General features: G+C 38.4%; 5 protein-coding genes and 1 pseudogene across 7 annotated transcripts; 3 read left to right on the top strand and 3 right to left on the bottom strand.

Moving 5' to 3' along the window:
• Nucleotides 1-7,691: 7,691 nt before the first annotated feature.
• Nucleotides 7,692-35,433, bottom strand: ctr9 (CTR9 homolog, Paf1/RNA polymerase II complex component). Its single transcript, XM_062967697.1, has 25 exons — nucleotides 35,277-35,433; nucleotides 31,999-32,097; nucleotides 30,337-30,576; nucleotides 28,330-28,447; nucleotides 27,340-27,429; nucleotides 25,388-25,536; nucleotides 24,734-24,841; nucleotides 24,160-24,267; nucleotides 23,822-24,058; nucleotides 22,310-22,399; nucleotides 22,092-22,220; nucleotides 21,781-21,964; nucleotides 20,916-21,004; nucleotides 19,943-20,128; nucleotides 19,387-19,474; nucleotides 19,135-19,283; nucleotides 17,357-17,473; nucleotides 17,103-17,248; nucleotides 15,581-15,652; nucleotides 14,230-14,365; nucleotides 12,764-12,907; nucleotides 12,335-12,489; nucleotides 11,186-11,279; nucleotides 10,276-10,388; nucleotides 7,692-8,806 (listed from the first exon to the last, which is right to left on the bottom strand). The coding sequence occupies exons 1-25, from the start codon at nucleotides 35,319-35,321 to the stop codon at nucleotides 8,353-8,355; spliced, it is 3,540 nt and encodes a 1,179-aa protein (XP_062823767.1). The 5' UTR covers nucleotides 35,322-35,433; the 3' UTR covers nucleotides 7,692-8,352.
• A 19,899-nt stretch (nucleotides 35,434-55,332) lies between these two features.
• irag1 (inositol 1,4,5-triphosphate receptor associated 1) lies at nucleotides 55,333-140,872 on the top strand. 3 transcript variants are annotated; one of them, XM_008106852.3, is made up of 22 exons: nucleotides 55,333-55,782; nucleotides 73,749-73,860; nucleotides 80,333-80,477; nucleotides 100,753-100,944; nucleotides 105,280-105,389; nucleotides 109,438-109,508; nucleotides 110,022-110,195; nucleotides 111,901-111,978; nucleotides 112,925-112,971; nucleotides 114,783-115,370; nucleotides 117,966-118,044; nucleotides 119,774-119,897; nucleotides 121,840-121,870; nucleotides 126,420-126,560; nucleotides 126,806-126,937; nucleotides 129,444-129,585; nucleotides 129,964-130,013; nucleotides 131,393-131,491; nucleotides 132,012-132,076; nucleotides 136,251-136,370; nucleotides 138,181-138,300; nucleotides 140,408-140,872. In XM_008106852.3, the coding sequence occupies exons 4-22, from the start codon at nucleotides 100,873-100,875 to the stop codon at nucleotides 140,655-140,657; spliced, it is 2,493 nt and encodes an 830-aa protein (XP_008105059.2). In that variant the 5' UTR covers nucleotides 55,333-55,782; nucleotides 73,749-73,860; nucleotides 80,333-80,477; nucleotides 100,753-100,872; the 3' UTR covers nucleotides 140,658-140,872. The 3 variants fall into 3 exon arrangements, with proteins under 3 accessions (XP_008105059.2, XP_008105049.2, XP_008105040.2); XM_008106842.3 differs by having other exon boundaries at nucleotides 55,333-55,861; nucleotides 80,401-80,477; XM_008106833.3 differs by having other exon boundaries at nucleotides 55,333-55,861.
• A 7,297-nt stretch (nucleotides 140,873-148,169) lies between these two features.
• Nucleotides 148,170-169,592, top strand: lyve1 (lymphatic vessel endothelial hyaluronan receptor 1). Its single transcript, XM_062979332.1, has 6 exons — nucleotides 148,170-148,605; nucleotides 158,392-158,560; nucleotides 160,579-160,718; nucleotides 162,971-163,240; nucleotides 165,414-165,492; nucleotides 167,686-169,592. Exons 1-6 carry the CDS (start codon nucleotides 148,245-148,247, stop codon nucleotides 167,867-167,869), a joined length of 1,203 nt encoding a protein of 400 aa, XP_062835402.1. The 5' UTR covers nucleotides 148,170-148,244; the 3' UTR covers nucleotides 167,870-169,592.
• Nucleotides 169,593-171,067: 1,475 nt separating this feature from the next.
• Nucleotides 171,068-186,817, top strand: rnf141 (ring finger protein 141). The gene is made up of 6 exons (XM_008106869.3): nucleotides 171,068-171,226; nucleotides 175,675-175,877; nucleotides 177,455-177,563; nucleotides 178,605-178,786; nucleotides 182,005-182,112; nucleotides 183,604-186,817. The coding sequence occupies exons 2-6, from the start codon at nucleotides 175,735-175,737 to the stop codon at nucleotides 183,752-183,754; spliced, it is 693 nt and encodes a 230-aa protein (XP_008105076.1). The 5' UTR covers nucleotides 171,068-171,226; nucleotides 175,675-175,734; the 3' UTR covers nucleotides 183,755-186,817.
• Nucleotides 185,864-241,124, bottom strand: ampd3 (adenosine monophosphate deaminase 3). Its single transcript, XM_008106885.3, has 15 exons — nucleotides 240,956-241,124; nucleotides 234,569-234,794; nucleotides 233,419-233,614; nucleotides 231,121-231,286; nucleotides 230,639-230,858; nucleotides 230,138-230,267; nucleotides 220,320-220,514; nucleotides 219,716-219,847; nucleotides 210,239-210,402; nucleotides 204,628-204,754; nucleotides 202,003-202,166; nucleotides 199,461-199,581; nucleotides 197,976-198,149; nucleotides 196,187-196,297; nucleotides 185,864-195,286 (listed from the first exon to the last, which is right to left on the bottom strand). The coding sequence occupies exons 1-15, from the start codon at nucleotides 240,975-240,977 to the stop codon at nucleotides 195,110-195,112; spliced, it is 2,325 nt and encodes a 774-aa protein (XP_008105092.2). The 5' UTR covers nucleotides 240,978-241,124; the 3' UTR covers nucleotides 185,864-195,109.
• On the bottom strand, nucleotides 232,079-232,300 carry LOC134295761 (U2 spliceosomal RNA; annotated as a pseudogene).
• Nucleotides 241,125-244,904: the final 3,780 nt, after the last annotated feature.

Raw genomic sequence — 244,904 nt, 5'->3', positions numbered from 1 at the left:
GGATATCTGGGAGTTGGAAGACCAAAACACCTGGAGGCCCAAAGGTTGGGAACCACTGCTCTAGATCTAGACATTTATAGCACTGAAAAAGTCTATGCGATTTTGGGATTCACTAGTCTAATCTTGGAGGCTACTTGAAGCTCAGTCACTCTAATATAACAAATGTCTCACCCAACAACTCCTCATTATCTTGCTTTCCTTAAGAGGTTTGTTTTGTCGAAATTGCATTTATATGAGAGATACAGCAGAAACGTTTTACTCTGCTGATTAAAATATAATTTTGGTAACATTTATGACTTGTATATGGATATTATGATAGTTCATTTAATAATAATAATAACTTTATTTTTGTACCCCATCTCCATCTCCTTGAAGGGACTTAGGGCGGCTAACATGGGGCCAAGCCCAAACAATTACAATAAAACAAAATAAAATACATACAAGACACACGACAACATCCAGTAAAAATACTGATACAATAACATAGTAAAACAAAACTTAATAACAGTGGCATAATAAAACAAAGTATAAAAACAGTGCAAAATTTAAACGAGGACAAGCTGGGCGTCGAAATGGTAAAACCCGTGGGTGAAGTAGATAGATAAAGTGCTGCATGTAGTGGGAAACTCGGGTGGGATAAACATTTAAACTAATAAGAAAGTGCCTCGCCTTTTGCCACTCTACATTTCTCCTCAAAAATCTATTATGAAGTTGGCTTGTTTGAGATGATAAGCATCATTTAAGCTTCAGATGTAGCTAAAGTGACCACTTAAACACTTCTATCACAAAGAGAAGAGGCTGAAGAAGAAATATTTGGCAAAAATTGTACATTTTAATTTCATTTTATAGGCAGATACATATTATTTTTTTTCAGGCAGGTTATTTACCATTGAAACAGACATGTGACCAAAGCAGAACCCATAACCAATCTAAGCAGAAAACTGAGCTGTGTAAATTGGAACTCGAAGTTAATGCTTCTGATGTTTTCATCCTAGTCATGCGATAGGAGAGGCGAGAATATCAGCCTGTGTGGAATTAGTCTAATTATTATCACAGCAGATTATAGTTCAATCTGAACACACAATGAATGTGTTAACAAAGGTATAATAGCCAGGCCACAACAAAGAAATTTTATTCTGTACAATGTAATTGGCCCAAAATTTCAGGTTCACCTAAAACAATAAAATGGAGACAGCCAGTTATTTCAATACCTCTTTAACAGCAGCTTGCAGACTATGGTTCATATTTCTGAGGTTTCTTATACCCAGCTCATTTTCTGATTTCATAACAATTCTTTCCAGATGTAGCTCATTTGACAAGCACTTGTTCTGCTTCTTCAGTTCTTCACATTCCTGAAAAGAGAAATAGAGGTCTTGTCTTCATATGATTCAGAACACTGTTAACAGCCATTTAATCCAAATTCAACAAATTTGGAATTATTACTACGTGGATCAATCTACTTTTTATGAAGTGGGGGTGGAAGTGTAGGGAGTAGTTCAACGTGCTTCTTCCAACGCAAGTCTTCATCTTATGAGAACAATCAAATCTGCAATGATTCTAGGAAGATATTAGAGGAATCATACCCATTATGTGCATCCTGTAGTGGGCAAGGAATCAGCATTTGGCAAACTAACAGGATGTACAGTATGCTTCAAAGAGGCTGCAGTCTTGTAGGTAAACTGTACAAAAGCAGCTGGCACAGACTGAAAGATATTCTGCCAACCAGATACAGAAGTAATTTTCATTAATTGTTATATGTGCAGCAGTGTGTATATTTGACTCTACTTGTGGAGAGAAAAAGTGGGATATAAATAAACATAATCATTATAATATGTATGTATCAGGTGCAAATTATACATGTGTGCATATGCGCGCACACGTCTGTCTATGTTGCTGATGAAATTACAACAATACTCTGTTAATTAAATTGGTTCCCATTTAAATCACTCAGTTGGAATATCATATTCTCATATTCAATTTTTTTTCTGATATGTGCTCAAAAGAATGACAGGAAACACACTAAATATGTCTCAAGAAACAACAGACAATGTAAGAACCCTGAATTGTATAATACAAGAATGATAGAAAATAGATAAGCAGAAAGAGACACATCTAATATGAAATTTTTACGACTGGATTATCCAAAAATGGATAAACAAAAAGACTTTGAGAAAGATTAGTAACTTGTGTTCAAAAGATAATCATTTTTTTGCTACAGAGTATATAAAGGGTACTTGAGTGTAAGTCTGTCAACCAATACCAGGTGCTATGAGCTAGATTTCAGAGGAAGGAAAAGGTAAAAACCACTTCTGAGTATTCGTTGCCTAAGAAATCCCTATGAAATAAATGAGATCACCAGAACTTTACAGACAATTTGAAAGTACACATGCACACAGGTGCAGAGCCATAGACAACTGTTTGGAAGAAGCGGCAAAAGAGGAAGGCTGGATGCTGTTAATCATCTTGTCCTAGATCGTTCTTTTGCCTACAGGTTAGACCAGGCATGGGAAAACTTTGCCCCTCCAGCCATTAGTCTGTTAGGAATTGTGGGATTGAAGTCCAAAACACCTGAAGGGTCAAAGTTTGCCCATGCCTGAATTAGACGATATAACATCTATCCATACTTAAAGAAAGATAACACTTGTATCGTTTTGTTTCAAACGCCTCCCCCCCCCCCCCCCACAACAAGAAAACAAAATCCCATGACATGAGTCTCCTTGTGGAGAGAAAAAGTAGGGTATAAATAACAATAGTAATAATAATTATATGAAGGGTGGTTTTAAGAAATAAATGCCCTCTTGGAAACAAACAATTTCTTTACATCTTTAAATTACATGTTTGTTTGTTTTTATTCTGAGACATGTTGTTGCATCAAGCCACTGACCTTCCTTTTCCTCACAAGTTCTCCTTGCAGACGGTTGATGTGAGCAACAGAGCCTCCTTGGATCACAGCACTGGTTGGCCGAATCCGACAAATAGGCCTCATGCTGTGGTACAGGTTGGTATGGTCTCCAATTGAAATGGTCGAAATGGGGGATTTTGCAGCAAAGCCATCAAGATTTGGTTTGCCATTAGAAAAGTTCGGTGTTCCTCTAGGAGTGCTGTTGTTCACAGTGCCCTTGCCACCACCTCCATTTTCCAGCAGAGATGGTTTTGTTGGTAGACTGGTTCTCTGCATGTCTCCTTCAATAATGTCTTTTGTGGCAGGCTAGCAAAACATTTTGTGAAATCCTATCTTACGAAACATTTATCAAATGTTTATCAGTGTGTTCCTGTGTATCCTATGAGTCCCAGGTTAGACTTTCCAGGTGAACAGATACTGCCTTTTGGTTACTCTGTAAAACATCTCTTCTTCTGAATGGTTGGAAGGCAATGAAGATTGAAAGACTAGTGTTAGTCTACAACTAAACTTCTCACCTGACATCAATTATTAAACTGTTATTGGAGCCAGAACAAAAGGAACAGAAATAGAAACTTCAGGCCAGCAACAGCAACAGGAGGAACTAGGGTTTTATTGGGAGGTGGCAAAAGGGGCCTTTGAACTTCTATTTGCATTAGTTACTTAATGATTAAGTCAATGGATCTAGAAGTAAAAGTACACTTTTGTGTGGATTCCTTTTTGGTTTTGGGGTGCCATTGCCATTTTCTTTTCTACAATTAGTGTTTGCTTTCATAGAATCATAGAGTTGGAAGAGACCTCATGGGCCATCCAGTCCAACCCCCTGCAAAGAAGCAGGAAATTGCATTCAAAGCACCCCCGACAGATGGATTTATTAAGCACCAAGCATTCTCAAGCTTATTTTAATATGTCGAAAAATGCATCTCAAGACTGATATTTTAATTACATAGCTATTTATCATTAAATAATTAACTGCAAACAGTTAAGCATTTGGTAATAGTTATGGGCTAAGTGAAGAGGATGACTCCATTAGTAGAGATGGAGGCTAAGTGGTTAAAATTGTTGTAAGCAGTAATGTTATATAAGCAGAAAAGTAATTTGCCCCATTCAGAATCATCACATTCCTCTTTTCTTTTTATGTATAATTTTTTATTGTAGTATATGAAGGAAAAAACAACGCAATCTTCAAAATTCAGCAATCGAGATACACATATTATTTCCCCATTCCCATCTGTAAACCCACACCCATGACCTCCGACACCACGCCATATGGAACTAGTATCTAACAAAACTCTACCTTTATCATTACATTAATAAATTCCTCATGTGGCTATTTCAAAATCTATTTTTGTCTTTTTTTAACATACCCAAAGGCAAGTCCCCATTTCCTAACAGACTCTTCATTGCTTCTTCCTCTTATGCCATTGGAGATAATCCAATTTGGATATAATCGACTATTTTTTCCCTCCAATCCTTAATGTGTAATTCTTTCTCCCCTTCCAAGTCTTTGCTATTGTAATTCTCCCAGCCACAAAACTATATTGGCAAGGGGGTTGTTTTTATTAGAGGGAAACATTCAAACCCCTTACACTGTCAGCTCCTGCACATCTAGATAGCAAGTTGCAATAGTTCATTGTACTACTAATATAGGATAGTTTACAGGATAGTGGGACAACAGGCTGTAAAATAAGATACAAGCTTCTTACTGCTACATCCAAAAGTACATAAAATATAAGTCTCCTTAGTTTTTTTTCCAACTGCAATTCCACCTTGGTTTTCTAGAACCACTGAAAAGCAAAGAACGTTAGTGAAAGCAAAAGAAAAAAGAAAGATGTCTGCTTTCTTTAGAACATTGCTCCTGACTACTAATTTGGGCAAAACCTAACATTGTTACAGGAAAACAGATTATTTTAACTGGCCACTGAACAGACACAGCATCCTGTGAGGGAAGCCAAGCAATGATCGTGGAAAGCTATAGGCTTGCTGCCTTCATAGTGTGAAATAGAGATCATGGCCAAATTCAGACCTCCTTGCTACTCCCATACTGCTTTTCTCCCCATCCTTCTGGACCAGGCTGCAGGGGTCCATGGGTGACTTCAATGCAGGAGAATGTGTCCACTTACAGTTCCACTGACAGAAGAAAATCCTTCAGAAAAATAATCATGCTGGATACTGGCCGAGACTAGAAACATTATTGTCAACATTCCAGTGTTCTGCCCAACTTTTATACAGCAGCATGGTCAGGAAAATTCAGCAAGTTCTCCTATCCCCATCATGGCAGCACTATTTAAATGGCATGGGTTCAAGGGTCTGAAACTTATTACTGGCATTTGTACCATTTTGAGCAAAGTATAACTCCCTGCCCATCTAATGTACCTTCAAAACAGAAATATTAATACAATTGTTATTAAGGGCTTGCTGGGGAGGACAGTGCACTACAAACATGTTGAATAATATATGGGCAGATTGCAGGACAAGGCAGGCCTTGGATTTGATCCACGTATGTTCTTAATATATAACTATGATGGTTACAGATTATGGCATAAACCAAGTTTGCCTTTGTAAACTTTGCAAAGCCTGACAGAGATGATTTATTTTGCAGTTTTGGGAAATGTAATGGTAAATGAGAAAGATGGAGAAAGAAAGACGTTGATCTGGAAAAGCTCTGAATAAGTACTAAGACTACCAGAAGGTTCTAATTCTAGGTGCTGGCATTTCAGTCTAAAAAGAACTCGAGGCAAGGAGTGGAAAGAGAAGGGCTCCTGCCAAAATACTGCATTCTGCTTAATAAGGTTTCTGTACACGCACAGGCATCTTGAAGCCACATAGATATCCATATAGTTGAAGCACACTTATTAGAGATATTCGGAATATTCTTAGAACCTGAGCAAATGAGGTTTAACAGTTAAGTTCACAGATCTCTTAAATAGCCCAATTTGCTATTACTCTTTTACTCTTAAAACTATTTCCTGTCTCAGAGTCCTATCTCCCCCCCCCCCCCCCACTATTCTACAGATTAGCCCCAGGTAAAGGTTTTCCCTTGACATTAAGTCTAGTCGTGTCTAGTCAGGGGTTGGTGCTCATCTCCATATCTAAGCTGAAGAGCCAGAGTTGTCTATAGACACCTCCAAGGTCATGTGGCCAGCATGGGTGCACAGAGCGCCGTTACCTTCCTGCCAGAGCGGTACCTATTGATCTATTCACATTTGTATGTTTTTGAATTGCTAGGTTGGCAAAAGCTGGGGCTAACAGCGGGAGCTCATCCACTCCCCAGATTCGAACCAACTTTTCAGTCAGCAAGTTCAGCAGCTCAGCGGTTTAACCCACTGCACCACCAGGGGATCTGATTAGCCCTATAGAAGGCTATAAATCCAACTCACCACATAAAGCAAGTTTTAGAGGAACCCTCCTGTTTGAAAGGCCACTATTAAGCCATGCCATTTCATGAACACATAGAATACAAGAAAGTTATTCTATATACCTTTAACTGAGCATTTCAGAACTTCTCTGCTAACTTAAATCACATTTGCATGTTTCTCTTCTGTTTAGCTGGAAAATCATGAATCATAAAAAGTTGGATGTTTGAAAATAGAATGGATCATCTTTCCCACACAAGTATTATTCAGCTCTGCTAGCAACTCATTTTCAGTGAAGATATTTGCAATATTTAGGTGGGAACTGTATGTGACAAGATCATACCAAAATACATTTCATGTATGTCAGCAGGACCAGACATTTTTCCAATTCTCACACCTCAAATTACCAAGCTCTAACAGTTTGTTTATAAATCAAAATAATCAATAACTTTAGAAAAGGTTCAGTACAATTATGCAAATATATTGCACTTTAGGAAGGCTAACTTGTTTCATAAGGAGCTTGAAAGGCATATATATATTTTCTATAGTTCATCTATAACACACAGACATCATTTATAAAAAGTCTTAGTTTTTAGTAGGCCTGTGAAATTGATGAAAATAATGTTTCAGTATTCATTACAAAATTAGAGAATGCCGGTGAGTCATTTCTAAAATATCCTAAGTGTCCATTTTGTTACTATAACGACAGTAACAAATTTTTCGTTACTACTTCATTAAGTAATTGCGCAGGGAGATTTTATTGCTTTGCTTTGCTTGCTTACCATGAAAATGAAGATCACTTTGGGAGGGAGCCTTCTGAGATTTACGAAATACAAGCAAAAATGTATTGGGTAAGTTTTGATTCTAAAGCTTTTGGTGTGAGCCATGCAAACGTGTTGGATATCGCTTCAGATGTACAAAATTTCCAGATTTCCTTCAGATTTAAAAAACTTCCAAAAATTATGCATGTCTAGTAATTACTTCATCTATAGTTTGAGAAACATCTATATTACCAGTTGATTTGTGATACAAATTGAAAATAAATGTTTAAAGCTTTTAGTGTTACATACATATTTCACAATATATAAAATGTTGCTTAAGAGTGCAGTTCTATCCATATTTATTTGAAGGTCAGTCATACTGAAACCAATATTAGGGCTGTGCAAAAAGTCATTTGTGCATTATATGCCGGATCTATTTCAAACAGGAAAATAACTTGACAGAAAACTAACAACCTTTTTGGAGCTCCGTAATAGTTTAGACACTGGCCTTTTCCAAAACACTTTAGAATCAAAACAGGGGTTGTGTGGTTTTTGTTAAGACAAACAAAGCAACTTTTTAGGTTGTGCACACACCTATACCAATATGGCTTACTTCAAAAAAAAAATGTATAGGATAGCACTGTAAAATCTGCAATAAAATAAACTCAAACCAGATTGTAGCCACAGCTTTTATTAGATGCGATACAAAAATCTTTTCTGAGAAGTCATAATCCGGTATTTATCTACATTCCTATAGGATTTTATTTTATATGTTTAGTTTCAATTTTAAGGAATTTTCTACAGCACTTATGAATTTTAAACAGAACATAAAAATGTATTTAATAGGAACTAACATAGTAAGAAAGACAGCTCTGTATACCCAAACATTCTACACTTTTAGGAATTCTTGGAACTCTACCTGTACTCTTTTCCAAGTAAAAAAAACACTTTTGATTAGACAAGGAAAGACAGAAAGGGCTATAACCTTCCATCAAATTAAATATGCTTAAATGCCATGTATTTCATAGGCACTTAAAGCATAACCAGATGCAGGATTACTATCTGGGCATCAACTCTTCAGATCCTAGCACCAAACTGAAATGGATGCTGTAGTCTAGAGGGATACTACCATCTAGCAAGTGTACAATACTGTAGAAAAATGCTTTAGGAAATATTTCAACTTTAAATATTTCCCCCTAAAACATAGTTGTGCATGTTTTTAATTCAGTTTTCAAATATAAAAGATGGACATATTTAACTTCCCCCAAATTCTCTCAAACCAAAATATATTTACAAAAATTTTATATTAAAAAAAAGGAGAGGCCGGAGTTGAAATCTAATCACTGTCATCTGATCCAGCATAAGATCCTCTTTCGGATCCTTCATTATTGGATGCCTCTGGTTCAGACCCATTAACCGAACCTTCATTATCAGATGCTCTCTCAGAATCTCGGTCAGAATCCGCACTGCGAGAAGCTGGACGAGATTCATTCTCAGAACCACCAGAGTGGCTTCTTCCAGACTGCACAGAGGGGCTTCTTCCGGATCTCACAGAGGGGCTTCTCCCCGACCGCACAGAATCATTGTCAGATTGATCCGAGTCAGACTGCCTCTTCTTCCTTGGTGGTCCATCGCTGTCTGAGTCCTCATCCGAAGGATGGGCAGCTGGCCGCCTGGGGCTGCCCCTCTCACTGCCCGACCGGTTACTATTGTCCGAATCACTGTCTGACATGACACGCTTGTTGAGTGTCTCTGCATTATCAGAATCGCTGTTGCTGTTCCTGGCATTTCTGATCAAAAATAGAATAGTGCAAAAACTATTAATAAAACATTGCAGAAAAGATAGCATACCAAGGGCTTAGCTACACTTTACTATCATAGCAAGTGGTTTGATACCACTAATTGTTATGGTTCAGTCAGGCAAAATCCTAATTTTGTGAGATCTTTTCGAATTCTGTCAGCTGTTCAAGAGAGTACACTAAATAATTCTATGCACCCTTGCTCAAACTATAAATCTCAGGTAAAGAGATAACTGAAAGTGATAGTAAACCTCTCTAATTGTGCAGTGTGGTTAAACTGCTCATAGTAAAACATGACAGATCACATCCCATTTGGATTACTGAAACACATTTTACACGGACTGCCTTTGGAAAATGTTCAGAAATTTCAGCCAGTCCAAAAGTGCTGTGGCCAGACTTCTGACTGGTTTTTTTTTTTTAACAGGGAACTGGGAACTCTCTTGATGAAACCTTTTCCATCTCTACTGGTCCATTTCCAGGTAGTTTCAATGTACTGATTGTGGCCTATAAAGCCCTATTCATCTTGCGCCCAGACTATGTTAAAAATGTATCCCTACATAGGGCTGCCCAAATTTTAAGATCTTCAGAGAACAAGCTTCACCCCCAAACCCAATCTTTTTTTAATAAGCAGGCAAAGACCTTTATATTTGAACAGAACTTCATCCAAGTGTTCCAGAAGGGTATTTTAATGGAAACTGCTGTAACTTGATCTTATGCTTTCAATGTATGGTATATTAAACCTTTTAAGTCCTTTAATGTGACTACCCGTTTAACAGATTGTAGTCTTTTGCAACATATTGTTTTGACTTATTTTGTTTAATTTTAAACTGTGAGCCCACTTGGGTGTCATGCCTGCAAAAAGGCAGAGCATCCACTACATGAAGAAACAAGTAAATGAAATAATGGTTTTCTGTAGCCAATTAAGAACTCACAACAAAAAGGCACTGACAACTCCAAACCACATCCCCATGGAGCAAAACAAAATGGAAGAGATCGAATCTGCTGCTGAAAAACTGATTTCAGACTTAAGTTCAACTGATTGAATGGTCCTTCTATCATTCTGAATTCTATAAAGTGTCCACAGGAAACAGAAAAATAGAGGCAGGCTCTCAAATAGGGAACCTTTGAACCTTCAGATATTTTGAACATCAGGCCACTTAATAATAACCTTGCTGGGTAGAGTTAATGGAAACTGCAATCCAAAGTGTCATTGGTTTTAAAGGATAAGTTTCTCCCAACAAATGTTCAAAGTGACATGATAAAATAAATGAAATGTAACACAACTAACATGCATTAACAAGACTGCACAGAATGCAGAAGTATGAGCTTATTTATAATTGAAAAGATATAGAGTTCAGAAAACAGTTGAATATATCACACACAATTTTGTGTGCAAACAATTCCACTTTTGAAAAATTAAATGGCCCCTTGCTTCCAAGTGATATATACTATATACATACCCATCATCAGCAATTTTGAGTTTATCTTCATCTGATGAGTCATCGCTCGATGAAATGATAGCTTTTGATTTTATTTTCCCTTTCATTGAAGGAGGCAAGCGTTCTGGCTTGGGCTAGGAAAAAAAGTATTAAGAGCATTATAAATTTGGAGTTTCAGCTACTGTGTAATTGAATATTTTACTTTTTAAGTAGAGTTGCCTTATTGCAATGGTGACCACATCCAGTTAGATGGATGTGGTATAATGCCTAATTATCTGCTTCTTCTAATTTGTTTGCTAAGAATCAACAGAGACAAATTTCAATACATAAGTTTCATCCACGACCTCAGAAACTATGGATATATCCTTACAAAGAAAGCCAAATGCAGTAAGAATCCATGTTGTTACATACTAGAGACTCATGTTCTCCGTCCCACCTCTCCTTTCAATAGAAGGGGAAGGAATCAGAATATGTGTTGTCGAAGGCTTTCATGGTCGGAGTCACTGGGAGTTTTTCGGGCCGTATGGTCATGTTCCAGTAGCAATATTTCCTCATGTTTCACCTGCATCTGTGGCAAGCATCCTCAGAGGTTTGTTCAGAGATCTGTTGGAAATGAGGCAAGTGGGGTGTCCAAGGTGGGAGACAGTCCACAGATATATATACACTCCACTTGCCTCATTTCCAGCGAACCTCTGAACAAACCTCTGAGGATGCTTGCCACAGATGTGGGCGAAACGTCAGGAAATATTGCTACTGGAACATAGCCCAAAAAACTCACAGCAGCCCAGGAATCGGAATAGCTTGTGAAATATGGAAATTTGTTATGTACTAATCAATACTCTGATTTGGTCAATATTTATAAAGTTTTGCAGCACACTTCATTTTACTGCTTTTGACCCAACACAAATATAATACCACCAAACAGAAATACCTTTCTCTTCTCAGTCTTAGCTGGACGGCGCTTTTTAGGCCTTGGTGTAGCCTCATTGTCATCATCATCAGTACCATCATCTGCCTTCTGGGCTCTTTGGAAAAGAATACACAAAAATCCAACATTTCAATTCAGAGTGCCCCAATTAACTGAATCCGAATCAAATTACAGGTTTAGCAGCCCCTATCCAAAATGCTTAGAGCCAGAAGTGTTTGGGATTTTGGAATGCTTGTATTTGCATGATGAGGTATCTTGCAGATGCGACCCCATGTTTAAACAAGAAATTCATGTATGTTTCATATATACTTTATACACATAGCCTAAAGGCAATTTTATACATAGTACTGTTAATCATTTTGAGCATGAAACAAAGTTTGGGTATGCTGAAACAAAGGTATCACTAAGTTTTGGATTTCAGAATTCTGGATAAGGGATGCTAAACTTAATATCCTTTTAATTCTTTGTTCCTTAAAATATTTTAAGCATTTAGTAGATCTAGATGAAAATAAACAGTGTGACTGAGAACATCAATTAGAGGCTGAAATTCATAACTTTACAATGACATTGCTACATCCCTGACAAGACATTCAATCCTTCTGGTGAACTTTGATAATACATATTAGGGCATCATACATGATGTCCCAGTGAGTACCATTGTATTCTGGTACGGAAGGAACTGTGGGCCCCATGGTAAAATAGCTACACTGTTGGCTCTTTATGCACAATGATTCCTAGGACATAGCTGTCTCCCCTCCCCTCCTGAGAATACAGACATTGCACAACATCACAATTCCCTCTACATGATCTTAAGACAGTTTACAATATCCCAGCAAAAACGAACAGACAGAACACATTACAATAAGAAAGAGGTACTGTAAAATCACACAACATGTATGGATACTGGTTCACTAGCCAAAGTAGATACATTCTCATGCCAGCACAAACACTTTGATAAGCAGGCATAAAAATGCTTTTGGTTCACCACTATCAAAAACAAAATTCAGAAGCTTTCCCTAAGTTTGATGGGTGATGTATCAAGCAATGATGAGGGCTGTCTATGGAAAGAGGGAACTCTGAAACCTGAGTGTGTTCACAAAATCTCCCTGAATCCCCACCAAGGTTTTTATCATGTCAAAGCGATGGACTTGCCTTCGTCGCTTCTTTTTCTTCTTCTCCCCGTCTTCTTCCTCACCATCTTGTTCACTGCCACTACCCTTCCTTCTCTTTTTCTTTCGAGACACTGGGAGATCGTCATCACTGTCATCATTGACAAACTCTTCAAATTCACCAGTTTTTCTGGAACGCTATCACAAAATCAAAAACCACTATTATTTGTGGCAGTAAGTGATCCTCCAAAACAAACAAACCATTTTAGAACTTATCTATCAAACTAAAGATCAAACCTGACATACTTCATGTTTCATGAATTCTATTTTAAGAAATTTAATTTCATATATAATAAACTAAAATAAAAATAACTCATTCATTACCAATCCCCCCACACACAAACATCAATATTTAAAAAGAGTAGAATCAATTAGAATTACTTATAGGCTAATCGTAATTATTATTCCATACCCGGCCAGCTCCACCACGTTTTTTCTCTTTTGATCCTTCAACTTCCCCAGTGAACATCAGAATATTTTTGGTTTTCTCTACATATTGTGCCCTCTGTTCCAGAAGTTTCTTTTGTTCTTCTATTTCCCTGAGGCGTTTTTCTTCCTGGAAGCATAATTACAACATGACTAATTTGGTTTTAGTTATGATATTGAGTGCAAATATGAAAAACATTAGCTGCCTCGGAACGGTCTGCTCTAATACAAGTCTATGAAGGGGTGAACCCACTGCATGCAGCATCAAATTTAGGTAAGATTTACTGCATGGAGAAATAGCAAAACACATAGTCTTCAAATCATTATATTATAAAACAGATTCACAAGAGAACTATCCCTTCAAAATCCATTTGGGCTGGAGATGTTGTTATGTAAAGCATGCAAGCCATCTTGGATTCCATTTAGGTAAGCACTTCTCTGCAAAGTTGTGCCTGATGCCTACTTGGTGCTTTTCTGCAGCTTAATAGGCATTATTATATCCATGGCCTGGGCCAAAGAGGCCTGGAACCTGCCTTTGCGTGGGTTGACCAATCATAGCCCAAAGAATTTTGTGAAGAGAGGTTGAAGTGAAAGGCAAGGAGGAGAAAAAAATGATGTTGACAGTTGAAGACAGTTAGTGTCTTCAACTAAGAGACGTCTAGAAATAGTTTGCTAGGGCTTTAACTGTGAGAGGACAGTCATATTAGTCAGTCAAGTATTTTATGCTGAAAGGAGGGAAGTGAGGGACCATGCTGGGAAAGAACAAGGTAAGGATACAATTGTAAGTATATGAACTAGGAAGGAATGCCATCCTAGCAATATAATGTGCTCAAAGAGAAGACATAAAACAAAAACAAAGTGTTATTTCACTGGCAGAGCCTATTTTATGTAGTGACTAGTCAGGATCCAGCCATTTAGTACCAGGACTACAGTCACACAGCAGTATACATGTGCTGATCCTATTTTCCTTGGGTAGTGCAAGAATGAGCAACTGTTAAGAATGAAGGAGCCAGACTGGTTCCCCAGGTAACTTTGGATATCTCCCCCCGCAAAAAAAACAAACAAAAAAAAACCTTTTGGAAAATAGTTTTATCTCCAGCAGCTCCTAGAAGGCTTAGGAGGAATTTGTCCACTTTTTTGTTCTCTCTGGGCTATTTTAGATTCAGAAAAGGCCTTTCCCCCACAATGGGATATGACATGGAAATCCCGTTCACTTCTTGTCTGGTAAAAAGACTTCTGGGTTGGGGAAGAGTAGACGCTTAAGTGCGAAATATATCCCCAGAGTTGTTGGAGGCATCTGGGGACAAATAACTGGGGCTAGGAACTGCAGGCAGCTCACTTTCCCCATCCCAGCAACAGTGGGTTCTAAGGAAAAATGAAAGTTGAACAGTGGCTGCAAGAATATGGAATAAGGAATAGCCTAAGGCACCAGCCATCATGGGAATACAGTACCTGTTCTTTGAGCAATTTCTGGCGCAGCAGTTCTTTTTCTTGCTCTTGTTTCGCTCGTAGCTCTCGTTCTTCTTCGTCCTGCTTCCGGGCCCGAGCCACATGATACTGAGCTTGACTCAGCAGATCAGAACACTGCCTATCAAGTTCAAGTTAGATTTGCAGACAAAAGTAGAAATAAAATGTGAAAAAGGTCCCACTGCAATGCCAAAGACAGACACATTCAATAAAAAGGAGGAGTTTATAGCTGAAGACTGGAAGTACTTAGTCATGAGGAAATTGTACTGTTTGAGCAAGAACCTAGTAAGCACATGCATATGCTGTTAAGGCTTTGTTCATTAGCTTTCCTAAAACACTTCTGTCAAAGGGTCCAGATACTTTTAAAGATGGCAAATATATGTTTGGCAGCAGCAATTGCTACTGGACAAACCTAGTAAGTTCTCCAGCTGCAAATATTGCTCTGCCCTCTTGAAGAAGCTTTTAATATGCACTTCATGTTATTTCCTAGAAATATTTATCTTTATGACATGAATGTTTATGCTTCAATCATTTAAAATTAAATTGCTTTAACTACCTTCTGAGCTGCATCTTTTTTCTAAGAGAGTTGAGAACTTTTTATATATGGAAAAAGTTGTTTAGAGCTTCCTTTTGTTTAACTGCAACTAAATTAAACTGAAATAGACTTTTAATAGTTCAATCCAATAATAAAAACAAATTTCAATAAACATGTTTAATAAGCTGCAAAATAAGTTTATTAAAACTGCATGACAATTATTCTAAGAAGAAAATTAGAAGTTTCTTTCATGACCCCTGTATCAACATCACCAAAAAATGACTATAATTAATTTCTGGTAGTTATTTGTTAATTTGATGCACCCCAAACATCAATCTTGTGACATCTTGAAGACTACCTCTCTCACATAACTGTCATGGCTGGCTCCCTGTTTGTTACGTACTTGCATCTGATGAAATAAGCTCTTACATAGTAAAACTTTAGTCAAATAACATATGTTAAATTGTGAAGCTGCCACAGGATTCTCTTGTTCTTACCATCATTAATATATCAGGGCCCTTACTAGGACATTATATAAAATGTTGTGCTCCAGCATCTACCCATACTAGAGGAGTTAAAATGGCTGGCTGCTATCAGCTTCCTGTTCAAGACAGTAGAGTCTGAATCCAAGCTCTTGCCCCAAACAGAAATGTAGATATAGGCCATGGTTCTGCTTAGTTCAGATTTTTAAGCAATGCATATCATGCCATACAAATATTATACAAATAAGAAAGCAGGCATATATTTTAAAATCTATCCCAATTCTTAAGTATGGTAATTTAGAGAAGGAACGATTCTTACCTGGCTTCAGTTGCAGCAAGTGCCAAATCAAATCTCATTTTATCTCCTACTTTACTCAAGTAACTGAAGTATCTAAATGGAAAAATGAAGTCGGGAATCAATTTTTTAATCTGATGCATGCTGGCAGTCCTTCTTTTGAATCAAAACAGGCTTTCTATGTTAAACAGATTTTTGAACAATTCAGAAACAAAATAAGTCTACATTTAGGACTGGACAAGCTTTGAGCGTCAAATAGTCTTTTTTCATTTCACCTGAACCTTTGGATTGCTCCCTTCCAGCCCCACCAAAACAAAGTTGCATTCTAAATGTAAGATAAACACATCTAAGTATTTTCTGCACAATGAAAATATTCTGGGGAGGTGAAATCACCACACATCCTCCAGAAGGGTATAATTTGCCATTTTGGAGATTACATTTTGGGAAGTTCAGTATGGTTGAACAGGGCTTAGGGCAGTGGTTCTCAACCTGTGGGTCCCCAGATGTTTTGGCATTCAACTCCCAGAAATCCTGGTAAATTGGCTGGGATTTCTGGGAGTTGTAGGCCAAAACACCTGGGGACCCACAGGCTGAGAACTACTGGCTTAGGGGGTTGACCTTTATGTATCTCTGCTATACCTCATCTGTATCAATCTCACTATATTTCTGTTTCCCAAGCATTTTGGCTGCAATCTACTCAATACAGTGTAATATTTCCCATTCAATTTAATGGATTGCATGATGTATCCTTTTTGTGGAGGACTCAATTATATTGTAGGTGACTCAATACAGGCTTTGGAGATGTAACAGAACCTGTCAAGCAACTGTGTGAGAGTGGAAATCTCAACTACTGGGACAAGAGGCGGGTACCTGTCACAGGGAATCCTGCTCACACCCATACATTTTGCAAAAAGGGTTGTAATAGTATGAGAAAATAATTGGTGAGAGATTAAGTCAAAATAGAATCTTAACTATTTTAAAGTAAGCTTCCAGTTCAGAAGCTTACTTTACAGGTATCTAAGAGTCAAGTACAGTTTGCACCTAGTTGACTGGTGTCGTTTCTAAAAATATTTGATCTGTGTGCTGGATTATACTCTGAGGGTGTATTAGCCACCTTGTCACTCCCAGTACTTTCTAGACTCTGCTGGGAACCTCCATGTTTGTAGATTTGACCACAACCAATCTGTCTAACTGATCCACCAACTGCAGATTTAGACAACAGCAACTGAAGCCAGCCATTAAAACAAGGAGGTCTGCTACCTTCCAACTTTATATAAGTATTATTCAGTTCATTAACTTGGTGGGGATCATTTTTGCAATCTACTGACATAAAACATCTAAAGGATGTTGTATAAGAGTTACTGCTACTCTAATTAAATTTGCATTGTTTGTTAAAACTTACTAAAGCAAAACTCTGTTTTAAAGGACAACATTTAGCAAATCTGAAAAATTTACAAAGCTGTAGAAAGTAACCAAGTGTGGTTAGACTGGAATTTGGTATATACAACACAACAATATTTGTAAAAACAACTTATAGGGCACATACCTATGAGCTAACTCCAGTTCTTTCACAGCATTTAGTACTTCTTTCAAGTTACTTTTTTCATCTTTCAGGACAGAGGTAGCCAGCCTTTGCAGGACCAGGGCAACATTGAACATAAGAACTGTATCACTGGGAGCCACATGTCTAGCCTGAGGATTCAAATAAGCTCTGAATTATATGGGTATGCACCAGCAACCCTTCAACATGCATGAGACAGTGCTATAAAGCAGCCATTTTTAAAAAAATCCAGTTATTACCTTCAGCAGTGTCTGCTTGCATTCTTGTAGCTTCCCACATTTGAAGAGAGCACGGGCCAAATACAACAGTACTTCAGTGTTCTGGTGTTTATAGAATTTTCTGAGGCAATTTTCATACTATATGGAAAGAAATCACACATACAAGAGTTTCAAGGTTTAAGACTAAATGTAGATTTTAATTAAACTAAATATAAAGCTCACCTGTTTCACTGGACAATGCAACACATTTCTAAGCATATGTATCCAAAATAAGTCCTTGTGAAGTGGGATCAAATTGAATGTGAAACTAAATACAACCTTGTAAATAAGACCAAAAATACCCTGCTAATCTCTAAATTCTCTCCTAAATTGCTAGTCTGGTACTTCTGTTGCCATGCTGGTTACAGGTGTGGAGACAACACAATCTTCTAGTAACACAGGATATTAACTTCTTAACAGGCTAGTGGGGAAAGGGGATTTTCTTGTTGGATTTCTTTGTAATGCATGGCTACCAGATACTAAGTAAAAGGCTGCACTAAGGCACGAAGAGCTTTTTAAAAAATGAAAAACCTCACATCTCCTGCTGCAGTCCTGATGAACATTTTCAACCTGTTATTTCGAACGGTAACAAAGTTCTTATTGACACCAACAACTCATTACCATTAGGTCTTCTTGTTCTAACCAGTGATTTATTATTGTCTAGTAAATAAAATAAGTGCTGCCATTAATTGGGTAGTTCTGCAAACTTAGAAACTTCAAGTTATATTGTACAATTTGACATTTCTATTTCTTCTATGTATGTGCATCACCTACCAGTTCACTGTTGAAATTAAAATATATTTTTATATTATGTTAAGGACAGAAAAGAACAGACATATTATTGGGGAACCAGTATAGGGTGTAACTATCCTATATAATAGCTAATCCAAGCAGAACTGCAATAAACACTGCATTATATCCTCCTTCCTAAAAGAAGTACTCCTATCCAGGCTTAAGACCAGCAATTCCCTCCAAGGATGGCATTCCACTCCACTGTCACCAACTCACATTATTGTTTTTTTCCATCACTCTATTGCAAACTAAGTCCTCAACAGACTATTTTTTGTCTGTCTTAGGTTATGGGGTTTCTTAAAGAATGTGTTGAATTTGTCAAGCCTTGGGTTTCTCTCAAACATGAAATGCTCCTCCCTCTTCTTTCCTACCAGCCTTATTTTGCTGCTTTTAGGTTCCTAGTAATGCCTTAAGGACAGGATCATAAAAGAAAAGGACATTTCAATCTGGTTTACAGAGTTGGCTCCTTACTACTTTTATGAGATAGTACTTTCATGAATTCTGTTTCAATTTGATTCTAACAGAAGTGTTCTCCTGATCTTAGTAATTGTTATCAATTGTGGGGGGTTTTAACTTCCCAAAATGGCACTACCTAAAATAATCCTCCACCTTGTACGACTGTGGAGCAGAGCAGACAGCTCCACATCTGTATGCCTGTCCGTAGAGTCCCACCTCATGTACAGAGGAAGAATTGTTTGAGGCTACAGACAATGCAATCACTGTTGCCCATTTTTGGTCAAAAGATATTTAGCCACTTGTTTTCCTATTTTTTTATCAGTTTTATACTAATTTATGCAATTCTTTTTATACAAAATAAAATAAACCTTCCCAAAATGTAGTTATTTTTTAAATAAAGTGGTCCCATACTAACAAGGTTAAAAAAAAACACCTTTGTTATGGGAAAACATTTCATGTCTTTATTTTTTCACAGGATTCTTGTCCCTCATCCATCTATTTTGAAAGATTACCATTTGCACAGCACTGATGTACTGCTTCTGTTCCACATATATATGTGCCAGATTAAGCCACACATCACTGATATCTGCGGTTGCCTCTCTCACTTGGGCAAAAACATCACGAGCCTCACGGAAATATCCTTTGTGTGCCAGCACAGCTCCTAAAAAGGAGAAACCAAAGGAGAACTTTCAGATATGTACACTTTCAAAAACTTCAGGATGCAAGAAGAAAAATCAGATGAGAAATCTGAATACAATAATCACCTATGCCGTTTGCAGCATACAAATTCTTTGGGTCATTCCTGAGCACTTGTTTGTAGATGGCTAATGCACGATCTTGATGACGCTTTTCCTACAAACACAGTGATAGAACTCTTAGGATAGCAGATGATCAAACCTTTCTATTTATTATATTTTATATCTAAACGTTAAAAAAGAGAAACATCACACCAACACACAAAACATCATTAACCATTCTAAATACTTTGAAAGGCTCAGAAATAGTTGAGGGAAAAGATGAGCAAATATGAATAAAGAAGGAGGAAGAGTTGGGACAAAAATCTTTGAAAAAGAGAACTCTTCCAAGTAACAAGTCTCTGTGCAAAGAAAGCAAAGAAGAAATTCTTCTGACTTCTTTCAGGAGAAAGGTCTCACTTAAGGAAAAAAGCACAGAAATTGGGTTTCCTATTGTAGCTGCTCAAATCTATTGCAAAGTCAACAGACTGATGGCCTCCTAAGCAAATTTTTGTGGTCAAGGAAGGCCACTGTTCAATCGCTGAAGTGGCCCTATAAACACCATATGAAAACAGGCAATATTCACCTTCTCCCTGTCCCTGGTGGGCTGGTGTAGAGTCTGTAACCACACATTGCCCAGAGCCAACATAGAGTATGTGTCATTCTGAGTTGATGGCTGTTTTAATATTCTTTCAAATTTCTTCTGTCCTGGACCCCACTCTTGTTTGGCCAGATGAAGATTTCCAATTAAGGACCAAGCATCTGGGTGGTCCTGAAAGAGATATCCAAATATGTTAAAATCAGACCCATCCATGATGAATGGTTCTATCTAATTCTCCTCAGAGACCTCTAGACTTATGGAAACAAAATTAGTCCAAAAGAGTATTTGGCTCCTCCACTGCCCACCTTCATGAAGAGATGGATAAATATTAATCATTCTATGGTCTTCTTAAGAAAGGGTGCATCTACACTGTAGAAAGAGTGTGGTTTGACACGACTTTAACTGCCATGGTTCCATGCAAAGGAATCATGGGAGCTGGAGCTACAGAAGGTCCTTTGCCTTCTTTGCCAAACAGTGCTGGTGCCTTGTCAAACTACAACTCATTCGATCCCATATCATTGAGCTATGGCTGTTAAAGTGGTGGCAACCTGCATTAATTCTACAGTACAGACATATCCGTTTAAAAAACAATGCAAGTTCAAAACAGTTTATCCTTCTTACCCTCCCCCTATGAAGAGATTAAATACAAATTTCTATTAATTTTCAACAACTGATCTTTTTAAAATGTGACTTATCTTCCATACAAATCTGGCAAAACAAATCACAGCTACAAAGAATATTTCCATGCACACTTCAAACAGTCCCATAAGAACAACCTAACAAAAGGTTATTTCCAGATGAATATGGAAGCTACATAATATGACTTAGTTTATATTCATAAAGTTATGCTAGTATATTTAACAGAAAGAAATTTGCCTCTAAAGGTTCAATATAAGAAGGGAAAAAACCATACTGAGTTCCTGAGCAACAATATTGCTAGCGGAAAGCCCTTACTAACCTGATTGATTTGAAGGGCTTCTTTAAACCAGTCAGAAGCTTCATAAAAGTTCCCTTTATCTCTAGCCATAGCTCCTAAACGCAGATAGCCTGACACAGAAAAACAGATTAATTACCAAAACCCAGTTCAGGAGGAGACATATCCACCAAATGTTTTGTTCCACTGGTGCCATGCTGGCGAGGAACAAAAGCAGAGTGAGTCAGTGTTAACTGTACATTGAATAGCCACTAACTGTTAGCAGTGACCGAGAAAAGAGCTTGGTAGGAATAACAAAACAGTGACAGCAACTTATACGCAATCCTCCAATTAACAGCACCCATGCAAACTTATATATAGCACTGGCACAAAACAAAATGCACCATGGGAGTAATATTCTACCCAACAACATGTGCAAGTAATGTACATGTATGATGTGTTCAAGTACACACAAAAAGGCCTAACATTAAAATACTTTTTGTAAAAATTCCTAGTACAGATACTTTTAAAATAATTTGAAAAGAGGGTTATTCAATGACTTATACTGACACTGACTGATCAGACTCAGAATTGGAAGAGCCATCCAGTCCAATCTCTTGCCATGCACAATCCACAATCAAAGCACTCCCAACAGATGGTCCCCAGTCTCTATTTAAAACCTCCAGAGGAAATTGTATAGGTTATTTGAATGCAGGAAAAAATGGAAAATTATTTCTAACCAGGTTATGTGGTTTGACCAAAGTAATTGACACAAAAGAAATTTTGAGTTAAAGACAGTTTGCCATACAAAGCTTCTAAGATACATGGATGGAAAATTAAAAGTCTAGCAGTAGGAAGGGAAACACAGGCAGCTATTCCAAATTCAAAGAACTGCACCAAGATTTCTTACAGTCTACGTAGTTTGGATGTTCTCTCAGAATGTTTTTGTACAATTTTTCCGCTTCATGGAATTCACACATTGCTTCATACAATCTTGCAAGGTTGTAGGAAGTAGTCACTGAAATGGCGTTATAGTAATGCTCATCATGTTCTGCTTCTGCTTTAGCACGATCCAGAGATGCCAAGAAGTATTTCTAGGGGCAAAAAGGGAAAAGGAACAAAAGAAAACAAAAGTAAAACATTCTGAATACAAAATGGGCAGAAGGACCAATTCTGAACATGTTGTGCAACAGTAGTTAGTGGTAATAATGGGTTCCAAACCTTTGCTTCTCCTAAGTTCCCAAGCCTGAAGTGAAGAGCACCCACATTGTTCAAAATCTCTGGAGGGACATCAGCCTGTACTTTTTCCTGAAGGATTCGTGTTGCTGTACCATAAGCTGAAAGTGCACCCTGTGAAATGAAAAGATGGCAGACAGAGGTTAGCTTGGAGGCATAACTGTTCAGCTTTAAACAATGTACTTTATGCATCTGTTCCATACCTGTATATCTGTCTGCTCTAGGATTTGTGCCAGTTCAATCCAGGCTTCGACATCATCTGGGTATTGCTCTGTCACCTTCTTTAAATGACCCTGTAAAATACAAGTATTATTTATGCATAAACACACTGCCAAAATACACAAAACAATGATGCTACAGTTCACTTTTTAACACAAGCAGCACTACTACATTAAAAAGGAGTCAGAGGCATTTTCAAAAAGCTAAAAAAACTCCAGACAGACATGTAACTACCATCATTAAAACTAGTTAAATATGACCAATTACACTATATAACATGATTTTGTTCATATGTTATAAATGTCATTTCCTAATTGGTTCTATTATAAAACATGGAGAAAGTTTATTAATCCGCAAAAACTGTTTTTGCAGGACATCCTGCAACACATTTTGCTATAGGTGTTCAATGAATATCTCATAGAGGCTCAACCACTTCAACATAGTTTGTGGCAGCTACAAAAACCAAGTTTCTGGAGTACAATAACTTTTATAGTGAGTACTGCACAATTAAACAGGAAATAACACTTTCAAACCAGGAACAGGATTTTTTTTTCAAATTTTGTTACATAGCGTTATTAAGCGTTAAAATTGACAAAATTGGCAAAAACTCAGGGTTTAAATTTTAAAGATATGGTTTTCTGAGTGGAGAAGATTAGAATACAAGACAGTAATAATTCTCACAGATACAAACCATCATACAAATTTACATTCTGGAAATAAGCACCTCTACACAGAGTCTGGCATTTCCTAGCAAATGGAAAGAAAGCATGCAATGTTCTCTTTGCCAAAAAATACAGCATTCCTTAAATCTTTTTCCTAAATTAAAATTTAATAATAAAAACACACACAAAGAGAAAAGCAACAATATTTATGAATGCATAAATAGAGACATAGACAACAATTATCTAACAAACATGCATCTACTCTACCTATAGCTCTTAAACTACCAACATATACATAAACTAGTTCTAAAAGTGGATTTCCAGCTTCTCTTTTGTCGGTTCCTCTATAAATGTAACATTTTTCTTCCACTTTATATCCAGCAAATCGTTTACTTCTACTTGTTTTAACAGTTTTTACAAGTGAATGTCCTAACATTTTATGTCTCCAAACCTATATATAATCTTTCCTTTTCCCTCAGATATATATTGATAAAATGGTTTCCATTTTTCTAAGAATGTGTCCAATGACTTATCCTTCAACAAATTGTTAATTTGTCTGTTTCTATTAATTCCCAGAATTTCACTGTTCAGTTTTCCATAGTTATATAGTTTTCCTTAAGTCTAATAGTTTACCGATACACAAAATTTAACTATAGCCATTTGAAAAAATTATAAAAATTAAAAACACTGTCTTATCTATCTAGTAACTATCTAGTAACATTACAGCTATATATGTGTCTATTCAGAACTGAATTTAAGCATGATGGAACTTGCTCCCAAGTAAACAACCAAAGGATTGTAGCTGAAGTTTAAAGAGTATGTTGATGATCACACCTTTGCAATATCTCTTTTATCTTGATCTTCTGAAGCAGCATAGAGGGATCCAAGAATTTTCATGGTCTCATAATTGTTTGGATAGGCTTTCAAAACTTTTTCAAAACACTGTGATGCATTCTCTTTGTCTCCTCGGTAAATGTACATCTGACCCAGTCCAAAAAATGGTAGCACAAAAGAAGAGGAAGCAAACTGAGTAGCCTGATAATAGTACTGAAAAGCTTGATCATAATCTTCCTAAAACAGCAAAAGAGGGAAGCAAGTTAAATTTCCATATGCAATGTGTATGTTATTTCAAAAAATCAGAATCCAAAGTATTAAGTGGTTTCAAAATGTACCTGAACATGAAAAGACCTGGCTAATTGGTAGCAGCTCTCTGCCTGCATTGCTTCGACCTCAGTATTATGGAAAGCATGAAGAGCCAAATGCTGGACCTTACCATAATCCTGTATTGTAGAAAATAAAGTTAATGTAAAAGTTTTCAAAGCTATGTTCTGAAAGACTTAGTATTGGAAACCTAATTTAAAATTGACAGAAAGAGAACTCATTCAAACATGTTCTTCTATATAGAAACAGACACCTCATTTCATTCACACAGGAAATGAAGCTGCAACACACAATTAAAATATCAAATACTTCTGGGTTATTTAATTATTTCTGCAGGTAAATGCAACAGAGGAATCTGAGTAATATATAATTATAAACATATGAAAGTATTTTAAATAAAAAATACAGTACAATTACAAAATAAAAGTGGCTTCAGAAATCCTGGGCAACCCATTTAAAAAGAACATGCCAACACTTAATTTTTGTGCCTTTAATTAAAAGATGATCCACACATTATTAAATAATTATTAAATAATCTGAAGAGTTTTCAACTAATATCATTCTGGTACTTTGCAAATGTCTTACCTTTTTGAAAAAGAAGTGATTAGCCAAATGGTTTAGCACCATTGGGTTACTAGGATCAATTGTGTATGCCCTAGAGAGCAACTGGACACCATTTTTGATGGAATCAGCCTGAAAACATTAATACAAGTTGATTTATTATTTCGATTGGTATTAGCTTTCTGTCCTTTCTTTTTTACATTTCTAGAGAAATTCTTTTATAACCTTTTAAGAATATCACCTCAAAAACATCCAATCTCAACCTCCCATGTAAGTTGATTTATTATTTCAATAATAAATCAACTTGGTAACCTTGTGTACCTCTGCTTGATTGCTCCAAAGTGTGCAACATGCTCCAAAAGGTCCTTGTACCACCTCATCCCACCACTATTATGCCCATGGGAAGAACCAGCTACACTGGTAACTACAATGGGAAGGTTTCAGCAACAAATCGGCTGCTGAATGTGAATATGGTATTACCAGACTCAGTACTAAAGAATCTTATTAGGGGTTATACTACTTCAAGATCAAAGAAATGTAAATATGAATTTGCTAAACTGGAAAATGTGAGGCTTTCATTTCTAATTCGTCTTGTTTTCATGACTGCAGAAAAGATATTCTGATTAGAGTCTCAATTAAGCATAGTATTCTGATGTTACCATTTTAGGTGAAACCTACCTCTTTATTATTTAATTCCAGAACAGCCAGTCCAACTAAAGCTCCCACACATTTGGAGTTGAGTTCCAGGGCCCTGCTGAATGCAAGACGAGCTTTTTCCAGCTTGCTCAGCTTTACAAAGCAGTGGCCCATGCCCAACCGAACCTCAGCTAAAAAAGAAGAAAAAAAAGCAAATCTGAGATTTAAATTTCTCAGTTTGCACCCATATCTCCATTCAAGGAATGTAGATCTAGAATACTGATGAATACTATATGCTCTGCAGTAGCTTTAGATTTGTATCAGTCTCTCTACTACTTATATGTTGCCTCTAGGCAACATATATTAAACAGCCATATATTTATACATCATTCCTACCACTCCTATTCTGTTTACCTTTTATTTTTGGAAAATGTTGCTTCATTTCCTCATAATGTTGTAATGACTGAGGGTTATAAACAATAAAATGGAACTGGAAATTCTATTTTAAATGATGGATTAGAAATGCTAGCAAAACAGCCTGAGCTTGGCCTTGAAAATGAGCATCAAGGCTTGTAAAATATATCTGTAAACATCTAGAAGCCACAGAATTCATCTTCAGCCCAGATTAATATCTAAGCCAGAGAGTGATTCTGAGAGTGCATCTACACTGCAGGATGAATGTATGGCTCAATGCAAAAATCATGGGAATGGTAGCTTGTAGTTTGACAAGACCTTTAACTCTCTTTGCCAGAGTGCTGGTGTCTCAACATACTACAACTCCCATGATTTCACAGTACTGACCCATGGCAGAGTGGTGTCAAACTGCACTACATCTACAGTGTAACTGCATCCTTAGCCTCCAACAACTACGCATCTTTGCCCTGCTCCTCAGCCCCCAAGGCTGTGCTTCTAAAACTCTGACAGCAGTATCTCCTATGTAAAGATATGTTACACAAAGGCCACTGTTCAATGGCAGAGTATTACCAGTGACAGTTTGATTCAATATTTGAATTTTAAATCAGACTGAGATGTGCTTTTTAGCCCCATTTTATCCACAGTTGCCTCCTCCATCATAAACAATTTGACTACTGCTGACTACCCTTATAGCCAAAGAGTATTACTTGCTGAAAAGTAATGAAGGAAGATGTTTATGGCCATCATACTCTGCTTGTAGAATTCAAGAAGGCATCTAGTAGGCTAGACTCAGGTAGTTAAAGTGCAGCCCTGGTGCTCCATGCAGTCCCTCAAGGATGTTTCTGGGGGGGAGGGCGGGGAGGCTTGTCCTTCCAGAATCTTCAGCCAAAAATGTGAACTGTTTCTCATGAAAACATGCACATAGAGCAATCAGCTAGCAGCCTCCCACTTCTCCTTTAATTTTTATAAATTAGTTTTTCAACATCAAAAGTGGTGTTCTGGTTACACCCATATATTCCCCCATGTTTTGGGTTTATTTTTAGTAGTTGTTGTGGCTCCCAGAGGGTTATAAGAGTAGAAAACAGTCCTCTTGAGCAAGGGTAGAAAATTGCCTATCCCTGGTTTAGACGAAGTTTGGCCTGATCCAACAGGCTCTATTATTTTTATGTCCCAGATTCAATTCATTACATGTCCAATGAGATAGGGTCACAACTAAAAGGCTGGGAAAGACTGCAACATGGAGACCTACTGCCAGGGGTTACAGGTCTGGTGGACTGAAGCAAGTTCATGTGTTAGCTTTGTTCTGTTTTACAAATAAGTGTACTTCCAAAATTTGCACTCTTTTATCAGCAGATATTGATCCAACATCTTATTCCGGATTAATTGGGGTCACACTTAAAATGTTCTTTCTTGTTGTCAGTTTCAAAGCACTAATATAGAATAGGCTGTCAGTGTTAAATAGAAAAAGAGGCACAGCAAACCATACTAGTATTTAGCCTGCCTGAATTGTAGGGCATTATGTGGCCTCAATGAAACAAGAAGTGACTTCTAATTTTAAAAGGAGCTTTTATGTTTCTCACCTGGGCAGCCTGGGTTGGTTCGCAGTGCTTTTTTGTAGTACGCAAGGGCACCTCTGTAATCTTTTTTGTTGAATGAAATGCATGCCTTACCTATTTGGGGAAGCAACAGTTGATAAAATACCTATTTTAATTTCACAACAAACATTAAATTAACATCAGATATCCTTTTTCACCTGTTGCAAGCATGCTGAATACTACAAAATGATTTATTTATCAATTGATTGATAGACTGATTCTTTAACACTTCTCAAACAGTAAGTAAACTTAATGTAATGAGTAGCAATATTAAGGACCTTTATTTGGAATGCAATTTTCAACTTCAATGGCTATCAGCTTCAAATTTAATGGGTATAAGCCTCAAGTAAAAATACTAAGACTAGGGGATCACATATCTATACAAAATTTAATATAAAATGGAGATATGAATAGCTCCCTATAAGTTAGTTTGCCTACTGTTGCCTAATACAGGGATAGGAATTGTACATGTCTCTAGACATTGCATTTCAGTATTCCTCGCCTCTATTTAAACTGACTAGGGCAGCGAGGAGCTTCAATCTAATATTTTGAGGGCCACACCATTCCCACCCTTGCTCTACAACAAGCCTGAACAAACAGTGGCCCTCTAGCTTTTTTGGACTTCAGCTCCCAGAATTCCTGGCCATTGGACAAGCTGGCTAGGGCTTCTGGGAATTGAAGGCTCAAACACCCGAAGGAGGTCACAAGTTCTGCAGGCCTGCTCTAAAAGGAACATCTTCACTTCCCTGCTGTATAGTCACAGATAGTATTAGAAAGGGGAATTATTTCCAGATTATCTATAAGAGCACTGGGGAAAATATACCTCAGAAAAGATACAAAACAGTCATTAAAAAAACCTTGGAATTATCTTTTCCCCAAACTGTTTCTCAGTACTGTACCATTATTGTCTAAGCTATCCACAGATGAACTCTGGAGAAATCAGCATATAGGCTTCATATTTCACAAAAGTCTCACCAAGAAGAGCTGGAATATTATTTGGAGATTGGTTAAGCACAAAATGAAACTGTGCATCAGCTTGGTCCATTTTATCACCCTCCAAAAGGCAGAAACAGGCTCTTCCCAATAAATGGTTCTAGAAAAGCAAGAAACAAGAAATGGATTTTCTTAAAACATTTTCACCAAGAGAATGCCTAATTTTGCCTAATTCCACTGATTATTTACAATGACATATTTACAGATTCAAACAACAACAAAAACTGACAATAGGGAATAAACACATTCCTCTAATTCATTATTATTAAGAATGACTTTACATCAAATTTCCCTGTTGTGTAACTCCTGTATATTGATCTTCTCTTCATCTACAAACGCCTCATGGAAACTTCTGTTCCACACAGAGCAACTTCTGCTTCCAAGCATGATTCACTTTTCCCAACTATGGAATGCTCTTCCACTTTACATCTGGTTCTCCTTCTCTCTTATCATAACAGGAATTTATGAAGCTACCAATAAGTTAGACTATTGGTGCATCCAGCTGAGGAATGCCCATGGAAATAGGCAGTAATTATCCAAGTTTTCAGACAGAAGTCTATTCAGTCAGTCAATCACTTTATTTATATCCAATCTTTTCCCCAAAAATAGAATTCAAGGTGGCTAAAAGAGTATTCCAGGTCCACACAAAAGGCTGAAGTGTTTCTTTCAAATATTAATGCACCATCATTTTTTTTCAAAAAGGAGAAGATAAAGTACATATGATTTTAAAACTAGCAGGTTACTTGGTGAGTGCTTTGCATTATTTTTGATTATTTTGAAACATATTTTTGATTATTTTTAAACATTTACAAATAAGGAAATGGCCCTAAATCTACAACTCGTTCAGTGATTATACATGGCTCATTGTATCAGGGTTTTAAAAAAGAAAGAAATTGTACTAGTCATTATGTTATTTCCTGAAATGATAGCCATTTACACCCAAAACTAACATGTTACAGGTAACACCGTTATTTGCAATGTGCTGCTTTGAAGCTCTGGATCTACCTGGACATCCCAGAGACTGAACATGTGGTCTCTTGTATGCAAAGCACTCGAATTACTACTATAACTGAAACACTGCCCTTCCCTTCAAGCACCTCTTTTCACTTGGCCAACCAACAGATCTTTTGTCATTTTAGCTTGCCAAACATCTCTTGTCTTTGATTAGAAGTTAGGCCAGTGGGACGAAGCATTTTTGATTTTCAGTTTAGTACAATTTAGCACTGAATGGTTTGACAGGTTCTCTTCTGAAGAAGTAGTGCTATTATACATCCTTGATTTCTAGGTAAGCCCAAGGGCACTAATAATTTTATTTTAAGTGATATTGTTGTTGTGTGCCTTCAAGTTGGTTTGAATGTATGGTGACCCTATCATGGGGTTTTGCTGACAAACTTTGTTTAGAGGGGATTTGCCAAGGCCTTCCTTTGAGGCTGAGTCCAAGTGAGTTTCAATGGCTGAGTGGGAATTCAAATCCTGGTCTCCAAACACTATACCACACCGGCTCTCAAGAGATATTATCATGGCTAAAGGGCTCTGTTAAGTTTATCTTATGGTAAAATGCTAATACTGGCATTCCCATGAGCTCTCCTACTGTCAATTTATTCTAGGCAGCAGCAACTCATGTGCAGCAGCAGGTGTTCACTTGTTGTCATGTAAGTAAGAACCATATCTAGAAAAAGGTTTCCATATGTGGACTCCAACACATAGCTATAGGTAGTGATTTGCAAGCATCTTTCTGTTACACTTATCTTCTTTTGAACTCAAGACAAGAAATATCTTTTTACAAATGGAACCACATTAGACTAACTATATGTAGAATACAGCCAGCAATACCCCAACTAGATAATGGGTGAAATGAAGCTGAAAAACATAATTAGTGAGGATATTTTCAAGATGAAGTCTGTGAACCACCCTGAGTCCTCTTCAGGGTTGAGAAGGGTGGTATATAAATACCACAAATAATAAAATAAATAAGTCATTTGTTCTTACCTGATCATACATAATGATTTTATCAGCCATAGTGTATAGCAGTGTGGCCTGTGTAATAAGCTCTTTCTTGTTGTCTTTATTCTTTTCTTTGCGAGCCTGCTGCACATAGTAGGCTGCTAAGGTGTCTAGGCAAGTCATCTGATCTTTTTCATGATCTCGATAATCGAGGTTTCCATCTATTCGAGCAGCTTCCAATAGTTTCACAAAATCTTCTGTTTTGCCTTGCTTGTAATATTCCAACTAGAAAAGGGGAAATGGAAAAATTGTTCATTATTTTCAACCCTGCTATACTATGAAGCAGATCACCAGCTTGTATTTTAAATAAAACGTTGGATAAAACAAACACTGATTTGCTCCTTTAGTGTCAGAGAATCACCATCAAATCAGTATTTTTTAATCTTTGTGGTTAAAAAAGCACACATTTACAGCAACATAATGATTTAAAAGAAAAGTATCATAGACAATAAAATTTATTCAGCATATGTTTAAAGTGATCTACAAAATGTAAAGGGAATAGGAACAATGGTCCCTAAGATTGTAGTCATATGCAATACACCTCTGTGTTCAACAGGATTTACTTCAAAGTAAGCATTCACAAGATTGCTGCCTAAAGCTACTTTCACTCACCTGTGATTGTACCCAGAAAATAGATACAGCATGTAATACAATAATTGTACCCCAAATGTGCTTCTTTTACACAGCATGTAAAAGAAGCACATTTTAGATAGTGACAAGACAAATTATTTGAATAGTCTTTCCGGCATCCAAAAAAGCTACATACATATATTTTGATCAGTGCATAATATTAATGACTGAAGCAAGAAGAGCAATCAACTCATAATGTAATCTCTCTCACACAAATATCAATTACTGTAAAGAGAGATAGTATATCCAAGCATTTGCAGATTCACAGAAGATTTTGGAGATAATCTAGTCCTGCTCAATCCAATGCATCTTACACAAAATCTAGTAACTGAGAAAACAACTATCAGTACAGCCAGAAGTATATTTTTCTAGATCAGTACATCTCAAGCTTCCTGATATGGGGGACTGGAAAAAATGTGCCATAGGAATGGTACCATGTTTATTCCACCTGGCTAAAACTGCTTTTCTTTCTTTCTTGGAAATTCATTAGGGAGCAGCAGCCAGTGATTTGGGGATGGCATCAATCCTCGAACTACCACTTTGAGTGGGATTGTTGTAAATGATAGGTGGGTACTGTTTCAGTATCTAGGCAGAGGCCACTAGGGGACGCTAGAAAGAGAGAAAGGATAATCCATTTTACAGGGATGGAGGGTGGATTGAAGGAATTAAACAATTTTGCTCTGTTTTCTTGTTATAACTCCATCCATGTCCCCGTCATGGAATCAACCCTCGTTTATGATATGGGAAGGGGGGGGGGGTATAACCAGTGAAAACAAGGAGAATGGTTTTCCTCCTTCAACACCCAAAATGGACTACCCTCTGTCTAGCACCCTCTTGTGGTCTCCGCCTGGATAATGGAACAGTACCAATAGGAGTAACCTTTTGCTATCTCTCCTATGAACATCCAAGCAGGTCTGGGTCTAGTCAAAGCCCAGATAATAGACTGCCTGGACAGATGCAAAGTGGGATATGCATGGACCAAATGAACAGAATACAACCAACTGGCCAGATACCAACCGCTAGAGCAATCCATATGTGCAGTTGAGTGTGTTCCTGTTTAAGAATACTTATAACTTCATCCCCCTCCGGCAACTGATCAAAGTCAAGCTCAATGACCTAAAAATAAGGAAAATAGGAAGTGTAAATATTAATAGCTCAATGCAAATGAACTTTATAATACAGTAATCATGCATTTACACTTCAGGTCCAACCTATCTTTGAGACCACATCTCTTTCTATGAACTGGCATGGGCTCTAAAATCTACCGGGGAGGCCCTTCTCTCGGTCCCACCTCCATCTCAAGTGCGGTTGATGAGGACAAGAGAGAGGCCTTCTCAGTGGTGGCCCCCCGGTTCTAGAATGCCCTCCCAAGAGAGATCAGGCTAGCCCCTACCCTCCAAATCTTCCACACACAATTAAAGACGTGACTTTTCCGACAAGCCTGCGATCATGTTTAGAATCTCTTATAATACATATGAGGACGTTAGACTCTTTTTTAGCACTTTACAATTCTGAGGTCGAATACTACTGTTTCATCTACAGCAATTGCTGTATTTTATTGTTTTTACCAGGGGGTATTGTGAATTCATGATGTTGTGTTGACTGTTTATTGCCTATGTTTTGTTTTGCACTTTTTGTATTTTGTGTCACACCTTGAATGTTTTGTGAGTCGCTCCAAGTTCCTCTGGGAGATGGTGGCAGGATATAAATAAAGATTATTATTATTATTATTTTAACATTAAGAATTATGTCTTACACCACTGTAGTTCAGTTTTAAGTGCGTACCTTGACAAAGTGCTTGTATATGAATTTTGGAGTCTTATAACTCAAAAAGATCATTCAAGACAACTTTCTTCACAGAACAAAGAAATAAAAAACCCACATTTGCAGTGCAATGTATTAGAAACATAATTTCTGTATTTCCATGTAAAAATATTGTTTTGTTTGTAGTGTCTTGGTGAAACATAAGGAATTAGCAGAACTGCCACCCTTTTTTAATGCATGTTTGCATGCTTACTAATAAATCTAAAATAGATACAGGATTTTAAGCACAGAAATCAGGAGTGGCTCTTAAGCACATATCTTTTGCAGTCTCCAACTCCCATGCTCACTCCTGCGGATAGTGAGAAACAAGTGGCAAAAAAATCAACATCATGATGTCTTTTCATGTTAAACAGAAAAAGGATGGGTGTTACTGAGGGCACAGAATTATGATCCACTAACTTTTTGTCAGTCAGACACTTCATAAGATTCCTTCTACAACTCCATTTCCATGGAGCTGGTAAGGAGAGTGGCAAAAGTAAGGTATTCATGCTTTACGGTTGATAAGAGAATCCCTATCCCTGTTTCACAGGTTGAACATCCATTACTCAGAATTGCAAAATACAATATTGTCCATATGGGTGGCTGAGAAAGTGACACCCTTGCTTTCTAGTGGCTCAATGTACACAAACTTTATTTCATACATAAAGCTATTAAACACATTGTATAAAATTGCCTTCCGGCGACATGTACTATATAAGGTGTACACGAAACACAAATTAATTTCATGCTGAGACTTGGGATATATCTACAAGATATATTATGCTTCTAGGCAGGGGGTTGGACTGGATGGCCCACGAGGTCTCTTCCAACTCCAATTCTGTGTGTGCGTGTGTGTATGCAAATACAAGTATTCCAAAATCTTGGGGGGGGGGGGGGATCAGAAACCCACACCACTTCTGGACCCAAGCATTTTGGAGAAGGGATACAAATTTGCATTGGTAATAAACATTTTAAAACCTAAGTCCAGACATGAAATTCCTTTATGGTTCATCCACACCTTATACACATAGCCTGAAAATATTTGTATATGTGGCATTTTAATAGCTGTGTACATAAAAATAAAATGTATGCACACTAAGCCATAAGAAAGCAAAAGTATCACTATCTCTGCCACCCAAGTGGACAATTTTGGATTTTGGAATTCTGGAAAATGGATGCTCAACGTATAATTGAGAATGGCTACTTGGTTGCTATGAGCATTCCCTCCTATCTATGGCAGGCATCCTCAGAGGTTGTGAGGTCTGTTGAAAACTAGGCAAGTGGGGTTTATATATCTGTGGAAAGTCCAAGGTGAGAGAAATAACTCTTGTCTTTTGGAGGCAAGTGTGAATGTTGAAATTGTTGCAAGATATATAAACCCCACTTGCTTAATTTCCAACAGACCTCACCACCTCTGAGGATGCCTGCCGTAGATGTGGGCGAAAAGTCTGGAGAAAATGCTTCTGGAATATGGCCATACAGCCCAGAAACCTCACAGAGACCCAGTAATTCTGGCCATGAAAACCATTGACAACACAATGGCTACTTGATTTGAGGACTTAGTAGCCATATATATATATATATATATATATATACATACATACATACACACACAGTAGAGTCTCACTTATCCAACTCTCGCTTATCCAACGTTCTGGATTATCCAACACATTTTTGTAGTCAATGTTTTCAATACTGTGATATTTTGGTGCTAAATTCGTAAATACAGTAATTACTACATAGCATTCCTGCATATTGAACTATTTTTTTTCTGTCAAATTTTTTGTATAACATGATGTTTTGGTGCTTAATTTGTAAAATCATAACCTAATTTGATGTTTAATAGGCTTCTCCTTGATCTCTCCTTATTATCCTACATATTCGCTTATCCAATTTTCTGCCGGCCCGTTTATGTTGGATAAGTGAGACTCTACTGTATATATATATATATATATATATATATATATAAGGCATGGGCAAACTTTGGCCCTCCAGGTGTTTTGGACTTGAACTCCCACAATTCCTAACTGTTAGAAATTGTGGGAGTTGGAGTCCAAAACACCTGGAGGGCCAAAGTTTGCCCATGCCTGATCTGTATAAGTCGAATGAATGCAGTTTGACACCACTTTAACTGCTATGGCTGGATGCAATGAAATCATGAAAGTTGTTGAGACACCAGCCCTCTATGGCAGGGAAGGCTAAGGATCTCATGAAACTACAACTCCCAGGATTCCATAGCATCGAGATAGGGCAGCTGAAGTGGTGTCAAGTTGCATTCATTGGCCAGCGTAGATCACGCCTGAGCAAACTTCGGCCCTCCAGGTGTTTTGGACTCCCAACTCCCACAATTCCGAACAGCAGGCTGTTAGGAATTGTAGGAGCTGGAGTCCAAAACACCTGGAGGGCCGGAGTTTGCCCAGGCGAGGTGAAGATGCACCCCAAGATACTGCTAAACCTGGACGCGCCAGAGGGGGTCCGGGTGGGCTGCTCACCTCGTCCGTGTCCCGGAGGGGGATCTCGATCGAGCCCCGAGACATGATGGCGGTGGTCTCTGTCTGCCCCTCAGCGCCGGCTGCGTCCCTTCCCTGAAGCCGTTTGCCTCCGCGGCTCAGCTCTGCACAGGCGCAGTCGAGCCTCGACCCCGGAAGTGCTGGGAAGGGGTGGGAACCCGGAAAAGGCCGCTCCTTCCTTCCTTCCTCTCTTCGGCGAATGTGGCCTGGCCCTTTAAGAGAGGCTTCTCAGAGGGAAGCCCGGAGGGAAGGACCGCGGGGCCATCGGAGCAGATGAGGGACGAGCAGATGAGTTTCATATCATCCTGGAATGGTTCCAGCCAGACGTCCAGCTCCTTCAGTCGGCTTCGAAGAGATTCTGCATGGTTTGGCGTGTGTCTACCAGGCCTGGGCCAACTTGGGCCCTCCAGGTGTTTTGGACTTCCAACTCCCGCCGTTCCTAACAGCCTCAGGCCCTTTCCTTTTCCCCCTCAGCCGCTTAAGCGGCTGAGGGGGAAAAGGAAGGGGCCTGAGGTTGTTAGGAACGGTGGGAGTTGGAAGTCCAAAACACCTGAAGGACCCAAGTTGGCCCAGGCCTGGTACACTATCTAAACAACGCTTCCCAATGTATGGCAACCCCATGAATCACTGGGTTTTCTTAGGCAAGGAATACTCGGAACACATTTACACTGACCAAGGTTCTCCACTTAGGCAGGAAAAAAATGAAATTCAAAAATACAGAATAGGGGACAGCTGGCTCGGTATTAGTACCTATGAAAAAGATCTTGGGAGTCCTCATGGGACAAGTTAAACATGAGCCAATGTCATGCAGCAGCAAAAAAAAAAAAAAAAAAAGTCAATGGGATTTTGGCCTGCATAAATAGCCCCCGGTGGTGCAATGGGTTAAACCGCTCAGCTGCAAAATTTGCTGACCAAAAGGTCAGCGGTTTGAATCCGGGGAGTGGAGTGAGCTCCCGCTGTCAGCTCCAGCTTCTGCCAACCTAGCAGTTTAAAAACATGTGAATGTGAATTCATTGATAGGTACTGCTCTAGCGAGAAGATAACGGTGTTCTACCGTTTCCCCAAAAATAAGACATCCCCTGAAAATAAGACCTAGTAGAGGTTTTGCTGAATTACTAAATATAAGGCCTCCCCCAAAAGTAAGACCTAGGAAAGTTTTTGTTTAGAAGCATGCCCACTCAATAGAACACCAGAGCATGCAGGAATTGGTAAATGTATGTACCATAGATTGTTGTACATGGAAATAATGGCAATAACAAGAAATAAGATTCACAGTTTGTTTTGTTATGCTGGGTTTGTGACGACAACTACTGTACAATATATGATAAATGTTCATTTTTTAGTTCAACAATAAATGTGAATTCTTCATGGAAAAATAAGAGATCCCCTGAAAATAAGACCTAGCGCATCTTTGGGAGCAAAAAATAATATAAGACACTATCTTATTTTCAGGGAAACACCGTATGCAGTCATGCCGGTCACATGACCTTGGAGGTGTCTACGGACAACACCGGCTCTTCAGCTTAGAAATGGAGATGAGCGCCAACCCCTGGAGTTGAACATAACCAGACTTAATATCAGGGGAAAACCTTTACTTTTACTAAATAGGAGTATAGTGTCTAGATCCAGGGAAGTCATGCCATCCCTCTATTCTGCCTTGGTCAGACCACACCTGGAATCACTCTGTGCCCAATTCTGGGCACCGCAATTAAAGGGAGATGTTGACAAGCTGGAATGTGTCCAGTGGAGGGTGTCTAAAATAATCAAAGATCGGGAGAATAAGCCCTATGAAGAGCAGCTTAAAGAGCTGGCCATGTTTAGCCTGCAAAAGAGAAGGCTTGAAAAGTAACATGATGAGGGCCATGTATAAATATGTGACGGGAAGTCATAGGGAGGAGGGAGCAAGCTTGTTTTCTGCTGCCCTGGAGACTAGGATGTGGAACAACGGCTTCAAACTACAAGAAAGGAGATTCCACCTGAACATTAGGAAGAACTTTGTAATTATGAGAGTTGTTCAGCAGTGGAACTTTCCGCCCCAGAGTGTGATGGAGGCTCCTTCTTTGGAGGCTGTTCTGCCTCCGTTCTTAACTAAATGAACTGGATCTGGAAGGCACATAGGAAAGATTGGAGACAGTATTTGGCAAATCAAAATGTTTTATTAATAGACAAATTGAATTTCTCTTCCTCTTGGTTACCACTATAAAGTCTCTATAAGGAAAGGAAACGTTTGAAGTCTATTCAGTTCTTGATGGTTATTGCCACACAGTATAAAGTCCCAACATGACTGGATTCTGTGTATCTTTAAACTGACTTTAATACAATGTTGACATGACTTTATGTATTACTGTATTATATGGCTCTTTAATGTAATTGGAATACAATTCTGATGTGACTTGGATTAATACAGTTCAGACATGACTTCAGTTAATAAAGTTCTGCCATGACGTGAATTTCTGTGCACCTTCAACCTTCCTATGCTTCCTTCCAGTACTAAACACACTAACTGACAAATCCTAACTGACAAAAATAACTGCCATTTCAAAGCTGGCAGGAGCTGATGCTAAGCTCTGCCCCCTCAGAACCTAAGGGGCAGGGCAGCAGGTGGAGAGCCTTCTGGTGGCATGACAGAGGCTTTTAAGCAGAGGCTGAATGGCCATCTGTCAGGGTTGCTTTGAATGCGATTTTCCTGCTTCTTGGCGAAGGGTTGGACTGGATGGCCTACGAGGTGTCATCCAACTCTGATTCTATGATTTAATACAGTTTCAAACTGGTTATGAAGAAAGTGTTTTTCATTGTGCACATGATTCCATAAGAAATTCTGAGACCAGTTTGAGGCCCAGAGGGTGCTTACACAAGCCACAGCACACCAATGCACATTAAAGGCCATCTTTCATGTTCTTTTGTGGGAGTTTGTTGTCTGGCCGCCACAGTTTGAATCTAGTTTTCCACTGTAGTAAAGGATCAGTGTACATGGGGCCAAGGCAGTTTTGGCAGTACACACAGTGGTCCTGGAAGCAAACCGCAGAGGATGCCAAGGGCCCCTTGTAATATAAGTGCACAAACATGGACAGGGAAAGCTGCTTGGATAAAAAACAACAACTGTGAAACCCAGATAATAAATGTTCCTGAGTTGCAGTTAAAATAAATATAACCAGAGTCACTCATGAAATATCCTATCCAATAGATCAGTGATTCCCAACGTTTTTTTGACCAGGGATCACTTTGACCAGGGACTGTTTTGCAACATTAGTACCAAAAGGGTTAGGAATCAGTTTTTGGTCACTTTAGATTTGGTTTGGTTATTTGGGGTGCTGATTCAGAAAATTGCATTGGATAGACCACATCAGCTCTAGTTTCTGATACAGAACATATGCCACCCAGTAGTCACCATCTACTCACCCACAGAAAAACATATTTAATAATCTAGAGCTGATATCGTCTATCCAATACAATTTTCTGAATTAGCACCCCAAATAACCCCAGGAACAGGCCTAAACATGAAGACACCAAGGTGACCCTGCTTCCAGGTGCCACATAGAATGGCTCCACTTGGGGGAGGGAGGAGGAGGAGAAGCAGGAGTCAGGAGGCTTGTTGTCCTGCCTTTTGTGGGTGGTCAGCCTCTTCCCTCCCAACAGCCCCGTTGCCTTGGCACTATAAGAGAGTTTTGCGAGACCAGCTGTTCTCGTAATAGTGTAATGGTGAGGCCAAAGACCATATTTTAGTTCTTGGGGACCACTGGAGATCCATGGACCACAGGCTGGGAAACATTGCAATAGATGAATTGGAGTCGATTTCCTCCTGCATCTGTTTTCAAAGGTGGTATAAGGCAGGATATTGCAGTGTAAATGAGCAAGAAAAAGAGCTATATATGCATGTGAAACTCTGCTCAGGATGATCTTTGCTGCTCAAAAAAGGACGGTTATATTCCTGTTTTTGTCTGTGAAACATTGGTGGCCATGGCATTTGTAGGACAGCACATTTCCAAAGTTTTGCAGCTGTAACCAATTGAAGGCTGATTACTGTTTCTCTATTCTTCTGGAGGGAATGTCAAATATTTACATTTTTTGAAAGAATGTCAAGAATTTATATGCAGACAGCTCCTCATATTAGCAATTAGAAAGCGCTGCACAGCTATTTCTTTATTGATTTTCCACAGAAATTATGGAAGAATAAAGGTGTTATGCATGTAGGATGACAATGTCAGAAGTTAACCATGTTCAGTGAATGAGACAGATGAGTGATTAAAAATCACAGTCTGGACCTGCTCAGCTTCAGTTACCACTTTTAACTCCCTTGTTTCCCCCCTTTTGCATAGTTTTCTCAACATGAAAAATCTATTTCAGGGAAAACAACAAAATAGTGGCACAGTTCCTTCCAAATGTGGACACAGGACCTGAAATCCCTTCTGTCTGCAAACACTTTTATTATGGTTAATAATGCAAACTTGGATTAAATTCTGAGGAAAGAGGTGTGAAAAATGGAGGAAAAAACATCACCAATTTAAGATACACAGATGACACCATACTATTTGTAGAAAATAGCAAAGCTTTGAATAATTGCTGAAGAAACTCAAGGAAGAAATTGCAGAGGCAGGTTTATAGCTGAACATTGTATATGTGTTGCCTGTAAATTCATGGTGATCCCATGAATTTCATAAGATTTTTTAAGGTAAGGAATGCTGAAGAATTTGTTCTGCCAATACTTTTCTCAGAAATAATATATGGCCTAGAGCAGCATCTGGTATTTATTGGTAGCCACCATCCAAAAACTAACCAGGTCTGAAACTGTTTTGGTGGGATCATCTGCTAAATTGGACCTCACACTTACGTTCTGGGATGCTGGCAGGCAACGTCATACCACACAACTGCCCCAGTTTGGCAAGGACAGCCCAATTAATCTTTTGTCATCACACTTTGTCTGTTGCTTACTGAGTTGCTGCTAACTGAGTTCAAAACACAAAATTAGTTTGCACTTAACTCAATATGTGGAAGAGGACAGGAAGGGACGCAATCTTGTCCATCCCAGTAGGCTTAGGCAAAAACAAGTTGCTACAATATCTCCTAGCTTGACTTCATTGTTAGCTTTAGCTAACACACATCTCCCAGTTTTCATGGAAAATTGTAGTATCCCCAATATTGTGGATTATGAATCTGCTTTTAGCTTACAACTAAAGAGCAATAATTGATTGTAGCAAGGGAAAAACCACCTGGGAACAAATCATGATACATGTTGCAATCTCTCCATCACAATGGTAGAGGCTTTTTTTCAGACTGAAAGTTGTTAGGTCCTGATGTTAGTACATAATACTGTGGTTTTCTTTTTGGATGTACTTGAAGATTTGGCTCTTGAATCTGGTCCTATGGTGTTATGAAAGATTAGAACATATACTTCAGAAAGGCCAGTTAATGCTACACAATCTTTTTTCCCCCACAATCTGCTTATTGTATGTTAAGTTCTAAGCCCTGCTAAGTTACTAAAATAACAAATGTTTTAGATTTGCAAGGTTGAAGGTTTTAAATTCTGTTTCTTTGTGGATCAGACAAATCACATAACATTTGGCTATGATACAATTCTAAATTGATACATTTTTCAAAGAGATGTCTCAGGGAGATTGTCTTAAGTATATGATTTCGTATGAAACTTATCTGTTCTTACAAAATAATGTATTTATCACAATATCCGGTCTTTTCCTGACACTTGTTTGTTGAGATGCCTTTTCTACAGTTGATGAATTTGTAGCTAATGACATGTCACTCTTTACTGATTTGTCAGAAGATGATATAATCAGCATTACATTTGAAGTTTTCACCACAGACAAAAAAAGATACATTTCATACTATATTGATTCTTCAGAAAATTAGGTTTATACTGCTGATATGAGTAAACTGTGTATATGTGTCATTTACCAGTAGAAGTTCTGTAAAATCTTGATCACTGTTATTTACTTCATCTTGCTACAGTACCTGCCTCTCCTTTTATAAAGTGTATTTGGAGGATGTGATGGATGTAATAGTGAGAATAGCAAACTTCTTCCTCTGCAACATACTGGACTCTAAAACCCAAAATGTTCTTGACAAAGAAACATTTCATATTGTTATGAGAAAGTGGATTGCCATCTGCTATCAAGACTAGTAAATACAATGTAATAATAATTATAATTGACTATTATAATTGTATATTTACATTACATGCAATATTACTAATAATATTGCGATATAGTTGTATAATATAATGTATGTATATATACTTGTAAACCGCCCTGAGTCCCCTTCGGGGTGAGAAGGGCGGTATATAAATGTCGCAAATAAATAAATAAATAAATAGTAAATGTATATTCACTTTATTCTGCTTGGTGTTTCTACGGGTTTTTACTGAGACTGGCACTACACTATAGAATTAATGGAGTTTGACACCACTTTAACTGCCATGGCTCAATATGCAATCTTGTGAGTTGTAGTTTGGTGAGGTGCTGCCACTTTGGCAAAAAAAGCTCATGACATTGTAAAATGCCCATTAATCTATTGCATTGAGTCATGACAGTCAAATTGGTGTCAAATTGCATTAATTCTACATCATAGATGCATCCTGAGATAGACAATGAAATTGTTGCTGCGTTACCACTATGCCATGCTAACACTCTATCTAATGCCATGATCTAATTTGCATCACCAGAACAAATAAATTATTCTGAGAGTCAAACAGTAAGCAATATTAACAATCCACTAATTGGAGATTTTCATCTCTGAGATGAACTTTTCGTTGCAAAGTTAACACAGAAGTAGACTTACAGTGTAGTTCTAAGACACTCACCTAGGACACAGTTCCCAGATTTCAGTCATCTACAATTTGCTCTGTTTTAAGAATGTAAAACTTTCTGGGCCCAAAAAAGAGCTAACATTGTTACTCTGTTTTTTATCCCAGTGTTTGCTAGAATCACCGTAACATACAGAAATAAAACATACCCTATACATTTTTGGGGACAAAACATGAAGTGGAGCTTTACTAGGTTGTGACTAAGTTGGCATGAACAATGATCTTTCATCAGAGGGCATTTACCTTGCCAGTATTGTTGCTGGGAGAAAAAAAATACCCCATGTGCTCTGTGTGTAGGCTACTGTGAAACAATTTATTCAGAAAACTCTAGATTATGAGGGAAAATGTAGTCTTTATAGGTGTCCCAGGAAATATGAAATCAAATCACCCAAGCAATTCTGTAAACATACAATCTTTAAAGTGTTGAACCTCAATGGCCTTGAATGACCCACGGTAACAACAATCCTATACAAACCTGGAAATGGAGGAAGCCAGTGGGGGCCCCCAGTTTCTTCCTATCTGCTCTGTTCATCTTCAGGAGCTCAAAACTGAACTGTTAAGAGCCTGGCTTGAACAATGAAGACTTTCAAGGCTATAATGTAGGGTGTTGTCAAGCTCTTGCCTTTGCTAAGAACTTGTGCCTTCAAGTTGTTTTCAAATCATGGCAAATATAAAGTGAGCCTATCATGAGGTTTTCTTGGCAGGATTTCCTCAGAGGAGAGCGTCTTCCTCTAAGCGTAGAGGGGGGCGACTTGCTCAATCCCACCAAGTGGGTGGAATTGACTGGGAATCTGAACCCCAAACTCTAAGGCCCCATCTACACTGCCATATAATGTAGTAGACTCATATAATGCAGATTGAAATACATTGAACTGGACTATATGAGTCTACACTTCCATATAATCCAGTTCTATTTGCATTATAATGGCAGTGTAGATGGGGCCTCAGAGTTAATCCAGCATTCAATCTGTCTGTTTATGGTATGCCTGTCATTTGAAACTGTATTTGAACTGGTTCTAATAGATGTTCACTAGTGCAATTCTCCACCTCTTCATCCTCCATTCTGTCCAAAAACCTATTCTAGGGGGATTTCCCAGCCCGCCAGAGCAGATTACTAGCATTTCCAGGAACTTCAAGACTGGATAACAGTCTTTTGAGAGACATTTTTCTGTCAAAATAGTACCAGTAGATTTGGTTTTGTTATTGCATTCAAAACTACTTTCTGTAAGTAAGTCATCCCAAGATACAGGCTATTGTAAAAAGGTGTATGAAATTTGTGTTTAGAAAGAGGGTTATAAGGGTTCTTCATTTTGGAAGGACACTTTTATTACATAAAAATGTGAAAGAACCATATGCAATCCTGTATACAGAATCTCTATGAAATATAAAGTGTATATACATGTTTATGATGACTTCAGTGAGGCTTACTCCTGAGTTAGTGTTGGACTGCCGCCTCATTCATTTTTTACTAATGCATTTTCATGATCTTTCTCGTTTTTATAATAGAAGAAAGGTGTTGAATCTGTCACCAGACTTATCTTGCTAGAAGAGGTATGTCAGTTGTTGCTATTTTTAATAAAACAGGGTATTGGTTATATAAATTGTTTCTTGATGTTAACATGTGAGTGAAGAAATCATGCTTTTGTAGCAATAAAAACAGTTTGAGAAAGACGCTTAGAGAATATATATACTATATACTATATGTGTGTGTGTGTGTATATGTGTGTGTGTGTGTGTGTGTATGTACGTATGTGTTATCTTCATGTCCTTCATCTTGTTTCAAGTGGAAGAGTGGAGAAGGCAGATTCCTTGTAATCATGTTTTGTCATCTTTGTATCCACCATGTTTGACTCGAGATCCAGTCAGAATGATCTTCAGTTTGTTTCGTTTGATGAATAAAATATTCAAGACTAAGAAAGTTCTGCCTGGCTTGGATAGTTTGAATTTTTCATTTGGATGAAAAGAAAGACCTCATAATGATTTTTGATTTGGATCTTTCTGTTTTAATTACTTCCCTTGTAAATTCAGTAAACTGCCACTAGATTACATTTCATTATGTTCTGAACAAGTAACATCATTAGTCTATGTGGTATAATTTCTGTTGGAAAAATATAAAACTAATTTCCTTTGCTGCATTTCATACTGCTTGCACTTGTTCTTTGGTCAAAAGAATATGTCTACCAATATTTTCATTTAGTAATTGGCACTGATCATCAGAATGCAAAGGCCTGTGAAGAGAGAAATACACATATATAGAAAGTCCTCCTAATTCAGTATTTATAGGAATTATTTCAGATTTTTTTTACAGGAAATAAAATCTCCAAAGGACAGAATGTTTCAAGTCCAAGAACTTGAAAGTAGATCTATTCTGAAGTCAATTGGAGTTGAGATCGAAGTTACTAAATATGTCCCATGCTATTTTATATATGGAGACAGCCAAACATACTAAATACAAATATTCACAAACCCTTCCTCTGCCTAATAGGGCTCAGACCCAAATATTTGTTCATAGCTAGATCTGCACTGCCATATAATGCAGTTTCAGAAGGCAGATTAACTGCACTGAACTGGTTTATATGGCAGTGTAGACTCATGTAATCCAGTTCAATGCAGTTAATCTGCATTCTGAAACTGGATTATATGGCAGTGTAGATTCAACCCATCTTTTGTCTTAAAGGGTTGAGGTGATAGAGAAATGGCTAAACATACAACATACATGCATTTATTGTATTAGAAATTATAAAGCAAAGGCATTTTTAATTTTATTTTATACAACATTCATAAATGTCAGAAGAGGGCACTATTCTGTTACAAAGTCAAGAGTGGAAGCGAGTTAGGGAACCTCATGTACTTTAAAATCTGATTGGTTCTTCCCGTATTAACTTTATGTTTTATATTTTTGCAGTAATACTGGTTTTTTTTTTAAACCAAGACTACAATTCTTTCACAGTTTAGATCCCCCTATAATCAGTAGATGCATTTGAGCCTTTGAAAGCATCATATTTGTATTCCTTTCTTGTCAAACATTCATATCTTGATCTGTCTAGGAGCTGAAACAGGGTCACTAGTGACTTTTTACAGACATTGGTCAATGTATGCACATTTATTAAGATTTGAGACAAAGCCCTGAAGCAATTAGAAACATTTCTGGAAGGTCCACAGCTTTAAGTGCCATCAACTTGCTAAGTTTTGTTTTGAGCCTGGCTTCTGAATTGACTTGATTGGGATCGGAGAGTGTTAAACAGCATGTTACACAGCTATGTCACATGTTATCCATGTGAATTCAGATGCAATCTATATTTGATAAATTGAAATGTGTAGCCAAAATAACTACCAGAAAGTGATTGTGAACAATGAGATGGAGAAGGCAGTTTTATAAATCTATCTGAAATGAAATATAAGGTAGGTACAATTATATTTATAGTACTTTTTCCTTCATTTTTGATTTTTGGTATTTCAACTGTTTTTCTTCTCTTGTCAAATGTCTAGTGGTAACCAAATATGTTTCACTTAGTCAATAAATTTCAGTCAAGAGAAGGAAGGCATAGCAGACTGTGCTCATCAGTGGGCATCAGTTGTTTGAGATGCTAAATTGCTGGCAAAAATGTATAGAATTGATCAAGACTTGACAGAATTCTGAACTTAGTGAAGTTTGGTGATTTCCTGGAGGGATTGTGGACCCTATCAAAAATCAGCCTGATGAACCCAAAGAAAATTTTCATTTTTGTATACAATATTTCCAGATGAGAAGATACCAGAAGTTAGCTGAATGCCATAGGAGAGGGAAACGGCCCTTTCACACTAAATAGGTATAGCACTATGATTCAACTTTGTTGCAATGGCATATTATTATTTGTTTGGTGAACTGCTAGAGCTCTCTGGCTGAGAATTTTAAGTGTCCTTTGATAAAGTGAAAATCCTTGGATTTTCAGTTTATAGAAGGACACTTAAAATTCTCAGCCAGAAAGCTCTAGTAGTTCACCAAACAAATAACATGTACATTTTCCCATATCTAAAATCCAAAATACTCTAAAACCAAAACATTTTCCAACTTCTGCTGTTTGGGAAAGGGGGCTAGTCACATGCCCAGCACCCACTAAATTTTCCCTCAAAGAGCTGTGATGGTGGAAATCAAAAAGTAATTATATATGTGTGTGTGTTATTATTGGGACTTGCATGTTGCTCTGCAAGTTCCCACCATAATTATTTTGCTTTCAATTGAAGGTTTTTTGTCTTATGGTGAATTCTGCAATATAGGGGAAAACAAGACAACCCCCTTTTAAAAATGGAAGTTACAGCCATTACAATAAACAAATCACACTGTCAGCAGGAACATAATAGCTTAGACTCTGTACAGAGATCTATTTCTTCAAACCCTTTGTAGCTGAATCTCTGAAGAAGCCACAGTCACACAGAGCTTTTGCCACATAAGCCTGTTCCTTAGGGCAGGCCCTTCATTACAACAAGATGGTAGTCAGAAATAATGAATTCTCCCAGAGGGAGTTGGTGCACTGCTCAAATTTCTTCCAGTAGCAAAAGGTTATCCAAATGGGGTTGGGGGAGGATAAGCACAATTTTAACAGCTTTCCCACCCTGCATTGTCTGTGTGGATAAAGAGCACAAGTAGCGATTTCAGACTATCAGAAGATTGAGGGATTGAGAGTCAGAACTGCAGTCACAGTGAATAACAACAAAACCAGAAAATAAATGATTAGTCAAAAAGAGGAAAAACACTGTTATCATTCTTTTCTTTGGGGTAAGATTGAAACTTGTTCAATAAAACTCTGGAGTGTGTAGAACCGCTCTATAAATATACATAATACAGTACAGAAAAATGTGAGACCTTGTTGTATTTTAGATGATGCAGTTGGAGCAGAATATGCTGTTTTTAATTTTTGGCATGCAGGAGCAAGTGAGAACATATTGTACAGTACTTCTGCTTCATTCAGCATAATGGAAGCTGCTGACTTTCAGCTAAACATCTTATATGACTTATACAGCAATAAAGCATTTCCAATGTGGCTCTTTAAAAAAAGCAAGACAGCATCCTCTTAAAAATCAAATTTTATGGAATGGGAATGAAATATAAATATAGGACTGTGCCAAGTATTTGGTTAGTAAATATTTTCAGCATGAGAAAGGGTCCTTCAGGGGGACCAGAATGTTTTTCTAAAGACCCCTGACTAAAAATATCCATATACACCAATATATATAGATATATTGTTGCATGTGTGCTTTGGTACCATTTCCTTGTTGTTAAAACTGGTAATTTCTGAGAAAAACCAATATCATAACACAGATGAATTTGATATGAAGTGACATCATCATTAATGGGAAGAAGATCATTTTTTTAAAAAAAAACATACAAAATGTACAGCTCTTTTATTTGGGACTGCTGCTACCTAAATGCTAGCTAACAAGTGAACAGAAGCATCACCTGAGTGTGTGTAAGACAGGTAGTAAAGCATGCCTCTGATGTATGAAAGCATTGAAACATAGCATTCTTTGGCAAGTGACAGAAAAACTAGTGAAAAATTGATGATTTAATTTTGGGTGAACTCTACACAATGATATGCCACATTGCTATGGAGCGTCTTACCTTTATACTTTCTCAATGCTTGAATTCCTTCCAAAATGTAATTGGAATAAAGTGTGACTTTGTTTTCAGCTTTCTATTGACTATTTAGTTACCCGTCCTGAATGGGTGGACTATAATGTGACATGGATAGAAATAAACGAATGAAATCTGCTTAACTATTAGTTTGAGTGGAAACCAGAGGGTTTGGGGAGGTGGGTGTGGGAAGACAACTATGCTTTGAATTTCACCATTGTGCATTTAATTTTCTTCTGTTTCTTGTAGCCTTAGATAAAGGGCATCTATTTATAACTCCTAGTGTTCCTTTTAATTATTGTTTTAAAGATTGCAAAGCACATCTTTGGAATACTTTGGGTTTTTAAAATAATAATTTAACCTTTCAGTAACTGACAAAAATAGGAATGGGAAAGGACACTAACAATAGCACTAAGATAAATCCTGCCATCCGGGAACATCTAATCTCATGTATGCATTTCATTTTCTTGAGTAGGATAGTGTCATTATCTGTATTATGGTTAGTGTTTGTTTAGAGATCTGCAACTTTTGCCTAGCACACAGAACGAAATTGAAAAATTGAAAAGAGGTTCCTTGATCTAAATATGGCCAGGAGATGGATTAACAAAACATTGTTATATGATGGTGAGAGTGCAGCATCTGGGTTGCATCTTTGAGGGCATATGAATATGCACGATAGCTGCGTGCACATGCTTGATTTAATTATTCCACACCCTAAAAACCTAGTTTAAATCTCGAAGGATTGCTAGGTATATACAAGTAAAAATCACAACATATTCTGCCAGTAGTTAAGATAAAGTATATATTAAATAGTCAGAAATATAAATGGTTCTTTAAATAGTTTTTGGATATTTAGAAATTGTTTGTAGAAATACGAGAAACTGTAACTGAGCAATGGTTGATTTTATCTGACTTGGCTGTTCTACTAATTTATTCAACTTGCATCATCTTCAGAGTATTCAAGCATTATTGTGTGGTCAAGATAAATAGTTTTTAAACTTTAGTGCAATTTTACAGCTGCGGAAGGCAACCAGGCTGACATGCACTTTTCCAAAGGAAGCACTATTTAATAGGCTTGTGCACGTATTCAGTTTGGTCGGTTTCCTTCAGCCAATCCAACTTGTTTGGTTGGCCGTAACGGTAAGGGCTCAGCCGCCATGTTTTCTTTGCCTGAAATGGCCCATGTGGCTGCCATGTGAGGCTTCTTCCCTTCTATTCGGGAGTATGTGGTGCATGCTTCCTTAACCCCATTCCTTAAACCCAGGTTCCCTTGAAAGGAAGAAAGGAAAGGATCCCAGGAATGGAAAGGGGAGCCTTGTAAGTTCCCCATTGCCACCAATTGGCTGGATCTTCTTGATCTTTTGACTTCCTAGACGTAAATAGATTTTTCTATTAGCTGATTTTCGGGAAGCTCCCAAAAACGGATCTGGGTACCCAACGAAATTCGGATACCAAAAACAGATCGCTCACCAGCCAAATTTCACATGCCTACTATTTAAAGTGAAGAGTTTCAAGGCAGAGTAATGCAAAAATCACAAATCATGTTAATTTTAAGGCCACTATTGAGACTTAATGTAAAAGTTGAGTTGACACATTGTATTCTTCCACCATAAACAGCCCTGAGGCATTAGATATTCTAACTCATATTCAGAAAAAAGTCTGAATATGGCAGGGGGATGAGAAAGGACTGAAAGACTTTCCCTTTAGTTGGTCTGCTATGAAGATGAAATAAAAGATACATTGTGATTATCATGGCAAGCCTGCATGCTTGTATTTGAAGATTATCTAACAGAGTTGACCCAGATGGCAAAGGGAAGCTTTCACCATGCAAGGAAAGAGGATCAATCAGCAACAGTACACCAAATAGAAATGAAAAAAAAAAACCCCAAATTTAAAAGCATCTAGAAATAATCCAAGATTGTTAATTGGATGGATATAGCATGTATTATACTGAGCAATATTGGTTCAATGCTCAATTTACCAGCAGTCTTGCTCCTTACCTATTTTCTTTCCATCAAAAGGTTATACACATAGATGTGTACATGAATACCTAGGACCTGCATGATAATCTCTTTCTTACACTTCATGCTTTTATTGTCTTTGTGTACTGTATCTCTTTTTACCTTCATCTTTTCTTACATGTAATTCCTCAGTTATGGAGTCTCATTGTTTGCCACTTGGCACTCTTCACCCCTATACTTTTTCTAAGCATTCTTCAAGTGTCACCCCTGTCATATTTTGTTTTGTCCTTTTATTTCGTTTTTGTCACATCAACTACAAACCTGGCATTCATTGGTCATCCCCCATCAAAGTACTAGCCAGGGCTAGCCCCGCTTAGCATCTAAGTTCATATGAAATCTGGTGCAGTTATTTAAACTGGTTCTGGAGTTAAAGGAAACCAAACACATGTTTCAGAGGCCTGGGTGGCAATGGCAATTTTCCCAAAGGTTTTTCTGTTTCTAACATTTAAAATTCATATGTATTGTTTTATCAACTGTCTGATTTTATTGTATTGTATTCTTTTGGTATGAGCAGTTTAAAAATATTCTGTTGATGAAAAAATGTATTGCAAATGAAAAACATTTATATAAACATTTTATGTAAGTAAATACAAAATCTATTGTGATTTACAGAAATGTCTGTGCATGTAGTTTACAGAAACGATGTGTTGTGCTTTCACATCATCTGTTGCCTTTTGGGCGTCCCATCAATTTCATAAGGCTGTCTTAGGCAAGGAATACTTAGAGGTGGTTTTCCCTCTTGTAAAATAAGATAGTCCCTGCCGCCCTGCTTATTTTACAAGAACAAATGGGATCTAGTGTTTTTAGGATATTTAGGCTATTTATAGTTTTGTGTATATGAAATAATAATGTTGTGTATGTATTCCCTGAAACAATAAATATAAACTTGACAACTGTATTCCAAATATTTCTATCTTGGTTTTTTTTTTAAACACAAAATCATATTGCACTGGCTCTTCTATACTCTGATATCATTACCAAAAATTCACACAGAGGACAAATATCAGGATTGGGACACAGGTGGCAGTCAATAGCAAAAAATATAAATCAAGATTAAAGAGAGAACAAAGGTCAGGACCAAAAACCAGCAAAAAGATCCAGGAACACACCAAAATTCAAGAAGACCATGACTGCTGCAGAAGCACAGAGGGTTAAACTACTAGCTGCAGGAAATCTGCTGACAGGTGGGTTGGCAACTCAAAGTCGCGAGTCGGGGTGAGCTCCCGCTGTTTAGCCCTAGCCTCTGCCAACCTAGCAGTTCGAAAGCATGCAATATGAGTAGATCAATAGGTACTGCCTCAGCAGGAAGGTAAAAGGGCGCCCCATGCAGACATGCTGGCAACACGGTCGGAGATGTCTACAGAAAACAGGCTCCTCGGCATGGAAAAATGGAACAAGAGCACCTCCCCATGGCCAGAGTTGGGCATTGCCTCCAGACACCAGAGATGAAAGGGGAATGCCTTTACATTTGTCTGTGTGTCGTATGTCATTGTTGTTCCCTGTGTAAAAGGCATTGAATGTTTGCCTTATATGTGTATACTGTAATCCTCTCTGAGTACCTCCGAGGAGATAAAGCAGAATATAAGTAAGGTCTATTATTATTATTATTATTATTATTATTATTATTATTATTATTATGGCACAACAAAACATTGCATGGAAAGTTTCTTGACAAAATTGAAGGAAAAGCTGATAAGGAGAAAACCTGGCTATGGCTCAAGAATGGGACCCTGAAGAAGGAGACAGAAGGCCTGATCCTTGCAGCCCAGGAGCAAGCCATCAGAACAAATGCAATTAAGACCAAGATCAAAAAATCAGCTGACGACCCAAAATGCAGACTGTGCAAGGAAACCAACGAAACCATTGATCATATCCTCAGCTGCTGTAAGAAAATTGCACAGACAGACTACAAACAGAGGCACCACTATGTGGCTCAAATGATTCATTGGAACTTATGCCTCAAGTACCACCTGCCAGCAGTAAAGAACTGGTGGGATCACAAACCTGCAAAAGTATTGGAAAATGAACACGCAAAGATACTGTGGGACTTCCGAATCCAGACTGACAAAGTTCTGGAACACAACACACCAGACATCATAGTTGTTGAAAAGAAAAAGGTTTGGATCATTGATGTTGCCATCCCAGGGGACAGTCACATTGACAAAAAACAACAGGAAAAACTCAGCCGCTATCAAGACCTCAAAACTGAACTTCAAAGACCCTGGCAGAAACAGTGTAGGTGGGCCGGTGGTGATTGGCACATTGGGTGCCGTGCCAAAAGATCTCAGCCGACATTTGGAAACAATAGACATTGACAAAATTACGATCTGCCAACTGCAAAAGGCCACCCTACTGGGATCTGCACGCATCATCCGAAAATGCATCACACAGTCCTAGACACTTGGGAAGTGTTTGACTTGTGATTTTGTGAAACGAAATCCAGCATATCTATCTTGTTTACCATGTCATACAATAATAATAATAATAATAATAATAATAATAATAATAATAATAATAATAATAATAATAGCCCGAACACTTGTGGAGCTAAAACAGGGAATGGGGATGTGCATGTTCTTGAGTTAAATATTTGTGCTTTGAACAGGAAACTCTGAAGAAGGTTCTGTAATTACATTTTTCTGATCATAGAACAAACAGGAACCCAACCTTATCAGAAGTGCTGCTCACAGGAACATTGTAACCACATTTAGCCAAATGAGGATACAGAGCCTTCTTCAGACTTCAGTGTGCAAAACTCAAACTTACCTCTGAGAACATGAGGACACTATGTGGGGAAGGCTTATGTCCACATGCACATTACATACAATCCCCCATTTTAAATGCCTAAACAGCGTTTGTGGTGCTTTCAAGAACAATGGCAAGTTTGCATGGATAGTTAATCTAATGGCTTATTGGTCTTCACTAGCTGTTCAGATGTTGCAGTTTGCAACAAGTCTCTCAACAAGGTGTATCATTATTGCCACTGGTGGCCATCATACCAAGCAGACACTGCTACACAAGGAGATCTCAACTCCATGAACTTTGGGCTCAAAGGCCTCTTACAGACAGATGAGGAGAAGGAAATGTATTTCTAATAGTTTAGGACTGCTATCCCTACATCAGTTCTAATTTTTTTGCAAACAATTTTGCTACATTTTAACATAGTTAAGTAGATGCAAAAGGTTGTCTGTTGTATCTATAATTTCAGTTTAAATCAGATTCATTAAACTATAATTATTCCATACCTTTTGCCCATTTCAGTACAAAATAGAATACTAGTATATTAATAAAGCAGTCCTGATTAGCTAAAATCTGACTGCAATATTAGTAATCAGTCAAGGCTAAATTGATCTTTAATACCTTCCTGGAAATATCTTTAATCCCTTCCTTTAATAAATCCAGTACTCTTCACTCATGATATTTTCATGTTTTTAAAAAATCAGTTGGTGTTTTTTCTTTTACCAGCCCCAATAAACTATGGAATAACTTTTTTGTACTTTAACCATTTTGGTTTATACTGGCATGGCTTTTCCCAGGAGATACTCTTGCTAATGAGCAGGGAAGAGTGGTCCCCAGGCCTCTGTGAATTTGACTAAGAATAACATCTGTCACTACTATGAAGCTGTGTGTAAAATTAGAATTTCTCAGGGCAGACTGAGAACACAAACTGTTTATGTTTTGTGCTTTTAAAATAGGATTACATTGCAGAGTTCATTTTATTGTTAGGGCACAGTCACTATGCATGTGTGGAAACCTTTCTGCTGAGCAGCTTAAAATTAATGATTTATTGTACCTATGGCAAAGATGGAATGTATTAGTCTTTAAGATACAGTGAGACACTCTATTGCGTTTACAGTCTTACTGTAAACTTTTTAAATGTCAGGAGCAACTTAAGAAACTGCAAGTCACTTCTGGTGTGAGAGAACTGGCCGTCTGCAAGGACGTTGTCCAGGGGACACCAAGATGTTTTACCATCCTGTGGGAGGCTTCTTTGCATGGGAAGCTGGAGCTGACAGATGGGAGCTTACTCCGTTCCCCAGATTTGAACCACCGACCTTTCGGTCAGCAGTCCTGCCAGCACAAGGATTTAACCCATTGCGCCACTGGAGCTCCATAATTTAAACATTTAAGGCTTAATGAATTGTGCAACAAACTATGAAAACCCAATCTCACTGGTCTTTATTGCTTAAATCTAATTGTGAGACTGTAAGGAGCCCCGATGGCGAAGTGTGTTAAAGCACTGAGCTGCTGGACTTGCAGACCGAATGGTTGCAGGTTCAAATCCCAAGGGGAACGAAGTGAGCACACACTGTTAGCTCCAACTCCTGCCAACCTAGCAGTTCGAAAACATGCCAATGTGAGTAGATCAATAGGTACCGCTCCGGCGGGAAGGTAACGGCGCTCCATGCAGTCATGCCAGCCACATGACCTACCGACAACGCCAGCTCTTTGGTTTAGAAATGGAGATGAGCACCAACCCTCAGAGTCAGACATGACTGGACTTAACGTCAGGGGAAACCTTTACCTTTAACTGTGAGACCAAATAAAGTAGATCTGAATTGACATGCACATTGACTTATCAATTTCTCATTATTCAGTGAGTCTATTCTAGTAGGGCCAACCATGTTATTTCAGCCTGTGTTTTGATAGGGCATATTTAACAATGGGAAAGTGAGAGAAAGCACCCTCTGGTGCTATGAAGTATCTAATGATTGATTAATTTGGTGAAATTCCACAGGTGCAAATTGCGGACAGAATGTTTTTTATGGATTTATATTTAGAATTTGTTTGCATTCCATTGGATTCGAGGAAAGGACACAGGAAGTGATTCAACATGTAGTTACTTCATCTTTTTTAAATCCAACTCTGGCTGTTCTTGCGAAGCCTGAATTGACATGATTTAATTGCATCAAAGTAGACTGTAGTTCTTTCAAAATGTTATTGTGTTTGCAGTACTTGTGCTCAGCCTTCTGGTGGCAATAGCATTTTCTGTACAGGAAACCATATATTTCTGCACAGAAAATATTATTTGCGCACAAATAGTATGTTCTGAGCATAAAATGCTGTTTCTTGCATGAAAAACCATTTGCAAATCACATACAAAACCAGTGATTGCTTGTTCCTCATCTTCTCATGCAATGTCCAGATAACATCTACTTGAGTTTATATTTGTATTTTACTCTTCCTTCAAATATCTTATACATTTAGCTTCAGTAAGGAGGAACAAAGTCCTTCTCTGGAATTACATAAAAGTTTTCTTTTCTAATTACTCACATGTACTTAGTGATGAGCTGATGGTTTTTGCTCAAAAGGAAATGGAGGGAGAACCAAGATAATTGTTTATCTAGTGCGTACACAGTGAGCCCTTCATATCAATTGGGGGTTGGTTCCAGGACCTCCCAAGGACACCAAAATCTATAAATGCTCAAATACTATTATATACAATGGTGTAGTACAATGGGTCCCTTATATCAAATGGCAAACAAGTCCCACATTCTGGAAAGTGCCTGAGGATCTGTGAAATGGTGGGCGCCTACAGCAGGGTATGCCTACACATCAGTGTAGTGCTTTCCCAAATATTTCCATGCTGTGGTTAACTGAATCTGTGGACGCAGAACCCATGAATACTAAGGGCCGAGTGTACATCTTTAATAAGAATCAATATAACACACAATTTCAGTCTGACAATCTCATCTGCTTCCTTCTTGCTCATTTCAAATTTAGTTGCTCAGAAATGAGTTTTTAACATCCTCGTGTTCTAAACTGTAAGAAAAATACCGGAGGATTGTTCGCAAAATAAAGGAAGTCTTTCTCTTGGATTCTCAGAGAGGAGAGGCTTTCTGAAGAGTTACTTAAAACTAAAAGTCATGTTTAATGTTAGAAGCTCAGCTTGGTCTCTTTGAGTAAGAAAGTGCTTTAGCTTAGTTAAGGGAACCAGATGTAACACATTGACCTTAAATGGTAAAAGCTCCCAGAGTGAGCAGGAGAGAGAGAGGGAGGTTTTCTTGAAGGGGGAAAACAAGAGGAATAGCTCAGTTTTAGGTAAGTAATCTTCATAAACCAAGAATAAACAGCTTTCTTCAGCTGAGATCCAAAACGGAACCCCTTTTACTTCTTAAAGGTACAGTACTTCCTTATTATATTTTAGTTGGATTAAATTTTAATGGATTGTGTTGACTTTCAGCTTGCTAAACAGTAGGCAAGATAGTGGTCTTGACTAAGTTCATCTCCTTGCATATTGTTTAGCAAGCACCATGTTATAATAAAGAAATGCAAATGCCAGTCTAATCCTCATCTTAAAATCATTAGCAAGCGTTTGTTACTTTGCTAACAATTTTAGATAATTAGCTGTTACTTTGTTTTTAAATAGGTAAGTGTACAATGAATTCAGTGTAACAAGGACATGCAATTGTGTGAGTTTCTCTGCCACATGTTCATTTAACAGAGTACACACCAGACGTGTTTGCTTTGATGGATTGCATAGCCTGCCTCTGGAACCTGTCTTTTAAGAAGATGTTTCCGGAGGTGTTTCTTTGGTATGCCCCCTGTTTGCAATTCAAAGCAGTCAGAACTGAACAGGGGTGATATCTTTAAAACACAAATCATATTTAAATTATATACATTGTAATCACACACACACACACACACACATATATATTGTATGAACTTGTTGCCACTGTTACAGTTTCAACCCAATTGTTTATAGTTATCATTCCTGTTAAAATATACTGCCGGGGTGTCTTGAAAATTCAGTGTTTGTACTTAAAATGTGTTTCTAGTTAAAATGAACTAAACACTTAAGATCACAACTATATTCACAGTCATGCAAATGAATTTGAATTACCTGTCAATTTAACATAGTGAAAATCTTATTTGTGGGATTGAATATTTATGAGGAATATGAAACTAATGGTTACCATTTGCTGTAAAATATTTGAAGGATGCATTTTTAAATATGCCAAGAAGTCCTGCAGACAGGAATAGTTCCTATATCATCTTTATATTTTGTAACATGTATGGCATATCTATTTTTTTAGGCAAACTATGTTTTGGATTTTTAAAATACTGTAGTTGTTGCCGTCATTATCATTTATTTATATGGCGCCATTAGTGTACATATAGTAAGTGGCTTTGCTTTCTCTCTCCTACGACTGAACATCCTTGTATGGCTTTCTCATGTCTACGTTCTTTCTGTTCTTTCTTATATTATGGAAATTATTTGTGCAATACTTTGAATTCAGTATTATTCATTTTCGCATTAATACATCGTGCTATTTAAATGAGTTGGACAGGTGAGAATCCTGATAAAGAATAGCCAATACATCTACATTTGGATCCTAGAAACACAGGGCCCAGCTATTATTTCTGACACAGATATTTCTCTGGTAAAGACCTTGTCCATATAAACATGAGAGCAGGAAGCTGTGTTCTTAATGTTAACATTTCAAAGGCTCTTGCTGGTATCTGTTTATGCTGTGGAGCGGAATAGGATTAGGAAACAAAAGATTATCTCAGAGCAAGACATTTGGTTGGCTCAGTTCTGCAGTTTGGAGCTTGATTTTTAGAGGCCTCTTGGTACCACCCTGTTTCTATTTATCAAATGCTCAGAGATGGTTTGCTTAACACTGAAATCTTTCAAGATAAAAAAGAGGTGCCCTTAGCACTTACTGTAAATTCTGCAATCATCTATGTTACTATTTTATTTCTAAAATGTATACTGCATGTTGTGAATGCAAACCTTGATTGGTGGAATCACAGAACACAAAATACAAACAGTACTCATTATGTTTGGTTAAGTGCTACGGTATGGTCCTTAGCCCTTTAATGCTTCCGAGAGCTAGAAAACACGTTGCACTGTGTTAATTGTACTGTACTTTTAAAATGTTGAACATGGCGTTGGATCTTGTTACAAGAAAGATAGGATAAAAATAAAATAAATTCCTCTGTTGTCTTTTTCTGTCTAGTTTTTAGGAAGTATTGGCAGGGAGGCCTTGTGGACCAAACAAGTTTTCAGGGCAATGTATACCCACTCCCTAATCCTTAAACTCTTGTAGTGTGATAGCATAATTCCAAAGCTATGGTTTTTAAGGCCTCTTCCACATAACTGTATAATATCCACATTGAACTGGATTATATGGCAGTATGGACTCAGGGTCCTTCCACACAGCCATATAACCCAGAATATTAAGGCAGAAAAATCCCACAATATCTACTTTGAACTGGTTTATTTGAGTCCACACTGACATATATTCCGATTCAAAGCAGAAAATGTGGGATTTTATTCAACTGTGTGGAAGGGGCCTCATATAACCCAGCTCAAAGCTGATATTGTAGATTATCTGACTTGATATTCTGGGTTATATGGTTGTGTATATGATAGGCCCTCTATCCCAGGACTTGATCCCAGGTTTTCTATTTATCCCAGATTATCTGGCAGTGTGGTCTCATAAAATCCAGTTTAAAGCAGAAAACCTCAAATCAGATCCTGGCATATAGGACCTGTCTGGAAGGACCCTAAGATGGCCAACTAAGCAGTGGTATGAGTGTAAACATCCAAGTCAGAAACTGGTTGATTTCCTGACTGTAACTGTGACATTTGCCAGATTGTCTCTATTCACACATTTATTAGTACAAAGAATCCAGACTCCACTGTATTCAAGGAAGTATTAATACCCTTGAGGTGTTTGTTTTGCTGTCTGTGCCCATGTTCAGGAGATTTCATCTCACTTTCTGTCCCTGTGATAACTCGATTTTGAAAAAAATGGCTTGTTGTGGAAACAAGGATTGGTGATAAAGCTTCAGCGGAAACACCTTTTCAACATAATACCTCTTTCAGGAGTGAATTTCCCTTCCTAGGGGTAGATTTCTCTCACTTCCAGTTGTCTCACCCCCATTCTTAACTATGAATCATTTGTAAGTCAAATGATTGTAATTCGGGGACTGCCTGTATTGTATCTCATTGCCCCATACCTTCTTTGAAAAATATTGTGGCAATGCCAGCTTGCACAAGTGATTTGGAGCTTTTTATGGATATTACATCCTCCATTACAATCTTCCTTTCTATTTCTGCCTGGGCTTTACTTTCTGATTTACGCCATTACCTGTGGCAATTTGTCCTTTTAAATACTCCTTGTCCTGAGATGATAGGGGAGATATCAATGCTACTTGCCTTTCTCTCCTATTGCCTTCTTGCAAAAATAGTAACATAGCTAATGTCAAAAAGTAAGGAAAAATTTATTACTGCCATGCTCCACTGTGCAAGATAGTTACAGTAGAGTCTCGCTTATCCAACGTTCTGGATTATCCAACGCATTTTTGTAGTCAATGTTTTCAATACATCATGATATTTTGGTGCTAAATTCGTAAATACAGTAATTACTACATAGCATTACTGTTTATTGAACTACTTTTTCTGTCAAATTTGTTGTATAACATGATGTTTTGGTGCTTAATTTGTAAAATCATAACGTAATTTAATGTTTAATAGGCTTTTACTTAATCTCTCCTTATTATCCAACATATTCGCTTATCCAACGTTCTGCCAGCCCGTTTACGTTGGATAAGCGAGACTCTCCCGTATTTATTTACTTTGATTATTTTCACCTTTCTCCCACAAATTATGCTCAATATGGCTTACAATAAAATAGTACACATACAGTTTGTAAAATTAAATACATACATAAAAACTGAATAAACATAATAATCTTTCTGTGGGCATCCCTATATAAACTCACTCTATATTGCATGAGAAGCCGCCATTATAGCTCAGATATCCTAAAGAAGCCTAGTGTGGAAGCAGATTGCATGAATCTGAATCACCACCAGTTTTAATGTTTAAATTATAAGCATGACAGCTGATTAGACATAAGATGTGGAGCACCATCTGCTTCTTATTTTCTGTTGTGATGCAGTTTAGTGAAATGGGGGAAAACATGGACTTGAGTCCAAATTGCATACCTGGGTATCTGTAGTTGCCAAATATGGGCCCAGTAATTAAATGGAGAGGAGGAATGGAATGATAGCAGGGCAAAACTGAGGATGGCATTTGGCTTTCCTGTCAAATGATGCTCAGGAAATGGTTCTGAGATACAACTATTTCGAAGCATTGCCACTGGTTTACAACAGATGTGGACAAAGTGCAGCTCTCCATATGTTGAATTGCAACCTCAAGCATTCCTCATTATCGCTTCCTTTCTTAGGGCTGATTAGAGTTCTAAATCAACAACATCTGGAAATTCAAATTCTGCCCACCTTACTGTTCACTTATTCAGCACCCTGGAATGAGGTGCCACAAATATGCCAATTACTATTCTGTTCCCGTTGTTGTCTAATGTCACCAAATGGTTGATATGTCACCGGACTTGCCTGTGTTCACTAATGGCCTGGATGCAGGCTGCACAAGCTGAAATCCTTGAATGGCGAAGTATTGTTTGTCAGTAGAAAGTCTGGCTTGTGGATCAAGATTTATCTTATCTTGGAAGCAATTGTCCTTCCCTCAAAACATTGGAGCGATAATCTGCAGGGGCTCCTAGTCATAATACTATTTCTAGATTCCCAGGTGACAACATTGGCGAGAACTGTGTTTCTACAATTATGTCTAATGCTCTAGCTCAAACCTTTTCTAAGTCTGCTTGATTTGGTGATAGTATTCATCCAACGTCTAACTGCCTTATCACATTGAGAAATTTCCCAGTCTCAGGACACTTCAGCCTTTTTTCAGGCATAGAGAGGCATTGAGCTCATCACATGAATTAAACTACTTCTGGCCATCATGCATAGCCCTCCATGGTTGAAAAAAGGCAGAAATGTCTTGAAAGGAGGGAACTACAGCAATCAATCTCATCATATTGAGACATTTTCTCCTTGTAGGACACTTTAGCCTCTTTTCACGCATGAAGAGGTACAGAGGTCATCACATGTCCCAGGGCTGAAAAGAGACAGGAATGTCCAGAAAGGAGGGAACTCTAAACAATCTGTGTTCAGAGCTCCTACCTCTTATTGCACTTTAATCCCATGGTTCTAACTGAAAAACATGTGGGATGGGAACCATCAAAGTTTCCCATCCTGTTTCATTGCCCAACCATCATCAGTCTCTTGTATCCTATGGGGTTTGATGCAGAACAATATGATCCCATGGAAAGAAATGATTTTAACCAGGATCACTGTCTCTTGTATTCTATGGGGTTTGGGGCAGAACAATTTTAACCCATTGGAAAGAAGTGGTTTTAAACTGATGTAAGAGGCTTTGGGCAGGGCAAGTTTTTTGGATATTGTTGTTTCTCCTGATTAAAAAAAGTAATACTGACCTTGTGATGAATGTAAGATTTCATGTGTGAGTGTGATGGGGAGACAGTACTCAAAAGGGACTGCTGATGATATAAGAGGGGCGAGTCTCTACCTTAAAGGGATGGTCATCCATACTTTTCCCTCTGAATGTGATTAGTTCATTAGTCACATCATCTTGATTACTGCAATTTGATATGCACAAGATTACCCTTGAATCAGAACTAGAAGTGTACATCTTTTAATGCAGAATATGCAGCTAAGCTGTTAACTTTTACATAGTTTCATATAATAATAATAATAATAATAATAATAATAATAATAATAATAATAATAACAACAACAATAATAATTTATTTATATACTGCTCTATCTCCTCGGAGGGACTCAGGGCGGTTTCCAAAGGTGCAAAACATCATACAAAACTTAACACAACAATAATACATCAATTAAAAACACAGCAGTTTCGGTTAAAACGAGAGTCACAATCAGCATCTTCAATCAGGGAGCAATAATCATTAGTCAGGGCAATGCTGGCATAATCCATTTTTAGAGATAGGTAAGAACTTATACACATACCTTAGAGACAGGAGATAGATGGTATACCAAGGTCTGATATGGGTAATGAGACTAATCTAGTTTTAAAATTATATTATTCTAATAAAGAAGGTTCCTGTACTGGTTGCTAACTGTTTTCCAAACTTAATTTTTAGTGAGAAAGTAATTTTTAAAGTCCTAAACATGGTTTGGTCATTGAAGGAGCCAGCTGTCTTGTCATCCAGCTTGCACAGTCATTATGCTCTCAGCTCTCTAGAAACATTATTATTTGCAAAATCCTTCTTGAACACTGAAGCTCCAGCTGAACTTCCATATAACATCCAGATTATTTGCTTTGACCTGGATTATATGGCAGTGTCAATGCCTATAATCCAGTTCAAAGCAGATAATTTGGATTATCTGCTTTGATAATCTGGATTATATGGCAGTGTAGTAACAGCACTTCATGCTGTCATGCCAGCCACATGATCTTGGAGGTGTCTATGGACAACGCTGGCTCTTCGGCTTAGAAATGGAGATGAGCACCAACACCAGAGTCAGACACGACTAGACTTAATGTCAGGGGAAAACCTTTACCTTTTACCTTAGATCCAGCCTTAGAGGAAGACTTTCCCAAGTGTCTCCCCAAATTTTGCAATGTATTAATTGCTGCAGAATCACAGTCCATTCCCACTCTTACTGTATTTAGGAAAAGTGCTTATATATGTTTTAATTTTGTCTTTCAGTGGTTTTTTTCCTGATCTCATTATTTTACCAATATTCATATTGTTTTTGATATTTTATACTTTATTATTTTTCTCTGTGGTTTGTTAAGTGTATTCATAAAAATGCAATATAATAATATAAAAACAGAACATAGACATAGACTTATAACTTCATTTCAAAGTCTGAACAATAGTAAAAAAATGTTTTAATCAGCTAATATTTTGTCGCTGTTTCAAAGGACATATATATATTCTTTGGAGAATAGTTGACTACATAATCAATGAGAACTGAATGTTTCTGGAAAGCATGATGAAATAGATACAAGTTAGAAACAAGCTTGAATAAGATTTTATGCAATGGAGACTCTCTGTGTCTTTGGTGAGGCTTCTAAAGAAGCATAAGATCTTTATCACATCCATATAGTGTAACATATAGTGCATTATAGTTTGGCGATTATAATTTGACACTTAACTACATTTTCCTCTTCTCCTTTCTGTGTTCTGTCCTCTTTGTCTGTTTCAAGCTGCAATCTGAGTGTTTTGCCTGTATAATTCTGGAAAATCTTTCATAGTGCAATGAATAATAGGATTTGTATACATCAGAATTGGCATTGGCTCTTTATGGAGTTTGTAAAAAACATAGCAGCTGGCAGAAGTTACACTAATGTACAGCTCCAGTAGGATCCTGTCTTGACTGTTGTCTAAGAAGGTAGTTATGTTCAGTGATGAACACATTATTATCCTCTTATAGCAGATATAACTAGCTGAGAGAGAGACATGCTTTTCTCTCTCTCCACTTAATATCCATTAACAGCTCCTTATATAATCTGGGAAAAGATTCAGTTACAAATATGACTCGCAGATAACCTTGCCTTAAAGCTCTTCACAAACAGATAGTGTTTTCATAAAGGCAAGTTTGAGGGCATAATAAATTTGAAGCCAATATGTCTGAAGGGATTCTAAAAATTCTAGTTCAAGAAGTAACTTTTCCGAGCTCTGTTTTTGACAGGATATGGCTGTTACACTGTGAAGGCTTTTGCCTTCAGACATTGGCTCTGGAAAGTATGACTGGGCTTGGTTAGTGCATGGAGGGGCGACGACCAAGGAATGCCAAGTGTTGTAGGTTATCATTTAGAGAAAGGTAATGGCAAACCACCCCTGAGTACTCCTTGTTTAAGAAAGCCCAATGAAATCCGGCCCCTCAGCAGACTGAAGGATTGTGGACCGGCCCTCGGCTTAAAAAGTTTGAGGACCCCTGATCTAGGGCTTTAAAAGTCATAACCAACACTTTGAATTGTGCCCAGAAACAGACTGGCAGCCAGTGGAGCTGCTTCAACAGGGGGATTGTCCGCTCCCTGTAGCCAGTTCCAGTGAGCAATCTGGATGCAGCTCTTTTGAAGTTTCCAAGCTTTCTTCAGAGGCAGCCCCACATAGAGCGTGTTACAGTAATCCAGACAGGATGTAACTAAGGTATGTACCACCATGGCCAGATCTGACTTCCCAAGGAACAGGCGCAGTTGGCGCACAAGTTTTAATTGTGCAAAGGCACTCCTGGCTACCTCCAAATACCTGGGCCTCCAGGTTTAATGCTGAGTGTAGGAAGACCCCCAAACTATGGACCTGTGTCTTCAGGGGGAGTGTAACCCCATCCAGCACAGGCTGGATCTCTAATTCCCTGATTTGCCTTCTGACTAACCATGAGTACCTCTGTCTTGTCTGAATTAAGTGTCAATTGGTTTGCCCTCATCCAGTCCATTGCTGATAACAGGCTCTGGTTTAGGGTCAGGACAGCTTCCTTGGCATTAGGTGGAAAGGAGTAGTAGACTTGGGTGTCATCCTCATATAGATGTCACCATACTCAAAAACTCCGGATGACCTTTCCAAGCAGTTTCATTATATGTTAAACAGCATGGGGGGGGGGGGGGAGTGGAACCCTGAGGAGGAACCATGGGGGGGGGGGTCAGTGGTCAGGGGTTTGAACAGGAGTCCCCCAGCACCACCTTCTTGGTACGGCCCTCCAGTAAGGACGGAAGCCACTGTAAAACAGTACCTCCCAATCCCATTCCATTTTGAATGCTGCTCAAAACTCAGAAACAAATAGTAGTTGTTGATAAAAGGGAAACCCTTTCCTAAAGTGACATGTGTTGTGCTTTTCATTATGTAGTGTTTATGTTAGTGTTTTATTGCCAACAATGTATTTGTCTTGTGCTGCTTTCAAGATCCAATTCAAGAATTTGTTTTTAGTATTTAGTGAGAACTTTCAGTGTTGCCTTTTGCTCCTGAATTCCCCAAATGGCAGGGTGCTTCAGTACTGCCTTTTTATAAAAGCTTCAGCTGTTTTTAGAAAACAATTGAGTTATATAAATGTAAAGTTCTCGTAATAAGTTTGTACTATACAGGTGGAGGAGATGGCAAGCAAACCAGCTCAGAACTAGCTCCAAATTTTTTATTTGTGTCAAGAGTGACTTGAGAAACTGGAAGTCACTTCTGGTGTGAGAGACTTGGCCGTCTTCAAGGACGTTGCCCAGGGGACGCCCGGATGTTTTGATGTTTTACTATCCTGGTGGGAGGCTTCTCTTATGTCCCCGCATGGGGAGCTATAGCTGACAGAGGGAACTCATCCATGCTCTCCCTGGGTTGGATTCAAACCAGCAACCTTCAGGTCAGCAACCCAACCTTTAGGTCAGCAGTCCTGCTGGCACAAGGGTTTAACCCATTGCGCCACTGGGGGCTCCTTAGCTCCAAATAATTCCTTGTCTGCTTTTGCTCATGAAAGCAACTATAGCGTATTTGTTCTTGGCCAAAAGCAAGCTTTATGGATGGTGATTGACTACTTTTAGTGCCTTGATTGGATAGAGTAGTTTGTTTGAATAGGAATCCATAGTAAGGCTCCTATGAAATCCCACTTTTAAAAAAAGCTACATGGGACCGTTTTTGTGCGAGGGCATGCTTCATTCTAATATTTTGGGAATGCGTTTGTAGAAATGTCAATTATAGTACAGAATAAAACATCTGAATTCAAGATTTGGGTTGTGTGGCATCTACGACCTCTTCACATGGCCATTTCAAGCCGTACCATTGCACTGGCAATTACCAGTGAAAAGGAAGGTGCATAGGGCAGCTTGTGGTGCTCTACGCGCACCCTCCCTCCTCCTCTCATCACATCGGAGCTACCCGAACAACACTTTCCTCCCCGTGGTGGAGGACAAAGCGTCTTTCAGCACTTTCCCTCAGCTTTGGGAGAAAAGTGGGCGGGGTTTGCTGTGCGACATGTAATGGCATGTGTCAAGCAGCAAAATGGGGTATTTTTGCCTTGTGTAAAGAGGTCCTTAGTTTTTTGGAAGCAGCTGAACAAGGAGCTTTACCCATTAGAATATTGTTGTCTCTGTGTATAACAGTTGTTCTCGTTTCCTTTAGTCAAATGTTGATGGCTGTGTGGCATCTCATGATGTCTGGTAGTTTGTATTTCCCCCATTTGTTAGTTCTAACATGCAAGTGTTAAAAACCACCAACCAAAAGACATGTAATCTAAACAAAGCTAAACAAGTCCTATGAATTTCTGAGCAACTCCTGCTTGACATATTTATGTTTTGGAACTGGTTGAGAAACAGCATTACTGTATATGGAACAGCAAAGTCTTTTTTTCCCCCCTCCTGGCAGTGCAAACCACTATGACACATGAGTTTTCTTTCAGACCAAGTGTATGTTTGCTTATAAGTTCAGCATAAATTTAATGATTTTTTTTGCAAGTACATTTAGGATTACATTTACATTTAGGATTAATGTTTGCATTTTGACTGGGAAGAGTATGTTCATAACTTGAAGAATGCAATATATTAAAATATTCTTGCTGGACAATATCACATGTATTATCATACATATTTTATATTATTAGTTATATTATGATTATATATGCATAGTTCCTATTAATTAATTAGTAATCTTATACTATTTAAGGCAGTGGTTCCCAATCTTTGGGCCTCCAGGTGTTTTGGACTTCAACTCTCAGAAATCCCAGCCAGCTTACCAGTTGTTAGGAACTGTGGGAGCTGAAGTCCAAAACACCTGGAGGCCCAAAGGTTGGGAACCACTGATTTAAGGTAATCTAGTAGAAGTTTTCCTTTATTTAGGGAGGAGACTATACAGTGGAATATCTCTTCTTTCTCCTATTTCTTTCTCTACCTTCCAAGGTGCTTATAACAGATGCAGATACAGACTAACAAGGTGATGCTTTTGAATACTGAGGCTACTCCTTAAGTCCCATTGTTCAGCTGAGACCTGAATGGGGGGCACTGTTTATTTCAGATAGCAGCTCTCCAGCATCAAATCCAATCTTTTCTTTACACAGAACTATCATTATGAGTACTGGCTCCAGAAATGCTTTACTTATTTTTCAAAAAAAAAATAATACTGTGTTTTTGTGTGCCCATAAGTGCATCTTTTCTGGCTGGAGTCTCTCTCTCTCTCTTGCTCTGTCTTGAGTCTCTCTCATTGCTGCTTTGAATTTTACAGGATGAATACCATACCATGTTCTGTACCATCCTCCCACCATCACCACCTTGTATCTGCTGCTCTGAATATAAAAGCACATGCCAATGTGACAACCAAGAAGCTGCTATAAAAAGTCTGCTGCTCTGTTTAAATGCCTACACTTTTTGTTACTATGGCAATTACATTCTTCAACTGATGTGGGACTTGACAATAGCTGATTGCCATCCATTTCTTGGACAGGAAGTTTCCTTAGAGCAATTTTTTATTAGGACAGTATGCTCCCATTATTTGCCATGTTTTACAACTTGAATTTTAGGTGCTTCAGGCTGAATAGACTCATTGAAATCAACTGGACTTGCCCTTTGAATAGTATGCACTTCTTTATGTTTAAAAATGGACTGCGTGCAAACTCCAAATCCATAAATGGGGAAATGCAGGGGATGGAGTTGGAAGCAACAGATTTTTGTATTCCTTTTCTCAGTGTTGCATGTTGTGGACCAACAGCATGATCTGAATTGAGTTCAGTGGGATATACTTCTAGGTAAATGGGTATAAAATTTCACTCTTAAACTGTTTTCTTCCCCTCCCTGAAATCCTGTGATAAAAGTAGAACAAACTTCAGATTTGTCTAATTCCCTATGTATGAACCTAGAGGTCCCAAACTGTCAGAGCCAAGGTAGAGTGATACCTTAAGAGTTTAATTTGTTCTGTGACCAACCTCTTAACTCAAATTGATCTTTTCTTAAAATGAATTTTTCAATTGAAATGCATTGAAATGCTATTAATCTGTTCGGGGGCCCAAAGCCCCCCCCCCCATTTTTTAATGTGTTTTTAAATAATAAAATGATCTTATAAATAAAAAATATTGTATAAATGCACATTCACATGGAACAATAAAAAGAAAAATCAACATTAAAATGGTAGAAGCACAAAGTTGTGGCAAGGAAGCACATTTGAGGCAACCAAATGTGTGTTGGCCAGCGTAACAGCAAGGCAAAACTTTCAAATTCACATGGAACAATTTAAAAAATCAACTTTAAAATGGTAGAAGCACAAAGTTACGGCAAGGAAGCACAAAGTGAAGAGATAGAAGTATCATTTTCTTTATACTGTACTCATTACAGCTTTCTTCTCTTGCTCTCTCTCCTTCTCTCTCTTCGTGAAGCCAAACATACCAGGAATAAAAACCATACAAAATCAAGTGGACAGCAATCCCCCATGTGGACAAGAGCATGAAGCATGGAGGCTGCTCTCTTGAAGCCCTAAAGCCCTGTACTCTTGTGCTGGCGCGCTCTCCCTCATTTGCAGGAGAGCAGAGCATGTTTTTACAGTGTCCCGAGGAAGGCTTTTCATTTTCCTATCAGCATTGAGCCAGATAAAGAGTGGTTTTTGTTCCTTGAGGTTTTCTCTTCTTTTGTCAATGGATCAATGCTTTTTTGCCAGTTCTCAGTAGCCACTTGCCTTCAGTCTGTCACAATGGCTTGTTGTGTAGTCTAAGTTTCCTACCAAAGTATTATTTCATCCATAAGCAACACAGCATTCAGAATGACACTTTAAATGGTGTGGTTGGATGGATACTAAATCAAAAACATCTAGATATCTATGTAGTTTTGGAATCCCCAGTCATTTGTGGAGACATAAGGGCAATATGCATCTTGAAGCACTTAAACTACTGAAGCCACTGAGAACTTCCACCAATGTACAAACTATTCCATCAAAATGAGACAAGCCTTCTGGAATGCTGGAGAAAAGAGCCAGCAGCATGCCAAGATGTGAAGAGAACTGATAACCACTACTGTTTTAGAATAAAGTTGTCAGAACTGTCATTTCTGTATCAGATTAATCACTGCTTTTTCTGTTGTGTTGCAGAAATAGAAACTGTCCAAATTTTTTGTGTATCAGGAATATTCAGCTGTTTCCTGACAAAATAACATGAGTGGTAGGAATTACTCTCATGAGAGGACACTGCTTCAGGAGCATCTCCTTCCTTTTGCCAGTCTTCATAGCCCTGCTACCATAACTAAACACACTGCAAGCAAAACCATAGGCCTGGGCCCTTCTCCTAAAGAGGTTGGTTTGTTTACTATACTTTTGTTGTGTGCCTTCAAGCAATTTCTGAATTTTGGAGGCCCTAAGGTCAACCTCACACGAGGTTCTCTTGGCAAGATTTGTTCAGAGGGGATTTACCATTGACCTCTTCTTGGACTCAGAGATTGTGACTTGCCCAAGGTCACCCGATTAGTTTCCATGGCCAAGCAAGGATTTTAATCCTTTTCTCCCAGAGTCCTGTTCCATCACTCAAACCACCTCAACCAGTGGCTGAGACTGGACGAGAATTTCACTCCTGGGCATACAGAAGACTGGGCAACTTGGAAGGTGCTGAACTGACTGTACCTTTCACCACAAAATGCAGAGCCAATCTTAAGAAATGGGGCTACAAAGTGGAGTCCACGACATATGGGTGTGGAGAAGAACAGACCACAGACCACTTACTACGATGCAGTCTGAGCTCTGCCACATGCACAATGGAGGTCCTTCTTACAGTAACACCAGAAGCACTTGAAGTGGTCAGCTTCTGGTCAAAGAAAATTTAGTATAATGCTAAGTTTTTAACTTTGTTTGTGGTTTTTTATACACTATAACTCAATTTGCTTCTATTCTCAATTTGCTTCTGACATGATAAATAAATAAATGCTCAAACCAATGCACCACCCTGTATGTTCTGTATTAAATTTACTAGAAAAGGCATACATAAAGCTTTATTACAATATAATTTGCTTATTCTGATCCTCAAATATGCATTAAAGCTACTAGAAAGTTTATTATGAGTTTTTTAAATTTAGCTCTTGCTGTACTTGTTCTTTTGCGAGCTGTTTGAAATATTTTTGGCCTCCAGTACATCACATGACTTCATGAAAAAAGAGGGGCAAAATGTAATCTCATTCATTTGTAGTAAAATTTTATCGCACTTAGTTTACACAACAAATGGGCAAGAATGTGAACATGAACACCACCAGAAAGTCCAACCACCATTTTCTCAGTTTATAGCAACTGTTGTGGTCCAGGGAAACCAAGCAATTTGTTGAGCAAACATTTGAAACTTTGTGAAAACAGGCCCTTGGTCAAAGAACCCTTGGATGAACCAGAACTGATGCCACTAAAAATAAATAAGCAATGTGGGACAACTATTTTAACATTTTCATTGTAATCCCAGTGGTATTCTCTGATCTCCAAACCCATGGGCAGCTGGCCAAATTACATACGCTTGTAGAGCTGGTTCTCTCAAATTATCTTTTGAAAGTGGTCTGCACTTTGCCCTTATGTAAATTAATGTAATTTTTGGCAAGAGCTTCCTTTGCTTTAAAATTTCAAGTGCTATGTTTTGGTGGAAGCTGTACAATTTAAAACTAATACATTACATCACCTGTGAGTGTTTTATGATATGTGGTTAGTTATCTCTATTGTCAACCAGTAGTCATAGAAGTAATGGACAATCACAGTCTGAAAAGAGAGATCATGTTTTAATCTGGGCCATTACTTCATGCGAGGTAATTATCCCTTATCCAAAATGCTTTGGACAAAAATGTTTTAGGTTTTGTTTATTTGTTTTATTTTGGAACATCCTGTAAATACATGAATATACATATACAATGAGATATCTTAGAGATGGGACCCCCAGTGTAAAAGCAAATTTTATTTATGTTTCATATGCACTCTACACACATTGCCTGACAGTATTTTTATATAATATTTTAAATAGCTTTGTGCATAAAATGAAATATGTGTACATCGAACCATCAGAAAGCAAAGGTGTATCTCACAGTCACTCATATGGACAATTTTGAATTTTGGAGTGCAGGCAGTCTCCAAGTTACAAACATCGAACTTACAAACAACTCATAGTTAAGAATGGGGATGAGACAATAGGAAGTGAGAGAAATCTAAACCTCGGAAGGGAAATTTACTCCTGAAGGATTTATCATGGGAAAGGCCAACCCCAATGAACTTTATCACCAATCCTTGATACTTTGAAGTAGCACTGATATTATCTGTTCAGTTTATTTCTACTTTCAGCAGGGGAATAAACATAGACTTTTGATTTTAAAATTAGCCTATGGGGTAAACCTACTTACTGTATTGGCCTATTTGTTCCTTATTGCTGAATAGTTACTTAGATTATGTCATTGAAGGGTATAATATTGAAAGTATATTTGAGCTGCATGGGAAAGTATTAACTATTGAAGTACACAAAAAAATCCAGAGAAGGAATTAAAGTACATCCCTACAGCATGAATCCCACTGAATTTGCCAGGGTTTGCTTTCAGGTAAATTCTCGGTGGTGGCCCCTCCGGCTCTGGAACTCCCTCTCAATATTTATTATTTATTTACAATACTTTTACCTCGCCTTTCTCAACCCCGGAGGGGACTCACAACATGGCAACAATTCAATGTCTTTAAAAACAGAGTTAAAAAAACAACCATTTAAAAGTAAAACATTAAAATACAATTAAAACAATTAACATTTAACTCTGAACAACAGAGTAAATCACATTATCCATAGGCATAGTCCAGGCCGTTCCATTGATCAGTTCTATATCTTTCATATCTATTACTGCACCAGATTTCCGAAGGCTTGGTCAAAGAGCCATAGAAATTAGATTATCCCCCGCCCCCCACCTTGGCCACTTTCCAGAAAACCTGAAAACTTGATTATTTCAATGTGCTTTTGACTAATTTGGTCACTAATTGACTGAGTCCTTACCTCAGTCTTATACCCAGCCTCTGCACTTTATGACTGGCCCATCCTACCAGTGGCCTTGCAATACATTGCACATGTATCATTATTGCCCTGCCTCCAATTCTGAACACGGCCATTGCGCTTGGCTATTGGTTACTGGTTGTTGTTAAGTTTATGTTTTTATGATATTTTATATGTTTTATGATATTTTATATGTTTTATTATTAATCCATTGTAACTGAAATGTATTTTATGTTGATATATTTTCTTGCTGTATTACTAGGCTTGGTCTCCATGTAAGCTGCCCAAGTTCCTTCGGGAAGATGTGGCAGGATATACGAATAAAATTATTATTATTATTATTATTATTATTATTATTATTATTATTATTATCTACATGCCTTGTGAATAATTTGGTCCTACTCCTTTAATTCATTTTGCCATGAAGTGTTATAATTTTACCCATGAATTCGAAGTAAACCAACTGATTTAGTAGTATTAACAAGTTCCCATACTACGGTTTGAAAATAGTTGTGATTTGTTTTTGTTTTTTGGGGGGTTTTTTGGGGGGGGTCATCATAGAATCATAGAGTAATAGAGTTGGAAGCGACCACATGGGCCATCTAGTCTAACTGCCTACCAAAACAACCTCTTATTGCATTTTTTTCTGCCAGAAATTATGCTGCAGATGCTTTTACAGACAAGAGTTTGTCTTCTCATGGGCATGGTTATATTTTCAGCTACCATATACATGAGTACAGGGGGCGATGGACAATAGTGGACCAAAATCCTTTAAATGTCAGAAATCGGTCTGTGAACCTTTATACAAAGCACAACTGAATCCAAGATAAATATAATCATAGCATCAGTAATGGTGATAAAATTAGCATAGTGAAGCTGGGAAGACTGAGTTAAATGGGATACAAGTGTCTGAAATTAAGTTTTCTGATAATTTTTAGTCAAGCAATTTAATATTGGAATGTATTAACATATGTTTAGATGATATAACAGTTTTTAATATGTAGGCTAGTGGTGTACAGTGAAACTAAGAGAAGCATATGATCAATGTCAATTGTTAACAGACAATTTGCAAATTTAGCAAACATTTTCTTAGAAAATTCATTTGAAAGGGCAATGTGATGTGGTCATACATTTTTCATGTGGAGAGGTTTTAGATTTTGGGTTTGAATGTATATGTTTTAAACAAAGTTCAAGACAATAGAATCTGTAATAGGCATTTATCATTTTATCTGAATTTTTGAGTATTTTTTGATAAGAAAGACAAAATTTCTGATTGCAAAAAGAGACCACACAAAAAAAAGTTCTTTGTGCCTCAATATGTGGATTTTTAAATCCATAATTTTGTCTGACATGCCCCTCCCCAAGTTATAAGCAACTTTTCACACACATACAAATGCTGCACATGGATAAAAATGCAGTGGTTTTGCTCCCATAACCCCCAGCTCCTAACATCTCCCAACCTTTTAAAAACCCAACATTTTCTGAAAATCAGTTGCAATGAAAGTAGTTGCATTAGGCATGCCAAGAGGTACAGAGGTGAAAATGCCTTCAGACACTTCCACAATTGTCCATCTCTACCATAGAGAATGTCTGATAGTATGTTCCTGTATTTCATGCACTCTTGGCCCACTTATTACCATCCCTCTCTGGCAGGGATGATATACTCATTATGGTTGCCTTCAAAAAGTCACTTGTGATTGTATGTCTATATAAATGTTACTACGTTACCCTTGTGGGCCACATAAAACAACATGGTGGGCAGATATTGGCCTGCGGACCTTGTGTTTCACACATGTCCTCTCTGGTTTGTCTGTCTGTGTGCCTCTCTTCCCCCCCTCCCCTCCCTATTCCCATCGATCATTTACATAAAGACAGAGTATTCCCACCTTTGTATTTTTTCCCAGCTTACCAGCATACAACTGAGAGAATTTCTTGCTTCTGACAAAGCAGTCTCCAGTCAACAAAAGTTTACACTATAATATAAATCTTCAGGCCTTTAAGATGCCATAAAAGCATTAGGACAACCATTCTGGAATTTATGGTCATGTGATGGTTATGTGGTGGTTATTTTGCATGCGGGTTCTACTTTGGATACATAGCATAATAATGACTTGAAGAACTCCTTAAGTTGAACAGGATCAGGGAGTTGCACTGTACATGAATTGGTAGCTGAGTAAAACTTTGTCTTTATCTTTTTTTAAACTTTGAAACAGGAGTGAGTTATTTGATGCAAGTCAACATTTGCAAGTTATTTTCCCTGTGTGACTTCCAGTGCAACACACCTCCTTTACAATGAAGATTCCAGGATTGAGACATTGCTCATAGGTAAGAGCAAATGAATTTTTATACATAATATGTATAAAATTGGAAATGGGGGGAGGAGTGAAGGAATCCAACAGCACACTTTTGAGTATCCTGCTTATTTCGGCATGAGGCTTCATAGATATGAATCCACTTCTTCAGATGCGTAGATGGAATAAAGTAAAGGGCCAGGGCTTCCCAGTTCTCGGTGTCTATGCCACAGTTTCTGAGGTCAGTTTTAAGCCCATCTTTAAATATTTTTTCCTGTCCACAACATTCCGTTTTCCGTTCTTGAGTTGGAAGTATAGTAACTGCTTTGGGAGATGGTGATTGGGCATTTAGGCAATATGGCCAGTCCAGCGGAGTTGATGGCTTAGGAGCATCACTTCAATGCTGGTGATCTTTGCTTCTTCCAGCACACTGACATTTGTCTGCCTGCCAAGAGATTTGTAGGATTTTTCGGAGACAACATTGATGGAATCGTTCCAGGAGTTGAATGTGACGTCTGTAGATGGTCCATGTCTTGCAGATGTATAGCAGGGTTGGGAGGACAATAGCTTTATAAACAAGTACCTTGGTATCCCTACAAATGTCCTGATCCTCAAACACTCTTTGCTTGATTTGGAAAAATGCTGCACTCGCAGAGCTCAGGCGGTATTGTATTTCAGTCTCAATGTTGACTTTTGTGGAGGGGTGGCTGCCAAGGTAGCGGAAATTGTCAATATTTTCTAATGTTACACCATTAAGCTGTATTTCTGGCATTGCAGAAGGATTGGCTGGTGACTGCTGGAAGAGCACTTTGGTTTTCTCAATGTTCAATGAGAAGCCAAGTTTCACATATGCTTTTGCAAGGGTGTTTAGAGTGGCTTCTTCTGAATGCACATAGACTACATTATCATCAGCATATTGGAGTTCTATAACAGACGTTGTTGTGACATTGGTTTTGGCTTTCAGTCTGCTGAGATTAAATAGCTTGCCATCTGTCTGATAGATGATTTCCACTTGGGTGGGAAACTTCCCATCAACAAGATGAAGTATCATAGTGACGAAGATGGAAAATAAGGTTGGGGTAATAACACATCTATGTCTGACACCTGATTCCAGCTTAAATGGGTCACTTTGGGAGCCATTGCTGTCCAAGACTATTGCCATCACATCATTGTGGAGGATCCGCAGGATGTTCACAAATTTGTCAGAGCATCTGATTTTTTGGAGGATGGTCCAGAGAGCACTGCGATTCACAGTGTCATTGTCAAGGTCAATGAATGCCATGTACAGAGGTAGATTTTGTTCCCTGCATTTTTCTTGGAGCTGTTGAGCAGTGAAGATCATGTCCACTGTTCCTCTGGAGGGGTGGAAGCAATTCTGGGATTCTGGGAGAGTGTCTTCTGAAACAGGAAGAAGGCGGTTTGCAAGGAGTCTTGCGAGAATTTTTCCAGTGGAGGTTAGAAGGAAGATACCTCAGTAGTTTCCGCAGTCTGTTCTTTCCCCTTTTTTGAAAAGGGTGATGATGGTGACATCCTTGAAGTCTGCTGGGATTTTCTCAGTCACCCGCACTTTTTCAATGAGCTGGTGGAATTGTTATGTCAGCTCAGGTCCACCTCTTTAAAGATTTCAGCAGAGATGCCATCAGGTCTGTTGGCTTTGCTATTTTGTTGGTTGATGATGCTGACTTCCTACAAACTAGGCAGCACTGCAAGCTCATCCCTGGTTTGTTGTTGCGGGATTTCTGAGAGAACCTCTTTGGCCACATTGGAGCTGTGATTCAGGAGGTTGTGGTAGTGCTCTTTCCAATGTAGTGCAATTGAGTTTTTATCCTTCAGAAGTTTGGTTCCATATTTTTTTTGCCTTTTCTTTCTTCCTTGGAGTCTGAGTTTCCTATCCTCCTCCCTTAAGTTTATGTTCTAATTTCGTCTACATATTCATTTATTTTATCAATTGAGATTTATCCTGCTTGGTATAATTCTGAGTAGAATTCCTCAAATATTTAAAACTTTTCTTTCATTAATCTGCATATCTTTCCTGATTTATCTCTTACCTTATTTATCATATTTTTTTTCTGTGCAGACCTTGCTAACTTTCTTGAATTTTTATTACTGTATTCAAAAAATTCTCTCCTTAGATATATCAATTTTTTCTACCTGATCCATCTCCATTTTATTTAATTCTTCTTTTTTGCCCTTAATTCATTGTATATAAATTTAGTTATTTTTTATTATATACTGAGTTTCCAATCTTTCTATCTCTTTTTCTAATATTTTTCTTTTTTCTTGTTTCTTGCTTATCAGTCCTCTCATCACTGCTTTCATTGTATCCCATAATAAGGCTCTTGATACCCTTTTATTGTTCCTGTTTGTTATTTATTCCACAGTCTTTAGTTACACATTCCAGAGCATTGGGAAAACACTTTCAGCCAGCCATTCTCTTAAGCCAAGGTGTGTGGCTTAGGAGATCTGAGGTCATTTTGGATTTAAAACATTCTGTAAAACTTGCATACATTTAAAAACCAGTTTTTGTATCCCCCAGTTTTGCAGGCCTTCAATCGTTGCATCATGAGTTTTTAAAATACTATACTGTGCTCCTTTGTCTTATATTTTTAAGTAGCATTCCACAGAGCAGGAGCATGACATTTTTTCTTGCCCAAGGCTATGGACTTAGCATGAGCCAGAGTTCCCAAATTCTGTATAATAATAATTGTTCCACCGGGGTCCTAGAGTCATATTATGGACCAATCAAGTAATTATCAAAGGTTAAGGTCTGCAGACTACATTATAATCTGGCCCATGATCTTAAATAAGTGTGCTGTGGAATTATTCACAGAAGCAGATTAGTTGCGGATTGTCAAATTGTGTATTTATTAGCCATAATTTGGAAACTTCACTAGCTTGATCATATGATGGTTATTTTTCAATGTCAACATAGGGGTCTTTTTAATAGTGGCAGCTAGCATGTGACAAATTAGTTATGGAGAATCTTGGGGAGGTGGGGTTCAGATGTTTTGGACTACAGTCTCCATATTTTCCTCACACTGGTGAAAATGGTTGGTATTGGAGTTTAAATCCAAAAACATCTTGAAGACATAAAGAGATAATGTGTAGTGGCCTTAGATACAAACAAGAGCAGAGGGAATAACTGCATTGGGGCCAGTTTGACCCTAAAAGTGGGTCACACCATGTCATTCCTAGTTTAAAACTATCTGAAAACCTTGGGCCACAGTAAGCCATTTCTAGCTTTAAATTGATCAGAAATTGCAATTTGAAGTCACTTCTAGTTACAACTTCTAGATTTTCAGTGTGTTTTGGTGGCTTTATTCCTGTGTTGAAAAAGTGTTCCTAGAAAATCTGTTAACTTTGGAGACTCCCTGAGCAGCACATGTCCTCTTCGGTGTGCTTGTTCAAGGATTTTTTTTTATCCCCTAAATGCAAGCTTTGGGGACTTTGGAGGGGGTCAGGCACACACAAAAGAGGTTTCAGCTGCACCTCATCCCACTAAATCATGGATCTACTTTAAATCCAGATTTTGTCTCCTGCAGAATTCTGGGGCTTGTATTTTGGGGAGGGGCCTTTAAACTACTCAGCCAGACAGGTCCTGGGCTCTAGCGCAGCGGTTCTCAACCTGGGGTCCCCAGATGTTTTTGGCCTTCAACTCTCATAAATCCTAACAGCTGGTAAACTGGCTGGGATTTCTGGGAGTTGTAGGACAAAAACATCCGCAGACCCCCAGGTTGAGCACCACTACTCTAGTGTGATGAGACAATAGTAGGTCCCTCTTTCCCACCACTGGACTGGCTGACATGTTTGGCATGTTTTTTGTTTGTTTTTTGCAGCAGCATCAGTGCTTCCCCCATGTGGTGAAAGATGTCTGTTTGTCATAATATGTAATTTTGACTTGTTGAATTTAATGTATAAAAATGGGCATATTTTGCAAGTACAGTTGATAGGCACCTGAGGGAAGCTCATTGTGTGTAGGGGGAGGACTAGTCAAAGGGAATATGTATCCCATTTAATATCAGATTTAATCATTAGATAGACGATTTTACTAATGCCATGGAAATGGAAGAAACTGCAGTATCCTGTTCAATTTCCCCTCTTCTCAGACAGTAAAATAACAAATGTTTCTAAAAATGAAAGTCTTTTATACTTTGCAAACATTGTGGATTAAATTTTCTCGCACAGAATTGCAGAGGCTTTGAAAATTTAAAAAATCTTTTATTAAAAAGAAAAATAGAAATGGACACGTAATTTAATACTTCTGTAACTTGAGGTTATTAGTTCAGAAGAAATAAAAAGCACCTTAGGGCCAATTTCGAAAGCATTTAAAGTGGATGTGAATGCTCCATAAATACCACGGAAAGTTATAGCAAATAATCTCATGAGATTTACATATAAAACTTTGTGTTGGAAAAGTCTCTATGGCATCAAAACTAAGTGTATTTTAAGGAAATGCCTTTCCTGTTCTAAGCATAATCACTTTTTGTTGTTGGCTCCCCAATCTCTCTCTCTCTTTCTCTAATCTCTCTCCCTCTTCTATTCTGCTTTGGGACATTACACTCCAAATAACAAAAATACCAGTGACTTAAACTGAGATTGAAATGATGATACTAGAGTATAAAGCAGTAGAGCTTTAGTATTTAGTGAGTGCATAATTTTATGCAATGTGTTAAGGAAAGTCATTATACTTCTATTGAGGAGTTAGAATTTATTGTTATAGCCATCTCAATAGCTAAGAACTCTCCAGCACAGTTATATTAGAAGGTACTTTTGGCAACTTTTAACTATAAGCATATCTAAGAGCCAGTATAGTGTAGTGGTTTGAGTGTTGGAATATGACTCTAAAACCAGGGTTTACATCCCTACCCAGCCATGGAAACTCACTGGGTGGCCTTGGGCAAATCACATTCTCCTAGCTTCAGAGGCGGATAAATCCTGCCCAGAAAACCCTTTGGCCCATTTGCCTTAGGGTTGCTGTAAATCAGAAATGATTTGAAGGCACTCAACAAGAGCTGTGTCTGCAGCTCCTTTTCTTTACTTCTCTACTACATTTTCCTCATTTTCTACCTCCCTCTGCAAAAGGTAGGATTAATTTAATACATGCTTAAATTTGTGTTGATTCAACCATGAGAGATATATCAGTTCTTAGGCATCTGGTGCTATCAGAGAGCTGTTACACCACCTGATTTTAGCCAGCAGTAGCTGTCCTCCCTTCACACTATCTTGTTTTACCTGTTTCCTTGGAAAATAAGGGGAGATCAGCATCTCATACCATATTTCACCTATGCCTGTCACCAGAGCTGGCCCTAGGTATTTTTCAAGTGTAGGCAAACAAAATTTTGGCAAACCACCCCCCCCCCCCAAAAAAAACAATCACTGAAAAATAAAAGTGTTGGATAAGTGAAAATGTGAAATAACAAGGAGGGATTAAGGAAAAGCCCATTAAAAATCAAATTACATTAAGATTTTACAAATTAAGCATCAAAACATCATGTTTTACAACAAATCAACAGAAAAAGCAGTCTCGACTGTGCCCCCGTATGTTTGGCGCCCGAAGCGACCGCTTAATTCGCCTCATTGTTGGACCAGCTCTGCCTGTCACTCCCCATTAAAATAAACCTGGTCAAACTTCTAATCAAGTCTGCTATGTTGTCTAGATCAGAGCTTTGCAAACATTTCATGTTGGTGACAAACATTTTATGCATGCATCATTTTGTGACACATTAATTGAATTTCATAGCAGACCAGAGGCTGAACCAACCCTTTATGGGGAGATACATATACTTAAATTGTAATCACAAAATGTATAAGGACACAGAGCATTTAATGGAAACCTTTCATTTACATTTTAAAATATATGATTTATTATTTATTTCACATAGATTTAGAGGTTTCTATTTACGACACACCTACACCCTGCAGCCGACACACAAATGTGTTTAGAAAGCTCTGATCTAGATCTTACTTCCCTGCAAACCTTTCTACTCATGTTCAGAGTTCTCAAATTTGCACACTCAGATGCATCTTCATCCCTCCAGTTTTTAGTCATGACCTTTGCTGTCTATTAGTAGTGGGGTAGTTGGGAGATGGTATTAGATAGCAGACTGCATAAAAAAATAGTGTCTTAATATAATAATAATTTACCCCCCCCCAATCCCGTTTCTCTCATCTATCCTGTTTCCTCTGATAAGCTGTTCAAAGGAAAGGGGGCAAACAACAGCTTCAACAAGCCAAAGAAAAAGTAATACGTTTATAACCTCCTTTTCAGAATTATTTCAAATATTTCTTCTCTCCCTCTCCCTCTCTACATAACCTTACAGATGTTTTCTCAAAATGTTGAGTTAGATCATAATTAACTTATTCCTTTAAACTACTGATAAGCTGTAATTGTCTTTTTTAAAGGTTAGTGTAACTTTAATCTTTTCAGCAAAAAGCATTTGCAAGTTACATAAGACACAATGTTGCCTCCTAGTTTCTGATCTTCAAATATTGTGTGTTAATCATAGACGCACTGAATTTAGAACTCGAAAGAGATGTTGTTGGACGTTTTCCTAATCTGTTCTTCCCGGTCCAGAGACACGGATCCAAAGAAAAGCTATTAAACCAGAAAAGGCATGCCTGTAAACCAGAACATGGGGAGAACAACACAAGGTAAAGTGAACCTATTTTTGTTGCATGAGGATTGTTTTAATGAAATTACTTGGAAAGTTAAAGCCCATTTTCAATAAACACTTTATCAGGAGATGCTGTTACTAAAACAATGCTCATTTAATACCCCAAAAAGGAAGATGATTCAGTTACAAGAGTTATTAAACTTAATGGAAAATACAATTTGGCAACATTGGAAAAGAAATGGGGAGTTAATGGAACAATGCTGGAACAGGCAATTAATATATCTGAAACAGACCCTGGGGCAGCAGAACAAAGAAACTCTCCTAGGAATGAAAAGGTGTGCTGGTAGGGCAAAGTTAAAAGGATATAATCTCTCCCGCGTGTCCTGTTTCGTCCGAATCTATCACCTTGCTTTTAGAATATTACATGCAGTGCTCACTAGGTTCCTATGGTAACTAACAGTGCAGTCAAATGTTGTTGCCTGTCAGAAAATGTGTATTTTTGAGTCCTCCCGCTGCCAAAATAAATTGGCCAGATTAAAAAAATAGGGGAGTCTTTCTTCTTTGATGAATAGAATATTTATACTAGCAATCACTCTTGACAGGAGGCTATTTTACGTTATTGGTTCACTGCTGGTTTACAGGGCTACTTTGCATTTGCTTTTAGAAAACTATTGGAAGTATAAACACATAATAAAACCCTGTTTTGATTAGTACTGTGCCACTCTAGACATAACATACGATAAACATTTGTTTATTGTATGTCCTTCTAGACATAAAAGGCAAATAAATCATCTCACCCTGTTGGGTTAATTATAGAGGGAATACATACACACATACAAGCACACAGATAATGTAGCTTCTACTGGCCTCAAGTTTATTTCTTGAGATTTCTTGAGATATTAAATATGCAGTCAACTTTGCTAAGGCTTTACTAGAGTTATGTATTAGGTATTTTAAAAACACCTTTATGTATTTTTCCAAAGACTGTAACAAAGGCTAAATATTAGGCGTGTTCTTTTAAACTCTTGGCATATGAGTATTTTTGTTAAGGCTATAGCAGAACTATTTTTTTAAAGCTCTAAGTATCTGTGTATAGTTTTGCTAAGACTTTACCATAAGTAGATGTTCGGTGTTATTTAAACTTACATTTAAGCTCACATCTGTGTGTAGTTTTGCTAAGGCTATAGAAGGGCTCTGTGTTAGGTGTTTTTAAAAGTTAGTCTGCTTATAGTTTTCTGAAACCACACAGTTGGAGCAAGGGCTACAGGATCTGCCCATGTTATTTCACAAATTTGTCCCCCATCCCCTTTAAAATACATTTCTTGGTATTATAAAAATATAAACAAAGTAAAAAGATTTTGGGGACAGAAGAAATACATAGTATATAGTCATGGAACTTGGGATATAGGCCAATATTAGCTGGTCATATACCAAAAAAATTACTCATTTGGGGTCTTCATATGTTAGTGAAACCTGATTTAAATAATAAGTCCTCCAATTTCTGAATGATGGATGATGAATATATTTGTATTTCTTATCTAGGAGATTGAAACTTTTATCTACAGTAGAGCATGGAGAGTCTGGCCATAATGACTCATATTAAATTCAAAGAGACAGAAGTATATCTTAAAACTAAAAATATTTCTATTAATATTCTTCAGTATCTTGAGTCAGAAATGAGTGCCCATTGAGAACAGGGACATCATATACTACAAGATAGCTTTTATCTGTATTTCATTGCCAATAACCAATGTGGTTCACTTTCTTTCTAAAAAGATATATACAGGGTGCCCTCAAAACATGAAGGACCAAATTTCATTCCAGATTCGAAGTGATTTTCATGATTGAGTCTAAACCAATTTTCCTTTTCAAAATGAATTGACATTCACAAAATTCACAAAACAATGTTATTCTTTATTTACTTCAGTTCTAACTTAATTGACTTTTGATTCAGTGCTTTCCCAAAACATGTTTTCCTTTGATGTATACTCATTTTTCCAAATCCTTACATGAAATAATACACAATAAAACAATGCAAATCAGCATAATGATTAGTAGGATCCAGTTGTGTTGTCCAGTTTCCCTAGTTCTGGGCAGCTTAATTATATTTTTTAGAAACCTCTGTCTGTGAAAGCTAGGTTGAAAATAATTCTGTTTAATGTCATTTATCATATTGTCTGAAGATGGTAAACATTCTACAAACATTTCCAACTGTTGTAGAAAAATATTACAGTAGAATCTCACTTATCCAACATTCACTTATCCAACGTTCTGGATTATCCAATGCATTTTTGTAGTCAATGTTTTCAATAAATCGTGATATTTTGGTGCTAAATTTGTAAATACAATAATTACTATGTAGCATTACTGCGTATTGAACTACTTTTTCTGTCAAATTTGTTGTATAACATGATGTTTTGGTGCTTAATTTGTAAAATCATAACCTAATTTGATGTTTAATAGGCTTTTCCTTAATCCCTCCTTATTATCCAACATATTCGCTTATCCAACGTTCTGCCGGCCCGTTTATGTTGGATAAGTGAGACTCTACTGTACTTCCCCTTAACCTGCCAAACACTTTTCTCTTAGTATAGGAAATCTGGAAGAATTGAGGGAACCTGTCATGCCACCAGAAGGCTCTCACCTATTGCGCTGCTCCTTTAAGGTTCTGAGGGGGCGGAGCTTAGCCTCAGCTCCTGCCAGCTTTGAAATGCCAGTTATTTTTGTCAGTTAGAATTTGTCAGTTAGTGTTTAGTTCTGGAAGGAAGCATAGGAAGGTAGAAGGTGCATAGAAATTCACGTCAAGTCGGAACTGTATTAACTGAAGTCATGTCTGAACTGTATTGCCTCGAAGTTAGTTTAAAGATACACAGAATCTAGTCATGTCAGGACTTTATACTGTGTGGCAATAACCATCCAGAACTGCATAGACTTCAAAAGTTTCCTTTCTTCACAGAGGTTTTAATAGTGGCAACAAATAGGAAAAGAAGTCCAATCTGTCTATTAATAAAACATTTTAACTTGCCAAATACAGTCTCTAATCTGTCTTTTGTGCTACAGTGCCTTCCAGTTTACTTAGTTAAGCACAGAGGCAGAACAGAACCTGAACTTAGCATATTGGCCCTCCTTATCCTTTAGGAATAGAAAATAGCTAACTTTCTGCCTGTCTATAACATCAGAATGGGTGGGAAATAGATTCAGACAATATGTTTTCCCTACATATCTATGGGTAGCTGCTTACTACTTATTCCTGTTGGAAGCCATACTGAAGGGGCAAAGATGTAAAAGATGTTAAAAAAAATACTCCTTTTAATCACTTAAACACTTTATGTAACCTGTCCCTATTGGGTTGCTTTTAATTACTCTGATTTTATCTGTTTGGATTTTAATATATTTGTCCATTATTTTATTTAGTGTATTGTTGGAATGTTTTAAGTTTATGTAAAATATGTTGTTGTTGTTCGGGCTTGTCCCTGTTGTGAGCCGCCCCGAGTCCTGTCGGGGAGATGGGGTGGGATATAAGAATAAAGTTTATTATTATTATATTATTATTAATCCAAAGTCAAAAGCAGGAGGCCCCTTTTCTGTGGAGAGGGCGAGGAAGGACACCACAAAAGGTTTGTTGTCGACCGCGTTTGGGGGATCGGGTCCCTTAAGGAGGGAGCCGACCCGGTCCTGAGGGAACGGACCCTGGCGAAGCCAAAAGAAGAATATAAGCCGCAATACAACCTGAAGCCTGGAATGAAGAAGGTCCGCCAAGTTGAAGGAAAATCCGCCAAGGAGTTTTTATTTAGCAATTTCAGCTGAAAAGGACGCTAATAGCGATCATTCAATCTACTAGCGTAACATATGTTTCAAATAAAGTCATATTTATACAATGTTTCGGTCTGACAGCCCTTTGAATTTCCCGCCCCGCTTCCCTGCCCATCTGATCGCGGATAGGCTGAGAGGTTGAACGAGGCGGGCTTTCGTTTCCCGCCTTGCCCTGCTGGCCCAATGGGGAGCTGTTTTTTGTCCCCCCCTCGGGCCAATCAGAGAGGAGGAGGCGGGAGCTATAGAAACAATGCGGTGACCGGACAGGAAACATCGGATTAATTCTGGCCCAGCCAATTTCTAAAGGAATTAATGACACCCATCAAGGATGTCCGGGGTCCTGTCACGTTCGCAGATTTTAGATATGTCTTTGGGGTGTCAGACGGGAAGTGGTGATTTGATGAGCCATCATTGACGGCCCCACAGGGTGCCTTCCTGCGGCGTCCTGGCCTGCGATGTGACAATGTTTGCCTTGGGGGCGAGTCACCTTTAGTTTGGTGACTCGCCCTATATTGTCCATGCGATCGGAGTGAGATGAGATTAAACTGTGGCAGATTATCCCTTTGTTTTTTTGGGAAGGGGAGGTCTGAGTCATGGGGCTAGAGTTCAGGTTGGGGTCATAATATTTCCCATTTGATTTCATGATCTGACAATTATTTGGGATAAAATGAAAATTACAAATAAAGTCGGAACATAAACCCAGCAGGGAAAAACACATATTTTCCGGGGATCCCAAAGAGTGTAAATACATATAGGCAGATAGGTAGATAAAGGAGAATCCATAAAGGTGGGTGACATTGCATAAAGGGGAATCATGAATGATATAAACAATATAAATGAGCAATAGAAAACATTTGATAGGAACGAAGTTCACAACATCTGGGGAATCCAACATAGAAGTAGGGTTCAAGCAGCATGATTTCACAATCCATGAAGTTAGCCCAACAGTTTGAAATTCATACAACAGTGAGTCATGTACATAGAATATAAAAATTCACAAATACATGAGGGGAAAGAGTTCATAAGGAATTCATTGAGATGGCATGGGGAAGGGGCACATATGGGTTAGTAAGTCTTTGGAGGTATAGGATTTCATAAGTCCAAGGGGTAGGTGTGGGGAAGAGTGTTCTTCTCTTTCATAAAATTATGAAATTATGAATGAAACGTGGAGGGCCCCCGTCCGGGCATCCCTTGGCAGCTGTAGAGGGTGAGGGTCCTTGGTGAACTATGTCTCCCCCGCGAGAGAGCGATCCCCCCCATCCCCATTTCACAGAAGGGGGCCAGGGAGAACCATTCCGCGAGTCGCGGGGAGAGAAAACCCCGGGATAAAGCAGCAACTTGGCTTGGAAAGAAACGCGGTTCTGTTTGACAGTCAGCTGTTGAGATGCCGAAAACTGGACCGATTCCGGGTCTGCTGGTTGTCTTCGAGTCAGGAGCCTTAGAAAGGGTTAAGACTAAAAGAGGAGCGTTCTAGGGGTAATTTTGATAGAGATATGAGCCAATTTATATCGCCCGCCATGTTAATCTATGGCGGAGAACCTCAGCCGGAGTTAAAGGACGGGAGGGAGAGAAACCGCATGCAAAAAGGAAGGAGTCAGAGGGAGATACAAAATAACCAGATAGAGAGTGTTACTGTTAAAATAAATGCTACTTTTATTGGGGGGATTTGTTACATAGTTCAGGGAAAGGGAAAATGAAGAAAAAAAGGTCTTTTAATAATGGTCTGTTGCGGTCCCGCTCCGTTCTTTCGGAGAGTAATCTATGGAACTCTCTGCTGCGTTTTCAAATCAATTTGAAGGCGGGGGCGTCGGTTATCAGGTTGGATCTTCAAACTGCAAAAGAACTATTTATTGCGTGGCCATAGCAATGTGACAAATACATGCATACATGCAATCAAAGGATTTGTCCGAATTTTCAAAATGGTTGCATAGGCCTTTTGCAACTTAGGTCAATCAAAACATATGGGACTTATAGTCATTACAATTCTTTTTCTAAACCCACGTCCCTCTCATTACATCCATTTGAGACATCACACTCTGAAGGCAGCATCAGTCTTACAGAACAAGAAACACTATGTTCCTAAGTATTCTCAATTAAAGAGAGGGAGAGAAATGTCAGTGTTTAGTGCAGTGGTTCTCAACCTGTGGGTCCCCAGATGGTTTGGCCTTCAACTCCCAGAAATCCTAACAGCTGATAAACTGGCTGGGATTTCTGGGAGTTGTAGGCCAAAACACCTGGGGACCCACAGGTAGAGAACCTCTAGTTTAGTGAGTTAGGAGAAACAGACAAGGTCCATAGTAGAATCGTCAGTGATTTGCAGGGAGATGGGTGGTTGGGAGAAGTCTTCATTATGCTATTCACCAGTGAGGATTCTACTGCCTGAACTAATAAAGCAAAAGCTAGGTTTAGGCTATGATCTTGGAAAATATCCATGACTCTCTGCCTCTCTATCTGCCATGTTTATTGGGCCTCCAGCTATATATATATAGTTGTGAATTTTGTTAATAGCAATTTTGATTTTTTTTTTAAATAACCATCAAGTAGCTTGACTTCCTGCTCTCTCCCCGTTCTCTAGCAGTGACTGGAATAGACTAAGGCATGGAAAAGGCCAGCTGTAATTCCAAGAAGCCGCCCGTTGGTTGTTCTCACTTTGCCCCAATCTGACTTCATCACTCCCATTTATATGTACAGACAGAGTTTTGATGACCTTTTATCCTGAGTTTGGGTTGTATGCATGTGTCAGCTCTAAATATTTTCATATGGCTCAAGAGCCTTTCTTAAATGAGAAGATTATGTGGGAGACAGTTAAGTTGAAGAAATAGTGACAAGTTATCTGCAGATGCAATGCACAAAAAAGAAAAGAGGCACCACAGAGAAGACAGGCTAAGTGAAGGAGAGAGGACCCACACACATTGTCAGGATAAGATGGGCATTTTGAAGCAGAGAGCTCAGGAACCCAGAATCTTGGTATGTATCTGAATTACTTCTTGGCTTTTTGGCTAAAGTCTAGTGTACCTTAGCCAAAAGGCAAAAATGTCCCCCTCCATCCTCCATTGGACGGAGGAAGAAGGAATGAGATCTAGAGCAGACTTTCATTCAAAAACCATTCCAGTTCTTGCTTGCAATCTAATCTCGCTGATCTAAACTGATGAACCAAAATGCATTCTTGAAATGTTTTGTGGTTCAACAATATTAACATTTGAGAAAGAAGTAATGTCAAAGCTAATGTACTCTTTATGAGTTATTTCTTGTTGTTTGAATTCGAAATATGTATGATTTTTAGTTCAATAACTGAAGTTTAAGCATTGGGTTTTTGTAGAAGATATCACCATAGTGAGGATTTTAGAGGTAAGGAAATATCTTTATTAGCCGGCAGTGTGTTCAACTCTGGTAGATAGAACATCAACAACAACAACAACAAAAACAACAACAAAAGGGGGGGGGAGAGATGGAACACTTTTTTTGGATTGTTATGTGGGAAGAGCCATCTTGATTTGAACATTAGACTTAGACCCCAGAAATGCAGATCCTAATCCCTGTTCAGCCATTGAACCATCCTGGGTGACTTTTTGCAAGTCACATACTCTCAGCCTCAAAGGGAAGCAAATTGTGCCAAGAAATCCCTGTGATGGGCTTCCCTTAGGGTCAGAAATGACTTGAAGCCACACAATAATATATGGATTGTGAGACCAGAGGTAGAGAAAACCTAGACTGTTAGTTATACCAACAGAAATTGACTACTTATTCAGTTTTTAAAGTATATTTGTAGTTTTTTTGTTAAATGTGAAAACAAAGGATATCAAGACTTTCTTTCTTTCCAGGACAGTATTTTCTCTATAAAAAAAAGGAAAGTGCTACAGTTAATTGTTCAGCAATTTCAGTTTATTTATTTTGGAATTTTTGTGTTAGGCTCTATGCCTATTAATGGTACTAGTCTGAAATTAGAACATTAATTTCAGTAGTCACTACTGAGCTAAAAATATTTTTATCAGTCTTATTGTTATCTGATACAACCTGAGGGTAGGATGAAATATTATATTCTGTTTTGGCATGAAACCATAGGTGATTTGCACATCAAGATTCTATCCATGCATAATTTTGCTAGTTTAAAAACAAGGACTCCTGTTTTCTGCAAAACTTTGGCAGACTTGAAGTGAGAGCTCCTGTTCCAAGGCTACAAACTTTTACTGCAATACCTTCCTTCGCTTTAAGTGACACCTTGTCTTTCATTTTGGATCATTAAATAAAGATGAGGTAGAAAAGTAGTTAAATGTGTCATTATGTAAGAAAATTAGCAAAAATAGGTCTCATCAAATCAAAATTTAAAATGTGAAGCTGCTTTTTAGAACATTAATTCATATAACATATTTATCTTAGCAGATTAATTCAAACTATTTTTCTATGAAGATGACATACTTAGTGCTGCGTGGTGAGATAGTCATTTACAACATTTCTATTTTAAGGTATTCAGTTATGGTTTTGATACTGTCAACTATTTTAACTTCATCTTTTGTTGTAAAGAATTCTTGGCATGGTCTATAGAAATTGGCTCTCTAGATTTGTTCCATGTAAACAGCAGTTTAAATAATATTCTCACATGAGCAGGTTTTAGTGAAGCAGATGCACACAGCTATTTAGCGCACATAAGAGAAGAATGCTTTCAAACAAGATAAGTATTGTTTTAAATAGTTCGGATTTTAAAACCTTCTCAGCATGGGAAGTGCTTTAGGAAATGCATTTCAACCTTTTTTCTTTCAGGTAGTAAAGCCATTCCTACTGTAAGGGTTCTCAGGACAGGAGATACTAATTAGTATTTGGAATATTGTAACTTGTCAGGTGGTGTCCCGTTTTCAGAAATTGTTGGGAAGGTGTAGGGTAAAGGTAAAGGTTTTCCCCTGACATTAAGAGAGACAGGGTTTTTTGGTGATGGCTCCGTGGCTGTGGAACTCCTTGCCAAGGGAGATTAGGAATGCCCCTTCACTCATGTCTTTCAGGAAGCAGCTGAAGACCTGGCTGTGGGACCAAGCTTTTGGCCCAGCCTAAGATATGAGTTGATATGAACTGATGAATTCTGTGAATTATTATTACGTCAAACACGGATTGGCTCTGACTTGGGCTCGAAACTTCCCCTGTTATAATAGTCACATGGTTTTAATTGTTTTAATTTGATTTGGATACCGGCTTTTATTTGTGCTTTATGTTTGGTTTTTACTACATGTTGTATTATATGTGGCATTTAATTCTGCCATTGTGTAAGACCGCTCTGGGTCCCCCTGGGGCAGAGGAGCAGTAGATTAAATAAACAAATAAATGTCTGGTCATGTCCAACTCTGGGGGTTGGTGATCATCTCCATTTCTAAGCCAGAGAGCCGGCATTGTCCGTAGACACCTCAAAGGCCAGCATGACTGCATGAAGCACCGTTACCTTCCCACCAGTGCGATACCTATTGATCTACTCACATTTGCATGTTTTCGAACTGCTAGGTTGGCAGATGCTGGGGCTATTAGCGGGAGCTCACCCCACTCCTCGAATTCGAATCACCGACCTTTCGGTTAGCAAGTTCAGCAGTTCAATGGTTTAACCCGTTGTGTCATTGGGGGCTCCTGGGAAGGTGTAGGCTTATTTATATATTTATGAATATGTATTTGTTCATGAATATGTATGTCTAAAACTACAAAATGATGGGAATAACTGAAACAATCTTGTTACCTAGTAGAGACTCATTTGAATGTCTGAATCCTCTTCTCAGTTTCCATTTTAGGATTGTAACCATATGTAATCTTGACAGCCAGGGTCCAAGAGGGGCTATTGAGGAGAAACAAGGACAATTCCGTTATTCAGATGGATGGCATTGGCTACCAACATGAGAGAGGATTTAGCTCATGGCTTTAATCAAATCCACTTTGTTCTTCTCAGCCTCTTTTTTGCTTTGTCTGCCATCTTGCTTGATGAAGCATTCTAAAGAACTCAAAATCTTGCCCAGTATTTTGTGAGCCCCACATGACACTACCTTTCTATAATGGTGGGATTGCATTTTCCAAGGAGGCAAAAGAGTATACTGACAGCAGCAGTGATTCTGATAGATCTCTCAGCCAGACTAAATGTGTTAAACAGCTTTCCAGGCAAAATCTGCAGTAGAGTGAAATACTAGTGAAAAATCTCTTGTTAGTATAGTAGAGTCTCGCTTATTCAACATAAACGGGCCAGCAGAACGTTGGATAAGCAAAAATGTTGGATAATAAGGAGGGATTAAGGAAGTCTTTTAAATGTCAAATTACGTTATGATTTTAATGTGTTAGATAATCCAGAATGTTGGATGAGAAAAGGTTGAATAAATGAGACTCTACTGTACTGTGTAGGAGAAATCAAGGGTAAACTACTCCTCGAGGCAGTTCTTGACCAGCACATTTGTAGGGCAAAAGATTGGGGAAGGCTTCTTTCTCCATGCAGACATTTCATCCTTATGTCGCAGAATGTTGCGATGTTGCAGTGCAGAAAATTAGACAATGACAATAAAGCAAACAAGATAGGTATGCTGGATTTCGTTTCACAAAATCACAAGTTGAACACTTCCCAAGTGTCTAGGACTGTGTGATGTATTTTCGGATGATGCACACAGATCCCAGTAGGATGGCTTTTTGCAGTTGGCAAATCGTAATTTTGTCAATGTCTATTGTTTCCAAATGCTGGCTGAGATCTTTTGGCACGGCACCCAATGTGCCAATCACCACCGAGACCACCTGCACTGGTTTCTGCCAGAGTCTTTGAAGTTCAATCCTGAGGTCCTGATAGTGGCTGAGTTTTTCCTGTTGTTTTTTGTCAATGCGACTATCACCTGGGATGGCAACATCAATGATCCAAACCTTTTTCTTTTCCACAACTGTGATGTCTGGTGTGTTGTGTTCCAGAACTTTGTCAGTCTGGATTCGGAAGTCCCACAGTATTTTTGCGTGCTCATTTTCCAATACTTTTGCAGGTTTGTGATCCCACCAGTTCTTTACTGCTGGGAGGTGGTATTTGAGGCATAAGTTCCAATGAATCATTTGGGCCACATAGTTGTGCCTCTGTTTGTAGTCTGTCTGTGCAATTTTCTTACAGCAGCTGAGGATATGATCAATGGTTTCATTGGTTTCCTTGCACAGTCTGCATTTTGGGTCGATCTTGGCCTTAATTGCATTTGTTCTGATGGCTTGCTCCTGGGCTGCAAGGATCAGGCCTTCTGTCTCCTTCTTCAAGGTCCCATTCGTGAGCCATAACCAGGTCTTCTCCTTATCAGCTTTTCCTTCAATTTTGTCAAGGAACTTTCCATGCAATGTTTTGTTGTGCCAGCTGTCAGCTCTAGTTTGTAGTGCGGTTTTCTTGTACTGGTTTTTTGTCTGCTGTGCTTTGAGGAGTTTCTGATTTTTGACTTCAATCAAAGCAGGTTCTTCACTTTGATTTACATATTCTGCCAGGGCATGTTCTTCTTCTTTGACTGCTTGTTTTACTTGTAAGAGTCCTCTTCCCCCTGATCTTCTAGGCAGATATAGCCGGTCAATATCACTGTGAGGGTGCAGTGAATGACGAATGGTCATGAGTTTTCTAGTTTTTCTGTCCAAATTGTCCATTCCACCTGTGTCCAATTTATAATGCCAGCAGTATATCTTATGACAGGTATGGCCCAGGTGTTTATGGCCTTGATGGTGTTGCCTCCATTGAGCTGCTTTTGAGAATTTTTCTGACCCTTTGTGTGTATTCTTTCCTGACCACAGTTTTCACATGTTCATGCTTGATGTTGTCCAGCTGTAATATGCCCAGATATTTACAGGCCTCTGGCTGGTGACACTTTATTGTTTGGCCATTAGGCACATTTATGCCCTCACTTTCAATGATTTTTCCCTTCTTCAATGCCACTATTGAACATTTGTCCAAACTCCATGCTGATATCAGTGCTAAAAATTCGGACAGTGTTAGTCAGAGACTGAATTTCAGTTTTTATTATTATTATTATTATTATTATTATTATTATTATTTGAAACACAACAAGATGAGTCCACAGCAGACACATGTGTATTGGATCACATGTTGGACACTTCCCAAGTGTCTAGGACTGTGTGAAGTATTGGCGAATAATGTGTGCAGATCCCAGTAAGGTGGCCTTCTGCAGCTGACAGATAGTAATTTTGTCAGCGCCAGTTGTGTTTAAGTGTAGTAGTAGTAGTAGTAGTAGTAGTAGTAGTAGTAGTAAAGGTAAAGGTTTTCCCCTTGGCAATAAGCCTATTCGTGTCCGACTCTGGGGGGTGGTGTTCATCTCCATTTCTAAGCTGAAGACACGGCGTTGTCTGTAAATGTCTCCTAGGTCATGTGGCTGGCATGACTGCATGGAGCGCTGTTATTATTATTATTATTATTATTTATACCCCGCTTTATATCTCTAAAAAGAAATCCATCCTGAGTATGCTAACATTCACTTGGTATACACTTTCTCTAAATGTTTATCAGTATATAAAATAAATTGAAGAACATTTGATGTAACTTTTGAATTAAGGGATTTATTTATTTATTGTGTCAGAAGTGAACCGAGGGTACAAGTTGTAATGTATTTGAAAACACAAAGTTAAAAACAGAACAACAACTTGCCATTATATTAAATGTCCTTTGACCAGTAGCTGGCCACTTGGAGTGCCTCTGGTGTTGCTTTAAAAAGGTCCTCCATAGTGCATGTGGCAGGGCTCAGACTGCATTTTAATAGGAGGTCTGTGGTTTGCTCTTTTCTACACTCGCATGTTGTGGACTCCACTTTGTATCCCCATTTCTTAAGGTTGGCTCTGCATCTCATGCCAGAGCACAGTCTGTTCAGCACCTTCCAAGTCGCCCAGTCTTCTGTGTGCCCAGGAGGGAGTCTCTCATCCGGTGTCAACCACTGATTAAGGAATGGGAGGTTGTTTAGTCAAAGCTACAGGTTCTGTGCTCTGATTCTTCTTTCAGTTTTGAACCAGATTATGTCTCCTGCTGTAGCTTTTAAAAACACTATTTATTTTTTATTGTTCTTATACCCTGACCTTCTCGCCCCCGAAGGGGGATTCTGGGTGGCTTACAAACTATGGCAATAATTCAATGCCAGATTCAGATAATAACAATAACAATAAAACACAAAATTATAAAACATATACATATCAATTATAAATAATCTTTCAGATGATTAAAACATATCAAAGTCTAGCACCAGCTAGCCAATGAGGGCAGTATGAAAGGTAAGGTGGGGCAGGATTCCTTTGCCCCAGTCTGAGAATAGGTTTGGCAGTGTGTATGTAAGCAGTCTTTGAATAAAGAATTGGAAAACCTATGGTTAAAACCATTTGCACCTTCCTAGAAGTGGAGTGATTCAGAACTACGTACCTATAAGAGCTATATATCATCCCCAAGGGAGTATGAAAATGCCAAGGTATTTTAGAACTTTATTTTTAAGCTACTTGTATTTACATGTTTCCCTTTTTTATGCTGGCTCTGGTTCAACAGAACACTTGAGGCCAGCAACCAGGCCAACCCTGAAGATGGAGTGAAGTACCTTCATGTGCCAAGGTATTCAGCCCTGACTCAGAGGGCAAGATTACTGATTATTTGTATTCAGCCTTTCCTGCTGTGGTCAAATGTGCTGTAAGAAGGGAACGGTTTTGAAAGCCAAGCATTTTCAAATACTTTTTCCTTTTATGGAATAGAATTCCTGGAACATCACTTCCTGGATATTGTATTTTCTAAACTCCTCAGTGATACAAGAAATTTCCTTACACCCAGCAATGAGATGTGAGCCTAAAGGCTCTCTATTTTAAGCAATGAAATTCTGGAACACGCAAGAACTAAACAAAACCTATTTATACTTGGATTTAATAATATTACGAGAGCAGATTATAATAGGCAATTTTTTAAAAAAAATTTACAACATGTATCATCTGAGTCAATGTCCTATAATTTCTGAAATATGCCATAGACAACACAGAATGCTTCAATGCAACTCCAAGGGACTTTCTCTTTGGTTTACTACCTCAACAAAGTGTGCATTACAACTGTATCACAAAACAGCATTCTTTTAAAAAGCATTTTTCAAAAAACTTCAAAGAATTTCATTATCGAATAGCCAAAGAATATGTTTTTTATCACACTAGTGCTATCCATGTCATCTTACCTATTTCATGTCATTCTAGATTAGTCGTTTCTTTTCACAGTATACAATTATAGTATTTCAATGACACTTTAAAATAGGTGACTGCATCTTATGGGATCCTGGGATTTATTGGTTTGAGAGACATTAGAGTTTTCTGGCAGATAATTCTAAATACCTCACAAAATTACAAATCCCAGGATTCCATAGGATGAAACCATTACTATTAAAGTGGGATCAAAATGCTATAATTGTGTGGTGTAAAAAAGACCATAGAATTACTCTTCAATATTTTCTCTTTATGGTGAGGAAGGGAAGAAATCCTTCAGACATTCAATGATATCCTTGATAAAAGATATCTGCATAGAATCATCACCTTTTTGTTGTAGAGCACTGATTTTCTAGATCCATTTTCGCTGGAATTTACATCTTACCTTAGCATTGAAAAAGCCTTAGTCGTTTTTTAGAATGATCTTTGTTGGGTAAGAGATGGAGCAATACAGGTGTTTTGATTCTCTCAGTAGCCTTCAGTATCATTGGCAATAGTAACTTTCTGTAGTAGATCTCTGAGCTGAGTGTGAGCAGTGCTTCATCAATATGGTTACCTTTACATCTGAATTATTGTTTCCATAAAATAGTATTAGGAGAGTTCTGCTTGACCCTATGGCATCTAGGAGTTGAGGTCACACACATTCCTCTCAGGATATTTAGCATTTACATGAATCAACTGAACAAGATCATAAAACAATCCAGAGCATATTGTCATCAGCCTATTGATGATGCCCAGCTTTATTGTTCCCCTTCAAACCAAGGTATACCTGTGAAGATGCTAGACCACAGTCTGGCCGATTATAACAGGCATGATGAGTTCTTCAAGACAGGGAATCTACGTATTAGTAGGGTGATCCTTAGCCTAGAATAATACAGTTTAACATGTTCTGGAGAGGAGTACAATCCTTCTGAAGTATCAGGCTTATAGACAGAGAATGTTCCAACACGCATTATGTATTTGGAGGCTCGAATGTCATCTGGTTCAGCAATTCTCTATCAGATCAGGTTGATATCCAAGCAAACACTTTGGATCTCGTCACACAGGACAAAATGCCCCATTTTGCCACTTTATTTTGCGGCTTATACGGGGCCTGCCGTGCGCCATCATACAATGCGTGGCAGGCCCTGCCCACTTTCCTCCCAAAGTGGAGGTGAAGTGCTAAAAGGTGCTTTGTCCTCCACCACAGAAAGAAAAGTGTTGTTCGGATAGCTCTGACAGACTTTCCTCCCCAAATCCCCATGTGATGGCAGAAAGGGCAGTGGGGCAAAGTGTGTTGCCGCCCTTTCTGCCATCTGTTATGGGGAGGGAAAAGGTGCCAAAGTACCCTCTCCCTCCATGCGATGGGGGGAGGAGGGAGGATGTGTGGGGCACAATGGCACAGCCCAAAAAGGCCACGTGAAGAGGAATTTTATTTGAAATCTCTGCAAATATAATGCCTTGTACATGGAGCCATCTTTTGGGGATATCCCAAACATTTCAAAAAGATCTCTAAGTACATAATACTAAACCATATTGCATGGATCTTTTTCTCCATGTCACTGGCTTCCAATTTATTTCCAGGCTAATTCAAATTCTGTTATTTTACCTAGAAGGCTCTATGCAGCTTTGGACTTTGAAATCTGATGAAAAGTATTGCATATACCAGGCATGGGCAAACTTCATCCCTCTGGGTGTTTTGGACTTCAACTCCCAGAAATACTATCCAGCTTACCGACTGTTAGGAATTGTGGAAGTTGAAGTCCAAAACACCTGGAGGGCTGAAGTTTGCCCATGTCTGGCATATACTAACGTATAAATCTAGAACTTGGTCAAACAATCTGGGTTTATTTATTCATGGGTCAATGTAAGTACTGTACTTTAACCCTGATTAAAAAAAAAGAAAGAAACCATCCCCTTTTCTGAGTAAAGTGATGGAAGGTGAGATTCTTAATCTGTCCTGGGAGAATGTAAAAGCAGCACTGACCCCTCTCTAGGCACTCTGCCATGGTCCCTCTTCTGGCCTTTTTGAATGTTTGAGCAGGAAAATAGCAGCAATGGTGGCCAGGGATGGCCGGCCCCTCGGGCCAGCACTATCTGCAGAATGCCCCTCGACTTATCTATGGATCATATCAAAATTCATAATTTTGTCCCCAAACTAGGTGCCTTTTTGTCCTCTGAGTGCAGCGCTCCTCAGAGTGCCTTGTCAATCCGAACTTTGGGATGTGGCTCCGAGGGCCCACTGGTTGAGGAATCTCTCCCTACGAAGTCTTGCCTAGTTCCCACCCTGTTGTCCTTTTGATACCAGGCTAAGGTGGTTTTCTTTAATTGTTCCTTTTAGTTTACCATCCACTGAATGTTGTTAGATTATATTTCTAAAGAATTTAGATACTTAGCAGTGATTTTGAATTTTGATCCACCATGTTTCAGTTGTGCTATCTAGCTAGATTGATATATACACATTATTTCTGTGAGCCCGCTTTCAAAGTTTCAAAGGAAGGCAAGGTTATTTCTGCAAACATAGGTTTGTATGCTTATTCATTTGTGCAAGATTTACAAAAAGGAACAGGTTAGAAGCTAGTCAACAATACATCAAATTTCTCGCATTTCTTTCTGTACTTGTAAATTCATCTTCAAGTATATTTAATGGTGGGCTTTCAATGCAAATATGTCATTGTCAACAAGTGTGCAAAGAAACACCAAAAGTTGTCTAGGAGTGAAAGCTTACTCTTAAATGTCTTGATTATCTGAAAATTTTGTGCATACCAGAAATTGTAAGAAAAGAAAAGGGTGTTGAGACCAAACCAATGCAGTGTTTTTGGAGAGTACTTATTCTACAACTTACATATCACAATCTAATCCATAAAATGAATATATGGAGGTAATATTATCTGTTTAAAATTTTATAGCACAAGAAATGCTGAGAAAACACTGCAGTTTTATGCAACTGAAATACAGTTAACATTTTTCAGTATTTAGCATAGCTTAAAATGACTAGCTATTTTATGAATAGATACTAATGACACTTAGATGTAAATCATATGACTCAAGGTCCTGAGTATCTTTTATACATATAACTTCTGCATTGATTTCAGTGGGAAAAAGTAAAATCCCAGACTTTGCTGCACAAAGTTGGGATCCCAGGCACTGTGCCAGGAAGTTCTTAAATTGACCATAGAAACCACAAAGCACGGCATGTTTTTCCAAAAATGAAACTGATTTTTTCGTTTGAAGCAAAAAAAAAAAAAAAAGATGAGAATGTGCTCATTATAAACAAAAAATTACTTGTCATTCTCTGATTTTTATTTTTATTTTTATTGCAATTTACTATGGCATAAACATGCCATACAACAGTAATGAGTGGTAAAGTGTGGATTGGGAGACAAGCAGAGCTATAGCAGGTGCCATTTTCTGGTATGGGCTGCTTCTCTTTCACAGGAGCTCTGGTGATCTGGCAAGGTGAAGGAGCTGGTGAGACCTGCTTACCAATAAGTGTAAACCTCATTTGAATTCATTAGTTGGTGGGCTATCAAAACTTAGAGTACCCAGAACAGGAAGTCTTCATTCTGATTTGGTATCTGGGTATTTATTTGTGGGATACAGCTAGAAACCTCACAATTTTCTCCAAGCTTTGTACCTTTCTCCAAGCCTTGTACCTTTCTCCAAGCCTTGTACCTTGTACCTTCTTTTGTTTAGTTACATGTATGTATCTTCTTCTATATATATAAAAGAGTGATGGCATCAGGGCAGCGGACAAAACAACAAAACTACAGGCCCCCGAACCTCGAAATTTGACAACACAACCCATCATCCACGCCTCTAGGTTGATACAACAAAAAGAAAAGAAAAATGAAGTCCTAATTAGAGGGAGAGCAATAATTGTTTTTATCCAATTGCTGCCAGTTAGAAGGCTAAGCTCCACCCACTTGGTCTCCTAGCAACCGACTCAGCCTAGGGGACAGGCAGAGTTAGGCCTCACTTAGGCCTATTCCACAGATTATCTAATTTCCACTGGATTATATGGCAGTGTAGACTCAAGGCCCTTCCACACAGCTATATAACCCATTTATAATCTTATATTATCTGCTTTGAACTGGATTATCTTGACTCCACACTGCCATATAATCCACTTCAGTGTGCATTTTATACAGCTGTGAAGAAGGGGCCTCATATAATCCAGTTCTAAGCAGATAATAGAAGATTATCAATATACAGTACACTCTCACTTATCCAATATAAACAGGCCTGCAGAACGTTGGATAAAGGAATATGTTGGATAATAAGAAGGGATTCAGGAAAAGCCTATTAAACATCAAATTAGGTAATCATTATACAAATTAAGCACCAAAACATCATGTTATACAACAAATTTGACAGAAAAAGTAGTTCCATGCGCAGTAATGCTATGTTGTAATTACTGTATTTACAAATTTACCACCAAAATATTACAATGAATTTAAAACACTGACTACAAAAACATTGCCTACTAAAAGGCAGAGTGCGTTGGATAATCCAGAACATTGGATAAGCGAATGTTGGATAAGTGAGATTCTACTGTAATATGAAATAATTACTGTGGTAGAATAATACAGAACAATATAATTTCTAAAACCAGGACAGTAAATAAAGACCAACACTCTGAAAGCAGGGAAATTGGGAATTCCAGAAAGGAAACAATCAGGGCCAGCTAACACCTCCCAACAAAAAATTCACTCAGGGAGGAAGCAGCCAGGCTTTAAAGCTGCAAGTCCATTACATGTTAATCATTTTGCCTAATTGCAGCATTCATACTTGCCTCCAACAGACAAAAAAAAACAACAATCAGAAATACTGTATATGCACAAGCTTTAGGAAATAATATCCCCTGATGGCGCAGCGTGTGAAAGCGCTGAGCTGCTGAACTTCTGGACCAAAAGGTCACAGGTTTGAATTGGGGGAGCAGAGAGAGCCCCCACTGTTAGCCCCAGCTTCTGCCAACCCTAAACTTCAAAAACATGCAAATGTGAGTAGATCAACAGGTACTGCTCCGGCAGGAAGGTAACGGCGCTCCATGCAGTCATGACCTTTTAGGAGTATACGGACAATGGCAGCTCTTCGGCTTAGAAATGGAGATGAGCCCCAACCCCGAGTCAGATACGTATGGACTTAATATCAGGGGAAAACCGTTACCCTTTACCTTAACTACCACCAATTTCTCAATACTTTATTCCCATACCACCAGACTTCGCCACAGCAACGCGTGGCCGGGCACAGCTAGTATGTTATATTTTGCTGTCGCAACTTTGTGAAACAGTTGGAATGGGCCCTTTATCTAGGATTATTGGACCAGTATCTCTCAGACATTGGAACTGTATAGGAGACCCCTTTTGGGACTGTGAGCGTGTAACATAAAGTCAATCTTGCCCAGTTTAGAAGGGCAGCTGTGAAAGAAGTAGATAAGACCATGAAGTGTAAAGATATATCAGTGAATACTAAAGTTAGCATGGTCCACTTGATTATATTTCCCATTTCCAGGTAGGCAGCTCTGCCTAAGTTGAGAACTTCTGAGATAACAAATAAACAGCAAACATAATTCAGCAATATATTGCCACAGAATCCTCCAAAAGTGCTTGATTCAGGATGTGTCAAAAACTGAAGGAAGACTAATAGCCAGTTAAAATGTTTGTGATTAACACAAAAATTATACAATAACTGCTGTCCAGGTGTTTATATCTGCTTTACCCTTCCTTGTCCAAGCCAGTAAGAAGATAGTACTAATGTCAGAAATGTGTCAAGTGCACATCCATAGAAAGCTGATGACTGATGAGTGTGTGTGTGTGTGTGTGTGTGTGAAGGCTTTCACATCCGGAACCACTGGAGTATTGTGTGGTTTCCGGGCTGTATGGCTGTGTTCTAGCAGCATTTTGTCCTGATATTTCGCCTGCAGCTGTGTCTGTCATCTTCAGATCCTCTAAATATGCATTATCACGAAGAAATGTTATCAGTAAATGCCGTGATTTGCAATTTATCCCATCATCACAACTATTTCTCTCCTTTTCATAAGACCCTGTAAAGCACGATTGTAATGAAATGTAACAAAATTGGCAAAGGGAGCACTCTTAAATTCTCCAGTGAAGCCTTCTACCCAATAATTCAAGGAATGTTGAAAAAAGGTTTTGCTTAATGTCCTTGCTATGTTACATTAGACTTTGAAAGCCGTAGTTAATAAAACACAAGGAGAAACACAAGTTGTTGCTTTAAACTTTATTGCTGCTTGTTATTATAAAGTGATCCCAGTGTTAATAGCCTGGACTTTAAATGGATTTGATTTGTATTTTTGGCATTCACTATAGTCTTGGGATCACAAGGCCCCACAGCGATTATCTTCAGAGGTTAATGTGAAACAGACATTTTCATCGGCGCATGGTCTTATTAGTCCACATTGCAGTCCAGCGGGTCCTTTGCCTCCCACCATGCCAACCCTCCCGGAAGATGCTGAACAGCCAGCTGGGATGCAGCATTCCATTTTGCCTTCTTCGGTCAAAGTAAGCAGCTTTTATAAATCTAGTGTCTGTGTATGTGTGTGCCTCCAGGTTGCCTGTCAACCTAAGGTGTCCCCATTCATTTAATAGTGTTTTCTTAGGCAAGTAGTTTTCAGAAATGGCTTGCCATTGATGTCCTTTGCATGCAGCACTTGATATCCCTTGGTGCTGGTTGGTTTCCCATCCAAGTATCTGGTATTTGGCTTTCAAGAGCCACAGTACACATGGAATTTTAAAAAAAGAATTCTGACAAACCTTTGCATTAGATGCATATATTTCAATATACTTTTATTTGGGAAATTATATTCAGGCATTATAGCTCTCACTTGTCTAATTTCCTGCACTGTATCATCTGCCAGATGGCAATAATAATAATAATAATAATAATAATAATAATAATAATAATAATAATAATAATAATAAAAGAATATGCTGGGCGAGATGGATCCTTAAGGATGCTCTGAGCTTTCTAAAGGCTGCGGGACCGATAAATTTCTTCCAAAGAGGCAAGAGGTCAACCAATGATTCTCTGTGCAAAAGTGGTGACCCTTTGGAGCACCTTCCTATCTGCCACTGTGCAGTTCCCAAACCATGTGCAGATGTAGTGGGTTAGGCACTCTCTATAGCACAGCGGTAGAAAGTTACCAGAAGTTTTTCATTTAGTTGTTGGTCCTTTGAAGTCTCAAATAGTGCAATCTCTGCTGTGCTCTCTAAACCAAAGCTGCTGTATGAATGCCCCAGGTCAGATCCTCTTTAACAGTGACAGCCAGGAACTTAAAACTGGCCACTTGTTCCACTTGGTCCCCATTTATAACCAAGGGCTGGATTACTGGGATGTTCTTTCTGTAGTCCACTATAAGCTCCTTGGTCTTATTGATGTTTAGAACCAGATTATTGTCTGTGTACCACGAGAGCGACCGATCCACTTCATCATAATAGGCAGGCTCATCCCCTTCAGAGATAAGCCCCACCACTGTTGGATCAGCCATAAATTTGGTAATGATATTGCTATGATGGACAAGAGTGCAATCATATGTGTAAAGGGTATAAAGCAGAGGACTCAATAACGCTTTCTGGCGTCCCAGTGTTGAGAGTGAGATCTAAAGAGGTATAACTGATTACCTAATATAACCTTCTGGGAATGTCCAGGGCTATTAGAGAAGTTCTAATCCATCACATCTAGGAAGCACTATAATGGAGAAGGCTGATCTGTGGCAGGTTCAATTATATAGTACTGAAAGGGGACCTAGTGATAAGGTATCACTTTTTGATGGCAGTGGCACATATAAACAGTATCTTACTGATGATTAAGTTGAGCCATCAGAGTCTTATTTGTCACCTCTGTACTATTAAACTTAGTAAGGAATAAGTTCTTTTTTCTCGGCTACACTCAGGGTGGCCTCAGTTTCCTGGTAGACCTTGCAGTTAGGAAGTTATAGTTGAGGAGATTCTGCAATTTGTTTCCCTTGAGCTTCAGCCAGTCCAGGCCATGTTGTAAACACCTTTGAACTGCTCATTGCTAATGTATATGCTTCATACTCAAACAGATTGTACAGCACTGGAAGTATTCCCTAGATAGTTGATGCTACTTAAAGTAATCTATGAAGAGCTTCTTAAATGAACAAAAATAAAATATAAGTAGTTACAGACATTAAGAGTTGGGTTGTAGAAACTTTTTTTTGGTCCATCTGCTTTGTAGCGTATACAGTCTGTAGTTTCTAGTAATATTAACAATTTTTGACATGCTGTAGTATTTATGTAGAGAAATGACTGTACCAGCTTGGTGACCCTTTGACACTGGATTTCCTACTCCTGTGGTATCATGTTAAAAAGTAATTTTGAACATTGATGTATTGTACACAGGTTAGACAAGAATGTTTGAAAAGAGAACTTTATAAAAATATGCAGTACTATATAAATATGTCCAGTGATCTACAAGCCTTTGGATTTGCTTCTTCAGATTTATTACATCAGCTGGCTTTAAAAACTAAAAAGATCATCATGTTCTTTGAGATGTGTTGAAAACTTAAAATCTAATGTATATCTGGCACATTCAATTTCACTTTTATCATTGTCTTCTAAACCTAGGACATAATATTCTACACTCTGGATGAAAACATCCGCTACTTTTCCTTTAACATCATAGGAAAATGTTGAACTGTACAATAATTTGTCATGAATTCTGACACAATTATACATTTGTGCTGAGGGCTAGTTTCCTGGTTCAAGATAAACAAGTACGTTATGTGTGATTTTAGTGAACAGCAGACAGTTGGAAGGTATAAACACAGGACAAAGCAATCTTCGTTTTGCTTTGTTTTACATGCGTCTGTGTATGTCTCCATTTTTCCAGGTATTCGATGGATAAAATAATTCACTGTGGGAAACTAGCATTGTAGGAATCTGAGTAAGGGCTAGTCTCTAAATGTTGGCCACTGCTTGTTTTGAAACATTTACACAGATGCAACAAAGAGTTTCCTGTTTCTCATAATATTGCATATTCCCACCTGGAAAACCTCCATCATCACTGCTTGATGGAGTTAGAAGGAGAGAGATGCTTTGATTGTTTCTGCCAATCCTCCTATTACAAGGAAACAGACACCTATCTCTTTCCGAGAAGAGGAACTGGAGAATGTTTCTGCATACTGGGATGCAATCAGCTAAAGCACTTTGGCTCAACATGTGTGAACTTGCTTTGGATTGTGGGAAAGCCCTCTAGAAAAAATGCATATCAAATGCACTGGAAAAGCTTTATGACAGTGTGGGAGTGCCACCACATCACCATTCCATAGACCCTTTTTCTACACAGAAATGTGCATTTTCAGAGAATTTTAAAATTACAAGAGATGGTAGCAGAGAACTAACACTTCCCGCAGTCTCCATTTTACTACTCAGAAACAAGTCCTACTTGCCAGCAAAATGTAACATTGTTTATAGACACAGTAGGCAAGAGAAGAAAGCTATGGTCAAAATTTTACAGTTTGCTTGCTTCTGAGTAATTAACTACAGTGCTAGCCTTGCAGTCGTGTTATGCAAGTGCTGACAATTTTTGAGCACCAGTGTTGACAGTGTTTTTAGAGGGAGCAAATTACTTAAATAGAATACTGTAAGGTGTTATGGATTCCATACCCTCCAACATTTAACAAGTGAAAACCATGGCATGTCTGGCCAAGCAACATTAGTGTGTGTGGTCAATATAGCAGCAGCATACTGGGAAGGGCGAAATTCTGCCCGCTCCTTCCTTCCCATCCTGCTGAGTGAACTGAGTGCAAACTAGTTTGCCATTTTGAACTTTGTTTTCAGCAATGGAAATAAAATGAAGACAAAGAGGGAAGTGTGAGGAGAGAAATGAAAAGTGGGATGTCGGAGTATTCATCGGGGCAGTCCCTGCCAAAGTTAGAAGGAATGGCATTCTAGATTTTTTTGTTAAGCACAATAACTGTTGAAATATCATTTTATGTGTTCTCTTGAAGCCCATAACAATTTTCTAATCCACTTTGCAATCTAATGAGGTGGACTCTTGTCCTGTACCATAAATATCTGTTAGGTTTTAAAGTGTCACACATTTTTTCATTCTGTTTCCATAATAAACATCTCTGAGAGGAAGCAATTCAAAAATGTATCATTATTACCTCCCTGTCTAAACATTTATAATCATTGCAAGACTAATATGCTTTACTTAAGACTATGAACCTGATCAAGGTCCCCGTTGCATACAGCCCCCTTGTTTGTATGCATGTAGTGAATAGAATATGAAGATGGAAATATGCATCTGCAGGTAGATCAAAAGGTCTGTCTTATTCATATACACAACATGGCCTGTACAATCTACATCTGACACACACAGCAAATCTCTATATGCTTCAATACTAGCCTTGTTCAACTTTCACTAAAGCAATTTGTTACACGAGTTAAGCAATGGCAAATGCTAACAATAGTGAAAGGCGTGGCGTTTGGCGTACTTAATATAGCCTGGAGCAAGAATAATGAATAATTGTGTTATTAGCAGCATTTGTAATTTAGCTTCCTTGACATGGTTACTAGACCTCAACTGATTAGGAATTAGATTTCAAATACCTGTGCTCATTATAGAACTACATATATGTATGTGTATGCATATATATATTCATGTGCAAATCAAAAATTAGATAAAGTCCTTTGTTGCAAATAGTGAGATTCCATAAGGGTATATAGGATTTTAATTGTACAGAGCCTGGGAATTCATTAGGCTTGGGTTTTCATGTAAGAATAAGGTGATAACGTATTATTCCTTTGCAAGTATTCTCTAGTATGTCTTTACCTTCCAAATTAATGTTTTAAATTATATTTTTATTGCAGTCTGTCCAGGAGTTGCCAGCTGATGCAGGAACATGCAATACACCTTCTATAGTTCTTCCAGAATACACAGTTACATCAGAGACAGAAAGAGAGAAAAGTCTATCTTTCAGGTAACAGATAAACACACATTATTTGTGTTGTGTGATTAGTGTACATAATCATTTAAAGGGTCATATAATGCAATGGTAACATATTTTCCCCTGGGGCCTTAATCAGAGTCAGAGCTGCAAATTTCTTTACCTCGGAAGTTGACACAGGGGACCAATAAGGCAAATAGGTGGTATTGGGAACAATAGTAGGCTTTTTTGTGTCAGGAGCAACTTGAGAAATTAGTAGGATGATTCCCTGAGGAAGTAACTCCATAAAACTTACTAAAACGATCAAACCATTGCTGTGTTGAAACATGTCCAAGAACTACCGGCCTGACCATGTGCATTCCAGTTGAAATAATATCCCAAAACCACGTATTCCGACACAGCTAAGGCTAATTGCTTCCACTGAGCTCTTAACGTATGTGTATTTTTTCTGCTTTAAAAGTGCCTTATAGGAAGCTCTCATCTGAGCTACACTTGCAGGAACAGCAGTATCATTGTTTCTAAGTGCATGTTTGGAATACTCCATTAGAACTTGCCTGGTACTTCTACATTCAGAATCAAACCATCTGTTAATTCCCACCTTATTGGGGTTTAGTTATTTGTTACAGATCAGTTTTGGTCTGAAATATTGAATGATGGATTGATAAACATGTAAAACTCTGTATTAGAGTCTAGGATGTATTGTCGGCAACATCTATAGGCATGATCTCAAATATGTGCAGAATGGAGTTGTCTAGGTTGACTGACCAACTTATTCTCCATTCTCCAATATGGATTCCATTTAGATTTTGAGAATTTTGAGAGGATCATGTTGGAGGTGATGTTTCGAAATTAAATAGGAGTGACAGAGCAAAATGATCACTCTCGACCCTATTATTAATTGCAAATCTTTGGATATCAGGTAGCAGCTTGGCAGAAACTGCCATATGATCAATGGGACTAGCTCCTCTGTTGGTGACGTAGGTATAGGCACCTTGCATTATGTCATGCTGGGTTCCATTGAGGCAGTGCAATTGATACAAGGAGAGGAACTTTAAGAAACTCAGACCTGAATTGTTTCTGATTATGTCTTGAGAAACCCTATCAGCAGATGTTACCTGAGTATCTTGTCCAAAGTTAGTGCCTTCCACTTGTTTCACACCCACCCCAATTCTAGCATTAAAATCTCCACACAAGAGGAGCTTTGTGGAGGGATACTTGCATTACAAACAGGTAAAGGTTTCAGATAGCCTAATCCAGACATTAATGGGGCCTCCGATTTTTGATAATCTAGGTGGAAAATAGACATTTATACAGATTACACAACCAAAAAACATATTATTAATGAGGAGGGCCTGTGGGAGGGAACTATCCAAAGGCTGAATATTCACATGCTGATCAACTGAAATGAATGTGGTACGGCCCCCGCTACTACAGCCTTTAGAGCTTGTTTTCACAGCTGGAACTAAATATCTCTGAAACCATGGAAGGGAAGGAAGATTAGTTTCAGTGGCCCATGTCTCTTGCAAACAAATAATTTTAAATTGTTGCAGATAAATTGCAAAATCTGTATCTTGGAACTTATTTGTCCATCCCATTATATTCCAGGACACCAGGTATAATTGCCATGCTGGTGTAAATAGATCTGAGTCATTACTGATATCAAGAAGTTCAGGCTGAGCAGAGGCTTTTTGGTTGAGTGGCAATTTGTGTTTTGGAGGTATCTGATTTTCCCTGCTAGGCTTCAGAAAAAAGTTGTGATGTCCTCATTCATTACTCTGTGTGTCAACAGAGCCCCCAGCCAAATCTCTCATAGCATGAGGGGGCTCAGCAGAGGGAACTAAATTCATTAACCGTTCAGCCAGATCCCTGATATTAAACATCATGTTCTCTTAAGGTGGCCCAATCTACAAATAATGTTTAGTTGTTCATTGCAAGTAGGCCTACTTAGGTCCAAAGGCTGCTTCTTTGTTACGGTACTAGGGGTTTTGGCTGGGCTGGACTGCAGCATGTTCTTGTGAAAAGTTTATTTGGGATTTATCAAGCAATTACTGCTGTGCAAAGGAATTATCAAAGGGGTGATGCTTAAATCTCGGAACACTCTTGTTGGTGTTATTTGAAAACAGGACAGAAAAAGCTTCATCTTCATCAGCATGCTGGGAATTGTCATCTGCTCAAACAATATGAGAATCCTGTCATGAGCTGACACTCTGGGAAGCCACTCCACTATAAGCATATCGATACTATGTGGGTGTATGTGTAATAGTTGGCTCAAAGAAATTCTGAGAGCTCTACATCAGTGGTCCTCAACCTGGGCCCCCCAGATGTTTTTGGCCTTCAGTTCTCAGAAATCCTAACAGCTGGTAAACTGGCTGGGATTTCTGGGAGTTGTGGGCCCAAAACATCTGGGGACCCCAGCTTGAGAACCACTGCTCTAAATGAATTTCACTTGTCCTTATTTATGTGGGTAATTTGCAGCATTATATGATTTGCTAAAGATCTTTCATCTAGAATGTCAATGGGCCTAGTCTCATATAGATACTTGTACAGGAAGTTACTTGCTGAGTAATGCATTTGTATAATTCAATTCTTGTGCTAGATACTCGAAATGAGCAAAAGCATCCATGTTTTTCATTGCCAGAACATAACAGCTTATACAACCTGTGGCAGTGTTTTGCAGGACTAGCTACATGAATGTACTAAGAAAATATACTGAGCTGGAAGAATCATTGGGGATCTTTTTAGAACAACTTAAAACTCTGGATTTAAAGTAGCAATACTTGAATATGCTCAGGAATTTTAGCTAAATCCTACATTGGCCAAAAATAGCACTATGTGAAAACAAACTTCGGTACAAGAACTTTTAATGGCTACATTGCTCTTCCAAAGAAACAACTGTCTTCTCTGGCTCTTTGCCTGGTGGATCTTATCCACCACACTATTACCTTCTTTCCTATCTTCTTCCACATCCCTACAATGTCCACTGTTTGACTTGTTCCGCTTTTGGTCCTTGCTTACTTACTTTCCTGGGTGAAGCCACTGAGAAAGACTCTCAAAGTGTTTTAAAAATTGTGGCAATGTTTAATTTTTGGGATATTTTTATACCACCCTTTTTTTTTCTAAATCAAGGGTGGGAGTTCTGTGCCTCTAGATTTTGTTGGGCTAAAATTCCAATTTTGGCCCTAACCAGCACTTCCAAAAATGAGGAATGCTGGAAGTTATAGTCTCCCATCCCTCTTCTATTCTATTTTATTATTTTATTTTATTGAGCTTCTACTCTGCCTTTACCTCAGCATGGAATCAAAGCTATAATTTACAATAATTAAAATAAAATTGTTGGGAATGGACTCACTTCCTTATGTCCAGTGTCCATTTCAATTTGTTTACAGAAGAGTACTTACCTTGTGCAATTTAGAAAGTGCATACTAAATCATAAGGGTGTATGTAAGTTTAATGTTTTGAGACGATGTATACTTCAAATACCTTTTTATTGTGTTGAATATTAGCTTCAAGTGGGCATAGAATGCAGTCCCTAAACATTTGTGGGTGATACAAATCTACTGTCCAGCATTGCAGTGCCTAGTAGCTCAACTCATAAAAAATACAAGCTAGATTCTTGTCACATAGCCGCTGCCATCCTCCTCCACCTTTTGACTGGCTTCTATTTGGATATATGGATATTATTTTATGTAACACAGGTTTTAAAGAGGTTTTGACAGCAATAAATGTAACTTATTTTGTTCATACACAATAAAGCAGAACTGAATGTAATGAGATATTTGCATAGTTAAGGGAGAATACGACGCATTTTTGTGTGTTGTAGTTCCAAAGGTAGTCGGATATATTGGCTCTTCTTTATGTAAAGCAATAATGTACACATTTGCACCCACATAATATCTTAATTGGGGTAACAATTCAATTGTTTTTGTCAATTAGGAGAGACAGAAATTCTGAATGAAATATCCTATATATAAAACATTAATTTAGCTTTGATTGTTCTGTATTAATTTAGCCTTAATCATTTGTATAGAAGCTTATTTTTTGTGAAAGTGTTTTTCTTCTTGTTTTGTCTTTCTCCTTCCAGACCTGTTAGTCCCCATCTGCGGCATTCTAACAGAAATACTAGGACACCCACTAGCTCTTTGACATCTGTGGGTAAGAAACAAACTTTCCAGTGTCTGTTTATAGTGTGATTCTCTCCTTAAAAGTATGTTTCCCAAAATCTAGGCACTTATCATAGCGATGAATGGTACTTTGATATGGCCTAAGGACTAACCAATAAAATGTTCTTCTTCTTCTTCATAGCGACTCCTTTCCCACAAAACTCTGCCGCTTGCTTCCTCAATGGGGAGGTGGCTGGCAACGCAACGTTTTGGCGATGATGTGCAGCTGCGGGAAGGGGTGACCGGCTAGTTGAGGATGCAAGCAGCAGAGTTTTGAATGGCGACTATGTTGAGAAGTGGTATTTGGGTGTGGCTTTCAACTGCATATGGTAAATGTTTTCTCCTATACTTTGTCCATTTTTAATTCCAAAATATAATCTACTTTCGGGATAATGCTCGTATTTTAATATAGTTAAATATACAAAAAGTCAACATTAAAACAGAGTCAAACTATTAAAAATATTAAAAGTTGAACAGTTTGTAATGTGGATTATTGGCTGTTTAGATAATACAGGTCATATAATTAACTTGCTGAATGACCAGCTTCCAGATGTTAAAATATCTGAAGAAGACAGAAAGAAGAATCTTGAATTATTAGAAGAAGCAAAGAGAGTGAGTGAGAGATTCCTTACTCGCAGAGGAAGAAAATCAAGAAGCAGTCTTTCAGAATCTCCCACAGGTAAATGTTTCAATTTTTAAAATAAAAAAACAATAACCTTTAAGAAACTAAGACAAGTACTTTCAAACCAGTACAGTAGAGTCTCACTTATCCAACATAAACAGGCCGGCAGAACATTGGATAAGCGAATATGTTGGATAATAAGGAGACATTAAGGAGAAGCCTATTAAAAATTTTATGTTATGGTTTTACAATTCAAGCACAAAAACATAATGTGGCAGAAAAAGTAGTTCAATAGGCAGTAATGCTACGTAGTAATCACTGTATTTACAAATTTAGCACCAAAATATCACGATGTATTGAAAACATTGACTACAAAAATGCGTTGGATAATCCAGAACGTTGGATAAGCGAATGTTGGATAAGTGAGACTCTACTGTACTTAGTCATTTTGGTGCAGGAGTCCTGTTCTGCCCCCATGCTAGCTGTCTAAATGGAAGGTGCCTGGCTGCATAGGGAACAGATTGGAGAATGTTCAGAAAAATAGCCAACAAGAAATTAATGACTAACAAAGATCCTCATACATAAATCTTAGTACAGACCATGTCCATATGCTCAAGTAGGGAAATCATGCAATCTGAATGGATTTTCCATTCACGGTACTGCTACTGTAACTTTTCTTTGTCCTCTAATATTTCTTCCTGTTGTTGGAAGTGATAAGTTGCTTGATTAGTATCTAGTATTTAGGCTTTAATGAGTCCATCTGGTCTTGCCAGTAGGCCATCACCTTTGGAGTGGGCTTGATGACTCTGGTGCTCCTCTGTAAAGAAGGGGTGGCCATTTCCAAGTCTCCTATCTTCTGTGTTGCTTTGCTATACTGGGCTGAATCCCTTCTGATCAGAAAGGACTGAATACTCCTTTCCTACTACCTCAGGATCATAGGCATTATTTTCCTGATGGTGTCAGCTTATTAGCAACCTTTTCTTTTTTGAAAAGGAACAATAAGGCTGCAATACAAGGCTCTGCCCTTGGAAGGCTCTTAAAGAGGCAAGAAAGAGGTGGCTTAAAGGGAAGAGGGCTATCTATACTGCCCTCCCATAAGAACTATACATAAAATACCAATCCTGCTAATTAAAAAAAGGGACTCAATAGAGGGAAACAGTGAGGGTCCTCACAGAGGCACAAGTCCTACTAAAACTAATATATTTTTACATTTTATATTATGGCATAAAACCTATTAAAGCATTGGGAGCTTATTGCTCACTTTAGCGTTAGACTTTTCTGGCCCTGATTTATATTCCCGTTGCTATATCCTTTTCTCCTCCTTCAAAATATTTAATGCAGTGGAACAGGCACATTTGCATTATTTTTCAGTTCTGTTTTCAGGACTGCCTTGAAGGAAGAAGAATTATGACTAAAATGAATTCTTTCTCTCTCCTTTGTTGGAGATGGTTATTACTCATGGCAATTTGAATCAGACCTATGGCATTGTCTAGTTATGAAATTCCTAATTTGTCTTATTTGAAATCAATTTAGAAAAGGGACTTGTGATTTGTTCTTGTACATACTATAAATCTGCATAGGCATGCAGCCATCATCCTTAAGACCCATACGCAAACTTGAGCAGTTGTATACCATAAATATCTTCCAAAGAGAAATAAATTCCATTGAAAAAGAAGTGTAAGAATATGTGTCAAGAGCAACAAATACAAAAATGTACTGTGCACTGTTATATTTTAACTGATTTTAACATAATTTAATGCAGCCTTATCCCCAGCGCTTAGTCCCAGCGTTTCACCTGCATCATCTCGAAGCAACTCTTTCACTCTTCCAAGCCCAACAGGTAAAATCAATTAGTGTTGCATGTTCTAATCTGAATTTATTATTTTGCCTTAGGTGGACAACTATGGAGAACCATTACAAAATGTTAAAAACACCTTTTCCCAAAATGATATATTAATGGTATCCCTGGACAAATTGATTGAATGGGAACAGTATGTGAAACTAAAAAGAACCCAGCTTCCTAGTTTTCTCGGTGAGAAGCTTCCAGGAAGCAGGTCCTGACTGAAGAGCCACATATGAGTCCCTAGGGGGAAAGGCAGGATAAAAATTAAGCACATAAATAATGGTTATGAAGCAGGTGGCTCCATTGCCTGCAATCAAAATTAGCTAATAACCATTAGAACAGATTTATGTTTTAAGACCATGTCTAATCTGTCCGTAAATCCTTTTGTCACAGTGCTAGTTGCCATATTTTTGTGGTAGTGAAGGCCACAACCCACGTATACTAATTTAAAATTATTAATAGTTGACTGTTCAAAAATATACTGCAACAGTTTAACAAAATACAACATGATATAAAGTTAGATCTGAGACAAATTAATTTTATTTTCCAAAGTTCATCAGAGAGATATTTGCTTGCCTAGAGGATAATTAAAGTGTGGAGGTGGTAAGGATTTTCCTTGGAAGCAAATAGATCAGCAAAGTGGCAGTAACAGGAGAGAGGTTAACCCAAATGCCTCATAAAATACAAAACTAGACTCTTAAAGATATCTTGCCTTTTGCAACAGTGCATTTAGGATGATGTGGTACATGATGCAAAAATTACCATAATCTGAATCCTATAAACCAGGTGTATGTTGACTTGGTTCTGGGTTTTAGTTACTCTGTTATAATTACTCTGTTTTGTGCCTGTTGTAGTAGCCATATAATCTGGATATGAGCTGTTTGTTACATATTCAATATATAAGAGCCAATCATTTAATCACTCACTTTTTTCTTATTTGAAGGGTCAGATACCTTTGCACCTACTCTTGGTTCAGTGTCTCCACTGCAGGTAAGAATGCTTGAAAAAATTTAAATGGTTGACCATTGTTATTGTAAAATGAATTAGGGTAAGATTCATATAAAAGTAGCCTGCAATCATCTAACACCCCCCCCCCCCCCCCGCGCCCCAACACCTCTGGGTTCAGAATCTAATTAGGAAAACAAAACTACAAATAATCTTAAGGGTCTTTTACAGCAAAAAGTTAAAAGACAATTGAAAAATTAAGCATTCTCTCAGTGATCCCTTTCAACTGCCCTCTTAGCCACTGCCTCCATATCCAAAGGGAAATATTCACTTTGTCCCATAACACATCCTTTGCTCTTTCAGAAGTATTATGAACATGGACTGGCAGAATTCTGTTTGGTATAAGCACTTCCCAGGTGTCTCAGACATATATTCAGCGTGGGAGCCAAAACTTTAGTTAATTATATTTTCATTGTCATCATAAACGTAAGACCTTGCTATCACTATGTACTGCATCTGAAGAAGTGGGTTTATATCCATACTAAAATAAAGTTATTTTAGTACTACCACATTCCATTTTTTCTCCCTTTTTCCATTATATATTGTCATCTTCGTCTTCTTTGTTTATGTATGTTTTTAACAAAACTGGGAGTTGAGATGGCTAACAAATTAACACTACAATACAGATAAAAACAAACATCTATTATAATAGAATTGAACTGCAAATTACAGTGTGAACACTCCGTCATAAGCAGTTTTTGAATAACATGTCTTGGTTATTGGGCTCTCAACTGATCTATTACCTTTCCCCAAGCACTTAATTGGAATATGCATTATCTTATCTGTATTAAATGAAAAAGAGAGGCAGAACTGAGCATTGGGGATAATAGAGATCCCTGTGTAATCTCTAGAAATAAGTGGTGTAGGGGAGGAGGAGAAAAAATAACCACTACAACTTTCTGGAATGCACTATCCCATAAAGTGGGGGGGCATTGCAGTGCAGTGCCTCCACATCTTAACCCAGTCAGCCAGTCTTAGGAGGATAATGAGGCTGACAATAGCAAAGGCAGCCAACAGCCCCCCCCCCCCAAAATAAACAACTGAGAAATCAATTAAAATCAACAGGGTTCTGCATCACCTCTTCTCTCTCAGTGATCCATCCCTATTTCAGGAATCTATCTCTATTCCAAAAGATGGCCTGAAGTTGGATTCGAAAATACCTAGAAAAACTTACATTTTAGATGTGTATTCAAAGACAAAATATGAGATATATATTTATTCAGGCTATCTACTGAGTGCCAACTTTGATATTCTAGGAGACTTTTGAGCAGTATCCAAATGTGCTGCGCTATTAAATGAAATGGGAAGACTCTGTTGAATATTCAGATGTAACTTGACCTCTACAGCACAACTGTAGGTACAATTGTGCAGGGATTAATTATGTTGAACATAGTGGTCTGAGTGAAGTAAATATGGATAGGACTGCACTGCCACTCTTGATGGTATAACTCTGGAGTGAACAAGTCATAAATCATCTGAGTTGTATGCAGCAAGCTTTGCTGTGTAAATAGTTTCTTGGTTATGTATAAGCAGATTCAGTAAATATAACTGAAGAAACTTAGTCACATTACAGCATCTTCTTCTGGTTCAGTATAAATGTTTTGTGGTATAAACAAGACAGTTTGTACAATTCCAAGCATGTATTATTTCTACTAAATTTCAATAGGAGCTTTGCTGAAGAAAAAGCAGCATTTTTTGTTATTATCATGAATACATTGCTTTTGGTTATTAAAAAGAAACTGTAGTTTTTATTCATTACTTTGTTCATGATAAACATCCCTTTTATTTTATTTCAGAATACCACAAAAGGATTAACTGATCAAAAGGAGAATGATCAAATAAAAGTTTCTCAGGAAAGACTGAGTCCTCACACAACTAATTTGGAAAGCCCCAAAGAGAAGCTATCTGAACAAAAGGAGAACTTTGAACCACATAAAATTATGGAAAATCTGTCCATATCCTGCACCTCAGGTACTGACGTCAATAGAGTATCTCTAAATGGGAACACAAACATCTGTGAAAATGAACTTGGAAAGCTATTCCTTACCAAACTGAATGACCCGCCTTTCAAAACTCCTTTACAAGGACCAGGGACAGTTAGAACGGACCCAAAGTTTAAGCACTCAGAACCACTACCGAAGGATTCAAAATTTTCTTGCAAAACAGAATCTGGGACCCGCCCTCCTCTACTGAGAGCTGTGTCATGGGAGCATGCAGAACCTGGTAATATAGAAAAAACACCTTTTAAATTACCATCTGAAGATGATAAATTTTTTCCCATTAATAACAAACCCAGCAACTCACCTACTAAACTTGGAGCTTTCAAAGACCTTCAAATACAAGTCCAACCAGTTCGAATGCAAAAACTGACAAAGCTCAGAGAGGTGAGTTTCTATACATGACCAAAGGAATGTTCTGTTTAACTGTGTTTCTAATGTGAGGCAACATGATGGCGGTTTAATGAAATAAGAGAAAATATACATTTGAACAGTGGGAAAATGACACACACAAGCACACTTTGCTGTCATTTTTTCAGGTGAAGAAAGATGCATTGGTTTAGTGGGGTCTGTATGTGGAGGGCAAAGCGTCTCCGGCTGGGATTGTAGAGAAAAGGTTGCCAAAATGAATCACAGAAAATGAATATCTCTGTGACAACTTTTATCATTAAAATTTTCTTCCAGCCATAGCCTCTTGACTCAGGCCTTACCATTTGTCTCTCCTTTTGAATACAAGGAAAAGACAAGAACAACTGGCTGGAGGTCTATGATCATAGTGATCATTTCATCATACACAAAAATATATAAAAGTTATTTTGGGGATTAAATATCCTGAATCTTGCAACTAGCATGACCCAAGGCTATACTAAACCGGGAGATTCTGGGAACTGTAGAGCAAAAAGATGCCCTTTCCGAGCTCTGTCACAGTACATGCAGTTCCAGATTATTACCACATTCAGAGATGACTGATTATACTCATTTGAACCGATCTGTAAATAAAAGGACATGGTAACTGAATGTTTTAATTTATCACTAAGTATAGAAGCCTTCTTCTATGTAGTTACTATATTTTGTTTGCTTCAGTAAAATTATTTGAATGACCTAATGCACTAAAACTGCAACAAACTATAGGCTGAATGAAATTAACTGTCTGAACAAAAGACATTATTCATGATAGCTATAAATCATCTTCTGCATCAGGCAGCATGCTAGACAAAATGAGAAGGGTATGTGACACTCAAATTCTTTTTGTGGTTTTTGTGGTTTTCCCACAATCCTCTGGTTGGCTGGTGTGAGTTCAGATTTTTGATCTAGTTTGGTTTGATCTAGCTGAGTACGTCTTAATATTGAATCAGAAAGTAGTTTTAGTGATGTAAAACTGCAATGTAAAGCTTGGGAGCATGTGTGGGATAATCTTTTGAATGTTTGGACTAAAACTCTGTGAGACCAGGATGCAAATCCCCACTCATTTGAGGAAGTCCATTGGGTGAGCTTGAGCGAGTCCTCCATTTGCAGCACCAAACTTCCTCTGAATTAATCTTGCCAAGAAACCCCAGTGAAAGGGTTACCATTAGTCAGAGTTGATCTGAAGGCATATAACAACAAAGAACATTGGAAGATTTATGCTTTGAGTGCTTAAAAAACAGCACTGTGAAGTGACTAACTATTGCTATAAGAGAAACATTGGTGGCTTCCTCATTGTATATTATAAAGGTGACCACAAAATACAGCGAAGATGTATTTTAGTCTCAGATAAAGTATGCAGTATATAAACAGGAAGGAGCTGATGAACTGGCCTGTCATCTCTCAGGGTAATATTTGGGAATGAAATAATCTACCTAGTCTCTAAGGATATTTCTTTGCATCTAGAAAAACCCTTTCTTCCTGAGAATATAGCAACAAATCTTATCTGAAACATTGCTCCAAAGATTTCTGCTCTTTGTGCCCCATCTTTGCTTTTGCATTTTATTTCTCGCTGCTTTTAACACTTCTTTCCCTTAACAAGGCATACCATATCACATTATCATAACCTGGTCTCCAGAGGATCAGTTCTATAAAAAAGATTGTTTTTATGTGTAGAATTTGAGAGGGAGGGGTAATGGGTGGAATCTAATTTAAGGATGCACTGTAGAATGAATGCAGTTTGACTCTACTTTAACTCCTGTGGAATCACAGGAGCTGTAGTTTTACAAGATCTTTAGCTCTGACAAATAGTGCAGCCCATCCAAAAGTATAATTTATTTTACCCATGTGTATTAATGAAAGAGTAAAACAATTCTTCTAGCCTATCGTTCAGTTTGTTGCAGCAGGTGTGTCACTCCTTCAAAATGAACATGTTCCAGCTTTATCACAGAGGTATAGCTGATCTCTGTGATCCTGAGCACTTCTGGCCACTGAGAGTGGCACAACTAGAAAGGCAAAGATAGTTTGACCACAGTGATCTGTACTCCGTAAACCTGCAGAGTTGGCTACTGAAATGTGTTATTTGTATAACAACTGTTTAGACAACTATCATTAAAGTTATGGCTTCTAGCGAACTGGGAGAAAGAACTTACTTGTTAGAGTCTGGTTACTCTAAAAGTGAGTAATGGTGCTCACTTTTAAAGCCCTGTGCTACTTCAAATCTGGGAGCTACCAGGATGCCTGTTCAGTTGGATCATCTTCAAATGGCTGCTTTCCTGGCTTCTAACTTTAATGGACTTTTTGTACAAAGGATATTTTGGTTTCCTAGGTTTTAGCTTTTTTCACTGCTGTTTTTGCTATGTTTTATTAATTTCATATAATGTATTATAAAGTGAATAGTTATTGGCATTTTTCAAACTGAAGAGTGGTATATAAACTCATACTGAATTGTTGCGAAATCCTACAACTACTTGATTAGCATTAGCTCCTTTCATTAGCTATATGTGTCAAACACAGTGCTTACATTACTTTGTTCTGTTACCAAGAATGTTTATTTCAGATTTTTCACTCCCACATTAGGAGCATATATTGATGCGGAATCAAAATTTAGTTGGATTGAAACTCCCTGACCTCAGTGAAGCTGCTGAACAGGAAAGAGGTGAACTAAAACGAAAACTGTTGGGAAAATGATTTTATGATTCAGAGGGAGGGAATACTCCTGTAGTAGCACAACTCTTTTCTGAAACTCAGGACTTTTACTAGAATATATCTATTTTGACAACACATTTTCCTACCTGAGTGGGAACTTGTGGCCACTTACTACAACTCCTACAGGATCATTTGTCATGTTTGCTGATACTGGATGGAGGTAGATTTCCAACAGCATACTAAGGGCTGCAAATTCCTCATTTTGTGCGTTGGAGGAAAAGAATATACTGTAGTGACAACCAGGGCCATAGCCAGAAAAATGGGGGGGGGGGGCAGTTTGAAACTTTTTTTTAGCAAATAATGAAAAGTAGTTCCATAATGCAAAATAATTTAGAAATCAGGCTCCATCGATAAACTTCAGTGGACACTCAAAACAGATAAATTTCATTGGACACTCATGGGGTTAACTACTTAAAATTCATGAGTAAACCAGGTTTTTTAAAAAGCCTGAAAAATTTTGGGAGGCGGGTGTTGAATCCCTAACCCCCCGCCCCTGGGCTACAGCCCTGGTGGCAACTATGTAAGTGAAGTATACATTGTGTTCATTATTCATGTGCTCTAAAAGGACACTGAGGGCTCCTCCAAATGGCCTGATAGTACTGAAAAATATTGGTGCTTTCTATTTTAGGATTTCACAGCTTGTAATGGTTGAATCTACTCCTGTCACTAACAAGCTCTAAATATACAAAATTTCTGACCCTGGTTGTCATAGGTTGTAGGAGAGTTCAGCGCTACCCCTGATCTGATGTTTCTTTTCAACTGCTCTTTTCTCCCACTCAAGGCGTGGGAGTGGTATGAGTGTTATAATTGTAATGCTTGTTATAGTGCTTGAGAACTATAACATTCTAGCACTATTAGCACTAAAAGCAAAGTGGGAAAAAGAAGAAACATTCAGTCTGATAAATGAAATGTCATGAGGCCACAAAACTGAATGGAAGAACAACATGGCATTAGTCACGCCCCTAATTTCAGGCATCATCAGAGGACCAAAAGTGCAGCAGAAGGAACCGAGATAATAAATATGGATGTGTGACATTTACCTCAGAATTGGGGAGAGGAACCTTGCAGTGGGATTAAAAAGTTGCTGCTGATACTGGAAATTTACACAAAATATACCAAGATAGGAAAAAATGTCATATGGATATCAGAAAGCCCCCTTGAAATCTACAGGTATAACTCCTGCAAGTCCGGAGACTTTGGGCCAGTTTGGAGGAACTCTTAGTTTCTGAAGTAGCCCAATAATTAGCAAATTGACCTGAATTTAACCAGACTGACACACTGATTTTAAAACTTATTTATACACTGCTGCATTCCACTCAATGCATTAGAATTTGAATGCACATACCTGAAGTGACCACAACTATTGTTAATTTATCTATAATATTTCTAATAGGACAAATAGTATCCCAGCTATCCCTTTTCAAATGGAAAGATTAATTCTATTAACTATTGCTACTCTGATAAGGGAATGTTATGTGGCTATTACCTTGGATAGCAGAAATTTGTTTGCAGTCAGAAGTTCATTAACAGAATTTTGTGATTAACCTAACTCTGAAATTGTTTTCTTAGAGGACAGAGTATCAGAGTGAAATGTTCCATATGTGTTTCACTGAATTAGTAAAACATGATTCCCTGTAAAAATAAGCAACAAAATATCTATGTCATGAAATTTCCTCTAGGGTCTTCACCAATTCCTTTCTTGCCAGAAGAAGAGGATGAGGTAAAGAGTAGATGTGATGTCATGCCAAACATTCCAGATGCCCTTTTTCGAAAACTTCGTGTGCACACATCTGTTCCTGGAAGGTAAATCCATTTGTGGGAGGTACCTGTATTGTTATCTCAAATGTGTTATGAAAGAGAAATCTATTTGTATTGAACTTGGGATGGCAGGGACTCTACTAGCCTCTCTCAATGCAGCATCATTTGGACGTGTTAGGCATGTGTCAGTCCAGGCTCGGGGCTCTGCTGGCTGCGGTTGAAAGGGACAATAGTCAAACACAACTAGAGGAGACCAGAAGTTATGCTTTTGGCAGCCATGAAGTTGCTTTTTAAGCAGAAAATACAGATAGTCAACTAATTCAAAATATAAGTGACCCTACATCCTGAATGTGCAGTTAGTAAGTCTCCTTGGCATGATTAAGGAAGCAGTACTTCCTGTTCACTTTTGCACTGTTTACTGCAATATTGGTAATAGCTGAAGTATCATGGACTTGCCAGGTTCTTAAGAAATGTGTTATCTTTCATACCAATACAGGAAATGGAAGAGCTTTTGTGAAGTTTATATAGCACCATGCTGAAACAATAAATTCAAGTTATAAAAATATTGCCTCATATCTTGAGAGACCAATAACCCTGTATTTGACAAAGATCATACAACATTCTTGCAAATGAATTATGTTCCACATGATACAAGTTCACAAATGCTTGCTTATTTCTGCACAGGTTTTAATATTTTGGGCATATTCTCTTTTGAGAGGTTACTTAAAAACATTGTTAGATATATAGCACCATGTTGAAATAATGAATTAATGTTATAAAAATATTGCCTCGGGATGCTTTGAATGCGACTTTCCTGCTTCTTGGGAGGGATAGCCAACACTCCAGAAGACAGGAACAGAATTCAAAATGATCTTAACAGACTAGAGAGATGCGCCCAAACTAGCAAAATGAAGTTCAACAGGGACAAATGCAAGATACTTCACTTCCGCAGAAAAAATGGAATGCAAAGATACAGAATGGGGGACGATGCCTGGCTCGACAGCAATACGTGTGAAAAAGACCTTGGAGTCCTTGTTGACAACAAGTTAAACATGAGCCAGCAATGTGATGCAGCTGCTAAAAAAAGCCAACGGGGTTCTGGCCTGCATAAATAGCAGGTATAGCATCTAGATCCAGGGAAGTCATGCTCCCCCTCTATTCTGCCTTGGTCAGACCACACCTGGAATACTGTGTCCAATTCTGGGCACCGCAATTTAAGAGAGATGTTGACAAGCTGGAAAGTGTCCAGAGGAGGGCGACTAAAATGATTAAGGGTCTGGAGAACAAGCCCTATGAGGAGCGGCTTAAAGAACTGGGCATGTTTAGCCTGCAGAAGAGAAGGCTGAGAGGAGACATGATAGCCATGTACAAATACATGAAGAAGTCATAGGGAGGAGGAAGCAAGCTTGTTTTCTGCTGCCCTGCAGACTAGGACGCGGAACAATGGCTTCAAACTACAGGAAAGGAGATTCCACCTGAACATCAGGAAGAACTTCCTCACTGAGAGAGCTGTTCAGCAGTGGAACTCTCTGCCCCGGAGTGTGGTGGAAGCTTCTTCTTTGGAGGCTTTTAAGCAGAGGCTGGATGGCCGTCTTTCGGGGGTGCTTTGAATGCGATTTCCTGCTTCTTGGCAGGGGGTTGGACTGGATGGTCAATGAGGTCTCTTCCAACACTACTATTCTATGATTCTATGATTCTTGAATATATTCCTAAAGTATAAATCAAGCTCAAGACCTGCTAAAAATAACACATTATTTTTATAGATCAAAGAGAAAATTGCTGCATGCAGAAATGAAATAAGAAAAAAACTACATACTAAATAGGAATTTAAAGCTTAGCTGGCTTAAGTTGCAGTGATTTTCTCAACTCTGCTTGTGGCACATACAAAGCTGTGTAATCACTGTATTTACTGTATTTACTGTATTTGCAGAATGCATGGCTTCTTATGTGCTTCCAGGCATTATAACTTTGTCTCTTTTTATTCCAGCTCTCCTGCACTAACTGAAAGAGAAGTTGAGGTAAGCCCTTTTACAGTAGAGATTTTGAAAACTATTTGCCATCTGGTTTTGTTTGAAACCCCTACAAACAGTGTTGGTGCTAATTTGTTTGCTTGTTTTGTTGATAAGCTTTCCTTGGTCTCTAAGAAAGCTGTACTTTTTCATTAAAATAACATGTTTTAAAGAGTCTTTAATAACTGTGTAATATCCTAGAATAGCCTGAGAGGAAAACAGAAACATTTTGACCCGCGCAATATTGAGGTTATGAAACAGCAGTCAGTTGTTTTTCTTATTGGATCTTTGGGTAGGATTTCTAATAAACAAAAATCAAGAGAATAAAGGTCTTGTATCATTTGGTAAAAAACAAACAAACATATTGCATTAATAAAGGAATGAATGCTGTCCCAGTGACAGTACTGTCATAAACCCTTTGCATATGTTGAATTAATATGGTGGCATCTCTATTGATTGAATAATCACAACACTGAAGTTGGTTTCTAATTTCTTACTCAAGAGGGTCCTGAATAAGGAACTGGTGAGTTGCATGCTTACTTAGTCTGCACAGAGCCTGCTTTGGCAGACCTTGAACAAGCTATAGGTAACACACAGGATATCTCTAAATGCAAAATTCAATAGTAACACTTTAAAGGAAGCTAAAGAAAATGCTTACATTAAGTTGAAGTTTTTGTAGTTTTCTTTTGAAATGTGTATTTCCTACTTTAATTATCTTTTTCCATTTCAGTGGTGGAATTTGCAAAGAGGTGGTGTCAAGTCCTAGAGTAAAACTGGACACAGGCTTGCCAAAGTTGCATCTTCCTGCCCTAAGTAATAAAACCCTGCTGCTAGTAAACTATCCCTTGTGAGCCGCTATAATATCATATACATCCAAAGCTATGTTTTGCATGAGTCCCTGAGGCAGCTTTCCCATTCAAAACAATCTCCTTTGAAAAATGTGTCTGATTTTAATTATCTGAAAGCTCATTTTAGGTTTGCAAACATTGGTTCCTTATTCAGCTTTGCTGTTCATCTCTGTGTTAAAGGAGGTACTTGGGACTGAACATCAACTTTGGCTTCAGTTAATTACCAACACAATTGTTTTAAGACCTTGATAGTCCCTGTCACAATACTGGAGGTTTTTTTCTTGATCTGTCTGCATTCAAAGTTTATAACCCAATTTTTCAGCTGATACAGCAGTAGCAGCAGACATTTATCTCTTCAGCAAAATGTTCTTAAACAGAAGCATATGTCTGCTTTCTTTGCCAAGACTACTGATTTTAAAAATTCTATGGAAAATCCCATCAGATGACCTGGGACCTTTCTGGTTTCTGATCAGTAGTTCATAAGCTGTAACACAGGAAACGCAGGAGGGACTCAAAACAAGCAAAACGCCAACTAGGAAACAGCAGGAGAAGAGGAGAAAATCCAAGCAATCAAACAGAAAAGTGAATATAATAAATATTATTATAAAATATACAGCACAGAATAAACAAAGCCTCGAGATAATTAAATATACCAACTGTTACAATACATAGGAACACAAATACCTCATAATGATACAAAGCAGATTAATACCAAACACGAAGATTCAACACTACAAATGTATATATAAAGACAGCTTCATCCAAAGAACACAGACCAGCTGAAGTCTATAAGCAGCGAAATTTAGCTGAATCTCATACAGCATATCAAGGGTTGCTGCATAGTAAACAATAGTTTAAACCTAAAAGTCCATAATGAGTCACAAATACTGGTATATTCAACTCCATATTTCTATGCAGAAACACAATAAAGAGCTATAGTATATGACTGCTTCTGAAAATGTGAAGCCATTTCAATGACTCTTCATTAGTACAGACTGAGTCTCTCTTATCTGGAAAGCTTAAATATCCCCCCAAAACCCCTAATATTTTTGCTGCCAGCCACCCACATGTTCAGCACATGGAAACTCACCACAAAGGTGAACATGGAGTGACCACATTGTCTACTACCTAAATCCAGTTCAAGGAGAATGAAAAGGACCAGTGAGGGGGCTATTTTTCCTTCCCTTCCTAGATTCTCTGCTAACAGGGTGAAAAGTGAGGGAAGCATCTGGGACATAACTTTCTGCAAGGTTCTTTGGTATGCAAAGTCTTTCCTCCTTCCCCCTTCTTCTTTTTTCCTATTGGATTTCTAGCATTGGTTGAGCAGGTATGCAGAGGGGGTGCTCAATGTGTACTGAATATGTGACTAACCTCCCTTCTCCCCTCATTCACTATGTATATGCAAGTACAGGTATTCCAAAATCCTAAACAATTCTGGCTCAAAGCAGTTTAAATAAGAGAAACTTGACCTATTGTTAGAAGAAAATAGCATTTTTCATAATGGACCTGTGGTTAATTATGAAAATGCTATTTCCATCTAATTACTGATGAAGGCCCATGGGTGACAGCTTGCACCCTTGCTGCTAGGCTTTAATTCTATATTACTATATATGGCTCTCCAGTATGGAGAACATGACTTCCAATGAGTCTTAAGATCTGGCACATCTCTTCATAGAAGACTACACCAATCTCTACCAGTGTATACCAGTATTTGATTGGTAACAATAATAACTTTATTCTTATACCCCGCCACTCGGGGCAGTTTACATATAGGACATAATGTGTCAGGACACAGACACCTCTTAAAAGGCCACACACACGGAGTAAAGATAACAAATGTTTATTAAATGATATTCTGAACCTAGGAACATTTAACTTCAGTGTTCCTGGTAAAAGTAAATGTCTTTGCTTCAAGAAAGGCAAAAATGCGGGAACAAAAAATAATCTGGATTATCCTGACTGATAATCCGGTTTAACTCCAGCCAAAAGTTCACTGAAACTATTGTCATGCCCAACTATGGCACAGAAAGCCGGAAGAGGGCCAAACGCACACCCGTAGCAAGAGCAGGCGACGTTGTTGTCCAAAAGCCAGGCCGAATCCAGAAACCAAAGGAGAGCCAACTGGGAGTAGCGATGTCCCCATCAAGACCCAAGCCGAATTCAGGAACCAAAAAGGAGAGCCAACCGGGAGTAGCGATGCCGTCGTCAGGAGCAAAGTCGAATTCAGAAACCAAAAGGAGAGCCAACCGGGTCAAGCGATGCCGTTGTCAGGAGCCAAACTGAATTCAGGAGCCGAAAGGGAAGCCAGCGAACGCCAAGCCAGGAACGAGCGATGCTGTCATCAAGAGCCAAACCTAATTCAGGAGCCGAAAGGGAAGCCAGCGAACACCAAGCTAGGAATGAGTGATGCCGTCGTCAAGAGCCAAACCGAATCCAGGAACACGAAGCTGTACAGCCAGGACCCAAGCCCAACAGGAGAACAGGTAGCGACAACCCAATGTCCAAAACGACACCTTGCCTTCTGCAAAAGAGTTTTTCCTTCCAACTCCACTTTTAACTTACGCATCGTTATCCGACGATGATGAGGCCTCCGCCCTGTCATCATTATCCACAGCTGATCTGGACCTCATACGTGAACCTCGCCCATCATCCCTCCAGTCCCTCTATCTTTGTTCAAGACTTAGATCTCCCCATGTCCCTGGTGTATCAGTAGCTTGCCAATCCCCTGATGTACCCCCAGGAACTGGCTCTGCACACACATTTACTTGAGTCCAATCTGCAGCACTTTCCATCTCACTCTCAGACCCATCATTCCCAGAAAAACCCTCAAATGTTTCATCTTCCGTGGGAGCATCTTCCTTTCCCTTTCCTCATCTGACTCTTGCTCCCGAGTTGACCTTTTAGTTCCTCTACTCTCTGTTAACCTATCTTCCTCCAGCATGGACTCCTCATCGCTAGAGAACCCTTCAAACGTTTCTTCCTCAGAAGGAGCCATAAGTATTTTCTGAACCCGCTTTGCTTGCTGTTCCTCATCAAACACCTGCTCACCATTAGCCCTTTTCCTCCTGCTAGCAGTTCTACCCTGTTTCCCCTAAAATAAGACATCCTCAGAAAATAAGACCTAGTAGAGATTTTGCTGAATTCCTAAATATAAGGCCTCCCCCGAAAGTAAGACCTAGCAAAGTTTTTGTTTGGAAGCATGCCCATTGAACAGAACACCAGAGCATGCAGGATCAGTAAATATACATACCATAGAGTGTTGTACATGGAAATATTGGTAGTAGCAAGAAATTCTTGATAGGATTCACAGTTCGTCTGGTTATGCTGGTTTGTGATGACAACTACTGTACAGTATATAATAAATGTTCTTTTTTTTTTGTTCAACAATACATGTGAATTCTTCTTCATGGAAAAAGAAGACATCCCCCGAAAATAAGACCTAGCACATCTTTGGGAGCAAAAATTAATATAAGACACTGTCTTATTTTCGGGGAAACATGGTAGTAGTAGTAGAATTATTGTCCCCTGGCCCAACTACAACATAATGCCCACAAGACATAAATACAAAACAATTAATTACAGCAAAAACACAATTAAAATAAAACATAAAAATGTAAAACAGCAGCATTGGAACTCAATCAAAACAATGCTCAACAAAACCAATCTTGTTTAAGACAGATTTAAAAAGGCTTTTCTTTTTTTCTCAACAGAATGTATTTATACAACTTTCCTTAGCATTTAGAAATGATAGTTATACTTTGGAATCAAGAATTAACCAGGCTGAGAGGGAGAGAAACCTTGCTGAAGAGAACACAGAAAGGGAATTAGACAACTTTAAATCTGCTATTACGGTAAGATAACCTGATTATTTCATTGTTGTGTAGAACTAGATTGTGCACAGCTCAGCCTGTAAAAAAAAATAGCCCAGGAAAATAAATAAAGAATGGGATTAGGAATTCCTATATAAACATAGGCCACTATTCGCAATATTCCCAAAGGACTATTAAGCAGAACAACCTAGAACTGTGGGTTACAATGACTTATTGATTCAAGTCAGTTCTCTTGCTCCATATATTTGTGTATGCTGTCTTTTCAGGCCTCTGCTTCTTTGTGGCATCACTCCGAACACAGAGACATGTACCAGAAGCTACTGGAAGATATCACAGTGCTGCATCGTTTATCCTCCCGATTATCCAGTCGGGCTGAGATGGTTGGAGCTGTTCGTCAGGTAAGACTGTTGTTGCTACTATTGTAGATCAATTGAATGGTGTTATCAAATGATGGATCAGGGCATGCCCAAAAGAATTGCCCCAAAGTGGATTTCATGAATGGGTTCAAAGATGATGCAAACATATTACTACTGGAGGAGAACATTTTGAACGGTACCATGTTGTAGACAAAGAGTTAAAATATACACATGTATGTAGTTAACATGCAGGTTAATAAAGGAATTGGGGCATGACAGATATCACTTTCAGTATGATCCACAAATAATTAAGTACTATAAGAAATAAGGCAGCCACTTAAAACATCAGGTGCTTGGTGCAGAAAAAAATAGACATTTGAAGACAAAATTGAGCACACTAGTACTCTTACCATTTGCTGACACACGATTCAGCTGCTGGTTTTGCTGACTATTGTATATGTAATACAATGAAGAGAAATTTTGTTCTTTTCATCCTATAGTGTCCTGGCAAGTGGTTGTCTCCCATCCAAGAGTATGAGTCACGTGGCTCACCTTAGGGATGGAAAGAATGTTTAATAATATTTGTTGAATGTCTGGAAATCATTATGAGAAGAATTCTGGACTCACTAGAATCTTCTCAGTTCAGGGCTTATTCTCCATAACATTCAAATACGGCTTTTTAAAGGAGGAAACAGTATTTTCTGCACAAGTATCAGAATTTTCTGTTTCTGCACACAACAGTGTGAATTTTATACAGAATTAGAACTTCAGAACAATATTTTCTGGGTATTATTATTTTCTACTCAGTACTTTTTGGATATTAACTGCTTCCCATCTTATTCTAAATTCATGGTAATTTTAGAAGCCCAAGCAGATCTGGAACAAGTTCTGTCTAAAGAGAAACTGTTGGCGCATCCAGAATGCTTCTGTACTATTTTCCCTGGAATCTTCTCTTGAACAGAGATCTCTGGCTATGCTTCCATATTACAGCTTCATTTCTGCAATTTACTCTCTGGTTTGGACTTTTGTGGGAATAGTTATTGAGAAGGAACTTTGTGTGTATATCTGTGAATAACAACTTCTATGTTACAGTATTTGTTATCTTATTTTCCTAGCATAGTATATCACTAAAATCACCCTCAAGAATTTGGGATTCATTGAAAATAATATTTTGCAGATAGGCAGAATTTGCAAAGTCAGGGTTTACCTCTTTCCTTCTGATAGTAATAAGTAGAAAAAAAGGAGAGAGCTATTTTCATTTTATTTAGGCAAAAATGACAATTCTTGATAATAACTGGGGCTGACTTTGACCTGTCTGAGCCTAATCCAACATGTTTTTGGCTTAGTCCTCTTTCTCACACATGCACACTGACTCAGATGTCTTTTGTTGGTTGTTGGCAGAGGTTTCAAGACTTGTCGCCAAGAAAATGCATGTGACCTAATGATCTGAACTGATTGTGTACTTTTTCAGGCCATGTCTATATCACAAATTTGAAACTAGCTGAAAAGTTGTTCACTTTTCCCAGAGATCTGTAATTCTATGAGGACAGCTGGTTATTTTTAAAATAATTTTTCAGCATGCCTGCCAGACTATAATTTCATAGAAAGATATTTTAGGTCAAAACCATGATGCCAGCATAGGTGACATAGAAATGATAACTTTGTAGCATAAAAACCTATGAATATCATTTGTAAAATTCTTGAATCTGATTTATTGGTTTTAACAACTATATCAAAATACACATTATAGCAGTTGAAATTTGTAAAACTTGGTTATGCTAGGATTATATGAAATAGGCTTCAAGAGACTCACCTTCCGCCTAATTGTAAATGTCCAGCTTGTCCTCTTTTGGTTGATACATTCTGACCTCAGTGTCCAAATCTCTTCAATGAAATCAGTAGCTTCTAATCTTAATGGTCCGTTGGAAAACAATGTTCTGATGTCATCATCTACCAGGGAAACATCTTCTGAATTAATCTGAAAGCTGAAGCCGAATAAATATTCTTGCTTTAAATTGCCTGAAGAATCCATATTGCACTATGCACATGTTTTTACTAGTGGAACAAACTATTCCTAAAGAAGTCCTGTAGGTGGCCATATAAACAGAATCCCAGGTTTCCCCATAAGGGCAGTGCTTCTTCTATTTCAGCTTCTTCATTTGAAATACTATTCTTCAGCAAAGATTTCTTCCTATTTAGAATGGGGGGTTAATCATTTGTTTATTCAGATCCAGTACTCTGGTGCTTAACTTTTAAAAGTACTAGTTTGAGTCTTGGTATATTTACCTATGTTGCTGCTGATTTAGGATTCTTACCACCCTTATCTTTCACAACTATTTGGCAAGCAGGTAAATTTCTGCATATTAGGAAGGGCTGTATAATTTGTATTTGGCTATTTGAAATGGGGAAATCTTTGTTTCATTACAAAAATGAATTAAAAATAAATTTAGAACAAAGCAACACTACAGATTCTCCAATTCCAGTTGCTAAAAATTATAACATGATGATATTTACTTGATGTTTATATTGGCTCTTCCCTTCTTTGCAGGAGAAACGCATGTCAAAGGCTACTGAAGTCATGATGCAGTATGTGGAGAATTTGAAGAGAACATATGAAAAAGATCATGCTGAGCTGATGGAATATAAAAAACTTGCTACTCAGAATTCTAGCAGAAGCTATGGCTCCCCTGGTAATACAATCTGTCTCCTCAAAATTTAAAAACGCATCTCTGTATTGCTTTTTGAACCTGAAATGCAGATTATTAAGCTTCTACACCAGCAAAAATAAATAAAACAGATTTATGAGGTCTAATTTAACAACAATTGATAATTTTGATTTATTTTTTCTTTAAAAATTGAGCACGGGAGGCCTTTTAGCAGTAAAACAGCTATCAGTTACTATATGATATTAGACTACAAGGAATAATACATTGTTTTATTATAAAGTGTTGCTTTACATGTATATTGGTATTGGTAGAAAATAATCCTAGTTAGCATTTCAGTGGTATCCTTCATGTTTTTCTAACAATTATTTTCTGCTTGGTTTATTTTACCTTTTTCCCATACAGAAGACGGTGTGCCTCGAACATCTAGGTCCATGTCTCTTTCTGTTGGAAAGGTATGCTTCCAAATTCCAGTGCTCTGTTTACTGAAGGTTATATGTGCAAATGTCCATGAATTACAAAAAATAAATCCTGGGCTCAGTGCCTCATGATGGCAGTGTTCTTCTCCAGGTTTCCCTGTATTGTAATACCACCTTACAAAGGCTCACTTGTTAGGTGCTTACATTAGACATCAGCTTAAGAGCTCTTTATTCTTCCAGTTCTTTATTTATATGATATTGCATTTTAGATCTTTGACATTAGTAATTTCTCTCAAATTAGTATTTAGGCTAGTTTTCTTAGATCATTTTTATGTTGATCCTGAGCTGATTCTATGCTGATTTGATTTTGGTCATCTTGATAGTCCTTTAAATGTTATTTCTTCCCTCTTTTTTGGAATTTATTTGATATTTTGTTGATTTGCAACTTGTGCAAATTGCTCAATGAACATCATTGATAGGCAATATTAAAATGTTATAGAAGAGAGGGAAATTATATACAATCACATTGAGTTGAGTTGTAAGTATTTGGCTATTTAATGATAAAGATAAAATCAAAACAAAACTTTTTCTATCCTCATGAGCATTCTTTATTTTCTTCCCTCTGGTTGCTTATGCCTTTGCTATGTTTCCAGTTCCCATTCTCCTCATCCCTTTTCTTTCCTAAAAAAAACTTTATATGGTCCTCTTTTTAGTGCCCAGCTATGGAAATAGTTTCTCCATGACCAGCCAACTTGGTTATTTTTTATTATTTTGCACAAGCATTCACATTTGAAAATGTTCCCCATAGTTATAGCTTTATCATAACATTTTGGAAACTAGTTTTTATATAACAGCCACCACTGTAGTAAACAATACCTTTACATATAGGGGCAGATGATGGATTTTCAAAGGTAAACTAGTACAGGACGCTGACCTAGATTATAATCATGTATGGCTGCTTTTTCTTCAAAATAATTACCATATCATGTTTAGCTGTTTTAAAAAAGAATATTTGCAGAAAATCCAAAGAAGCTAAACAAAAAATCATGAGTCCTGATAATTTTTAAATGGGCTGTTTTGATATACTGAGATGCCTTTTTCTTATCAAGGATGAGAAACTTTGAGAGTATTTTTACATCTATCCCTTCTGACTTATAATACTCCCATGCCTTGAGATTCCTTTATATAATTGTCCTATAATTGCTGTAGATGGCAGGTGTCTTATAAATTTTGCTGTGAGTTGAAATTTAAAATAGAATGTCTTTATTAATTACCTGTACTGAAATAGACTGAGAATCTAATGTTGAATAGAAGTCACTGTTATTTTACCTGCTTTGCCCAAACTCAAGAGGCTATAAATCCTGGGAAGATATCACTTTGTGTCACTTGTATAGTGAAATTGGTTTTCATTACAGTTGCCTCGAAGAAGAGTCAGTGTTGCTGTTGTGTCAAAATTTGAGCTTCCAGGCCAATCACCTTCCGCATCACCTGGACCTTCGATACCCTCTTCCCTGGTAAATTTAAATTCCATACACATGAACATTTTAAATATCATCACACAAACACACACGCACACTGTTTCACACACTGCAAAAATGTATTAGGGCCATTTAAGAAATTATTGAATTCACATTGGGTAACTACCACTCAATGGGTATCAATTTTCAGAAAACATGGTATTTGTTTTTTAAGGTTAGGAAAATGTTTATGTAGGAAACACAGTTTATCATAGTGGTGCACAACTATACGAGGTCCAAAATCCTCAAGGAGGCACATGGCCCAAAGTAAATGCCAAAGGATCAAGAAAAGTGGCTAGAAATGTATTTCTAGTTTTGAAAAATGGGATTTTTCAAAGATATTATACAATAGAGGCCTGCAAGCCTATTGTAAAATGCCATTCCCAGGGGTTTGCAGCAGGAGCAATCCACTCATTTTGAGGACAGAAAAAGTGTAGTCTGGGAAATCTAGAGGGGTTAAGTGCTACCAAACAAACAATCAAATATCTAAATTAAGCTGAAAAATCTCTATTCACAGCCAGAGTCATCAAATGGAAGAAGCAATCTGACGTCAACGCCCGTCTTACCAGCACTTGTAGAAAAGTGAGTTCACATGCATTTATGACATTGCAGGCTATATAGCAGATAAACTTCTGCCAGAAAAGAAAAGTCTCTTTTTCTAAAGGAATTTTTTTCCAACAGCAAAATAAAGAAATTTTAGGCAAAGTAACAGGATGAGAGGAGACAGTGCAAAGATATTATTCTTTTTTGCAGAGTCACTTGAACTTTACATAAGAAGGAGAAAATAAAACAACACTCTTAGTGTTTTTCCTTCTATGTGCTCTAGGGAAAGAATACTGCAGTCTTACACAGAATGATTGCCTCTTTGTTCAGCCTAAGATCCACTGACTTTCTTGAGAGTTAATCTCAATGGGGTAATTTATAGGATGGCAACCACAAGAGATGATGGGATAGGATCACATGCATCACAAACCTATGCACATCTAAACAAAATAAGCTGTATTGAATCTGATGGGACTTAACCCGGGTATGTCCAAATAAGACTTTTCAACCTCCAGCTGAGTTGAGATCAGTCAGTTTAAAGAAGTTGCTTTATTGGACTACAACTCTCAGACCTCCCTAGTCAGCATGGCCAAGCTGGGATTCTGTTCCAAGGACTGTAATCCAATAAAAATGCGGCATATTATATGACACAAAGGATACTTTAGGCTTACTGGCACACCTTGGTCATTTGTGGGGAGCAATTTCATTTTCTCTGAAGGGAGAAACAATTATTTTGGTATCCTTAAATTCTTTTAAAAATTGATACAACTTGATTGATTGATTCATTAATCAAACCATTAAATAAAAATAATTTTAAATGACTACAAATAGCAAGTAAAGATTAAAGTAGTGAGACATGGGCCCCCTGGTGGCGCAGTGAGTTAAACCTCTGAGCTGCTGAACTTGCTGACTGAAAGGTCAGTGGTTCGAATCCGGGAGCAGGGTGAGCTCCTGCTGTTAAGCCCAGCTTCTGCCATCCTAGCAGTTCAAAAACATGCACATGTGAGTAGATCAATAGGTACTGTTTCTGTGGGAAGGTAATGGCGCTCCATGCAGTCATGCCAGCCACATGACCTTGGAATGTTAAGGCATGTTAATCTTTCTTCAGAAATAACATCAGTGTTTACTATTTACTATTTCTATTTGTTATTTCTTCAGAAATAACATCAGTATTTACTATTTGGTGTTTAATTTAAAAATTATTGTTGGAAATTTTAACACATTGAGGTATGAATGAATTTTCATTAACTCTCAAATCTCTAGATGAAATGGCCACCACTAGTTAGTGAGTTGCCTTTACATTTGTGAGATGCATGTTATGTGTAGCTGTTTCCTTCATGGAATTTCAGCTGTTTAACATTGAACCCATTAATCATTTTAGGTCAAGGGATTACTATCCTCTAGCAATAAATTTTGTGATTTTGTGAAGTTCTTCGAGTCTAGCTTGAAATAATATGAAAATAGTAAAACCAGAACTGAACAGAGAATGTAGTGGAATGAGAGAATGAGAGAATCATACAATACTAACAGTGCTATAACAAAGGAGCAAGTCTGTAGGAAAACTGGTATCTGTAATCAAGCTTGAGGTATTGTGAATTATTAAATTGTTGTATTCCCTCACAGATCTTAAAACATTATTTTCAAGTCATTTGGTACTTGTCAAGCTATTTTGCCCTTTAGTATTTTACGAATACTGGTCAAGATTTAAGCAAAAGGCATAAAGGAATCCAGTAGCACTATTGGGAATAACTGGTTTATTATAACATACACTTTTGAGGAGTCCGGCTCATTTTTGCTAGAATAAACTAGTTAGTCTCATAGCTGCTTAACTCCATTTTTGTGCTGAAATAGACTTAAGGTGATATTTTTTAAATATTACTACAATATTTAAAACAGTTGTTAAGTCCCCCCCCCAAAAAAAGACACACTCGCAAAATATAACAATGGCCAAAAATCCATCCAAATGCACCCCCCTCCATAAATTTTAGTAAAGTAAGTAAACTTTTTATTACGGTCAATGACCAGCTCATATCAAGGGCACCCAGTCCCGTACATCCATATGAAATCCGAGAGGTTATATACTTCACAATTAATAAAACTCCTATAAAACGAAATCATTGACAAAATTTAAAATCTAGGCTAAAAACTTCAATATTAATAAAAACCATTATAAAATTGAATCCTTGACAAAATTTAAAATCTAGGCTGAAGATCATATACCAGTACCATTAAGACCCAACTCAACTCACAGGATCATCCGGGGGGAGTCTAAAGGAAGGGAGTGGGGATGGCATGGGGGGGGGAATACCCCTAACTGTAAATAACAACCTATAACTATAAATACTGGTCTATATCTGCTTTCCCAACTCTATTCTATAGATGATACTTAGTTCTTTTGGCTCTCAGTCATCATCTGCCGGATTTTAATTGCAGCTGTGCAGAACTTGGCGACATTATATGTCACAGCTGAGATGGTATCTGAGAGCAATAAGGTTACGTAAAATTTTAGTAATAAAGAATAAACTCGAAAATTATTAGTCACATCATTTTTAAAAAAATATCATTATGCTTTCATTACCCTGAAAAGTAATGTGTTATTGGCAGTTTTGTTGCTTCTGACCCATTATTTCAAGTTCTGTTCCGTATTTCTAAACGTAAGAGCAAGAGACATTGGACATGAAGCCAGGATTTCACATTTTGTCAAGAGGTGTCCTCTGGGAATACAGGATGTGCTTGTGCTTTTGAACTTTACTGCATGTACGTACTTCCTAGACAGTGTACAGGACATTGGCAGCTTCTCTCCCCTGGCAGAACACTTGTCATCTTCAGGAAATACATAATATATTTGACGGAAATGTCTTGCTGACATTTTGGAACTATGATTATTGATTTTTTTAAAGGTACATGATGGTGCTTAGAGGACTGTGTTAGTGTGATACATCCAGCTTTTATGTAGCTAAATAACCACATCATGAAGAGCTTCATTTAGCAGGGAGAGGATATTTTATAATTGGGAAGTGGTGTCAAACACATTGTAAAAAAATGTCTTCTTACATCTTCTGACAGTCAAGAGCAGAAGAATCAGAGCCCAGAATTGCAGGTCTTGGGCATCACCAGCTTAGTACCACCATCAACAATCCCCTCCTTTCAATAAATTTTCCTTTTGGGGTAATAACTCCTATCCATTTATTTTGAGCAGAATCTCTGTTTATTGTTGGGCTGCCCACCCAGTCTGGTTAATCAGATCTGAAAGTATCCCTCATTTTATTAAAATGCCTATTTTATTTGTTAAACTTTTTCAAAATTATGGGACCTGTCTCCCCCCCCCCACAATATTTTAATTACATTTCAACAATAAAAACACACAAAAAGAAAAGCAACAATACTTATAAATACATAAACATAGACATAGACAATGACAGCCCAACAAATATACATTTCTACCAACAACTTTAAAACTACCAATCTTATCTTTTGTCAGTTTCTCTATAAATGTAACATTTTTCTTTCACTTTATATCCTGCAAATTGTTTATTTCCATTTGTTTTAACATTTACCAAGGATATCCCAACATTTTCTGTCTCCAAGCCTATCTTTTGCTTTCCCTGCAATATATATTGACAAAATTATGGGGCCTGTCCTGAAATGATATGATGTGTGAGAGAGACACTCACAAACTATTGATTGTAGAACCACCTTTGTCAGAATGTACAAATTATAACCATGTATTTGTTGCAGTGTATGTAAGGAAACAAAGACAGAAGACACAAAAATAGGGAAGATGAAGAGAAGCAGAAGTAGCATAGAGCATCCCTGAAATATGTGATCACAATGAAGATCACATGCATAGATCCACTGAGAAAAAAAAATAGATAATTGGAAATGAAACAGCATGAAATAGTTATTGTTATTGGGCTACAATTGCCAGAAACCTACAGTCAGCATGGTCATTGAAAATTTGCTTTTAATGACCTTTTTTTCAGTAGCAGTTGCGGCTTTGGTTTATCAGCACTGTGCTATTCTAATCAAAAATGCAGAATTGCACAAATTGATGGGTGGGGCAGAATGCCATTTTTTGTGACACAGATCTTGGCCCCTCATTTCACTCAATGTATGCAAATCCACACTCTGAAAATAAATTGTCACTCTTATGTTATGCAGTCTATAACTTATACCTCTCATTTTGTCATTTGTCAATTTTCTAATCTGTTAGTGGAAAATCAAATGGGGAGCCTGATTCTGAACCCACCTCTTCAGCACAGACACATAGTGGCATAGAAGACATTAATCCAGAGACAAAAGCCAAAATAGAGGAGGAAGCTTATAACAAAGGGTAAGACTGTGTGACTGGACTCAGCATGAAAACTAGGCATGACCTTTTTATCACCTAAACCAACCATGATTTTGTTTTATTTCATAAATTTGATAGACTTCTGCTAGTGAAAAAGGGCCCTACTTTCCATTTACTGCAAAAGTAACATTTCTAAAACAGAAGAAATTTCCATTCAGAATCTCTACAGCTATAAATCTAACTTATTTTCAACAGAGTAATTTAACAACCTATAAAATTTTTGATTTCTAGGTGTAGATACTGTGAATGGGAATTCCTTCTATTTGCACACATACCTAAATTTTTTATCTGATCTTTAAAGATAAACAGGGTCAACTCTGTTTAGAGCATGAATGGAAGACTGCCATTCAATATCAGGAACTTTAGGCTAGATTTCAGAAGAAGAAACTGACAGAATCTCTTCTAAGTATTCCTTTCCTAAGAAAACTCTTATCAAATTCCTGGAGTCACCAAAGTTGACAGGTGATTTGAATGCATATACGCACAGACATATTTTAACACAGGGAGGGATGCACAATCTGTTGTTTGCCTGGAAGAAAAAATAACCGTATATATGGCTTATGTTTCCCCTTTCACTAGTTATGTTTCTGCTTGAGAGCATTTTAGTCAGTTTCTGAGAATGAGAATTTCATGGCTTGAGGAGCTTTTGTTCTGTTTCCCTGTGCCTCGAGTACACATTAAAGAGACTTTGTGGCTGCTGTGAACAATAATCATGTACAAACTTAATACCCACACTTCTAGATAGCATTTAATGTGTTGAATTTTCCAAGTAAATCAAAGCAACTACTTTTATCATTCTCAAAAAGTGAAGTAAATAATCAAAACCAAACAAAGACTAAACCTCTTCTACTTCAGTTCTCTGGCTTTCAGCTGTCTTAACTGCTCACTCTCTGAATTTAGGGTCAACTACCTACAGAAACTTCATTTTCCAATTGCATCTCAGAAAGAACAGTCTAACTACCATGATTTATCATCACAATAGTCAGTCAAGATAGAGTATTTGTCCCCTTGTTTCTTTCATAATAGCTAATATATCACCTGATAGTACTCCACTATGTGTATAGTATATATCTATCACTCAGTGAGCATTGACTTAAGGCTCCTGGAGACCAAAGTTCAAATCTGTGTTCAGCCATATTCTGAGCTAAACTGTAGATTTCTCTTAGGATATTAACTAACCTTGAATGCCTTATATTAATATTTGTATTTTGGCAACAAGTTGTTAGTGAGAAGAATGTATCTATAGTACAGATTTAATGGTTTAGTTACCTAGATCCTGCCCAACACCACTGGACATGCTAAATCTTTCTTACAATGAAAGGATGATGATCTACCATTGGCTCATGGAAAGAAGTCACAATAGTTTGGAAATTGTACAGTGAATTTGGCTTAGATAAGTGAAAATGCTGTGAGTAATGTGCATCCAGTTATCATTCATGTTTTTTTTTAAAAAAAAATCCTGCCCAAACATTCAAAAAGGCCAGAAACAGCATTACAGCAGAAGGAGGAGGAGGGGGTGGAGTTTCTTTTAGGTTCTTCTAGGACAGATTGTTTTCACCTTCCACAATTCTACTCAGAGAAATGGTTCCTTTTGATAAAAGTTAATACTTACACTGACCTGCTGAAAATCAACTCCGGATTTTGGGGGCTGACCTTTAATTGAATTTTCTAGATGTATACACAAATATATATAGTGTATTGCTTTATATATTTTACTTCTGCCTGAAGCTTCAGTGAATTCTGCTTTTTCAAAAAAAGAAAAAGATAATGCATGTGTTTTTTATGCAAAAAGCTATCAAGAAGGATTGAAGAAAACCAAAGAACTTGAAGATCAAAAAGAAGATGAGGACAAAATAGATGAAAGCCCCAATGTAGCAGGTGAAAGTGATGATGAAATCAGCAAGGAACACAGGTAAGAACATAGCTATACTAAGATTGTTCAGCTCTAATTTATTTGGTGAATTGTAACATTGTTGATTGCTTTTGAGGCTGACTGCCAAATATTGTGAAGATATTTTCATCCTAGCAGTTCCCCCAGCTGTTTTCGACATGTGTGGAAACAAAAATCAAACATCCCCTTGTCTCTAAAACAAAGGGGCACACTGCTCAAAAATAATTTATGGACAACAGAACCACAATAATTCATGCTCAAAATAATCAATCTGCTTTCCTTTTTTAAAAACATTTTATTAATTACACAGTAAACATCTCTATGAGCAAACAGTAAACAATCAATACACTGTCAATATAAAGACATCATATATAATAAATCAGTCTTGATATTCTTCCAACACCTTCAACTTAATCTTCCCAGTTCTCATAATCTTCATATGAATAACACTCATATTATCCTTAACCACAGATACCTTAATTTGTTTTGCCATAAAATGAGCACATGTTCTATATTTATTTAAAAGTCCTACATTCTGCAGTATTCTTATATACAACTACATTTGATTGCTTCAAGTCTCTACCACAAGTTAACCAGTAAAAAAGTATTGTTCTATCAAATTTCCCAATTAATATCTCACATATAAAAAAATTGCCTATCCACTTAGTAGTTCTATTCAGTGTTATTTGCCTCATCAGTGTTCTTCTTTCTATCACTCCTAATAATTTATTATAAAAATTGTTAGTGGCCAATTTTTCCAAGCTTTCATCAATATGCTTTCTGTCCTGCAAAGTGCATAAAAGATATCTGGACAGCAAAGTGCTGAGAGATAGGCATAGTAAAACTTCAGAGTAAACGAAAATCCACATTGTGGGTAGTATGTCATGGGTTGGGACTAAATCTCTACTGCTTATACAGCCTTCTCCAACCCAGCACCCTCTAGGAGTGTTGCTCTGCAGCTCCCAGCATTCCTTTGAATGAAGATGGGATATGTTAAGTTATGAACACCAGGAACCCCACTTGGAGGAAGGACACCCGAGGAAGCATCCAGCTCTTTTGGACAGTATTGAAGCATTATTCTTGGGTTAGAGGAGTGGGAGGCAACTCCTGCCCTTGGCTTGGTTATATGTAGCCCTTGGTCTAGGTGTCACACATAATTACTTGAGGCCTCTGCAAAAACAAACTCTCCCTTTTCCTGCAAGAACAAGAAGACAGAGAAGGAGAAAGTGGTGGCAAACAGAGGACAGGAAAGACATTGTTAGAAACAAAAGAAGTAGGCTTGCCTATTTTTGACTTTGGGTTCATCCCTTGCTGACATGCTGCCCTCAACAAATTAGACCAAGACAATGCAGCCCTTGGAAAAAAAATTGGCCAACCCTGATTGAGATAAGTGTGTGTGTGTGTGTGTTTTTGTAAGTAAATGGCTGTATTGTTGAGATTCATGTGACCAGGTTCAGATTTGCATTCCATTTGTTCAGTGTTAACCATTTTGATATGACAGATGTTTTCACACATGAATTTGCAATTGCCTTTGAGCTCATTTGTAATACTTTTATGTGGAAGAGAAAGCAAGGAGATGTTTGTAATACAAATTAGCTTTTTCACTTTCATAGGTTGCTTCTTTCTCATTGCAAACTAATTTACAAAGATGAATTGTATGTGAAAAACATTAAGTAATCTATTTTCCTGTGATACTCTTACATGATGTCTTAACCAAAGCAACTTTGAACAGAAAAATATGATTAAATCCTTCACAGGGCTCCTGCATTTTCTCTTCTAGCTTTTATTGGGATTTTTAACTGCAGTGCTGATCCACGGTGACAAATTAAGCCAAGTATACCCTTGAATGATACCTCTGTCTCCTGAGGGAGAATTTAATATAGTCAATCTAAATATGGAAAATCTTTCACTAAGAAAATACTTACAAAAGATCTAAAACTTTAATAGCAACCATTATGTTGAGAACAATGCCTTTGATCCTGTCGGAAATCATCCAATAAGAATAGCATGTATATAGCCAGGATTTGAGTATTGCGCAACATGTCAGCTTTCAGATATTAGAAGTATCTGGTGTCAAAGGTTATCAATAAGCATACATATTTTTACTTATTCTTTTTTCATTTTACAGCAAACTTGAAGTTATTATCCATTACATACAAATACTATACCCTAAACTGCATAAACACTGGAACATGCTCTGGGTTGTAGCAGCCATTATCATTATTTTTGCTGTAATATTGGGAATCTCCACTTTATACAATTACTTCTTCCTCTGTACGGAGTTATCAGATGGGCCACAAGCGAAGGCTACCTGTTCTGCTGTCCAGCAATATTCCTGGTGGAACTCAGGACTGCGACGTGACCAACACAGAGAATAACAAAAGCAAGAATGGGGAGAAAAGCCATTTACAATCCAACAGTAAGCACCCATTTTAAAACTAAGGTGTACAAAGTGCTTTTTCACTTTCCTGGTAGTCACCTATGATCAGTAATTCACCATTTAGGCTCTTTTGTGCCATAAGACTAGGAAATGCAGTGTGTTTTTTTAAAATTAGCCAGATAACACCAGCCAATAAATGCTGTTCTCTTTGTATGCTAATTGTTACTTGATTGACGTGCCTGACTATCAAGATAACCACATGAGAAATATAAAGAAAGAGTTTGACCAAAAATTAGGCAATGAAGTGTGAAGAGTCATAGGCAAAACACAAAATATAGTGCTTGTAAAGAATGCCATCCACAGCCTTCCAGCTCTGTAAATGTCAGTATGAATACTTGTTTCAAGATTCTTTTTATTTATGTGATAGAGATTTGTATTTGGTATCACAACAGAGGATAATGAGAAAAAAGTTAAATGTCAGCATATGTTGGCTGTATAAGCAGTTTCACATCAACCAGAAGAGGAGCCCGAATGAGTGGAAGCATTAACATTTGAAATCTCTGCCATATATACAAAATGATGCAATGCAAGGGAAAACCAAATAATTATGTGCACACGAACCTCTGTCACATCCCATTGTAGGCACTATAGGGGCACACAAATATTCACATTCAGTTCTACCACATGTACAAGAAAGTGATCTGGAAAGCTTGCCGTATGTTCCAGTAAGCATATAGTGACACTGTGGTTTCACAAAAAGTCTGGCATGCATTATAGTTGGAAGCAGCAACCTGCTATAAGTACAGGAACCTTGAAGAAACACATTCCACTTGAACATGTTCTACTCAGGTTAGACATTACAAAGGAGATGTGTTTATTTTAAACTCTTACCACTATTATAACTTTAATGAAGCTTGGTATACACTTGCAGACTGCAACTGGTAGATGCAAGGAGGAGCTTCTTTCCTTCTGCTGATTTCAAAAGGAACAAATACAAGTTGGATGGTGGAAATTTCCTGTAGGAAGAGCTAAGCACTGCCCTTTGCTCCCTTTACAGTATCTTGTTTGCCATGCAAATGTCTGTCCAAACACAGCTACCATAAACCCCAAGCTGCATAACTCTTTCACGTTTCACAAAGAAAATTAGATGATATAAATATGGATGTTTGGAACTATTAGAGAAAGCCAGTGGGTATGTTGGAAGGAAGTCATGTGTAACATATGTATATGTATGTATACAACATGTGTATTTGTAGTGCTGCTTTGAATGAAGCTGAAATACTCGTCCTTTCAAGTGTCAGTCAATCTCCTGGCAGAGAATCCAAGTTACAAAATAAAAATTGCAAGCCTTGGCTGACATAATTAGATGTAGAACAAACAGGAGGCTTGATTCAGAATAAACCTCAGGATGAAAGGATTGCTGGAAGTTCTTCTGCTGTTTAGATTTCTAGAAGACAGTGGTTCTCAACTGTGGATCCCCAGATGGTTTGGCCTACAACTCCCAGAAATCCCAGCCAGTTTACCAGCTGTTAGGATTTCTGGGAGTTGAAGGCCAAAACATCTGGGGACCCAGAGGTTGAGAACCACTGCTGTAAGGAGTATGAGGTGTAGTTTTGCCATCTCACAAAGCTCTCCCTCAGCAGAATCTCGGTCATCATATTGTGTTACCCTTTTGCACAAAGTTCTGTATTAGAGGCTCTAAAGAAGAGTTAGTGGTTTTGGGAAGGTACTGCACAATTAATGTTGATAAAGTTTAAAGGAGGTAGAGTATGGTAAATTCTAACTCTGCCATAGATTATTGACCATAAGAATCTCAGGAAAATGTATAATATGATTACCCAAGCAACAGCTAAAAACATGAAATTGCTAACCAGGGAGCAGCAGCATAAATGAGCTTAACGTATGAGATGGGTAGCATTGATACCAAATACAACTTTGTGTATATATTCACCATCTGATATGTCTCTTAACAGCTCCAGAGGCACAAAATAGTGTGATTAAGCATGTTTAAAAGGCTAATGAGAATGTGTATCATTTCTTCTCAAACTGGAAAAGGAGAATTAAGGGGGGTAAAGAATAATAGATTTCTGCTGGCTTTTGAATTTAAATGATTTGTCTAATAAGAAATAGCTCATCATACTTTTTCATTCTAATGATAAAGAACTGGTACTTTGAATACATTATATAGGAATTATGATGAAACAAAACCAAAGAATGAGGAATAAAAATGCCAACTCAAAATAACTCAGAAAGCTGTATCATGCAGGGGGGCTTTTTATCTGTGTTTCTGTGGACTTTAACTAGTGCTAAGGTTTACACCTGTCAAAATCATTCTTAAATCTAAATTAACCAAGGTATTATGTTAAAGAACATTTTAAACCTAGCTTCAAATGCAAGTGTTACTTCTTGCAGCCTTTTTCAGCTTGGTGCCTTCCAGTTACATTGTACACTCTCTTGTCATTCCCAGCAAGCATGGCTAATACAGCAGAGTTCCTGTTTGGATAAGACTATCCAAAGTTGATGTTTATGTCAAGCGGAAGAAGAATTTGTGCATAGTAGGGTGTCATCCTAACCCCATAGCCATTATTAAAAGAACAGAAGTACTAAATCTGAATTGTACAAAAATACGAAGTCCCACCAAAACATAACACACGTTTGTACACTTTTTGCCTTTATTTCATCTGTAAAACATTTGCATTGGGCTAAGTAGAATTACTAAAGATAAACAGATGTTTTGTTTATAAAGCCATCTACTTTCTGCTGAAAAGATGTATTGCTTTACCAATACGTGGAGGGAGGGAGAACCAATTTTTTGCCAGAGCATCTGTTCTCATGATCAGGGTTTGGGGCCAACCATTGTTTCTTTGATTTTTAAATGGAATTGTATCTTAGTGTTTATGGGCTCATCAGGATATAAAATAGTGGCTGACTTTGATGAAAAAGAAAAGATTATGCAGCCATTTGTTTCTCTATGCATTATCTCCTATATGTTATGCTGAATCAAATTCATAGGCTGATATGACCACTAAGAGTAGGTCAATCATCTTACACAATTCATAGGTTTCTGTTTTGGGTTTTGTTCTTATTATGAGGTTTTGTTTTGGAAGTGCAATATTTATTTATTTGGCTTTAACAAGACACATTTTCTCTTGTGCACAGCACTGATGTTTTTTTAAGTAGGAGGTACTCAAGAGGCACTATCTTTTATTTAAATTTTCTAAGACTTTGCACAGGTGTGCTAGTATTGTACTGTATAGAGCATCACATACTTGAGATGTTGAAATAAAAGTATTGTTTCAGAGTTCTCTGTTTTGCTGATATGTGACTTATTTAAAAAGAACATCACCAAAGAATTATGTGTTGTCATCAATTAGCTATCTTAAAATTAAACACTAGGTTTTAAAATGTTTTCTCTTTTGTTGAGATTCTTTTTTTGCCAAAATCAAGCAAGATTAAATTTGTCAAGAGTTGTCTTTCCATAGACATGAATTTTGCTCCAAAATGCATTGGGAAATACAAATATGATTATGAATAAATGTCAATTTTTCCGTACTGATTTAAATGTGCTAGATTTTAGATCTTGCAGAGCAGCGCCAGCATTCATCCAGAAGTGTTTTTGGGATGGGCCTTACAATTCCTCTACAAGGATGTATTGAGATCCCATCCACCGCACAATTATTTGTAAATGCTTTATTTTAATTTTTATTGTCATCATACATTTTCCCAATTACGATCATGTAGTGAATATCATGGAGTCGGGTAGCCAATCATACCTGACTGTATTACAGTGTCACTCAGAGGAATCAAGGGCTGGATTTTCCCTTCCTTGAAATGGTTGGAAGGATAGTGTGGCATTAACATCATGCTCACACTTCCCATACTTTCTGCTGCATTACTGGTGAAGTCTTCGTCTATCATTTTTGCACTACGAAAAGAAATCACCAAAAGGAAGATCTTTAGAAAGCAAGACAAAATATTCATGAAAAATGCCACCTGTTTCAGCTCAGTTTTGATTATTTCAAAAGAAGGAAAGCATAATGTTTGTAGCCCAACTTCACTGGAAAAAGTACAATGTAATATAACTAATAAATACATAAAAAATTCTGCCAATGGAGTGTGGGATTATTTCATGTCATTTATTTGGCCAAGTGTTTTGTAAATAATAATATGCCAATAGAGTGTTTCTCCTATTTTAAATTTAATGTTGTTTTCCACTATTCCTATCCCTGGTAGGATGAACAGTCCATATTTCCAATTCATCCCCTTGCATTTCAGTGGCTGCAGTGCCAGAAAAACTGATGGGCGTGGGCCTCTTTAAAGACTACAAAGGAAAACTCTGAAAGGTTTTTTCAGGACAAAGAACAATGAATGTGAAATTGAAGCTCTTCCTGTACACTGCACTAAACTGTACTGATTACATAGAATTAAAAAACTCTGAAGAAGGAACTGCCTACAGACTGAGTGAAGCATAAAATGGTGGTAGTCCCCAATAAATATGCAAACTGTTAAAAATGGTAAACTGATTTTGAAAGGAAAACTTGGCTTATATGGAAATGTTTGGGTATTTCTATCAAAATGGTATTAAGCAAACACCATTTGAATAACCTCTGTGTTATATCCCAAACTACATGGCTCTGATAGCCTGGGAATCCTGGAAGATACCCAAATGACCTGAAATGACATTGATACAATTTGACAGAAATATAACTTAATCAGACCCATGAGGCAAAAATACTAAACATTAAGCAGTGGCAGCCACTCCCTTCCTTCCTTAATTAGATTCAACATCTATTAAAAATATTTCAAAAGCAGTCTAAAAACAGTTTTAGAGTCCAGTTTTAAAACAGGTAAAACAGCACTTTTAAACACTGAATGCCATGTGGAACAGCATTGTTTTGGTTGCCTGCCAAAAATTTAAAAGAGATGGGGCAGCCTGACTTCCTTGGGTAAGTCGTTCCAGTGTCAAGGCACCAAGTCCGTCTACACTGGTCACAAAATCTGTCTTGATGTTTATACTTCTCCACGCTTGAACTGGGGCAGATCAGAGTCCTGACCATCCAGTCAGGCCAAGGAGAAAAGGAACTGATGTTCCCCTTCTCCCAATTATGGGGGCACCTTTACTGACATCGGTAAAGGCACTCAACGATGGCCATGAGCTCTGTTGCCGCCACTGTAGTGACAACGTCAAAGGTAAGTGCCATCCCATTTCTCTATGCCACAGGACACTGGCCGTTGTGAACCGAAGTGTGGGAAAGCCCTAGAGCAGGCTTGCACAACTTATGGCCCTCCAGGTGTTTTGGACTTCAGCTTCCAGAATTCCTGGCCATTGGAACAGATGGCTAGAGATTCTGGAAGCTGGAGGCCCAAACACCTGGAGGGCCGTAGGTTGTGCAGATCTCTTCTAGAGCTTTCTCCATCTGGATGATGTCCAGAAACTTCTGGCCTTTAACACAAGGTAAAGTTGAGGTAGCCAGTTTTACCCTGCATTAGAGCCCGGAAGTCCCTGAACATCATCCAGATGCCCAGGCAGAGCTGGTCCAACAATGAGGCGAATTAAGCGGTCGCTTGGGGCGCAAAACACATGGGGGCGCAGTTGAGACTGCTTTTTCTGTTGATTTCTTGTCAAACATGATGTTCTGGTGCTTAATTTGTAAAATCTTAATGTAATTTGATGTTTAATAGGCTTTTCCTTAATCCCTCCTCATTATCCAACATTTTCGCTTATCCAACGCTTTTATTTTTCAGTGATTGGTTTTTTTGGGGGGGGGGGGGCACCAAAATTCTGTTTGCCTACACTTGAAAAATACCTAGGGCCGGCTCTGTGCCCAGGAGTGACCTTTGGCTCACTTTGCAGTATGGGTCCAGTGTAGATAGGTCCACTGTAACAAAGTCCTGTTACATGTAGCTTCCAGCCATCTTCATGAAGTACTGGGGCACACAACAGAACTTCCTCTAACAAACTCAAATTTCTGGCATGAGAGGAGGCATTCTTTCAGATATCCTAGCCCTAAATCATTTTGGGTTTTGTAGGTAAACACCAGCACCTTTAATTGAGTCTGGAAACAAACTGGAAGCCAATGCAATTCTTCCAAGACTGATGTGATTGTGGTCTCTAAAATGCACACCTGAAACCAGTTTGGCTGATGCATTTTGCACTACCTGCAGCTTCCAAATACTTTTCAAAGGCAGCTCCATGTAGAGCACGTTACAGTGGCCTAATCAGCATATAACTAATGCATGTACCACTGTGGCCAAATCTGCCTTCCCCAAAAATGAGTGCAGGTGGCACACCAACTGGATCAAAGCTAAAGACACTACTGATGACCATAACTATATTGCTTTCTAGAAGCAGTGCTAGATCCAAGCTCATACCCTCAAGCTATAAAAACTAATCTTTCAGAGGGAGTGCAAGCCCACTCAGAACAGGCTACAACCCGAATCCCAGGTTGGCTTTTCTATTGGCCCTTGGCATTTCCTTCTTGTCTGGATTAAGCCTCAGTCTGCTCACCCACATTATGTCCTTTATTGTACCAAGACAACTAATCCATACTGATGATATCCAACCACAAAACACTGGATGACCTCTCCCAGCAGCTTCTTGTTAAAAAGCATAAGGGAAAGTGATGACCCTTGAGGAACCTCACAGGCAAGAAAGGTGAGCAACAGATCCCAAGCACCACCCCCTAGAAATGCTCCATCAAGAAAGACAAAAAGACAAAAGCAATGCCTCCAAATCAAATGACTCAGAAAGATAGCATGGTTAATGGTATCAAATGCTGCTGAAAGATCTAGCAAGACTAACAGGGATGCGATCCCCATGCCCAACTCCTAGCATGGGTCATCCACCAAGGTGATTGAGGCTATTTCTGGTCCATAGCCATACCTGAACCCAGATTGCTATGGGTACAGTTAATATATTTTATGCAAGAAAGTCTCGAGTTGTGTTGCCACCACTCATTTTAGGACAATTGTCTTCTAAGTAGCATATAAATATAATACACAAGGAAAAATAAGGTAAACAGCACAACATAAAATCACAGTAAAACCAACAGTGGAGGATAAAACTGCAAACACCTGGAAGAACTATAAGAATTTCTAAAACACCTGGGAAGACAACAAGGTCTCCACTGGTATCCAAAAAAAAAAAAAAACCCTGAATATATGCAAGCCTTTCTGAATACAAAACCAAGGTGCTACCTCTGAAAAAGCGCTCTCTCTCGTAAGCACCTACTGTGCCTCATATGGAGGGCAGAACCTGGGGCAGAACCTCAGATTAGGGATTTAGGATCCAGGCAGGTACATGTCAGGTAGATAACTGTTCTCATTTTTCAAGCATCCATCAAATGCATACAATAATTTTGAACTGATACTAAAGTATCCTTATTTTTCAGTGGTGTTGGCACCCACACTATTTCATGCAACACATACTTTTGTGCCCAACAGGCGAACCATTTGAAGGAAAGATAAATGAGTCAGAACTGGATGGACAGGAACTCTCACAGAATGAAGCTCTCCGGAAGTACAAAGAAAAACCTTCCTCTGTTTATAAGAATAGGACTAACACACTGTGTTATCTCTTTTCCTCATGTGCATGTTTTCTGAGTCAGCACTCAGTCCTGTTTTCCAGATAGTTCTTTATGGTTTTGTGGGGTGTCATGTGTTTCCCGATAGTGACCTTGACCAGGGAATGGCTTTTGAGCTGGACAACAACTTTGTTCCTTCCTGCAAAATAGGCAGTGGCATTTCAGCAGCTCTCAAGAAAGGACCTCACTCCAACTTCACAAGGTGTGGCTCAGCATCGCTTTATCAACACAGCAGATTGGGAAGCAGCAGGACCTGGATTTCCCTAGTGTCATTGATAATGGCATTTCGTTTTGGAATTACCTTCTTCTTCTTCTCAGTGTGGATTATAAACCTCACAATACAGGGCACTTTTCTTTCAAAAGGTATGTTTGTATATATTATTTGTACTATCAAAATAATGTGAATCTACTGCCAATAAACATCTGTGTGTGGGGGGGGGGGTCTACCCCATTTCCTTCAACTGGGTTATCTACCATTTTATAAATTAACAGTTGATCAGAAGCAGAATATTATGAAGGAAAAGTTGGATTGAACAAACTGTGCTATGACTAAGGGAAGATCAATTCTGTTAAACAACAATTTCCAGGGGTTGCTTTGCTAGTCTTTCACAACATGACTCATAATACACACACAACAACAACAACAACAATGAAGCACCACAAAAGGATATCAACTTTATTATGGCTTAAACTTTTGTATATTAGAGTCTACTTCACTTGATGCATGACTAAAAAAATCCAGGTGACTCTAGTTTGCAAAAAACCCTGAAATATTGATGAAGTATTCATCATCAGAACTAAAATGATGCTGTTATTGTCACACAACTGGTTTTTTAAATTTATGTTTGAATAAGAGAGAGAGAAATTTAGTTGGGCACAAAGCTATGTGGCCAGACACACAAGATTAATTTTGCACTGATGTCCCACCTGACATTTTTCAGGAATCGGTGTCGTACATAGAGTACTGAGAGTACCATAGCTATGTTATTCTGAGTTGTTTGTTATTACCATTGTTAATTTCTTAATTAGAAGTATGCTCCCTACCCTAATTTTATGCTGTCCAAAATTTCTTTCAAAGTCTCATTAAATGTGCTTGGCAAGCTACAAGGCAATTCAAGCATGAAAGCCTCACAAAGATAATTCTGGCTCTCAAAATATTGAATTGCAGCTTAACTGGGACAGGCCATTGCTGGCTGTGTCTAAAGAGCTGAGGTCTAACATGTCTTGAAGGCCATACATTTCCCATCTGTAGCCTGACAGCAAAATGCCTTGGGTGGTTACTAAGTTGATAGTTTTTGAATAGGATATCGCAAATTCATGAAAGATACCTTTATCAAACACTATTAGTCATCATGAGAAGGTAAGACTTTTGTACCTAGGAAGGGAAGCTATCCAGCACCATTTTCTAGGAAGCAATGGCAGCACAGCAGTATTTGACAGATTGCTAGATGCATTTTCCCAATCCCTGCACAAAGAGGGATACTGAAGCAGACCTATGATATGATCCTATTTTTGTGTGCTGCCATGTACAGAGCTGTCTACATTGGGCAAAGAAAGCATTCCTTGTGAACATATGACATTAATAGCAGCACTTAAAAATAAGTGGCATTTTAGCCTCACAAGGCTATCCTCGCTCCTATCCTTTTGAAAACATTTCAAAAGTTGGCTATGGGAGCAGGCCTTTGAGCAATAGAAGCAGCACTAACTGTAAAATGAAATTAGGATGAATAATGGACAGACCTGGACCATGATTTGAAATGCACCCTTGAATGTATATTTATATGGATGTTTTAACTAATGCTATGTATTTTAACTGTAATTGTTTTTATATATTATGTTATATATTGGTTTGTTCAGCGTCTAATGATGCTAATTGTAAGGCCACCCTGAGTCCTCCCTCGGCAGTGAGAAGGGCGCGATATAAATGCTTGTAATAAATAATAAATGATATCAACAATTCTTCAACAAAGCAACTTAAAAGTGAAGTTCCTGTCCTGTTACAGTTCACAGAATTTACAAGCAACTTAGATCCTATGTAATTTTATTTATTTATTTGATGTATATGCTGCCTTTCTGCCATGGTAGAACCCCAAGGAATCACAAAAGGAATACATTAAAATAAACAATAAAATATTTAAAACAATTTAAACTTCAACTTTAATGGGATCGTGGGTTTCATCACTAGTACATATCCCATATTACGACATGGAAGCTGGAAGCTGGGGCCCAGCCTAGCGAAGGAGCAAGCGAGCGAGGGAGGGCCTTTGCCACCCTTCTTCACTTGCCCACCCTCCGTCCCTTGCCTCCTTCGCCAAGCCAGGTCCCGGCAGCCCCGGGGCCCGGTCTGGCAAAGGAGCGAGAAAGTGAAAGAGCGAGGGAGAAGAGGGCCTTTGCCACCCTCCTTCACTCGCCCGCCCTCCGTCCCTCTGCTCCTTTGCCAGGCCATGTCCTGGCAGCCCCGGGGCCCGGCCTGGAGAAGGAACGAGAGAGCGAGAGAGAGCGAGCGAGGGCCTCTGCCACTCTCCTTCACTCGCCCGCCCTCCATCCCTTGGCTCCTTCGCCAGGACAGGTCCTGGCAGTCCCCGGGCCCGGCCATGGTGAAGGAGAGAGAGAGAGTGAGCGAGGGCCTTTGCCACCCTCCTTCACTTGCCTCCCTCCGTTCCTCAGCTCCTTCACCAGGACAGGTCCCAACAGCCCCGGGGCCCGGCCTGGTGAAGGAGCAAGAGAGCGAGAGAGCAAGGGAGGGCCTTTGTCACTCTCCTTCACTCGCCCGCCCTCCATCCCTTGCTCACTCATCCGGCTGAGTTCCGGCAGCACTGGGACCCAGCGAGTGAGTGAGAGCGAGAGCGAGGGGGGGAGTACATTTGCCTCGGATAATCCAGATGATCAGATTAGCGGGGCTCGGATTAGCGGGACTCTACTGTAATAATAATAATAATAATAATAATAATAATAATAATAATAATATCTACAAATCTTTCCACTGAGTCCAATACTTCATTCATTTGACCCTAAAAGAGGGGCTTTATTCCTTTAAAGCTCATGCTAAAATGAATCTGCTACTCATCTAACAAAAGTGCATTGGCTACAGGAGTTTTGCTAGAATATAATTCTTATTGCACATTAATATTGTTAATGTGTTCTTTCCTATTGTTCTACATTAACCTTTTAAAAAGTGAGTAATCTTCCTCATTTGTCATTCATCCTTTCAGTAGGCAGTCATATTTTTCCAACACAGGATGCATCAAATTGGCAGGTGTCAGACCCAAGGCAGCGGGGCACCAAGAACCATACACGGAGGCCAATCTCTATCTAATATCTTTATTAAGTAAATATATAAAAGCAATAAAAACAAGTGAAATATATAGTTCAGAGGCAGACCTTTCAAATAAGGCCAAATATAGTCCAAAAATGTATTGTCCAATAAATGATATTAGAGTTCAAAGTTTTAATCCAAAACCGAAACACACACTATTGCCAAGCAATAGTGTGGGGAAATGCCAGAGTCTTAGGAGTCCAAGGTAGCTTGACAACAAGGCTGGATACAATCTTGATTCTTCAACAAGGTCCGTGACTAGGAACAAGGCAAACAGTGATTCTTGGAACAAGATCCGTGGTTAAAAACAAGGCAAGGCGAATCTTGAATACTTGATCCGGGAAGCAAGGAACTGGGGTTGCGAAGTCCACACACGATCTTACTCCTGAAGCTGCTCTGTTGACTCCGCAAAGATTCTCCCGTCTCAGGCACCTATATTGGGGTCTCGCTTTCCCGCCAGCAACCTCTTCCCCTAGAGAACGGGAAGCGAAACCCAACTTTGTCCAGATGCAAGACTCCTTAGAATTTCCCAAGGGAAGCAGGTCTAATCAGCCTGTTGTTTGGCAGCAATTCGTAAACTCCTGCGATTTTGTTCCCTCACTCCTCTGTCTGCAGCATAGGACTCTCTCCTAGGGAACGGAGGAGAGGAATGCCCAAGGTCTGTTTTACTGAGTTCTTGGGTACAAACATCAACATCCGGCAGGTGAAAAGATTCCAGCTCTTGTTGAACCGGCGAAAACCCCATGTTTTCGTCTTCATCTGCCACGATGGCACTAGGAACAGGACTACAAGGCCCATGAGGCATCACAGCAGGCTTGAGATTATTAAACATAGGTGTGCCTTGCCTCTCATTTTGGGCTGTAAAAATGGCTTTCAATTTCAGATCAAAGCAATTTTCTATCTTAAAACCATAAAATAAGACACAATAGAGGTCAAAGGCATGTTTGTGGCTAGAGTACAATGCTTCACTGGCACTTTGTGGTGAGAAATATCTATAACATTCTTAGGTTAGAAGAGTACCTGCTTTTATTTTATATAACTTGTTACATTTATTTAGCTAGATGATTTGAGAATCTTATAACTACAAAAAGAAATCAGGGGCAGAGGGGGAACTCACTTGACTTTAGGCCCATCGCCAGAAAAAAAGGGGGGGGTTTGAAACATTTTAAAGCGAATCATGAAGAATATGTCCATAACACAAAACAATTTAAATTATATGATTCATTCTATATTTTTATATAGACTTAATTAAATTAAATTTATATTTTAGTTACAAAGTTTCAAGTCTTAAAAAACTGAAAATGACTCTTAATTAGTAATTTATGGCTACAAAAGAATTCCACAGTATCTGTTGGAAACACTTAAAAACTTTGTCAATACAATTTGACAGAATCTGGCTCCATTGATATACTTCAGCAGTCACTCAAGAGTGCATATCTAGATAGTCTTTCTTGCCCCATTGTGCTTCTTATCTGTGTTTTCAAACATTTAAGAGTTGAAAAAGGCCTTTCATTTGTAGCTTTGACACTGGTAATGTTGCAGAAATCTGAAGAAGTTTCTTCACATTCGGGAAAAAAAACTGTCCATCACAGATAAAATATGCTTCCAATGCATTTGATAGTTTTTCTGCAGGTGCAATATGTTTCCATTTTCTACACCACAGGTCAAACTCTTCCATCAGTGTGTCATTCATTGTAAGCTTCTGTGTACTTGTTCACGTTGGATTTGAAATGGCCACAAAATAGGGAGGAACACTTGCAATTCCTGAACGTCTTCCCTGTGCCTTGTAAACCTTTCTTGAAGCCGGCTGCAGAAAACGTCCAGAAATTGAATGTACACTTTTAACCTATAATATTCCACTGGTATTGGTGAATTGCCTGCATGTTGCTTTTATAAGTCTGCCTTGAACAGATACAAGAAATCCTAACTTCTCCACCCATAGATTCCACTACTGATCTTGCTTGGTCAAAGATCTTCTGAAATTCTGTGCACATTTTCCTGGCTTTTTCTAAGATACTGTCAACATGTTGCAGACTAACAATGTCCATATCTACTTATTGTAATGTTTTGTTAAGTTGAAGGGATGATGACAGAAGCTTTATTAGGATGTGTATGGTTACTACACATTCAGCATTCATAGCAGCTTAAAAAAGGTGTCGAGCTTGGGAAGAAGTCTCCCTGTTGTATAGAGGGCTCTCTTTTAGTTCTTCACCACACTGTCCAGTTCAACAAAATGTAAAACTGCATCATGTGGCTCAACCCAACGGATTTCACAAAGCAAGAACAGGCTGTTTGCTCTTGATTCAGGAACACAGTATTTTAAACTTTTCTTCAACATTTCCAGACTGATGAATGATGCTCTGAAGAAATTGCACACAGATGATATTGTTCCTTGGTAGTTCTTGACAGCTGGAATGCTGCAAGGCTAGATTTAGTGAATGAGCACTGCAGTCGATGTAGACAGCCATCAGATACTACTGCGATCTAATTGCCTCTGCTCCACTAATATGACCACTCATATTAGCAGCTTCATCATAACTCTGTTGACACAAATATTGCAATTTCAACTCAATTTTCCAGTGTTTTCAAAATAATGTCTGCTGGTCCTCCAAATTACCTATCTTCACAAAGTCTATAATGTCTTCTCTTATTCCTACAACTTCAACATCAACGTACCTTATGGAAAGCGATAACTGTTCTGAGGTACTCTGCTACCAAAATAGAGAAACACTGTGATGCACTGCATCTTTCAACAATTTTATACTGTCTTGTCACCACAAATGTTTATTAATTCATAGCTGCAGTTTCAAGATGACTTTTCAGGTCAGTGTCTCCTGATCTGGCATGAGATCTCAACAAAGCCCTGAAATTATCATCATTGTGCAAAGGTTCTTCACAGGTAATAGGTCCTGAATCATTGCTCCCTCTTAAAGTCAGTTCTTGTCAGCCACAGAAGACAATAGTTTCCACAACTGACAGAAGTGTCTTTCTGTTTTCTTCTGCTTTCCTTTATCATGAAGACTGATTACATCAGGACATTTCCACTGTGAATTAGAAAGAAGTTTTCAGCCAAGCACAAGTTGTTCTTATGGTACTTTGTTTTTTGGTGTCCATTGAAGATTTCTATTGCATCTTTCTATCACACAAATGGTTTAGCAACCACAAAACCACACTATACTTACAGAGTGCACCTTGTAGATGAAATGAGTAGGTTAGACAGGGAAATCTTCTGAACTATTTGGGTTGAAAACTTAGATGCCTCTTCTTATCAACAGGAAATACATATCCTGGCAATGGGGCCTGGGGATTTTGCACCAATTTGAGCTTTCACTTGGTCATCAGAAACAGTCTTGTTCATATAAAGTCAGGGTCTAACAATAACACAGCTTCTTGTCTTTGCTCCCATTCTATGGTTTCCTTGGCAGGGCTTGGATTAGATGAACTAGTGGTAGTCACCACAGTTTCCAAAGTTTCCTCAGGTTTCACCTGCAGTTCAAGTGTGCATGTTCTGGGGACTTCATTAGTAACAGCTGCTGCAATGGTTCTCAATAGTTGACTTGGTCTTCAATAACTGGCATTTTCTTTTTTGCCATGAACTCAAAAATGTTTGGTTGCTTTGATAGACATTTAGACATCTTCTCGAGTCAGGTGGATGGTAGGAAATACTGATAGCAGCTAACAGGGCTTTAAGTCTCAGAACAGCAACTCAAGCTAGCAGACAAATTGAACACAGCTGCTTTGAAGAGGGAAGACATAAAAGAGCTCTGAAAGGAGGAAGAGCAAGAGAGCAGTGATGAGACTAGTTTCATGTTTTTTATAATATTTCAAAAACTATTAAAGATAATTACATGGGTAAAAAATAAGTGAAACTACATAATAAAATCTATAACTGTGTTCAAATTTCACAAAAAAATGTTGATTAGAATGAGACTCAGCATTTTTTTAATATCGCACTTTAAATTGACATATCTAAAAATCAAGATCAATGAGCGAGCGAGTGCCGCTTATGACGTTGTCCAATGGAGGAGGAGGTGCGGCCGTAGGGAAACAATAAGCATACATGTGGAGATGACAGGATTATCTTAAACCGGACCTTGGACAATGGGCTGGCTAATAGTTCCTGATCAGTTTTATGAATGGGGTCTGGCTTCTGCAATCTTTTACCAGGAACGAGTGATAGGATTATAGGTTGACTCAAACTTCTGAGAAAGGGTACCCCAGTCGAAACCAGCTCCCCTTCCTCAAGGAAATGAATCTTTTGTGATATCTATGGGGTCTCTCCCCAGGTGGTCTGACATCCCAGTGACTGGGAAGCCTGGACTCGCTCCAAAGCCTGGAGCGAGACTTATTGTCAATAAAGGAATTTTGGAAATTCAAGCTATGGCAGGTCCATGTCCTTATTTGGAGCATCCGGGCTGATTTTCTGGCACAGAGGTCAGGCCTCGGTCATCATGCTTCGATTTGATACATACATGGGGGGGGGGGGGGAGGGAAAAACTTTTCACAAGGAAAATAATATTGGCAATAGAAAACAACAATAATACAATCATATGATAGTGATATGCAAGGGAGCCCCATGGCTGTATGCCCAGGCTTCGATCCCTGGACATATTTCCATGGGGGGGTCTCTTTAGAAGGGAACCCCAGATCTTCCTTTTCTGCCCAATCAGGCGAGGGGGGAGGTAGATTGGAAACCCAGGGACAGAGATAAAGACGCAAGGAATTCATGCGGGAAATGGGAAGAAGGGTCTCTGATACCTGGGAATTCATAAAAGTTTATAAAAGTTGAGAAAAGTTCATAAAAGGCATTTTAAAAAGCAATTCCCAGCTGCCTTGCTGGTGCTCATTCATAAAAATAAAGACTTCATTCATAAAATAAAAAAACAAAACAATTTGAGCCTGTGGAGCCGGATCAGGGCCATTCTGGCAAAATTTAAGATGGTAGTTAGGTTTCAGATTGACTCCGATGCGAATAGAGATCAATCCGGGGAAATTGGTGAGTTCGTGGTTATTGAGATCCGCGGGCCCCGGCATCCGCGGTTTGAGAAACTGTATTTCCCTACATCTGAGGCGACCCGGGGATCGCCTTGCCAAAGCCCACAAGAATCTGCAGCTCTGGGAGGAAATTATTAATATTTTGGGATTTTTGAAGTGACGCCTCCTGCAAACAAGAGGGAGAGTGTTTTACAACAGTTTTTTTATTGCTGGTCGGTTAATAAGTAACAGGAGTTAAGTGAGCTTCAATGCGAGAGGAGGCAGAGAGGTTTCCCTTTTGCAGCAAAATTGAAACAGTGTATCTCTGAGGTGCGACGGTAGGCTAGGAAGGAAAGCCAAGGTTCACAAGAGCCGGGGAGCTCCTGGCTGGGATTGGGGGTAAATCAGAACAGGGTGAGGGCAGGGGCTGATGCGTTTCTGTTCCACATCAACATGAGGTATGCAATAAAATGTAGGCCTCAGTATGTGATGACACAGTTAATGGAATTGGCTGAGAGTATGATTCCCTCCAGACAACATTAAACTTAATTTTAAAGAAAAGAGTTGTCTGCAACCTTCCTCTGTGGTCTAGCAATTATGACCACAGAAACTGCCCAAATTGTAGGATGAACCCCTGAAACAAAAGCATAGCAATGAGAACTTTATCATCCTCTGGAAAAAGGGAGGGAGCAAGGGAGGGATTCCCATTAGGAATCTGCCTCCTACCTCAAGCTGAAGCAAAGAGCACAGCAGAGGGGCAGAGCAGCCTTAAAAAGCCTGCAGCTCCACCCTGTCAACCAGCTCCACCAAGTCTGGTCTCCTTCTTAAGGGCCTTCAAATTCCCACCAGTTGTGGGTGGGCCGACTTGGTTACTTGCACTATATCAGCTATTGCTGTTATTGCAATGTAAATTGGTGGAAAGGTAGGTCATTACAGTGTGAATAAACTGTCAACATTTGGTTGTGATAGTGCTTACAGTTCTGGAGGAACTCTTAAGTTTTGCTTCTCATGGGGATTTGGTTAGCCAGTTAAAATTCATGAGTGAACCAGGGTTTTTTAACCTGAAAGTTTTTGGGTGGGGAGGGAGGTTGAATTCCTAACCCTGCCCGCCCTTAACTACAGCCTTGGATGAGTTGCAACATGCATGCTTTCAATATCTGACATTTATTTTCTACCTTTATAGCCTATGCTTTTAACAGACTTGAGGCAGTCTCCACGACCCTTCTCACATAACCTTAAACTACTCTCTGTGGTAGATTAAACTGAGATATAGTGACGAACCCAAGGCTACCCTGTGAGTTTCAACAGTTTGTTTGGAGCTGAAGCATTTCTCCCTCGACCATGCCTGACACTCTATTACATTACATTGGTTCTTTTAGATTCAGTTTCAGATATCACCAGTTTCAGAAGCCCTGATTTGGGATTGAAATAATACTAAAGAGCTTCAGCCAGTCAGTGCATACACTACTGAATATAATTTAATCCAGGGCCCCCCAAACTAAGGCCCTTGGGCCGGCTGCAGCCCTCCAAGGTCATTTACCTGGCCCTACCTTAACTTTAAACTTAAAGTCATTCTAAATCTGAACAGACTTTTGGATCCACAACAACAATCCTAATTAACTTGATTCTCTCATCAGGCAAAAGCAGGTCCACACTTCTCATTGAAATACTAATAAGTTTACAATAAGATATTTGCAGTGTGCATAGGAATTCATTCATGTTTTTTTCAAACTATAGTCCAGCTTTGCTTAAAGAGTGAATTCTGCTTAAAATGTTTGAGAACCCCTGATTTAATCCATCCTTCAAGCATACTGTTATTAAATATCAACACTTTTTCTGTATTTCTATTCTATCTTTAGATATTTACACTTCCAAGTGCCGGATTGCTGGAATTACTCTTGTTTCATATAAGAACCAAGCAAATTTTAACTTCACTGAAGCACAGCAGGTGTGCAGGCAGCTAGACTTAATGCTGGCACATAACTCTGAAGTAGAAAAAGCTTGGAAGCATGGCTTTGAAACCTGCAGGTATAGAACATTTTTCAACTTTTAAAGTATTTTTATGTTAAATGTATTGTCGAAGTCTTTCCCGGCCAGAATCACTGGGGTGCTGTGTGGTTTTCAGGCTTTATAGCTGTGTTCTAGCAGCATTTTCTCCTGACGTTTTGCCTGCATCTATGGCTGGCATCTTCATATTAACTTTTAGGGAATTCAATCTGAAGCACATGTAAGCTCAGCTGGCAGAAGGAGATTTCCTCTGACACCTTCTTCCCCATGGCAGCCTGCCTGAGAATTATACATAATCATAAGCACCTATTCAATGAGGTAAGCTATGGCTCGCACAGCACTTTCAATGAACAAAGTTCTGCCCTCCAGTGGATAGCAGAGACTGGATCCTTCCCAAGAATGTTGAACATATAAGCATCTGAAACAACTCTGTCTAATATAATCTTTGCAAAAAAAATTTATCACTCATAAATATATAAATATTAAAATAAAACCATGCCATTATAAAAGGCTATCTCCTTATTCTGTTTTAATAAAGTACATACTTAACATGCATACAGGCTTCAACAAACTTAGCAAAATGTGTGATCTCCTTACCTCCTCTTTAAAAAGGATTCTGTTACAATGCTTGTTTTTAATCAGCTGTCAAATTGGCCTTGACTTATAGCAAGTCTGTGAATGAAATATCACCCTATCATCAACAATCCGGTTCATGTTTTGCAAATTCGGGAACATGGCTTCTTTGATTGAATCTATCCATCTGTAATTTAGTCTTCTTTTCCTCCTGCCTTCTACCTCTCCAATCCTCATTGTCCTGTTATATCATTATACAAATTTCTTTGGAAGCTTCTGTTCGATGGTGGGTTACTGTTTGACATTCATAGTGCCTTTGGACATTAGCAATCTTTGAGCTTTTTCAAATTTACATAGCATGGCAAATGTTCTTTTATCATTTTGTAATATAACTTTCCTTATATTACAAAATATCTGTATTTAAATTTTTTTATTGTTTTTTCTTCTCTTCGATATATCATAGACAAGACTTGAACATATGCTATCTGTTGCTTTAGCTGTTTCCTGCATGCAATACCATACATTTGGTTTTATTATTTGCATTACATTTTCACACATGGAGGTGCAGTCCAGCATCCTGGAACACTGCACCTTTTGATCTTTTTTTTAAAAAAAATAAGAGATTCTATTTTAATTGTTAAATTAGAAATGGCAGAACTTAAAATCACAAATCGAACAGCAAATCGAAAAAGACATCAACAAAGATGTCACATTAGACAGCACACAGGTCTAGCTCAACTAATAAAATGGATGTGGTTCCTGTGCCACCAAAAATATATATTTCATCTAGACAGAGGAGGAAAAGATAGGAGCTGGCTGGATGTTTAAAACATTGTAAAAAGTTCTTTCATCAAAGGCTTTTAAACTGAGGTATGCCTGTAGTCTATCTTTTTTACGATATACACAAGATATATTTTCTAAATGGTAAAGGTAAAGGTTTCCCCTGACATTAAGTCCAGTCGTGACCAACTCTGGGGGTTGGTGCTCATCTCCATTTCTAAGCCAAAGAGCCAGCGTTGTCCATAGACACCTCCAAGGTCATGTGGCCGGCATGACTGCATGGAGTGTCGTTACCTTTCCACCAGAGCGGTACCTATTGATCTACTCACATTTGCATGTTTTCAAACTGCTAGATTGGCAGGAGCTGGGGCTAACAGTGAGCGCTCATTCCACTCCTGGGATTTGAACCTGGAACCTTTTGATCCACAAGTTCAGCAGCTCAGCACATTAATACATTGTGCCACCATTTCTACAGCACCATTTATTGCACAAATTGCATTGCATTTCCTACTATCACAATAATTCTATTAGGGAAAGTAGTTTAAAGAGCTTCAGGATTAGCAAGCAAGTTGGAGCTCATTCAGAAAAATACAGATTATTCTATGTTGCAAAATTGTGTATGTATGTACAAGCAAACTTGTTGTTCATAATACCATATTACAAAAACCTCTTATTTTCCATTGTAGTTTTGGCTGGGTAGCAGAAAGATATGCTGTCATTTCCCGGATAATTCCAAATGAAAAATGTGGTCAAAATAAAACTGGAGTAGCCATCTGGAGACTCCCAGTCAACAGGAAGGCCCGTGCTTACTGTTATAACTCTTCAGGTGAGTGTGATGTGACAAAAATTATGTGATGTTATTTTATTGTTCGTATAAAATTCCCTCCTGAAATAGATGCAGTGAGAACACAACCTCTGAAGACTCCACAATTTGCAACCAAACTGTAAGCTTTTCAGCTAACTCTTACCTAACAAATTTAGTCTGTTTTCCTCTTACTGTATGTTTCTTTGGCCTCGGCATCTAAGCAATAAGCATAAAAGGGTAGCAAACTACTTCAGTGAATACATCCTTACATTTCCCCAAGGTTTGCTGATATTTGGGTTTCAGATTAGGGACCTCACATGGATGAGGTCCAGCATTTTGATTTGCCAACCTCCGAGGTGAATCGGCGCGGCAGTGGGGCAGTCCCGGTGCCCTGGCCAGCAGCTGATGCTTCTCCATCATGTGTGGGGAATTGTTGCTGCACAGATTAATCCCATGGTAGCCCCGTTGTTCCTAATGGAACACACCATCCTCCCACTCTGCTGCCCCGGATCACACACAAAGCACTGCCTGAAGTCAGCCTACATCGTCTGATGGGCAGAGTGGGGCTCTGTAAGTAAACTGGGGCAGTGTCCTGGGACATTTATTTTTTCACATGTGATGAGGTCATAAGTAGCTTCACTGAAATTAAAAATCAAGATATGAGGTACAAGATAAATAACAGACAAGTGGCTCAGGAAGCAAAACCTGAGCAGCCATAAAGATCAATCTCAGATTTACTCGGAAACACATAGGAAGCACCTATGAAGCTCACTGAATTATGAATTTTTAAAGGTATTATATCTTCACTCAGTATAATTATTTGGGCTGGGCTTCTGTGCCGTGTCTCTTTAAGACCTCAGTACTAAAAGATCATGCTAGTTTTCAGTTTTGGAGGGGATGTCTTCAGTTTGGGGGAAAGGCTATTGGGAAAGCTTAAAAGATTTTAATTGTCTTTCCTGCTTATACTCTGTAGTGGTGAAAGTAATACCACACATTCAGCATCCTATTCAGTCAATGAAAATGCGTCATCAAGTTCCCTCCAGGGACTCATATTAAAAAATGGCACAGAGGTCATTTCCTTCCAGTAATGCAATGTATTCAGCTGGCCATTCTGGTATTAGAATGTCCTTCAAACTGTGTAAAACATATGAATTTGCAGTTAAAAGTAAGGAATTACTTATGTTTCAGGATGTCATTTGCATCCCAACTCTCCTTCTGTTTCTATTGTACTCCAACCTATGTGTATGTATATGTGTGTGTGTGTGTGTGTGTGTGTGTGTGTGTGTGTGTGTGTGTGTGTGTATACACACACACACACACATATACATACATACACACACTTTTAAAATATGTCATAATTCCTTTGAACAGCCCCACCATAGGCACGGCCTATATATTTACAGTTTTTCTTCCAATATCATGAAGGGCTCCGAGCCGCTGTTTTTATTTGCCTTATGGCCAGCCTGCATGCAATGCTAATTATGTTTAAGCAGGATATATCTGTTTTATTAGCAATTTGAGGGAAGGAGATGGAAGAATTTTTTTTTCAGATGACTGTGTGGGAAGTTTGGAGATTTAATCATTTCTGCCCTTGCTGTGATTCTAAACAATATCACTTCTCTCTTTCCAGCAACCAACATTTTCCCCCTATAGCCTGGATAGTGGTGCCTTGAGAAACAGAAAACAATACCAGGACAGTAATTTTGTCCCAATGAGCATTCAATATTTTATGGCAGCTGAGCATGGTCAGCTCATAAGATTTTGGGAAATTAAAGAATCACCTCTTTTAATTTTTTAAAAGTCCACTTAACTCTCTTGTGAGCAAGGACTCTGTTACAATCCTGTTTTAGTAATCCATCAGGGCACCCTCCCGTGCCCTGGTCCCATCCCTGACCATTTTTTTTCATGGAAAAGGAACCCAAAAATATTTCTAACTGCCACAAAATGACATAAAAACCTAATGGTTCACGTTGATTTGGCCCATTTGATCTTCCCTGAGTTTTGACCAGAAAGAAAACCAGAAAAAATGTGATATCACTTCTAGCTCACTGAGAGGATACCAACATGGCCCACTGCAGTTACCCATTCCTGCTGTATTTATGGCCATGTTTTTGCTCTGGTTCATATCAACGAAACCCATGTTTGTTATTGAGAAGTAATGATACTGATGAAATAGGTTCACCACTGCTATTGAAAAATACATTGCCCGATTTATACCAATACATTTCCAAACCTGTGCTTTAAGAATATTCTGCTTTTCACCATATTTTCAGACACATGGGTCAATTCCTGCATCCCAGAAGCAACTACACTTGCATTGCCAGATGTGTCAACAGAGATGAACTCCACTTCAACATTCTTGCCTCAGGACACTTCAGCAATAGTTCAAACATCAGAGCCACCACAGACCAAAGGTCTTCAGAAATTGTATCGTGTTAAATGCGTAACAGAGATCATAACACCAAAGCCAACCACAGAAGAGGAAATAGTACTTTCACCTGACAAACGAACTGCCTTTAAAAATGATGGCATCCAGTTTGGAGGTAAAGATTTTATTTATTTATTTATTAGGCAACCTTTCTGTGAATGTTGCCTTTTTAACCAAGTATATGAGTAAAAGTGGGGTAAACTACAAGTTCATCTTAAATATTAAAAATTTTCTTGTTATATAGAAGAACAAGGAATAAAGTTGTGCTTTGGAATACAACAGCTATTAAGGAGCAATACAAATAAACAAGATCCATAGTCTTCACTCCATCTCCTAGCATGTTTTAAGAGATGTCCTCTTCCATTTCAAACAAGACTGCAAAAGAGAACAAACAGTGCAGTGGCTGAAAGTATGAGCTATGAAAGGGGAATAAGGAGTGAGTGAGAAATTAGTGTTTTGTAATAAGTGCCAAATTTTGCATGTGAGAGAAGACAAAATTGTCACATTTCTCCTTCCCTAAGATGCCCTTAGTATGAATCTTGCCTCTGCCATAGGGCTCTTCCTCATTGGTCTAAAGAAGTATGAGTGTTGTGATAAGGTTTGTTGAGTTTTGTCAATTCTTGACACTTCCATGTATATGCATTTCATTTTTGGAGGAGTTTGTAACAATTTCTAGGATCTATGTTAGATCTTTCACAATCTGTTTTTCTCCTGCTGTGGTCCTATTGTTTGGACGACACATTTTCTCCTGATTAAAAAACAAAACAAAATAGATCAAAGGTGCAATTTCCATACTACTACAACACAAAGAAATTAAGAAAGTAAAGGACAGTTTTTTGTTTTAGGATTAAGAATACATCCACTTTATAATGGGAATAAAATGCTACATTAAAAAGTAGCTGATGCTGGGCACTGTCATTAATAGACCTTGGCATCCGAAGCATTGCTTGTATTTATAAATAAATAGTTAGTGATAGCATCAAATACTTCATCCTCCAGCAAATTCCCAATATGTTTGCTCAGTCTGGAGGAGCAGTCACTAGCTGGCTATAGATAAGTCATTCCATCTTAGCCTTCATCCTCACCCCCCAAATTCTTATGTACTTCACAAGAATTTTGTAACAATTACAAGTAAATATTTGTGTGTATAATATTTCTGTATGCTGTATATTATTGGTTCAGTTGTGTTGATCTCCATATGGAAACATGCATATCTAAATGGCAAAGTGGGAGTAAGAATGAACATGATGAAATACCCTAAAGGATATGGACTAAATGCATGCTGTTATTGCAAAGCAACCCTAAATGCTCCATCCTTCACAGCTTCTCCACTTCTCCAAAATTCAGAATTTAAAGGACCTGTGCTTGATAGAAACCTCTGCAAGCACTTTGCCAAGAGTATCCACATACACACCTGACACTGGGCCTCATTTTTCCCAGGTTATCTGGGTTTTTTTTTCTGCCCAGGGATACTGAACTATATATCATAAGTGATTACATAGCTTTATTATGAGGAATCCTGATCTAGAATTTATCACTGGTCCAGCTGTCCCTTTTTACAATCAAGAGAGATACTTAGATATTAGTTCTTGTTCTTTCTGCAATTGCAGAAATAAACAAGACAAAAATAAAGATAGACTAACATCATTTTTGGTGGTTTACATTTAGCACTATTCAACAAATCATAATTTGTGAATAGATGTAACATTTTCAAGGCACATCTACTAATAATCATGATTGAATAATATTTAATGTTTGCCACATATGAAGCCTGATCACTCTTGCTTCACTTCTTTAAGACAAGTGTGTAAACAAAACAGAAAGCCAAAATTATGCATATTTTCCTATTATGGCCAAATCAAGAATCATGGGTGGATCTCAAAATAAACTAGGATTATAAGCAAACATTATGGCAGAGTTTAAATGTTGGCTTTCTGGGAACAGTGATCGAGTTCAGGTATCTCACGAAACTATGCTTATCGGAGGCTGCCTACTTGCACGAACAGAGGAGCAAAGTTGGAGTGAACAGGCTATATGGTAGTAAAGTTACCACTCCTGGATACCAGTCTCCTAATCTCTAGCAGAGAAGGCAGTCACACTATACTTGCCTCTTCAATATAGGAAAGAGATAGTGTTTTTAATACTTTGCCTCTCATAGACAAAAACACTAACTTGATTGCCTTCCATAAATCAATGACTAGCCTTTATAAACCATCAAACCTCATGGGCAATTATTCATACCCAGTGTATGAGACATATGGTGTGAAATATTTGTTTTTTCTTTCCAGGTGTACCCATTGCTCTTCTTGTGCTTGCCCTCATCTTCTTTGTAGCTTCAGTGGTTTTAGCTGTCTGCTACATCAAAAAGTAAGTGTGCTTGTTGCTTTTTGATTCAGCACATTAGTGCTAACATTTTGTTTCTTAAAAAATACATTTCCCTCTATATTTTAATGTGATATCTGTGTTTAATTCAGTGCCTTGATATGTGCAATGGGTACACATATGTAGCATAGGAATATGCTTTGCTTTGTACAAACTACAGTTGAAGTTTTTTACATTGATTAGCAAGTAGATTCCTTCACTCGTGCCTTTTGTACAACAAAAATATAAAACAAAAGAATCATACCCATGAATGAATGTATATGCATAAGCATTTGGTAATATAAGATATTTGCACATACGGTGGGTGAGTGATGAGGTATGGCCCAAAGGGGTCTGCATAATGGAGGAATCACTTCAGCTCATGAACAGCAGGGCCTATAAAAGAAAACCCATTGTTTTAACATAAACCTGATGTTATACATTTCATCTACTCCTCAACCTTTTTCCTGTGTGAACGTAATGACCAATGCTATTTGCACTGGTGATTATATCGCTACAAGATCTTCTAGTACAACTCTATTCATTCATCTGTTACTTTTTATATTCTACCTTTCCCTCTAAACTGTGACATGGGGCCTTATCAGTCTCTGCAGAACAGCAGCTGAGAAAAAAAACCCTAATATGGCTAGTCCAAGGTCATAAATGCAATGTGCTATATCATCTGGGGATCTGACCCAAATGCTGAGACAGTAGCAGCTATCCATGCTATTGATAGGTATATTGTTAGCTGTCTTGGGTCCAATTATCAGGAGAAGAGCAGAGTATAAATGAAATAGTTAAAATAGTAGCCAGTGTATTTGCATAGCTAAAACACTACACCTTCTTTTCCATAATACTATACATTCTGCACAAAGTGATTCACAGAACAAATGAGATAACTGCAATAAAACATTTTATTACATTATATACAAATGAAAGTACCAGTAAAACAATCTAATAACTCAATGAACTATATCCATCTGAAATAACAGACACTATACTTGCATTAAGCAAATTACCTAACAATACATTACACTCAGAGCAAGAAAAGGAAAGTTAAAGTGAAATAGCTGTAAGCAGGCATGTAGTGGGGGGGGGGCTTGAGGGGCTTCAGCCCCCCCCCCCAAATTATCAGGGTGGTCCGTGAGAAGGCCTTACATTTATTATTTAAACTCTGTTATGTTTGTTCATATCATGATCTGATCACCATGGTCAATATATCCCATATGCATGGGGATATTGGGATAACGATACAAAAGGTTTGCTAGGGTAGATCCTCTCACTCGGACTCAGCCCCCCCAAATCAAAATCCCAGCCCCCCCTCCCCAAATCAAAATCCCAGTCCCACCCCCACCCTCCCGAATCAAAATCCTGGCTATGGGCCTGGGTGTAAGACATATCCAATAGCTCACTGAAAAAGACTATCACCAGTATCCCATGGCATGATGGAAGAAAGGATACCCATCCCCATGGCTATTCTCCACTTGGATCTTTCCATTATCATTAGAAATATTTCTGTATTCCTTGTTTTCAAAAATCCCAAAAACAGTTTGCAATAGTTCCAACAAAAGTAAGAGGCAAAACACTTATTCCCCAGAATAAATGTTTGCATTATTGAACATGATGCTTAGGACAAGAAACACTTCAAAAGCAGAGTTTCCTTGTGAAGGGCTTGAGGTTGGATCACAGCAAATAGAAAGAGCTAGATTTAGATGGCAGAATCATCCCTTATTAGTTCTCTTCTGAAAGATTTGGGGTGAGGCAAAGCAATGAAAATAGTCATTAAGGCATACAAAGCACAGCTTCAAAAATAGATAAAATGTTTCCATCTATATAACGAATCACATAGACATTTCAATGTAGCCTACCATTGGATCTATTATTATTATCATCATCATCATCATCATCATCTATACACATAGGCTCATTCAGTTTTTAGGAGATAGACTCTTTTTCAGAAAACATTAGTAGCTAGCTTTCCACCATCAGCAGCACCTGACCCCAAGAGGCTACATAAATAGTACTGAAGCTGCTGAAGAGAAGAATGTTCTCCATCAGGTTTTGGGATGGGGTTTATAGAAGTTATATTCTAAAATGTAATACCTGTCATTAGTTCATTCTGCCCCTATTAATTTTCTAGACTGTATAGTTATAATGGCAATGCTTTCTAATGAAATGTATTTTCCAATTCATTCAAAGATACAAGAAAACATTTCCATTTTCTAAAAAGAATGAGAAGAAAGAAGAAATTGAAACCAAGAATGTCAAACAAACAAAGACAAGTAACAAAAGTCCTCAGGAGGAACCAAAGAACAGAAAAAAGGCAGCAGAACCTCAGTCCAAGCCTGAACCACCTGTGAAATGTTTGGAAGCAGAGGTTTAAGAAATGACATCCAAATGGACTGACCTTGCATGAATAAAAGGCAGAAATTAGCAAATAGTTTATAAATGCATAGTTGTAAATGCTGTCAAAGTTGGTGTTTTTTTGTTTTGTTTTTTTCGTGTCAGGAGCAACCTGAGTCGCTTCTGGTGTGAGAGAATTGGCCGCCTGCAAGGACGTTGCCCAGGGGACGTCCGGATGTTTTGATGTTTTACCATCCTTGTGGGAGGCTTCTCTCGTGTCCCCGCATGGAGCTGGAGCTGATAGAGGGAGCTCATCCACACTTTCCCCGGGTGGGATTTGAACCTGGCAGCCTTCAGGTCAGCAACCCAACCTTCAAGTCACAAGGCTTTTATCCCTTAGGCGACCGGAGGCTCCAAACTATAGATGAAGTAATTACTAGACATGCATAATTTTTGGAAGTTTTTTTAATTGGCTTTAACCCACTACTCCACCGGGGGCTCCAATGTACCTCTTACAAACTCTGAATCCATACCTCCTAGCTATAACTACTATGCCCCCAGATGGCATAGTGGACTAAGTGACTTGAAGGTTGGGTTGCTGACCTGAAAGCTGCCAGGTTCGAATCCCACCTGGGGAGAGTGCGGATGAGCTCCCTCTATCAGCTCCAGCTCCATGCAGGGACATGAGAGAAGCCTCCCACAAGGATGGTAAAAACATCAAAACATCCGGGCGTCCCCTGGGCAACGTCCTTGCAGACGGCCAATTCTCTCACTCCAGAAGCAACTCAAGTTGCTCCTGACACGAAAAAAAAAAGCTATAACTTGTCATTATAAAATATGCAACAAGTTTTAGTATACAGTTACAACTATGCAGATTTTAAGCCTTTTTGATGTAAATAATTACTAAGTTTCAGTGTCAGTAATAAATATTGGTCACAGATATGGGAAAAACCTGAAACCTTAGTTCAAGCAAGGTTTCAAAGGCACAATAGACCATTTCCCCTTTCACAAAGAATTCAATGGAGAGTCCTCTATGTGTGAATTAGGTGGTGATTCAAAACAACTTAGACTTTTTCACTGTTGTGATATCAATTGAAAAAAAACCTGTAATTCTAGAAATGACTGCAGACATCTTTGTGCTGTGTATCTCATTGCAAAATTCAAAGAATGGAAGAGTTAAAGTGGAAATAAAAGATCTGATTCACTTTAGAAAAAAAATGGGCACACCCTATTATATACAGTGAATCTTTCAGATAAAATTCAGCTAATTACTCCCCTACAGATTTTACTTTGGGCAATTAGCTATTCAGGGCTCTAGATGCAACGCTTCTTCAACTTTTCTTGAGATTTTCCAGACATTTACACAAATTAGGATCTGTGGATTTCACAGCACTTCCAGAACCAGGACTGTGTAATCTCCTGCTTGTGTTATTATTTTTCAACATAATTTGCAATTTACAATGTACAATCCTATGCAGGTTTAGCCAGAATTTTGTCCCATTATGTGTTAAGGAGCTTACTTTCTAGTAAATATTTGGTGCTGCAGCACAAGGGATCTCTGAAAACCTGATGCATTGCAATATTCACTCACTATTGTAACTGTCCATAGTATTTATTAAGACTGCATGGAAATTAGATAAAATAAGAACTACATAGTTATTTCTATTCAACTGTCAGATATAATCATTCAACTAAACCAGATCTTGGTGATTATGGAAGATTAACCCCAAAATGGATAACTTAATAAAAACTACCAAAACATATTTGTCATGTTTTATGGAGATCTTCTAACAACCTAAAACGTGCACAGGATAGGATATCAAGTCTTGTCTATGCTATGCCATAATAAATTGGTTGTGGAATATCAAATAAACATGTAAGATCCAAAGAAAGTGCATTAAGGCTCACTTTAGGCTTTCCAAATCTCTCTAAAATATTATCAGGGAAGATGTGTGTGTGTGTTTGGATATACTTTTTCCATGTATATAAAAAATCAATTATATTTATGTATATACTATACTTATATGTGTATTATATAAATATAATTGATTTTGTATATACAGGGAAAATGTATATCCAAACTCACACACACACACACCTTCCTTGATAATATTTTAGAGAGAGATTTGGAAAGCCTAAAGCCAATACGAAGCTACTTCAACTATTACAAATTGTGTGAAGATTTATCAGAAGGGTGGATGCCAGTTTCTTAAAGATATGCTCATATTAGAGTGATTAATTAACAAAATACAAATGATACATTAACAAAGAATTGCTGTATAGACCAATCTCACTACCAAATCATGACCATAAGCTACTTAAGGTTGACATTGATTTCTCATTAGTTAATAATTTTGTCAAACAGATAGAGAAGACACCTCTCTCAGAATATTCATGAGGACCAGAGTGGTGGTCTGCTAAAATGACAATTAAAGAATAATGTAAAAACTGTTCTTAATATTATTGAATGTTTAGAACATCTCCATGAGAAAAAGACAGATTTATTTTTTTATTAGATGCAAAGAAAGCATTTGATAATATTTCTTGGAACTATTTATTTTAAGTACAGTATTGGGGAGAATGGACATAAATTAAAAAATTATTCAAGCAATAAAGATGAAGTGCTTAAGACCCAGGTCTTAGTAAATTTCAATGTAACAATATTGATTGAAATACAAAAGGGGACCCAACCAGGTTGTCCCCTCTCACTTTTATTGTTTACTAGCTTGAGGACCCAGCGGTGCCTGGGTTATTAGAAGGCATTTTGTTTTGGGACTGTTTGGGATATTAGGTAATATCACTTAAGTTGGTCCAGATCCGTTATTGACTGGGATCAGTTATCTCTGGATAAGGGTGAACTACAACTGCCAGATACCCAGGGACAATTACCCCCAAACACCGCCTATATGAACACTTGGGCCTGTGTGCCACGTTTGGTCCAGATCTGGCGTTAGCTGGTGAATCAAGCGGCTGAGGAGGGAAAGGAAGGAGACCGAGGCTGTTAGGAATGGTGGGAGTTGAAGTCCCAAACACCTGGCGGGAGGGCCCAAGTTTGTCCATGCCGGCTATACGTATATAGTATTTGTTGAAGAAAATCCCATGGTCTGTCTCATGCAAACATACAGGGACAAAATTGTAGCTTTTCAGCAAGAGGCCAAGGCGAAGGAGGCCAAATCCAAGTCGGCGGCTCTCGGTTGCCTAGCAATGGGCGGGCGGGGCGGGGGCGGAGGGAGGGTTGATGACGCGTCGCCGAAACGCGACGAGAACCCATCGGACTCCGTCTGTGGCGCCTTCGCGTCGCGCGCCCGCCTGGTTGTCAGGGCGAAGGAGAAGACGGAGGCCTCGGCGCCCGGAGGGAGGAAGCGGCGGCCTAGAGCAGGATGCCGGGGCCTGGGGGGTGAGGTTCCTCGGGAGGAAAGAGCGGCTCCTTTTCCGCTGCTCACCGTCCACTCTCCTTTCCCTCCCTTCAGCCTTGCTTTCTTTATATCACGATGGCGAGGCGTTGTTGTGACGGCGAGGCGGGTGGGCGTGGCCCCAGGGAGGCGTGGCGCTGCTTATCTCTTGCCCAGAAGATTTTGGGGGGGGGGGGGGGGTGAGGGTCGGAGGAAAATGTATACTGTGTTGTCGAAGGCTTTCATGGCCGGAATCGCTAGGTTGCTGTGAGTTTTCCGAGCTCTATGGCCATGTTCCAGAAGCATTCTCTCCTGACGTTTCGCCTACATCTGTGGCAGACATCTTCAGAGGTCGTGAGGTATATTGGGGAAAACTATGAAAATGGAACAAAATCTGGCTACTAGTATTTAAAAAACGCTTAAAATCAGGACAGTAAATAAAGAACAACGCTCTGAAAACGGGAATACCAGACATAAAACAATCAGGGCCAGCTAACACCTCCCGACAGAATTACCCCAGGCAGGAATCAGCCAAGCTTTGAAACTGCAAGGCTTTTCAATGCTAATCAAGGTGATGAATTACAACATTCACACTTGCCTCCAACAGACAAGAGTTCTGTCTCCCAACCTGGACCACCCACAGATGTTGTCCTAGTTTCCAATATACCTCACAACCTCTGAGGATGCCTGCCATAGATGTGGGCAAAACGTCAGGAGAGAATGCTTCTGGAACATGGCCATACAGTCTGGAAAACTCACAGCAACCCAGTGAAAATGTATGCTCCTATTTGCTGTGTCAGTGCAATTGTTGCATTGCTAAATAGTGTAATACGTGCACCCTTGCACTTGTGGCCCTGTTGCAGGGGTGGGCGTTTTCTCTTTGTTAGGGAACTTTCAACCTGCCCCAGCCTTCATACCCATTGTACCTCACACAGTTCAACACCACTTCAACTGCCATGGCACAAAGCCATGGAATAATGGGAGCTGTAGTTTTACAAGGTCTTTAGCAACTTTCACCAGAGAGTGCTGAGGCCTCACCAAACTACACAACCCACAATCCCGTAGCACTGAGCCCGGACAGAGTTTTTTTTAGAACTGCTTGAATTCTTCAATGTAGGTGCCTGCAGCCCTTGTTCTTCTCTGTGGAGCTTCAAACTACTGTGACATCTGTGCAGCAGTGATGGTTTATGGGATCTGTTTTGTTTGTTTGTTTTCACTTGGGTGCAAAGTAAGTGCATGTGTACTTTAAGGTCTTGAGGCCAAGAATGGGTTTTGATATCCTGGACAGAACTCACAGTTCTTCCTCATTCAAATCAGTACCTAGTTAGGATTATTTAGTGATTGTTGTTAAACAGTTCAACTGATATGCAAATCATGCATTCCACACAGAGCTGGCTTAAACCTGCCCAGATATAAACCAGGTGGATGGATGTTTGGTTAGACCAGGTATGAGTGAACCCAGCTCTTTTCTCAGGCCCTCTTCTCTCTCACCATCCTATCCTTCTTTCTTTCTCTCTTTCCTTCCTCCTTCCCTCCCTCCCTTCGTTCCCTCCCTCTTTCTTCCTCCCTCCTTCCTTTCCTTCCACCCTTTCGTCCTTCTTTCCCTCTTTCTTCCCTCCTTCCCTTTCTCTTTTCTCCTACCTCCCTTCTTTCCTTCTCTTTTTCCTTCCTCCTTTCCTCTAGATGTTTAGCTGGGAGAAGAGAAGGTAGAGAGGGAATATGGGAATTACGTTTCAAGATTGAAAAGGGTATCGCATTGAGGAGGAGGGGAAAAACTGACTTTCTGCTGCTCTAGAGACCAGGGCACAAGGGAGCAATGGGTTCACAGTGCAGGGAAATAGATTTGACTGAAAATATTAGGAAGAACTTCCTGAGAGTAAGAGCTGTTGGAGAGTGTCATAGGCTGCCTGGAAGTGTGGTGGAGTCTCTTTTTCTGGAGGCTTTTCCACAGAGGCTGTCTGTTGGGAGCGTTTTGGTTGTGTCTCCCTGCATGATGGGGGTGGGGGTGGGGGTGGACTGGATGGCCCTTGGGGTCTGAGTGCTAGGATTCTATATCAGGAATAGGCAGTAGGGGGTCTAATGAATACACTATTTATCTTTCATCCACCATGTCATCCTGACCAAGACCCAGCCCGCCCACCCTGCTCCAGTCTGCCATGTGGCCCCCAAGTTAGAAAGTTTGCTCATGCATGGCTTAGACTGTAGTTCAGGATGGGAAGTTTGTTGTTAGACTGGAACTGCAATCACTCATGGCTAACATTACCAAGAATGAGGAAGGCTGGGACTTGCAGTCCATCATCTACAGCAGAGATTCCCAAACTGTGTTCCATGAAACTTTAGGGTTCCTCAAAAACATTCTAGGGCTTCTGCGAAAAATCTTAGAAATCAATTTTAAAACTGATTTTACAATAAAACCACACAAGGCCAGCTATTTGATTTAAAGTCTCAGTTACAGCTGTTTTGTACTACAACTATTGATATCAGGTATGAAGTTACTGGCTTCACGTTTCAACATTTTATTTGCCATCTGAACAAAAATTATTCCCATGTAGTCAATTTTTCATGTTGATTTCACATTTCTTTTTTGAATTTTTTCTTCTCTAGTTTTGGAGATGAAAGACCTTTGGGATTTGGAATATTATTCATAAAATATCAAGAGTAAAATTTACTCAAAAACTAGACATTTTTATGAAATTGGGAAGCATATTTGAATTAGCATTAAATAATTCAGAATTTTGATTAAAGAATTCAGGGAAAGAGTTAGGGTTCTATGGAAAATCATAGAACCTTTGAAAATAAATGCCTTTCAAAGGTTCTATGACTGAAAAAGTTTGGGAACCACTGATCTTCAGCATGGCATGATTCCCACCCTGTGCTAAAGTCTAATCTAGTTTACTGTTACATTTCAAGACTTGAGGGCTTTTCAGGTAGCAACCAACATTTTTGTGTTTAAATTGAAAAGTGTCCAGTTAAAGTTTATGTGGCTGCCTAATGGCTTTTATCCTGAAGTGAGTATTTTAACGATCTGTTCTGGCATTCTAAGCAGAAGATAAATTAAAATGTATTACATACTTCAAACTGTTTTTTCTCCCTCCCTGCCAACATTCTCACCTTGATTAAACATTGGTGCTTTTTAGGAAATTGGTTTAAGAAATGCTTTAGATCAGTGATTCCCAAAGTGGGCGCTACCGCCTCTGGTGGGCGCTGCTGCAGTCCAGGGGGCGGTGATGGCCACAGGTGCCTTTGCCATAGGCATTAATACAGATATCTTTCTGTTTAATTGCTATAAAATTTAAAAACATTAATTTCCATGGGGCACTGAGTAATATTTTTTCTGAAAAGGGGGCGGTAGGCCAAATAAGTTTGGGAACCACTGCTTTAGATCTTTGATCTAAATTTTTAAAGTGCTAACTCAAAGTTTGGATGCAACATGTAAAATAATTTTACATTAAGTATTAAATATGCTGAAGATGCGCTATTAGTCGTTTGCACATTTAATTCTGTAACCGTTGGGGATTTGTCAGACACAAACAGCAAAGTGCTTAACAGAGTGGACATGGGGTCAGACCAACTTCCACAGATTCTGTGCAATAAGTGCTTACATGAATTTTGGCATTACAATTTCTGTGGTTTTCGAAATTGAAATTTATGGAGGTGTTGTTTAATTTCTGCATGTCCATTTTAGAAATGCAAATACTCAAGTTCTTTGGTATCCTTCCCGTTCGGCAATCTTCATGATCTATGGCACTGTTTTATATTGATTTCTGAAATCAGCTGCCTGCCCATTCTTGGATAATGAATGTTTAAAAGCAGAATGATAAATTAGAGCATATGTTGATTTGTGATGTAAATTGTAGTGTTTTCTGTTGCACAAATATAATTTAAAAGGCATTTTCCATGTTCAGCTTAATAGATGCTCTTCCCTTTAATAGCTGGTTAGATCTTGCTGGATGTTGTTATTTTCTGCATGGCTTAACATGAATGACCCCATTAAGAGGTTGCCGTTTTCTGTTTACCAAGTTACCAAATGAAAGAAGTATTGTGAATGACAGTAACTGCATTTGTATTTTCCAATTTTCTGTGGACTTAATTGAAGCATGTTAACTACTGTATATCTGTCTGCTTATTAAGGTACTAGTTAGGTGTCAGCTTAATTGTCAGTCTAAATGGGCTGATCCAATACTATACAAACAGACTTTTGCTCATGCAACGGGTGTGTGTCCCTTTCCTCTTCTGTTCATACTCCCAAAGCTGTCTCTGAGGGTTATTTAATCCTTCAGAGAGGATCTGGGGAGCTGCAAAGGAGAGGAGAGATTTGATCCAATAGTAGTGCCTTCCTAATTATGGAAGGACAACAACTCAACATCACTACATAGATCTTGATGTTTAGTTAGCTAATGATGACTATTTATGTACTAGTAATAATGCAGTGTTTAAAAACTCTATTTCTTAGGAACTCCCCAAATGAACAAAGTTGCTTTTCTTCCTGGACATTGACCTAAAGCACTTTATCATGGGCCAACAGCTTTCAAGCCAGACACACACTGTTATTAATAAACTGCCAGAAAAATTTGTCAAACATGTCTCTTTGGTTCGAGAAAGTGGCTTTTTGACATATGAAGAGTTTTTGGGGCGAGTAGCTGAACTTAATGACATGTAAGACTTTTTTCCTTTTGTATATGACATATTTTAACATGTGTACAGCATAATGTATTACATCTTTCCAGGGAGAATTATTGTAGCAGCTAGAAACTTATTTTATGGAATGAGATCCTGTGTGTCTTCTCATTGAATGTAAGCACATATCTATACCTCCATTGTTGCAGAAACTGTTCTAAATTACATGAAGCTCTATTAAGAAGTGCACAATGTCTCCTTCTGACTACATATATAAACTGAGAGTATAACGTTTACCCAGGAAATCGTCGTATTTGGTGCTTGGGGAGGAATATAAATATGCCTATTTTAGTCTTCAGTACCATCTTTCATGTTCCTATAATGTTTTAAAAGACTTATTAAATATATTGTATTTTTAGAATTACAACTCTGTCATATAGTCTTGTGAATCTTTTCAAAACAAATAAGAGATGTACATTGAGAGAATCATTTCGCTGGGAAGAAATTAAATGTAGCCTGATAGGTTCTATATGTGAAAAATTACAATAATATAGGAGCAAGAAAACTAACCTTGTTTACATTAATTAAAACTTAATTAAAAGAGCATGTGGATGCTGTGAGTGATTTAAATATTTTAATACTTCTGGAACATGGCCACACAGCCTGAAAGACATACAACAACCCCATATTTTAATACATTAGTGAACTGAAGGACAGTTATATTAAAAAGAAAAATAGAAATGACTGTTGATTAAAATTTATATTTCATACTACTTTCATATTTCATACTACTTTTTATAGTACTTTAAAAATATTAGAATTAGGCTGAGGGACTTTTTTTTTTCAAAATTACATGTTACAATCCAATCACTTCTGATTTTGAAATTGCCCTTTTGGGCTAAAATTGGCTTTGGTATAGTATGTTGAAATGGTCATATCCCCAGAACTATTGGGGCCTTCTCCAGAAAAAAACTTCACACTGAGTGGCAGCAACTGTTCAAGGTTTCAGAGAAGATTCTTCCCAGGTCTATCTGTATATCCTGGGTTTGAAGTTTAGATTTTTTAAAATACAAAGCATATACACAGTCTCTTAGTTAAAGCCTTTCCCATTAAATAAACACTAGCAGATTACTTGTATTTGTGAGTAAATCCTGAAAAATGTTATTTTTATATCTTTATACTGGGAAACTTAGAAACTGAAATATGCTGAAGCAGAAGTGGGGATGGGAAGGAGGGGATAAGGCTCATGCTTGCTTCACACAGTTTTTGGAGATTATTTCTCCCACCTCAGTCACCTCTGACAACAGCCCATGCTATTTGGCATTGGCAGTGTTGGGAGTTTCTTAAATAATAGGAGACAAGGAAATCAGTGCTCTTAGGCTTGTGTTGACTTTGCTGCATCCTGTATATTAAAATGTGATCATACTGCTAGTACGTTGTAAATAAAATAAAGCTCAGTGTTGTATTTTTAAAGTATGTAGGCTTTATAGGTACTTGTTATAAATTCAGTCTTCAGAAAAAGGGTAAAAGATTGACTTTTGTCTTTTCTAATGTGGACTGATTTGTGCTATTGCTGTTGCTTTATGTTAAATATAATATTATTAAAACATTTTCAGAACTGCGAAGTTAGGTGCTGGCCAGGACATGCATCTGCTATTTGAAGTTCAGCCAGGTTCAGATTCTTCTGCACTCTGGAAGGTAGCTGTTCGGGTCGTATGTACTAAGGTAAACCTAGTTTTTAGTTCTGTGGTTCGTAATAAATAGTCAAGATAATATTGCAAAACTTTGTGCCTAAGTCTAGCTAGCAAGAGAAAATGAGATAAGTTTTTGTAGCAGCTTTAAAAGTACCTGGTTCTACTTTGCAATGTTTGTCATGCAACAGTTGCATAAAAACAGTGGTCCTAGTGGTCTTTCAATCTGTGGGAGCTTTAGCTCCCCAAAGCCCCAAGCCAAAAAGCCAATTGTCAGGGATTCTGGGTACTGCTCAAAGCAGATGAAGGACTATAGGTTAAGAACCATTGCACTAAAATATCTTTGTTAAAGAACTAAAAATTAAAGACATACTTCAAATAACATAGCATCCTTTTTGCAAAATCATGTTGATGTTTCCCAGCCCCTTCCCCTTTTCCGCCTCACCATCTGTCTACTTGGTCTTTTTAAAAAAATGCTAGGGCATATGTTACACCCTTCCTTTCCAGCATGTTAATGATGCATAAAGACACATACATCTATACATTTGAACACCAATAAAGGAATCATTAAAAAGTTGGAGGCTGATGGAAAAAAAAGTCATCCTTGCATGCATTTTGGTAGAAAAGCTCCCAAGTGGTCTCTGCTGTTATTGTTGACTGCAGTCAAGTTAATTTCAATTTGAGGCATCTCTGCTCAACAGTCCTGCTCAGGTCTTGCAAATTCAGACCTGTGGGTTCCTTGATTTAGTCTATCCACCTGTAAGACTTACTGTAAGACCAAAAATTATTTTGTTTACTTGTGCAAGGTTTACCTGACCTCTTTGTTTTATTTCACCTGAACATATTGGTAGTTGTGGATAAAAATGGCTGAAACTAGTTTCATTGCTCCTTTGTAGCATATGAACTTATCCCTATTGTATCTATGTTATTTCTGTCTCTAGTACCAAATTTTCTGTTAAATAAATCATGTCAATAATGTATCTATCTTGCTAACTGAAATATACCAGTGAAATGTATTACAGCAAATGATACTATGCTAGAACAAAAATGATAAGGTTGCTTTCTCTATATTTAGATAAATAAGACAAGTGGCATTGTTGAAGCATCAAGAATCATGAACTTGTATCAGTTCATTCAACTTTATAATGATATCACAAGTCAAGCAGCAGGCATCCTTTCAGAGAATGTTGCCTCAGAAGGAGCTGCAGAGGATCCAGCTTCGGTAGCATCTTGTCAAGCCAGCATTTGGATGGGAAGGTATCTCTAAATTAAAACCCATTTATGTTTGAATACTCACCTTATTTATGTATGTATATTTGATTGGCATGCTTATAGTAAAGATTATTTTGTACTGAATAAAATGTAATTCTAGATTGTTAAGAACATTATAGAATACAAAATATTCTATAATATATTATCTATTGTTTTTTACTGTGCAAATTTAAAGAATTTGTAAGTTTAGCAAGGGTTTCCTTTAATGTACTGGATAAACACTCCAAAATTAGTAGTTATTTGTGTAAAATAGTTATCTTCCTTAAATATTATGGTATATAGACTTTTCTATGAAAGAAGCAGTCCTTCTCACTGTAGAGACTAGTATATTCAGCAATGCCATTTTGAAACAAACATTATATTATGTTTGTTTTCAAAAGAAGGAAAAATCTGTTGCTGTCTATGTTCTTGAATGAAGCAATAGAGGCAAACATGGGCTTAAATACAATTGCTAGCCCAAATTAGAGTCCATCCATTGAATGACATATCAAGACTTCTTTGATTCAGAGGATCTGCTGGATTTCGGCCATGGTCTTTTGGAGTGGTTGCATAATGTACGTCTGTTTGCAGTTACAAGCCTAATAAAATTATCATTGAATTGGCAACAGTGGAAACTGTGTATCATAGCTATCACCAAAACAATTTTCTTGGATTTCATAGGCTTATTATCTTTCCTTTAGAGTCGAATGTATACCAATACAAATTGAGTATCTGTTGTTTGGAGTTTAAAATCCAAGTTGTCCACATGAATGGCTGATATAGTAATTAATGTCTTTGCTTTCTGCTGCTCCAGGATGCACAAACTTTGTTTCATGTACAAAATTATTTGAAATATTGTATAAAATTAGCTTCATACTATGTGCATAAGGTGCATATGAAAGATAAATGATTTCTTGGGTCTCATCTTCAACATATTCCATAATGTACATAAATGTTAATATAGATATTCTAAAATAAAAAACACCCTTCAAAATCCAAAACATATCTCGTCCCAAATCTTTCAGAAAAAGAATACTCAACCTGCATTTTCAATCTTCTCTTCAAAGAATAAGGAATACGTGCAATAATTGGCATGGACGCATCCCTAGTAGTGTTTGTTTGACTCTGGTTACTGTTGTCTTTGTTTCGAGTAGTCAAGAAAGATGAGATATTTGATTTTCAACTGTTGGCCAGTGATATGGTGATAAAAATAATACACTTCCTTAATATTCAGTAAATGCTGTGTGTTAACATGTATAATAAACTTGTGTGAACCTTGGGTTTACTAAAGGTTTCTCAAAAGAACTGTTAACTGTACTTTTGGTTTTCGCTCCTCTTGCTGTTCCTTTTTCTCTCATACTACAGCCTTTTTATTGCTACTGTCTTACTATTATTCATATCTGTAATGTTTTTAATATAGTTAACACATGGCAAGTTTGGTTTTTACAACACCAAAATTGCAAAGTACATAAGAGTTGAAATGAGAAGTAGTCCTAGAGGTAGTTAGTTGGACAGGGTCAATATGAATGTGAACGTCCACTTCCGTGATTCAACATTTATATGTCCCTAGTTTTTTTCATTTGCTGCTTCCATATGAGCAAAAGGAACTGCCTTTCCCTTTAAATGTCATATTCTGTGGTTTAGTAATGTAGAAGATGAAGAATATAGTCATTAACCTTTATGGACTTGTTGGATATTCATTGTCTTTTCTTGACATGAAACTGCTCATAACAATTCTAGCACAATTCCCTATGCATACCTACAATAGAACTGCCACATGCAAGACCTAATACAAAGCCTTTTTCAAAGAATGTTGTAAAAAGTAAACAAAATGTATTTTAATTACTCTAGCTGTTGAGTGACAGAACTGGTTTTGCTTGAGTTTTAAACATCTTCAGAGAAATTTGCAACATGACTCAATGAGAACAGCTGACATCTTATCAAACAGATGAGGAATGTAGGAATTCCTTAACACTCCTTACCTAAAACATATAGTTGAAACTTGCTACAAAATACCTAAACTACAAGGTTAATCTGTCAAATCAAGGGTTAGAGTTATTTTCTGAGGTTTTGTTGGACTCATTTTATGCGTTTTACACACAAGTTGTCTCTTTTCTGGCTACAATTCTAAAAGGGCAGAAAATGTGCTGATAGCTGGAGATGCATTTGGAACATCTGCTTTTTACTGGGGCCTGCCTTCCCCTCTTCTCTTTTTCCCATCAGGGCTCCTTGAAGAAACAATTAGTGGGCACAGGCTAGCCCATTCCCCCCATTCCTCATTCACAATATATATGCAAATAAATGGATTCCAAAATAAAAATAAAACCCCCAAACCTTCAGTTCCAAGCATTTTAGCTAAGGAGAACTCAATCTGTATTGATATCTGGATTTTATCACTTTCAAATACTATCAATTCTCACCTAGAATGCTTGGAAGAAACATAGACTCTTAGATAATATCCTGTTTTGCTAGTGGGGAGGAAAGAAAGGCACTAAAATCAGAACCTTTTTTATTATCTGGACATAGCAAACATAGTTTCTAACTAATGACCACAGTTCCCACAAATAATACATATTTAAATAAGGAGCAATATAGAGGGTGCAAGATTGGGATAAAAAATACTGTATAGCCAAAGGCTGTGCAGGAAATCAAAGGATACTATTTTTGTTACAGAGGATTCAGATCAGAGCAAATATATCAGTGAAGAAGGGCAGTTGATAATGTAGCCATAGAAAAGGATGTCTTGACACTGATGAGAAGCCAGAAAAATCAAATGTATCTGAAACTTACCTGTTGCTCTCTTACACAGAAAATGTGGTGTCAAGAACCTAACAATTACGTTTGCTTTTGTGTTCAGAAGTCGAGTCAGTGCCATGCACATGTCCAGTGTTCATACAGAGAACAAAGGTGGCTAGTCCATATGAACTGCATCAATGTGAGAAACAAGCACAGAGCCCACTCCTCATTTATGTTTTTCCTTCAGTGCTGACTTTGTAAGTGCATAGCAGCCATTTTACAGAGGTGCATTTGGATGCCAGAGGTCAGAGATTAGTGGATAAGGGTAGTAGATTATTTTATTCTTTTAGAGTTTATTGAAAAACCGCAAAACAGCAACTTTCTATGTGCAGTTGTTTGTGGTGTTCTAAATGTCATTTCTAGAAATGCTTAAATGTAGATTTATTCCAGATCAGATTTTCTATAAATAATATTGATTTGCATTGTAGAGTGAAACAGCTGACTGATGAGGAAGAATGTTGTATCTGTATGGATGGACGTGCTGATCTGATCTTGCCTTGTGCCCACAGCTTTTGTCAGAAATGCATTGATAAATGGTAAGTTACCTGACAGACTGCAGTTGAATTATTATGTGAAAGTGATTCTGCTGTGCATTTGATCAATTTCTCTAGCACAAATAGTTCAGAAGCATTTTCTATAAATAAAAGATGCCCTGCTTTCCAGTAAAATGAGTTTTTAAATGCCTTCTTGGCCTTACTCTCTGGGGGAAAATCTTGATATGTAACATGGAATGAGGTACAGTAGTTTCGCTTATCCAACCTTCACTCATCCAACGTTCTGTATTATCCAGTTCAGTCTGCCTTCACAGGACTGAACTTTTTACAAATTTAACTTCTGACAATGCTGTTACTTATGCAATTCTATCTTTATTTGTAGTTAATTTTTAGTAGTCATTGTTTCTGTAGTCAATGTTTTCAATACATTGCAATGTTTTGGTGCTGAATTCATAAGTACAGTAGTTACTACATAACGTTACTGTGTATTGAACTGTGTATTGACCTGCACTTTCTGTCAATTTGTTGTTGTCAATGTAGGTCTGGTTTTGTATATAAAATAAAGAATTGCAAGCAGGTTTTGGTTAGAGAGAAAACTGATCCATTTTAACTTATAACCAACAATGCTTATAATTATAAATCTTAAGAGTTATGAGATTTTAGCTATAAGTATGTACTTATAAGGCTCATGGGATCCCTTCCAGTTTTATGATTCAATAATCCTATGTTTTAAAAAGAGTGCTTTATTTCTAAATTAGTAAAAAAAATGTCTCTAGGTCTGAATTGGACAAAACTGCAATAAGGATAGTGACTTCTATGCTGTAGACAGGAACCATCTGTAATGCAAAGCAAACTCAGTTTGACTCTATTCTAGGATGGACTGTAGTGAAAGCAACTGAGCAAATGTTTCAGATGATCTCGCTTTTTACCATTAAAACTTAGATTCTTGTGCATTTGTTATAAGTTAACTACAATTCTCCTGAGAGTTTATCTTGATTACAAAGATAAAGAATACTGCCATTTCCACTGGGAAATAGAATGGAATCCAAGTAATCTGGTCAACATGGTCATTTTTAGCCCAGTAGTTAAAGGACATTGACAATTTGGGGGAGACTTACGCTGCTGTAGTTGGGATTAAAGATTTAAAATAGGGGACATAAATGTGGAATTAGGGTAAAAAGGATAGTTAAGAACCTGGTGACTTCTATTAGCACTAATCAATTATGATGGGAGAGCTGTAGTTTTAGATTACAGGAGCTACATTAATAATTTGTGAAGTTTCCAGGTGTAAAAGCGATAGAGTTCAATTGGCAGCATTTTAAAATTTCATTCCATGGTGGCTTTCAGTTAAACATCTGCTATACATGGCATTGAGGGTATTTTGAATTAGATTAGTAACTACCCCAGACAGTGCAGTTAACCCTATTTTGAGCACTCTGTCAAAGCTCCTTTGTTTTTCAAGCAAAAGTGCTTAGGGATGTTATTAATACAACACTTTAAAACAGTGACGCATTCTTCTGACTTCCTATGCAGGAGCGGTCGTCATAGAAATTGCCCTATATGCCGTCTGCAAGTGACTGCAGCAAATGAGTCTTGGGTTGTGTCTGATGCTCCCACAGAAGAAGATATTGCTACATACATACTTAACATGGTGGATGAGGCAGGCCAGCCTCACAGACCCTGACACAACAATGTTTGTACTCTTGAATCTTTCAAGATTTAATTTTTCATAGTTCCTCTTTGTTTGGTTTACTCCATATATCGGTTTCTATAAGCTATGTGAAGAGTCTTTAAAATTGGCCAGTCATTGTGAACCAGTCCCAAGCTCATAATTTTCCAGTTTGTTTCATTAATTTCTCTGTTGGTAACATAGAGGGTACATCAAGTTTTTTCTAACACTATGATGCGCTAGCAGAACAAATATTTAATTTTTAGTTAGCTGTTTTGTGATAGCTTGTTAAAATGGCACTTACTAATTAAAACTGTAAGATAAAATGAGTGATTACAAATAGTCTACTGCCAAGAACTGCACTTAGAAGTTACCCTTCTTTATCCAAGACTACACACATTTGCTTGTATGAATAGGAATAGCAACATCCCACATTTATCATATGATAAATTATAGTCACTTCTAATATTTATATGTGTTTTCTCAAATCACTATTACTCCAGCATGTTGGGCACATCCAAAACATTGTGGTAGCACACTTCTGTGATGAATAATTGGCTTTTGCACTTTTCTTCAGATGGCAAATATGGTAGGCAGTTTCAAGTAACTTCACTCCTTCATATTTAATAAGGTCAAAGGTTTCGATCCAGGAAAGCCCCTCTACAGCCTGAAGGGCTCTTTCAGTCAGTGGTTGACTTTTGAGTGGATGGAGCTTTTCTTCTGGCTGGGAGCAGAGTTTCCTCCTTGGAGCCGCGGAAGATGGGTGGACAGCTCGAGCTCCAGGAACTGTAGAAAGGGGAGAATAGGCGAGTATTGCCTCCCATTCCACCAGCAGATACGTTCTGGAAGTCAACTCAGGGATGTGCCCATAAATAACTTGTGGAATAAAGCTCTGGATCTAACCCATCATTTTTTGCTTTTGCTAAGAAGTGTGCCCATAAATAACCAAATGTTGTTTACACATCATTACACTATTATAATTAATTTTAGACTGCTTTCTCAGAGTTTGAGTTTTTAAGAAACATCACTAATATAAAATAGAAAAAGATGGTGACAAAGCAATGACATGGTGCTTGATTCCTTTTTACAAGTGCAATATGATTTACTATAACAAGAAGTATGATTGCAATAGCTTTGCTTTTAATGTCTTACAAATCTAATGCAAAAACCAATACTGCTTTTTCTCAAAAATATTGGTGCCAGGTTTGAGGGGCTTTTGGCATAATGCCCTCTAGCAGCTCCTCACTGTGGACTTAGTCCAAGCCACTATTTCCCATTTCCTTCAATACAGCAAAGTCAACACATCATTGGAAATTGAAAATGGCCCAGTTACTTGTTGTAGGCCATAATGGTGATGCTAGACCTGATTGATATAATATCTTTTTCACAACTGCAGAGTAACATTAAGGAAAAGTGGTTTGATCTTCTTTTGAAATGGTGTATACATGAGGTGGTCACTCACTGACACATTCAAGGTAGCTGAATGTTTGTGTATTCTAAAACTGCTGTTTGTCATTTTCACTGTATCTTTGTAGATACATGTAGCATTATAAAGTTATAACTTTGGCAAAGCCTTGTTGTAAAATATGTACTGACACTGAACCAATGTGCTTCAGAGTATGACTAATGTAGTTTGGCAGAATCAGTCTAAGATAATTAAAATGGGATACGTTGTTTTGTCTCTTCCATTATAATGTGACTCTTCCAAGAGAAGGTTTAGACAGCAATTCTTTATTATTGATTTCAGGAGACAACTTTCACTTGGAACCTTCAGTGTCAGGGTACCATCCTGCAATAATTCATTTGGGAGCACTTGTTGCTTCAAATTGTTGGGAGTGGATTTTGAAGCTCATCTGCATGAATATGAAGGGGGTTGGTTGTGTTGGATTTGGCAGATTTGTGGTAGAAGTGCCTCATTTTTTAACAACCAACTTTTAAAAAAACAATAAGCCCTATTATTCATTCATCTCAATCAAATGATAATCTTGGCCTGGTTCCATATTTTCTTATTGCAGCATTATATTTAGTCCTGAAACCTGTTTTTCATGACAGATTTTAGAAAAATAGGTTATTACCCAAAAATACTGATTGCCGGCTCTTAAAAGAAGTAAGCTTTTTTTTAAAAAAAAAAAGTTGTATTGATCGTAAATTTAAAATACAGGAGCACTTGCAAATGTGGCATCAGTAACATCAAAGATTGTAAATATGTGTAAAGTGAGTATGTAAAACTTTGTAGTGTGTACAGCTTTTTAAATTAATAAATGCACACTTTGTTGTGAGTAATATAATATGTACTTTGTGAAAGAAGAGTAGGAGTTCAGTAGCCCTCTAACCAGCATAGAGAATAGTAAGGAATGCTGGGATATCTATATGGCTACATGATTCCCATCTGTGACATCAGAGTGGGTGTATTGTAGGTCAGCCCTGGCAACTTATCAGCACATGCTTATCTAGTTCTTAATTCCTCTGTGTCACTGCACTTCTGTTGGAGAAGTGTTCCTCTGTTTTCTAGTATTAGGAGTACTGAAGTATTGCACACCTCTGCGTCTTCAAAAAGGATTGAGAGCTCCTGCGGTGTGCAGAAAAGATATAGCCTATCACTGGCTGCTTGTCTATATGCTTCTTTTTTGTTGTTGAAACACCCAAACAAGCAGCTCACATGCTTAGCACAGTACTTCCACAGAAAACAGAAGCCCGGGGGTGATATAAGCCAGAGTAAGGCATTATTTGAAGTGGTGTGTGGTGAAGAAAACCACACAGCTTGAGTAGACAGAGACACAATTTGTAATTGTCATGTACCAATGATAATTTTATTGCTGCCTGTACTGGCATATTTACACCAGCTACTAGGATTAACTGTAAAATTGAATAACTGCTCATTGAAGGATAAAATAATTTGATCATGATTACCATCATGGGCATTAAGAGTTAAATCTCTGTAAAAGTAGAAGAAAATGCATTTTGTGTTCTTTAGTAGGAATGTGAATAATTCTTAATGTTTTGATAAAATGACTGTTAATAGATATAAAGCTTCCATTGTATTGTTATGAATATTGTGCAATAAAAACTTGAACTTCATCTTCGTGTGGAGTTTAATGGGTTCTAGGTCCACAGAGGAGTCCAGATCTGTCTTTGGGTACTTATTATAACCTATTATACCTTGTAGCTATGGTTAATTATAAATTTCTGCATTATCTCTCTTATAGAAAAAATGGCAGATTCTATGCTTTGTTCCCTTTCCTTTTGGCAAGAATTTTATTATGGCAAATATTAATTGATTCTACATTTTAACTCACATTTTCTGAAAGCATAAAGCCTCTGATAGTGCCTTTTACCTGGGCAGACAATGCAGAATGTCAGTTATGGTGTAAACATGGTGATGTTCTTGCTGTGCTCTAAATAAGGATTAGTTAACCAGCTGTGATGGAGGGAGCAGAGTGTTTAGTATGCAGGACTTCTCTGTACAACAGACAGATTTAGAATGCAATAGCCCCCTCGCCTTCAGAAACACCATACAAAAAGGGGGAACTCTTAAAAAGATACCTGCATGGTGAAGGAATGACAGATTTGACTATGCTTCCTTGATGGAAACATAATTCTTGGTTGGACAGGACCTCTGTGTTAGTAGTTACAGCCCAGACCTTTCTTGCATTGCTTTCAGGGAAAGAGATAAAAGTTGAGATGCTGGGGAGACTCCCACCAGTGAGGTTACCACTAAAATGGAGGATACAAGGGCTTCTGTCTAAGGAAGAAAAAGGCTGACTCTACCACTGTGTGCTCTGGAGGAAGAGGATCACAACAATGGTCTGGAGAAGCTCCACAATTACTATGGAAAAGGAAATTGAACCGTTTGTTGTTCTTCAGGTGTTGCCCAATCAGTGAATGGAATGAACGCAGTCCATGCAGAAGTTGTTCTTGCATGAGCCCATATACCTCAACTGTATTGGAGGGAGTTATTACTCTTTTAGCCCTGTTCACTTGCAGTCTCTCTGCAGCAGTAGAAATTTGGGAGGTGGGAATGTATTTGAAATTGAGTGCTGAGGACAGAGTCAAAATTATTTTGGCATACAGAATACCAGAATACAGAATGTCTGGCTCTTCCTGGGATAGCCACAGCCAATTCCTGTGGAGTCACGAATTGATTCAGCTTATTTTGCCTCTCCCAGACTGAGGTCATACTGTCAGGAGTGGCTCAGCATTTCACACCTTCTATGGTAAACATGGCTCTATCTTAATTGGTATCTGGCCAACTCATGCCACAAGGCACTCTCTGGAACTGATGATTTGTGCTAAGTGGGATGATTGTGACCTTGGGTGTAGGAGCTTTAGCTCTGTTGTCATGGAGAGATCAATGACTGGTGGGTTTTCGACTCACTGAAACTCACCTAGAGGCCATTAAGATAACCAGCCTTTGGAGGCTGTTGGATCCTTGTGATTTCTTTACAGTCTCTATTGCCGTGGCAGACAATCCGGTTAAAGCCCAGGTTGACCTCTAAAACAATCATTTATTAAGTATGTTTGCAGAGCAAAACAAGGAGAGGGGAGCAGATTAGCCTGCCTTATCAGCCAACCTATTGGAAAGCATATACTTATCAGTTTCACCACCAAAAGGAGAATCATAAGGAAAGTGAAGGCTTCTGAAATAAAACAAACATTGGATGAAATAAGTTTTTAAGTGATCTGTTGAAGATTCAAAATAGTTTTGTTTACTTTGCAAAGTTTACCTGATCTGCCTGTTTAATTTCATATGTGCACATTAGTTTTGAATTAAAAATCACCAAAACATGTTGATCTGTGTTTTTTTTTATCGTGTAGGAACCTATTTCCATTCTTTCATGTTATTTCTACCTCTGCAGGAAGGCATCCTGTGCTTACATGTTTCCGTGGCTGAGTTGAGATTTGAACCCTGGTCTTCCAAGGTCCAAGTCCAACATTCAAACCACTATACCATACCAGCTCTCAATATATTTATATCTAAAACCTTTACATTGAAATGTTTTATTTCCCTTTGGAATACATTATGCATACAAGTTTTTTTCAGTGAATATAATACTTTGGTTTATGTATTCCCAAGTGTAAAAATACAGCAAAGTGCTAATGCTCTGGCTAACAAGATTGCAGTGAACACAGTTACACAGGTTGTAGCGTACTTCTGATTTGGTTGCAAATACAAGTGAAAGAATGCTATTATCTTAGCTGGGTGTTTCCATTGGCAATTTTGAGAACAATGCCAGCCTAAATTGGCTTTTTGTTCATGCCAGCAAGGCATCAGTTGGTAAATTGCCACCTCTTCTTCTACAAGCAGTTGTTCTCAACTTGTGGGTCCCCTAATGCTTTGGCCTTCAACTCCCAGAAATCCTAACAGCTGTTAAACTTGCTGGGATTTCTGGGAGTTGTAGGCCAAAACACCTGGGGACCCACAGGTTGAGAACGACTGTTCTAAAGTATTTCTAACATGACACAACATTTGCAATATGCGCACACACACCCTTTTAGGTATGGTTACTGGAATGAGAAAAACACAAAGACTATTTCTGAATGCACTTTTAATGTATTTCATGTAACTTTAATGTTATAATATACTTCTGCATGATACATACCTTCAAATTCTTACACAGCATAATACATCAGTTTTCAACACAAGCTATTTTTCCTTATTGAAAGATAAGGTAATCTTTAAATTGCCCATTAAAATAGATCCAGTGAACTAACGTGTCAATTGTTTATAGCTTCATATTCCAGCACACAAATGCTGCAGACAGAACCAATGCCTTAAACTGTCATATGGAATAGACACTTATTAAAAACGGGGGAGGAGGAGTTAACCTAGCTAATTACAATAAAAAGATGTGTCTCTTCAAGAAAATACTTGGCCTTCAGTGATTGTCCAAGGGATGGGCATCCCTTTGTTATACAACATACATTACAAAAAATCTGAAATTTGTTCTAACAGTGCAATCTAAACCAAGTTTACTCAGGCACAAGTATGCTTAAAATAGCTGCTCAAATTTCCCAGTATACAATCCCGTGTTTTATCTAAAAATAGGACTGAAGAATGAAAACAGGACTCAGAAATGTGTGAGCGAGTCCTTTCTCTGTGCCCAACATGCCCTTTATTATTAAAGATTGTGAGAATGAAAAAACTGTGCTAATAGCATTAAGCATTTTAATTGTTACTTTACAGGAGTCAATAAATGACAACCTTCTGGCGCTTTCTTCTTGTCTAACACAACTAATTTTAAATAGATCCTGCTGTTGAATATACGTGTATAGGACAGCCTTGTACATCTCAGGTTTCTCAGTAAAAAGGGAAGTAAGGATGCCATACAGAGCATTACAGATACTTAAGATCATTCTAAAGAGAATCAAAATAAAAAAAATTGGTTACAAACTATCTTGGGAGAACTAAGATTTTTTAATGGTTTCTAACAAATTTGTGCAAACAGAAAACTAGAAGAAAGAAAATGTAAAGAATACATTGTTTTTGCTCACGCAGCCTCATTGAAGAAGACAGAATGGCTAGGATCCATCAAGGTACATTAGATGACAGAACTGCTTTGACTAGAAGGTGGCAATGTTCCTTCCCCATTGCTGCCTGTCATTGCAACCCATGAACATGCTCAGGAGTGCTAGACAACCCCACAGAGCCCATTTTAGGTGGCACCAAGGACTGTAGAGGGAAGGACTAAAGGGGAGGGAAATAAACCCCATAAGTCCATCACTGTGGTGCAAGTACCTCATACAACACTGAAGTTAGCCCAGTGAAACCACTCTAAACCCATTTAGGTAAAATTGTGCAAGAAAAGTAGAAAAGGTTTCATCTCATACAATAAAATTAATGAAGCCATTACAGTATAAAATACCTCAAAAGAGCAAGGGAATCTTCAAGTGTTGAGATGGATTTTTAGTGCTTGCTTAACGAATATTTCTCCATACCATACAGCAAATCCATTTCAAATTAAGAGTTGAGATAAATTATTGTAATTGTTTTTATAGTATGGTTTGACTAGCTTTATTAGCTCAACTTAAAGAGGCAAGACAAGAATCTTAGAATTACCATTCTGCATGTGATAGAAGCAGAATAGGAGAAACAGAAGCTTAATGAGAGGAAGTCTCCTTTTGCCACTGGATCAAGCAAGATTAAAAAATTATTGATTTAAGAAAAATATATAGCTTAGAAGAATTACTTTCAGACAGTGTTGTGCTTACAACTAGTATTTTTCCTCATGCACATTCATACTTGATCAAAAAATTATGGAATTCCTACGCAACAGACACTGGCCTAAAACCAACTAGAGTAGATTAACTGAATGAACTGGAGCCTGGAAAATCAACTCTTATTTATTTAGTGGGTGTATTCTAATGGACTAACAAACTGATTTAGCATCATCAAAACTGACAGTAATCTCATCAACCAAGAAAGAAAATAATTTATGACTCATTTTTTCTACTACACCCTAAGAGATGACTGTCTCTTCAGATCTGGAAACTGTCGTTGTAGGACTTAGTGGATACGGTTCCTGATTCTTCAAACAAGATTATAGTTGGCCCTCCACTTTTGCAGAGGTTAGGGACCCAGGGTACTGTGAAAGTGAAAATCTGCAAATATCTCCCAAATTATATTTAACACACACACACACCTGTACTGGCAGGGTGACTGGGTCTGGCTGTGCATGTGTTGGTGAGTGGAAAGAAGAGAATGGTACAGGAAAAGTGGGAGAAGGGAGGTCGAGTGGTGTGGGTATCTGTGAGGCAAAAGGGAGGGGTGGCACCACCATTAGGCCAGCTGCTGTAGCCCCTTCTTGCTGTCCTTGCTCTCCCACCCCAGGGATCCCACCGGCCGACCCCGTGCTCTCTTCCTCCCCTTCCTCGCCCAGCTTCCTCTGCTCACTCCCTCACCCCATCCCCTCCCCAGCAGGCCATGTAAATGAGTGAGTGATGAAACGTGTTCATTTTCCCTCCTTGCACGCCCTTCTCCTTTTCCCTGCCTGCATGAGTGAGTGAATGAAACGATGTGTGGCTGTGCTCAACAATCCTGCCAGTTTGATTTTCTCCCAACAACCAACATTTTTACTACTGATTAAGCCAGATGAATTGAATACAATTCAAACTGGAATCGTTTTATCACACTTCTTATTTAAAATGGTGTGGGTCACCATGGGGGTGGCACTACATAATCCATGAATAATCAAATCCATGAAAATTAAACCCGAAAATGTGGAAGGACAACTGTAATCAAAAGCTGCTCTCATCAGATCAGAAGAACTGTATTTGTCACTAAACTGACTTTGGGTCAAAATCATCTAATGAAAATTTCTTGCATTCATAAAGTCAAATTATATTAACAATCATGGTAACACTCAATTATACATGTCATTGTGCAAAATGTTTTCTAGAGCATATTCACACAACTACGTAATTAAGCAGCTAGATCAGAAGCAATAAAAAACTGAAAACTCTTAACCTGAATGCTATTAAGTCCCAAATGGAGTAGAAACATTGAATCAATGGGATTTTTCTGTGTGCTGATTCACCATTCAACTGTTCATTCAATGGACTACTTCGTTTGGACTATCCAACAGGATTCAGGGGCCTAAATACCCCAAAGGCACTGGATCCTGTGCTATCTTGGAATTAAGCCAGGATAGTTCTGGATAGTACTTGAACGGGAGACCACAAAGTGCTGCAGGCTATATCTCAGATGAAGGAACAAGCAAAATCAATTCTGAATATTCCTTACCTAAGAAAATTCTAAGAAAAAATCATGGGGTCGCCAGGCGATTTGAAGGCACATACATATATAACAGGATTCAAGCCTCTGTAGCTTTCGTATAGTTATAAATGCCTGCTCATGGCAAGAAAAACCAATTTAGTTTTTTATCCACTGCATCAAATCACCAACTCTGAGTTGGTACCATTATCTTTCATTTTATTATATATCTTTCAATTGGTATTTAAAACAACACAGAGAACAATGGCATATAGATGCACACACAAGTCTACACTACTTTTTGTGTCATACAGTTTTGAGGAAGGGAATGAAAAACTGTCATAATTGTATTACATTTTGTTTTTGTTAATTCATTCAGTCGCTTCTGACTCTTCGTGACCTCATGGACCAGCCCACGCCAGAGCTTCCTGTATTACATTGGTTTACTTATATCCTTCCTTTCCAACAAAACTGAGATTCATGGTAGCTCAAGATGTAAACATCATGGTTACAGGCACAGACATGTGTTTCATATGAACAATCTGATATGCCAACATGAGATATGATTAAAGAGGAACTCTCTGCCCTGGAGTGTGATGGGGGCTCCTTCTTCGGAGGCTTTTAAACAGAGGCTGGATGGCCATCTGTCGGCGGTGCTTTGAATGTGATTTCCTGCTTCTTGACAGGGGGTTGGACTGGATGGCCCGTGAGGTCTCTTCTAGCTCTATGAGTCTATGATTTGATGATAGATTGTTTTTAAGTTTTAAGCTTGTGAAGAATGCAAATTCAGAGCATCAAACCAAGATACTCACTGAGATAGAACACAAAACATAATTTAGTTCAGTGGACAAAATACAAATAGTATAGTTGATTTTTAAACTACTCTGATCATGAATTCTGGTTGTAATGGTTTTATGCCATAATGAAACTACCAGGTGAAATGTTTTCTTATAATTCAACCAAAGTGAAGATAAAGCAAACAATGTTCCTAATTCATTTATACGCCAGTTTAGGCAGTTGTTAGGGATCACAGAGAGCCAACGTGTTACAATGGCTAGTTTTGGAACAGACTCCAGGAGTTAGCTTCTGTCAGGTTAACTTCGACTTATGGCAATGTTATAAACAAGAGACCTCCAGGATCCCTGGTCAGCAACTACTCCACTCAAATATTCCAAACTCGGTGCCTCGGCTTCCTTGATTGAGCCAATCCACCTGTAATTCAGTCTTCTTTTCTGACTGCTTTCTACTTAGCTGTGTAGTGAGCCAAGTCATCTTATAATATGTTCAAAGACTCCAGGATTGAAATCCCCGCTCAGCTATGGAAATCCACTGGGTGACTTTTTCTGCCTCAGAGGAAGGCAATGTGAAACTCTCTTTGAGCAAATCTTGCCAAAGAAAACTTAACAGGTTCATCTTACGGTCACTGTAAATTAGAAACAACCTGAATGCACAAGCAACGGAATGAGTCATACAGTCCTTCTACAGAAGCACCTCTTTAACTGTGATATGTCTTGGCCTTTAATTATTGTTGATTAACATATGACCAATCAAAACTAAAAAGGAATATCACACCTAAGTACATGGCGGTTTGACTGACCAGAAAAAAGTTGAGTTTTGGAATCTGTTTGCGACAAATATCCTTGAGGCTGTTTTGGCTAGTGAGGTTATAAAATTAGACCTGCCATTTATGTGCCTGCTTGAATTTTCAACAAAAAACAGTTAAATCCACATATCTGTAAACAAATAAATGCTACAAAAATATCACAGTTCTTCAGTAAGCACAAAGAAACATCTCCTGGAACTTCATGGCACACAGGAGAAGTTTGTGGGAAAAGTATGCTCATTTTCAAGGCTGCACATTGAAAATGAAATTAGCATATATATTCTAAGGCTTATCACCATGGCAGTGATGTGATTATCCCAAGGCCGAACCCAGCTCAACACCACAAAAACAACTGAATCAGCACAATGCTATGATGACAGCAAGCATTCACCAAAAAGGTTACAAAAGATTCCACAATGCTATAAAATGAATTATCATGACATTATAGTGAAACTGCGGAGGGGAAATCAAAACACAGTCCAAGTATACTGCTGAATAAATTTTCCTATAATGTGCAACCAGGAAAAAAACCCATGCAGCTCTTTGGTCATATTCCTTTACTTTCCAAAATGAATCGTCATTTTTGCTAAATATCCTCCACCATGAAATGGGGGCACTACAGTACAGTGTACAGTCACTGATCTGAAATCTAACTAGAGATTACAGTTTAAAGTGCCTTAGATTTTTGCCTGCCACTAAGCACAGCAAAAGAGGTACATGTAAGCTACCAAAGGCTGTTGTCCCCAACACCACTAATTTCAAAGCATGTTACATATCCTAAATGCAACCCTATAAATATTCATCACTAGATTCAGAGTGCACTTCAAAATGCAAACGCAGCACAAAGAATACAGTTGTGAGCTTGCATCTATATGTATATATACAGGAGTGCTACCTAAGCCAAGAATTGGCAGAAACTGGCTTTCCTGCAAGTCGGATGAATCAATCGTTCTGTACACCAGATAGCTTTCAGTGTTGCAAAAGCTCAGGTTCTCTCTTGTGTTCATATGCTTCTGTTCTGGCAGTTGTGCAAAATTAATGGGTTTTGTAGCTGTGACTACTTTGACAGTGCAGTGATCTCTTCTGTTTTCATCGCATCGGACAGGAAACTCAGCTCGTTACATAAGGTCTCGTATCTGTAAGCCATTCGAATCTGTGCAACATTTGTCTTCCGAATGTCATTTCCTTCAGGCCCCTCACTGCAATAATTTACTCCTAAACATTTTTGTTTCTCCTAGGGAAAAAACAACAGTTAAATGCAATGTCAGACTGTATAATGTCAAGAATTGCTTTGATTTGAATGGCCAGGGGAAAGCACCTGGGTAAAGAATGAGCTATCTCCCATAGTTCCTGCCTGAAGAAGGAAAATAACAGAAGTAGTGAGGAGGCAATTGAGGGGATAGCACCATAAGATTAGCATTTGTTACAGAAAATGAGAAAATCGTATCAGGGGAATGAAGGTATAGGTGTCAGTAGCACAGCTGGAGGAGGGATGTCAACAGACTTTCAACAATTTTACTTACTCCCCAAAAAAGTCTATCTACCAGAAGAATATTAATATATCACTTTTAATGCTACATTATGTGGGGCTGTTAGTCAGAATCCTTACATGTGTGAGGGCACTGAAGTTACCATGTTATCAGCGACTCTGAGTCAACTCTTCTTCTCAATTCTCACTTCTGAATTCTGATTATTGATAGCTCACATTGACATTGTTACCAGGAAGGCCCAGGCTCGAAAGTTCTGTCTTGCTAAAGTTCTGCCAGAGACCTTGGCACTCTCCTGGTTGAGGGATGCCTTGAGAACCATCTCCTTCCCTCATAACTGTTATTTTCCTGGGAAGGAAGCAAACTTTACTTAAAGTAGTGGTTGTCAACCTTTGGTTCCCCAGATGTTTACACCTTCAACTCCCAGAAATCCTAACAGCTGGTAAACTGGCTGGAATTTCTGGGAGTTGTAAGCCAAAACACCTGGGGACCCACAGGTTGAGAACCACTGACTTAAAGCATCTCGATTCAGGCACTGCACCCCCAAACATTTTGGCACCTCACATTTTAAGAGAGAACGCAGCATATTTATATTCCCCACTTTATTGCTAACATACAGGCAAGGATATAAAGCATAGAAAACTTACCTTATGTGACAAACCGCTTTGTAGAACACTGTTTCTTGCTATTTCACACAAGTCACAAGTGCTCAGTTTCCATACTTGAGCTGCTATGGCATATTCTTCCATCAATGCTTCCTTAAAAAATATTTTTTAAATGAGTTACTAGCTAAGGAATTTCACATTCATTATATAACACTCATTAACCAGTGAGGAACAAATCCCTGCATATAACTTTTTGTAACCCCTAAGCATCCCAGCACACCTTCAAATGTAACTGAAATGCCTTTCACGTGCACACACAGTCTATTTTAGAGTAATTATTTATTTTTTGCTCCATGAGACCCTGTTTGGGGGGCACAAAATGACTCTGGGTACTCCATGCCTCCCATAGACCACACGCTGGTCACCCTTACTTCATAGTGCTAAGCAAGAAACTGATAGCATTGTTCAACATGGCACTTGTCAGTTGTTAAATTTTTTATTACCTCGACAGGGAGTGGGAAACCAGGATTGACAAATTCAAAATGGCTCTATAAAACTGTTCTTAAAAAGGAATAAAAAAGTGTTGCCGAAGGCTTTCATGGCCGGAATCACTGGGTTGCTGTGAGTTTTCCGGGCTGTATGGCCATGTTCCAGAAGCATTATCTCCTGATATTTTGCCCACATCTATGGCAGGCATCCCCAGAGGTTGAGGGGTCTGTTAGAAACTAAGTAAGTGAGGTTTATATATCTGTGCAAGGCCATTAAATGCTAATCAAGGCGGCAAATTCCAACATTCACATGTTCCTCAAGCAGACAAGAGTTCTTTCTCCCACTATGGACATTCCATAGATATATAAACCTCACTTAGTTTCCAACAGACCCTTCAACCTCTGAGGATACCTGCCATAGATGTGGGCGAAATGTCAGGAAAGAATGCTTCTGGAACATGGCCATACAGCCCGGAAAACTCACAACAACCCAGGATAAAAAAAGTGTTACCTTTCATACCAGAAGGCCATTCCTGCTCATTGTATTTCTTTTGAAACATTACATTACTTTGGAAAAGTACATCCTTCTTCATACACACCTCTATCTCATTATGTGTTGTTTGTACCTTATCAGCCCCATGCTATATGTCCTATTAAGCAGATTTTAAGTCTGTGTACATGTGAAGATAGATTACATATGGGCAAGTGTTCAGTGTTTAGAATTTAAACATAGAAATGGATACAAAGCATACTCTGGCTTGGTGGAATGCAATGCTCTGTCAAATACACCTTTGTTTTTCTCTGTGTATCTTTTTATGCATGGCAAAACTGTGTTCTGTGGGTCTGCGGGCCATGGCCAGGTGATGGCAGGAGATACCATACAGCATGCAGTTATGTTTCTGAATCAGATGTACAAAGAAGATGGCACTGATGACATCTCCTTCTTGCTCTCAGCTGTAAAATGCAGAGGTATACTGTCCATGGGGACACAAAATGTTCAGCAACACATATGCTAGAGTAATAGCACAAGAAAGTATTAGATACCTCCTTCCACAATAGCCTTAAAGAACATAGGGAAATGCAATGGGAGTTTGCATTTCATATCGCAAACATACAACATACTCCAGGTACTAAGGATTATTAAATTATGTCTGGTTTCAATATGATTGTATGATTCCATGCACTTAGGAAAAAGCGTCATTGGATACAATAGGACTTGCTTTTAGGTAAACTTGCATCTGACCAGGATGTTAATTCTGATTAAAGTGGGGGCAGATGGAGCGGGGAGTAAAGTTGCAATTTAAAAGAATCTGAACTCCCCAAATTCTTTTGATGCAAATTACCTTTGTATAGTGGAACTGCATAGGATCATCTGTTGAGAGCGAAACAAGGAGTCCCTTGTGCAGAAATTCTCGTAATGGGTTTTTGGAATACTCCAGGAACAGACTGTTGTTGCTCAGAGGAGACATGGCAATGGGGATTTGTGCAAGATAATAAAGATACTGGAGAACTGGACTCTGTACAAAAACAACACAAAATGCCATTATTCAACGGTGCAGAAAGATAACAGGAAAGGAGAAATTCAGTAACAGGAAATGGAAAGTGCTCAGCTTTGGTCATTGTGACTTGGGAACATTTTAACTCTTTCCTTCAGCCTCCTGCAAAGACTTGGGTGGACTTCTAACACTCATCTAGTGTAAACAAATACATTTTAAAATGAACAAAAGATTTGAAACTTAAGAAGTTATAAGAAATAATTTAGCATTAATGCTTGGAATTTAGCAAAAACAAATTTCTGTCCCACCAAAATAAACTTTTGAAGCAAATGATATCCCCAATTTCTATAACGAAAATTTGGATTGCTATATATAATAAAATCAATTTTATTTTATGCATGATCTGGGAGGGAGAACATGGAACACGGAGGGATGAAGAAAAAGAACCATAATTTGGCTGAAAACTGAGAAACTGCTGTTTGAATGACTGGTGAATATATGTCAACATGGAAGAAGGGTGTCCTTTAGAAAAAAAATACTCTCACAAAAAGAGAACTAATGTGTGATTATTGCTCTAAATATAATAGCCTGGAAAGCTACCTGCCAAGGAGGCTCAAAGTTTCTTTCAAGGTAGTCTAAACTTTCTAACTGCAACTGTTGGTACCAAAGTTAAACTGGGACATATCTGCCACCCAATGGACAGTTGTTTTAGACAGGAAGTACAATCTATCCAAAAATACGTTCTTTGAAATCCTATTAATTTCAGTCCCAGAAAATTGAAAGCAATAAGACATGCAATTATATCCTTTTTTAAATTTACTCAGAACCAAGCCACACTGAATGCTAACCCTTCCACACAGCCATATAACCCAGAATATCAAGGCAGAAAATCCCATAATATTTGCTTTGAACTGGATTATCTGAGTCCACACTGCCGTATGTGGGATTTTAATCAACTGTGTAGAAGGGGCCTTAATCTCAACTACAGCAGATTTACTGAACCAATGAAATTTTAGTTAAGTCTTCACTTGCCAACTTTTTACTGCTTGAGTAAGCCCACTTCAGGTGGGACCAGCAATCTAATTTGCCTGAATAAAGTAGGATTGAACTCCATTGCGTCAAAAATGTCAAGTACACACCTTGTGAACTGTCCAAAAAACACAAGTGCTCACACAGATGTTTCCATATGCATAAAATGATGGTGTACAGAGAACAATTTCATTAAACCTTTATGGGGAAATCTAAGATGTAGAACTATGGCTCACATACTTGCTGCCATCTTTAAAGCATTTTGTCATGTTCCACAATAAATCAAAGGCAAAAAGACTGTACCTTCTTCAAGAGTAATCCATGGGAAATGTTGTCTGCAGTGAGAAAGGCTGACACCAGGTGAGTGATTGATCCAGCTTCTCCGCAATGAGGCCGAAACAGAAAAGTGCTCATGCCTCTCTCCCTAAAGAATTTTAAATTAAATAACATTAAATAACATTAAACTCACCTTTTCAATTCAAGGGTAATCATACCAACTTTTATTATTATGGAAGTTCACAACTGTAGCACGTATGTTTATAACTGTTTAAGTGAAGGCAAAAAGATGACCTAAGCAATTGTCAGTGATGGAATAACGCCAACAATTTTTACTTTAGCAACTGTCTAGGCAAACAGCTCTGATCCTACACTGATATCTCAAGTACAAACATAATACAAAATGGGACTAATTTGTTGAAATTTAGCTGTTTCTTGTTTCTTAGCTGCAGTAATTTGTCCTATTCCCGAACAAGTCACGAGATTTTAAAAATCATTACACTGAAAATTTTTGCAATTCAGTTTTACTATTGAGTGCAAATTCAAAGAGGGAAGACTTTTTGATCCAAAAACATTAAAAGCAAATCTGATTTTCAAAATATAAAGCATTCATGAAATTAGGGAACATTTTCTTGAGAAAAGAGTTTGCTCAGGGGAAGGGAGTCTACAAGAAACATGTGTAGTAAAGTGGACAAACTACACACCTATTACCAAGTTAATATACCTAACAAAAAACCCTTTAAATATATGTCAGAGAAGGTAGAGAGGAACTTCATGACTGAAGTCATGGGCATGATCTTTATATGCCCATAACAATGTTAGACATATTGGCATCACACATTTATTTGACCCAGGAAGGATTTGTTTGTTTATTTTAAAAGCATTCACAGTTGAAGCAGTGGCTAGTGTTGATGTTTCTGAATCATTTTGTTTCTTTCTTGTGCACAAAAGTGAATTGTTCACTCAAAAACATGCTGCACCTTTGTTTCCTCAAACTACAAAGCCTGATCTAGGAGCCAGAGGGCATCATGCAAAGTCCTGGTTACAGTTTGCATAAATATCGTAACCATCTCCATGATCCAACAAATAAAATAGAAGTTAAAATAGAGGCATAGCTGTTCCCGAAAGGGGGAGGGACATATATGTGTAGGAGATAAGTACAGAATTGAAAAGGATAAGAAAACAGGCTATATCAGAACAGTATGAGTAAAATTCTTATTGCCCCTTGTCCTCATTATTTCTGTAACATGATGGTGAAATGATATAATTCTCTTATACAACCTAACAAAAAGACAGGGGGAGGGGTGTCTTTCAACCAAGAGTCCCCAAATCCCATCATCTTTAGCTAACCAGAGGTGAAGCAATGGGGAGGGGGCAAATATGAGCAGGGTAGTCTTAACAGCATCATAGACCCGCAAGCAAAGGAGGTCACTGGGCCCTGCCTACACAACCACTTACAGGCATAAAAAGAGAGAAAGAGAAGGGGACCCCTTCAATCAAAGGGGTGGGGGGGCGTTTCCCTCTTTGTTCACCAACGATACCAAATACGTCCTTGCTTTACACATGGCATAATATACCCCATGGCCCCTTTTTCATTTTTTCCCAGATCTCCCCACATCTAGGTGTGGGGGGGGGGGGGGAGAGAGGAGAAAGAGGAAGATGTGAAAAAACATGAATAAAAGCAAAGTATGAATCTTTATTGCAAGCAACAAAAACAGTAGAAATTTCTCTCGTGAATGCAGATGTGTCACCTCTTCACTACTAGTCATATCTTTTTCTCCTACTGAGACAGCAGGAGATTTGAATATTGAGGTGGATGATCAGAAATTTAGTGTTAAATTCTGGTCTGTATATAAATTAGCACGGGACCCCTATGTTTGTTCATACTTCCTTGGTAAGTTCACCTCCCACTCTTCTCTGTATGCTTAAACTCTCTTTTTCGGGTGTTCCAATTGAAGTTTTAAATTATTGCAATACTAGAAATTTGAGAACTGAAAGAAAAATTGATTGGAGGAGCAGAAATCTCATGTCCTCCATAGCGCCTTTCTGCAGCCAGAGGACAGACCCAATGCAAACTGTAATTCAACAGCAACACAAAGCTGGGAAAGGCTGCTTTAGAGTGACTGGAGAAAGATAGAAACTGGACAAGGAACACTGGATTCAGACAGATTGTCATTCCACAGGGTTGTACACATATGGCACATATGCAACCATAACCCCAGGAGTAGGCTTTTCGAGGACTGGGAAACCTTCACAGTCCCTATGTGCCTTCAACTAGGGGCTACATAGGATCTGTGAATATCCAACAGTTATGGATGCTCAATTCTAGGTTACATATTTGTAACTCCCTGACAGGATTCCAGCCCAATATTCTGGATATCATTTCCTCTTTTTGGAGTGGGATTACTCACTGAACATAACCTTAGAAAGAGAATCAGAAATGAAGGGAGAAAAAATTCTTTAAAAAGAATATAAAATATATTGGTAATGTTTGTTGTATTACACCACATGTTGAGTTCCATATTGCACCCTTCTATGACTAGGTACAGATACAAAGATTACTACTTACTTTCTAAGATTGTTGAGAACCATGATGTTTGCGTACATGTAATACAAGTAATAGCTATACGGAGGATTCTTTTCACTAGTCCAAATATCAGGATTGGGGCTTTTCTCAGAGAACATGTGGTCACTGTGCTTGGATTCATCATCCACACTATCAAACCCTGTAACCTAGAAATTAAACCAAACAGATTTGAATGTGAATTAGCTTCAGCATGAATAATCATAATCATCATCATCATAGTAATTTTATTTATTATCTGCCTCTCCTCGTGGCTCGAGGTGGGTCATAGCACAGTCAAAACACACAAACATTGCAAACATTCTATAAACACATATATTATCAGCATGCTGATGACACACAAATATATTACTTGATGCCATCAAAAACAGCCTAAGCTAAAGATGGCGTGTCTCCTCTGAATGAATGCCTGGAGGCAGTAATGGGCTGGATGAGGAAAAACGAATTGAAACTGAATCCAGACAAAACAGAGGTTCTTGCCATCACAGATCCTAATCTGGGGGTGGCGGTGTGTCAACCAGTTCTAGATGGGGTTGCACTCCCCCTGAAAGACTGTGTCCACATCTTGTGAGTGCTCCTGGATCTGTCTCTCCAAATGTCAGCCCAAGTAGATTTGACAGTTAAGAGTGCTTATTACCAGCTTCGGCTGATATGCCAGCTGCGCCCCTTCCTAGATATGGAGGAGTTGAAGATGGTAGTGCATGCACTGGTAACCTCAAAGTTGGACTTCTGCAATGTGCTTTACATTGGGCTACCCTTGTATCAAGTTTGGAAACTCCAGCTGGTTCAAAATATGGCAGCCAGATTGGTTATGGGAATATTTAGGACTGAGCATATTACATCTATCCTAAAGTCACTGCATTGGCTGCCAATTAGCTTCCAGGCAAAGTACAAGGTGTTGATTTAACATTTAAAGCCCTACACGGTTTGGGTCCAGGTTACCTAAAGGATCACCTTCTCCAATACAATCTGCCCCATACACTTAGGTCCTCTGGGTGGTGACTGCTCCAACCAGCCAGAGGACCTTTTCATTGGCTGCCCCAAGATTGTGGAATGACCTGCTGGAAGAGCTCAGACAGATAAATCAGCTGTCAGAATTTTAAAACCATCTAAAAACCTATCTTTTCCAGCAGCCTGGGTGGGAAGCCCCCCCCCCCCCAATAACGGGCCGGGGAACCTTTCAGCACCAAAAAACAGATATCTGCTCTTACGATTTCGGGAGGCTCAGTAGAAACAGATCAGGCTCTCCACTGAAAGCCGGGACACAAAATGGATCGAGGTTTACCCCGAATGCACATGACTAGTGGATACCCGAAGTGGATACCCAAAGCGGGAGACTGGTTTCTCCCTTCTTCTGTTTCTTCTGTTTTGTTATGTTTATATATGCTCAATAAGGGATTCTGAAGACAAATGCTTCTTAACTTGCCTGCTGTACATAAGTGCAAACAGCTGCAATGCGTTTAGCTGAAGCAGAATCCCATTTTTCTCAACCCATGCTGTATAGCATTTACAGTATTATTGAAGAGACAGGGCTGCAACTTAATGCCAAAGGTCTCCTTGTCTAGCTCTACTTCATCGTACTCTCAATGCTGGTGCTGATAAAAATCCTCAAGCTAGACAGACCATGATGACAGAAGGGCTGGATGGGCATAAAAAAGACTGTGCAAAAAGGAACTTTTTGTTAAAGGCTTTGGCTAAAAGAGATATATCTATATCTTCCCATGTTTTTTCCTATGTAGCCTGGTGAGGAAAGCCCATATACCACAGGTTGCCTACAGCTTTCAGACTCTCTTGCAGTTGATGGAAATCCCAGAACATCTCAGAACCATGTAGGGCTTTAAATGTCAAAACCAACACTTTGTATGTTGGCCAAAAACTAATTGGCAACCAATGGCTTGAACACATAATTTTAGGCCCAAACCTGTCCCTACCTTATACATGAGGTTGACACGTACATAAGTAAAAAGGTAAAGGTTTTCCCCTGACGTTAAGTCTAGTCATGTCTGACTCTGGGTGTTGGTGCTCATCTCCATTTCTAAGCCGAAGAGCCAGCGTTGTCCATAGACACCTCCAAGGTTATGTGGCCGGCATGACTGCATGGAGCGCCCGTACCTTCCCGCCATTACCTATTGATCTACTCACATTGGCATGTTTTCAAACTGCTAGGTTGGCAGAAGCTGGAGCTAACAGCGGCCGCTCCCGCCGCTCCCGGGGTTTGAACCTGGGATCTTTCGGTCTGCAAGTTCAGCAGCTCAGTGCTTTAACACACTTCACCACCGGGACTCATACAGTAATTAGCACAGCATGGATTTACTGATCTGACATAATTCATCCTTTTTTTATTCAAATTGATGTTTAATACTTTGATGTCCTTATCATTAGAGACCCTTCTCAGTCCTATTCCTTCATCAGACATCGCCCTAACCATAATTTCAACTTTAATGATCAGAAACATGAGTTTGAAACCCGGCCGGGGGGGGGGGGGGGGAGAGTACAGCAAAATGAAAGTTATAATTCTTGGGATTAAGATTCAACTCAATGCAAATGTTCAGACCTGCAACGTGACACCAAGTACATGTACGTTTTGATAATGGCCATCCACATACTTACATATTTGAGGAAGAGATGAAGCTCTTTATGATCCAAGGGGTTAATAGTTGCCTCAAACAAGGGTAAGAAGATATTTTCCAGCATTTTTCCAAAACTAGGCAGAAGGTTTTTTGACCTAAATATATCACTGAAATAAACATATCTATATTTAATTTATGTACTCTGACTTAATTAGTGCAAGGCATTCCCATCCACAGGTATTATACAGAACCTGATTATGTCCCACAATCCTCACCACCAGCAACCAATTTCTGCACTGCTGCAGGGCTAGGTACCCTACCATCTGCCCAGGCCATCTTTGCATGCCTCTATACAAAATCCCAGAATACTTGTAAAGTATCTATACAAACATACGATAGTCTATGTACAAAGAAAATATGTCCAAATAACATATATTATTAAAGTTCCCTGTACAAAGCTCAATTTGGCCGTACCAGACAGAATGAAAAGGAGCAACAGCTCTAACACAAAAGTTATTCAAGTCTCGTATTGGTTCCAATGTATATAGGCTTCAGGGATACATAGTCAATGAAAATATCTTCCAAACAATTTAAACAGATGGTTGGTCGTGTTGCTGTATACTGGAATGAAGAAAATAATGATGGAGCACCGCTCTCAAAAAAGTCTTCGAAAGTAAAGTCCAAATAAAGTCCCAAGTCTACAGGGGTCCCGGGTATTTTTGTATCCTGTTTCAGGGAGAAAATCCCTTTCTTCAGGAGTTGTTACTCAGCAACAATGAATTTCTATATAGTGCCTAATTGCTTACAGTGAGTGACTCTGCTTGTGGTGATTTCAAATGCATCTTTGCATGCCTGGGATGTGATTCTCCAGTGGACTTCACAGTGTGGCACGTGTGCCATATTTGCAGGAGTAACTGCCATGTATCATGAATTGTGTGAACATGCCAATGGCTCTTCAGGAGAGCTTTCCAGTGAGATTCATAGCTGAACAAAGATTTGAAGCTGTTATCCACATCTAAGCCCCAATGTTTGTTACTTTACGCAATTATTACTTCTGTTAAAACTAAATGAGTTTTGTCTCTCTGTGGACAAAATAAAGAAAGCATATTTTGAAGAAATGATTATATTTTATGACTCGGCCTTGGAGCCTAGATATGCCTTCAGAATTATATGTGAGTTCAGGTCTGAGCTGAGATCTACTGGACCCAAACTTTGTAGGTTTAAAAGGATAAGTTCAACATATATTCCTGGGACATATTTCCTGCCTTACAATTTTTGACTGGATGGTGACAACACAGATTTTGGCTATACAATAATTTATTTATTTTTCTATTTGCTTACTGTAAAAAAGAACAAGCAGGATAAAATTTAACAAACCAATAAAAATCTAATAGAGCACCAGCATGGCGTAATGGTTTAAGTATTGGACTATGACTCTGGAGACCAGGGTTCAATTCCCCATTCACCCATGGAAACCCACTGGGTGATCTTCGGTGAGTCACACATTCTCAACCTTAGAAAATCCTGTGATAAGGTCACCTTAGGGGCACCATATGTCGGAAATTATTTGAAAATGCATAACAAAGTGACATAACAGGATCTCATTCTCAGTGTAACCTAATAGTAATATGGGACAGTAAAACATGATTATTTACTGTGAGGTGGGGAGAGAGACAAAAGGACCTCCTGAGGTTGATGTAATAACTTCCTCATTCAAGTGACAGCTCAAGACTGTCCCAGAACTCATGAGGGAGGCCTATATAAAGCTTACCTCAGCAAGAGGGTCTCTTGCAAGATCTCAAGGGAGCTGCAAACCCAGGAGAATTTTGTCATGGCAGGTCAGCAGTCATGAGCTTAGGAATTAGGAAGCAAACTTTGGACATTGACCACCCTCACAACAGATCAGTTTGCCCACATTAAAAAACCCTGGAAGTCCAATTTTTGTGAGCATGGCATCACATTAAACTACAGGATTTTGAATACCCTTCATTGCCTCAATATGTCTCCAAATAAATAAACAATATTCTCTACAAAAGAAGATGCTCAGGAACCTCACTGTAGTGTAACCTGATCTCAATCTGTTTCTTCAACATAGTTTTAGAGGGCTGAAGTGGAATATTTCATCCACTGTCCATACTTTGCTATGTGAACAGGAGAAGAAATAAACCAATTTCATAGTTGCTTCAGAAGATTCCTCATTTAATATAGCGTGTTATTTGTTAAATAAATTGTAGCTGTCTAAAGAAATTGAAAATGCAATGTAGAGATGAAGCTCCTTTGTTTAGCATTTGATTAGCTTATTTAAAATCTCAATTTCTGGTTTGCACATAATGACAAGGCACAAATACACTAAAAATTAATCTTGATGATGTCTTATTCCTTTTCTCAATTGTGCTTGAGATGGTGAAGGAAACTGGAGTGCTCAAGTCTGATACTTCATGGAAGCACATTACTAGCACTGCATGTAGTTCTACATTATAGTTTATTGTTACATACAAACTCACCAAGTGTTAATGCCAAACAAAGGACTCTGTCTGCAATTCAGTTCTGAAATGTCTCCTTTTTGACAGCTTCAATTTGAGTGACTAATGCAACAGTCATGCTCTTTTGCATTACGCTGAATAGGAAAATTAATGGTAACAACCTGCTTCCCAGGGGGCAATGTGATTCATGGGAACTTGTAGTGCTTTCCAGACTTATTTTTCAGCTCTCCAAAGACAATGCACACATACCATAGTCTCAAACAAATAAACATAGCTGAAAACATTAGCTACAGATTTACAGACCAAAGTATTTATAGCTTAATACTGCATACTTTATCCTCTTGCTCTCCAATACTAACAGCATAAAATTTTACATGTCTACTCAGAAATAAACCTCAGTGAGATCTTCTAGGTGAGAATATGGAAGACTTACATGGAAAGTATTTCCATTTTCTGATTTTTATAGTAATTTTATGAGCTTTTAAAATGTTACAAAGCGCAAAGAGGTCCTGGAATTTTATGATTTATTTATTTATTTAAAACATTTCTATTCTGCCCTTCTCACACTGAAGGGGACTCAGGGCGGAGCACTACATATATACGGCAAGCATTCCATGCCGGGACATAAAATAATTATAAATATACACAAACATTAAAACATTAAAATCAGTTATATCTACTTTATAATCAGCTGTTTAAACCAGCTCAAGACACCATGCTGGCTATGGTCAGCGGAGTAGATTTCCTATTACAGTGTTCCCACACTACTTCACGGTTCACTTTTTGTGGATTTGCTGTTTCACGGTTTTCAAATAAACTCTAAAAGACCATTATAAATCATTAAAAATTACAATTTACAGCCTTAGGAAGGGAGGAAGGAGAAGCCAAAGGGAGAGAAAAGGAGCCCAAGTGGTAACAGGAGGAGGAGAAGGCGATTCATCAACACACAATTGGTTAACAAAGACTTAAAATAGTGTATAACTACTAAAATAATGTTTAAGTATTAAAATAAATATAGTGTCCGAATTTTCACTTATTGCGGGTGGTCCTGAAACCTAACCCCCACGATAAGTGGGGGAACACTGTATTGCCTCATTGCACTGCCCCAAAGGCTTGGTCACACAGCCATGTCTTTACCATCTTTCTAAAGGACAGGAGGGAAGGGGCTGATCTGATCTCGCCAGGGAGGGAGTTCCATAGTCGGGGGGGGCAATCACTGAGAAGGCCCTGAGAAGGCCCGGCACAGGCGCCAATCGCACCTGTGACAATGGCAGGACCAAGAGCAGGGCCTTCCCGGAAGATCTTAATCTCCATGGTGGTTCATAGACGGAGATGCATTTTACCACTCCTAGAGATTCTCAGGAAAGACTTTTTTTTCCAATGATAACTTCAGGGAATTTGAGGAATCAAGAAAAACCATTTCAGGTGTCAAGGATGGTCCCATGGCCACATTTTGCACACCTCTGGAATAGAAGTCCAAGGTCAATATAGTGCCCTGGCACATTGTTTTAGCAAAGAATACTACTACTACTGGAATAACACTCAAGGAAGTATGTTTAAGAATGGCTGAATACTTCAAAAAGCCTGAATACTCTAAAAGCACTAGATCCTGTCTGATCTTGGAAGCTAAGCAACATCAGCCCTGTGGTGGACACTTGGATGGGAGATTAAGAAGTTAATCGTGAAGGAACATGAAATGCTGTAAGATATATTTCAGAGAAAGGCCATGGAAACCAATTCTGTATTTCTTGCATGCTGCTTCTCTCTCAAAAAAGAGTTTCTCTTTTGGCAACATTTTGTGAGATCATTTTGAGTACCACAAACTCAAAACATACGAAGCATTCATATCACTTTCCACCACAATTATGTTTTTAGCACTGTTTCAGGTTTCACCTTTTAAAACATAGATGCAAAAATTCACATTAAGAAAAAAATGGAAGTGGTGGTTGGAAAAGAGATGGACCTCTTTCCTTCAGATTGGTATTGAGTTAAGAATGAGTTTTTAAAAGGGGATTTACTCCATTCATTTAAAAATATGTGCTTCTCTTGTAAATTATGTCAGTACAGACGTACTTCTGTTTTTTCTGCAAGTGCTGACCAAAGATAAGAGGTTCAGAAAAGGCTGCGACATGCAAGGGCGTCATCATAAAGTCAGTGTGATCACTCTGCCTCATGTGCCTACTTTAGAACAGCAAGGGTCACTCCAAGTGATTTACCATTTTGCTTTAAGGATACCTACAGTATTTACAAGCCAGTCAGAGTATTTTACCACCACACTACATCCTGTCTGTTTTTAGAACCTAAACAGCACTGAGGATGGTTCTTACTTGGATGAAAAACCACCAGAAAACTAGAAGGATCTTCAGGCAGAGCTAAAAAAGAATTGGTACTGTTCCATTTACTGGGCAGAGGCTACAAGGGGGCACTAGACAGAGAAGGATAGTCTATTTTACAGGCGGGGGGGGGGGGGGGGAGGTTGAAGGAGTTAAACAATTTCCTCATTTTCCTGTTATTTCCCCCACCCACGTCACCTTCGTTGAAACAACCATAGTTTATGATATGGGGAAAGGGGGGAATAACCAGCAGAAATGGGGAAAATTGTTTTTCTCCTTCAACTCCCCCCTCCTCAATAAAACGGACTGCCCTTCTCTGTCTAGGCCACCTTTTGGAGTCGGGGGGGGGGGGGGGAGAAGCAGGTACTACCGGCCAGAGTTGACAGTGTGCCAGACATACCAGTGACCAAAACCAGCTTTCAATGTTACTAGGGCCCTTCATAGTACCTCACCATCTCATTCATTATTTCCCTGATGCTACCATTCCTGAAGCAATATTGGGTTAACCCAGATGTTTGGTTTAACTCAGGGGGGAAACATGGCCAGTTGAGTAACCATAGCCTTTAGGGCCATGAAAAAAGATCTCTCCTCTCTGTTTCAAGGAGGATAATATGATAGCTGTCATGGTGAAAGACTGCTGACTTCGTAACAGCTGCAGGACAGAAAATGAGCTCAAGCTCCCTCATTATTTTTGCTTTTCAGGCACATGTAAGGCAGAACCACTCTTGTTAATATTTAAGCATACCTAGACAGAAAGATAAGTGGAGAAAAAGAAACCCCATCTGGAATGTTTTTACACACATGCATGGCATATATTTTATTTTGCTTTACTTACTAGATTCTAGGGACTTGAATCATCCAGCGCATATGAGGTGAATAAACTTTGTGTCTAATGAACCACTTAGCCAAATTCTGCCATTCATCTGGAGAACGTCCATAAATAGACAACCGCGGTTCTGTGTACTGGTATTTACTGTCTTCTAGTTCCCGGGCAACTTCCTATTCAAAATAAATCAATATTACCTTTCTACTAGGAACAACACACACAGTTCATCACAAAGGTTTATACTGATTTTAATACAGCAATATGTCCACTGATGTGCATGTTTTGAAGTGTTAACAGAGCATGTGTGTACTGCATCTTATTTCTATGACATTATAGATAGAACCCTAACATGAGTTTATAAAATTGCCCATGTCCAATGGAACTTTTTTCTTGATTCTTCTCAACAAAAGTTCCCATCACTATACAACTTTGGAGAGGAAAAGCAGGTAATTATAATTATAATCATAGTAACAACAACAACACTGAGGTTTTGAAAATTTCCACAGTTGGAATCCCTACTTGTGATCCAACACCAGATAGTTTGGGAATGTGAGCAACAGCATTTTTTTCCAACAAGTTTGGGATGCAAGATAAGCTAATGGCAAAAGTAAGAGGATTTTATTATTCTGAATAAGACACAAAATTGATGTACTCTTGGTTTTTTCCCTCAAAACAGCAGAAAGCCCCATTGTCTATTACTGCACAAAGGAAGGATCAGGAATCTCCAGTCAAAACTCAATACAGCTCATGGAGATTCTACATCTGGCCTCCAATCCTATGCTTTAATACATTGTTCAAATTGTGTATCTCATTTTGGCTTACTCTTTTGTAATCTACAATTAGTGAGAGAAGATGGGAAAGGAGGCTATTTAAAGGCTAAGAACTCTTTGCAAGGATCCGTGCACTGGAGTCCTCTCATCAATTGACATGCATTGAACTGAGCTGTACATTGTAATCATAAATTTTAAAAAAATTGCTTAACCCATAAAATTAGGTCTGTCCCTGCTCTTTGCCCTTTTGTTGGAATGCATACACACAGAGATACAAACTTGAATTTAACTTCCATTTCCTTATACCTGCCCTAAAGGCACCAGATCATGTTTGATCTTGACAGCTAAGCAGATCATGTTTGATCTTGAAAGCTAAGATCTGGTTAGGCTATAGGCTATACTTCAGAGGAAGGGACTAGCAAAAGCACCTATGAGTATCACTTGACTTAAGAAAACCCTAATGAAATTTTGAGCATGCCATAAATTGACAGGCAACTTGAAAGCATGCACACACACACACATCATCGTTTTTTCATCAGAAAGTCTAACTGGGAGATAGTATATAGAGATTTTAAATAAATATCCCTGAAACCTTTGCTCAGTAAAAGGAAGTTGGAATCGCTTTTCAAAAGCGCTGGATCCAGCGTGATCCAACTATCCATACTTCCAAACCACCAGGACTGCTCTAGAAAACTCTGGAATAAATTCCTTTTCCCACACTTAGGATTAACAACTGGAAGCACTGCTTCTACTGCAAATCCAACTGTACATCAAATTGACTCCTTGCAGCAGTTGTAAAGTTGAGTTTGCTTTATTTGGCCCATGGAGTTATGGCCTCAGTGAATGGTGAAACTTCATCTGATCCATTATGTATTTCTTGTAGACTTAAGTATACTTCAGAATCACTGAATACAGCTCCATTAACATAATTATTATTCTCCAACTACATTTAGGTTGGAGACCTCGAACATCTGCCCCCTTTAGTAAGTGGATTACTACTAGGACTACACAGGCATTCTGTTATTCAGATTTCTCTGATATACTGAAGGAAAAAAAGGTGCTGCATCCAATACAGTAGATATCTGCAGACCCAGACTAGATATTTATTTATTTATTTATTATTTATTACAATATTTATATCCCGCCCTTCTCACCCAACAGGGGACTCAGGGCGGCTTACATATAAAAACAGTACAATACACTATAAATCAGTTAAAAAATTAACGTACATATAACATTCATAAAATGCATTTATAAAATATAGATAGGCGTGTACAAGTTTAAAAGACTGGGTCTGTCAATTGAGTTCCAGCATACATAATAGTAATTAATGTTGCTGATTCTTATTCGAAAGCCTGGCCCCACAACCAAGTTTTTACCTTCCTACAGAAGGATAGGAGGGAGGGAGCCTGCCTGATTTCAATGGGGAGGGCGTTCCATAGGCAGGGAGCCACTACTTTAACATCAAATAATCTATATAAAATCAAACCAGCCCACTTTGTTTTACAACATATCTTGTTTTCCAATGGTACTTATGCCAACCCCTCACTTATTAAAATCTCCCTTGCAAGGGTCAAAGCTGATGGTCTGGATGTGTGAATGAAACTACAGGTAGTTCCCGAGTAATAAACATCCAACTTGTTGAAAGTATTATAATGTTACAAAATTATATTGTTCATGTACCTTTAACAGGTAATATGCTTTGTCAATTTGATACAGGTGGAGCTGTGTTTGTTATATATATATTCTTTGCACTTTGCACTCTGCCTGTTCTGCTGTGTTTTTTCTCTTTGAGTTTTGTTTTGTTCCTGCATTATGCTTATGTATTAAATTAAGTTTGACCACATTACTTCAGGGCTTTTGTTTCTGCTGCAGCTTTATTTTTTAATACTCTGCAACCTAAGGATTTTACCTTTGCTAACAGGTTATGGGCCCAGAAAACTACAAAGCCAATGTGTTTGTGCTGATGTTTTATTTTGAAGTATGTGGTTTGAAAAGTTTTTTTGCTCCTGCTGTTTTGAAGAGCAGCGAAATTTTAAAGCGGCAGTTTGCTGCTGAATGCTGAACCTTGAGAGAGACCTGGAGGCATGAAGAAGATTTATAGCCTGCTATGGTGAAGTGTTTGTTTGGTTTGCCTTCTACATGCTTGTGCAACTAGGGCCAATTTTTTGTTGCTTTCCTTTTATGCCTTGCATGGAAGGTTTTTCTCTTCAGTAAATATTTTGGAAGCTGAAAGAAGAAAATAAAAGTCTGCGAGTCAGATCCTGCTTGTATTCCAAAGAAATACAGCGAAGTTTGGAAGAAACCAGTAATTTCATGGAGGAGTGCGTATAGACTGGCTGGTCTGAATTTTTTTTTTGGAACTTTGGAGCTTTAAAGTAAAAGAACACAATGGCCTTGCCGCCTGTTCAAGTGAGTTCACTCCCGTTTGAGAGACTGAATGATAAGAATTGGCTGAGTTGGAGTATAAGATTTAAAGCTTATCTGGTTTCTCAGAATTTATGGAAAATAATTGAGAATTTGCCAGCTCAATTAACTCCTGCTGAGCAACACCAAGATGAAAGAGCATTGGCGCTGCTTCAGTTGTCTGTGACGGATTCTTTGTTGGTTCACCTTCATAATATTCCTCATGCACAAACTGCATGGAATTTGTTTAAAGATATGTTCCAAAGACAATCAAGTGGCTCAAAGATAATTCTTATGCGCCAGCTGTTTAACCTCAAACATGAGGAAGGCACTCCAGTTCAATCTCACATTACAAAAGTTGTGGCTCTTTTTTCGGAATTGAGAGCAAGAGATATTATTTTTCCTCCTGAGCAACAAGCATTAATTTTAATGGGGTCTTTATCTCGCTCTTATTATGCATTTATTGACTCTCTTCATGGAATTCCAGACACGGATCTCACGATACCGTTTATTTCGGGGAAAATAATGGAATTTGAAGCTCAACGTAAATTGAGAAGTGTTGATTCTATACAGAAGAATCTGGGAACTGTTTTTAAGGACACTGCTTGTAAAGACACTGCTTGTGTTGCTAAGCCAAAATCACAAGTTGTATGCTATAAATGCAAAAAGAAAGGGCATTATGCTAAGAATTGCTGGCAGAATCCAGGACAATGGAAAAATAAGCAGGTGGAGAGACCTAGTTCTTCAAAGGATTTTCAGCATGCTTTCCTGGTGACTTCTAAAATGGATACCATGAACTCTTTCATCATTGACTCGGGCTGTTCTCAACATTTGGTAAAGTGTAAGGAACTGTTATCAAATGTGAGAGACTCTGATATACATTTTATTTCTTTGGCAGATGATAGAAAAGTACAAGTAATTTCTTGTGGTGATCTTTATGTTGATCGTCTGAAATGTACTTTTGAGAATGTGTACTATGTAAAAGAAATTGTGTATAATATTCTCAGTGCCAACATACTTTTGGATGAAGGTTTTGAGGTGTCTTTAAAGAAAGAAAAGTCTATGCTGGTTGATCCTCAAGGTAACGAAGTGAAACTGATACAAGAAAAGGGATTTTTTATTTTAAAGTCATCTGATAATGCTAATATGTCTGCTTGCATTAACCAGATACCTGATAATCCCAGGCAATTACATAGCAAATGTATTCATGAATTTCATAGAAAAATGAGTCATTTGTCATGGCAGTATCTAAGGCAGACAGCTGAGTTGTGTGAAATTCCTATTCAAGGATGTAAGAATTTTCTAGATTGTGAAATTTGTGCATCAGAAAATCTTAAGAAAGCTCCTATTGCAAAATACAGTACTAGAGTTTCAAAAAGGATCTTAGAGCTTGTTCATATTGACATATCTGGTCCTCACCCTACTTCTGTAGGAGGGTCAAAATATTTTTTGATTTTGGTAGATGATTTTTCAAGGCTGAAATTCACCTTCTTTCTAAAGACTAAAGGTGAAGTTTTTCAAAAACTTTCTGTTTGGCTGAAGTTAATGCAGACACAGTTTCCTAAGTACCTGGTAAAAGCTTTTCAGAGTGATCGTGGTGCTGAGTTTATGTCCAAACAAATGCAGAATTTGTTTAAAAAGTTTGGTATAGTCCACAGGTTAACAAATCCTTACTCACCCAGTGAAAATGGGGTTGCAGAAAGGTGGATAGGCGTCGTAAAGGTTGTGGCTAGAAAAATGTTAAGAGATGCTAGTTTATCTGATGGATTGTGGGCTGAAGCCGTGGCAAACGCTACCTATGTGCTCAATCGTTCGTTTTGTAGAAGTGTTAATAGTATTCCTTATGTATTGTTTTTTGGGAAAATTCCTGATTTGAGTTCAATCAGAGTTTTTGGAAGTGACTCATTTGTCTTAATTCCTTCTCAACAAAGACATAAAAAGGATGCTATCTGGAAGAAATTGAAATATCTTGGCCCTGCATCTGAATCAAAAGGTTGGAGGTTTTGGTGTGGTGACAATCGAGTGATTGTGTCTAGAAATGTGAAGTTCCAACAATATAGTGGTTGGGAAAGGATACATTCAAATAAGGAAGTGTTTGTGCCTTTTGAAACTGCTCAAATGCACACACCTCAAGTCACACAGCCAACTACACAACAAGTTTCACAGCAGACTGCTACACAAACGAATACACAGGTGCAATCAGTGTCACAACAGACTGCACAGCAAAATATACAACCAAGCACTTCCCAAGATACACAGTTGGGAACACAAGTGCGAGTGGAGCAAGAATCTACTACTAGTCAGTTACAAGTTAGTAGTCCTGTGATTAAACAAAGTGAATCTCAAAAGAGAAAAGCTGAAGTTTATAGTTCAGAAAGTACTAGCTCTAGTAGTTCTGAGAGTGATGAGACTAATGGAGGAGATAGTACTAGGACTATTCCTAGACGCAGTTCTAGGAAAAACAAGGGTATTCCTCCAAAGAGGTACCATTGTGAAGCTGTGAAAATACAGGAACATGACTGGTCTGAACCTCATAGTTATAAAGAGATGTTGAAAAGAGATGAAACTGAGAGAAATTTTTGGTTAAAAGCAATGCAAAGTGAATTTGATTCTTTGAAAGATTTGCAGGTCATGGTGAAGTCTGAAACACCTGACAATGTAAAAGTTCTAAGTTGTCGTTGGGTTTATAGACGTAAACAAACCAAGGATGGTGGTTTTTTGTATAAGGCCAGATTAGTTGCCAGAGGCTTTGAACAGATATATGGAGAAAATTTTAATGAAATATTTAGCCCCACAGTGTCTGGGGAAGCATTAAGAATAGCCCTTGCAATTGCTAGCAATAGGAATTTAAAAGTTAAACATTTTGATGTGAACACTGCATATCTTCATGCAAACTTGGAGGAGAAAGTTTATATATCTGCTATCCCAGGTTTTGAAACTGGCCTTCCTGAAGGGTCTTATCTTCTTCAGAAAAGTCTTTATGGTCTCAAGCAGAGTGCGCGTAACTGGAATTTACATTTGGACAAAGTGTTAACAAAATTGGATTTTGTTGCTAACAAATTTGATCCTTGTTTGTACTCAAAAGGAAGTGGAAACACACAAATGTTTGTTGTAATATATGTGGATGATGTGTTATGCATTGGTTCTGAGGAACAAATTCAGGAAGTATTTCAGAGTTTGAACAAAGAATTGAAAATCAAAAATCTTGGAGATGTTAATAAATATCTTGGCATAAATATTGTTAGAAATGAAGGAGGTTTTGAGTTAAACCAAACTGACAAGATTTATGATCTTTTGAGAAGAACAAGAATGGAAAATGCAAACACTGTAAATACACCCATGGCACTTCAGTTTTTACAACATGTAGATGGAGAAGTGTTCGATAATAATTTCATTTATCGTTCAGTTATTGGTTCTTTATTGTATATTGCAAATAACACAAGGCCTGATATTTCTTTTGCTGTTGGTATTCTAAGTCAAAGGATTCAAAATCCCTCACATACAGACTGGGAAGGAGTGAAAAGAATTCTGAGATATTTAAAGCAAACAGCTGAAAAAGTTTTCAGAATTTGCCCAGATGATAAAGAGTCTTTAACAATACATTGTGATAGTTCTTTTGCAAATTTAAAGGAAAATAAATCTATTACTGGTTTTGTGATAAAATATGCAAATACACCAGTGTGTTGGAAGAGTAGAAGACAGAAAATTGTGGCACTAAGTACTGGAGAAGCTGAGTTCTCAGCTTTATCTGACGCTTTGACATCAGCAGAATGGTTAGAATCTTTAATTAAAAGTCTTAACATTGATTTAGAATTGCCAATGCAAGTTTTTGTTGATTCTCAAACCTGTATCGCTTTGACTAACTGTCAAAATATGAAAACAAGGTCCAGATATATTAATGTCAGATATTCAAATGTACAACAATTTGTTAAAGACAAAAGAATTGTTCTCAATTATATTCCTTCAGTTGAAAATGTTGCTGACATTTTTACTAAATCTCTTTCTTTTGAAAAACATAATGAGTTCTGTAAGAAATTGAATTTATAAATGTGAACTAATATAATTTTGTGGAGGAGTGTTGAAAGTATTATGTTACAAAATTATATTGTTCATGTACCTTTAACAGGTAATATGCTTTGTCAATTTGATACAGGTGGAGCTGTGTTAGTTATATATATATTCTTTGCACTTTGCACTCTGCCTGTTCTGCTGTGTTTTTTCTCTTTGAGTTTTGTTTTGTTCCTGCATTATGCTTCTGTATTAAATTAAGTTTGACCACATTACTTCAGGGCTTTTGTTTCTGCTGCAGCTTTATTTTTTAATACTCTGCAACCTAAGGATTTTACCTTTGCTAACACAACTTACAAACAACTCATAGTTAAGAAGAGAGGTATGAGAAAAATCTACTGCCAGGAAGGGAAATTTTCTCCTGAAAGAGTTATCATGGAGGAGAAGGTGTCTCCACTAAAGCTTTCTCACAAATCTTAGTTTCCACAATAAGCCAATTTTTTTGTATCCAATTATCACAGGGACATAAAATGAGGTGAAATCTTCTAAAAGGGGGCACAGAAAGCAAAATCAAACACCACAGGGGTGTTAACCTTTTCCTATGCTATCCAAAACTTAGAAATACATATTTTTGACTGGAGTTAGACTTTAAAAATGTACCTGTTCCAACTTACATACAAATTCAGCTTATGAACAAACCTATATATCTATTTTGTTCGAAACATGGGGACTACATGTATATTATTGCAATTAATATCACATCTTGCTAGGCCACCAGCTGAGGCAGTGTGTTGAATCCTATCACTTCTGTTCATTGTCACTTAAAACTGGCACTGAAATTGCAACTAATTTGCATAATGCGGATTTTCTGGCACACAATTTCAAAGACAAAAAGACAATAAACATTCTAAATGGAATATAAATCAGCTTAATTTCCAAGTCATGGATTAAGAAGATCACATTAAATTAAACTTCTAAACAAGAGTTGGGGTGAAATTGATTATACAGTTTTCTCTTGTATCTTACTAGCAGTTAGTATGAGAACAATGTGAAGTACTATTGACTGGGTAGTTTTAACATTCAATTTATATTCCTTTGTTACTGTTTAATCATAATAGCCTAGGGAAATAGCATTTATATCCAAAAAATTAATTTCACACACACACACACGTGTGTGTTATATTTATATTCATGTAATTAAAGATTAGCCAAGTATTTTAATCCTCTAATCTTTGTGACTTTTAATTTCTGCATGCTAAAAAAGCATGAACACTAAAACATGTTTCACCAGATAGCTTTTTCTAAACCTATGATTCATGAAATGCTATGAATCTCCCAGGAACTGGAAACATTACCTTTGTGAACTACAACTGCCAGAACTTAAGCAAACAAGAAACAAACCACAAAGAAAATCATGTCAGAACAAGTATGCAGTTGTCATTAGACAGGCTCAAGGATTATAAAAACAGGAAAACGAAAGTATTCCATAGACAAGGTAGTTGAAGAAACATGCCAAACAGACTGAGAAAAGAAGAATGGAAAGAACAATACAGAAGATAATCAAGGAACTAAAGTTATTTTGCATACTGAACACTGTTCCACCCAGCCATCTTTTGAGACAAAGCTTGAGAAAAGTTGTAGCTCAGTGATAGAAAAGGTATCTTGTATGAAAAAGATTCCAAGTTTAGTGACAACTCCAACCAGAATGAGAAGGACTCTTGCCTAAAGCTCTGGAAAACGACTGTCAGTCAAGGCTGATAATATTCAACTAGATCAATGGTTCTCAACCTGGGGTCCCCAGATGTTTTTGGCCTTCAACTCCCAGAAATCCTAACAACTGATAAACTGGCTGGGATTTCTAGGAGCTGTAAACCAAAAACATCTGGGGACCCCAGGTTGGGAACCACTGAACTAGATGGATCAATGTTCTGACTCTCTATAAGGCAGACACCTGTATTTCTAAAAAATATGACAATGGATCACAGATTTAAAACTATCAGTTATATCTTTTGAAAAATGCTGCATCTCTCAAAGTATTCCAGTGTAGAGACCAACCAAAACATGATCTATAATGCAGCCATCTAAGACCATGCCTAAGTTGTAAAGATGATGTTTTCTAAACACGATACCTCATGCTCTGTACAAGAGTCCACATACAGTACTTGGGAGTCTTCATGGCTCTTTTGCATATTTTACCAATAACAATGGCAATTTCATAAATTATTATTATAAATAATAATAATAAAAAAATAATAATCTTCTAGATGACATTAAAACAATAAGTGCTAGAAAGACTGCTTACCTTCACCATACGAGCAAAGTATTCACCACCAAGATGATTCTCTGTTTTCAAATACAAGTCTCTCAGCTCACTTGCACCAACTGGATTGTATTTGGAGTTAAATTTATCAAATCGATGAAATGTCTGGCGATCCTGAAAAGTAGAAGTTTTTTTTCAACCATAGAAACTGAGCACCAGTTATTCATTACTAATATACTGTTAAGTCATAAGATTATGTTTTGTTATAGCTTATTTGAGAGCCAGTGTGGTGTAGTGGTTTGAGTGCTGAATTACATCTCTAGAGATGAAGTCCAAATGTCCATCGAAATCAGCAGGATGACAATGGACAAGTTACATTCCCTCAGCCTTAGATCAAGGCAATGGTAACCCCCACATTCAACAAATATTGCCAAGAAAACACAGTGAGAGTGTTGCCATAAATAAGAAATGCCTTTAAGGCACACAACAGCTGTTTGCAAAATATGAGCAAAATATGAACATATTAACATCCGTTCACAAAAGGGGCAAATAATTATTTTCCACATGCACAGTTAATAAAACTCTGTCTCCAGATATTGATCATTCATTTCCTGATCATTTCCAGTTTGATCTATTGATTACTTACTGCGTGAACATCTAATGAATCTACAGTGAGATCATAGGGATCCATGTGGAGACATTCAAACACCTGCTTCAAAGTCATCTTCTTGCCTTTTTTTTCGCCTACTATTCTGTTGGGCTCAGTTTGGTAAGTGTGTTTAATGAACCTCAGCAAATGTTTCTGATTCATGCAGGCAGCAGCATGGATATGAGTATCAACCTGAAATCACAAATAACATTAACATTAATCAGCAAACACCAAGCATATGTACTTTATCCCTCTGGCACAAAACTTAATTTGAAAGACATGAAGTTCCACTCTCTCAATTATTTGGCAGCCAGAAGAGTAATAATATATTCTCTATGTCCCCGTCTGGTCTGGTTGTGGATTTATAAGTTTTCATATTTTGTTCTGCCCTGTCTCTACTTACTGTCTCTCAGAAAATCTTAACCGACATTGAAGGAGTCTGTTTCTAACACTGTCCTGTTGAGGATTTGTCAACAAAATAGTGCGAGTTTTATTCACTTCTCTGCTTTCATTACTACCGCATGACATTATGTATCATGATACATTATGATACAGAGTAAAAATTATTGTATTTCCCAGCAAGCTTTAAAGTGATTTCTTCGCTGATGTATTTCTCATTTTAAAATGTCAATTTGCCTGATTTCATCAGGCACTCATAGCACGTTTTCCTGCTCCCATATTTATACACAATAGTAACACAGAGAGAAAAGGTGGTAGTTGGGTGAATTCTATCTCCAAAACTTTAGAAAACTGTGCAAAAATTGCAAAGGTGGAGAAAGAGGAATGAAACAAGTAGAGGTTCTTGTTTCTACAGAGTCCAATTTGTTGTCAATGTTAACTTAGACAAAATAGTTTTCTCCAATCTATCTGGAAATGTGAGGGGACTGGCTTCTTAGCTTCAGTCTCCATTCCTGGTAGTATATGAGAAAGAGTTTAATAACTGAACATTAGCCACAAAGCCTTTTTGCACAGTTTTTACAATTAAAGCAAGATTTACATATTTGAGAAATTGCAGTCTTCCCCTACTTATAATAATAAAATAAAACTTTAATTTTAACCTGTCCTCTCTCCCCATGGGGACCTCATGGCAGCTTCCAAAGTAAAATGGCAAACATTTAATGCCAGTGCAATAATAATACTTTGTTTATAACCTGCCCTCTCTCCCCGAAGGGACTCAGGGCGATTTCCAAAACATTTAGACAATTAGACAAACAATTAAAAGTAAACAGATTAAACACCATTGACTAAAACATATGTATGAATCAATCAAAAACATTATATAAAACAAATTACACAGTTAAAATGCATATAAATATATAGATCTTCCATAAATTAGAATACACCCAATCACCCACTATTAGTATTGCTGTAATGAGAAACACATGGCATCCCTATAATGATAAAAGGCAAGTGTGTGGAATTGCATCTCTTTGCTTGGAGAAGAACCATAGGATACAACAGTATGTACGAACCAAGCAATATTGCAGCCCAGGCTCCTACTTGATAGAGTACCGCATACCCTAAACAGCAGTCAGAGATATATATGGTTAAAACATGGTCAGTAAAATCATACACAGGGAATAATTTACTCCAGCATTACCCTATGAATATAAACAGATGCACATGATACTCATAACTACATGTAAAATGACCCTATGCAATGAATCATCAAGGCTGATAGATTTCTATTTAAGTCTTCTTGCTCTCTTTCTCACCACAGCTCCAGCCAAAGTACACTTGGCTCCACACATGATGCAAATGTTATACAAAGCACGTGAGCGGTATGTCGTCATTTTTAAGACACAATTACTAGACAACTCAGTTGGGATGTTCAATGCTGAGCACTCTAAAGATCAGACAAACATAGCCAGCTCTATAGAAAGGTGGGAACACTCTCACAATAGTTTGATTTGGTAAACAGGCAGAATAGCCTTTCACAGATACTTTTACATAGATGTTTTCATTATAGAATGAAGCCATTTTTAAAAAAGAAAACCCTGTTTCATTCCATGACAGTGTCTGCTAACAACACAGTTTTTCTGCCAAAGATTCTACTGTCTGATCCAAACTTAGGTTTATACTCAAATAAGTATATCTTTTTTAAAAAAGGAAAAGGAAAAAATATATAAACCAGACAATTACTTGAAAAGTTCAGTTATTTCTCCAGTGAATATTCAGAGTATATGACTACCTCCCTGAGCGTGTACTCAACAAAATACTTTTCCAGGCAGAACTAAAGCTTAAAACTTAAACTAATGGTTACATTAGCATGTCAATCTTAAGTAACTGTCACAATGGCCTCCTAGTATTAAAACTAGATGTTGAAGCTCCTGAGGTTTTCAGAAAATAATAAATGTCACGAAGCTGATTAGTGTTCCATAGCAGACAATTCATTAGTGTGCATTTATTACGCATTGACACAATTTAAAACCTGAAGGTGAGAAAGCGAATTTGCAAATCAGTTGATCCAGAAACTCAGACACTGAGAAGGCCTCAGAGCTGTGATGTGTGTTTTCACAACAGCCTCAGCTCTTGCCATCTGGGCAAGTTTGTAAGACATGAATGGAGAAAACCGCAAGGGCATAAAAATAACACCTCCTCAATACTGGCTATTTTTGGAGATGAAGCTGCAATTTCCACTACCCATACCCGTCAGCAGAAGTACTGATTGTCATCATTGACAGAATACAGCCAAAGCACTATAATGGCCTATTTGCCTCCTTTGCATGTCTTTGCTATTCTGATGAAACTCCACTATTAACTGCAGCTCTGTAAATTGGTTCCTTCCTAAATGCCTGGTGGGGAGGAGTTGTCAGAGTCAAGGAAAAACATTAAAGGTGGCCTGGAAAGTTACATGTGCTGCAAATATTAAGAGTTAAGGGGCCTGCTGTGGAATGATGTTTGTGTGTGGTGTACTGTACAATATACAAGGGCTTCACATCTCTGACCAAAGAAAGATTTGGGCTTCCAGCAGGTGCAGAATATTCAAAAATTCATACAGACTTTTGGCAATTCAGGAGTCACTAAAGGATGGGGATTATTACAAAATTATCTCAAAATCATGTTTTCCCATGTGCTTTTAATTTAATTGTTTTAATAATTGATGTTATATAGTTTATGAACTAACTAAATATTCTTCGGCTTATTTCAAAAGTTTTCTTTCAGATACCACTTGAATAATCCAGGAAACTGTGTCAAGGTGTTTTAATATTCTTCTCTGTACATGTCAGCAAAGTTACTGAAGAAAAATGCAAAGTCAGTACCACAGACATTTCTGTGTTGTATCTAGAATACAAAGACAGAAAGACTTCTTCCATCTATGCAAGGCTTCCAAATAAGCAGGAGGAGGACATCAATTCCATTGAGTGCTATAAATCCCTGTCCCAAATCTACTCCTAATAATTGAGAAGCCCTCCAATACTGTTGAGGTACAGCAGTGGAAAGTGGAAATTGCCTCCCACCAACTCTCCAGAAGAAGGAGATTCCTGAGCTATTCACAGGAAGCAACTTATGTCAAGCAGCAACAATAGGTCCGACTTGTTGTGTTTAGAAATGTTAAGCCTACACATCCAAGCATGGAAAATAAATGACAGAAGAGGATATTTCTGAACTCTTTGAAGAAGGATGGTGCAGTGGTATCACACCCCAGACCTTAAACCACCTATGACCAGAGCACCACACAAAGAGTCCAGAGTAAAGGCAAACAGTTTATTGTAAAAACACACCGAGATATATAATCAATCAGAAGGTATAAAATCCAAAAAGTCAGCAATCAAATGTCTCTTGTAAATCCAAAAGTAAGGCAGTTCATAGATAGTCCCAAAGTACAAAACAACTTGAGTCCATAAGCAAAACTAGAACAAGGATACACAACGCGAACATGGAAAAACTCCCAGAATACTTGAATCCCAAAACCAAGTCAAGAATTAGAGAACCCAGACCTGACTGTAACTTGAAAACCAAGTTGCCTGAACTGAAGATCAAAGTGCCCGTTAGTTCCTAATATACAAGTTCTCCCCTGGAACTTTTACTTCTCATGAAGGCATGATGACCTGCAAAGCTTGCTATCTGCTGGAATTTGCAGGCTAGCCTCCTGCTTAGGTTGCCAGGTGTGTTCCCATAAAAATTTCTCATCAATTAGTCTTTGCTAGACTCATTATGTTGAGAGGATGATTCCAACTCCTGTGACTGGCCTTGAATGCCTTGAGGCAATTACATTCTCAGATCCAGCTGTGCCTGTCTCTCTGTCTAAAGCAGTTTCACTTTCTGGCTCTGCATGAGAATGAATCCCAGGGCCTGCATCAGAATGAATCCCAGGAAAGCCCACAATCCCATCTGATTTAAAATCATCAGTGAACCCATTAGCCCCTGCCTACTGTGACTGCTACTGGGCTACAACAAGTGGAGTCATATGCTTTACTCTCAAGTCCCTTTCAACCTCCCGGCTTCTGGTCACTTTCCATCAACTGGGGTGTCATATTAACTGGCACTTCCTATCTTCTAAACTTTACAGCACATTAAACAATTCTGACACCTTTCTGCCTATTGATGACAGAGGTAGCATTTGAGAGCTTCACATACTCATACGTGTCAAAGCTGTCACCAAGACAGATAAATATTCCATATTTAGAATTGTCAGTAATACTTGTGTTACTAAAACTGCCCAAAGCAATCTACTTGGGATTATGATATACGTCTCTCTGGCACTCCTTGGCTGGCAGTTTCCAAGAACATAAAAGCTCCTGTAACACTACTAGGTTTTCTCTTTTGAGTCACCACACAACATCAGCAAGGAATTAACTTCCTGATGTTTATATGACCAGATCTTTTAACATTCAACTAACTTCACTTCCCACTGATTTAAACAACAGCAATAGATTCTGTAATACAGTACAGGCTTCATTTAAGAAAAACTACAGCAACGGCATGCAAGTAAGGCCACTACAGTGATAAAAATGTTAAAGTCTGTCAGATATGTCAAACAATAGATTAACTCTCTTAGTGTGTTCAACATACCTGGCCGAACACACTACAGAATTTGCATATTTTAATAAGAAGCAAATAAGCCCTAGCACATGTTTACATATTTAAATACTAATGCAATTAATAATATTTAAACTATACAGTAGTCTCTCCACATTAGCAAGGGTCTGAGGCACAGGGTCCCCATGAAAGTGGAAAAGCCACAAATACAAATTGCAAACGCTAGTTTAAAAAAAAACCCTAAGAAAACTTTCTTCTAAGTATTTAAAGGCCCTCCAATGTGATTGTAAAGTGGAGTTATGACTGTATAGATAAGTGAATAACCATGAAAGATAAATTAGCACTCTAAATATTATTAAATGACATGGAGATAAAGTTCACAAGTAGTTCTTTAAGTATAGTTATTTCAAGGAAATGGGATAATATTTCACTTGAAACAATTCTAGCAATTTTGCTTACTGCCTTAACCACACTTTCCAGGAATGGCTTTTTTTCTTACACAAGCATGTCAACAGCTGTTCTTAATGCAGAAAAACAAGCTGTGTGGTACTATATATAGATACTGAATGATAACAAATGCCAACAAATGTTGCATTGCTTCAAGTTGTTTCTGACGAATGGCAACCTTAAGGCAAAGGTGTCATGGGGTGTTCTGGAGTTCAGAGCATGTGATTCACTCAAGGGTATTCAATGGGTTTCCATGGGGAGCACAGGATCGAACCCTGATTTCTAGAGTTGTAGTTAATGCTGAAACCGTAACACCAGTATCTTATTTTAAATATTATAAAATCAATATGCCTGTATTCATTTCAGGCCTCATCATATTAATGAAGGGGTGCATTAACTTATTTAATTTACTGTACTTATGTTCCACTTTCCATCACTAAATGGACTCAGCATTCCACAGCATACAGTTCATTTTACCAGTGTGCTATCTACGAAACATTATTAACACGTGCATACTACATATATATAAAAAAAGAACCTTGGAAGGATTACAAATTATGCTTTGCTTAACTTTTCAGTGTGTCTTTCTCTTCTTGTCTCTTAATCAGCTTTATCTACTGCACACACTAGTGTTGCAGACAGATAATCTGCAAAGTAGTACAGGACATGCAACTGGGTGGTTGGGTTTTTTTTATTTTTTATTTGATTGGTGTCTGTGACCATTAGATAACAGGAAATGGTTTATTCGTAGTGGCAATGCAGCCTCTTAAACTAGCATTTGATATTGGGAAACCTTATACAAAGCTTCATTTATTGTATACATTACACAATAATAGAAATTCATGAATGAGTAGTAAAGGAGAATTACTATTCACAAACAACTTTGACCACTTGTAAATTTGGTTTTCTGAAAAGTGCAATGTAGCAGTAACAGATAGCTGCTTAAAGCTGTCAATCAAATACATCTTGTCTCGCTCTGGTGCCTACAGTGTCTCTCTTCCCTTCTTGCTTCATATCACTTTATTGTTATTTCTACAAAAACAAACATCCCAGTATTGAGATGCTTGCTTTGGTGTCTTCTCTTCAACATTTATGTATTTATTTCTAACAGTGCTCACAATCCCACATCACTAACTATCCTGGGCTTATCTGACTGCCTTCGGTTACCCATCCATTAAAAAAAATTAAATAAGATATTCCTCTAATTGGTGGCTTACATTAGGACTTATTTTTTAATGCCCACATTTTTGTAGATTATAATAACTACAGGCTATAATGGCAGTAAAGAAAGGTCTGCTGTTACATTAGCTACATAAAATATGAATTTGCTGTTCACTTTTTACTGTATTAACTATTTTAAAAAATAACCTGATGTGAATAATCACAGCATTTCAGCGAAAAGTAATTTGTTTCAGCTCTATAATCATGCTTTCAGCCTTCCACAAAATAGACATAGTCAGAATAAATATCTCAACTAACACTTAAGCAGGTTTGTTAGTGTTGTGTAGCCTGTTTATTTTGAGCTTCTGCTCCAGTCTGGGTGTTGAAATCTTTTTTCATGCCAAGGTCACAGCCACATCAAGACCATATAATCCAGCGCAATTCTAGAAAGGGAATTGCCAAGCCATCCCTATCAAAAACAAGGTCATTGTGCCCCACTGCACTTACACAATCTTTTTGCCAGCCCTCCTAAGTCCATTCATGATCAATAGTCATAGAAGTACATAACACTTCAGCTGGCATTTTTAGGCACAGATACCCAAAAGCATAGAAGAATCCCTTTAGCAGTGCTAGAAATGTAACATTGTATGTTTCTCCCTATTATTCCAGTTACATCTTTTCTCCTACCAAAGATAATAATGATTGAATTATTATTTTGTCCTCTGTATACCACATTTCCCACCCCCCTCCCACCAAATATATTGACATAGCTGTTCCTCGCTTGAAATCATACCTTTAGTTTCTTTTCCACACTGAGAGATATCCAATCTGAACTTGGATGTTTTTAATGCCCCAGTCAAATATTCTATTCACTGGTTTTTCTACTTCTTAGCCATTTTCAAAACAGTTTTAAGAAGGTCCCATATCTCTTTCTATACTCTAGAAGGCTTTCATATCTAGTTCTAAATTCATCATACAAAAAACAAATAACTATAATCCAAATATCAATGGATGGGATATATAAGAGGAACACAGCTAATAACTGTTCTTGTGCAAAATGTCCCCAGACAACACTAGTAATTGTCCTAGATTTGAAGGACATTCTGTGCTAAGAGATAATCATCATGAGAAAATATAAAGAATGAACCAATGGATAAGATCCAACAAGCCATTAGTTTACATGCTCAAAATTACACACACACACACACACACTGCCATGCTTTTTTACCATTATTCAATATGAGAAAAAGAGAAACACCCAGTTTCTGCTCAGCACATTACAGGCACATCAAAGTTAGCCTAGCCCATATGTTTTTACAAAGACTTATTCCACCTGCCCAGACCTCTTTTCTTCCCTATCTTGTGTTTTGCTAGGAATTTTTGGCAACTTTGACATTGAGAGAATGGTGAAGAAGGGCTAGAGAAAAAACAGACTTTCAGTGTTGGATTGCAGCACTATGTCTAGAAAAAATTGAATAAAATTTGAACTGGGTAGAAGCAGTCCTACTGACGCTAATCCTCCTACATCCATGTGTGCCTGCTTACAGCAAGCAAGGTAAGCAACAGCTGCCCCCAGAATCCTCAATTTCATGTATTCCTAAATATGATTCCATGAACTAAATCTATCCATTCCCATATAATGCAACTTTCAGATGACTTCAATCAATCATTAAGACAGTGGAAATCATTTATCAGACAAATGGAAAAATATTTAATCTCAACAGACTAAAAGCCAAAATTAAGGTCACAACAACGTCTTACAGAATTCCAGTATGCTGATGATAATGTAGTCTGTGCTCCTTCAGAAGAAGACTTACAAGCCACTCTGAACACATTTGCAGAAGCATATGAAAAGCTTGGTCTCTCACTGAAGATCAAGAATATTAAAGTGTTCTTTTAACAGGGGTCAGCCAATCCCTCTGCAATGCCAGAAATACAGCTTAATGGTGTAATATCAGAAAATGTGGACAATTTCCACTATCTTGGCAGCCACCTCTCCACAAAAGTCAACATCGACACTGAAATACAACACAGTCTGAGCTCTGCAAGGAGAGTATTTAGGAATCAGGACATTCATAGGAATACTACGAGATGCATCATGCTCGTAAGATGCTTGTTTATAAAGCTATTGTCCTCCTGATTCTGTTATACGCCTGGAAAACATGAACCATCTACAGACGTCTCACTCAACTTCTGGAGTGATTCCATCAGGGTTGCCTCTGAAAAATCCTGTAAATCTCTTGGAAAGACAAGCAAACAAATGTCAGCGTTCTGGAATCATTGAAGCAATGATTCTCTGCCATCGACTTCATTGGGCTGGCCACATTGTCCGAATGCCCGATCACCATCTCCCATGCTCAACTCAAGGACAGAAAAGAGAATGTTGGTGCACAGGAAAAGAGATTTAAAGATGGGTTTAAAGCTAACCTTAAAAACTGTGGCATAGACACTGAGAATTTATAAGCCCTGGCCCTACAGAATTCTAACTGGAGATCAGCTGTTACCAACAGTGCTGTGGAATTCGAAGAGACCCAAATGGAGGGTGAAAGGAAGAAATGTGTCAAGAGGAAGGCACGTTAAGCCAACCCTTGTTGGGACGGCCTTCCATCTGGAAATTGATGTCTTCACTGCAAAAGGACATGTGTATCTACAGTCACCTACAAATTCACCGCCAAGACCCTACACTTGGAAGGCAATCAAACTCTGCCATGAGTGATAGCCTATAATGATGATAAATCCCATGCACAATTATTCCGTAGAAAGTCCCAGTGAACTTAATCAATGAAATATGACTGAATTATTGTTGGGGAATTATGAATGAGTAACCGCCATAATTATGTGACTATACAATGACTCCCAACATGTCCTTCCCAGCTGTATTCCTCTGTTGCTTGGGAAGGTGTTGACATTCTGATCTGCTCCTGTGAGCTATCTCAATTGAGACAGCAAGAAGTGGGGGCCCTGTGGCAATTCCCCCTGCTCTGGAGATCGCTCACACAGGGCAGAGGGGGAGCAGTCAGTTGCTTCAGGTGTAGCATGAGAACGGACCCCCATTGATTAAGTGGCCATTGAGAGATTTTCATGCTCCTACAGGTTCCCTAAACTAAGGGCTACATAGAAAATAATAAATATCATGTAGTTAAGAAAGTGTAACTCTAAGTTAAAAAATTGTAATTTCCTACCAGGATATTAGCCAAGTCCTTCTTTAACTATTTCACACTTACCTTTCTCACGTTGTAAAAATCCCGATGGGGATTAGTCTTCAGTTCTTTAAGTTCAGACATTTCATTTAACATCTCATGTAAACCAAATTTAGATTCTAGAAAGTTAAGTCGCTTGTGGCAGTATGTTTTCCTGTGGAAAGAGAAACATTATATTGTAATTGTAGTCATAAACTCCTAGAGATTACATCTAGTGACTGAACTCTGTGGGGCCTACTCTTAAGATAGAGGCAAGGTGTTGGTCTTTGACTCTGGAAACTAGGGTTTGAATCCCTGCTTGGCCATTAAAACTTTCTGGATGACCAAGTCATACTCTCTGGGCCAAAGAAAACCCTGTGATAAATTCACCTTATGGTTGCCATAAGTCAGAAATGACTTGAAGGCACACAACAATAATGCATACTGGAAATAAAAAGAACAGGCACAGTATTTATTTTAGCAATGCTGAAGGTTGTGTACAACACCTTATGCCATAAAATTGTTAAAGTTAAAACAAAGCCATACGTTGGGCCATCAGCAATGAGAGCCAGCACATGACTGAGGCTGAGAGTATACGTCTGAAGATCAGGATAAGGCAAACTCCATGGCTTATCGTTTTCCATCATTTCTTTGTTTTCATAAATCAAGACAACGCCTTCCTTCATTTTAAAAACATAATCCAAGTTCCCAGGAGAATCATCAAGATTATAAGGATCCTGAAGTTCTTTTGGTGGTGGATGGAAATCTGTAAAACAAATATAATCCATTCTTTTGTACAATATTCTTCTTATGCACAAGATTCCTGCATACGTTACCAACAAGATTCTAGCCTTTCAAAACTTATTTTAAAAGGTCTTCCTTATAAACTGCAACAAATCTACTACAATAAAGCATACTTAAAAACCAAAAAAGATGCTATAGACCAAGAAGTCACAGTAGGAACATAAGTAAACAAACCTTTGTGTTTTCATAAACCAAAAGGCTTTTTAAAACTGTAGCTCATTTACCTGGGACTACCTCATCTTCAATTTTCCATTTTTCATTTCTCATTGTGCATAAATATTGCGCTGTTGTCCTTGGAAAGCGCTGGTAAGCAAGGCGGCAATACTGTTCCCGTATAAGCAGAGCTTTTGCTAAATTCTTGGCAGCCTGTTCATAATCATCAACACTAACCTGAAGGGGAAAATCATATCAGCAATTACTGAAGAGTTGTGAAAAGGGCAGCTAGAGCTACAACAACCCCTGGTCCTAAATACATTTACTATGAAATATATTCTACTCCTCACTGAGACCCCTTTCACGCTGCACAACACTTTAATATCACTTTAACTGCCCCTTTGGCTGTATCCTATAGAATCCTGGGATCTACCGTTCAGAGTTGTTTGCCAAATAAAACCAAAGCTTCTGGAACATGGCCATACAGCCCGAAAGACTCACAGCAACCCAGTGATTCCGGCCATGAAAGCCTTCAACAATACATTGAACACCAAATATCTCATAAAATGACATATTCCACGATAACATATGATGAGGCCATTGCAAATTAATGGGGTATTAAAATGAAATTACTAAATGTCCTAAGATAGTAAACTCATGTCTGAGCAGTACCATTCCCAATTGAAACCTGAGGCTCAGTTTTCAAATGCTCTTCCACACAGAAGAATTACCAGCACAGAGAAGGTAACAAGCTATTGCGACATCTTGTTTCTGACATCTAATTGACTTTGGCAAGCAACTTTCTTTTAGGAGTGATGAGGAATGAGTAGGTCTCCTGACACTATTGGGCTACAACCCCCATCGTTCCTTACCACTGATTATGCTATCTAAGGCTGAAAGGAACTTACAATCAAGCATCATCTGGAGGAGCACATATTCCCCATGTCTGCTTTATATGGATGAGTACCAATCATGAAAGCCTTTAATGGGCTATGATTTACCATTTACCTGAGAACTACAGACAAAACAAGTGGTTTCAGTACATGTGAATGACAGTATGGTGAGATAGCTCAATCCTATAAAATGATCTTATTTATAAAATATTTCTATATGACCTTTTAGCTCAAAATAAATATCCGAAGGAGGCATTAGGCTGGTACTACAAGCTTCCTGTCCAATTCATGAGCCTAGGAAACTAAAGAAGCCAACTTTATACTACACTTGATCTTAGCCAAAAGGCCGAGAAGCGATAAGAAGCCAACTTTATCAGGACATACTTTAGAAGGCCCAAGACTCATGTCCCTACATTATCCTCAAGTACAGTTATTGGATCTTTCCCCTTAGGCATACAAAAGCTATTCAAACCGCCTGTAGCCAAGAGAAAGTGCAAGCAAATTCAATTCACAAAACCTGTCTACGAGTAGTTACTGCTCTTCCCCTCCACCCTGCTCCCTGACAGATACTGTGAATGCAATAAAAGACAGGGAGGAAGGGGAAATTCCTTCATCTTCCATGGCACAAGAAGTTATTTCCACATCATAGTAACTGTCAGTGTAACTCTAATATTTATGTTCGCATGACACCAAAGAGCATATATATCTTGCATACAGAATTTAACTTGCACATTCCAACCAAAGTAAAAATGCAGCTGTATGTTGTCAATGCATTTAGCTGCATCTTGAATTCTTGTAATAAATTAAATGCATGTTCCAGAATCGTGGTTATATATAATCCTGGATATGAACTATTATTTGGACTCAGATCAACATTCCTATCAGATCACACCAACTTCCTGAAAGAGATTCCCATAAGGCTTACTTCTCCTTCCTGTTAGAAATTAGACAGGTAGAGATACATGTTGCATCAACCTGGCAATTACCTGGATTTGAAGGAATTTGCCATAAAGCTATCTATCCATTCCACTATAACATGCAATATAAACTGATCACACTTCAAGTACAAGCAACCTGTCAGTACAAATGGAACAAGACCACTGAATGCAGAATGGCCTTAGACTACAATTTCTGGATTGTATGATTTTAATATTGAGTGTAATGTTTTAAAATGTTAATATGTGTTAATTTGAATTCAATCTATTTTACACTTAATTTTGTATGAGTTATGCCATTGAATAATTGCAAAGGCAGTCAAGTTGATTTAATCCCTTCTGAGCCTCCACTGGAGAGCAAACACGTCACTATTTTGTATGACCTCCCTAAATTTTTTTTATTATGTATATGATTTAAAACTGGTGGTAAACATGATACACAATCACACCAAATTGAGTGTATATCCAAACATAGACTTCACAAAATATTATCTCATTTTTTTCTGAAAGATAAATAAAGAAAAATTAAATGACTCCTTACCCCAGCACAGTAATCCCCATTAATTGCAACTCTTTGAAATTCTGGCACATCATATGTCCCTTGGATGGTCTGAAGAGCACCTGGACAAACTGGAGTAGGAGGAGACACAGCTGGAGTGGCTGATGGAGGTTTCCATTCCTGCGATGGAATTTGTAATGACAAGGACTGGGATCGAATCATCTTGAAACTTTTCTTCCTAGATATCCATAGCATACAATATTTAAGTGAACCAGACACTTATCTGGGGCAATAAAAAGCATCTGCTCTAGAAAACCATCAGCAGAATGACACACAGTTTGAATTCTGTATTTCTAGTTCACTGATATTACACAAAACAACTTGTAACACTTAACAAAATTAACACAGAGATATTTGTGAAACAGTATTCGGGTTGTCAAGATTGAATTAAAATTTGACAGCACTATTGTAAAATAATTTGACAAAGCTCTCAAATGTATTCCAGCATTTTATCATAAGATATATTTTGAAGGCTTATACCTATTTCTAAAGGAGTAATTTTGTGTTCAACTTGTTGGTTGTTTCTGTTAGGCATATAAACAACACATAAACAGAAAACAACCAAATGTGTTATGGGATGATGTCAATTTTCTACTTTTTCAGGGCTGCATTAATAGATTATTAAACTCTGAGCTAAAGCATCCTGCACACATGTCTTGAGACAATTGCAGATTGACAGGTTCTGCCCATCAATATGTGACTTCTGTAGCAAACAACAAACAAGCAAAATGATATGTGTTGGAGGATCATGTGGGAAAGAGGAAGAAGAGAAAATGCCAGCTGAGCCCTGTGGTAATTTGCATCTACCGAATGCATCTGCATGTATGTGAGGATGGATGAGATTCCTAGTTTGCTCCCTTCCAAGCTTCTCCTTTCTAAATGGACAACATGACACATGATGCTTACATTAAAGATACATCTCTTAATTTGAAAAATGGGCAAAATCAAATGTAGAAACAATAAGGGGAGGGGGTTACAACATTCTGGAAAACATAGCTTCATAATGGACCACTATGTATATGGTATGTACATTCTTGGTTCAATTAAAATAGCAAAGTAGAGCTTCAGAAACATGTGTATGTTGTACTACTGAAAAGTCTCAAAGTTACTGCTGCATAGCTGCTGAACAAACCTTTTGGCTGTCTCCAAAGATTGTTGTTCTGCCATTTCCTTCTGCAGCTCTCTCTCCTTTGCCTCCTTTTGCCCAATAGGGCAGTCTTCAGGCACAGAAAATAGTGATAAGGCATCCTTGCTGTCTTCTTCTCGAAGAACTTTGGCAAAAACCTTTTCAGCTAGAAGTCGCACTGACTCATCAACCTCAGAAATGCTCAGCCTGGGGAACTGTCTAGGCATCTCAGCTAAGAAGAAATGAAAACACAGAATAGGAGCTAAATGTGAATATGGCAGTCAGCATTTTGTTATTTAATTTATTTCAAAGTACATTAAAATTTGTAAAACTTACCCACTGGAATAATTTACGGCAAATACAATGATTATCTTAAATTCTAAATTTGTTACATTCAGCCCTAAATTATAACATGTTTGCTTTACATCGCAATATCGATTCTGGAGTTTAGAACAATTGATAGGAATTTCTGAAATCCGGGGGGGGGGGGGGGGGGTAACTATACCTACTTGTGTGATGAATTTAACCTTTTATTGTACAGTAACTTGTTTCTAGTACTCAAGGTCACAATTCTCTATTTCTCATGCTAGAAGGAACCAGTTAGACTCAAAGATGCTATTGGTTTTCTTTATCTTTTTATACTCCAATCCTAAAGTTATTAAAATATAATCCCAAGCATCTGCAGTTGTGTGCAGATGAAGACACACAGAGGGGGCTCTCTCTGTTGTCTGTAAAAGGAAGTTCTTGCAGCTTGATTAGAAATTAACAATCGAAGCTTCCTGTAATTACCAAGCAGCATGGCAGGCTGCCATTAAGGAAGCAAAAGAAAAGACCCTTGCTGTGCACACAGAGCCAACATGGCACCGCCCTCTGGACTGCAGAACTCCTTTGAAGAAAGGTCAGTTTTAACAATCAGAATTGTCTGATTGAATGGAGAATGTGAACCAGGTTTATATGTACAAAATCCAATAAATGAAGGAAAGGACTGAACAACCACTTCATCAGGTACTCACCACCCAATCAGGCCCAATCAGATTCCCAAAGTATTGCCAGCAGTGTCGCTCAGTCAAAGCACTGCACCTAGGGCTGAGTTGTGCCAGCTTAAACACATCTTATGGTATTATATATGTTGACTCAAAATTTTGACTTTATGAATGAATTTTGCTGTGGAAGTAATAGCCTTAAAAATAATGGATGTTAGACAGAATCTATTTCTCACTGAGACAAATAAAGCTAAGCAACATTGCAGAGTTTAAGATCATCTGGAGAGGCCCTGCTCTTGGCTCCGCCTTCTTCAGAGGTGCGATTGGCAGAGATGAGAGACAGAGCCTTCTCGATGGTGGCCCCTGGGCTATGGAACTGCCTCCCCAGAGAGATTAAATCAGCTCCATCTTTCCTGAACTTCCACAAAAAAGTGAAGACATGGCTCTTTGACCAAACCTTCGAAAATCTAGTGCAATAATTAGATACAAAAGATGGGTAACTGACTTATCCGGAGTACGCCTATGGATCACATGATTTAACTTGTTGTATGGATTGAAATGCTTTTAATTGTTTTAATGGTGCGGTTGTTTATATTGGACTATGTTTTTCAAAGCACTGCCTATGTTGTAAAGCCGCCTTGAGTCCCCTCTGGATTTGAGAAAGCCGGGATAAAAGAGCCGTAAATAAATAAATAAATAGTTCAATATTCATTTAACTGCATCCACTGGAGCTCATGCACACTCCCACCAACTCCGGCTACCATAGGCAACAGGAGTGCTGCAGCCCCACATCTGTTGGGCCACAGATTATCCCACCTATCTTAAATTTTCTGGGAGCAGATGATAGTGAACACTACCTGACTTCCATATAAGTTTTGAAGTTTTAACCAGTTACAAAGACATCAATGAGTGAGAAAGACAGTCAGGATTGTTTCAGTGGCACCACTGTTTGTTTTTGCTAACTGCCTTCAAGCTGACTTCAGCATATGGTGGTCCTATCTCAAAGCCACCCGCTCCTCACCAGCCCTGCTCTCATCTTACAGATTCAGGGCCCAATGCTTTTCTGATTTTGTCTACTACTAGCTGTGCCTGGCCATGCGTTGCTGTGGCGAAGTATGGTGGTATGGGAAATAAAGTATTGAGGAATTGGTGGTAGTTTTTGTTATATCAACCTAGAGGTGTGGATGAGGGGTTGTGCTATCAGTTTTCGAGGTTGTGGAGTGTTTAGTTTTGTTGTTTTGTCCGCTGCCATGATTCCATCACTCTTTTATATATATAGATAGTTCTACGGTACCAATATAGCTCTGGAATAAACATCCACCTGAGTTATGAGAGAGACCTCCCCACTCAGTCCTCCCTGGCTGGACCTGGATATTTTCAATAGGACTTTTAAAAAAAATTAAATAAAGAATACAAACATTTAAAAAAAATAAGTCATATTAAAAATATTGGCTGGCATCCTGCTTAGTAATTTTGATGTCATAGGCCTGATTTAATGGTTTTGTAATTACACTAATTCATTTTTACGGGATTTTTTTCACTGCAACAACTGAGTGTGCCACCAACAACTATCTTTTAAACTAAGACAATGGAAAGTGGAATGTGATAGGTGATACATCCAGCCCTTTCTCAAGACAATTGTTCATTGCAGCATGCCCTGCTCCATAGACAGGATGCACCATTGTTCACTGTCCTACTCCCCAGGGCCTTGGAAATGCCTCTGCTGGGAGCACTGAATAAATTATAAAGTAGACTTTGGGGGGGAGATGTAACTACAGAGCAATAACTACTTCATTGTGACTACATCTTCCAATGCAGAATCTAAGTCAACAATTTTAAATACCTTTTAAAAAACTATTAAAACATGATTTAAAACACATCACACTCAATTTAAAAGACCTTCTGCAGTTCTAGCTAGGACTAATAATAGGACTGGGGCCTATTCTAAAAAATTCTTTAAAAATGTATCATTTCATAAAATAGCCATTGCATTCCCTAAACATACCAAAAGATCCTTCAGTCATAAATATTTTTAAATCCATTGTTTTCAACCATCCCCAGGCCCCTAGCCCAGGGGCTTGAGGGGCTTCAGCCACCCCCCAAATTCTCAGGGTGGTCCACGAGAAGGCCTTACATTTATTATTTAAACTGTTATGTTTATTCATATCATGATCTGATCACCATGCACAATATATCCCATATGCATGGGGGTATTGGGATAACGATACGAAAGGTTTGCTAGGGTAGATCCTCTCTCACCCAGACTCAGCCTCCCCCCCCCGAACCAAAATCCCCCCCCCCAAATCAAAATCCTGGCTACGGGCCTGGCCATCCCAATTGCATGAACTGTAAAATAACCTACTCTGGAATAAAATGACAAAATAAAATCCTAGCGGCATTCAGTAGCCACTAAATAAAGCATTCAGATTATTAGTGCCTGTCAGGTGCTACACAAAATCAAAATGCTCAATATTTAGCATGATTCTGTGAATTTTTTTTTAATTCTGGTCCCTATGGAAGAGTAAATATGGTCAGTGAATTCTAAATTTAAAAGTTATGTTCTAGACAAAAGTAACTGTGCAATCATCTGCATGTCTCCTAAGAACTCTGCAAAAAATCCACTAGGTTTTCTTTGTAGGTAAAGGTTTTCCCCTGACATTAAGTCTAGTCATGCCCAACTCTGGGGGTTGGTGCTCATCTCCATTTCTAAGCCAAAGAGCCATCATTGTCCATAGACACCTCCAAGATCATGTGGCCAGCATGACTGCATTAAGTGTCGTTACCTTCCCGCCAAAACAGTACCTATTAATCTACTCCCATTTGCATGTTTTTTAACTGCTAGGTTGGCAGAAGCTGGAGCTAACAGCAGGAGCTCACCCACTCCCCAGATTCGAGCCACCAACCTTTTGGTCACCAAGTTCAGCAGCTCAGGCGTTTAACCTGCTGCACTACAAAACATGGGCCCAATTATATTTTCTGGTCTTAGACATTACTAGATAACCCTTTTTCTGGTCTCAGAAAGATGTGAAAAGCTTCTTCTGGATGCCCCCAGGAGAGCAACTGACTTTTTAAAAAGGTTTTAGGCAACATTAGACTGTTTAATGGTTTAAAAATATGTCTTTTTCAAAATCAGAAGTAGAACTAAGGAGTTTTTTTTCCATATGAGGGCAAAAAAGTCTCACAAACCTAAAAATAATCCTCAGCCCCACTAAAGCCTGAAGTCATACTCATTTGAGTGGAAGCATTAAGCCATGTGCCTCACCAAATTTAGGGAAACTTTAACAAGAATAGCATTATTTTAACTGGTAAAATAATAAATACTACATTGTTTACAGGGGAAATATAATTTTATTCCAGGAATTTTCACCAGGTAGCAATCTTTACCAGGTATATTTTTTAATATCATATTCCAGCAAGGATGACACAGCTTTCCAATTGAGCTCTTAACTTAGCAGGAAATAATGATTCAGAGTCTGCCTGGAGAAATGCTTTCAGCTAAGAACGGCTCCTATTAAATCTTGTTATAGCTTTGCAATTGCGTATAGGTGAAGGACAAGCTATTCTGGCTTCCGTGTTTCTTTATATTGGGCCTAGTGGGTTATATTTCCTATTTCTTGCTTTTACCACAAGGCTTCTAACAAGAATTGCTGCTGAAAAGCAACATCCTGTTGCAAGAAGCATACTGCACAAGCTTTAGCTTAATTCTGTGTTCTCTTATGGCCCTTCCACACAGCCATATAACACAGACTATCAAGACAGAAAATCCCACAATATCAGCTTCGAACTGGATTGTCTGGGTCCAGTTGCAAGCAGAAAATGTGGGATTTTATTCAGTTGTGTGGAAGGGGCCTCAAGTACAGTTTAAGGAAGTTGCATAAGTCGGTGGCTTTCATTGCTCAAAGTTTGGTTTGTAACCCAACAACACATACTTGACATACAGTAGTGTCTCACTTATCCAACAAAAAAGGGCCGGCAGAACGTTGGATAAGGGAAAATGTTGGATAATAAGGAGTTATTAAGGAAAAGTCTATTAAACGTCAAATTACATTAAGATTTTACAAATTAACACCAAAACATCATCTTTTACAACAAGTCTGCCACTTGTTTGGGAGTGTGGCTGCACTTGTGTTGTTGTTAGGTGTGTTGGCCCGCTGCATGTTGCTACCAAGAGAAACAGCTGTGGATCTGGGTGGGAGGCAGACTGAATTGGATGATACAAAACATTGGCTAAGTGAAGGTTAGATAAGCGAGAGACTCTACTGTATTAAGGAAAGTAGTTACTCAAATTCCTAACAATGCATTGCTCATTCTATCCATGAGTTTTCCCACCAATCCATGCCCAGGCCTCATCTCCATTGAAACACCACAATAATATTTTTAATTGTGTCAGAAGTGACTTGAGAACATATTGCAAGTCACTTCTGGTGTGAGAGAATTGGCCCAGGGGATGCCCGGATGTGTTACCATCCTGCTGGGAGGCTTCTGTCATGTCCCTGCAAGCTAGAGCTGACAGGTGGGAGCTCACCCCGTCTCACATCTCTTCACATTATAGTACTGTTATACATTATAATACATTATAGTACAGGCATGGGCAAATTTCAGCCTTCCAGGTGTTTTGGACTTCAACTCCCACCATTCCTCACAGCCTCAGGCCCTTTCCTTTTCCCCCTCGGCCGGGAAAAGGAAGGGGCCTGAGGCTGTGAGGAATGGTGGGAGTTGAAATCCAAAACAGCTGAAAGGCCGAAATTTGCCCATGGCTGTTATAGCAGTGAGTTTTCACTGTGGTGACTGAAGGAAAACTTCCTCGGAGGGTAGACTTCTTATTCAGAGGCTTCATTCCCTGAAGCACTCTCCCCAAAAAACCCAGAAGGGAAGAGGCCACTTCCTGGCTCCCTCGGGGCCAAGAGGGAAAAGGGGGGCCCATGCAGATCCCGAAATAGCCGCCCAATACTTCAAGGCGCTCACTGTTCTGTGGCTGCAAGACCTGACCTGTCCATCTAGCTTTTCCATTTCGCCTGTGTGGGGATTGCTTTGTTTACCCCTGGGCGCAACTGGGATGAATGCAGCTGAACACCGCTTCTCAATGCTCTGCAACCCTGGGAGCTGTAGTTTGGTGAAGCACAGGGAAAACCTTGGGAAGCGAAATCTCCCAGGACCCCATGGCAGCTGAAGTGGCGCCAAGCTGCATGAATTCCGTCTAGAGGCAGGCGGAGGGGATGCCTTGTCCTGCGTTCACCTTTCCATAGGAGGGACCTTAATCGATCCATGGGAGCGTGGAGCCGGCTCCAGGCTGGGAAGCAGCCGCCTAGCGCCCTTGCTGCAGCCTCCCTCCTTCTCTCTCTCCCTCCCTCCCTCCAAGGTCAGCTCCCTCGGCCTCCCGCTCCCTCCAAGCCGAAGAGGGGAGACTCACCCAGGGCTCCTGGGCCACTCATGGTGGCGGAAGGTGTGAGGAAAGAGCTCGCCTGCCTGCCTGCCTGCCTTCTTTCCTTCGAGCCGCCGGTCAACCAGCCGCGGGAGGAAAGAAGGGAGGAGGCGGAGGAAGTGGAGGCGGAGCCGCCCCGGCCAGAAGCGCTTGCCGCAGTCGGGCCGCCGCCCCCAAAGCACACGGGCGCGGACCCACGGACAGGCTCGCTCTGCAGTCCGCGCCGCATCCCCTGCCACGGCTCAAAGCTATGGCACCCTCTTTGCCGGAGGCGGAGGGCTCAAGGTCTTGCAAACGCCCAGGATCCCAGAGCATTGAGCCCTGGCAGTTCTGGCGGTGCCCAGCTGCAGTGGAAAAGGGGAAACCTCGAGCGATGTCGTGTCGCTTCGCCCCGCTCTGGTTTGGCCTCCCCCTGAGTCGCCCAGGCAGTCGGGCAGTCACTTGCCTTGGAGCAGTAGTTCCCAGCCTCTTTTTGGCCAGGGACCACTTGAACCAGGGACAACTTCATCAGGAGCCATTTAAGCCAGGGACCACTTGGACCAGGGACCATTTAAGCCAGGGACCACTTGGACCAGGGACCATTTAAGCCAGGGACCACTTAGACCAAGGACTACTTGACCAGGGACCATTTAAGCCAGGGACCACTTAGACCAGGGACCACTTGGACCAGGGACCATTTAAGCCAGGGATCACTTAGACCAGGGACCACTTGGACCAGGGACCATTTAAGCCAAGGATCACTTAGACCAGGGACCACTTGGACCAGGGACCATTTAAGCCAGGGACCACTTAGACCAGGGACCATTTAAGCCAGGGACCACTTAGACCAGGGACTACTTGACCAGGGACCATTTAAGCCAGGGACCACTTGAAGAGGGACCACTTGAACCAGGGACCATTCTCCAACATTAGTACCAAAAGCCTTACAGATCAGGGTTGATGTATGTCTTTCAGGCTGTGTGGCCATGTTCCAGAAGCATTCTCTCCTGACGTTTCGCCCACATCTATGGCAGGCATCCTCAGAGGCTGTGAGGCATGGATAAACTAGGCAAGGAAAGGAAAAAATATATATCTGTGGAGAGTCCTGGGTGTGGCAAGAGTCCTTTGTCACTGGGAAGCCAGCATTAATATTTCAGTTAATCACCCTAATTAGCATTGGAAAGGTTTTCTCTCTTGCCTGGGGGGCATCCTTTGTTCAGTCATTAGCCGTCCTTGGGGCTCCTCTGCCCTCAGAGTGTTGGTTCCCATCTACTGTTTTGATTTTAGAGTTTTTAAATACTGGTAGCGAGATTTTGTTCATTTTCATGGTTTCCTCCTTTCTGTTGAAGTTGTCCACATGCTTGTGGATTTCAATGGCTTCTCTGTGTAGTCTGACATGATAGTTGTTGGAGTGGTCCAGCATTTCTGTGTTCTCAAATAATATACTGTATCCAGGTTGGTTCATCAAGTGCTCTGCAGTGCCTTTCATGTTCTTTGACTCTTGTTTGGGCGCTCTGTTTGGTGGTCCCTATGTAGACTTGTCCACAGCTGCATGGTAGACTCCTGCAGAGGAGAGAGGATCCCTCTTGTCTTTCGCTGACCATAGCATTTGTTGGATTTTCTTTGTGGGTCTGTACATAGTTTGTAGGTTGTGCTTCTTCATCAGTTTGCCTATGCGGTCAGTGGTTCCCTTGATGTATAGTAAGAACACCTTTCCTCTGGGTGGATCTTTGTCTTGACTTTCATGGCTTGTTCTTGGCCTTGCATCTCTTCTGATGAGCCCAGTTTAGGTGGTTTAGTTCACCTTGGAGGAGGTGAGGTTCGCAGATTCTTTGTGCATGGTCTGTCAGGGCTTTGATTGTGCTTCTTTTTTGACTTGGGTGATGGTTGGAGTTTTTATGAATGTATCTATGTGTGTGTAGGTTTCTGTAGATTGTGTGGCCCAATTGTTGATTGGCAGTTTGCGGATGACCAGAACATCTAGAAATGGTGAATTGGATGGAAAAAGAAAAGGGAGGAAAACTGCCATTTTGGCATAGCAAAGCATACACTGAATTTGTGTTATTAAACTGCAGCACACATATTTGCATGCATACACACCTCATTACACATGGCAAACTGCTTCTGCAGCTCAGGTGACTTGCAGCAGCAATGTATTTATACAGGGGGAGGGACACATTTTTGGCACACTCAAACCCTAGGGATGAGTCTAAAGTAGCTTCTTGAAACCCAGCCAGAATAAGCTAATATTGAATGGGTGGAAATCGATCCAAAGCACAGTTCTTGTTTTCTAAAAAAAGCATTATTGGAAGAATTTCCTATAAATTTGTTTTTAGCCAAGACTTGTATTGTGCAATCCTAATGTGTGCCCCAACTTGAATCAGTGGGATATACAGTATGTGTTTTGACTCCCCATTGAACCATCACAACCTGTTCATTAAATGCCAGACCACATTTGAGCATGTACAGAATTAATTATTTAGTTATTATAATTAAGTGTCACATACTGGCATCTAGAGGGAAGATGTAACTAGAACATTTGGTCCGAGGTAGGCTAAGAAATCCCAGCATTGCCTAGGTTTTTTTTTTTAATTGTCTCAGAAGCAAATTGAGGCAAGTCGCTTCTGGTGTGAGAGAATCAGCCGTCTTCAAAGACGTTGCCCAGGGGACATCCAGATTTGTTACAATCCTGCAGGGGGTTTCTCTCATGTCACCGCATGGGAAGCTAGAGCTGACAGATGGGAGCTCACCCCATCTCGCAGATTCGAACCGCCAACCTTCAAGTCAGCAGTTCAGCCCGCACAAGAGTTTAACCCATTGTGCCAGCCAGCCTCTCCTGATGAACAGAGCACTACTACCAGCCTCACTGAAGACAGTGGGTTCAGCCCAAAGGCAGTGACCCAAGAGGTCCTCCAAGTGAGACCAAAAGAATCGAAAAGGACTCAAGAGTTGGTGAATAAAAAAAAGGGAATTACGCCTTTGGAGACTAAATAGGTAATAGATCTCAGTTTGTACCTGGGCTAGTAATTAAATGTCGGGGTATACACTTATTTTAGTAAGATTAATGGGTTTATAAAGGTTTCTTGCTGAGACAGGAGACTTTCTTGAAAGCTGTTTTATAGAAGTACTTTGTCACTTGTCACCTTAATGCGCCATATGTCTTTTGGATCACCCAAAGATTATCCTGAAGCAAATGAATGAGTCGGCATGAAATATTTTCCATGATTCCTTTGCACATTAATGTACATTCCTGTGAGATTCATTCTGTAGTTCCAGAGACAGTATTGCTGCTGCTATTTCACATATAAACCTGCATTCCAAAACAATGAATATCGACTCTTAATGGTTTCCATTACACTCTTTATGGTTTTCATTAAGACCAAAATGTTATCTTATGGAAGTTATGCCTCTCAAATAGAAAGGGAAGGAGTGTTTGCTCTCTGACTCTATTCTATTCTCCCCAGAAATGTGAGCACTATGTGACTTCTATGTTTTATCTCTGGCTTCAGCCTGATCTTACCCAGGCTACTTGATTTACCGAGACTACAATCTGAGACAAACATACCAAGAAATAAATCCCAGGACCAGACTATTAGAATGCTGAGTCAATTTGATGAAAGCACAAAAGAGACTCATATCTCTTCAGCCTATGAAAACATTACCTGTTGGAACATGCAAAAATTGCTATGGGCCTCCACTGACTGAATGTATGGTGCCTTGTCAGTAAACTTTTTAAAATCCTCAAATGCCCTTTTTGGATAGAATTCTGATGATTCAATTTACGGAATTCAGAACTTTCCCCATTCTCAAATCTGAAACAATTGGTCCCCATCTAGTGCTACAAACACAGGCGTTGCAACGATTACATTATGATTATTACATTTCTACAATGTGATTCAAAGTGCTTTGGATCAAGGCATATCTTTTACGAAAACCCTTTCAACAGATATGTTCAGTG

This window comes from Anolis carolinensis, chromosome 1, assembly GCF_035594765.1.
Source record: "Anolis carolinensis isolate JA03-04 chromosome 1, rAnoCar3.1.pri, whole genome shotgun sequence".
Lineage (NCBI taxonomy): Eukaryota > Metazoa > Chordata > Lepidosauria > Squamata > Dactyloidae > Anolis > Anolis carolinensis.
This window is presented reverse-complemented; position numbering and strand designations above follow the sequence as displayed.

Coding starts and splice junctions, on each gene's coding strand:
- ctr9 (XM_062967697.1), bottom strand. CDS start 35,321: ATGTCTCGGGGCTCGATCGAGATCCCCCTCCGGGACACGGACGAG. Junction 25,537..27,339: donor AACCAACCCAGGCTGCCCAG/GTGAGAAACATA, acceptor CTTCTTTTTTAG/CTGAGGTTCGGTTGGGCATG. Junction 21,965..22,091: donor GGAACTTAGGAGAAGCAAAG/GTTTGGAACCCA, acceptor TTTTGCCCCTAG/AAATACTTCTTGGCATCTCT.
- irag1 (XM_008106852.3), top strand. CDS start 100,873: ATGCCAACCCTCCCGGAAGATGCTGAACAGCCAGCTGGGATGCAGCAT. Junction 115,371..117,965: donor AACTGACAAAGCTCAGAGAG/GTGAGTTTCTAT, acceptor CTCCCACATTAG/GAGCATATATTGATGCGGAA. Junction 131,492..132,011: donor CTTCGATACCCTCTTCCCTG/GTAAATTTAAAT, acceptor CTCTATTCACAG/CCAGAGTCATCAAATGGAAG.
- lyve1 (XM_062979332.1), top strand. CDS start 148,245: ATGTGCATGTTTTCTGAGTCAGCACTCAGTCCTGTTTTCCAGATAGTT. Junction 148,606..158,391: donor GGGCACTTTTCTTTCAAAAG/GTATGTTTGTAT, acceptor TTCTATCTTTAG/ATATTTACACTTCCAAGTGC. Junction 163,241..165,413: donor TGATGGCATCCAGTTTGGAG/GTAAAGATTTTA, acceptor TTTTCTTTCCAG/GTGTACCCATTGCTCTTCTT.
- rnf141 (XM_008106869.3), top strand. CDS start 175,735: ATGGGCCAACAGCTTTCAAGCCAGACACACACTGTTATTAATAAACTG. Junction 175,878..177,454: donor GTAGCTGAACTTAATGACAT/GTAAGACTTTTT, acceptor AAACATTTTCAG/AACTGCGAAGTTAGGTGCTG. Junction 177,564..178,604: donor TTCGGGTCGTATGTACTAAG/GTAAACCTAGTT, acceptor CTCTATATTTAG/ATAAATAAGACAAGTGGCAT.
- ampd3 (XM_008106885.3), bottom strand. CDS start 240,977: ATGAGTGGCCCAGGAGCCCTGG. Junction 230,859..231,120: donor TGAAGATGAGGTAGTCCCAG/GTAAATGAGCTA, acceptor TTTGTTTTACAG/ATTTCCATCCACCACCAAAA. Junction 204,755..210,238: donor ATTCAAGTCCCTAGAATCTA/GTAAGTAAAGCA, acceptor TGTTTATTTCAG/TGATATATTTAGGTCAAAAA.